This window comes from Tachyglossus aculeatus, chromosome 8 (genome assembly GCF_015852505.1).
Source record: "Tachyglossus aculeatus isolate mTacAcu1 chromosome 8, mTacAcu1.pri, whole genome shotgun sequence".
Lineage (NCBI taxonomy): Eukaryota > Metazoa > Chordata > Mammalia > Monotremata > Tachyglossidae > Tachyglossus > Tachyglossus aculeatus.
In genome coordinates, this window is record NC_052073.1 from 6,302,075 (window position 1) to 6,552,099 (window position 250,025).

Sequence of the window (250,025 nt, forward strand, 5' to 3'; positions counted from 1 at the left end):
GCTTTTCCCACAAGGTCCAGGGATGCAGTTTTACAGTTAAGCAATGGTCATCGACTTGTTAGTATGTTTGGTTTTGTTCTCTGTCTCCCCCTTTTAGACTGTGAGCCCACTGTTGGGTAGGGACTGTCTCTAGATGTTGCCAATTTGTACTTCCCAAGCGCTTAGTACAGTGCTCTGCACATAGTAAGCGCTCAATAAATACGATTGATGATGATGATGATAGATCTGTCAATCAGCGGTACTTATTGAGTGCTTACTGGGTGCAGGGGACCAAGTGAGGGCTTGGGAGAACGCAGAACAACAGAGTTGATATACACGTTCCCTAATAACCGTCACTGGGGTGTGTGTTAAGCGCTTACTATGGGCCAAGCACTGTACTGGAGAAGCAGCGTGGCTCAGTGGAAAGAGCACAGGCTTTGGAGTCAGAGGTCAGGGGTTCAAATCCCGGCTCCACCAGTTGTCAGCTGGGTGACTTCAGGCAAGTCACTTCTCTGGCCCTCAGTTCCCTCATCTGTAAAATGGGGATTAAGACTGTGAGCCTTCCGCGGGACAACCTGATCACCTGGTAACCTCCCCAGTGCTTAGAACAGTGCTTTGCACATAGTAAGCGCTTTATAAATGCCATTTTATTTATTTATTTTTAATAAGCATGGGGGTAGGTCAGAGATGATCGGGACCATGTGGGGCTCACAGTCTACAGAGGAGGGAGAATGGGGATTGAATCCCTTGTTTTGCAGATGAGGGAACTGAGGCCCAGAGAAGTGAAGCGGCTTGCCCAAGGCCACCGGGCAGACAAGTGGCGGCACGGGGATTAGAACCCAGGTCCTCTGACTCGCAAGTCTGTGTTCTTTTCACTAGGCCATGCACTTCTGCCCGCATCTCCAGGGGTGAGAAACCCGAGCCGGTCGGCGGTGGCAATCGTACCAGTCCACGGGCGAGCCTGCTCGCCACCCTGCGCCCCCGCCGAGCCCTGCCCATGATCCACCTGTGGTCTGATCAACTCGAGGTGCCCCTGAAGCACGCTTTAAGTCACGCTACTTAAAGCGGGTGGATGGGTGGCTCTCCCTGCCAGGGTGAACAACAGCGGTTCTCTAGGCCGCAGCAGCGAGACCGACTGCGTGAAGGCTTGATAGGCAGAGCAGCGCTTAGTACAGTGCTTTGTACACTGTGAGCGCTCAATAAATATGACTAAATGAAAAGATGACACCAGGGCTGAACTTCCTCGGCTCTGTCTTACCCGTTCCTTGGAGTTTAACCGTGACTCCGATTGCAAAGAAGCCCCAGCTTCCTCCCCGCACCCAACAAGAAATTCCCGCTACAATTCCCTTATGCGATAAAAGCAAAATTCACCTTGGTTTCAACATAGTCGGGATACATCCCCAGTTCTGCCCTGCTCCAGTACCCCGATGGCCATGTGCATCAAAAACTAAGTGGCAGCTTCAGGAAGTCTGGGGCTCAACTTCCCCGTGCCCCTCAAATCTTTTCCTCCCATCAACCCATCAATCGTGCTTACTGAGCGCTTACTGTGTGCAGAAATCTGTATTGGACACTTGGGAGAGTACAACAGGACCACACAACAGACACGTTTCCTGCCCAAAACGAGCTTACAGGCTAGAGGATGAGCTTACAAGGTACAGGGCTATATACTTCTCTCCTGCTATGAGGTAGGACCCTGGGAAACAGCTGTTTGTATTTTGCAATGTTACTACCGATTAGATGCAGGGCCCTGGGCCAGCCAGCCAGACCAAATATGTGGAGAAACTTTCTGCTCTTGCCGCCGAGACACTCCGATAATTTGGTTAAGAATCTCGGGAAACCATTCCTTTTCAAAGCGCCTGCCACCACGGGGTGCGGTTACCCGTCGGATTTGGCCGCATCTGATATCCTGAGAAGTGGGGAGATCCGGCAGCAGCTGGAAATGATGGGAGGTCGCCTGCTCCTCCCAAACGCTTGATCTTTTAGACTGTGAACTCACTGTTGGGTAGGGACTGTCTCTATATGTTGCTAACTTGTACTTCCCAAGTGCTTAGTACAGTGCTCTGCACACAGTAAGTGCTCAATAAATACAATTGATTGATTGATTGATCTCCAGTGTGGCATCCGGGGGGGGGGGCTCTGCATTTTGAGTTGCAGGGTACTTGGCTCAGTTGAAGCAGGCCCAGGGGGTCTGCCGGGGAGCCCCCCCGGCAACCCCAGCCCCTACCGGTCTCCACCAGTGACCTAGGAGCCTCTTTTTTAAAAAATAGCATTTATTAAGCGCTTACTATGTGCAAAGCACTGTTCTAAGCGCTAGGGAGGTTACAAGGTGATCAGGTTGTCCCACGGGGGGCTCACAGTCTTCACCCCCATTTTACAGATGAGGTAACCGAGGCCCAGAGAAGTGAAGTGACTTGCCCAAAGTCACACAGCTGACAAGTGGTGGAGCCGGGATTTGAGCCCATGACCTCTGACTCCAAAGCCCGGGTTCTTTCCACCGAGCCACGCTGGTTCTTCTGTTTTTAGCTTTTCTTTCCCCGGGTGGGCGAGCTCTGAGGGCCGCTGAGCGTGAACCCCTGAATTTCCCTGGGGAGAGGGTGGGAGACAGGACCAAGTGGAACCTTCCGTGCCAACCGAGACAAGGGAGGGGATGACTGTACCCTTCTAAGCGCTTACTGCAGTGCTCTGCACACAGTAAGTGCTCAATAAATACAACTGACTGGCGGACGGGCCGATCCCAGATAGGGCTGGACTCAGAAGGAGGAGGACGGCATTTAGTACAGTCCTCAGCACCCAGCAGATGGTCAGCACCCGCTGCCGCCAGGGTGGGTGGGAAGGGAGGAAGCAGGATGGTTCATTCCTTCATTCAATCGTATTTATTGAGCGCTTGCCGTGTGCAGAGCACTGTACTAAGCGCTTGGGAAATACGAGTTGGCAACATATAGAGACGGTCCCTACCCAACAGCGGGCTCACTGGCTGCCGATTTCTCGGCCCAAAGCTCTCCCCAGAATAATTCGCATTTGGCCTAATCCTCCGATTCCTTTGGCAGGGAAAAGAAAAGGAAAGCAATTGGGGATCCCAGGTTTCAACTGGACCATCCCGCCTACTAAGCCCCATTGCCGAAGAATGAGCCAAATCGGAAACCTGCGCGAGAACAGTGAAGGCTGCATAAAACTCTTGCCCTTTTCTGACCGTGCAGAGTTCCCAATCCCTGGGAGACTCCCAATCCCTGGGAGTCTCCCGTCTGGACTTTACCCTGGATCCGCGGGTCTCTTTCCCACCCCCAGGAACGATGTTCTGCTATTGGGGTGGGTTGGAGGGGGAAGTTGAGCCCCCTGCCCTGTCACCAACTTCACCCTGGGCTTCAGGTGGAAGCCCGGGCCGGTCCAGGGTCTCACCCTCTAGACTGTAAGCTCGTTGTGGGCAGGGACCTTGTCCGTTCTATTGTCCTGTCCCAAGCACTTAGTACAGTGTCCTGCACACAGTAAGCGCTCAATAAATACAACTGACTGACTGAGCGACCAGTCCTCTGGGGCTCTGAGCAGCAGACGGCGCGAGGTTCCTTACCGGCTCGGGTCATCGCGGCGTGACTTGTCCCGAGAGGAATTTCGCCCACGACCCGGCACGGGGCTGGGACGGCTTTCCTCTTCCCGCTGGCCGTTTCCCAGTACCGTAATCGTTGTCCGAAACAGCCCAGCGGAGAAAACCGTTCCTGCCCCGACAGGCTGGGCATCGCGTCTGGGGGAATCCGTCCCGATTTAAGGATTTCACTGCTCCCGGGAAGAACTGAGACTGGCTTTGAATGGCGATGATGGTATTTGTTAAGTGCTCACTATGTGCCAAGTGGCGTCCTAAGCGCCGGGCTAGGCACAATGTAATCCAGTTGGACCCAGTCCCACAGGGGGCTCACAGTCTAAGTAGGAGGGAGACCAGGTGTTGAATCCCCATTTTAGAGATGAGGAAACTGAGGCACAAAGAAGTGACTTGCCCAAGGCCACACAGCAGGCAAGTGACAAAGACGGGATTCCCACCCAGGTCCTCTGACTGCCCCCCAAGGCCCGTACTCCCCCTGCTTGGCCGTGCTGCTTCCCATGCCGCTTCTGAGGAAACCTAAAACTTTCCCAACCGTCAATGGGTTCGAAAATCACATATACGTTTGAAAGCGCCGATGTTACTTATTTTACAGAATAAGGCTCCAAAATGGAGCCCCGGGCCCAATATCAGATCTTCCCTTGCGCTCCCGTTCCTGAGTTCGTCAAGGTGCTGTGGAAAACCCCAAAGGGGACGAGGTGGCAGGGGCGACCCTCTCCTTCTCCGGCCCGTTTCGGGACGGGGGCGGGAGGCTCCCGCGGCCTCCGGCCGGAAGCCGTCAGAAGTTCTGCTGCCGCCGCTTCTTGGCTTCGATGGCGTCCAGGATGGGCTGGCGCTTGGACTGGTACTTCTGGCGGATCTCTTCGATCTCCTGCTCCATCATGGGGTCCAGGGCCGACAGCCTCTTCTGGAGTTCCTCCACGCTCCAACTCTTGAGCTGCGGGGGGGCAGAAGGTACAGTGATGTCAGTCAATCAATCCATCAATCAATCAATCGTATTTATTGAGCGCTTACTGTGTGCAGAGCACTGTACTAAGCGCTTGGGAAGTACAAGTTGGCAACATCTAGAGGCAGTCCCTACCCAACAGTGGGCTCACAGTCTAGAAGGGGGAGACAGAGAACAAAACTAAACATATTAACAAAATGAAATAAATAGAATAGATATGTACAAGTAAAACAAATAGAGTAATAAATATTAACAAATATATATACATATATACAGGTGATGGGGGAAGGGAAGGAGGTAAGATGGGGGGATGGAGAGGAGGACGAGGGGGAAAGGAAGGAGGGGGCTCAGTCTGGGAAGGCCTCCTGGAGGAGGTGAGCTCTCAGTAGGGCCTTGAAGGGAGGAAGAGAGCTAGCTTGGAGGATGGGCAGAGGGAGGCCATTCCAGGCCCGGGGGATGACGTGGGCCGGGGGCAGACGGCGGGACAGGCGAGAACGAGGTACGGTGAGGAGATTAGCGGCAGAGGAGCGGAGAGTGCGGGCCGGGCTGGAGAAGGAGAGAACGGAGGTGAGGTAGGAGGGGGAGAGGGGATGGACAGTTGGACCTCAGCGCCTGGTTGCCGCTCTGTGGGGAGACCAGTGTGACCGTCTGTGCAAAAGAACGCCCAGTGGAACATCCCTTGAAAGGGCATTCATTCATTCAGTGGTATTTATTGAGTGCTTACTGTGTGCAGAGCACTGGACTAAGCACTTGACAGAGTGCAATTCAACAACAAATGTTTTGTTTTGTTGTCTGTCTCCGCCTTCAAGACTGTGAGCCCGTTGTTGGGTAGGGACCATCTTTATATGTTGCCAACTTGTACTTCCCAAGCGCTTAGTACAGTGCTCTGCACACTTCTAGACTGTGAGCCCGCTGTTGGGTAGGGACCGTCTCTATATGTTGCCAACTTGTACTTCCCAAACAATCAATCAATCAATCGTATTTATTGAGCACTTACTGTGTGCAAAGCACTGTACTAAGCACTTGGGAAGTACAAGTTGGCAACATATAGAGACAGTCCCTACCCAACAGTGCGCTCTCAGTCTCCCAAGCGCTTAGTACAGTACTCTGTACACAATAAGCACTAAATAAATACAACTGAATGAATGAATGAACAGTAAGCGCTCAATAAATACTATTGAGTGAATGAATGAACAACAAACACACACAATCCCTGCCCACAATGAGCTTATGGTCTAGCATCTACTGTCACTCCTCCCACCACCAGAGAGGACATTAGCTGGGGTTGCATTCTGTGGCCCCCCCATTCCTTCTTCCTTCTCCTCTCAGTCCCGCTCCCACCACCCTCTCTCTCTCTCATAATAATATAATAATGGTATTTGTTAAGCGCTTACTATGTGCCAGGCACTGTTCTAAATGCTGGGGTAGCTACAGCAAGTTGGTTTGGACACAGTCCCTGTCCCACATAGGGCTCACAATCTTAATCCCCATTTTCCAGATGAGGGAACTGAGGCCCAGAGAAGCGAAGTGACTTGCCCAAGGCCACACAGCAGACAGGTGGCGGAGACGGGATTAGAACTCATGACCTTCTTACTCCCAGGACCAGGCTCTATTCATTCATTCAATCGTATTTACTGAGCACTTACTGTGCTAAGCGCTTGGGAAGTCCAAGTTGGCAACATATAGAGACGGTCCCTACCCAACAACAGGCTCATGATCTAGAAGGCGGAGACAGACACAAAACAAAGCATGGGGATAGGTGTCAAGTCGTCAGAACAAATAGAATTAAAGCTAAATGCACATCATTAACAAAATAAATAGAATAGTAAATATGCACAAGTTAAATAGAGTGATAATTCTGTACCAATATATACACAGGTGCTGTGGGGAGGGGAAGGAGGTAGGGCGGGGGGGAAGGGGAGGAGGAGAGGAAAAAGTATATATGTTTGTACTGATTTATTACTCTATTTTACTTGTACATATTTACTATTCTATTTATTTTGTTAATGATGTGCATTTAGCTTTAATTCTATTTATTCTGGCGGCTTGACACCTGTCCACATGTTTTGTTTTATTGTCTGTCTCCCCCTTCTAGACTGTGAGCCCGTTGTTGGGTAGGGACCGTCTCTATATGTCGCCAAACCGTACTTCCCAAGCACTTAGTACAGTGCTCTGCACACAGTAAGCGCTCAATAAATACGATTGAATGAATGAGTGAATGAAAAAGGGGGCTCCGTCTGGGAAGGCGGGCAAGAGAGCAGAGTGGGCAGGGCTGCCGTGTGGGCACCTTCCTGCTCTGATGCTGGCAGTCACCTGCCAGGAGGGAACTTTTGGGGCCCCTCGAGTCTCAGCTGCCAAGTTCTGGGTGGTCTCTAACACGTCCCGACCCCTTCTTCTGTGACATCCTCTTTCGGGGTAGTAAAATGATAGCATTTAATGACAGCATTTATTAAGAGCTTACTATGTGCCAAGCACTGTTCTAAGCGCTGGGGGGGATACAAAGTAATCAGGTTGTCCCACATGGGGCTCACAGTCTTAATCCCCATTTTACAGATGAGGGAACTGAGGCCCAGAGAAGTGAAGTGACTTGCCCAAAGTCACACAGCTGACAACTGGCGGAGCTGGGATTTGAACCCACGACCTCTGACTCCAAAGCCCGGGCTCTTTCCACTGAGCCACGCTGCTTCTCCAAGGATTTGGAGAATCCAAAGGATTTTCCTTTGGATTTGTAAAAGGATTTGTAAAAGCGCTCTGAGGAAGCTAAACCAATCAATGGCACTTACTGAATGCTCACTATGTGCAGAGCACTGTACTAAGCACATGGGAGAGTACAATCCAACAGAATTAGCAGCGAGGCCTAGTATAGAGAGCACAGCCTGGGAGTCAGAAGGACCCGAGTTCTCATCCCGGCTCTGTCACCTGCTTGTTCTGTGTGACCCCGGGCAAGTCACTTCACTTCTCTGTGCCTCAGTTTCCTCAACTGTAAAATGAGGATACCTCGTCTCCTTTCTACTTAAGACTGTGAGCCCAATGTGGGACGGGGACTGTGTCCGACCTAGTTAACATGTGCCTACCCTAGGACTTAGCATTTAACATGTAGTAAGCGCTTAACAAAATACTATTAAAAAAAAAATTAGCAGATACGTTCCCTGCCCGTAATGAACTTACTGTCTTGAGGGGGGACCATGAGAATTAGGAGACATGATTCCTGCCCTCTTAGGAATTTACAATCTAACCTAAAGAATGATGTTTACTGAGATGGCCTATTTCATGTCCTCATTCAGAAGTGGTGGAAATTGAGCAGGACAGATAAGGAAAACTGATCCCAAGCAGACACTCCAAAGCAGAAAAACTCAGCGGCTGTAAGATCCTTGTGGGCAAGGGACCTGTCTCCTCACAGCATTATATTGTACTTTCCCAAGCACTTGGTCCAGTGCTCTGCTCACAGCAAGTGCTCAATAAATACCACGGGTTGACTGGTAGGAGTCGGGGGAGGAAACATATGGCTGGGCAGAAATCAGTAGAGAAAGCAGTAGCGCGTCCTCAGAGTAGCTCGGTGAATTCTGGCCTTACTTACCCCCAGTTCCTATTCTGAGATCTGGATTAGCCACTGGATAATTATCCCTTCCATCTTAAGACTGTATGACTCACAATTGCCCAGATAGTGTTCCTGGCTGAACAGAGCGTAGTCGGGGGAGAAAGACGAAGACTGTGTGAGAGAGAGAGAGACAACGCGTGCGAGAGAGGGGGCCCTGACTTGCCATGGAGTCCTAGCCGAACCCAGAAAGCTTCCAGGCTGAGGCCCTGCAAACTGGCAGAGAGGATGAATGATGAGTTGCAAAGCACCCTGAGGCTCTGTCCTTTCAGCTTTTAGTTTTCCACAGGGACCCCAGGCTTGGGAGTCAGAATGACCTGGGTTCTAATCCGGCTTTGCCGCCTGTCTGCTGGGCAAGTCACTTCACTGGGCCTCAGTTACCTCATCTGTAAAGTGAGGATTGAGACTGTTAGCCCCATGTGGGACAAGGATTGTGTCCAGCCCAACTGGCTTGTATCCACTCCGGCGCTTAGTACAGTGGCTGGCACATAGCAGGCACATAATAACATTATTATTATTATGTGGCAGAGCTGGGATTAGAACCCATGACCTCTGATTCCCAGGCTCGTATCCTATCCACTGGGCCACGCTGCAATTCCCACCACTGCCCTCTCCTGCTATGTCAATGGCCAGTTTTCACAGGGCCACCATCATCTGGGTCTAAGTTACTTCCTAATTCAACCCGGAACCCCCCTCCAAACCGGCCCGTCATCCCGTGGGAGGGGACGGAGGGGTGAGGAAGCTGCTCAGCCAACCGTCCCCAGAACTGCCCACTCACTGGTCAGGCAAGGACGAGGGAGTTCCCGAGTTTCCCATCAGTTCTCCACTCGTAGCCCCTGACCTTTGGAAAATGCCTTGAGGCTCTATTCTGTGACTGATGGGATTATGTGTAAAATTAAACAGAGAAATGCAGCAGTTCCACTCCAACTCCCACTCCACCCCTTGAAGACAGCCCTGTCCTACTCAAACCACCCAAGCCAGCTTCATAATGACAATAATGATGATGATGATAATAATAATAATAACTGTGGTATTTGTTCAGCGCTTATTATGTGCCAGGCACTGTAATAAGTGCTAGGACAGGTACAAGCGTGACTCAGTGCCCTTTCCTCTCCATCCAAACCGCTACCTTGCTGGTTCAATCTCTCATCTTATCCCGACTGGATTACTGCATCAGCCTCCTCTCTGATCTCCCATCCTCCTGTCTCTCCCCACTTCAGTCAACACTTCACGCTGCTGCCCGGATCATCTCTGAGCAGAAACGCTCTGGGCATGTTACTCCCCCATCAAAAATCTCCAGTGGCTGCCTGTCAACCTACGCATCAAGCAAAAACTCCTCACTCTCGGCTTCAAGGCTGTCCATCACCTCGCCCCCTCCTACCTCACCTCCCTTCTCTTCTTCTCCAGCCCAGCCCACACCCTCCGCTCCTCTGCCGCCGCTCACCTCCTCACTGTGCCTCATTCTCGCCTGTCTCGCCATCAACCCCCGGCCCACATCCTCCCCTGGCCCGGAATGGCCTCCCTCCGCACATCCGCCAAGCTAGCTCTCTTCCTCCCTTCAAAGCCCTACTGAGAGCTCCCCTCCTCCAAGAGACTTTCCCAGACTGAGTTCCCTTTTTCCTCTCCTCCTCCCCATCATCCCCACCCTACCTCCTTCCCCTCCCCACAGCACCCGTATATACGTTCGTATAGATTTATTACTCCATTTATTTTACTTGTACATATTTACTATTCTATTAATTTTGTTAATGATGTGCATTTAGCTTCAATTCTATTTATTCTGACGACTTGACACCTGTCTACGTGTTTCGTTTTGTTGTCTGTCACCCCCTTCTAGACTGTGAGCCCGTTGTTGGGTACGGACCGTCTCTATATGTTGCCAACTTGTACTTCCCAAGCGCTTAGTACAGTGCTCTGCACACAGTAAGCGCTCACTAAATACGATTGAATGAATGAATGAAGCAGCGTGGCTCAGCGGAAAGAGCACGGGCTTGGGGGTCAGAGGTCATGGGTTCTAATCCCGGCTCTGCCACTTGTCTTCTGTGTGACTTTGGGCAAGTCACTTAACTTCTCAGTGCCTCAGTTACCGCATCTGTAAAATGGGGATGAAGACTGTGAGCCCCATGTAGGACAACCTGATTACCTTGTACCCCCCCCCCCCCCAGTGCTTAGAACAGTGTTTGGCACATAGGAAGCACTCAACAAATGCCATTATTATTATTATTATTACAAGAGAATTGGATTGGACACAGTACCACAGTTAACTGCTTACTACATGCCAAACACTGTGGTAAATGCCGGGGTAGATAGAAGAAAATCAAATCAGGCTTGATTCATAGAGGGCTCGTAGTCTCAGCGGAAGAATAATTATTTTGCCCCCATTTTACGGATGAGGAAACTGAGGCCCAAAGAACTGAAGTGACTGGCCCGAAGTCACACAGCAGGCACGTGACTGAGACAAGATTAGAACCCAGGTCTCCTGATTCCCAGCCCTGCACTCTTTCCGGGGGCTGAAACAGCCTCCTCATCCTCCCTACCTCACAAGCCCGTCACCTTGGCATCCTCCTCGGCTCCTCTCTCTCACTCCACCCACCTATTCCATCTGTCACCAGATCCTGTCGGTTCGACCTTCACGACATTGCTAAAATCCGCCCTTTCTCTCCATCCAAACCGCTACCCTGCTGATGCAAGCTCTTCTCCTATTCCTCCTCGCCGGCCTCCCGGCCGCCCGTCTCCATACTTCACTCTGCGGCACGGATCAGTCAACCGTTCATCCATTTATCCGACTGTATTTATTGGGCACTTACTGTGTGCCAAGCACCGTACTCGGCACTTGGGAGAGAACAACAGCCAGATTCTCTGCCCACAGGACATTCAGTCCATGTCTCCCCACTCCTCAAGAACCTCCGATGGCTGCCCATCCATCCCCACATCCAACGGAAAGTCCACAGCGAGGGCTTTAAAGCGTTCAGCCGGCTCACCCTGTCTCCTATCTCACCTCAGTGATGTCCTACTCCAGCCCGCTTTCTTACTGTGCCCCGATATTCCTCACCTCGCCACCAACCCCTTTCCCACGTCCTCCTCCTAGCCTGAATCCCTCCCCCTCCATAGACACCAGACCACTACTCTTTCCACCTTCTGATCCTTATTACGGTCACATCTCCTCCAAGAACTCTTCCCCAATTAAGCCCTCTTTTCCCCGGCTCGCTCTTCCTTCTGCATCACCTTTGCACTTGGATCTTTGACCTTTGGACATTTGATATTCGCCCCACCCTCCACCCCAGAGCCCTTGATTACCTGATTACCTCGTATCTACCCCAGTGCTTAGAACAGTGTTTGGCACATAGAGCTTAACAAATTCCACAATTATTATTATTAGCACTTGTGTGCAAATCTCTAGACTGTAAGCTTGTTATGGGCAGGGACTATGTCTGCTAATTCATCATCAATCGTATTTATTGAGCGCTTACTGTGTGCACAGCACTGTACTAAGCGCTTGGGAAGTACGAATTGGCAACATATAGAGACAGTCCCTACCCAACAGTGGGCTCACAGTCTAAAAGATAATAACGGCATTTGTTAAGCGCTTACTATGTGCAAAGCACTGTTCTAAGCGCTGGGGGGATACAAGGTGATCAGGTTGTCCCGCGTGGGGCTCACAGTCATCATCCCCATTTTACAGATGAGGTAACTGAAGCTCCGAGAAGTTAAGTGACTTGCCCAAGGTCACACAGCAGACATGTGGTGGGGCCGGGATTCGAACCCATGACCCCTGACTCCAAAGCCCGGGATCTTTACTATGTGAAGAGCAGCGTGGCCTAGTGGATAGAGCACCAGTAGAGCTAATTCTGTTGCAGGCACTTAGCACAGTGCTCTAAACATAGTAAGTGCTCAATAAATACCACTGATTGCTTGATTTATTGCTCATGCTGAGAGGAAAAAAAAAATCCCCAATGGGCAAATCCCTCTCAAGCAAATAAGACTGTAAATTCGTGATGGGCAGGGAATGTGTCTGCTAATTCTGTTGCACTTTCCCGAGCTCTTGGTACAGTGCTCTGCACATAGTAAGGGCTCAATAAATACCCTTGATTGATTGACCTGTGTTTCCATCGTAATCAATCTGTGCTATTTACCGAGTGCCTCAAAGAACTTACAATTTAATGAGGGAGACAGAACAAGGTCATCTACAGCTAGCCAAAGCCAGAGACAGACCAAGGATTAAGCAGGAAGCAGTACAAACCCGTCAGGGTGAAACAGCTGAACAAATAACAGAATGTACGGATAATATATCAATTCTATAAATAAAAATGTACATATGTCCAAGACAGGTGAGGCAAGGAATGAAGTTCGCAGATGCTTTGTGTGGGTGCCGGGCTGACGCCACTGGGGTGTTGGGAGGGCTCTCTGGAGGAGGTGGGCTTTTAAGACTCTTTTAAAGATGGAGAGTACTGGGTGGTTGGGCAGATTTGGGGTGGCGGTTGGGGGGGAGTTGCTGTTCGGGGAGATCAGAAGCAGCAGAAACTAGTGGAAGGGGCACGAGCTTGGGAATCAGAAGGACCCGGGTTCTAATCCTGGCTCTGCCACTTCTCTGCTGTATGACCTCGGGCAAGTTACTTTACTTCTCTGTGCCTCAGTTCCCTCATTGGGAAAATGGGGATTAAGACGGTGAGCTCCATGGGGGACATGGGCCGTGTCCAACCTGATTAGCTTGTATCTACCCTGGTGCTTAGTTCAGTGCCTGGCACATACAAAGCGCTTAACAGATATCATTAAAAAAAAAAAAGATCCTGCAGTTGACAAATGTGACTGCCGAAAGACAGTGAAAAGTCAAAGATGACACAAAAATAATCCCAGAATAAGCATGCTTGGCAAGAGGTGGGGTTGCAGCAAGTAGAGAATGGAAATTATTGCCCAATATCATTTCCTGACCTCCTTCCCGCCCAAGATTCTTCTGCGATTGCTGATGCGATTAGAAAAATGCAAGGCCAGAAAGCAGGGATTTCCAAATCAATTTTTCCTGGCAGGGTGAGGGGAGAGAGGGGAGAGAGAAATTCAAACAAGCCCTTTAATTTCCACCTATTTTCACTTTTTGATTTTTTTTTTTTTTAGGCTTCAAAAGAAATCACTTCGCATTAAAGGGTGACAACTGAGACATTGATTCTGCAACCCACTAAGACGAAAGGTCACTGTTAACGGCAGACGGGGTTTTCACAGTTCTGCCAGAAACATACCCCTAAGCAGGTTCCCTGAAAAGGAACCTGCAAAAGAGAATCTTTTTTTTTTATGGCATTTATTAAGTGCTTACTGCAAAAGAGAATCTTTTTTTATGGCATTTATTAAGTGCTTACTATGTGCAAAGCACTGTTCTATGGGGTGGTTACAATCAATCAATCGTATTTATTGAGCACTTACTGTGTGCAGAGCACTGTACTAAGTGCTTGGGAAGTACAAGTTGGCAACATACAGAGACAGTCCCTGCCAAGGTGATCAGGTTGTCCCACGGGGGGCTCACAGTCTTAATCCCCATTTTCCAGGTGAGGTAACTGAGGCCCAGAGAAGGTAAGTGACCCGCCCAAAGTCACACAGCTGACAATTGGCAGAGCCGGGATTTGAACCCATGACCTCTGACTCCAAAGCCCGGGCTCTTTCCCCTCTGATCTTCCAACAGGGGGGACTGAGTTGATTTACCTTTCTGCCTCATGGACGCAGAAGGTACCCGAACACAGTGTAGAAAATGACACCGCTTTCTCAGCAATGCGCTGATCTGCACTGACTCCTTAAATTACACCCACTTACCTGGAGAACAAAAGGTGAAAACTGTCCCAAAGGAGTGAGGAGGTAGTGTGTCTGTTATAGTGTACTCTCCCAAATGCTTAGTACAGTGCTCTGCACGCAATAAGTGCTCAAAAAATACCATCGATTTATATGGCCTTCGCAGAAAACCTCCAAATAGCAATCAATTGATGATGATAATAACGAGGGTATTTGTTAAGCGCTTACTATGTGTCTAGCACTGTTATATGCTCTGGGTGGATGCAAGCTAATTAGGTTGCACACAGTCCTTGTCCCATATGGGGTTCACAGTCTTCATCCCCATTTTACAGATAAGGTAACTGAGGCCCAGAGAAGTGAAGTGACTTCATGCCCAAGGTCATGCACAGAAGACAAGTGGCAGAACCAGGATTAGAACCCAGGTCCTTCTAATACTAATGGTAGCATTTATTAAGCGCTTACTATGTGCAAAGCACTGTTCTAAGCGCTGGGGAGGTTACAAGGTGATCAGGTTGTCCCACAGGGGGGCTCACAGTCTTAATACCCATTTTACAGATGAGGGAACTGAGGCCCAGAGAAGTGAAGTGACTTGCCCAAAGTCACACAGCTGGTAATTGGCAGAGCCGGAATTCGAACCCATGACTCATGACTCCAGAGCCCCTGATTCCCAGGCCCATGCTCTATAGGCATGCTGCCAGTTCTCAGTCTCTCAATCATATTTATTGAGCGCTTATCGTGTGCAGAACACTGTACTAAGTGCTTGGGAAAGTACATAACAGTACCATTCCCTGCTCACAAGTTTACTAATCTAAAGGGGGAGGCAGACAAATATAAATACATTTCTAGACTGTGAGCCCGTTGTTGGGTAGGGACCCTCTCTATATGTTGTTCCTTCATTCATTCATTCAATTGTATTCATTCATTCAATCGTATTTATTGAGCGCTTACTGTGTGCAGAGCACTGTACTAAGCACTTCGAAAGTACAAGTTGGCAACATATAGAGACGGCCCCTACCCAACAGTGGGCTCACAGTCTAGAAGGGGGAGACAAAGAACAAAACAAAACATACTAACAAAATAAAATAAATAGAATAAATATGTACAAATAAAATAAATAAATAAATAGGGTAATAAATACATACATACATACATATATACATATGTACAGGTGCTGTGGGGAGGGGAAGGAGGTAAGGTGGGGGGATGGAGGGGGGGAGGGGGAGAGGAAGGAGGGTGCTCAGTCTGGGAAGGCCTCTTGGAGGAGGTGAGCTCTCAGTAGGGCCTTGAAGGGAGGAAGAGCACTTACTGTGTGCAGAGCACTGTACTAAGCGCTTGGGAAGTACAAGTTGGCAACATATAGAGACGGTCCCTACCCAACAGTGGGCTCACAGTCTAGAAGGGGGAGACAGACAACAAAACAAAACATATTAACAAAATAAAATAGACTTTGACTTCCCAAGCGCTTAGTACAGTGCTCTGTACACAGTAAGTGCTCAATAAATGATTGAATGAATGAATGAATAAAATTACAGGTATATACATAAATGCCGTGGGGCTCCTGACTGATGGGAAGCTCAAATCATGGTCCACTCCCCCCGACCCTGGCCCTTGGCCACCTACCTTGGGCCCAAAAAGGGGAGGGGGGGAAATGAGAGACTTAAAGTGTCATCGATATTTCCAGTTCTCACTGGCGTGCCAAACTGGTTGGTTTCTTGAATTTGACTTGAGGACTCCACTAATGATGTATCTAGTGCTTTGCACATAGTAAGCGCTTAATAAATGCCATTATTATTTATTATCATCTGTGCCCGCCGCCGTTCTCCAAGTAGAGGCTGTAGCTCTGACGTCTTGACACCTGTCCACTTGTTGTGTTTTGTTGTCGGTCTCCCCTTTCTAGACTGTGAGCCCATGTTGGGTAGGGACCGTCTCTACATGTTGCCGGCTTGTACTTCCCAAGCGCTTAGTACAGTGTTCTGCACACAGTAAGCCCTCAATAAATACGACAATGAATGAATGAATGTAGCTGACCGGGTTATCGCTGATGTCCGACCCACGTTTCAAGGCTACTGCTTGGCTGCCTTCATTTCCACACCGTCTTAATTTCCACTACCTGCCCCTTTCCCCGGGAGCCTGCTTCTCCCTCGAGCTTTCAATGGCTTCCAAAGTTATTCAAAACCAAAGGGGATGAGTCACCAAGAGATGAAGGCCACTAAATAATGATGATGATGCTGAGGATACTAAAAATAATGGCATTTATTAAGTGCTTTCTAGGTACCTCTCGCTGCTAAATGCTGGGGGAGATATAAGAGAAGAGAAGCAGAGAGAAGCTTCTCTTCTATTAAGAGAAGCAGCGTGGCTCAGTGGGAAAGGGCCCGGGCTTTGAAGTCAGAGGTCAGGGGTTCGAATCCCGGCTCTGCCAATTGTCAGCTGTGTGACTTTGGGCAAGTCACTTAACTTCTCTGTGCCTCAGTTCCCTCATCTGTAAAACGGGGATGAAGACTGTGAGCCCCCTGTGGGACAACCTGATCACCTTGTAACATCCCCAGCGCTTAGAACAGTGTTTTGCACATAGTAAGCGCTTAATAAATGCCATTATTATTATTATATAAGATCATTAAACTCATAATCTAAAAGGGAAGGAGAGCAGATATTTTACGCCCATTTTACAGAAGAGGAAACGGAGGCACAGAGAGGTCAGGCGGCTTGTCAGCACTTAGAACAGTGCTTTGCACATTGTAAGCGCTTAATAAATGTCATCATTATTATTATTATTGTCTATGGTCACCCAGCAAGCCAGTGGCCAGGCTGAGACTAGAACCCAGGTCTCGATTTCCTGGCCCATGTTCTTTCCACTAGCCCACGCCACTAGGGAAACAGGGTGGCCTTGTGGAAACAGCACGAGCCTCGGGAGTCAGAGGTCATGGGTTCTAAACCTGACTCTGCCACACGCCAGCTGTGTGGCCTTGGGCAAGTCACTTAACTTCTCTGTGCCTCAGTTTCCTCCTCTGCAAAATGGGCATTCAATACCTGTTAGACTGTGACATTTAATGATCTTGTATCTATTCCAGCACCTAGAACCGTGCTTGACACATAGCAAGCGCTCAACAAATACCATCATTAGTATTATATGTATCTATATGTATATATGTTTGTACATATTTATTACTCTATTTATTTATTTATTTATTTTATTTGTACATATCTATTCTATTTATTTTATTTTGTTAGTATGTTTGGTTTTGTTCTCTGTCTCCCCCTTTTAGACTGTGAGCCCACTGTTGGGTAGGGACTGTCTCTATATGTTGCCAATTTGTGCTTCCCAAGCACTTAGTACAGTGCTCTGCACATAGTAAGCACTCAATAAATACGATTGATTGATTGATTGATATTCTTATTGATAAATGGTAAGTGCTTAACAAATACCACAATTATTATTACGCTGCCTTACTAAAAGAAAGCTCCACTATAATTAAAGTTAAAAAAAATGAGGCCACAGAATCTTGATCCTGGTACCCCAAAGTCATTCTTACGAAAAGGGTGGGCTTTTGTGAATTTCGACTCAAATTCTGACACTTTCAGTTCTGTCTCTGGAACACCCTGCTCACCCCGCCGGTCCAAAGGGCGGCAGCAACCCCTGGTCCGCCCCGAGAAGAATTCTTGTCCGGGATCTCATTAAGGTACAAACATTTAATGGACAGTTGCTGACCGACTGACCGACAGATGGGACGTCCTTTGCCAGCTGCCTTTAGCCGGCGATCCATGGGCCCCGATGGATTTGGTTTGTTGCCCGCTGCGGACTGTTGAGAGTCCGCAGCATCTCAACGCCGGCTTGAATAGTCACTACTGGGCCGAACTGATTGCAGACCAAAATCTCTAGAGGTTTTGAGGAATCCACCCCCTCCTCTCCATCCAAACTACAACTACAGTGATAGTCCCAATCGCTTATCCAATTCCGCCTTGATTACTGTATCAGCCTCCTTGCTGACCTCCCTGCCTCCTGTCTCTCCCCACTCCAGCCTACACTTGACTCGGCTGCCCGGAACATTTTTCGACAAATGTTTCCCCAGTCCTCAAGAACCTCCAGTGGTTGCCTATCCACCTCTGCATCACACAGAAACTCCTCACCATTGGCTTTAAAGCACTCAGTCACCTTGCCCTCTCCTATCTCACCTCGCTACTCTCCTACTACAATCCAGCCCTAAGTACACTTAGCTCCCCTAAATGCCAAACTTCTCAATGTGCCTCGATCTCTTCTACCTCACCGAACCTCACGCCCAGGTCCGGCTTCTGGCCTGGAACCCCCTCCCTCCTCATATCCGGCAGATAATTACTCTCTCCCCCTTCAGAGTCTTCTGAAGGCCCATTTCTTCCAAGAAACCTTCCCTGACTAAGCCCTCCTTTCCTCTTCTCCCACTCCCTTCTGCGTCGCCCTCACTCGCTCCCTTTATTCATTCCCCGCTCCCAGCCCCACATCACTTATGTCCATATCTGTAATTTACTTACATATTTACACTGTCTCCCCCTCAAGGTTGTACGCTTGTTGTGGGCAGGGAATGTTTCTGTTTATTGCTGTATTGTACTCTCCCCAGAGCTTAGTAAAGTGCTCTGCATGCTGTAATCTCTCAAAAAATACAACTGACTTCACCTTCAAACTCTCCTCGGCGATTTATTCGTCACTGGAATCCAATTTCTGCCTCTGCTCATACAATTTGAACCTCAGCAATCTCACCTGAGACCTCGGGGCTAAGTGTATTCACACAGATAACTGTAACGGGCCTGGGGTAGATTACATCTTACTCCCAGAAAAATCTCCTTACAAATTGACCTCTTGGCCCAAGAATCCTCCAAGTCCTTGCCTCTGTAGAGTTCAGACGTCGCAAGTCAGAGAAATCTTCTCTGTACAGTCAGCTCTTAATTACTGTCCCCTTTTCTCTCCTCTTGTACCTTTCCAAGAAAGTTGTTGTTGTTCTTTTAATAATATTTGTTAAGCACTTACTATGTGCCAGGCACTGGACAAGATATAGATTAGTCAGGTTGGACACAGTCCTTGTCCCACATGGGGCTCACACTATTAATCCCCATTTTCCAGATGAGGTAACTGAGGCACAGGGAAGTGAAGTGACTTGCCTAAGGTCACAAGGCAGTCAAGGGGCAGAGCCGGGATGAGAACCCAGGTCGTTCTGACTCCAGACCCGGGCTCTATCCACTAGGTCATGCTGCTTTTCCAGCTTAAGTGAACCACCATCGATTTGGGGAGCATATTCCCCATTCTAACGACGGTCACGCTCCAGCCTCTCTCTGGTGCTTTTCTGAACTCCCAGAAGCATCAGAAGAGTGCCTCCTGCCTGAAAAGTGAGACGTGAGTTTAAGGTGCGGAAATCTGAGGGAGGCAAATCAATCAGAACCCCAGTGCCACCAAAAAAAGAGACGCTTATTTAATAGTAATAATAATATAATGATGGCATTGTTAAGCGCTTACTATGTGCCAAATACTGTTCTACGTGCTGGGGTAGATACAAGGTAATCAAGTTGCCCCATGTGGGGCTCACAGTCTCAATCCCCATTTTACAGATAAGGGAACTGAGGCACAGGGAAGTGAAGTGACTTGCCCAAAGTCACACAGCTGACAATTGGCAAAGCCGGGATTTGAACCCACGACCTCTGACTCCAAAGCCCGGGCTCTTTCCACTGAGCCACGCTGCTTCTCTAATATATGTATATTATGAGATATATATATCTCTGTATATATGCATATGTTTGTACATATTTATTACTCTATTTTACTTGTACATATTTATTCTATTTATTTTATTTTGTTAATATGGTTTTTTTTTGTTGTCTGTCCCCCCTTCTAGACTGTGAGCCCACTGCTGGGTAGGGACCGTCTCTCTCTACATGTTGCCAACTTGGACTTCCCAAGCGCTTAGTACAGTGCTCTGCACACAGTAAGCGCTCAATAAATACAACTGAATGAATTTATTACTCTATTTTACTTGTACATATGTATTCTATTTATTTTATTTTGTTGATATGTTCTGTTTTGTTGTCTGTCTCCCCCTTTTAGACTGTGAGCCCGCTGTTGGGTAGGGGCCTTCTCTATATGTTGCTAACTTGTACTTCCCAAGTGCTTAGTACAGTGCTCTGCACTCAGTAAGTGCTCAATAAATACGATTGAATGAATGAATGAATGATTTAGTGACTCAGTTCCATGGATGGAGCATATTCATCCAGTGACACCCCCCCACCCCCATCTCACTCGCTCCCCTTCTGCCCCGGGGTATTGTCACTGAACTGTACTGGGTTTGAACTGGTGCGTCAATGAAAGGCAGAGAGCACCCATCCTGTGATTCAAAGATAATAAATATATACGGCCTAACTGGTGTTTTCGATCAAAATGCTAATAAATAGAACAAACTGGTGCCCGAGTGGAAGTGGCCATTGCTCTTATTTTCTTTATGGTATCTGCTAAGCGCTTACCCTGTGCCAAGCACTGTACTAAGAGCTGGGGTAGATGCAAGCTAATCAGATTCAACATAGTCCCTGTCATTTGTTCATTCAATTTGATTTATTCATTCATTCATTCAATCGTATTTATTGAGCGCTTACTGTGTGCAGAGCACTGTACTAAGCGCTTGGGAAGTACAAGTTGGCAACATATAGAGACGGTCCCTACCCAACAGTGGGCTCACAGTCTAGAAGGGGGAGACAGAGAACAAAACAAAACATATTAACAGAATAAAATAAACAGAATAAATATGTACAAGTAAAATAAATAAATAGAGTAATAAATACATACAAACATATATACATATATACAGGTGCTGTGGGGAAAGGGAGGAGGTAAGGCGGGGGGGATGGAGAGGGGGAGGAGGGAGTACTGGGCGCTTACTGTTTGCAGAGCACTGTACTAAGCTCTTGGCACTGTACTAAGCTCTTGGAAAGTACAATTCAGCAACAAATAGAGACAATCCCTGCCCGCAGTGGGCTCACAGTCTAGAAGGGGGGAGACAGGCATCAAACAGAGCTCGCGGTCTTAATCCCTGTTTTGCAGATGAGGTCACTGAGTCCCAGAGGAGTGAAGTGACTTGCCCAAGGTCACCCAGCAGGCAAGCGGCGGAGTCGGGATCAGAACCCAGGTCCTTCTGACTGCCAACTATAAGGCCGCGTTGCCACGTTGCCACTCTTTCAATCACTCAATGGCATTTGAGGAAGCAGCGTGGCTCAGCAGAAAGAGCCCGGGCTTTGGAGTCAGAGGTCATGGGTTCAAATCCCGGCTCCGCCAATTGTCGGCTGTGTGACTTTGGGCAAGTCACTTCACTTCTCTGCACCTCAGTTACCTCATCTGTCAAATGGGGATGAAGACTGTGAGCCCCACGTGGGAAAACCTGATCACCTTGTAACCTCCCCAGCGCTTAGAACAGTGCTTTGCACATAGTAAGCGCTTAATATATGCCATCATTATTATTTGAGTGCTTGTTGTGTGCAGAACCCTGAACTGAGCACTTGGGAGCGTACACTACAACAGGGCTGGCAGACGTGATCCCTGACCATGAAAACCTTACAGTCTCCCATTTGTGGCTGGCAATTGCTGTGCCAGAGTTTTGTCTCATCACCCTGCGTAACGGACAGAAGGTTGAAGTTCAATTAATCCATCGGTAGCATTGATCAAGCATGTACACTGTACTAAGCGCTTGGAGGGCAGAGTCTAGAAAGCTCACAGTGGCACGGGAAGAGTCCAAGAAAATTGGGTTTAAAAAAGTGCTACCATCACAACTCCCTTCTGCCAGGCCAGTTCTTTATATCTTCTCTAATTAATATCTCACATTGTCTTTTCCAGATTCATCTTGCAGGGAGGTTTCCGTTCATTCATTCGTATTTATTGAGCGCTTGCCCCCAGTGAACATTCACTTGGTAGGACCACTGCCTCCCAAACCTTATTTTAATCAAAACCCTTCAGAGGACTTCTGTTACCAAAGGGACAGACAGAAGGAATGGCATTTATTAAGCACTTACTATGTGCAAAGCACTGTTCTAAGCGCTGGGGAGGTTACAAGGTGATCAGGGTGAGCCACATGGGGCTCACAGTCTTCATCCCCATTTTGCAGATGAGGGAATAGAGGCCCAGAGCAGTTAAGTGGCTTGCCCAAAGTCACACACCTGACAAGTGGCGGTGCCAGGATTTGAACCCATGACCTCTGACTTCAAAGCCCGGGCTCTTTCCACTGAGCCACGCTGCTTCTCTAGAAGGAACAGAAACAGAAGACAGCTGGGTTCTCCTTGAACGGCTGAGGCCTGCACTTTGGATTTCTTAGTAGCTTCATGAGCACGGGATAACTGAAAATTTGATTTCTGCCTGCAAATCGATTCTGGGGAAACATCTTCCAAACAGGGTCCAATCAATTCCCAAACCCTAAGAGGGGGATTCAAGTCCTTTAAATTCATTTAGGGGTAATTGCTCAAAATGACCCTTTCGAACACAAAAATGGCATTATCTATTTATAATTCCACAGCAGGTCGGCCGCGGCAGGGAACTAGGCTACAAGAGAGTGAGGAAAGGAGGGCGAATTCATCGTGATCCTAGTCAGTCAAATCCTATTTATTGAGCTCTTACTGTGCGCGGCGCACCACACTAAGCATTTGGGAGACCCGATATAATCAATCAATCAATCAATCAATCGTATTTATTGAGCGCTTACTATGTGCAGAGCACTGTACTAAGCGCTTGGGAAGTACAAATTGGCATCACATAGAGACAGTCCCTACCCAACAGTGGGCTCACAGTCTAAAAGGGGGAGACAGAGAACAGAACCAAACATACCAACAAAATAAAATAAGTAGGATAGAAATGTACAAGTAAAATAAATAAATAAATAAATAAATAAATAGAGTAATAAATATGTACAACCATATATACAGGTGCTGTGGGGAAGGGAAGGAGGTAAGACGGGGGGATGGAGAGGGGGGCGAGGGGGAGAGGAAGGAAGGGGCTCAGTCTGGGAAGGCCTCCTGGAGGAGGTGAGCTCTCAGCAGGGCCTTGAAGGGAGGAAGAGAGCTAGCTTGGCGGATGGGCAGAGGGAGGGCATTCCAGGCTCGGGGGATGACATGGGCCGGGGGTCGATGGCGGGACAGGCGAGAGCGAGGTACAGTGAGGAGATTAGTGATATATATAAGATATATATATATGAGATATAACAATAAACGGACACATTCCCTCCCCATAACGAGCTTCCAGTCCAGAAGGGGAAATGGACATTAATATAAATAAATAAATTACAGCTACGTACAAAGTGCTGTGGGGCTGGGAGGGGGGGATGAATAAAGGGAGCAAGTCAGAGCAATGCAGAAGGGAGTTGAAGAAAGGGAAAAGAGGGCTTAGTCAGGGAAGGCCTCTTGGAGGAGATGGGCCTTTGGTAAGGCTTTGAAGTCGGGGGTAACTGTCTCACCTGTATATATGTATATATGTTTGTACATATTTATTACCTTATTCATTTATTTATTTATTTTGCTTGTACATATCTATTCTATTTATTTTATTTTGTTAGTATGTTTGGTTTTGTTCTCTGTCTCCCCCTTTTAGACTGTGAGCCCACTGTTGGGTAGGGACCATCTCTATATGTTGCCAACTTGTACTTCCCAAGCGCTTAGTACAGTGCTCTGCACACAGTAAGCGCTCAATAAATATGATTGATTGATTGTCTGTCAGACCTTATGTATGCATCCGTGCAGCGCCTCATTTATTCTGCAATTTCAGTATCCACACCAGCCTAACTGGAGTGTGAAATAGTCCAGGTCGTTAATAAACAGAAGTCCCACCCTCCCCTGATCATTTTATGATTAGCCCGGTGAGCTGAACTTCCAACACCGGGCCCCCCGGGGCAGCTCTTAAACAGTTGGAGGGACAATCACCATCGTGTTTCTTGTAAGTCTAAAACAGGGAGATTAATTTTTCAGAGCCCTTGAAAAATGAAAACATCAATAACGCCCGGTTTGTTTTTAATGTAACTTAATAATTCAAGTCAAGTGCTAGCTCAACACATCGGGGATTCTGCAGCGATGTGGGCTTTTGAGCATCTCGCGGCTGGAAATTTGCACGAGGGAAAGGGATGTGGGTTTTCTTCAGAACCAGCCTGAGAGGTGAGGCGCCACAAGGAGCCCGCACAGCCATCTGCCAAATGAAACAATCAATCGATCAAACCATGGTACTTATTGAGCGTTTCCTGTGTGCAGAGCACTGTACTAAGCGCTTGGGAGAGGACCATGTAGTAGATGTGTTTCACAGGGAGCTTTCACTCTGGACGGGGGTGTCCACTAGTCCAACAGCTCCTCTGAACTCTGCAGCTGGAAACCCCCCCGGGGGGAATGGGGTGAAGGTTCTCCGCCAGGAAAGGACAACAGGAGCCCAATTTAGGGTAAAGTGGCCAAGAAAGTGCCACTAAACAGTATGGTCTAGTGGATAGAGCCCGGGCTGGGTGTCCCCCAAGGACCTGGGTTCTAATCCTGGCTCTGCCACGTGTCTGCTGCGTAAACTTGGGTAAGTCACTTCACTTCCCCAAGCCTCAGTTGACCTCATCTGTAGAATGGAGACTGAGACTGTGAGCCCCACGTGGGACAGGGAATGGGTCCAACCTGATTACCTTGGAACTACTCCAGCACTTACAACAGTGCTGGGCACATAGTAAGTGCTTAACAAATACTATTATTATTATTATTATTATTATTATTATTATTATTATTATTATTCCAGAGAGAGGCTGGGAAAGGGATTACCAGGGGTTGGGCCAAGAGTGGGAGAGAAGAGGAAAACAGGAAGAGTGGGGCCTAGTGGTTAGACCAAGAGCTTGGAAGTCACAAGGACCTGGGCTCTAATCCCGGTCCCACCATTTGTCTTCTGTGAGTGACCTTGGACAAGTCACTTCACTTCCTTGGGCCTCAGTTCCCTCATCTGTAAAGTGGGGATTGAGACTGTAAGCCCCATACGGGACAGGGACTGTGTGCAACCCGATTTGCTTGTGTATCCACCCCAGTGCTACGGTGTGTGGCACAAAGTAAGCATTTAACAAAAACCATCATCATCATCATCATTATTATTATTGTACTGAACTGTCCCCAAGGGCTTAGTACTTAGTACAGTGCTCTGCACACGATGAGCACTCAATAAATACCACTGATTGATTGATATTATGCCCCAGACACTACTCAGAACCAAAGAGCCTGCTACTGTAGGTGTAGTAATAGAATTTATAAAGTGCGTACTGCGTGCAGAGCCCTGCAGTAAGCACTGAGAGAGACTGCACACATGGGAATTAGGCACAGTCACTGCCTCGGCTCCAGTTTTTGAGGAACACTGGTTGAAGGATCGAAACTTGGATTTCACTTGAGAAAGGGGTCTTTCAACTATCTGTGGGGTCTGATGTAGACATCCCTCTTTTCTAAAGGGGTGTTGAAATAGCCACCCCAGCCCGGCACATAACAAGCGCTTAACAAATCAATCAATCATATTTATTGAGCACTTACTGTGTGCAGAGCACTGTACTAAGCGCTTGGGAAGTACAAGTTGGCAACATATAGAGACAGTCCCTACCCAACAGTGGGCTCACAGTCTAAAAGACTATTTATTATTATTATTATTATTTAACCACCATTATTATTATTATTTTTATTACCCCCAGTAGCAGTGAGAGTCAGTAGGTTCAACCAGTGGGATAACTACTTAAAGATCCTTTTTGTACCATATACGTGAATACGGTCAAGCATTATAGACTGTTATTCACTGTTTTAGCCGTAGGCATAATATATTCATTGAGCTCAAGTTACCCATAAACCCCCCCCCCCAAAAAAAATCTGACACCCCCCCACCCAAAAAACTTAGCAATGAATTATTTTCCCCATCAAACTAAAATCTCCATATTGTGCCTTATGGGTGCTTTCCAGAAGAGGTAAGCTCCAATGCCCACAGTTCATGATTGACTTATTTTTGGATGTCTTTCAACTCTTGGAACTAAGGGGTTATTTTATTCACAGCACCCAGACTCTCCTTGACATGCTCAAATAGCTTCAAGAGGGAGAAGCTGTAGCAACAGCTGGAATTTATTAGGCAGCAACGTGGCCTAGTGAATAGAGCCCGGGCTTGGGGGTCAGAGGACCTGGATTCAAATCCCAGCTCTGCCAAACACCTGCTGTGTGACCCTGGGCAAGTCACTTCACTGCTTTCAGTTTCCTCAACTGTAAAACTGGGATTAAACCCTACCCTCTTCTGCTTAGTCTGTGAGCCCCAAGTGGGCCAAACCTGACAAACCTGCATTTATCCCAGCACTTAGAACAGTGCTTGACACATAAGGGTGCTTAATAATAATAATGATGGCATTTATTAAGCGCTTACTCTGTGCAAAGCACTGTTCTAAGCTCTGCTTAACAAATACCACGAAAAAAGAAAGTGCAGTTTGCTCTACTGAGCGTTCGGAAAAGTACAGCAGAGGCACAGGACCTTTTGGTGGGTCAGAACCAAAACTTTGGGATTGTCCAGGGGTAATCGCAACATCTAATCGCTTTGGTATAATGGTCCCAAAAAGCGTGCGCATAGAAAGAATGGGGTGATCGGGACAAGTTTAGTGCAGATTAACCAGTCAATGATATTTATTGAGCACTTACTAATAATGATCAATTAATCAATCAATTGTATTTATTGAGCGCTTACTGTGTGCAGAGCACTGTGCTAAGCGCTTGGGAAGTACAAGTTGGCAACATATAGAGACAGTCCCTACCCAACAGTGGGCTCACAGTCTAAAAGGGGGAGACGGAGAACAAAACCAAACATACTAACAAAATAAAATAAATAGAATAGATATGTACAAGTAAAATAAATAGAGTAATAGAGTAATAATGGCAAATATAGTAATAATATGAAATAATAAATATATTATAAATAATATAAGTAATAAATAAATAACAAATAAATAATAAATAAGAATGAAAATAATAAATAATAATATAAATTATAAATTATAAATAATGTATTATTATTATTGTACTGAACGGTCCCCAAGTGCTAAAATAATAAATATATTATAAATAATATAAATAATGAATAAATAACAAATAAATAATAAATAAGAATAAAAATAATAAATAATAGTATAAATTATAAATCATCAATAATGTAAAATAATAAAATATAGTCATAACGGCAAATAATATTTGATGGTATTTGTTAAGCGCTTACTATGTGCAAAGCACAGTTCTAAGCGCTGGGGGGATACAAGGTGATCAGGCTGTCCCATGTGGGGCTCACAGTCTTAATCCCCACTTTACAGATGCACAGAGAAGTTAAGTGACTTTCCCAAAGGCACACAGCTGTGTCAGCTGACAACTGAGTCACTTCTGTAGCCAAAGACTACAGAAGTCTGGCGATTTACACAAGTCAGCCACAGCTGATGAGCAGAAGAGGCAGGGGCCTTGACCGAAAGAGAGCAAGTTTTGGAGGATTTCTCCAGAGACAACCACTTTGGTCCCAGTAGTCGGACGGCTTAGAGCATGTGGGATCACCGGCTAGGCTGGCTCTATAAGCAAAAGTCATCATCATCATCAATCGTATTTATTGAGCGCTTACTGTGTGCACAGCACTGTACTAAGCGCTTGGGAAGTACAAGTTGGCAACATATAGAGACAGTCCCTACCCAACAGTGGGCTCACAGTCTAAAAGGGAACAAAGTCTAAAAGTCGCCAACACTGTGAGAACAAGGGTAAGGGAAACTGAGTCCCTCAAGTATTCTGGGATTTATGGCATAGAACACCGATTCCGTCAGCCGTATTTAGTGAGCGCTTACTGCTTGCAGAGCACTGTACTAAGCACTTGGGAAGTACAAGCTGGCAACATACGTTGGCAACATGAGAGGCAGCGTGGCTCAGTGGAAAGAGCGCGGGCTTTGGAGTCAGAGGTCATGGGTTCAAATCCCAGCTCTGCCACTTGTCCGCTGTGTGTCTTTGGGCAAGTCATTTCACTTCTCTGGGCCTCAGTTCCCTCATCTGTAAGAAGACTGTAAGCCCCCCATGGGGCAACCTAATCACCTTGTAACCTCCCCAGCGCTTACAACAGTGCTTGGCACATAGTAAGCGCTTAACAAACATCAACATTATTATTATTATTATAGAGAGACAGTCTTCTAGACTGTGAGCCCACTGTTGGATAGGGACCGTCTCTATATGTTGTCAACTTGGACTTCCCAAGCGCTTAGTACAGTGCTCTGCACACAGTAAGCGCTCAATAACAGGCTCACAGTCTAGCTAGGAAACAACTCAGGACTGAGTGATTTACGGCAGGCTCACCAGATAGTCATGGCATCGGAGAAGCAGCGTGGCTCAGTGGAAAGAGCCCGGGCTTTGGAGTCAGAGGTCATGGGTTCAAATCCCGGCTCTGCCACTTGTCAGCTGGGTGACTTTGGGCAAGTCACTTCACTTCTCTACGCCTCAGTTCCCTCATCTGTAAAATGGGGATGAAGACTGTGAGCCCCATGAGGGACAACTTGATCACCTTGTAACCTCCCCAGCGCTTAGAACAGTGCTTTGCACATAGTAAGCGCTTAACAAATGCCATCATCATCATCATCACCAATTACAGGATATGGAACGGGCTCTTGACCACTGGCCTGGTCAGCCTATAAAGGTCCAGGACAGTTCAGGCTACTCCGAGCTTACTGTGTGCACAGCACTGTACTAAGCTCTTGGGAGAGTACAACAGAGTTGGTAGACATGGTCTTTGCACACAATGAGTTTAGAATCCTGATCCCAGAAGATCAATACATTCTATCCCACGATCTTCAATTCATCATCATCATCATCATCATCATCATCATCATCATCATCATCATCATCATCAATCGCATTTATTGAGCGCTTACTATGTGCAGAGCACTATACTAAGCGCTTGGGAAGTACAAATTGGCAACATATGGAGACAGTCCCTACCCAACAGTGGGCTCACAGTCTAAAAGGGGTAGACAGAGAACAAAACTAAACATACTTACAAAATAAAACAAATAGAATAGATATGTACAAATAAAATAAAATAAAATTCATGCACAATGCTATCACAAGAGTCCCCAGGACTGAAACCACATAAAGGAATCCTCAAATATGAGATTTTATTGACCGTTCAGAAGTTCCTTACAGGCAGGGACCATGTCTCCAAACTCTTCTGTAGTGTACTCGCCCAAGCGCTTAGTACAGTGCTCTGCATACACTAAGTACTCAATAAATACCACTGTTCGACTGAATTCTGAGCAAATGCTGACTTCATTTACAAGGTAATTTAAACCACAAAAATCTTCACGGGGGTTTTCATCTGGAAGTGGCGTGTTCTGTTTCCATTTAATTTCTCATTTCATACTGTCTGCCGAATCATTTCGGTTAGCTTTCATCCCTTCAAGTGTTCAACTATATGAGAACGTTCAATTCTTCCCTTTGCTGCAAACTGACAGTAGCTATAAAACTGCTTTAGATTTGCCAGATTTTTTTCAATTTATATGCTTCATGCACATGAACAACCAAGGCCAGGACAGTGTCAGTGAGGTGTCTTTAAAATGTGTCTTAAAAAACACCTGGGAAAAGCAGGGTTTGATCCGCGAACAGGACCCCTCTGGGAAGGAGGAAGAGGAGGCCCCAAAGAAAGTTTTCTTTCACTTTTCTTTTTTTAAAATAAATGAAAAACAGTTTTCAAGAGTATTACAATTTCCATGATTCTCTATTTCCATAAACACACCAAGGCAGTAGTAGCACAAGCAAGGGATTATTGTGATTTTTAACCGGACCGAGTTCCTATAGCAATAAAGGAAAAATAAGAGGTGGCATTTCTGGAAAAAAATGGAAAAAGGCTTCCAAGTGTCAAAGTCAGAGCTAACCAACTGGCTGCGCGAAAGATCATTCATTTCCAACTAAGACTAACAGAGCTCCTAGCCAACCTTTTTTCGACTTGAGTGAAGAATGAAAAAGGAAAACTAAACCGGTCCGCTACTAAAAATCAGATCCGATAAATGTGAGACAACATGCACAAAAAGAAGAAAAATTGGCCCTGGGTACAATGCATGAAGAGCTGAAACACTGTAGAAAATGTGTATTCAAAAAGGTTACATCAAAATGCCTGGGTTGTTTAACTGACCTATAATAATAATGTTGGCATTTGTTAAGCGCTTACTATGTGCCAAGCACTGCTCTACGCACTGGGGTGGGGGGGGATACAAGGTGATCACATTGTCCCACGTGGGGCTCACAGTCCTAATCCCCATTTTACAGATGAGGTAACTGAGGCTCAGAGAAGTTAAGTTAGAGAAGTGGCGTGGCTCAGTGGAAAGAGCACGGGCTTTGGGGTCGAGTTCGTGGGTTCAAATCCCGGCTCCACCAATTGTCAGCTGTGTGACTTTGGGCAAGTCACTTAACTTCTCTGGGCCTCAGTTCCCTCATCTGTAAAATGGGGATGAAGACTGTGAGCCCCCCGTGGGACGACCTGATCACGTTGTAACCTCCCCAGTGCTTAGAACAGTGCTTTGCACAAAGTAAGCGCTTAATAAATGCCATTATTGTTATTATTGACTTGCCCAAGGTCACACAGCAGACACATGGGGGAGCCGGGATTAGAACCCATGACCTCTGACTCTCAAGCCCGGGCTCTTTCCACTGAGCCACGCTGCTTCTCTAAGCATGCATCTCTAAGACCTATAAAAACACAAGACTCATGATACAACACTGAGGAAGGATGATTTTTTTTCCCCTTCATCACAGGTGATAAGGAACAATCCGGCTCTCATTACTACGGCATTACTAATACTACCTGGCACTATTAATAGACGAGTGATCCTGCAGTAATACGCTAGTGTTTCTTAATATATTTATGACATAAAGTGACACAGAACATAAGAATATAAGGAATGTTCTACTAAGTCCCGCGATATATCTCTGACTGGGGCAATGGGTTGCTTGGAAGAATTAGTTATGGTTCTTAACCTCTACTCTATCAACCAATCGGTAGTATTTCTTGAACACTTACTGTGGGCAGAGCAGTGTACTAAGCGCTTGGGTGAGTACAACATAACAGAGTTTGTAGGCACGTTCCCTGCCCATATGGGACCATTTTCCCTTAAGTAATTCGTGATGGAGCATATCATCATCAATCGTATTTATTGAGCGCTTACCATGTGCAGAGCACTGTACTAAGTGCTTGGGAAGTACAAATTGGCAACATATAGAGACAGTCCCTACCCAACAGTGGGCTCACAGTCTAAAAGGGGGGAGTCTAAAAAGGGGGGGGGAGTCTAAAAGGGGGAGCATATATTCTTCTTCTTATTATTATTGTTTCCCGGCGGACAACTGATCACCTTGTAACCTCCCCAGCGCTCGGAATAGTGCTTTGCACATAGTAAGCGCTTAACAAATGCCATTATTATTATTATTATTATTATTATTATTATTATTATTGTTATTATTATTGTTTCCCAGAGGACAACCTGATCACCTTGTAACCTCCCCAGCGCTTAGAACAGTGCTTTGCACGTAGTAAGCGCTTAACAAATGCCATTATTATTATTATTATTGTTTCCCAGAGGACAACCTGATCACCTTGTAATCTCCCTAGCGCTTAGAACAGTGCTTTGCACGTAGTAAGCGCTTAACAAATGCCATTATTATTATTATTATTGTTTCCCAGAGGACAACCTGATCACCTTGCAATCTCCCTAGCGCTTAGAACAGTGCTTTGCACGTAGTAAGCGCTTAACAAATGCCATCATCATCATATTCTTATGTTTATCTAAACATCTAAACATCTTGAATCTATAGTCACTCAACAGGCTTGCACAAATCAACAGGCCTGCGCAACTTTCGGTGGTACTACATTCTGTAGGCTTAACGAGTTTGGGAAATGTTTCCTTGTTCTGAATAATAATACTTAAGGTATTTGTTTAACGCTTACTATGTGCCAGGCACTTTATTAAGCACTGGGGTAAACAAGCATATCAGCTTGGATACAGTTCCTGTCCCACGTGGGGCTCACAATCTCAGTCCCCATTTTCTAGATGAGGTGACCGAGGCGCAGAGAAGTGAATAATAACAATAATAATAATAATAATAATAATAATAATAATTTTGGTATTTGTTAAGCACTTACTATGTGCAAAGCAGTGTTCTAAGAGCTGGGGAGGATACAAGGTGATCAGGTTGTCCCACGTGGGGCTCACAATCTTAATCCCCATTTTACAGATGAGGGAATTGAGGCACAGAGAAGTGAAGCGACTTGCCCAAAGTCACACAGCTGACAATATAATAATAATAATAATAATAATGGCATTTATTAAGCACTTACTATGTGCAAAGCAGTGTTCTAAGAGCTGGGGAGGATACAAGGTGATCAGGTTGTCCCACGGGGGGCTCACAGTCTTCATCCCCATTTTACAGATGAGGTAACTGAGGCACAGAGAAGTGAAGCGACTTGCCCAAAGTCACACAGCTGACAATTGGTGGAGCCGGGATTTGAACCCATGACCTCTGACTCCCGAGCCCGTGCTCCTTCTACTGAGCTGCTACTCCTCTAAGTGAAGCGACTTGGCCAAGGTCACGCATTCGGCAAATTGACAGAGCTGGGATTAGAACACAAGACCTTCTGCTTCCCAGGCCCGTGCTCTATCCACTACGTCACCCCCTTTCTCCCCCTTTTAGACTGTGAGCCCACTGTTGGGTAGGGACTGTCTCTATATGTTGCCAACTTGTACTTCCCAAACGCTTAGTACAGTGCTCTGCACACAGTAAGCACTCAATAAATACGATTGATGATGATGATGATGGTCACGCTGCTTCTCACCTACCCTCTTCAGCATTGATAGGTGTCCCCTTACCTTGACATTTGGTGACCAATCATTCTGGGCTCATTTGGCTCACGCCCCTCCTGCTTTCTCGACCTCTTTCAGATTCCTCTTCCCGGGACTTTACAGATTGAAAAGTCTTCTAATTTTCAGTCCAGGCAGTGGGAGTCCCCCTTTCCCTGTTCACCTTGGCTTTCTCTGGACCTCGTCCTTCCGAAAATGCTGCCCCAAAACGGCACTTGAAACTAGAGATGAAGGCATACTACTATTATACAGGGGCAAAATTAGTCTTTTATTTTGTTTTTTACTTTCCCTCTTGAAATTTGGCCTCTTGGCTGCCTCACACTAGATCGATGACCTAAGGGATTAGCCAACCGCAATGCCAAGATTGCTTTCCTTAGTTTTAACTGCCCGTTTACGTGCACTGGTGCCTGTCTCCCCCCTTCTAGACTGTAAGCTCATTGTGGGTAAGGATTGTCTCTCTTTATCGCTGTATCGTACTTTCCAAGCGCTTAGTACAGAGCTCTGCACAAAGCAAGCGCTCAATAAATATGACTGAATGAATGAACTGGCAGCTTGGAGCCCATCGTTTATTTATTTCTGTAATGTCTGTCTCCCCTTCTAGACTGAGAGCTCGTTGTGGGCGGGAATAATAATAATAATAATGATGGCATTTGTTAAGCGCTTACTATGTGCAAAGCATTTATTTCTATAATGTCTGTCTCCCCCTCTAGACTGAGAGCTCACTGTGGGCAGGAATAATAATAATAATAATGATGGCATTTGTTAAGCGCTTACTATGTGCAAAGCATTTATTTCTATAATGTCTGTCCCCCCTCTAGACTGAGAGCTCGTTGTGGGCAGGAATAATAATAATAATGATGGCATTTGTTAAGTACTTACTGTGTGCAAAGCATTTATTTCTATAATGTCTGTCTCCCCCTCTAGACTGAAAGCTCGTTGTGGGCAGGAATAATAATAATAATAATGATGACATGTTAAGCGCTTACTATGTGCAAAGCATTTATTTCTATAATGTCTGTCTCCCCCTCTAGACTGAGAGCTCGTTGTGGGCGGGAATAATAATAATAATAATAATGATGGCATTTGTTAAGCGCTTACTATGTGCAAAGCATTTATTTCTATAATGTCTGTCTCCCCCTCTAGACTGAGAGCTCGCTGTGGGCACGAATAATAATAATAATAATGATGGCATTTGTTAAGCGCTTACTATGTGCAAAGCATTTATTTCTATAATGTCTGTCTCCCCCTCTAGACTGAGAGCTCGTTGTGGGCGGGAATAATAACAATAATAATAATAATAATGATGGCATTTGTTAAGCGCTTACTACGTGCAAAGCATTTATTTCTATAATGTCTGTCTCCCCCTCTAGACTGAGAGCTCGTTGTGGGTGGGAATAATAATAATAATAATGATGGCATTTGTTAAGCACTTACTATGTGCAAAGCACTGTTCTAAGTGCTGGGGGGTATACAAGGTGATCAAGTTGTCCCACGTGGGTCTCACAGTCTTAATCCCCATTTTTACAGATGAGGAAACTGAGGCTCAAAGCAGTTAAGCGACTTGCCCAGGGTCACACAGCAGACTTGTGGTGGAGCAGAGATTCGAACCCATAACCTCTGACTCCAAAGCCCGTGCTCTTTCCACTGAGCCACGCTGCTTCTCTAAGGAATGTGTCTGTTGTTATACTGTACCCTCCCAAGCACTTAGTGCAGTGCTTTGCAGACAGTAAGCGCTCAATAAATATGATTGAATGAATGAACTGTGGAGGTGAAATGGGCACAGTTTAGAGACGGAGAGAATGGGAGAGGTTAAAGGAAGGCTGCATTAGAAGGTGACGCTAAATGTGAGAGTTTCTGGCGCAGGGAGACTGGCGGGATGCCCACTTGAATTGGTTAATTAGGAGGGAACATGAGGAGTTCAGTCTGTGCCGTATTGATTGGAAGATGTCGGCAGGACGACCTTGCGGGGATGTCTGGAGGCGAGAGGAAATCTGAGACTGGAAAGCAGGAGAGAAGTCGGAGCCAGGGTGGCACCATCACCTTCTTGGAGCTGGCAGATTCATTCATTCACTCCATCATATTTCTTGAGCGCTTACTGTGTGCAGAGCACTATACTAAGCGCTTGGGAAGTACAAGTCGGAAACATCTAGAGACGGTCCCTACCCGACAACGGGCTCACGGTCTAGAAGGGGGAGACGGACAACAAAACAAAACGTGTGGACGGGTGTCAAGTCGGCAGAACAAACAGAATTAAAGCTAAAGGCGCATCATTAAGAAAATAAATAGAACAGTAAATATGTACAAGTAAAACAAATAGAGTGATAAATCTGCACAAACATATATCCAGGTGCTGTGGGGAGGGGAAGGAGGTAGGGTGGGGGGGGATGGGGAGGAGGAGAGGAAAAAGGGGGCTCGAGATAAACTCTCTCTCTGACAGACAATGATTCTCCCCTGCTTCACAGCCTCATTGAAGGCCCATCTCCTCCAAGAGGCCTCCTCTAAGCTCTCCTTTCCTCTTCTCCCACTCCCTTCTGCATTTCCTTGACTCGCTCCCTTCTCCCCTTTATTCATTCAGTCATTCATTCTTTCAATCGTATTTATTGAGCGCTTACTGTGTGCAGAGCACTGTACTAAGCTCTTGGGAAGTACAAGTCGGAAACATCTAGAGACGGTCCCTACCCGACAACGGGCTCACGGTCTAGAAGGGGGAGACGGACAACAAAACAAAACGTGTGGACGGGTGTCAAGTCGGCAGAACAAACAGAATTAAAGCTAAATGTGCATCATTCACAAAATAAATAGAATAGCAAATATGTACAACTAAAACAAATAGAGTAATAAATCTACACAAACATATATCCAGGTGCTGTGGGGAGGGGAAGGAGGTAGGGTGAAGGGGATGGGGAGGAGGAGAGGAAAAAGGGGGCTCGAGATAAACTCTCTCTCTGACAGACAATGATTCTCCCCTGCTTTACAACCTCACTGAAGGCCCATCTCCTCCAAGAGGCCTTCTCTAAGCTCTCCTTTCCTCTTCTTCCCCTCCCTTCTGCATTTCCTTGACTCGCTCCCTTCTCCCCTTTATTCATTCAGTCATTCATTCTTTCAATCATATTTATTGAGCGCTTACTGTGTGCAGAACACTGTACTAAGCGCTTGGGAAGTACAAGTCGGAAACATCTAGAGACGGTCCCTACCCGACAACGGGCTAACGGTCTAGAAGGGGGAGACGGACAACAAAACAAAACGTGTGGACGGGTGTCAAGTCGGCAGAACAAACAGAATTAAAGCTAAATGTGCATCATTCACAAAATAAATAGAATAGCAAATATGTACAACTAAAACAAATAGAGTAATAAATCTACACAAACATATATCCAGGTGCTGTGGGGAGGGGAAGGAGGTAGGGTGAAGGGGATGGGGAGGAGGAGAGGAAAAAGGGGGCTCGAGATAAACTCTCTCTCTGACAGACAATGATTCTCCCCTGCTTTACAGCCTCACTGAAGGCCCATCTCCTCCAAGAGGCCTTCTCTAAGCTCTCCTTTCCTCTTCTCCCACTCCCTTCTGCATTTCCTTGACTCGCTCCCTTCTCCCCTTTACTCATTCATTCATTCTTTCAATCGTATTTATTGAGCGCTTACTGTGTGCAGAGCACTGTACTAAGCTCTTGGGAAGTACAAGTCAGAAACATCTAGAGACGGTCCCTACCCGACAACGGGCTCACGGTCTAGAAGGGGGAGACGGACAACAAAAAAAACAAAACGTGTGGACGGGTGTCAAGTTGGCAGAACAAATCGAATTAAAGCTAAAGGTGCATCATTAACAAAATAAATAGAATAGTGAATATGTACAAGTAAAACAGAGTAATAAATCTGCACAAACATATATCCAGGTGCTGTGGGGAGGGGAAGGAGGTAGGGTGGGGGAGATGGGGAGGAGGAGAGGAAAAAGGGGGCTCGAGATAAACTCTCTCTCTGACAGACAATGATTCTCCCCTCCTTCACAGCCTCACTGAAGGCCCATCTCCTCCAAGAGGCCTCCTCTAAGCTCTCCTTTCCTCTTCTCCCCCTCCCTTCTGCATTTCCTTGACTCGCTCCCTTCTCCCCTTTATTCAATCATTCATTCATTCTTTCAATCGTATTTATTGAGCGCTTACTGTGTGCAGAGCACTGTACTAAGCGGTTGGGAAGTACAGGCTGGCAAGATCTAGAGATGGTCCCTACCCAACAGTGGGCTCACAGTCTAGAAGGGGGAGATGGGATCGGTATCTAGTATCGGAGAAATAGCATGGCTCAGTGGAAAGAGCCCGGGCTTTGGAGTCAGAGATCATGGGTTCAAATCCCGGCTCCGCCAACTGCCAGCTGTGTGACTTTGGGCAAGTGACTTCACTTCTCTGTGCCTCAGTTCCCTCATCTGTAAAATGGGGATGAAGACTGTGAGCCCCCAGTGGGACAACCTGATCACCTTGTAACCTCCAGCGCTTAGAACAGTGCTTAACACATAGTAAGTGCTTAATAAATCCCATTATTATTATTATTATTATTATTATTAGTGCAACTCTGAGGATCGTGTTGCCAAGGAGGCAGCAGAGATGCAGTGTTGCCTAGTGAATTCAGCGCAGGTCGGCGAATCAGAAGGACCTGGGTTCCAATCCTGACTCCACCACTTGTCTGCTTCATCTGCCCTAGGGCAAGTTGCTTCACTTCTCTATCCCTCAGGTACCTCACCTGTAAAATGGGGAATAAGACTGTGAGCCTCATGTGGGACTGTGTGACCGTGGGCAAGTCACTTAACTTCTCGGAGCCTCAGTTCCCTCATCTGTAAAATGGGGATTAAGACTTTGAGCCCCATGTGGGACAACCTGATCACCTTGTATCCCCCCCAGCGCTTAGAACAGTGCTTTGCACAGAGTAAATGCTTAATAAATGCAATTATTATTATTATTGTTATTATTATTATTATTATTATTATTATTATTATTATTATTATTATCGGACCAGCCTCTCCTTGATTCTCCCTCCCATGGTCGAGACTGGTAGAGGACTGGAAACTTTCCAGGTGCCACCCTGAGAGGGGCTGCACACAGTAAGTGCTCATTAAATCTGATTGACTGACTCTCCGATAGAGAGTGGGCAGTGAGGAAAAGTAGGGAATCCAGGACAGAGTCTTGTGAAGTACCCCCATTTGTATAAATTCGATATAAGTTTGATAAGTTGGTATCTACCCCAGCGCTTAATAATAATAATAATAATAATAATAATAATAATAATAATGACATTTATTAAGCACTTACTATGTGCCAAGCACTGTTATAAGCGCTGGGGAGGTTACAAGGTGATCAAGTTGTCCCACGGGGGGCTCACAGTCTTCATCCCCATTTTACAGATGAGGTAACTGAGGCCCGGAGAAGTTCTGTGACTTGCCCAAAGTCACACAGCTGACAATTGGCGGAGCCGGGATTTGACCCATGACCACTGACAGCAAAGCCTGGGCTCTTTCCACTGAGCCATGCTGCCTGGCACATCATCATCAATCGTCATCAACCGTATTTATTGAGCGCTTACTGTGTGCAGAGCACCGTACTAAGCGCTTGGGAAGTACAAGTTGGCAACATATAGAGACAGTCCCTACCCAACAGTGGGCTCACAGTCTAAAAGGGGGAGTAAGCGCTTAACAAGTGCCATTAAAATAAGGCAGATATGACAGGGAACTCTACACAACAAGGCAGCCGAGGGTCCATGGAGCGACCACGGGGCTTCTCTACAGAGGCAAAGTCCGACGAGGCCAATAGCTGTGGGTTGGGTTGATCTTTTCAAAACCCAACCTGCTAGAGAGTGGGACCACAAGCACGCTTAGGGGCTGTTCTCGGTGCCATTTCAGTAGCGGAATTCCAAACCTCGGTTAAGTCAGCGGGTAAGGATCCCGGGAAACCCGAGGAACCGCGGGGCTTGGACAAAGGGGGCATTCATTTTCGGGGGGTTGATGCCAAGTGAGTCTACGGGCCGCTCTGGCAGCTTCGGGGCCCCGATGTCTTCTCAGACTGTTATTCTTGGCGGCTTTTCTACCGGGAAAGTGGACGACATTTCACAGCCCGAAAATAGGCCGGGGGCTTAGGCTCAGACGCATCTTTAACCGGGAAATCAAACATGTGCCACTTGGGATAAATAAACACGAACAAAACAAACCAACCCAGCCTGTCAGAACAATTTTTGGATGTTCCCTTTCTCCAGACGTGGGAGGAGGAGCTTCTCGGCTCCGTTGTTTCTGAATAACCATTAAAAAGCAATTTAGGTTCGTTCATTCATTCACTCATATTTATTAATAATAATAATAATAATAATGGCATTTATTAAGCGCTTACTACGTGCAAAGCACTGTTCTAAGCACTGGGGAGGTTACAAGGTGATCAGGTTGTCCCGTGGGGGGCTCACAATCTTCATCCCCATTTACAGATGGGGTAACTGAGGCCCAGAGAAGTGAAGTGACTTGTCCAAAGTCACACAGCTGACAATTGGTAGAGCCGGGATTTGGACCTCTGACTCCAAAGCCCGTGCTCTTTCCACTGAGCCACGCTGCTTCTCTATTGAGCGCTTACTGTGTGCAGAGCACTGTACTAAGCGTTCGGGAGAGTACAGCAACGAACAGACACATTCCCTGTTCACAATGTTTAATCGTGACCCATCCCAAGGGACATAGGGAGGACTAGACTACGGGGAATAATATGGTCACATGTGGTTTCCGTTATTGTGCCCACCATGCTACAGCATGAAAGACAAGCTCTCAAAGACGGAGCTAAAAGAAAATAAACATGAGGTGAACATTGTAAGCTCATGGCGGGGCAGGGAATGTGTCTGCTTGTTACTGTAATGTACTCTCCCAAGCGCTTAGTAATAATAATAATAATAATGTCGGTATTTGTTAAGCGCTTACTATGTGCAAAGCACTGTTCGAAGCGCTGGGGAGGCTACAAGGTGATCAGGTTGTCCCACCGGGGGGCTCACAATCTTAATCCCCATTTTACAGATGAGGCAACTGAGGCACAGAGAAGTTAAGTGACTTGCCCAAAGTCACACAGCTGACAGTTGGCAGAGCTGGGATTTGAAACCATGACCTCTGACTCCATGCTTTGCCCACAGTTAGCACTCAAGAAATACAACTGATTGAAGGAATGCATGAATTTGCTTTTCCCGGCTTAGTTTTCAAATGAACTAATCTGCTCCCAGTTTGCTGGGAGACTCTGCTTTTTGAAGGCTTTCAAATCAGTTCTGTTTTGCAAGAAAAGGGTGTCAGGGTGTCGCGGAAACTTCAGGGAATTTAACAGTAGTCTGCCCGATATCCGGAGGCGCATTAATGGCAACGCCAAAGCCGATACAGCACTCATGGGTTCTTTTAGAGGTTTTTAAATGGTTTCTTTAAAACGTTAAAAAATAAACAAACCCAGAAGCTTAGGATCTGTTTGTGGCCAGTTACTGGTGGGATGGGGAGCCGGTCTATTCATTTACTCATTCAATTCATTCAATCGTATTTACTGAGCGCTTACTGGGTGCAGAGCACTGGACTAAGCGCTTGGGAGAAGCCAATAACAAAGAACAATAAACAGTCACATTCCCTGCCCACAACGAGCTTACAATCTACAGTCTACAGTAGTGTTAGAGAAGCAGCATGGCTCAGTGGAAAGAGCCCGGGCTTTGGAGTCAGAGGTCATGGGTTCAAATCCCGGCTCTGCCACTTGTCAGCTGTGTGACTTCGGGCAAGTCACTTCACTTCTCTGGGCCTCAGTTCCTTCATCTGTAAAATGGGGATTAAGACCGTGAGCCCCACGTGGGACAACCTGATCACCTTGTAACCCCCTCAGCGCTTAGAACAGTGCTTTGCACATAGTATGCGCTTAACAAATGCCGCCATCATCATTATTATTATTATTTGACCCAAAGATGGATGAAAGTCGGATGTCTGGTTCAAATAGCATGGTAGTATTTCCTTTATGGCTTGGGGGGTGATAGCCTTGAAAAACCAGGGTGCTAGTGGGGACTCCAATAATTAAGTGGCTAACTTAGTTCTCCCCCTCTCAGGCCCACAATGGGAGAGTTTCCAGTACTCTACTAGTCGCGGCTATGGGAGGGAGAGCCAAGCAAAGGCCTTCCCATTCCATTCCTAGGTAATAAAATAATAATAATAATAATAATAATAATAATAATAATAATAATAATGGCATTTGTTAAGCGCTTACTATGTGAGAAGCACTGTTCTAAGCACTGGGGGGGGATACAGGGTGATCAGGTTATTCCACATGGGGCTCACAGTCTTAATCCTCATTTTACAGATAAAGGAACTGAGTGACTTGCCCAAGGTCACACAGCTGACAAGCGGTGGAGCTGGGACTCGAACCCATGACCTCTGACTCCCAAGCCCACGCTCTTTCCACTGAGCCACGCTGCTTCTCAGGTAAGGCAGTGGCTACAGCATTTCTGGATTTTTACCAAGAAAACTCTACGGATCCACCAACAGAACGACTGCAGAAGGAGGTGGGGCCTTCGGGGAGAGATGTATCTGTGGAGTCGCTACGGGTCGGAGACAAGATAACTTAGTTCTGCCAATGTTTGCAATTTATCGGTCAATGGTATTTGAGTACTTCCTGTGGGTAGAGCACTGTACTAAGCGCTTGGGGGAGTACAGCACAACAGAGTTGGCAGAAAAATTACCCGCCCACAGGGAGCTTACTCCACAATTCACCACTTAAATGATAAGGGCACCAATAAAGACCAACCCAATCAAAAGGAATGCCAATTACCGAGCATCATGCCAATCTGGCTCTAATTGTGGCAGTCACATTCCAACTGGTTCACCCACTTTAGGATAATCCCAACTGCCATATCTGAATGGCCAATTCCAGGTCCCTGGAGCAGAGAGGAAGTCAACGAAGAAAGGGACCTCGGCGGAAAGAAGGAATTTTATTTTCACAGCTGTCATGAAGATCACTGGGGAGATTTTCAGAAATGCTAGTCTACTCTAGTTGCTTGCTCCAACTAAATCATCATCATCATCAATCATATTTCTTGAGCGCTTACTATGTGCAGAGCACTGTACTAAGCGCTTGGGAAGTACAAATTGGCAACATATAGAGACAGTCCCTACCCAACAGTGGGCTCACAGTCTAAAAGCTTTAATAAAGCTTTAATAAAGCTTCTTAATGGAGCTGTGATATCTAAGCATTCTTGCTCACCTATGACAGAGAGAGAAAGAGAAAATGAGCAAAACAAAAGGTTTTTTTTTCAATGGTTATGGCATTTGCTAAGTACTTACTATGTGTCAAGCACTTTTCTAAGCTCTGGAGTAGGTATACGTTAAATTAGGCTGGGTACAGTTCCTGCCCCACTCTTTAAGAACAATGGAGCTCTCTAAGTAGGAGGGAGGACAGGTACTGAATTCCCATTTTGCAGATGAGGAGACTGAGGCACAAAGGAGTTAAAAGACCTGCCCAAGGTCACCACAGCAGGCAAGTGGCAGCTTAGAACCCAGGCCGTCTGGTTTCCAGGCCTGTGCTTTATCCACGAAGCCACACTGCTTCCAAAATGTGTTTTGGGTTGGGAAATGTGTTTGAAAGCTCTGATCCTAGGGAGAAAAATCCTAGAATAGTTGATTTCAACTTCTTCCCTGCCCCACACATATGCCTCGTGGAAAACCAGGAGAGAGAAAGGAGACCATTCCAGTTGGAGCTAAGCCTGTCATTCGGAAAGCTTAGTACAGGTGCCTGGCATATAGTAAGCACTTAAATCCCCCCAAAGAAAAACTTAAAGAGTCACACTCCCCAGTGAACTTTCCAATCCTACTTTGGTAAGCAAAACATTCTCTTCAGAAGAGAGCTTGTTTGACAGGTTCTAACTTGGGAATTCAATTTTGCCCAAGTAAACACTCCCAGGATCATTTATCACAGAAAACTGGACAGATTTGTCTTCCCTGTCGCCGAGGCAACTCTCCGAAGGACAATGGTGCATTGGTGATGGTATATTAGCTGCCCAGTTTCCATTCAGAATGCCTGATTTTTCTGGAGTGGACACCTCGGCCAGCTTTCCGTGGCCAAGTGTTCTTCTATAATCCGTATTTTTTATTCTAGGCTACAGCATATACAAAGTATAATAGGCTCATATTTTTGAAGCAGGAATTCTCCAAACTCGGAATGAGAAAGGATGGATCTGAGTCTGGGGGACAACCTGTTGTTACTCTACTACTGGAGGCATCCACTTTCTTTTTGTTTTTTTTCATTCATTCAATCATATTTACTAATACAATTCGTATTTACTAATACGATTAGTGGGTTCTAATCCCGACTTCGCCGCTTGTCAGCTGTGTGACTCTGGGCAAGTCACTTGACTTCTCTGGGTCTCGGTTCCCTCATCTGTAAAATGGGGATGAAGACAGTGAGCCCCACGTGGGACAACCTTATCAGGTTATCACCTTGCAGTTATCCCAGTGCTTAGAACAGTGCTGGGCACATAGTAAGCGCTTAATAAATACCATCATCATCATTATTATTATTATTACCTGGGAGACAAAGAGCCCTTTCTTGGGTAACACGAAACCATGCTTGGCAAACAGTTTTGGTGTCATTCATTCACTCGTTCAATCGTATTTATTGAGCGTCTACTGTGTGCAGAGCACTGTACTAAGCGCTTGGGAAGTACAAGTCGGCAACATATAGAGACGGTACCTACCCAGCAATGGGCTCACAGTCTAGAAGGGGGAGACGGACAACAAAGCAAAACATGCAGACAAGTGTAAAAGTCCCTGTCCCTTTCCCACTGACCATACAATAATAATAATGATGATGGTACGTGCCAGACACTGTACTAAGCGCTGGGGTGGATACAAGCAGATCGAGTGGGACAAGGTCCCTGTCCCATGTGGGGCTCACAGTCTCCATCCCCATATTACAGATGAGGTAAATGAGGCCCGGAGAATGAAGTGGCCCACTGTTGGGTAGGGACCGTCTCTATATGTTGCCAACTTGTACTTCCCAAGCGCTTAGTACAGTGCTCTGCACACAGTAAGCGCTCAATAAATACAATTGAATGAATGAATGAATGAAGTGACTTGCCTAAGGTCGCACAGCAGACAAGTGGCTCCCAGGCCTGTGCTCTATCCACTAAGCCATCCTGCTTTCAAGGCAGGGGGGGGAGAGCTCCATAAATACGATTGAATGAATGAATGAATGAAGTGACTTGCCCAAGGTCACACAGCAGACAGGTGGCTCCCAGGCCTGTGCTCTATCCACTAAGCCATCCTGCTTTCAAGGCAGTGGGGAGAACTGATGGGGCAGGGGGAGAGGAAGAGTAGAAGGGTGGGAGGAGGCGGGTGAGAACTTGACATTTTGGGCTCTCCTTGGCCTCTGGGTGTCTTGCTCTGCACACAGTAAGCGCTCAATAAATACGATTGATTGATTGGGAAGCTCAAGAGAAGCCGGGGTCCTTCCCGGCCTGGGAATCAGAGGACTTGAGTTCTAACTCCAGCTCCCTCGCCTGTCTGCTGTGTGACCTTGGGCAAGTCACTGAACTTCTCTGCTCCTTGGTCACCCCATCTGTAAAGTGGGGATCATTATTATTATTAATAATAACAATAGCATTTATTAAGTGCTTACTATGTGCAAAGCACTGTTCTAAGCGCTGGGGAGGTTACAAGGTGATCAGGTTGTCCCACGGGGGGCTCACAGTTTTAATCCCCATTTTTACAGATGAGGTAACTGAGGCACAGAGAAGTGAAGTGACTTGCCCAAAGTCACACAGCTGACAAGTGGCAGAGCCGGGATTTGAACCCATGACCTCTGACTCCAAAGCCCGGGCTCTTCCCACTGAGCCACACTGTTCAAGGCCCTACTGAGAGCTCACCTCCTCCAGGAGGCCTTCCCAGACTGAGCCCCCTCCTTCCTCTCCCCCTCATCCCCTCTCCATCCCCCCCGTCTTACCCCCTTCCCTTCCCCACAGCACCTGGATATATGTATAGATGTTTGTACATATTTATTACTCTATTTATTTATTTATTTTACTTGTACATAGCTATTCTATTTTATTTTGTTAATATGTTTCGTTTTGTTCTCTGTCTCCCCCTTCTAGACTGTGAGTCCACTGTTGGGTAGGGACCATCTCTAGATGTTGCCAACTTGTACTTCCCAAGCGCTTAGTACAGTGCACTGCACACAGTAAGCGCTCAATAAATACGATTGATTGATTGACTGATTAAGACTGTGAGCCCCATGTGGGACAAGGACTGTGTTCACCTTTAACTACCCTGTACCTACAGAATTAGGACAGTGCCTGCCATGTAGAAAGTGCTTAACAAATACCAAACAAAAATAATAGTAATAAAAAGGTCCCTTAAGGTCTCTGTGCCTTTTTCCTCATCTGTAAAATGGGGATTAAATTCTACTTTCTTCTCCTCAGATTGTGAGCGCCACGTGGGACACCAACAGTGTCCAACCTGATGATCTTATTTGTACCCAGCATTTACTACAGTGCTTGGACCACGGTAAGTGCTTATCAAGTACCACTATTATTATTATTATTATTGTTAACAAATACCATTAAAACATTTTTCATCAGCATTATTAAAAAGGTTAGATTTGGAGTACGGCACTCTTGTTCTAAATTCCTGCAACCAAGAGAGTTTCTAGGCCATTCCCTCCCCTCCCACCCAAACAAGTTGGCTCTCAGGAGCGGAACCACAGACAATATAAACAGTTTTTAAATTGAAGGCGATATTTTAACTTATTCCCGGTATCTGTTTTAAATTAATCTTGGTGGCAAAAAGGAGAACAGCCACAGCTTATAGTAAAAACCCAGCCCAGGCAGCAGCTTCAAAGAACGGAAAATTTTCAATCACATCAAAATCCAGGGCGCTTATGCCAGAGTGTTGTGAACGGTCAACTGCTCTTTGAGATGGAACATTTTTTTCCCTACTGTGTGAAACGAAAAGAAAGTTCATTCCTTCCACGGCAGAAATTAAGCCCACTTTGGGGGCTTAATTTAAACACCATGTGGATGGAAGAACGTTTTTCTAATTCCGCCCTTACTCTCTGCTCAAAACGTGTGTGGAAAACACTTTGATAAAAAAGAAATGGTATTTACTGAGCACTTCATCATCATCATCAATCGTATTTACTGAGCGCTTACTGTGTGCAGGGCACTGTACTAAGCGCTTGGGAAGTACAAATTGGCAACATATAGAGACAGTCCCTACCCAACAGTGGGCTCACAGTCTAAAACTTAATGTGTGCAGAGCACTGTTCTAAGCACTTCGGCAGGTAAAATGTAACACGGCTGATAGACATGGTCAGTGTTTAATATGTGCCAGGAATTGTACTAAACGCTGGGGTAGATACAAGGTACTTTGGTAGGACACAGTCTCTGTCCCACACAGGGCTCAGAGTCTTAATGCCATTTTCCAGATGAGGTAACTGAGGCCCGGAGAAGTGAAGTGACTTGCCCAAGGTCACACAGCGGGCAAGTGGCAGAGCCGGGATTAGAACCCAGGTCCTTCTGACTCCCAAGCCCGGGCTCTATTCACTAGATGACGCTGCTTCCTTCGACGCTTGGGAGAGCATGATACGACCTAATTAGTGGACAAATACCACAGTTATTATAATTATTATTAGGGCTTCCAGATCATGTTGGTTAAGGAAATATAAAACCGGCTCTTTCAGACCATCTCCCCCAACTATCACCCCGTGCTCCTATGCCAATTATCACTCCATCAATGGTATTTATTGAGTGCTTACTGTTTGCAGAGCACTGTACTAAGCGCTTGGGAGACAGGTTCCCTGCCCACAATGAATTACAGTCTAGAGGTACTGTAAGCTACCTGCGAGGCGCAGCGTGGTCTAGTGGTTAGAGCACAGGCTTGGGTGTCAGAAGGACCTGAATTCTAATCCCGGCTCTGCCGCTTGTCTCCTGTGTGACCTTGGACAAGTCACTTCCCTTCCCTGTGCCTCAGTTCCCTCATCTGCCAAATGGGGAATAAGGCTGTGAGCCCCATGTACGGCAGGGACTGTGTCCAACGCAATTTGCTTGTACCCACCCCAGGGCTTAGTACAGTGCCTGGAACATAATAAGTGCGGAACAAATACCATTCGTTCATTCTTTCAATCGTATTTATTGAGCACTTACTGTGTGCAGAGCACTGTACTAAGCGCTTGGAAAGTACAAGTTGGCAACATATAGAGACGGTCCCTACCCAACAACGGGCTCACAGTTTAGAAGGGGGAGACAGACAACAAAACAAAACATATTAACAAAACAAAATAAATAGAATAGTAAATATGTACAAGTCAAATAAATAGAGTAATAAATCTGTAGAAACATATAGACAGGTGCTGTGGGGAGGGGAAGGAGGTAGGGTGGGGGGATGGGGAGGGAGAGAGGAAAAAGGGGGCTCAGTCTGGGAAGGCCTCCTGGAGGCCTATATATATACACATATATATGCTATATATATGTGTGTGTGTGTGTACACACACATATACTATATACATATAGTATATATACTATATATAGTATATGTATGTACATATATACATATATAGTATATACGTGTGTGTATGTGCATATATACATATATGGGTACTATACACACACGTGCATGTATGTATATACACACACACACACACACATACACACACATATACATACTATATACAGTGCAGAAGGCCTATGGGAGTCAGGGTGTTGAGGGGGAATTTGGCAGCTTGGAGTTTACAGACCCTCTAGACTGTAAGCTCGTTGTGGGCAGGGAAACATGTCTACCAAGTCTGTTATAATGTACTCTCCCAAAGGTGTAGTAAGAATAATAATAATTGTGGTATTTATTTGACTTGTACATATTTACTATTTTATTTATTTTGTTTTGTTAATATGTTTTGTTTTGTTGTCTGTCTCCCCCTTCTAGACTGTGAGCCCGCTGCTGGGTAGGGACCGTCTCTCTATGCTGCCAACTTGTACTTCCCAAGCGCTTAGTACAGTGCTCTGCACACAGTAAGCGCTCAATAAGTACGATTGAATGAATGAATGAATATTTGTACAGATTTATTAATCTATGTATTACTCTGTTTTACTTGTACGTATTTACTATTCTATTTATTTTGTTAATGATGTGCATATAGCTATAATTCTATTTCTTCTGGCGGTTTTGACACCTGTCTACATGTTTTGTTTTGTTGTCTGTCTCCCCCTTCTAGACTGTGAGCCCGTTGTTGGGTAGGGACTGTCTCTATCTGTTGCCAACTTGTACCTCCCAAGCGCTTAGTACAGTGCTCTGCACACAGTAAGCGCTCAATAAATATGACTGAATGAACGAATGCACGTATCAAGGAGGGGAAGGATGGAAAAATGAGAGAATGGGAGCCCAGCCAGGATCACACAGAATGCACACCCCGAAAAAGTTTCCTTTCTTTCCCCGGTGAACTCCTTTAATCAGCTGAAACTTCTGCAGGTACCGGGGCTTCGTTAAGAGAAAATTCAAAGAGTCAGGCACCAAAACAAATTGCGGCCGAACAAAGGATTAGATGCATCAGTAAATACCCACCAGGTTCCGGGGATCGATAAGCAATAAACCTCTTGGCCTCTAAATAATTTCCTCCCTATAAATCATTGCAAAGAAGAGAAAAGAAAGGTTACTGGGCTGTGGTCTGAGCTCAGAGGAGACTCGCTGGCCGCAGCCCCGAATAACCAACTGATAACATAACTTGAGGTTCTAGCTCATGGTATCCTTTAATTTCTCTTTCTTTCTACTTAATAATAATAATAATAATGGTAGCATTTATTAAGCGCTTACTATGTGCAAAGCACTGTTCTAAGCGCTGGGTACTTTGGGGCCATGGTTTTGTGGAGCAGGAAAGGGGACACAACTCAATCCCTTCTCTTCCCCCTACGACTGACGATGCTGAAAAAACCAAGATAATAATAGTAATAATGGTATTTGTTAAGCACTTACTAGGTGCCAGGCACTATACTAAGCGCTGGGGTAGATACAAGCAAATCGGGTGGGACACAGTCCCTGGCCCACATGGGGCTCATAGCCTTAATCCCCATTTTCCAGATGAGGCAATTGAGGCCCAGAGAAGTGAAGTGCCTTGCCCAAGGTCACACAGCAGACATCGATCAATCAATCGTATTTATTGAGCGCTTACTGTGTGCAGAGCACTGTACTAAGCGCTTGGGAAGTACAAGTTAGCAACATATAGAGACAGTCCCAACCCAACAGTGGGCTCACAGTCTAAAAGGGGGAGACGGAGAACAAAACCAAACATACTAACAAAATAAAATGTGGTGGAGTTAAAATTAATGTCTTTTCAGGCCTTGAGACGGCGCTGCCAATTCTGGGACGGATCAGTCATACTTATTGAGCACTTAAAGCGTGCAGAGCGCTGTACAAAGCACTTGGGAGAGTACGCTAGAATAGAGTTGGTAGACACATTCCCTGCCCACAATGAGCTTACAGTCTATCACACCAAGATGGTTCTGAGAAACAGAATGGCCCAGGGGAAAGAGCCCGGGCTTGGGAGTCAAAAGACCTGGGTTCTAATTCCAGCTCTGCCATCGGTCTTTTGGGTGACCTTAGGCAAGTCACTTCACTTCTCTGGGCCTCAGGTTTCTCACCTGTAAAATGGGAATTAATTCCTAGTCCCTCCAATTTAGACTGTGAGCCCCATGAGGGACAGGGTCTGTGTTCAACCCGATAACCTTCATTCATTCAATCGTATTTATTGAGCGCTTACTGTGTGCAGAGCACTGTACTAAGCGCTTGGAAAGTACAAGTTGGGAACATATAGAGACGGTCCCTACCCAACAGTGGGCTCATAGTCTAGAAGGGGAAGACAGAGAACAAAACAAAACATATTAACAAAATAAATTAAATAACATAAACATGTACAAATAAAATAGAGTAATACAAGGTGTATAACCTTGTATACACCTCGCTGCTTAGGACAAGTGCTTGGCACACAGTAAGCACTTAACAATCATTTAAAAAGAGGGAATGAGGTGGCTATTGGTCCCTTACCTGAACTGGTTCTATGGGCAAAAAACAATCAATTAATCAGAGGCATTTACTGAGTACTTACCGTGCGCAAAGCACTGTACTAAGCACTTGGGAGCATATAGAAGAGAAGCAGCGTGGCTCAGTGGAAAGAGCACGGGCTTTGGAGTCAGAGGTCATGAGTTCAAATCCCGGCTCCACCAATTGCCAGCTGTGTGACTTTGGGCAAGTCACTTAACTTCTCTTTGCCTCAGTTCCCTCATCTGTAAAATGAAGATTAAGACCGTGAGCCCCCCGTGGGACAACCTGATCACCTCGTAACCTCCCCAGTGCTTAGTACAGTGCTTTGCACATAGTAAGTGTTTAGTAAGTGCTATTATATAGAGAGAGAAAGTTGGACTCTGCAGAATTTCCTGACAGTCTCCCATACCATTCTTTTAAAATTTCAAAGGGTGGTTTTACAATAGAATCCCTGTGAAACAGGAATCAATCAATCTTATTGATTGAGTGCTTTATAATAATAATGATGACATTTACTAAGTGCTTATTATGTGCAAACCACTGTTCTAAGCGCTGGGGAGGATACAAGGTGATCACGTCGCCCCAAGGGGGGTTCACAGTCCCCATTTTACAGATGAGGTAACTGAGGCCCAGAGAAGTTAAGTGACTTGCCCGAAGTCACACAGCTGACAAGAGGCGGAGCCGGGATTTGACCCCATGACCTCTGACTCCAAAGCCCGTGCGCTTTCCACTGAGCCACGCTGCTTTTTGTTTGCAGAGAACTGTACTAAGCGCTTGGGAGAGTGCAACGTGACTAAACAGACACATTCCCTGCCCACAATGAACTTACAGTCTAGAGGGGGAGACGGGTATTAATATAAATAAATACATCATGGCCATAAAAAACTCTGTTTCTGTTCCAGAAGCGACTCCGGAAGATGAAACACTAATGCCACTGTATAGTAAAATGTCAAAACTTCGTAAATGATAAGTCTAAAGGGGGAAGGGCCATACCCATCATCATCATCATCAATCGTATTTATTGAGCGCTTACTATGTGCAGAGCACTGTACTAAGCGCTTGGGAAGTACAAATTGGCAACATAGAGAGACAGTCCCTACCCAACAGTGGGCTCACAGTCTAAAAGGGGGAGACAGAGAACAAAACCAAACATACTAACAAAATAAAATAAATAGAATAGATACGTACAAGTAAAATAAATAGAGTAATAAATATGTACAAACATATATACATATATACAGGTGCTGTGGGGAAGGGAAGGAGGTAAGACGGGGGGGATGGAGAGGGGGACGAGGGGGAGAGGAAGGAAGGGGCTCAGTCTGGGAAGGCCTCCTGGAGGAGGTGAGCTCTCAGTAGGGCCTTGAAGGGAGGAAGAGAGCTAGTTTGGCAGATGGGCAGAGGGATTGGGGGCATTCCAGGCCCGGGGGATGACGTGGGCCGGGGGTCGACGGCGGGACAGGCGAGAACGAGGTACGGTGAGGAGATTAGCGGCGGAGGAGCGGAGGGTGCGGGCTGGGCTGGAGAAGGACAGAAGGGAGGTGAGGTAGGAGGGGGCGAGGGGATGGACAGCCTTTTTTACCCAGCTCTGCATTTTGTAAAAAAGGCCAAAAAATACTAAATCCAGCCACACAATTATTTCCCCCAAATCCCGGTACAGTAGCAGGAGAGTCTTACACCAAATAAGCTCTAATGTGAGCTTTACCTTAGCTTTAATGCCTCTTTCCTTCCACCGAGTAACAGTGGGGCTAGGGAAACAATGCTTTGGTGAAGTCAGAGGGGTCCAGTGAAATTAGCAGATATTAAACACAAAAGAGAACGAGGCCTTTTGATAGAAAACGGCTGATTGCTTGCTCGGCATGACAGGGCCCCTGAGAAATATTAAATCAGTGCCTGAGAGCAGAAAGGGTCACTGTGTTTTAGCTCCCACAGATAAGAAAAAGGGATGACTTGCCGTGTGCTCATTAACGCTGTCCGCTGGATGTGGGCGAGATACAGCAAGGGCAATCTGGACTAACAATAATAATGACTGTGGAATTTGTTAAGCGCTTATTCTATGCCAGGCACCGTACTAAGCGCCAGGGTAGAGACGAGCTAATCACGTTGGACATGGCCCCTGTCCCACATAGGGCTCACAGTCTTCATCCCCGTTTTACAGATGAGGTCGCCGAGGCACAGAGAAGTGAAGCCATTTGCCCAAGGTCACCCGGAAGACAAGTGAAGCAGCGTGGCTCAATGGAAAGAGCACAGGCTTGGGAGTCAGAGGTCATGGGTTCAAATCCCGGCTCGCCCACTTGTCAGCTGGGTGACTTTGGGCAAGTCACTTAACTTTTCTGTGCCTCAGTTACCCCATCTGTAAAATGGGGATGAAGACCGTGAGCCCCACGTGGGACAACCTGATGACATGTATCTATCCCAGTACTTAGAACAGTGCTTGGCACATAGTAAGCGCTTAACAAATACCATCATTATTATTATAATTACAATATAACAATGGAACATACACATTCCCTGCCCACCATGAGCTTCCAGTCTAGGCCAACTGGAAAGAGCACGGGCCTGAGATTACAAGGTTCTAATCCCGGCTCTGCCAATTGTTAGCTGTGTGACCTTGGGCCAGTCACTTCACTTCTCATTTCACTTCACTTCAGAGAAGCACTGTGGCTCAGTGGAAAGAGCCCAGGCTTGGGAGTCAGAGGTCGTGGGTTCTAATCCCAGCTCTGCCACTTGTCAGCTGTGTGACTTTGGGCAAGCCACTTAACTTCTCTGTACATCAGTTACCTCACCTGTTAAACGGGGATGAAGACTGTGAGCCCCACGTGGGACAACTTGATCACCCTGTATCCCCCCCAGCGCTTAGAACAGTACTTGGCACATAATAAGTGCTTAACAAATGCCATCATTATCATTATTATTATTATTAATTGATATCATAAACACCACAGAGAGCCTTTCTGAAGTAAGGGGTTGGGATTCCTGGTTCCAATTTCTACAGCAAAAGAATAGATACATTTAGGAAGCAAAGCAAAATTTATATAAAGCATATTTCATTCATTCATTCAATCGTATTTATTGAGCGCTTACTGTGTGCAGAGCACTGTACTAAGCACTTGGGAAGTACAAGCTGGCAACATATAGAGACAGTCCCTACCCAATATTTGCTAAACAGGATCAAAAAGCGAGGGCCAAATCCACTTTCTGTTCGCATACGCCCTTCCGTCGCGGCACAAACAACAATGGCAGAAACTAAACGTCCGTATCAAATTTTCAAGACCCTGGAAAGCAGGTTCCAACTTGGATCTTTCCCGGGCTCCCACCAACAAGCTGATTCTAAACACCTCTGCGCTTTCCCGGACACCCGGAGTGGGTTACAATTTTTAGCTCTCGACTCGTTACAGGAATAGGCATCTGGTTTTGAAGGACTGCCTCTCCTGAATATTTACTTCCATCGAGCGTATGTCTTTACACGCAGTTCCAATTGGACATCTGATATTTAAAAAATACCTTACGAGTGCAATTTTCTTAGTGGTTTGGCTGTTCCAGAACAGATGGCAGGGCCAAGTGCTTCTCTCAGCACTTATAATAATAACTGTGCTATCTGTTGAGTGCGTACTATGTGCCAAGCACTGTTCAAAGCGCTGGGGTAGAGCCAAAGAAATCAGGCTGGACCCAATCCCTGTCCCACATGGGGCTCCCACTCTTAATCCCCTTTTTTCAGATGGGGGAGGTCCAGAGGAGTGAAGTAACTTGCTCAAGGCCACATAGCAGACATGTGATGCTGGACCCAATCCCTGTCCCACATGGGTCTCCTACTCTTAATCCCCTTTTTTCAGATGGGGGAGGTCCAGAGGAGTGAAGTGACTTGCTCAAGGCCACACAGCAGACGTGATGGAGCCGGGATTAGAACCCAGGTCCTTTTGACATCCAGGCCTGCACTAAGCCATGCTGCTTCCTCCCAGGAACAGCTTTGCACTGGGCCTCATTTGAGGCTCTCCCATCTCCAACCTCTGACTTACGCCCTCCCTGGCTCCCCCCGCACCCTTTCCATTCCACCAAATCTCCGCTCTCTCCCTTTATGGAAATTCCACCTGCTCCAGGAGGCTCTCCCTGATTCACCGGTCTTCTCCCCAGGTCATCTCTCTATCGCAGCTTTTCTACACCATCTCAACGGGAGCAGCGCGGTAGAGCCCGGGCCTGGCAGCTCAAAAGACCTGGGCCCTAGTCCCGGCTCTGCCACTTTCATTCATTCAGTCGCATTTATTGAGTGCTTATTGTGTGCAGAGCACTGTACTAAGTGCTTGGAAGACGACAATACAACAATAGACAGACACATTCCCTGCCCAGAATGAGTTTACTGTCAGTTGTATGACCACAAGTAAATCACCTCATCTGGAAAATGGGGATTGAGCCTGTAAGCCCCATGCGGGGCAGGGACTGTATTCAACCTGACTACTTTGTAACTTACGCAGCGCTTGGCACATAGTAAGCACTTAACAAATACCAAAAAACAAAACCTCCCATAACACTTCTCTCCGTATTGATGTTACATATTCGATTTACTCATTTCTTCCTCTTTAAATTATATATTATAAATTACTTATTTATTCACATTAATGTCCTCTCTGGATTGTAAGCTCATTATGGGCAGGGACTGTATCTGCTAATTCTTTTGTATTGTACTCTCTCAAGCACTTAGTATAGTGTTCTGTACATAGTAAGTGCTCAATAAATACAACTGATTCCTCTTGTGTGTAAATTGTGTTGTGGCGATCTCCTCCTAATAGACTGTGAGCTCCTTGTGGGTGGACAGAGTGTCTTTTTTCCTCTACTGACACTTCCACTGGCCTCTGCATGGCACAAACTCAATCAGTACTACTGATTGGAGATGATAATGCCTGCTCTCCCTTTCTCAGAGTAATGCTAGGAGGATAAAAATGAAACATGACAGTAGAAAAATAAGTGCTATACAAACTCAAAAAAAATTGTATTATTATGTCTGCCCCCAGCAACTCTACGGAGAATCCTCTCCCATAAACAGATCTGCATTAACATCTTACAAAGGGGAAACTGAAATTCCAGTAAATGCACTGTTCCAACTCCTTTATGTTTGGTTGGTTAATCCTGGACGAATGCTAATTCCCTGGCAAGCACACAGTAAATACCACTTATCTCAACTCTACAATTCCAAATGGCACAATTTCATTCCAGTGGCAAGATTCATTTGTTGACTCAAACTATACAAGTTAAGCTTCTAAGGCGATGGACGACAATTCTGTTTTTATATTCTTTAATACGGGAAAAAATAGACATCCAGTTTGCTCGCTCTTCTCTTTGACTGGCCAACCTTTCTTTCACAGAACTTCACATTACTACATCTCAATTAGGCCAGAAACCAGAAGCTTAGATTAAAAAAAAAATGATACTTTGTTAAGCGCTATGTGCCAGGCATTGTACTAAGCACTGGGGTAGATACAAGCTAATTGGATGGGACACAGACCCTTGTCTCACAAGGGGCTCACAGTCTTAATCCCCCTTTTACAGATGAGGTAACTGAGGTCTCGAGAAGTTAATTGACTTGCCCAAGGTCACACAGCAGACTAGTGACAGAGCCGAGATTAGGACCCAGGCTTGCTGGTTCAAGAAATTAGTTCACTGTAAAAATGTATTCTTCATATTCTTAATTTTCCTACGTTGGGTCAGAAAACAATCTAAAGTTTGGGAAGTGTGATTTTTTTTTTAATCACTAGAATTTAAAGACAGAAGAGGACAAAAAGTCAACAAAAGGTCAACGGTAAACAAAAAGATGCGACTAAATTTGTGTCCTTACAGTATGGAGAATCAAACATTAAAATTTCTAGTTCCGATTATAGTAATTAAGAAGTCCTTTTCCTCAGGGATTTCTGACTGGTAATAACTGCTCTGCAACACTGCTACATGTGCTACCTCTTATCACTGTTCATAAAATCAGTTACTTCACCTAGCTTAACTCCAGGACGTTATTACGAGGAAATGAGGCTCCGTGGTTTTACTAGGCAGGCGATTCCTTGTCAGGTAGTGGTCTGAAAAACAGCAGACTCTAGGCTTGGAATCGATTAAACAGGTCTCGTTAAATTTTAGCTACTTCCATCTCTTTAAAAAGCCCATTAAATAAAATTAATCTACTGCATTGCTTTCCAAGCAGCATGGCATAGTGGATAGAGCACGGCCTGGGACTCCGAAGGTCCGCAGCATGTCTGCTGTGTGACCTTGGGTAAGTCACTTTACTTCTCTGGGCCTCAGTTACCTCATCTGTAAAACGGGGATCAAGACTGTGAGCCTCACATGGGACAGGGACTGTGTCTAACCCGATTTGCTTGTACCCACCCCAGCACTTAGTACAGTGCTTAGCACCTAGTAGGCGCTTAACAAATATCACAATTATGATCATTATTAGAAATCCTCCCCAAAATTATTTCTACCAGAACTTTCAAAAGGTTGGAAGATGAGCACATAGTAAGCACTTAACAAATATCACAATTATGATCATTATTAGAAATCCTCCCCAAAATTATTTCTACCAGAACTTTCAAAAGGTTGGAAGATGAGCTTTTTAATTAGCAAGGTTGGGAGACTGTAAGCTCCAGGACTTGGTAAAAAAAAAACAAAAAACCAAAAAAAACCCCTTGGCATATGAAATTTGACCAGGTTGATCAAATTTCTATCTCTACTTTTGCTCACTCCCTCTCAGGATGGCACCTGGAGAGTTTCCAGTCCTCTACCAGTCTTGGCTACGGGAGGGAGAGTCCAGTAGAGGCCTACCCATTCCATTCCAGCTCTGGCAGTGACGAAAAATGGAAGGTCATCTGCTCCAAGTCAATCAATCAATCAATCAATCATATTTATTGAGCACTTACTGTGTGCAGAGCACTGTACTAAGCGCTTGGGAAGTACAAGTTGGCAACATATAGAGACAGCCCCTACCCAACAGTGGGCTCACAGTCTAAAAGGGGGAGACAGAGAACAAAACCGAACATACTAACAAAATAAAATAAATAGAATAGATATGTACAAGTAAAATAAATAGAGTAATAAATATGTACAAACATATATACATATATACAGGTGCTGTGGGGAAGGGAAGGAGGTAAGATGGGGTGGGATGAGGGGGAAACTCCTCTGTGCTGGGCAGCAGCGGCATCGGAGAGTACAGTGCTCTGCACACAGTAAGCGCTCAATAAATACGACAATGAATGAATGAGGGCAGAGACTCAAGTTTACTGTGCGGAAGAAGGCAATGGTGAACCACTTCCAGAATTTTCCCAAGAAAACTCTATGGATACACTACCAAAACGATTGCAGATGGAAGTGGGGCGTTTTGGGGCAGATGTGTCCATGGAGTTGCTGTGGGTCAGAACCAACTCACAACATAAAACTTTTGTTCACCTTAGTACGGTCAAACATGGCCTTCTAACCAACAGATTGAAGTTTTCAACTTCTCCCTGGCCCCAACAAAATCAACCATTTGCTGGCATTTGCTGAGTGCTTGCTGTGTGTAGAGCACTGTACTAAGCGCTTGGGAGAGTACAACAGAGTTGGGAGACACGTTCCTTGCCCCGCAACGAGTCAAAGTTGCCATAAATCTACACTATCGGTTTCAGAAAAATTGTTGAGCAATCAACATTTGTCCTGCCGCTCCTCCTCAGGAGACAAAAGGAATTCTGAACTAATCCAGGACTGTTCTAAGAAGGAATGGCAGGAGGAGGGGAGAGAACATGAGACTGGAAGCCAGGAGATCCTCGTTCTAGTTCCAGCTCTGCCACTGGCCCTCTGTGTGACCTTGGACAAGTCACTTTACCTTCCTCTAGACTGTAAGCTCGTCCTCTACCCTGTACGCTCGTTAATAATAATAATAACAATAATGGTAGCATTTATTAAGCGCTTACTATGTGCAAAGCACTGTTCTAAGCGCTGGGGAGGTTACAAGGTGATCAGGTTGTCCCACAGGGGGCTCACAGTCTTAATACCCATTTTACAGATGAGGGAACTGAGGCCCAGAGAAGTGAAGTGACTTGCCCAAAGTCACATAGCTGGCAATTGGCAGAGCCGGAATTCGAACCCATGACTCCTGACTCCAAAGTCCGGGCTCTTTCCACTGAGCCACGCTGCTTCAGTGTGGGCAGGGAATGCGTCTGTTCATTGTCTGCTTTGTTGTACTCTCCTAAGCGCTTAGTACAGTTCCACACCCACTAACCGCTCAATAAATATGACTGACTCAGTTTTCTCATCTGTAAAATCCCCATTTTACAGCTACGACTCCTGCTCTTCCTCCTCCATAGACTGTGAGGAGCCTAGCAGTGAGTAAATGCCTGAAAAGTGCCAACAGTATTATTAGGAATAAATAAAAATAAAGAGTGGCATTTGTTAAGCGATTACTATGTGCCAAGCATGGATATAGGCCAGTAGAGAAGGATGACCGGGGAATGAGAAGGAAGAACGGTCTTCCTCGTGGCTGGATTTTTCACCAGCTTTCCCGCTTTTCCTCCAAACTAGTCTGACCAACTCTGTCTACCACGGACACTTCACCCTACTGTCACTGCTGTCCTCTGATATTTAACGGGTCTCTCGGCCAAGTGGACCTTTAAGTCAAGGACCGAAACGCTCTCCTCTTCTGAACTGGTGGCCCTCAAGGTAGTTTCAAACTTTTCTGTTACCAGTACAGACTGATTCTCCCAATTAAACAGCACACAGTACCCCACAGAGAACCAGTTTAAATAGGAAATGCAATATCTCGGTCACCACATTGATCATTTTAAGTTATAAAACGGCAACATGCTGAGTTTCCAAGGCATTCGGCACAGATGAAATCCCTAACCTAATAGAAAAATGGGTTAATAACTTAATATACCAGGAAAAATATAGGCAAAAGTCTATATAGAAGTCTAAAGTCATTTCACCTTGCAATAGAATGAGGAAGATTAAGTTTCATGAGGTTCCAGGATGTTGTCATTTGCGGGGAAACAGCACTGCTAAAAATACCCTCTTTCATCACCACAAAATACTATCTGACTTGTTTGCAGTGAAGATCCCAATAGAATCATCAGCCTCGGCTCCAGTACGTCAATCAATCAATCAATCGTATTTATTGGTTACTGTGTGCAGAGCACTGTACTAAGTGCTTTGGGAAGTACAAGTTGGCAACATATAGAGACAGTCCCTACCCAACAGTGGGCTCACAGTCTAAATCAGTTGTTTAGAATCAATCCATCAGTCAATGGTATTTATTGAGCACTTACTATGTGCAAAGCACTGTACTACGAATTGAGGAGAGTATAATACAGGATAATTAGCAGACACGTTCCCTCCCCAAAAAGAGTTTAGAAGAAATTAATATTATATTAATAATTTGGTTTTTTATGTATCTTCCTTGACCCCATCTCCATAAAACCCTTGTGTGTAATGTTCCCTTATTTTTGCATTTGGACTCGGTTTCCAGCTATTTTAATGCTCAAGGGGTTAAAAAAAAAACCCACCAAAAACTAGAGAGAAAAATCCAAGCCCACTGTGCAGTACAGATAACTGATTTCAATTGGGCGGGGGGGAGAATATACGTCTTTTGTTTCATGAAGGAAAGGAAATGTAGACGCCCTTGACCCCTGCTAACCCAGTTATTACAAATTCTCCACTCATACACTTAATCTGGTGAATAATTCTCCCTTCCCCACAGCACCTGTATATATGTATATATGTTTGTACATATTTATTACTCTATTTATTTATTTATTTTACTTGTACATATCTATTCTATTTATTTTATTTTGTTAGTATGTTTGGTTTTGTTTTCTGTCTCCCCCTTTTAGACTGTGAGCCCACTGTTGGGTAGGGACTGTCTCTATATGTTGCCAACTTGTACTTCCCAAGCGCTTAGTACAGTGCTCTGCACACAGTAAGCGCTCAATAAATATGATTGATTGATTGATTGATTGATTGCAGATTATAACGTCTCGACTCCATCAGAAAAACTGGCCTCTTGGCCCAGTACCTTGAAGAGGCCAGAAAAATAAGAGTGTCAGCTCTTCTTACATCTCTCTTCAGTCCATCTGACAGTTCGCATCATGACTCTGCTAAAACCCAGCAAATTTGACAGCGTGGTTTCCAGTGGAAGGCTAAAAGGCCCATTTGGAGATTTCTGTGGTTTTCTGGATACCAAAGGCATTCGGGCCTCCAAACTAGGAGGGTCCGGATTCCTACGCTCGCTCCTAGAAACACAAGGTTTGTTGTCAAACATCCCTCATGGGGGACTGGAGGCCGGGGAGAGAGGTGAGGAACAGTGACAATATGGAAGTAAGGCTGTTGACATTTCCAAGTCCACCTTCAATCCCTGAGGTGGTTCCTTTACAACTTGCCAAATGGGCTAAGCCGGCTTGAGGCCTGGAATTTAGATTCGGCTCTGAAAAGAAACCTAGAGCCTTCTGCCAACTCTGAAGCCGGCCACTGTGTGTTTGAATGAACTTCCTGTTTGCCTTCCTTGGGCAAAAAGGATGTTTCATTGTTTCATATGGCCACATGCCTCCAGGGAAAGTAATAATAATAATAATATTAATAATGATGGCATTTATTAAGCGCTTACTATGTGCAAAGCACTGTTCTAAGCGCTGGGGAGGTTACAAGGTGATCAGGTTGTCCCACGGGGGGCTACCAGTCTTAATCCTCATTTTATGGATGAGGTAAATGAGGCCCAGAGAAGTGACGTGACTTGCCCAAAGTCACACAGCTGACAAGTGGCGGAGCCGGGATTTGAACCCATGACCTCTGACTCCAAAGCCTGCCTTTTTGGCAGACAGAAAGGCTCTGTAAGAAGGGAAGGGAAAACCGTGGGAAATGTTTAGCGCATCGGTCGGGGTTGATACCTACCACCTAGACTGTAAACTCGTGGGCGGGGCCTGTGTCTGTTGTTATACTGTATTCTTCCAAGCACTTAGTACAGTGCTCTGCACACAGTAAGCGCTCAATAAATACACCTGACTGACTGAGCAGCATTTAGATCCCTTGGTGAAACTCAGTGGAATCCTTTTTGGAAGAGCACTCTCCCTGACCACTAGACACAAGCAGGGCGGACACCGACCTTGTCCCATATGAGGCTCACAGTCTAAATAGGAGGAAGAACAGGCGCTGAAACCCTATTTTACAGATGAAGAAACTGAGGCACGGAGAAGTTAGGCGACTGGCCCAGCCACTATTAGAACCCAGGGCCACCAACTCTTCTTCTGCTAAGCCGTGGGCGAGGTGGGACAGGAACAGGAGAGGAACAGACAGTCTGAGAGTGAAGGAGTCTGGATAGACTGCAGCCTCCAAAGCCCACACCAACAACAGTGCTTGCAGTTTCAGGGGCTGAGCTTCAGAGACTGAATGAGAAATTCTGGCAACTTCTTTGTGCCTCAGCTTCCTCATCTGTAAAATGGGGATTCAATGCCTGTTCCTTCTCCTACTTGGACTGTGAGCCCCATGTGCGACAGGAACCGTGCCCGAATTGATTACCCGGCATCATTCATTCCTTCAATCATATTTATTGAGCGCTTACTGTGTGCGGAGCACTGGACTAAGCGCTTGGGAAGTACAAGTTGGCAACATCTAGAGACGGTCCCTACCCAACAATGGGCTCACAGTCTAGAAGGGGGAGACAGACAACAAAACAAAACATGTGGACAGGTGTCAAGTCATCAGAATAAATAGAAATAAAGCTAGACGCACATCATTAACCAAATAAATAGAATAGTAAATATGTGCAAGTAAAATAGAGTAATAAATCTGTACAAATATACATACAGGTGCTGTGGGGAGGGGAAGGAGGTGGGGCGGGGGAGATCGACCTCAGGTCTCAGAACGGTCTTGACACATAGTAAGCACCTAACAAATACTATCATAATAATAACCTCCCATTGCCCCCGCACACATGCGTGCACACGAACACACACACTCAGAGGAGCAGGTACCTCTGCAAACAAGATTTGGATAGTGCTATATTCTTAACTGATGCTGGAGTCGAAAACTCGAAATTAATCAAGATTCCCTTAACATTGCGACAAAAAATAATCACGACGCTGAGTGCCCACATAGCTATTGGCAAATGCTCCCTGGGGATCACTTTAAACAAAGAAACACTTAACATGCAATGTTGCATGAAGAAAAACTATGACTCCATTTTTTAAAATCTGAATCCAAACTCTTCCCACATTTGAAAAAAAATAAATCCTTGAAAGGCGGTAAGAGTTTTGGGGGTAAACATCCTAAAACCCACAGCCCAACAGAATAATTAGAGATCTCAAACTAAGACGACATGCGAGAATGCTATATATCAAACACCTTCTCTCCAGAGTCACCTTGGCCCCGTGAAATGCTTCACACTTACAAATTCGTAGTCGCCGTCCTGTGGTACTTTCCAGTCCGAAGTATTCTTCGTCGGGCCGGATACGTTCTTTCCGCAGCTGTTGATCTGATTTTCTTTTTCCTTTTGTTCAAAGTATTCCAGGAAAGATGGTTTTGCAGGCTGCAGGGTCTCATCCCTTCCTGAAAACACAGAAGAGTAAAGGATCAATAATATACTCAAAGCATCTGATATTTGACATCATTTGTGAAAAGGAATGCAAAAGTTTGCTAGGCCACCCATGTTTAAACAGTCTGCTTCTCTCCGGGGAGGTAATATGGACGGGATTTAGTAAGTGCTTACTATGTGCCAAGCACTCTGCTAAATGCCAGCATAACAATAATAGTAATAATGGTATTTGTTACGTGCTTATTATATGCCAGGCACTCTACTAAGTAATCAGATTCTCACAGTCCCCTGTCTTACATATGGCTCATATTAAGTGCCTAACTAGTACTAAAATTTTTATTACTGTTACTAATAATAATGATAGTAATTCCCACCTGTATATTCTCTCCCAGCAATTAGTATGATGCTCTGCACACACGAAGTGTTCAACAGTATTATTACTACTACTACTTGTGGTAAAGGTATGTTTCAGAAGAGCCTGTAGAGTCAAGCCAATCTCGCCTTGCGAGAAGGGAAGGGAGAAAGGCATACAGATTTCTAGAACAGAGAATCTGATCAATCCTTTCTTTTTATGGTACTTGTTAAGCGCTTAATTTGTACCAAGCACAGAAATAACTGCTGGAGTAGATGCTACATAATCAGGATGGACACAGTCCATGTCCCACGTGGGGCTCACGGGATAAGTCGGAGGGAAGAGGACTTAATCCCCATTTTACAGATCAATCAATCAATCGTATTTATTGAGCGCTTACTGTGTGCACAGCACTGTACTAAGCGCTTTGGGAAGTACAAGTTGGCAACATATAGAGACAGTCCCTACCCAACAGTGGGCTCACAGTCTAGAAGGGGGAGACAGAGAACAAAACCAAACATATTAACAAAATAAAATAGAATAGATATGTACAAGTAAAATAAATAAATAAATAGAGTAATAAATATGTACAAACATATATACATATATACAGGTGCTGTGGGGAAGGGAAGGAGGTAAGACAGTGGGGATGGAGGGGGGACGAGGGGGAGAGGACTGAAGACTGAGAGGGAGAGATGAGTTGACAAGCGCAGAGATGATGATGATGGCATTTATTAAGCGCTTACTAAGTGCAAAGCACTGTTCTAAGCGCTGGGGAGGTTACAAGGTGAGAGATGTCAAATGACTTGCCCAAGTTTACACAGCAGGCAAACGGTGGAGGCAGGATTAGAACCCAGGTCCTTTGATTCCCAGGCCAGAGTTCTTTCCACCAGGCCACACTACTTCTTATTTGCAGGGGCTGTCAATCGCTCATCCGGGGACATCACAGGGAGCAAAGCCAATTTCGAGGAAGGGCTGGGGCGAGGTGGGAGGAGCAAGAAGTTCAGGATCCATCGTAAGGTTCGGAGGAAAATGGGAAACATTTTCCCAGCGTGGGAGCTGGGGGTTCCCAAGGGTCTCTGGGGAGCGACCATGAGAATAAGGGGTTCACTGGGAGGGCTGTGATCAGCAAACCTTCCAGTAAGGCCTGTGAACCCCAACTGCGTCCTTCGCCACCTGGAGAGGACTACATCCCAAGACACAGTACAGTGCTCTGCATGCCGTTAAGCGCCCAATAAATGCGATTAAGACGTACTAGGGTGCATTGGTCTGAGCCCCTAAAATCATCCCTGCCTGGGCCGTATAAATCATAGGGCATTGGGACCCTGAGGACTGTCCTGGATGTCTGATCCTGAAGGGAGTAATTCAAGCAGGATGGAGCGACTGCAATCACTCATTCGCTTATTCGATCGTATTTCTTGAGCGCTTACTGTGTGCAAAGCACTGTACTAAGCACCGGGAGAGTACTTAGAACAACAGAACAACAGACACATTCCTGTCCATAACATGCTCACAGTCACCCATGAACTGTCACGAGGGGCTGACGCCACAGCAGGAAACGCAAGCCAAGGAACGAAGGACTACGCCGCTTGCCTCCTGTGTGACCTTGGGCAAGTCACTTACCTTCTTTGTGTCTCAGTTACCTCATCCGCAAAATGGGGATTAAGACTGTGGGCCCCATGATGGATAACCTGATTACCTTGTATCTACCCCAGGACTTCGAACAGTGGTACATAGTAAGTGCTTAACAAATACCATTATTATTATTATTACTGTGCAATTTAATAAAGGTCTCATATTATCCCCAGAGAACTCCCATACAGTAAACTGCGAATTCGCCCTCTAGACTGTAAGCTCGTTGTGCGTAGGGAATGTGTCTGCTTATTGTTGCATTGTACTCTCCCCAGAGCTTAGTACAGTGCTCTGCACACAGTAAACATGCTCACAGTCACCCATGAACTGTCACGAGGGGCTGACGCCACAGCAGGAAACGCAAGCTAAGGAACGAAGGACTATGCCGCTTGCCTCCTGTGTGACCTTGGGCAAGTCACTTAACTTCTTTGTGCCTCAGTTACCTCATCCGGAAAATGGGGATTAAGACTGTGAGCCCCACGATGGATAACCTGATTACCTTGTATTTACCCCAGGATTTAGAACAGTGGTACATAGTAAGCGCTTAACGAATACCATTATTATTATTACTGTGCAATTTAATAAAGGTCTCATATTATCCCCAGAGAACTCCCATACTGTAAACTGTGAATTCGCCCTCTAGACTGTAAGCTCGTTGTGCGTAGGGAATGTGTCTGCTTATTGTTGTGTTGTACTCTCCCCAGAGCTTAGTAGAACAGTGCTCGGTGCATAGTAAGCACTTAATAAATGCTATTATTATTATTATTATTATTATTATTATTATTACAGTGCTCTGCACACTGTAAGCACTCATTAAAGACGATTGAATGAATTAATAAAAATGTAGCCAACTTGCCCTTCGCCGGCCATCTAGTTATAGAGAAATTTGACTATTCTTATTGGCAATTTGGGTCAAGTTTAGATGTGGAAGGACAATGGAAAGACCGGTATTTAGATTCTCTGTGAATTTTGGACCCGCAGATTTTTGTTCGGGTCACTTGGACAGTGGTCAAAGATTCTAAGAGCATAAAAATGGGTCCCATTGTCTGTGCGGTCACTCCTGAGGAACCGTGGGGCACTGGCTGATGACACCCGGCTCTGGTCCCAAAATCTTCGTGACTGGACCGTGGGTCGCCCGTGGTTGGCGAAGGGACGCTCTCTCATCTTCAATTGTTTAAATTGATTTTCCCCTCATGGAAAACCCAGGCCTGGGAGTCGAAGAACCTGGGTTCTAATCCTCACACGGCCACTCGACTACTGGGAGACCTGGGGCCGGCTGCTTCACTGCTTTGTGCCTCTGTTTCCTCATCTGTAAAATGGGGATTAAGATTGTGAGCCCCATGTGGGACAGGGACTGTTTTCTGACCTGATCATCTTCTATCTACTGCAGCGCTTAGTCCAGTGCTTGGCACTAAAAGCTTAATGAACCCTACTCTTATTACTATTATTATCTACGCTCTTATTCTTCCACTTATTCTATGATGGGCAATATATGCCTACTCTCTCAAGTGCTTTGAGGGCAGAAAAATCTCTCTCTGATTTTGGCTGTACATCCCTAAGCATCTGACAAAGTGCTTGGTCAGTCAGTCAATCGTGTTTTTTGAACGCTTACTGTGCGCAGAGCACTGTATTCATTCATTCATTCAATCGTATTTACTGAGCGCTTACTGTACGCAGATCACTGTACTAAGCGCTTGGGAAGTACAATATAGAGACGGTCCCTACCCAACAGAGGGTTCACAGTCTAGAAGGGGGAGACAGAGAACAAAACAAAACATATTAACAAAATAAAATAAATAGAATAAATATGTACAAATAAAATAGAGTAATAAATACATACAAATATATATACATATATACAGGTGCTGTGGGGAGGGGAAGGAGGTAAGGCGGGGGATGGAGAGGGGGAGCGCTTGGGAGAGTGCAAGAGAACAATAAACAGACACATTTCCTGCCCATTAGGTGCTCAATAAATGCTTTTCGTGGGAACGATGATGAACTCTACTTACACCCCAACAAAATTCCAATGGTAAAATGGCGGGGGGGGGGGGGGTTTAAACACAGATTTCAAAAGTTATACTACTAGTAAAAATATTATAGCCTAAACCTTAGTAAGTTACCAAGAAACTGGAGTATAGAAGTGAAATTCGATGACTCCAATAATCCAAAGAACCCCAAAAAACTGAACCAAAGGTGTTCTTCAGACACTAAAAGCACTGAAAGTCAGTTCTGTTCCCTGAGGGAACTGCATACATACCTTCTAATACAGAATAATCAATTAAATCTGCAAAGTCTCAAGCAGAAAAATCACATTTCTCGAGGGGAAAAAAACCCACTGCAGACAACCGTCGTCTCAGTAACAGGAGGGGCTTTGATTCGAAACAGACCAAGCTGGTGATCAAATCTATTGTGACTCAAGTTGTTATGAAATAAATGATCTAAAAGGAGGGCCTGAAAATACAATCTATAAGTAAACCTGGTTGCTGAAGAACTAGACACACACATCAAACACCCATGTCACACCCGTAGATTCAAAGCAGTCAAATGATCAAAGCCTCTCTGCAAATTCAGGAAACAAACCTAGTGGAGAGTTAAGTATTTACTGACCAAAGTCATGCAATGATCCGTCTGGAAGAGAAACTACTCTTAGTTTCTTAGTAGTTTCACTACTAAGCTAATTTTCCCACAATGGAAAGATCACAGGACTAGGACCCAGAAGACATGGGTTCTAATAGTTCCACCCCTTGCCTGAAGAATGGTGATGGGCAAGGCACTTAACTTCTCTAGGCCTCAGTTTCCACATCTGTAAAATGGGGATTCAATATCTGTTCCCCTTCCTCCTTAGACTGTGAGCTCCCGTGTTTCTGATCTGATTGGATTATACCTAATCTAGTGCTAAGCACCGTGCTTGGCCCACACTGTAACAGATACAATTACTATTATTTTTAGTTTACTAGCATTTGAACCTGGAATTCAAACCTTTTTAATGGTGTATGTTAAGTGCTTACTATGTCCCAGGCACTGTCCTAAGCAGTGGAATAGATATAAAGTAATCGGATTGGGCGCAGTCCCTTTTCCCACGTGGCGCTCAATGTTTTAATCCCCATTTTACAGATGGACAGGCCAGATGGACAGATACAATTACTATTAGTATTAGTTTACTAGCAATTTAACGTGGAATTCAAACCTTTTTTAATGGTGTTTGCTAAGTGCTTACTATGTCCCAGACACTGTCCTAAGCGCTGGAATAGATATAAGGTAATCGGATTGGGCGCAGTCCCTTTTCCCACGTGGGGCTCACGGTTTTAATCCCCATTTTACAGATGGACAGGCCAGATGGACAGATACTATTACTATTATTATTAGTTTACTAGCAATTTAACCTGGAATTCAAACCTTTTTTAATGGTGTTTGTTAAGTGCTTACTATGTCCCAGGCACTGTCCTAAGCGCTGGAATAGATATAAGGTAATCGGATTGGGCACAGTCCCTTTTCCCACGTGGGGCTCACGATTTTAATCCCCATTATACAGATGGACAGATACAATTACTATCATTATTAGTTTACTAGCAATTTAACCAGGAATTCAAACCTTTTTTAATGGTGTTTGTTACGTGCTTACTATGTCGCAGGCACCGTCCTAAGCGCTGGAATAGATATAAGATAATAGGATTGGGCGCAGTCCCTTTTCCCACGTGGGGCTCATGGTTTTAATCCCCATTTTACAGATGGACAGGCCAGATGGACAGATACAATTACTATTATTATTAGTTTACTAGCAATTTAACCTGGAATTCAAACCATTTTTAATGGTGTTTGTTAAGTGCTTACTATGTCCCCGGCACCGTCCTAAGCGCTGGATTGGTCCTGATAAGGTAATCGGATTGGGCGCAGTCCCTTTCCCACGTGGGGCTCACGGTTTTAATCCCCATTTTACAGATGGACAGGCCTTCCCAGACTGAGCCCCCGCCTTACCTCCTTCCCCTCCCCACAGCACCTGGATATATGTTTGTACGTATTTATTACTCTATTTATTTGCACATATTTATTCTATTTATTTTGTTAATATGTTTTGTTTTGTTGTCTGTCCCCCCTTCTAGACTGTGAGCCCGCTGTTGGGTACGGATCGTCTCTACATGTTGCCAACTTGGACTTCCCGAGCGCGTAGTACAGTGCTCTGCACACAGTAAGGCGCTCAATAAATACGACTGAATGAATGAATAATTGAGGCCCAGAGAAGTGAAACGCCTTGCCCAAGGTCACACGGCAGGCAACTGGCGGGGCCGGGATGAGAACCCAGGTCCTTCTGACTCGCAGGCCGGTGATCCATCCACTAGGCCGTACTGTTTTCCTATCTGGACACCTATTCTCCGTCTAATCTGAATAGTGTTTCATAAACAGTGTTGCTAAAGCCTCTAGGTCACCACAGACCGACGAACTCCAAAATTCCAACCTTATCTAATGAGCCGCCTCTGCGTTCTTCGTCTCGGTCCACTCTTGCTCAGACAGCAAGGAATTTCCACTCCCAAAAACAAAATCAAGATGCTTGGCTTGCTAAGGATGCTTTAATTGGACTAGGGGTCAGATAAGTGGCTAGAACAAAGGCCCAGGAAGCAGAAGGGCCTGGCTTCTACTCCCGGCTCTGCCACATAATAATAATAATAATGATGATGGCATTTATTAAGCGCTTACTATATGCAAAGCACTGTTCTAAGCACTGGGGAGGTTACAAGGTGATCACGTTGCCCCACGGGGGGCTCACAGCCTATTTTACAGATGAGGTAACTGAGGCCCAGAGAAGTGACTTGCCCAAAGTCACACAGCTGACAATTGGCAGAGCCGGGATTTGAACCCATGACCTCTGGCTCCAAAGCCTGTGCTCTTTTCCACTGAGCCACGCTGCTTCTGCCGAGTGACCTTGGGCAAGTCACTTCACTTCTCCGGGCCTCAGTTTCCTCATCTGTAAATTAGGGGATTAAGAATGCGCCTCATGTGGGACAGGGACTGTGAGCCCGCTGTTAGGTAGAGACCGTCTCTATACGTTGCCAACTTGTACTTCCCAAGTGCTTAGTACAGTGCTCTTCACACAGTAAGCACTCAATAAATACAATTGAATGAATCTACCCCAGCGCTTAGAACAGTGCTTGGCACATAGTAAGTGCTTAATGAGTACCATTATTATTATTACTATTAATAACTGTATTTCCTTTTGGGGCTGGACTGGATTGGGTCTGACCTGATCCTGAAATTGAGGGAAGGGGAAAAAATCCAGGACCTTCTCGAGAATGGAGTGAACCTCTAGTTCTGCTGTTTCAAAGCTTCCCTCACAACGGGTCTGCCTCCCCTGCTTTCCTCCTAACGCCCCACAGGATGTTGCACAGTGTGCGTGCAGACTGAGAAATCCGGAAACCTTGTCGACTATGTTGCCAACTTGTCCTTCCCAAGCGCTTAGTACAGTGCTCTGTACACAGTAAGCGCTCAGTACGATTGATTGAATGAATGAATGAATGACACAATATGTCCCAGTCATGGTCCTGAGGATATTTTTTTTGGGTGGTAACTGTTAAGCACTTAGAACAGTGCTCCAGCGCTTAGAGCAGTGTATTGCACATAGTAAGCGCTTAATAAATGCCATTATAATAATTATTATTATTATTGTTATTACTAAGCGCTTACTATGTGCCAGACACTGTTCTAAACACTGGGGTAGATACAAGTTACTCAGGTTGGACAAAGTCTGTATCCCACAAGGGGCTCACACCATTAATCCCTATTTTACAGATGGGGTAACTGAGATGTAGAGAAGTGAGAAGCAGAGAAGTGCAGAGAAGCAGCGTGGCTCAGTGGAAAGAGTACGGGCTTTGGAGTCAGAGGTCACGGGTTCAAATCCCGGCTCCGCCACTTATCAGCTGTGTGACTTTGGGCAAGTCACTTCACTTCTCTGAGCCTCAGTTACCTCCTCTGTAAAATGGGGATTAAGACTGTGAGTCCCCTGTGGGACAACCTGATCACCTTGTAACCTCCCCAGCACTTAGAACAGTGCTTTGCACATAGTAAGCGCTTAATAAAAACCATCTTTATCATTATTATTAAGTGAGGTGACTTGCCCAAGGTCACACGGCAGCAGACAAGTAGCAGAGCCGGGATTAGAACCCAGGTCCTTCTGACTTTTAGACCGTGCTCTACCCGCTAGGCCACGCTGCTTCTTTGATTCTTAACAGGCCCTTGAGGTGTGGGTTGTATTTCATTTTCTGTCACACTTGCAGTGCCCTGATTCTCTCAAAAGAGCCTTTATTAAACAGCTCCTCACACCCCTTTTTTTTATGACTTGGGATAGTCTGTCAATGTGGATACTTTGTCCCAAGATTAACACAACAGAGGGGAACTCCAGTCATTAATATTCCCTTGAAAGCCCCCACTGAATCCCGGCAAACACTACCCTCCTGTTTCTCTGGAAAAACCACGGGTTTTGTGGATCTCTCGGGGATAAATATGGGAAGGCATTTACAATCGGCACAGAAGAAACTTCGGACTTCTGCTCTTGGTTTCCCTCCAGACGTCACCCGGCTAAGGGGTTTTTCTCCCTCTCACTTTAATAATAATAACGATGGCATTTATTAAGCATTTACTATGTGCAAAGCACTGTTCTAAGCACTGCGGAGGTTACAAGGTGATCAGGTTGCCCCATGTGGGGCTCACAGTCTTAATCCCCATTTTACAGATGAGGTAACTGACGCCCAGAGAAGTTAAGTGAGTTGCCCAAAGTCACACAGCTGACAGTTGGCGGAGCTGGGATTTGAACCCATAACTTCTGACTCCCAAGCCCGGGCTCTTACCACTGAGCCACGCTGCTTCTCTAATAATAATGATGGCATTTATTAAGCGCTTACTATGTACAAAGCACTGTTCTAAGCGCTGGGGAGGTTACGAGGTGATCAGGTTGTCCCACGGGGGGCTCACAGTCTTAATCCCCATTTTCCAGATGAGGTAACTGAGGCCCAGAGAAGTGAAGTGACTTGCCCGAAGTCACACAGCTGACAATTGGCAGAGCCGGGATTTGAACCCACGACCTCCGACTCCAAAGCCCGGGCTCTTTCCACTGAGCCACGCTGCTTCACTTGTCTGCGGGGAGACCTTGGGCAAGTCACTTCACTTATTGAAGCAGCATGGTTCAGTGGAAAGAGCCCGGGCTTTGGAGTCAGAGGTCATGGGTTCAAATCCCGGCTCTGCCAACTGCCAGCTGTGTGACCTTGGGCAAGTCACTTCACTTCTCTGTGCCTCAGTTACCTCATCTGTAAAATGGGGATGAAGACTGTGAACCCCCTGGGGGACAACCTGATCACCTTGTAACCTCCCCAGCACTTAGAACAGTGCTTTGCAAATAGAAAGCGCTTAATAAATGCCATTATTATTATTATTATTATTCTCTGGGCCTCAGTTCCCTCATCTGTAGAATGGGGATTAAGGCTGTGAACTCCATGTGGGACAGGGACTGTGTCCAACCTGATTTACTTGTATCCACCCTAGCGCTTAGTACAGTAACTGGAGCACAGTAAGTGCTTCTCAAGTACCATAAAAAATAAAAAGAAACCTTTCACTCTGGAGATGAGCAAATGGTCACAGTTATCTCAGGCAATAACTACGTGAGAACGAGTGATCATCGCAGCGTGGCTGTGTGGAAAGAGCAGGGGCTTGGGAGTCAAAGGTCATGGGTTCTAATCCCGGCTCTGCCACTTACCAGCTGTGTGACTTTGGGCAGGTCACTTAACTTCTCTGTGCCTCAGTTCCCTCAACTGTAAAATGGGGATTAAGACTGTGAGCCCCATGTGGGACAACCTGATTACCTTGTATCTACCTCAGCGCTTAGAACAGTGCTCAGCACATAGTAAGCGCTTAACAAATACCATCATTATTATTATTATTATTGCTCTATATACAGATGCACGCTGGCTGGGCTGGGAGAGCACAAGAAATTGCTTCTTTCTGCCTGCTACAGATGATATTAAAGTGCCCAGACGTAACGGCTCAGTGGAAAGAGCCCGGGCTTTGGAGTCAGAGGTCATGGGTTCAAATCCCGGCTCCGCCAATTGTCAGCTGTGGGACTTTGGGCAAGTCACTTCACTTCTCTGGGCCTCAGTTCCCTCATCTGTAAAATGGGGATTCATTCATTCATTCGATCGTATTTATTGAGCGCTTACTGTGTGCAGAGCACTGTACTAAGCGCTTGGGAAGTCCAAGTTGGCAACATATAGAGACGGTCCCTACCCAACAGTGGGCTCACAGTCTAAGGGGGAGACAGAGAACAAAACATATTAACAAAATAAAATAGAATAAATATGTACAAATAAAATAAATGTGAGCCCCATGTGGGACAACCTGATGACCTTGTAACCTCTCCAGCACTTAGAACAGTGCTTTGCACATAGTAAGCGCTTAATAAATGCCATTACTATTATCTCAGCGCTTAGAACAGTGCTCAGCACATAGTAAGCGCTTAACAAATACCACCATTATTATTATTACTATCTCTCCATATACAGAAGCATGCTGGCTGGGCTGGGAGAGCACAAGAAAGTGCTTTCCTTCTGTCTCTTTCTGCCTGCTACAGATGATATTAAAGTTCCCAGACAGAACTGACCCACCCATCAAAGAGAAGCTGGGAATTTGCCTCTGAATCCTTTTATGAAAACTGAATCCCCACATCCTTGCTGAGCAGGATCAGGTGGGTCAGAAGAACTTGCTTGTACTGGATAAATTTATGCCTCTAATCGATGAAAATTGATTTGCTTCTCCCCTTGGGGCCCGAGGACCTAATGTTCCTAGCAAGATTTTGCTCCTCTCCATTTCAGCTCAGCTACTGCCCTCTTTTGGAAAACCTCTCCTCTGTATATATGTATATACCTGTATATATGTTTGTACATATTTATTACTCTATTTATTTATTTAGTTTACTTGTACATATCTATTCTATTTATTTTATTTTGTTAGTATGTTTGGTTTTGTTTTCTGTCTCCCCCTTTTAGACTGTGAGCCCACTGTTGGGTAGGGACTGTCTCTAGATGTTGCCAACTTGTACTTCCCAAGTGCTTAGTACAGTGCTCTGCACACAGTCAGCGCTCAATAAATACGATTGATTGATTGGTCAATTTTGACCCTCTAATGACCAACGTGATTGTATTGAGGAAGCGCTCAATAAATATGACTGAGTGAATGAATCTACTGCATTCATCATCTAATGCGTGGTTTGGCCAGGTTTTTTTTAAATGGCTTCTCAGGCACCAAGAGTCTGGGCTTTTTGGCTCCTCACAAAAAGACGAAGAACGCTAACAATTTCGAAAGATAAGAGAACACCCGACATCTGGACGTAATTGGAAAACCGGCATGTTCAATTAGGACTGGAATCTACTTCGACAAGAGAGCATTCTTTGCGTAACTGTGATATAAGTGTCTGTGCCAAAATGTGGCTTTTCCCCCTTCCTTGGAAAATCATTCACTGTAGGGAAATTAAGATAATTATAAAAGTTCCCTACCAATAACCAGTTGTACCTTGAAGGGAGGAAAATGAGAGGAGAAGCAGGTTGTAGCCAAGAAATCCAACAATCAGTTCATTCTTCGGTAACAGGTTTCATATTTCACAAAAGCATCACTTTGTAGATCCCAAGCCCAAGCTGTTTCGAAAACTTTATATTGTGAGGTTTTTCGGATTCTCAGAACCAACTAATAAAAAACCAAAAATCTACAGCGCCTCTTTGCCTATGAATTATTAAAGCACTTTTGCCACCATTTCCACATTGAGATACGAGGATCCCAAGGTTTCAACTCCCAACTCCACGCGGATGACTCCAAAATCTGGTTCCCACCCCTCCATCTCATCTCTCTCTCTCTCGGTTCAGACTCCTTTCTCCTTCCTGGGGCTCCCCTTCTCCTTCAAATCTTCCAGACCATAGCTCTCTCCCACCTTCTAAGGATTTCTGAAATGCCACCTCCTCCGGGAGGCTTTCCCGATTCATTTTTCTTCTCCCCTGGTCATTTCCTCCTAACTGCCACCTGGGCACTTTTATGACACTTCGGCCTTTAAAACCGCAATCAATCAGGGGTACTTAGTGAGCGCTTCCCATGTGTAGAGCAGTGTACTAAGCTCTCAGGGGCATACATTATTACAGAGTCGGTAGCCGCGTTCCTTGCCCACAAGCTTAAGTATGCACGTATTCATCTTTCCATTCCCTTTTTCCTCCAACCTGTATATTATTGTGCACCTGTCTCTCCCATCAGATTGCCAGTTTCTTGAGGAAAGAGGTCACATCCTCTCATTCTATTATGCTCTCCCAAGGGCTTACTTCGGTGTTCTGCACCCAACACCTGCTCAATGACGTCACAGTTGAAGAGAAAAAATAAGGACTAATTAGCAGAAATGAAGTACAGCCAAGTTCTGCCAAAACGGGTCTTTTTGCTACCTCACTTTGAGCAAAATTAGGAGATGTAGTTTCACGAATTCTTGTCTGCTTGGACAGAACGCCAAGCGGTTTTGGACAAAGTGATTGTGTTTGCAGACAAAAGCTGAGTTACTAAAGTGTGACTGTAAAGGGTGGGTTTCCTTTAATGTGGAGTTTGTCAAGAACGTGAGCCCTGTGCTATAGGAGAACTGGTGGTAATTAGGTTGCTAGAAAAGTGTCTCTAATTGTACATAATATGAATACGCTTTCATTTGTGTTCTTGCTACTGCAATGTTTCTTTATGCTGTGCATGCATTTGTCAATTTATTCTCTTCCATCAATATTGCCTAGTTTTTTTATATGTTTTGTTGAGCACTTACTATGCGCCAGGCACTGTATTAAGTGCTGGGGAAGATGATAATAATAATAATAGTATTAAGTGCTTACTACGTGTCAGGCACTGTATTAAGCGCTGGGGTACATACAAGATAATTGGATCGGACACAGTCCCTGTCCCACACAGCGTTCACAGTCTTCATCCCCATTTTACAGATGAGGTAACTGAGGCATAGAAAAGGAAAGTGACTTGCCCAAGGTCACCCAGCAGACAAGTGGTAGAGCCGGGATTAGAATCCATGACCTCTGACTCCCAAGCCCGGGCTCTTTCCACTGAGCCATGCTGCTTCTCTAGATACAAGCTAATCAGGTTGGAGACGGTCCATGTCCCACATGGGGTTCACAGTCTTCATCCCCATTTGGCAGCTGAGGTAACTGGGGCCCAGAGAAGTGACGTGACTTGCCCCAAGTCGCACAGCAGACAAGTGGTGGTGCCTGGATTAGAACCCAGGTCCTCCTGACGCCAAAGCCCGGGCTCTACCCATTAAGCCATGCTGCTTCTACTCCTCGAAGGCAATCAATCAATCAATCAATCGAATTTATTGAGTGCTTACTGTGTGCAGAGCACTGTACTAAGCGCTTGGGAAGTACAAGTTGGCAACATCTAGAGACAGTCCCTACCCAACAGTGGGCTCACGGTCTAAAAGGGGGAGACAGAGAACAAAACCAAACATACTAACAAAATAAAATAAATAGAATAGATATGTACAAGTAAAATATATAAATAAATAGAGTAATAAATATGTACAAACATATATACATATATACAGGTGCTGTGGGGAAGGGAAGGAGGTAAGATGAGGGGGATGGAGAGGGGGACGAGGGCACTGGGAGTTTATACAGTTTAGACTTTATACAGTACGAACCCCGACCCACGTCCTTCCCCAGGCCTGAAATGCCCTCCCTCCACACATCTGCCAAGTTCATTCACTTCCTCCCTTCAAAGCCCTACTGAGAGCTCACCTCCTCCAGGAGGCCTTCCCACACTGAGCCCCCTTTTTTCCTCTCCCCCTCCCCACAGCACTTATTCAATCGTATTTATTGAGCATTTATTGTGTGCACAGCACTGTACTAAGCGCTTGGGAAGTACAAGTTGGCAACATCTAGAGACGGCCCCCTACCCAACAGGGAGCTCACAGTCTAGAAGGGGGAGACAGACAACAAAACAAAACATATAAACCAAATAAAATAAATAGAATAAACATGTACAATTAAAATAGAGTATTAAATATGTACAAACATGTATACATATATCCAGGTGCTGTGGGGAGGGGAAGGAGGTAAGGCGGGGGAGATGGGGAGGGGGAGGAGGGGGAGAGGAAGGAGGGGGCTCAGTCTGGGAAGGGCTTATATATATTTGTACAGATTTATTACTCTATTTTACTTGTACATATTTACTATTCCATTTATTCTGTTTTTGATGTACATTGACTTGACTGACTCTGCACACAGTAAGTGCTCAATAAATGCAATTGATTGATCGCATCCCTCCCCATGCCCCCACCTTACCTCCTTCCCCTCCCCACAGCACCTGTATATATGTATATATGTTTGTGCCTATTTATTACTCTATTTACTTTATTTGTACATATTTATTCTATTTATTTTATTTTGCTAATATGTTCTGTTTTGTTGTCTGTCTCCCCCTTCTAGACTGTGAGCCTGCTGTTGGGTAGGGACCGTCTATGTTGCCAACTCGTACTTCCCAAGAGCTTAGTACAGTGCTCTGCACACAGTAAGCGCTCAATAAATACGATTGAATGAATATAGCTTTAATTCTATTTGTTCTGACGATTCTGACACCTGTCTCCATGTTTTGTTTTGTTGTCTGTCTCCCCCTTCTAGACTGTGAGCCCGCTGTTGGGTAAGGGACCGTCTCTATATGTTGCCGACTTGGACTTCCCAAGCGCTTAGTACAGTGCTCTGCACACAGTAAATGCTCAATAAATACGATTGAATGAATCAAGGAGCTAAAAAACACTTTCTGACAGTGGTGAATTCAAGGAATTTGGGACCTACAAGGAAGAAAATGGTCAAATACTACCAGCGCTTTATTCCTTAACGTAACAACGCACAAGGGTGCCAGTGTTTTAACACACAGTACTTCTTCAAACAACTGCAGGTAAAGGAAAAAAGTGGGCCTCTAGTCAAGAATTTCAGTCTTTTGCAGTTCAAAAAACTTGGTCTGAGAAGGAAAGAGTGTTGAAATACAGTCGTTCCGACAAAACTGGCAGTGCTGTCGATTCGAGGAAAGGACCGAAACAATGACCGTCTTGTGTAAGGCTCTGGCTCTTTGTGAAACTCCCGGTCTTAAGTTACCAATGTCTGCTCCATAATCGACCTTCGAGATGCCCCCTAATTATGCCATCTGGTCAAAATGTTCATTTTGATGGAGATATAGTGGCTGTTTCATGTGATTTTCACTGCCCAACCAGGATGCTAGTACTATTAACTTAAGGAAACAGTGTAGCCTAGTGGAAAGAGCCACGGGCCTGGTGGTCAAATCAATCAATCGTATTCATTCATTCATTCAATCGTATTTATTGAGCGCTTACTGTGTGTACAGCACTGTACTAAGCGCTTGGGAAGTACAAGTTGGCAGCATATAAAGACGGTCCCTACTCAACAGTGGGCTCAGAGTCTAGAAGGGGGGCTCACAGTCTAGAAGGGGGATAGATGCTATCACAACTTCTCTAAGCCTCAGTTACCTCATCTGTAAAATGGGGATTAAGAACGTGAGACCCACATGGGACAACCTGATCACCTTGTATCCCCCCCAGTGCTTAGAACAGTGCTTTGCACATAGTAAGCACTTAATAAATGCCATCATTATTATTATAATCACATCTATCAATGAGCAACGTCTGCTGGCCACAGTTAAAGACTGCTCACTGTGCCCAATTCTTAAGTAAGGAACCCTTCGAGTTTATTTACTTTATTGATTTACTTACTATTTATTTATTTACTTTATTTATTCATTGATAATTCTATTTGTTCTGACGATTTTGACGCCTGTCTACATGTTTTGTATCATTGTTAAGTGTTAAGTGCTTTGTTACAATGTGCCAAGCACTGTTCTAAGCACTGGACTAGATCTATAGGGTTTAACGGACTAGATCTACTCCATACATTCTTCCTTAAATGCCACTATGGCTCACAAGACTTGTAAGAAATGAGAAACAGTGTGGCCTAGTGTGGGAGTCAGAGGGATCTGGGTTGTATTGCCGGCTGCGCCACGTATCTGCTAATTCACCTTCTCTGGGCCTCAGTGACTTTATCTGTAAAATGGGAATTAAGACTGTGAGCCCCACGTGGGACAGGGACTGTGTCCAACTTGATTTGCTTGCATCCATCCCAGCGCTTGGAACAGTGTCTGGTACATAGTGAGCGCATAAATACCACAATTATTATTATTATGTACAGCTATAAGTCTGAGTTGGCTGCTGGGAAAGAATTTTAAGACCTCTAGACAGTAAACACGTTATGGGCAGGGAACCTGTTTGCTAATTCTGGGGTAATGTACTCTCCCAATCGCTTAGTACAGTGCTCTGCACATAGTAATAAATTGACTGACCTACTGGAAAAACAGGCAGATGTGAAAGTCATCCATTCATTCATATTTATTGATTGCTTACTGTGTGCAAAGTACTGTACTAAGTGCGCCAAGTATCTGCTGCATCACCTTAGATGAGTCACTTCCCTTCTCTGTGCCTTATCTATAAAATGGGAATTAAGACTGTGAGCCCCATGTGGGACAGGGACTGTGTCCAACTTGATTTGCTTGTATTCATCCCAGCGCTTAGAACAGTGTCTGGTACATAGTGAGCACTTAAATACCACAATTATTATTATCATGTACAGCTGTAAGTCTGAGTTGGCTGCTGGGAAAGAATTTAAAAACCTCTAGACAGTAAACACGTTATGGGAAGGGAACCTGTTTGCTAGTTCTGGGGTAATGTACTCTCCCAATCGCTTAGTACAGTGCTCTGCACATAGTAATAAATTGACTGACCTACTGGAAAAACAGGTAGTTGTGAAAGTCATCCATTCATTCATATTTATTGATTGCTTACTGTGTGCAAAGTACTGTACTAAGTGCGCCAAGTATCTGCTGCATCACCTTGGATGAGTCACTTCCCTTCTCTGGGCCTCAGTGACTTTATCTATAAAATGGGAATTAAGACTGTGAGCCCCACGTGGGCCAGGGACTGTGTCCAACTTGATTTGCTTGTATCCATCCCAGCGCTTAGAACAGTGTCTGGTACATAGTGAGCACTTAAATACCACAATTATTATTATTATGTACAGCTATAAGTCTGAGTTGGCTGCTGGGAAAGAATTTTAAGACCTCTAGACAGTAAACTCGTTACGGGCAAGGGACGTGTTCGCTAATTCTGGGGTAATGTACTCTCCCAATCGCTTAGTACAGTGCTCTGCACGTAGTAATAAACTGACTGACCTACTGGAAAAACAGGTAGATGTGAAAGTCATCCATTCATTCATATTTATTGATTGCTTACTGTGGGCAAAGTACTGTACTAAGTGCTTAGGAGAGCAGAATTCAACAACAGACACATTCCCCGTCTTGGGCTATCCTAATTCTATGCGATTTGGGACTGGGATATTCAGTTGCCTAGCCAAACGAAACGAAGACTTGTCTCCTTGTGCGTGCCCAGACGCACGTCACGTGCTTTGGAAAACAAAAACCGTGCTGCTTCCGAAGGGCTTTAGGGAGGTTCATTTTCTGAATTTATTTCAACCGGGTTCTTTGGGCTCACATTCTCATAGGCAGCTCCCTGTTGGCCCTTCCAGCTGCTTCAGGAGGTCAGGAATGGGAATTCCCAACCGTGTGAAAGATCCACTGGACACCTTTACCTGGCCAACCAACATTTTCCAAACCATGGATTGGATTTTCCATACGCCGTTTAAGCTACCGCAGTAGGCGGTTTGGAGTAAGCGGCGGTTTCCCATTTCCCACAGCCCAGTTGGGAACGGCATTAAGTTCCTCGGACCCTGTTTCGGGAATTCACTGTCACTGCAGAGGGGACTTCAGCATCACCGGGACTGGCATTATCCATTAGTGGAAATTTCTGAGTGCTTACTGTGCGCAGAGCACTGGACTAAACGTTCGGGGGAGTACAATACAAAAACAGTTGGTTGGCCCGTTCTCTGCCAACGATGAGCTTATTATGCATCAAGCACTGTTCTAAGTAATAATAACAATAATAATGATGGCATTTATTAAGCACTTACTATGTGCAAAGCACTGTTCTAAGCGCTGGGGAGGTTACAAGGTGATCAGGTTGTTCCACGTGGGGCTCATAGTCTTAATCCCTAAGTGCTGGGCTATAGCCAAGAGATCAGGTTAGACACAGTCCTACGGGGGGCTCACAGTCTTCATCCCCATTTTACAGATGAGGGAACTGAGGCACAGGGAAGCAAAGTGATTTGCCCAAGGACACACGGCAGACAGGTGGTGCAGCCGGGATTAGAACCCAGGTCCTCCTAACTCCCAGGACCGGGCTTTATCAACTAATAAATAATAATAATAATAATGATGGCATTTATTAAGCACTTACTATGTGCAAAGCACTGTTCTAAGCACTAGGGTGGTTACAAGGTGATCAGGTTGTCCCACGGGGGGCTCACAGTCTTAATCCCCATTTGACAGATGAGGTAACTGAGGCCCAGAGAAGTGAAGTGACTTGCCCAAAGTCACACAGCCAACAAGTGGCGGAGCCAGGATTTGAAGCCATGACCTCTGACTCCAAAGCCCAGGCTCCTTCCACTGAGCCATGCTGCTTAGGCCACGCTGCTTCTCTTTGTTGTTTTTTTCTTAAAAAAAAGCAAGCCCTGATCATTCATTCATTTAATCGTATTTATTGAGCACTTACTGTGTGCAGAGCACTGTACCATGTCTCCTTCTCTTAGGTCGAACAGCATCAAATATTTTCAAATCAGTTTGAGGGTCACGGGGGGTACATTGCAGACCTGTCAGCCCCCATTTGTGACAGGGACTGTGTCCGAACTGATTAATTTCTACCTAACTCACCTCTTAGGACAGTGCTTGGCACATAGTGAGCACCTAACAAGTGCCATAATTATTATTCATTCATTCAATCATATTTATTGAGCACTTACTGTGTGCAGAGCACTGTACTAAGCGCTTGGGAAGTACAAGTTGGCAACATATAGAGACGGTCCCTACCCAACAACAGGTTAGCAGCGTGGCTCTGTGGAAAGAGCCTGGGCTTTGGAGTCAGAGGTCACGAGTTCGAATCCCGGCTCCGCCACGTCTGCTGTGTGACCTTGGGCAAGTCACTTGACTTCTCTGTGCCTCAGTTACCTCATCTGTAAAATGGGGATGTAGACTGTGAGCCCCATATGGGACAACTTGATCACCCTGTATCCCCCACCAGTGCTTAGAACAGTGCTCTGCACATAGTAAGCGCTGAATAAATGCCATTATTATTATTACTGAACTGAACTTTTAATCCTCCCACCCAAACTCTGTCTTCCCCTTGTCTTTCCTATCACTGTAGATAACACCTCTCAGCTGTAAGCTCGTCCTCTAGACTGTAAGCGCATTGTGGGCAGGGATTGTGTCTGTTTATTGTTCTACTGCCCTCTCCCAAGCGCTTAGTACAGCGCTCGGCACACAGTGAGCGCTCAGTAAATACACTTAAAGGAACGAATGCTGAATAAGTACCGCAATTACTACTATCGCTCCGTCGGGTTCTTACTTTTCATAGTTCCCCCTTCCTCCTCGTCCTCCGCGTTGATCACCATGGTCCCCAGCTGGGAGGGCAGGGTGTCGCCGTGCTCTATCATGGTGTGGACGGTGTCGCCCAGCGTGCTGGCCACCCGGACTGTGCCCATCTCGTCGCCGGCCGCCCGGACCATCGTGCCCGAATCCGTCTCGTCTTCTTCCTGGGCGAGAAGACCGTCCCCCAAACACACAGAGGAGGTTACAACCAAGTGACACGATACTGCTGATGATGGTCTTACTCATTCATTAATTCATTATTTCAGTATTTATTATTCAGTATTCAGTATTTCATTAATTCATTCATTCACTCAGTTGTATTTATTGAGCGCTTACTGTGTGCAGAGCACTGGACTAAGCACTTGGGAAGTACAAATTGGCGACATCTCGAGACGGTCCCTACCCAACAGCGGGCTCACAGTCTAGAAGGGGGAGACCGACAACACAACATGTACACTTGTTTACGTTTACTTTTACACTGTGAGCCCACTATTGGGTAGGGACTATCTCTATATGTTGCCAACTTGTACTTCCCAAGCGCTTAGTACAGTGCTCTGCACACAGTAAGCGCTCAATAAATACGATTGATGTTGTACACAAGCTTATCTTAAGCTGAAGAGCAGTTTTCCTACTAGTGGGGCTCTTTTCTCAAGACTTAAGACGACATAACCTGCTGGGAGGCAAAGGTTTAGGAGACATCTGGAGATTCCCATCCAACACGGATTCTCAGCTTTTGTTCCGCATACGGTGCGCTCCACACAGTAAGCGCTCAATAACATGGATCGTTTGAACTCTCTGCCCTTAAGTCTTCAGAGATGAAGCCAAACGACAAGGTCTAGAGGGGCAGGTGACAACTCTGAAAGAGTAGTAGTAGTAATAATGACAACAATGGTATTTGTTAAGTGCTTAATTTGTGCCAAGCGCTGAGGTTGATACAAGCTGATCAGATTGTCCCTGGCTTAGTACATTCAATCATCCAATTGTATTTATTGAGAGCTTACTGTGGGCAGAGCGCTGTACTAAGCACTTGGGAGAGTACAAATACATTAATAAACAGACACATTCCCTGCCCAACGAGCTTACAGTCTAGATGGGGGGAAAGGGGGAGACAATTCAAATCCGCCAGACAATGACTCTCCCCTCTCCTTCAAAGCTTAATTGAAGTGCGCTCCACACAGTAAGCGCTCAATAACGTGGATCGTCTGAACTCTCTGCCCTTAAGTCTTCAGAGATGAAGCCAAACGACAAGGTCTAAAGAGGCAGGTGACAACTCTGAAAGAGTAGTAGTAGTAATAATGACAACAATGGTATTTGTTAAGCGCTTACTTTGTGCCAAGCGCTGAGGTTGATACAAGCTGATCAGATTGTCCCTGGTAAGTGCTTAGTACATTCAATCACCCAATTGTATTTATTGAGAGCTTACTGTGGGCAGAGCGCTGTACTAAGCACTTGGGAGAGTACAAATACATTAATAGACACATTCGCTGCCCAACGAGCTTACAGTCTAGATGGGGGGAAAGGGGGAGACAATTCAAATCCGCCAGACAATGACTCTCCCCTCTCCTTCAAAGCCTAATTAAAGACACATCTCCTCCAAGAGGCCTTCCTGGACTGAACCCCACTTTTCCTCATCTCCCACTCCCTTCTGCTTCGCCCTGACTCCCTTTACTCTTCCCTCCTCTCCCAGCCCCACGGGATTTATGCATATATCCATCATTTATTTATCTGTATTGATGTCTGTCTCCCTGCTAGACCGTGAGCTCACTGTAGGCAGGGATTATCACTCTTTATTGCTGTATTGTACTTTCTCAAGCGCTTAGGACAGTGACCTGCACACTCTGGCCGCTCAATAAATGCGACTGAACAATGCCAATAATAATAACAATGGCATTTGTACAGCGCTTACTATGTGGTGAGCTCTTTTCTAAACGCTGGGGGAGATACAAGGTAAACAGGTTGTCCCACATGGGGCTCACAGTCTTACTCCCCATTTTACAGATGAGGTAACTGGGGCACAGAGAAGTGAAGTGACTTGCCCAAAGTCACACAGCTGGTCAGTGGCAGAGCTGGGATTAGAACCCACGACCTCTGACTCCCAAACCTATAACAATAGACTAAGACAGATATTAATATAAATAAATTACAGATATGTAGATACGTTTTGGGGGGCTTGGGGGGGGGGGGGGGTAATGAACAAAGTACAGTGCTTTGCACACAGTAAGTGCTCAGAGCATGGGCTTTGGAGTCAGAGGTCATGGGTTCAAATCCAGGCTCCGCCACTTTCATTCATTCATTCATTCAATCGTATTTATGAGTACTTATGAGCACTTGTATTTATGAGCATTTAGCTGTGGGACTTTGGGCTAGTCACTTCACTTCTCTGGGCCTCAGTTACCTCATCTGTAAAATGGGGATTAAGACTGTGAGCCCCTCGTGGGACATCCTGATCACCTTGTAACCTCCCCAGCGCTTAGAACAGTGCTTTGCACATAGTAAGTGCTTAATAAATGCCATCATATAAGAAAAAAAATGAATGAATGACTATCACTGGCCCTTAATCCAAATCCCATTAAAGAGCGGAAGTTCTCCCTTTCAACCACAAGAGGGCAGCACATGTAGGCTGGGATAAGGGATTTTTCCCCCCTTTTTCTTCTTTTTTGGTATTTGTTGGGCGCTTACCATGTGTCAGGCACTGTACTGAGTGATGGAATGGATGCAAGCTAATAATAATAATAATGATGATGGCATTTATTAAGCGCTAACTATGTGCAAAGCACTGTTCTAAGCGCTGGGGAGGTTACAAGGTGATCAGGTTGTCCCAGGGGGACTCACACTCTTAATCCGCACTTTACAGATGAGGTAACCGAGGCACAGAGAAGTGAAGTGACTTGCCCAAAGTCACACAGCTGACAATTGGCGGAGCTGGGATTTGAACCCATGACCTCTGACTCCAAAGCCCGGGCTCTTCCCACTGAGCCACGTATAATCAGGTCGGCCATAGTCTCACAGCCTTAATCTCTCTTTACAAGATGAGGTGCACTGAGGTCCAGAGGAGCGAAGTGACTTGCCCAAGGTTAAACAGCAGACAAGTGGCAGCATTAGAACCCAGCTCCTCCTAGGCCTGTGCTCTATCCACTAGGCCCAGCTCCTTTTCACAGTTTTCTAAATGGCGTTTAGGAACACCACCGATCTCTTACCCTTAAAGAGAACATATTTTCTGGAACCCAAAGTGCAAGGGGATGATGATGATGATGGTATTTGTTAAGCACTTACTATGTGCAAAGCACTGTTCTAACTTCTGGGGTAGAAACAAGGTAATCGGGTTGTCCCATGTGGGGCTCACAGACTTAATCCCCATTTTACAGATGAGGTAACTGAGGCACAGAGAAGTGACTAGCCCAAAGTCACACAGCACACAAGAGTGGAGTCAGGATTCGAACCCACCACCTCTGACTCCCAAGCCTGGGCTCTTTCCACTAAGCCATGCTGCGGTGTGACCTTGGGTAAGTCACTTCGCTTCTCTGGGCCTCAGTGATGTCACCTGCAAAATGGGAATTAGGACTGTGCCCACTGTTGGGTAGGGACTGACTCTATATGCTGCCAACTTGTACTTCCCAAGCACTTAGTACAGTGTTCTGCACACAGTAAGCGCTCAATAAATACGATTGATTGATTGATTGACTGTGAGTCCCACGTGGGACGGGAACCACGTCCAACCTGATCACCTTGTAACCTCCCCAGCGCTTAGAACAGTGCTTTGCACATAGTGAGCGCTTAATAAATGCCATTATTATTATTATTAAGTACTTGGGAGAGTACAATAGAACAATAAACAGACACATTCCCTGCCCATAATGAGCTTGCAGTCATTGCTCTGCACACAATACAGTGCTCTGCACACAGTAAGCGCTCAATAAATACGATTGATTGATTGATTGATTGACTGCAGTCTAGAGAACGGGGGAGACAGACATTAACAGAAATAAATAAATGACAGACATGGACATAAGTGTTGTGGGGCTGGGAGTGGGGAATGAATAAAGGGAGCGAATCAGGGTGACACCGAAGGGAGTGGGAGAAGAGGAAAGGAAGGTTTAGTCTTGGAGGTTCTCCAAGTAAGGCTCTCCCAAACGTTTAGTTGAGTGTGAGGCAGGAAAGGTGGTGGTGCTGTCTACAGTGATGGGAAAGTCACGGGGAGGACAGGGTTGGAGTCGGAAGATGAGATATTTATTTTACTTGTACATATCTATTCTATTTATTTTATTTTGTTAGTATGTCTGGTTTTGTTCTCTGTCTCCCCCTTTAAGACTGTGAGCCCACTGCTGGGTAGGGACTGTCTCTATATGTTGCCAACTTGGACTTCCCAAGTGCTTAGTACAGTGCTCTGCACACAGTAAGCGCTCAATAAATACGACTGATGATGATGATGATGATGATGATAAGGAGCTCTGTTTTGGACATGTTAAGCTTGAGGCGATGGGAGGACAGCCAGGAAGAGTTGTCGTGAAGGCAAGAGGAGACGCGAGACTGGAGAGAGGGAGAGAGATCAGGGCTGGAGATGGAGAGTTGGGGATCATCCACGTAGAGGTGGGAGTTGAAGCCGTGGGAGTGGGATGAGTTCCCAGACTGAGTCCCCTCCTTCCACTCCCCCTCCTCCCCATCCCCCCCCGGCCTTACCTCCTTCCCCTCCCCACGGCACCTGGATATATGTTTGTACAGATTTATTACTCTATTTTATTTGTACATATTTATTCTATTTATTTTGTTAATATGCTTTGCTTGGTTGTCTGTCTCCCCCTTCTCGACTGGGAGCCCGCTGTTGGGTAGGGACCGTCCCTATACATTGCCAACTTGGACTTCCCAAGCGCTGAGTCATCATCATCATCATCATCATCAATCGTATTTATTGAGCGCTTACTGTGTGCAGAGCACTGTACTAAGCGCTTGGGAAGTACAAATTGGCAACATATAGAGACAGTCCCTACCCAACAGTGGGCTCACAGTCTAAAAGAGGGAGACAGAGAACAAAACCAAACATACTAACAAAATAAAATAAATAGAATAGATATGTACAAGTAAAATAAATAAATAAATAAATAGAGTAATAAATATGTACAAACATATATACATATATACAGGTGTTGTGGAGAAGGGAAGGAGGTAAGATGTAGTCCAGTGCTCTGCACACAGTAAGCGCTCAATAAATACGACTGAATGAATGAATGAATGCTCTGCACACAGAAAGCACTCAGTAAACGCGACTGATTGACTGCTGGTGGCCGGGTGCATGGCCTATCACTCACTGAGTTTTCCTCATCATCCTGGTCCACTTCACGGTGCTGGGCTTCCTGGCGTTTCAGTTTCACATCCATGGCTTCGTTAATCAAGTCCCGCAACATTGCCACGCCTTTGGCTCCCTTGACGAACGGATGCTAGAAGGGAAAAAGGAAAATCATTCCCGACAGCTGAATGCCCCAACAGCTCTCCATCGTGGCGCCCAGGCCTCAGCCATATGTCTGGTGAGGTGGCTGACATTTTCACTGAGTATGGCACAGTGAAATATATATTCTGCCAAAAAAAAAAACCCCATCCAAATTAAAGAGAAGAGCTAAGCAGTAGCAGACTTATTTGGAGAAGCAACATGGCAGAGTGGAGAGAGTGTGGCCTGGGTGTCAGAAGGTCATGCGTTCTAATCCCGCCGCTTGTCTGCTGTGTGATCTTGGACAAGTCACTTCTCTGGGCCTCATCTGTAAAATGGGGATTAAGACTGGGAGCACCACACTGGACAGGGACTGTGACCAACCCGCTTTGCTGGTATCCACCCCAGCGCTTAGTACAGTGCCTGGCATATAGTAAGAGCTTAACAAATACCACAATTATTATTATTATTGGAATAAAATTTCAGAAGATGGAAGATGATACTGGAGAGCATTTAAACAATACCCTGGAGGTGCTCCAATTCAGCCTTGCAACCAATCAAGAGTGTCTATTGAGTACCTACTGTGGGCAGGACACTGTACTAAGCGGTTGAAAGGGTACAACTTGCTAACTTGTACTTCCCAAACGCTTAGTACAGTGCTCTGCACACAGTAAGCGCTCAATAAATGCGATTGATTGATTGACTACAACAGAATCAGTAGACAAGATCCCTGCCCTCAATAATAATAATAATAATAATGGCATTTATTAAGCCCTTACTACGTGCCAAGCACTGTTCTAAGCACTGGGGAGATTACAAGGTGATCAGGTTGTCCCATGGGGGGCTCGCAGTCTTAATCCCCATTTTACAGATGAGGAAAGTACTTCTGCTGGGGAAGTACAAGTTGGCAACATATAGAGACGGTCCCTACCCAACAGTGGGCTCACAGTCTAGAAGGGAGAGACAAGACGTTAAGTGACTTAAGTTAACATCACTTTATTATTGTTAGTGATGATAACAAATAATAATAAAAAAACAGCATTTGTTAAGGACTTACTACGTGCAAAGCACTGCTCTAAGCGCTGGGGAAGTCCAAGTTGGCAACATATAGAGACGGTCCCTACCCAACAGTGGGCTCACAGTCTAGAAGGGGGAGACAAGAAGTTAAGTGACTTAAGTTAATACCACTTTATTATTGTTAGTGATAATAACAAATGATAATAAAACAACAGAATTTGTTAAGGACTTACTATGTGCAAAGCACTGCTCTAAATGCTGGGGAAGTCCAAGTTGGCAACATATAGAGACAGTCCCTACCCAACGGTGGGCTCACAGTCTAGAAGGGGGAGACAAGAAGTTAAGTGACTCAAGTTAACACCACTTTATTATTGTTAGTGATAATAACAAATGATAATAATAAAACAGCATTTGTTAAGGACTTACTACATGCAAAGCACTGCTCTAAGCGCTGGGGAAGTCCAAGTTGGCAACATATAGAGACGATCCCTACCCAACAGTGGGCTCACAGTCTAGAAGGGGGAGACAAGAAGTTAAGTGACTTAACACCACTTTATTATTGTTAGTGATAATAACAAATGATAATAATAAAACAGCATTTATTAAGGGCTTACTCTGTGCCAGGCACTATTTTATGCACTGGGGTGGACACCAGAAAATTGGGTTGGTCACAGTCCCCTGTCCCACACGGGGCTCACAATCTTAATCCCCCTTTCATATCGGAGGGAACTGAGGCCCAGGGTCTCACAGCAGACTGGATTTTAGAATCCGGACAATTTCTCGCTCCCCTGGCCGTCCTTTGCCTCTAGCAGAGATAAAAGGTCTTCTGAGAGAACTCGAAATCTGAGCATTTCCCCCTCGGTCAGCTGACATTTTCCCCTCCCGCTCCCAACTTCTCGGATTTCCCACCTGGAGGAGCTGAGTGGCCGTGGCTCTCTGGTCCGGGCTCTTCACCAGACACTGCCTCACGAAATCGGTGAAGTTGTCCGACCAGAGCTCCGGTTTCCGGAATGTGGGAGGAGGGTTTGTGGGAATCATGAATATCGCCTGTGGGAATAAAAGAGGGATGCAGATAATCAATGAACGAACCCACCGGCTTTGAGCGTCACTAGCTTCCAGTGGACCGAAGTCCTCTCTGAGGCCTGTTTCGGAATATTCAGCAGCCCAGGACCAATTAATACAACCCACCTAATAATAATAATAATAATAATGGTACTTATTTAGCACTTACTATGTGCCAAGCACTGTTAGAGAAGCAGCAGGGCTCAGTGGAAAGAGCCCAGGCTTTGGAGTCAGAGGTCATGGGTTCAAATCCCGGCTCCGGCAATTGTCAGCTGCGTGACTTTGGGCAAGTCACTTCACTTCTCTGGGCCTCAGTTACCTCATCTGGAAAATGGGGATTAAGACTGTAAGCTCCACGTGGGACAACCTGATCACCTTGTAACCTCCCCAGCGCTTAGAACAGTGCTTTGCACATAGTAAGCGCTTAATAAATGCCATCATTATTGTTATTATTATTCTAAGCGCTGGGGTAGATACAAGCTAATCTGGTTGGACACAGTCCCTGTCCCACATGGGGCTCACACTGTAAATCCCCATTTTCCAGATGAGGTAACTGAGGCACAGAGAAGTTAAGTGACTTAAGTTGTTAAGAAGTTGTTATGTTGCCAACTTGAACTTCCCAAGCGCTTAGTACAGTGCTCTGCACACAGTAAGCGCTCAATAAATACGATTGATTGATTGATTGATTGACTTGCCCAGGGTCACACAGCAGACATGTGGCAGAGCAGGGTTTAGAACCCAGGTCCTTTGATTCCCAGGTCCATGCCCTATCCACTAAGTCACACCAAGGGCACTACAGTGTTTCCAATCATAATAATGATGGCATTTATTAAGCGCTTACTATGAGCAAAACACTGCTCTAAGTGCTGGGGAGGTACAAGGTGATCAGGTTGTCCCATGGAGGGCTCACAGTCTTAATCTCCATTTTACAGATGAGGTAACTGAGGCACAGAGAAGTGAAGTGACTTGCCCAAAGTCACACAGCTGACAAATGGTGGAGCCAGGATTTGAACCCATGACCTCTGACTCCAAAGCCCGGGCTCTTTCCACTGAGCCATGCTGCTTCTCTAAGTGGTTAAAGCAGAAAGTTGGAGTCAGGGTCTCTAGTTCAGCCTTCACTGTTCACTGTGGCCAGACTGTAAACTCATTGTGGGCAGGGAAGGTGTCTGTTTATTGTTATATTGTAATAATAATAATAATAATAATGATAATGGCAATTATTAAGCACTTACTATGTGCAAAGCACTGTTCTAAGCGCTGGGATGGTTACAAGGGGATCAGGCTGTCCCACATGGGGCTCACAGTCTTCATCCCCATTCTACAGATGAGGTAACTGAGGCCCAGGGAAGCTAAGTGACTTGCCCAAAGTCACACAGCTGACAATTGGTGGAGTCCGGATTTGAACCCATGACCTCTGACTCCAAAGCCCAGGCTCTTTCCACTGAGCCACGCTGCTTCTCTATAGTCTTCTAAGTGCTCAGTACAGTGCTCTGCACACAGTAAAGGGTCAATAAATATGACAATGAATGAATGATGGTATTTGTTGAGTGCTATGTGTCAAATACTCTAAGTGCTGGGGTAGGTATAAATTAATTACATTGGTCACAATCAATCAATCGTATTTATTGAGCGCTTAGTGCGTGCAGAGCACTGTACTAAGCGCTTGGGAAGTACAAGATGGCAACATATAGAGACGGTCCCTACCCAACAGTGGGCTCCCGGTCCTTCATGCGGTTCCCAGTTTAAGCCGGAGGGAGAACAGGGAAACTGAGGCACAAAGAAGCGATTGACAGAGCCAGGATTAGAACCCAGGTCCTCTCAGTCCCAGGCCCGTGCTCTATCCATTAGGCCACACCGCTTCCCAGGTTGATCTAGTGGTTCTCCAACCAGGGCCCGGCCCTCTCTCCTTCAGAATGAGACTGTGCCCTCAGAAGCGGCTCAGTGGTTTTTAAAGAAGCAGCGTGGCTCAGCGGAAAGAGCCCGGGCTTTGGAGTCAGAGGTCATGGGTTCAAATCCCGGCTCCGCCATTTGTCAGCTGTGTGACTTTGGGCAAGTCACTTCACTTCTCTGGGCCTGTTACCTCATCTGTAAAATGGGGATTAAGACTGTGAGCCCCCAGTGGGACAACCTGATCACCTTGTAACCTCCCCAATGCTTAGAACAGTGCTTTGCACATAGTAAGCGCTTAATAAATGCCATCATTATATGAGAAGCAGCGTGGCTCAGCGGAAAGAGCATGGGCTTTGGAGTCAGAGGTCGTGGGTTCAAATCCTGGCTCCAACAATTGTCAGCTGTGTGGCTTTGGGTAAGTCACTTCACTTCTCTGGGCCTCAGTTACCTCATCTGTAAAATGGGGATTAAGATTGTGAGCCTCTGTGGGACAACCTGATCACCTTGTAACCTCCCCAATGCTTAGAACAGTGCTTTGCACATAGTAAGCGCTTAATAAATGCCATCATTATATGAGAAGCAGCGTGGCTCAGCGGAAAGAGCATGGGCTTTGGAGTCAGAGGTCGTGGGTTCAAATCCTGGCTCCAACAATTGTCAGCTGTGTGGCTTTGGGTAAGTCACTTCACTTCTCTGGGCCTCAGTTACCTCATCTGTAAAATGGGGATTAAGATTGTGAGCCTCTGTGGGACAACCTGATCACCTTGTAACCTCCCCAATGCTTAGAACAGTGCTTTGCACATAGTAAGCGCTTAATAAATGCCATCATTATATGAGAAGCAGTGTGGCTCAGTGGAAAGAGCACGGGCTTTGGAGTCAGAAGTCGTGGGTTCAAATCCCGGCTCCACCACTTGTCAGCTGGGTGACGTGGGCAAGTCACTTCACTTCTCTGGGCCTCAGTTCCCTCATCTGTAAAATGGGGATGAAGACTGGGAGCCCCATGTGGGACAACCTGATTACCTTATATCCACCCCAGCGCTTAGAACAGTGCTTTGCACATAGTAAGCGCTTAATAAATGCCATTATAAAAAAAAAGTCACAACTTCTCTGGGCCTCAGTTACCTCATCTGTAAAATGGGGACTAAAACTGTGAGCCCCCTGTGGGACAACCTGATCACCTTGTAACCTCCCCAGCGCTTAGAACAGTGCTTTGCACATAGTAAGCACTTACAAATATCATTATTAATAATAATAATAATAATAATAATGGACTGAGAGCCGCTGTTGGGTAGGAACCATCTCTATATGTTGCCAATTTGTACTTCCCAAGCGCTTAGTACAGTGCTCTGCACACAGTAAGCGTGCAATAAATACGATTGAATGAATGAATGGTACTTGTTAGGCAATTACTAAGTGCCAAGAACTGTTCTAAGCACTGGGTAGATACAAGTTTGTCAGGTTAGACACAATCCCCGTCCCATGTTGGACTCATGCTCTTAATCCCCATTTTACAGATGAGGTAACTGAGGCCCAGAGAAGTGAATGACAATGATAATGATAATGATAATAATAATAATAATAATAATAATAAGGATGGTACTTCATTCATTCAATCATATTTATTGAGCACTTACTGTGTGCAGAGCACTGTACTAAGCGCTTGGGAAGTACAAGTTGGCAACATATAGAGATGGTCCCTACCCAACAGTGGGCTCACAGTCTATTATTATTATTATTATTATTAATGATATTTGTAAGCGCTTTCTATGTGCAAAGCACTGTTCTAAGCGCTGGGGAGGTTACAAGGTGATCAGGTTGTCCCACGGGGAGCTCCCAGGTTTAATCCCCATTTTACAGATGAGGTAACTGAGGCACAGAGAAGTACCCATCAGGCGCTTATTAAGTGTCAAGCACTGTTCTAAGCACTGGGGTAGATACAAGTTTGTCAGGTTGAACACGGTCAACAGTCTTAATCCCCATTTTCCAGATGAGGTGATTGAGGCCCGAAGTGACACCACTTGCCCAAGGTCACACAGCAGACAAGCAGCAGAGCCGGGATTAGAACCCATGACTTTCTGCCGCCTAGGCCCGGGCTCTTTCCAACAGGATCAAAGGCAGCTAAGAGGTGCTCAGCTCAGCTTCCTTGGGATTCAGGGGATTTTCCTACCCTCATCGGATGAATGTCGGCATAGGGGGGCTTTCCTTCGGCCATCTCTATGGCAGTAATTCCCAGGGACCAGATATCCGCCACGCAGTTGTAGCCAATTTCCTGGATCACTTCTGGGGCCATCCAGAATGGTGTTCCTATCACGGTGTTTCGTTTGGCCATTGTATCCTACGGTGCAGACGGAAAGGAGGGGGAGGAAAGAAAAAACACAACAAACTTGATGGGAAGACCAAAAATAAAAAAGGCTTTAGGTCCACAGCTTCCATAAGCACCGGCTCAAACACACATCTCATTTTCTTTTTTCACCCATCTGTAATTTAAGTGTCTGATTTCTTTATACGACTGTAAACTGCCTGAGGGCAGGGATCGCCTCCTTCCTCTAATCAATCAATTGCATTTATTGAGCGCTTACTGTGTGCAGAGCACTGTACTAAGCGCTTGGGAAGTACAAGTTGGCAACATATAGACACAGTCCCTACCCAACAGTGGGCTCACAGTCTAAAAGTCTAAGAACCCCCTCCTTCCTCTCCCCCTCCCCACAGCACCTGTATACATGTATATATGTTTGTATGGATTTATTACTCTATTTATTTTATTTGTACATATTTACTCTATTTATTTTCTTTTGTTAATATGTTTTGTTTTGTTTTCTGTCTCCCCCTTCTAGACTGTGAGCCCACTGTTGGGTAGGGACTGTCTCTATATGTTGCCAACTTGTACTTCCCAAGCGCTTAGTACAGTGCTCTGCACACAGTAAGTGCTCAATAAATACGATTGATTGATATATGTTCATATGGATTTATTACTCTATTTTATTTGTACATATTTATTCTATTTATTTTCTTTTGTTAATATGTTTTGTTTTGTTGTCTGTCTCCCCCTTCTAGACTGTGAGCCCACTGTTGGGTAGGGACTGTCTCTATATGTTGCCTACTTGTACTTCCCAAGTGCTTAGTACAGTGCTCGGCACACAGTAAGCGCTCAATACGATTGAATGAATGAATGAATCGTGCCTATTAATTCTACCGTACTCTCCCAAGTGAACAGTAGATGCTCAGTAAATACTATTGGCTAATGAACCTAATATCTGTAACTTACTTATCTTAATGTGACTGTCTCCCCCTCTAGACTGTAAGCTTGTTGTGGGCAGAGAAGCCCTTAGTATGTTGCTTTGCACTCAGTAAGTGCTCAAAAACTATGATCAACCACTATCCTTAATTATGAAAAGTGCATGCAGACTTACTGTTAAAACTACAATTTTGCCTTAATTTAGCCTCACAAATACCTCTTTGTCGATTTACCTAATCAATCAGGGGCATTTATTGAGCGTCCATTCATTCATTGTAATCATATTGATATTGAGCCCACTGTTCGGTAGGGACCATCTCTATATGTTGCCAAGTTGTATTTCCCAAGCGCTTAGTACAGTGCCCTGCACACAGTAAGCGCTCAATAAATACCATTGGATGAATGAATATTTTTATATATATATATATATATATATATATATATTTATATTTATTGAGCGCTTATTTAAATTCCCAGGTGCATTTTAGGAAGGCAGCATGGTCTAAGTGAAAGAGTACGCAGAGTAGGAGACTCAGAAGACTTGAGTCCTAGACCCAGTCCTGCTCTGTGACCTTGGGTAAATTACTCAACATGCGGTGCCTCAGTTTCCCCATCTGCAAAATGACGATAAGATCCCCGCCCCGCCCTTGCTCCTCGATTGCGAGCCCCCCATGGGACAGTCCCCATTTTTTATCTGATTATCTTGGGTTTAGGTGAGCACAGTACTGTGGCTCGTAAGTGCTCAACAAGGCACTTAACTTCTCTGTGCCTCAGTTGCCTCATCTGGAAAAAGGGGATGAAGACTGTGAGCCCCACGTGGGACAACGTGATGACCTTGTATCTACCCCAGTTCTTAGAACAGTGCATGGTACATAGTAAGCGCTTAACAAATACCACCATTATTATATTACCATGTCATTCATTCATTCATTCAAATTTATTGAGCTCTTACTGTGTGCATAGCACTGTACTGAGCGCTTGGGAAGTACAAGTTGGTAACATAGAGAGACGGTCCCTACCCGATAACGGGCTCACAGTCTAGAAGGGGGAGACAGACAACAGAACAAAACATGTGGACAGGGGTCAAGTCATCAGAATTTGCAACTGTTAGAGTGGAAAACCTTTCTGCGGAAAAGACCTCAGCAGCAAGTTGGAATTGGGGGCCACTGGTCACGAGCAAACGTTTCTTGACTCACGGTGAGCTGGCCGGCTACCCCAAAGTCTGCGAGCTTGGCGTGGCCTTCGGTGTTTAACAGGATGTTTCCGGCCTTGATGTCGCGGTGTATTTTCCTCATGAAGTGGAGATATTCCAGTCCTTTAAGGGTTGATTGCAGTATTGTGGCTATTTCATCTTCTATCAGCTAAGGGAAGAGCAAGGTGTTAACAACTGATCCTACAGCCTTAGTAGGTACAGCACGGGCCGGGGCGTCCGAAGGACCTGTGTTCTCATAATAATAATAATGATGGCATTTATTAAGTGCTTACTATGTGCAAAGCACTGTTCTAAGTGCTGGGGAGGTTACAAGGTGATCAAGTTGTCCCACGGGGGGCTCACAGTCTTCATCTCCATTTTACAGCTGAGGTAACTGAGACACAGAGAAGTGAAGTGACTTGCCTAAAGTCACACAGCTGACAATTGGCGGAGACGGGATTTGAACCCCGGACCACTGACTCCAAAGCCCAGGCTCCTTCCACTGAGCCATGCTGCTTCTCTGCAGCTCTGTCGGGTGACTGTTGTGTGACCTTGGGCAAGTCTATTCTCTAGGCCTCAATTCCCTCATCTGTAAAATGGGGAGAAGAGTATGAGCCCCATGTGGGACAGGGACTGTGTCCTACCTGATTAGCCCACATTTTACAGATAATAATAATAATAATAATAATGCCATTTATTAAGCGCTTACTACATGCAAAGCACTGTTCTAAGCACTGGGGAGGTTACAAAGTGATCAGGTTGTCCCATGGAGGGCTCACAGTCTTAATCCCCATTTTACAGATGAGGTAACTGAGGCACAGAGAAGTTAAGTGACGTGCCCAAAGTCACACAGCTGACAATTGGTGGAGCTGGGATTTGAACCCACAACCTCTGACTCCAAAGCCCGTGCTCTTTCTACTGAGCCACGCTGCTTCTCATCCACACTGCTTCTCATGAGATGAGGTCACTGGGGCCCAGAGAAGTTCATTCAATCGTATTTATTGAGTGCTTACTGTGTGCAGAGCACTGGACTAAGCGCTTGGGAAGTACAAGTTGGCAACATACAGAGACGGTCCCCACACGACAACGGGCTCACAGTCTAGCAGGGGGAGACAGACAGCAAAACAAAACATGTGGACAGGTGTCAAGTCAGCAGAATACATAGAAATAAAGCCAGATGCACATCATTAACAAAACAAATAGAATAGTAAATATGTACAAGTCAAATAAATAGAGTAATAAATCTGTCCAAACATATATACAGGTGCTGTGGGGAGGGGAAGGAGGTAGGGCAGGGGGATGGGGAGAGGAAGGAGGGGGCTCAGTCTGGGCACCCTTGTCACACTGTTGTGTGACCTTGGGCAAGTCACTTCTCTTCTCTAGGCCTCAGTTCCCTCATCTCTAAAATGGGGAGAAGAGCGTGAGCCCCATGTGGGACAGGGACTGTGTCCCACCCGATTACAGTCTTTTAGACTGTGAGCCCGCTGTTGGGTAGGGACCGTCTCTATATGTTGCCAACTTGTCCTTCCCAAGCGCTTAGTACAGTGCTCTGCACACAGTAAGTGCTCAACAAATACGATTGAATGAACTGTTGCATGACCTTGGGTAAATCAGTTCTCTTCTCTAGGCCTCAGTTCCCTCATCTGTAAAATGGGGAGAAGAGTGTGAGCCCCATGTAGGACAGGGACTGTGTCCTACCCGATTACAGTCTTCTAGACTGTGAGCCCGCTGCTGGGTAGGGACCGTCTCTATATGTTGCCAACTTGGACTTCCCAAGCGCTTAGTACAGTGCTCTGCACACAGTAAGCCCTCAATAAATACGACTGAATGAATGAATGAATGATTAGCCTGCATTTTACAGATGAGGTCTCTGGGGCCCAGAGAAGTGAAGTGACTTGCCCAAGGTCACACAACAGACAAGTGGTGGAGCCAGGATTACAACCCTGGCCAGCTGATTCCCAGGCCTCTGCTCTATCCACTAGGCCATACTGCTTCCTTCCTTCAATCATATTTATTGAGCGCTTACTGTGTGCAGAGCACTGGACTAAGTGCTTCTCTATCCCACCCAGGGCTCACAGTCCAAATTCCCATTTTACAGATGAGGAAACCGAGAAGTGACTTGCCCAGGGTCGTCCAACAGGCAGGTGGCGGAGCCAGAATTAGAACCCAGGTCTTCTCACTCTCAGGCCTGTGTTCCTTTAGGCTTGACCATGGGTAATTAGAGCTGGAAGCGAGATCCCTCCCTTCCTCCCCCCCGGAAAAATAGGAGACAGCCCAGACCGGAGACTCATCCAATCCTCAATCAGTGGGAGGTGGGTGGATGAAGGAAAGCGCTCTCGGCAGGAGAGGAGAGCAGCAGGAGGATGGAGCAGCTTGGCTGGTTTCAAAAACGGGGAAAAACTCCCCCCAAAACCTACCGTTTTATTTCGTAATCGGATGATATCCGACACGGAGCCAGCACCACAGTATTCCATGACGATCCACAGGTCTGTGTTCTTAAAGTAGCTGCCATAGTACTTCACTACGTGAGGGCTAAGAGAAGACAGAAAGTGGGGGGATAAAAAACAAATTCATTCAATCGTATTTATTGAGCGCTTACTGTGTGCAGACCACTGTACTAAGCGCTTGGGAAGTACAAGTTGGCAACATACAGAGACGGTCCCTACCCAACAGCGGGCTCACAGTCTAGAAGGGAGAGACGGACGACAAAACAAAGCATATTAACAAAATAAAATAAATAGAATAAATACGTATAAATATGTAAATATGAGAAGCAACGTGGTTCGGTGGAAAGAGCCCGGGCTTTGGAGTCAGAGATCATGCGTTCAAATCCCGGTTCCGCCAACTGTCAGCTGTGTGACTTTGGGCAAGTCATTTCACTTCTCTGTGCCTCAGTTCCCTCATCTGTAAAATGGGGATTAAAACTGTGAGCCCCACTGTGGGACAACCTGATCACCTTGTAACCTCCCCAGTGCTTAGAACAGTGCTTTGCACATAGTAAGCGCTTAATAAAATGCCATTATTATTATTATTATTATTATTATTATTATTATGTACAAGTAAAATAAATAGAGTAATAAATCCGTACAAACATATATACATATATACAGGTGCTGTGGGGAGGGGAAGGAGGTAAGGCGGGAGGGATGGGGAGAGGAAGAAGGGGGCTCAGTCTGGGAAGGCCTCCTGGAAGAGGTGAGCTCTCAGTAGGGCTTTGAAGGGATCAGAGCAGCATAGGACATCACTAAGAGGGAAAAAAAAAATCACCGTTGCATAGTATTTGACTACATGGGGGCTAAGAAAATTTAGACAGGGGAAAAAATAATCATTGCTGCACAGTACTTCATTACATGATAATAATAATGGTAGTACCTGTTAAAGTGCTTCACTGTGTGCCAGGCACTGTACTAAGCGCCGGGGTTGATACTACCAAATCGAGTCCCTGTCTCACAGGGGCTCAAAGTCTCCATCCCCATTTTACAGATGAGGTAACTGAGCCCCGGGGAAGTGAAGTGACTTGCCCAGGGTCACACAGCAGACAAGTGGCGGAGCTGGAATTAGAACCCATGATCTCCTGATTCCCAGGCCCGTGCTCTAGCCAATATGCTACGCTCAGTGGAAAGAGCCCGGGCTTTAGAGTCAGAGGTCATGGGTTCGAATCCCAGCTCCGCCACTTGTCAGCTGTGTGACTTTGGGCAAGTCACTTCACTTCTCTGGGCCTCAGTTCCCTCATCTGGAAAATGGGGATTAAGTCTGCGAGCCCCACATGGGACAACTTGATTACCTTGTATCTACCCCAGCGCTTAGAACAGTGCTTTGCACATAGTAAGTGCTTAATAAATGCCATTATTATTATTATTATTATTATGAGGACAGGATAAGTCAGAAAGGGGGAAAAATCATCACTGCTGCACACTTCACTACATGAGGATACGAAAAGTCAAGAAGGGGGAAAAAAATCATCACCATTGCATACTACTTTAGTACATGAGGCTTAGGAAAAGTAGGAAAGGGGGGAAAAAATCACGGCTGCAGCTGGGGAGAAACGTAAATAATAACTGTGGTATTTGTTAAACGCTTACTGTGTGCTAGGCACTGTACTAAGCACCGGGGTGGATCCAAGCAAATCCAGTTGGACACAGTCCCTGTCCCATATGGGGCTCACAGTCTCCATCCCCATTTTACAGATGAGGGTACTGAGCCCCAGGGAAGTGAAGTGACTTGCCCAGGGTCACACTGCAGACAAGTGGAAGAAGCAGAATTAGAACCCATGATCTCCTGATTCCCAAGCCCGTGCTCTAGCCAGTATGCTACGCTGCTTCTCTCTGAGGACAGGATAAGTCAGAAAGGGGGAAAAATCATCACTGCTGCACACTTCACTACATGAGGATAGGAAAAGTCAAGAAGGGGGGAAAAAAATCATCACCGTTGCATAGTACTTTACCACATGAGGGTTAGGAAAAGTAGGAAAGGGGGAAAAAAAACTCACGGCTGCAGCTGTGGAGAAACGTAAATAATAACTGTGGTATTTGTTAAATGCTTACTGTGTGCTAAGCACTGTACTAAGCACCGGGGAGCATCCAAGCAAATCCAGTTGGACACAGTCCCTGTCCCACATGGGGCTCACAGTCTCAATGCCCATTTTACAGATGAGGGAACTGAGGCCCAGGGAAGTGAAGTGACTTGCCCAGGGTCACACAACAGACAAGTGGCGGAGCCAGAATTAGAACCCATGATCTCCTGATTCCCAGGCCTGTGCTCTAGCCAATACGCTACGCTGCTTCTCTCTGAGGACAGGATAAGTCAGAAAGAGGAAAAAACTAATCACTGTTGCACAGTACTTTACTACATGAGGGTTAGGAAAAGTAGGAAAGGGGGGAAAAAAATAAATAAAACAGAAATAATAATTGCGGTATTTGTTAAACGCTTACTGTGTGCCAGGCACTGTACTAAGCACTGGGGTGGATACAAGCAAATCCAGTTGGACACAGTCCCTGTCCCACATGGCGCTCACAGTCTCGATCCCCATTTTACAGATGAGGGAACTGAGCCCCAGGGGAGTGAAGTGACTTGCCCAGGGTCACACAGCAGACAGGTGGTGGAGGCGGCATTAGAACCCGCGACCTTCTGAATCCCAGGCCCGTGCTTTAGCCTCTAGGCCATTCTGCTTCTCTAACATCATTCTTTCACCCCGTTCAGGGCACACGGCTCAATTTAACGGCCCCAAACCTCTCAGTGCCTTGAGATCAGGGTCGGGCTAGAGGAAAGATAAAATACCAAGAAGTTTCGGGGAGAGGGCAAATCACCCATTCGAATGAAATATCGCCCACTCCGTCAGCTACACCCCTTAACTCTGCCTGGATGACTTTCTGGTCGAGAGGATGATGTATGATCACCAAAGAGACGACAGTCTCATTAGTTCGGGCTCCAACGACACTCCGTCCTTGGGAAACATGCCAAAGACAGAAACAGAGGAGACCAAATATAGATCCTAATGAAGCGAAGGATAATTACGCCTCCTAAGGCGGCATCCACCTTGGTAAATTTGAAAGAAACACGAGGAGATTACCGTGTCAGTTTCCCTTCTTGTTCCGGACCACAGTGAGGGTCTTTGGGCAGGGGACGATCTGCCAAAATGGATCCCCTGCCAAAATTCGCCACTCTTCTCAAAAGGACGTTATAATCACTCATCCTATCCCCACTGGATTAGTGCATCAGCCTCCTTTCTGACCTCCCAACCTCCTGCCTCTCAATCAATCAATCAATCGTATTTATTGAGTGCTTACTGTGTGCAGAGCACTGTACTAAGCGCTTGGGAAGTACAAGCTGGCAACATATAGAGACAGTCCCTACCCAACAGTGGGCTCACGGTCTAAAACGGGGAGACGGAGAACAAAACCAAACACACTAACAAAATAAAATAAATAGAATAGATATGTACAAGTAAAATAAATAAATAAATAGAGTAATAAATATGTACAAACATATATCCATATATCCAGGTGCTGTGGGGAAGGGAAGGAGGTAAGATGGGGGGGATGGAGAGGGGGACGAGGGGGAGAGGAAGGAAGGGGCTCAGTCTGGGAAGGCCTCAAACTATACTTCACTGTGTTGCCGAATGGTACTTTCCAAGCGCTTAGTACAGTGTTCTGCACACAGTAAGCACTCAATAAATACGACTGAATGAATGAATGAATGACTGACGCCTGTCACCGCTCTCTTACCCAGTGCTCCTGGGGCTATTTTAAGTGTCCCAGCACTGCCCACTGAGGAATTCACAGCAGGAAAGAGGGCGTCCTGTTAGAATTAATTAGTTGTGGTATTTGCTAGGCGCTTATTATGTTCCAAGCACTGTTCTAAGTGCTGGGGTACATACAAAGTAAGCAGGTTGGATACAGTCCCTGTCCCCCAATGGTGCTCACGGTCTAAGTCAGCTCACAGTCTAAGGGTATTGTACTCTCCCAAGTGCTTAGAACAGTGCTCCGCACATAGTAAGTGCTCAATAAACACCACTGATTGACTGATTAATTGATAAGAAGGAGGGAGTAGGATTTACTTCCCATTTTACAGATGGGGTAACTGAGGCCCAGAGAATTAAGTGACTTGCCCAAGGTCATCCAGGAGAGTGGCCTAGTGGATAGAGCATAGGCCTAATCCCGCCTCCACCACGTGTCTGCTGTGTGACCTGGGGCAAGTCGCTTCACTTCTCTGTGCCTCAGTTCCCTCATCTGTAGAAGAAGCAGCGTGGCTCAGCGGAAAGAGCCCGGGCTTTGGAGTCAGAGGTCCCGGGTTCAAATTCCGGCTCCGCCAATTGTCAGCTGTGTGACTTTGGGCAAGTCACTTCACTTCTCTGGGCCTCAGTTACCTCATCTGGAAAATGGGGATGAAAACTGTGAGCCCCCCGTGGGACAACCTGATCACCTTGTAACCTCTCCAGTGCTTAGAACAGTGCATTGCATATAGTAAGCACTTAATAAATGCCATTATTATTATTATTATTACCTGTACAAAATGGGGATTAAGACTGTGAACCCAAAGGAGGTCAGAGACTGTGTCCAAACCAATTACCTTGTCTTTACCCTGGCACTCAGTACAGTGCCCGACACAGAGTAAGCTCTTCCATACCACAATGATTGCTATTATTACCCAGCAGACACGTAGCAGAGTTGGGACTAGAGAAGCAGCGTGGCTCAGTGGAAAGAGCCCGGGCTTGGGAGTCAGAGGTGATGGGTTCTAATCCCGGCTCCACCACACGTCTGCTGTGTGACCTTGGGCAAGTCACTTCACTTCTGTGAGCCTCAGTTACCTCAGCTGTAAAATGGGGCTGAAGACTGTGAGCCCCACGTGGGATGACCTGATCACCTTGTATCTGCCCCCAGCGCTTAGAACAGTGCTTTGCACATAGTAAGCGCTTAACAAATACTACCATTATTATTATTATTATGTCTGCTGTGTGACCTTGGGCAAGTCACTTCACTTCGCTGAGCCTCAGTTCCCTCAGCTGTAAAATGGGGCTGAAGACTGCGAGCCCCATGTGAGACAACATGATCACCCTGTATCTGCCCCCAGCGCTTAGAACAGTGCCTCGCACATAGCAAGCGCTTAACAAATCTTACCATTATTATGTCTGCTGTGTGACCTTGGGCGAGTCACTTCACTTCTCTGAGCCTCCGTTCCCTCAGCTGTAAAATGGGGCTGAAGACTGTGAGCCCCCCGTGGGACAACCTGATCACCTTGTATCCGCCCCCAGCGCTTAGAACAGTGCTTCGCACATAGTAAGCGCTTAACAGATACTACCATTATTATTATTATTATGTCTGCTGTGTGACCTTGGGCAAGTCACTTCACTTCTCTGAGCCTCCGTTCCCTCAGCTGTAAAATAGGGCTGAAGACTGTGAGCCCCCCGTGGGACAACCTGATCACCTTGGATCCGCCCTCAGCGCTTAGAACAGTGCTTCGCACACAGTAAGAGCTTAACAAATACTATCATTATTATTATTATTATGTGTGCTGTGTGACCTTGGGCAAGTCACTTCACTTCTCTGAGCCTCCGTTCCCTCAGCTGTAAAATGGGGCTGAAGACTGTGAGCCCCCCGTGGGACAACCTGATCACCTTGGATCCGCCCCCAGCGCTTAGAACAGTGCTTCGCACATAGTAAGCGCTGAACCAATGCCATCATCATTATTATTAGAAGCCACGGCCCCTGACGTGTCGCTCTTTGCTCTAGGCCCCACTGCTTTCCAGTTGCCACAAAAAAAACAAAAATGAGCTTGAACAGAAAAACTCCTGAAAAAGTGGCACAAGTTTTTAGCTGTCCTAATTCTGGGAATGACAAAGGGAGGAGAAATGGGGTCTCTCTCGCTCCCCTCTCCGACACCCCTCCGGAGTCCCCCCGCCGACCCATGTACTCCTCAGCAGCGGCTTCTGGAGCCAGGTCGGTTGTAATGGAACTTCTCAGCAAGTCATCTGTTTTCTTGCGGTTCCTCGTTAGGCCTATTTCCTGCTCGCAGCCCTTGACAAATCTTAGTTCCTCAAAAAGGACAAAACTTAAATCGCTCAACATGTCCGAAAAAGCCCTAAAATAAAAAACACATGGAGGTGAAAACAGCGTGCCTCGATTTCTTCTTTGCCCTACCTAATGGAAATGTGACAGGGCCTTCAGACAGAAAGGCCTTTGCGAGATGTTTAACTCGCAGGTGATTTTACTAGAGGAAGTGAGGGATCGTTATCACAACGGGTGTACCCATGCCTCTACGCCCTCTTTCCTAGTTTCTAAATTGGGCTTATTTGACCACAAATTGAAGTTACACTGGGCGGGATTGGGTAGCAACCAGGAGGTGCCCACTCTTCAGAATACAAACATACACAAACTTCAAACGATTTTTTTCTCCCAACTGTATCTCCTAGGGGACCGATAGGTCTCCTCCTTTCCGCAAACCATCGCATGGTAAAACGCATCTCCGAAATTCAACCCCTGAACGTCCCCGACGAATACAGCGTCGGGGAGAAATACCTTCGCGTCATCAGAGATGTCAGCTCATCGTCTCTAATAATAATGATGGCATTTATTAAGCGCTTACTATGTGCAAAGCACCGTTCTAAGCGCTGAATCTCTAGACTGGAAGCTCCTGGTGGGCAGGGAAAGTGTCTGCCGACTCTGCCGCGCTGTCCTCTCCTAAGTGCTTATTACAGTGCCATGCACGCGGTAAATGCTCAGGAAATACCCACTGATTGGTTGCGGAGTCGGGGTGGAGAGTCGGAGCAGGTTTCCAGGAGCCAACGGGTCTCCATTTGGGATCTTTTCGGTCCTTCCTGGAAACTGTCGATTCTTGTCAAGGGGTCGAGGCGGGGTGGAGGCAACATTCTCCGGGAGCACAGACTGTAAGCTTGTTGTGGGCAGGGAATGTATCTGTTTCTGCTGTAGTCTCCCAAGCTCAGTACAGTGCTCTGCACACAGTAAGCGCTCGATAAATCATCATCAATCGTATTTATTGAGCGCATACTATGTGCAGAGCACTGTACTAAGCGCTTGGGAAGTACAAATTGGCAACAGAAATACGACTGAACGAATGAGTGGGTGTCACAGGTGCCCTTACCTGTCACATTGTTGCATTATGGAGATTTCTTTGATAATCTCCTGCAGGTCGGACTCCACAGGGACTTGCTTGATCGCCACGATCTGACCCGTTTCTTTATGAATAGCTTTGAACACGCTGCCATAGGACCTGAGGTACGAAAGAGAAATCCATTTGCAACGCGGAAAAGTCAAAGTGGACTGTGGGGTAGGAGTGACCAAAACAGAAGCAATACCCAAAGGTAAAAATAACTGGTGGCAGGGCTCTGATTTACCTTCAAAGGCCGTTGAGTAGCTAGCTAGCACTGAAAACACAAGCGACATCAAAAGTAATGGAAGGGTACAAATCAATTCTTGCTTATTACAGTGTGCAGTTTGAAAATGACTGGCTCAGTTTTTCAACTATTTACCTTCCTCTCTAAATACTCCCTCTAGCTCTTCCCTGTTTTTTTAAAACGGTATTTTAATGGTATTAATTCTGAACCAGCTTCAGGATTCTCTCCTGTTCGTCACGGGCAGGGAACGTGTCAGCTAATTTGATGGTCTTCTACTCTCCCAGGCGCTTAGTACAGTGCTCTGCTGCACACAGTAAGCGCTCAATCATCATCATCATCATCAATCGTATTTATTGAGCGCTTACTATGTGCAGAGCACTGTACTAAGCGCTTGGGAAGTACAAATTGGCAACATATAGAGACAGTCCCTACCCAACAGTGGGCTCACAGTCTAAAAGGGGGAGACAGAGAACAAAACCAAACATACTAACAAAATAAAATAAATAGAATAGAATAATAAATAAATCAATAAATACAACTGATTGAAATGACTTGCCCAATAAATATGACTGACTGAAGTGAGTTACCCAAGATCACCCAGCAAACAGTTGGCTAAACTAGGATTAGAACCCAAGTCCGGCCCATGCTCTTTCCACTAGGCCACGCCGCTTCTCCGGTCTGGCTAAATCTGTCAATTCTGTTTCTTTCCTTGACGGGTTTTGTTCATACTTACTGAAATGTAACTAAAAGTAGGACAGTCCATATCTTTTCAAACCACTACAATCGGTGGGATTTATTTATTTATTTATTTTGCTTGTGCATATCTATTCTGTTTATTTTATTTTGTTAATATGTTCTGTTTTGTTCTCTGTCTCCCCCTTCTAGACTGTGAGCCCACTGTTGGGTAGGGACCGTCTCCATATGTTGCCAACTTGTACTTCCCAAGCGCTTAGTACAGAGCTCTGCACACAGTAAGCGCTCAATAAATACGATTGAATGATTGATTGATCGTGCGCCTATTGTGAGCTGAGCGCTGTATTAAGTGCTGGGAGAGCACCCCAAAACAACAACCCCAGGTCCCTGCCTTTCACAACGTTCATGCCAACGCTATCCATAGAAAAACATACTATATTTGTTAAGTGCTGTGCACTGCACTAAACACTGTGGCAGATCCAAGCTCATCATCATCATCATCATCAATCGTATTTATTGAGCGCTTACTATGTGCAGAGCACTGTACTAAGCGCTTGGGAAGTACAAATTGGCAACATATACAGTTCCTACCCAACAGTGGGCTCACAGTCTAAAAGGGGGAGACAGGGAACATCAGATTGGACACTGTCCCTGTCCCACGGGGGGCTCACAGTCTTAAACCCCATTTTACAGATGAGGGGACTGAAGCATAGAAAAGTGAACTCTTGCTATAATAATAATAATGGTATTTGTTAAGTACTCACTATGTGCCAGACACTGTACTAAGCACTACGGTGGGTGCAAGCAAGTAGGGTTGGACACATTCCCTGTCCCACGTGGGGCTCACAGTCACAATCTGCTCTCCATTCAAAGTGCTACCATGCTGATTCAAACACTTAGCTTATCCCCCTTCTAGATTGTGAGCCCGTTGTTGGGTAGGGACCGTCTCTGTATGCTGCCAACTTGTACTTCCCAAGCGCTTAGTACAGTGCTCTACACACAGTAAGCGCTCAATAAATATGATTGAATAAACGAATGAATGAATCCCCATTTTCCAGATGAGGGAACTGAGGCCCAGAGAAGTGATTGACTTGCCCAAGATCCGGGATTAGAACCCATAACTCCCAGGCCCATGCTCTAACCACTACGCCTTGCTGCTTCCTTTTCACGGTATAATCATCACCCTCCGTTCTTTCAAGAACATTTTGGTCCGCTGGATTTCCACACTGAATTTCATTCAGTCGTATTTATTGAGCGCTATCTGTGTGCAGAGCACTGTACTAAGCGCCTGAATACGCTGCTTTGCTGATCCAATTTTTGATGGCTGAGGAGAAAATCATGGGTAAATTCACACTGTCGCAACTCTGTCCAGAACTACATTTTCCAATGCCGTACCTCAACTGTGTATGGGAATCACGACTAATAATCCCAGCTCGGTTAGTGGCCTGTTGAGTGACCTTGGGAAAGTCATGTTACCACAGTTTCCTCATCTGCAAAATGGGGATAAGATGGACTGTGAGCCTCATGTGGGACAGGGACTGGGCCCAGTCTGATCATCTCCAGTGGCTACCAATCAATCTGCGCATCAGGCAGAAACTCCTCACCCTGGGCTTCAAGGCTGTCCATCACCTCGCCCCCTCCTACCTCACCTCCCTTCTCTCCTTCTACAGCCCAGTCCGCACCCTCCGCTCCTCCACCGCTGATCTCCTCACCATACCTCGCTCTCGCCTGTCCCGCCATCGACCCCCGGCCCCCGTCATCCCCCGGGCCTGGAATGGCCTCCCTCTGCCCATCCGCCAAGCTAGCTCTCTTCCTCCCTTCAAGGCCCTGCTGAGAGCTCATCTCCTCCAGGAGGCCTTCCCAGACTGAGCCCCTTTCCTTCCTCTCCCCCTCGTCCCCCTCTCCATCCCCCCCATCTTACCTCCTTCCCTTCCCCACAGCACCTGTATATATGTATATATGTTTGTACATATTTTTTACTCTATTTATTTATTTAATTTATTTGTACATATCTATTCTATTTATTTTATTTTGTTAGTATGTTTGGTTTTGTTCTCTGTCTCCCCCTTTTAGACTGTGAGCCCACTGTTGGGTAGGGACTGTCTCTAGATGTTGCCAATTTGTACTTCCCAAGCGCTTAGTACAGTGCTCTGCACATAGTAAGCGCTCAATAAATACGATTGATGATGATGATCTTGCATTTACCCCTTCTCCAGGGCTTAATACGTGAAGCAGCATAGTGTAATGGATAGAGCCTGGGCGTCAGAAGGTCACGGGTTCTAATCCCCGCTCCCCCACAGGTCTACTGTGTAACCTTGGGCAAATCACTTTACTTCTTTGGGCCTCAGTGACCTCATCTGAAAAATGGGGACTAAGACTGTGAGCTCCACGTGGGACAGAGACTGTGACTAACCCCATTTGCTTCTGTCTGGTGCTTATAACAACACTTGGCACATAGTAAGCATTAAACAAGTACCAGAATTATATTATAATCATCGCTACTGACACATTTTGTGTTTAAAAACCCTGTGGCCCACAAGTTGGAGTGCTTACTGTGTGCACAGCACTGAACTAAGTGCTTGAGAAAGTGCAATACAACAATAAAGAGTGGCATTCCCTGCCCGGAACGAGATTACAGTCTTGCGGGGTGGAAACAGACATCAACACAAATAAAAAAAATTACAGATATGTACTTTAGTGCTGTGGGAAGGGGAAAGAGCCAAGGCGGAGAGTTGGGGAGATGCAGAAGGGAGTGGGAGATGAGGAAAAGCGGGGCTTAGTCTGGGAAGGCCTCTTGGAGGAGATGGGCCTTCCATAAGGCTGTGAATTTGGCAGATTTGTCAAATCTGTCTGGCGGATTTGAGGAGGGAGGCCATTCCAGGCTAGAGGCAGGATGTGGACAGTGAGACAGGAGAGGTGGAGGCCCAGTGAGAAGGTCGGAGGACCAAAATGTGCACGCTGGGTTGTAGAAGGAGGGAAGCAAGGTGAGGAAGGAGGCAAGGTGATGGAGAGCTTTAAAGCCAATGGTGAGGAGCTTTGGCTTGCTATGGAGGTGGATGGGCAACCACTGGAGTTTTCTGAGGAGGAGGGATGACATAACTTGTACTTCCCAAGTGCTTAGTACAGTGCTCTGCACACAGTAAGCGCTCAATAAATACGATTGAATGAATGACATGACCAGAACACTTTTGTAGAAAAATGATCCGGGAAGGGGAGTGAAGGATGGACTGGAGTGGGGAGAGACAGGAGGCTGGGAGGTCAGCCAGGAGGCTGCTGCAGTCATCCAAGCGGGAGAGGCTAAGTGACTGCATTAACGTGGTAGCGGTATGGACGGAGAGGAAAGGGCAGATTGTATCCACCCCAGCGCTTAATACAGTGCCTGGCACAAAGTAAGCGCTTAACAAATAGCAACATCATTATTCTAGGTGAACACGGTACCCTTACCCTTCTCCAAGTTTCTCCAGGACATCAAACACTTCCTCTGGTTGCTTCGTCAAGCTGTCTTCATCCAACTTTTTCAGCTGCCTGCAAAGGGAGAAATAAACCTGGTCGTCACTCGAGTAACTCCTACATTAGTAGGGATCGGCACTATTTCGGAGAGTCCAGAGGGACTCAAGTGGGACAAGCTCAGCTCCTCCAGGAGGCCTTCCCAGACAGAGCCCCCTTTTTCCTCTAGCTCCTCCCCTCCCCATCGCCCCGACTCTCTCCCTCTGCTCTACTCCCCTCCCTGCCCCACGGCACTCGTGTATATATGTGTACACATTTATTATTCTATTTTATTAATGATGTGTATCTATCTATAATTCTATTTCTATTGATGATATTGATGCCTGTCTACTTGTTTTGTTGTCTGTCTCCCCCCTTCTACACTTTGAGCCCGTTGTTGGGTAGGAATTGTCTCTATCTGTTGCCGACTTGCACTTCCCAAGCACTTAGTACAGTGCTGTGCACACAGTAAGCGCTCAATAAATACGATTGAATGAATAAGTGCTTAACAAATGCCATCATTACTATTATTCTTTGTTCTGACGACTTGACACCTGTCCACGTTTGATTTTGTTGTCTGTCTCCCCCTTCTAGACTGTAAGCCCGTTGTTGGGTAGGGACCGTCTCTATATGTTGCCGACTTGTACTTCCCAAGTGCTTAGTGCAGTGCTCTGCACACAGTAAGCGCTCAATAAATACGATGGAATGAATGAATATTATTCATCTGTAATCAGAGTATCTGTTAAGTGTTTACCACTCCACTTCCCTGGGCCTCAGTGTAAAATGGGGATGAAGACTGTGAGCCCCATGTGGGACCTGGACTGTGTCCAACCCGATTATCCTGTAACTACCCCAGTGCTTAGTACAGTGCCTGGCACACAGTAAGCACTTAAACACCAAAAGAAACAAACTAAAAGATGGGCTGCGCTGCCACAGCTGACAAGGCCACTTCCTGGCCACCGGTGAAGCTGTACTTGGGGGTGGGGTGGGGCATTTGGGTTAGTATTAGCAATAATGTACCGAAAACAAGCACATTCGAGGTCAAGACTGAAGAGATGAAACAAAATGTCTAATCAATAACGTGATGCAATAACCCAGCCGGAGAGACACCCAAGAGAAACATTTTGTGATTTTGGTATAAAAACTGAAACGCATTGCGGTTTTTTTTTTGGTTTTTTTTTTAATGACATTTATTAAGCGCTTACTATGTGCAAAGCACTGTTCTAAGCGCTGGGGAGGTTACAAAGTGATCAGGTTGTCCCACAGTCTTAATCCCCATTTTCCAGATAAGGTAACTGAGGCCCAGAGAAGTGAAGTCTTCTAGACTGTGAGCCCGCTGTTGGGTAGGGACTGTCTCTATGTGTTGCCGACTTGTACTTCCCAAGTGCTTAGTACAGTGCTCTGCACACAGTAAGCGCTCAATAAATACGATTGATGGATTGATTGATTGATTTGGGTACCCGCTGCCCAGATGCTAAGAGCGGGGCTCCCTCCACCGCTAAGTGGAGGAGCCCGTTGGCACGGTCTAAGACTCCGGGCCACAGACGTGACAAAGGCGACGGGGACAGAAGAATCTCCGTGTCTGTGGGACCCGATGTCTGTCTGCAGGCGTGAATGTGTCACCACTTTCTCTGCTCTTCCGCCCTCTCCTAACCCGCTTCCCTCCATCTCCATCTTGGCCTCCCCCGGGCCTCTCTTTGACCTCCCACTCCTCCTCCGTCTCCATCTGGAAGCAGCCTGACATAGCGGCTAGAGCCCGGCCCTGGGAGCCAGGTGGTCATGGGTTCTAATCCCAGCTCCGCCGCCTGCCTGCTGTGTGACCTTGGGCAAGTCACTTCTCTTCCCTGGGACTCAGTTACCTCATCTGTAAAATGGGGATTGAGACTGGGAGCCCCATGTGGGACAGGGATGGACACAGTCTAGAAGGGAGACGGAGGCCTACCGGAGGTGTGAAGATAAGGAGACTGAGGAAAATGATAGATAAAATAAAGGCAGAAAGACCAAGGCAAAGAAAGGGCTCAAAGGGGAGTGAGGGAAATAAAGGAAATCGGGAAGATAATAACAATTATTATGGTATTTGTTAAGTGCTTACAATGTGCCAGGCACTGTACTAAGTGCTGGGGTGGATACAAGAAAATCTGGTCCAACCAATTTTCCCTCACTCCCCTTTGAGCCCTTTCTTTGTCTTGGTCTTTCTGCCTTTATTTTATTTATTTTTTTCCTCAGTTTCCTGATCTTTACACCTCCGGCAGGCCCCCATCTCCCTTCTAGACTGTGAGCCCTCTGTTGGGTAGGGATCGTGTCTATATGTCACCAACTTGTACTTCCCAAGCGCTTAGTACAGTGCTCTGCACACAGTAAGCGCTCAATAAATACGATTGATTGACTGATTGATCTGCACACAGTAAGCACTCAATAAATACGACTGAATGAATGAATGAATCTCATTTTCCACACCCGTTCTCCTTCGGACAGGTGCAGGATTTAACTAGTCTGAGCAGGAATTACTCTGTGTTTTTCCACAACTAACGTGACTTTCCCACTGTTAAAGTCTGAGAGTCCTTGAAATCTGATAAAGGAAACTCTTTTTCCCTTTAAATAATCTCTTTAATTCCACAGATGCCCTGAGGCAATGTACTAGATGGTGACTACATAAGAGGAAGGGAGGGAGAGTGGGGGAGAGGGTGAGAGGGAGAGAGAGAGAAATCAATAAACTTTCTGATGGCCTTAATATTATTATTATTATTAATAATAATAATAGTGGCATTTATTAAGTGCTTACTATGTACAAAGCACTGCTCTAAGCGCTGGGGAGGTTACAAGGTGATCAGGTTGTCCCACGGGGGGGCTCACAGTCTTAATCCCCATTTTACAGATGAGGTAACTGAGGCCCAGAGAAGTTAAGTGACTTGCCCAAAGTCACACAGCTGACAATTGGCAGAGCCGGGATTTGAACCCCTGACCTCTGACTCCAAAGACTTGTTAAGTGCTTACTATGTGTCCAACACTGTTCTAAGCTCTGAGGTAGGTGCAAATCAATTAACTTGGACATAGTCCCTGTTCCACATGGAACTCACAGTCCAAGTAGGAGAGAGAACAGTATTTAGTCCCCACTTTACAACTGAGGGAACTGAGGCACAAAGAAGTTACGTGACTTGCCCAAGGTCATACAGCAAACAATTGGCAGAGCTGGGATTAGAACCCAGGTCCCCTAACTCCCAGGGCCGGGCTCTTTCCACTAGGCCAAGCTGCTGCTGTACTTGACTCTTCCAAGTTTTGGAGGGGATAAATTCAGTTCTATGGGGCAGAGATTCTGCAAACATAAAAATTCAAAACATAAAACTCCAAAGAGGTGGGGGCCAGGTCCGTGATGAACCTCACGCTTATTTACTGCAGAGACACAACGTACACACACACTTTCTTCGGATGCCGCGATACAAACAGATGTGAGTTGCCTGAATGACGTTCCCAAACTCCTCAACGGTGCTCCTTCCGAAAACACACAGTGAAGCCACGCACAGTGGGAAATCTGACTTTATCCCTTGAGAAGCAGCGCGGCCTAATAGAGAGCTCAGGCCTGCGAGTCAGAGGACCTGGGTTCTAATCCCGACTCCGCCACTTATCTGCTGTGTGACCTTGGGTAAGTCACTTCACTGGGCCTCGGTTACCTCATCTGTAAAATGGGGATTCAAACTGGGAGCCCCACGTGGATAAGTATTAAATCCAACCTGAGTAGTACTAGTATCGATTCCTCGGCACATAGTAAGTGCTCAATAAACACGACTGAATGATTAGCTTGTATTTACCCCAGAGCTTTGGACAGTGCCTGGCACATAGTAAGCACTTACATATCAAAGAAAATACAAATAAAAAAATCACTTTCATTATTTTTGGGGTTTCGTATACCTGCCTAGGGAGTTTCACACACCTCAAAATACAGAAGGATCAAGGTCCACCAATTCCGTCATTGCCACGGGGGAAAATGAGTTGCGAGGAATTGAAAATAATTCAGAACCAATTCCCCAAAGCTCATCTTTCCACATGAGTATATAGCATGGGACCTATAACAAGAAAAGTCCTCTTCAATTCGATATGCATTTCCAAAGTTAATAAAACAGGCCCCCTCACCCTTTCAGATTATCTGGAAGGGCTAAGACAGGGATACAGTTAACTGACCCGCATGAAGTTTTTAAAAGGCAAACTTTCTTCCCTTTCAATTCTAGTATCACCTACAACATCTCTGCACAAAGCAGCTCTGAGAAGGGAGGGTAGAACACAGTTTTCCTTCTGGGTACACTCATTCATTCAATCGTATTTATTGAGCGCTTACAGTGGGCAGAGCACTGTACTAAGCGCTTGGGAAGTCCAAGTCGGCGACATATAGAGACGGCCCCTACCCAACAACGGGCTCACATGTGCTCTACACAATGGCTTCCTGAAACTTCTTCACAACAAAGAAAAATGAACTCAGGAAATGGTGAAATAAGTCGTCTCTTCGCAGCCTTCTTTTGTAAAGGGAAAGCCTCAACGTGCACAACAGGATTAATTCTGACGAGAAATGGAGGAGGGCTGCTGAGGTTGGAAAACCCAAGCAGAAAATTCCAGCGGTCGACCCACGTTATGACCTTTATCGCAAAGGTCCCGAAGTATGACTACCCATGGTATCACCAAAACTCCCAGTTTCAAAATGTAAATGAAACCCTTCCTGAACACCTGGGTTCTAATAGAGAAGTATATCTAAGAAATATGGAACTTCATTGACCAAACTCTCCCTTATGATTATTACCAGTTCCACATGGGAAACATGGTTCTTCTGGAAAGGCTTGAGGTTTTTTTTGTTTTTTCGTTTCCACCGTATAAACAATGGACGATACATTAAATCAGAATGATTAGCCTGTATTTACCCCAGAGCTTTGGACAGTGCCTGGCACATAGTAAGCACTTAAATACCAAAAAAAATACAAATTAAAAAATCACTTTCATTATTTTTGGGTTTCGTATGCCTGCCTAGGGAGTTTCACACACCTCAAAATACAAAAGGATCAAGGTCCACCAATTCCATCATTTCCATGGGGGGAAAATGAGTTGCCAGGAATTGAAAATAATTCAGAACGAATTCCCCAAAGCTCATCTTCCCACATGAGTATATAGCATGGGACTTAAATCAAGAAAAGTCCTCTTCAATTCGATATGCATTTCCAAAGTTAATAAAACAGGCCCCCTCACCCTTTCAGATTATCTGGAAGGGCTAAGACAGGAATACAGTTAACTGACCCGAGTAAAGTTTTTAAAAGGCAAAATTTCTTCCCTTTCAATTCTAGTATCACTTACAACATCTCTGCACAAAGCAGCTCTGAGAAGGGAGGGTGGAACACAGTTTTCCTTCTGGGTACATTCATTCATTCAAATCGTATTTATGAGTAAATCAGACTCATCTCAACAGCTCAAATCAAGGAAAAGCAGATAACACCCTGAAAAGAGGACCCTCAGGTGCTTACATAAATGTAAAACGCTCTCCATCTGATAGAGATAGCTTAGCATAACAAAAGAAACTCAGTCAAGTAGGGACGAAAGGCATGCCCGTCCGTAACTGAACTTGGCCAACGAAAATCTTCACCAAATACGAAAATCTTCACCAAATTACTCAGTCACTTCTCACTGGGGGCTGCTTTGAAGAGCTCCCTAAATTTCCACATTCAAATAGGCCTTTTCCACCTAAAAGGGACTCCTGGGTCCATTCTGAATCACACTATCCTCTGAAAGTCTTTTACAAATGACACTAAGATGCCACCATCACCACTACAACCCCGCATGGCGTAGTAATAATAATAATGGCATTTATTAAGCGCTTACCTTGTGCAAAGCACTGCTCTGAGCGCTGGGGAGTTTACAAGGTGATCAGGTTGCCCCATGTGGGGCTCACGGTCTTAATCCCCATTTTACAGATGAGGTAACTGAAGCCCAGAGAAGTGAAGTGACTTGCCCAAAGTCACACAGCTGACAAGTGGCGGAGCCGGGATTTGAACCCATGACCTCTGACTCCAAAGCCCAGGCTCTTTCCACTGAGTCACGCTGCTTCTCTAGTAGCTAGAGCCCGGGCTTGGGAGTCGGAAGGATACGGGTTCTAGTCCCGGCTCTGCCACGTGCCTGCTGTGTGACTTTGGGCAAGTCACTTCGCTGGGCCTCGGTTCCCTCATCTGTAAAATGGGGATTGAGAGTGTGAGCCCCATGTTGGACAGGGACTGTGTCCAACCCGATTTGCTTGTATTCACCCCAGGGCTTAGTACAGTGTCTGGCATATAGTAAGCACTTAACAAGTGCCATTATTATGATGATGACAGTCACATCTGCTGTACATAATGGCATTTTTTTTATTAAGCGCTTACTATGTGCAGAGCACTGTTCTAAGCGCTGGGGAATTTACAAGGTGATCAGGTTGTCCCACGTGGGGCTCACAGTCTTCATCCCCATTTTACAGATGAGGGAACTGAGGCCCAGAGAAGTTAAGTGACTTGCCCAAAGTCACACAGTTGACTAGTGGTGGAGCCGGGATTTGAACCCATGACCTCTGACTCCAAAGCCCGTGCTTTTTCCACTGAGCCACGCTGCTTCTCATACTGTACATACTGGTCACCACTCAATCAATGGCATTTACTGAGTGCTTACTGCGTGCAGAACACTGTACGAAGCACTTGGGAGAGTAAAAGATAACAATCAGTAGATCGACAACAATCACACAGCCTAGAGGACTGGTCATCCTCTAGATACTTACTGAGCGCTTACTGTGTGCACAGCACCATACTAAGCGCTTGGGAGAGTTCAATACAAGAGTTGGGAGAACACGTTATCTGCTCACAGAGAGCTTAGAGTCTAGAGGGGGGATTTCAGAGTTTACAAAGGCCCACCCCACCGATTACACCTTGGCAGGTCTTTTACTAAGCAGGCCGGAAACCTGAATTTCAAGCGCTTAGTAAAGTGCTCAAGTGCTCAGTACAGGGTTTTGCACACGGGACGCGCTCAATAAATACGAATGAATGAATCTCGGTCCAGAGATCAACCAAGGGATGTTTCTTAAAGATACCGAATCCTATTGGTCCTCCTCTGCCTCAAATCAATCAATCGTATTTATTGAACGCTTACTGTGTGCAGAGCACTGTACTAAGTGTTTGAAAAAATATATAATAATGGCATTTATTAAGCGCTGACTATGTGCAAGCCACTGTTCTAAGCACCGGGGGTATACAAGGTGATCAGGTTGTGCCACGTGGGGCTCACAGTCTTCATCCCCATTTTCCAGATGAGGGAACTGAGGCCCAGAGAAGTGAAGTGACTTGCCCAAAGCCACACAGCTGACAAGTGGCAGAGCCATAGACCACAGATCAAAACTCACAGACCAAGTGTTTCCCTGGCTACCAACAGGAAGCAGGGATTGGGGCTGCTTTTCTGAAATGTACGTCGGGCCAAAAAGTAAAAAGACTGAAGAAAATTCAGTACTTCACATATGCGGTTCAATGGCATTTAGGAAAAACTGGCTGAGATGACGTGAAAGGCACGGCGTGTTGGCTAGTGATTCATCATCATCATCATCAATCGTATTTATTGAGCGCTTCCTGTGTGCAGAGCACTGTACTAAGCGCTTGGGAAGTACAAATTGGCAACATATAGAGACAGTCCCTACCCAACAGTGGGCTCCCAGTCTAAAAGGGGGAGACAAAACCAAACATACTAACAAAATAAAATAGATTCAAAGGATTCCCCTCCACTTCCCTACCCCTCCATTCTGCCCCTCCCACAGTTCGGCGGCATTATATTCTGTGGAAAGCACCAATATTGTATTACTATTCCTTCCCCTTTGCCCTTTTAATGCAAAGAACCTGAAAGTTCCCCACTGAGCTCACTCCCCTCATCCCACCATCAATGGTACTCACTTTTAGACTGTGAGCCCACTGTTGGGTAGGGACCGTCTCTATATGTCGCCAACTTGTACTTCCCAAGCGCTTAGTACAGTGCTCTGCACACAGTAAGCGCTCAATAATACGATTGATGATGATGAGCGCTTACTGTGGACAAGAACGCTGTACTAAGCGGTAGGGATCGTACATTAAAACAGAGTTGGTTGAACACATTACATGGCAACATTGAGTTTACAGGCTAGAGACGGAGACAGATCTTACTAATAATAATAGTTATTATGGTATTTGTTAAGCGCTTACTATGTGCTAGGCACTGTACTAGAGAAGCAGCTTGGCTCAGTGGAAAGATCACGGGCTTGGGAGTCAGAGGTCGTGGGTTCTAATCCCGGTTCCGCCACTTATCAGCTGTGTGACTTTGAACAAGTCACTTAACTTTTCTGGGCCTCAGTTACCCCATCTGTAAAATGGGGATGAAGACTGTGAGCCCAACGTGGGACAACCTAATTACCTTGTATCTCCCCCAGCGCTCAGAACAGTGCGTGGCACATAGGAAGCGCTTAACAAATACCATCATTATTATTATTACTACTAAGCATGGGGGTGGATTCAAGAAAATCGGGTCGGATATAAATACGTTATTATAATAATGGTTATTATGGTATTTGGTAAGCACTTACTATGTGCTAGGCACTGTACTAGAGAAGCAGCGTGGCTCAGTGGAAAGAGCACGGGCTTGGGAGTCAGAGGTCATGGGTTCGAATCCCAGCTCCACCACATGTCTGCTGCGTGACCTTGGGCAAGTCACTTAACTTCTCTGAGCCTCAGTTACCTCATCTGTTAAATGGGGATTAAGACTGTGAGCCCCACATGGGACAACCTGATCACTTTGTATCCTCCCATCACCATCATCATCAATCGTATTTACTGAGCGCTTACTGTGTGCAGAGCACTGTACTAAGCGCTTGGGAAGTACAAGTTGGCAACATATAGAGACAGTCCCTACCCAGCAGTGGGCTCACAGTCTAAAAGGGGGAGACAGAGAACAAAACCAAACATACTAAGAAAATAAAATAAATAGAATAGATATGTACAAGTAAAATAAATAAATAGAGTAATAAATATGTACAAACATATATACATATATACAGGTGCTGTGGGGAAGGGAAGGAGGTAAGAGCACTCAGAACAGTGCTTTGCACATAGTAAGCGCTTAACAAATGCCAACATTATTTACAGCCATGTACATAAGCCGATGGAGAAACTGAGTCCTGGAGAAGCTAACTGCTTTGCCCAAGTTTACACAGCCTGACTGAGGAAAAGAACTCTGATGCCTGATCCCTTTCTTTATCCCTTGGATGGAGACATCACTCCTGAAGGGAAAAACAATGCCTAAATTTCAGACAAAAATTTGTTGCTTATAACTAGCGATGTAGCATGCTTCAGCGAAGTCTGCAAAACCATCCACGTACCGTGAATTAGAAAGACTTTCCAGAGAGGTTTTTTTTTTTTTTAACAGTACTTATTATGGCTTAGTGTATGTCAGACGTTGTACTAAGCGCTGGGAGATACAAACTCATCCGAAAGGACACAGTCCATGACCCACATGGGGCTCAGTCTTTAATCCCCTTTTTACAGGGGAGGTTACTGAGGCACAGAAGTGCAGTGACTTGCTCACGCTCACACAGCAGACACACGACAGAGGCAGGATTAGAACCCAGGTCCAAGCTCTACTCATTAGGCAACGCTGCTCCTCTTTGGGAAGCAGTGTGGGAGTTTGGGAAGCGATGCCAAACTGGATAATTAAGCTATCTCACCCACCTTCTACCCCCTACAAATCTCGCCAATGTGTTATGTGTTTCTTACTTTGCCAGTCACTTCCCACTTTCCTGCTTTCGCTGCCCAACTCATTCACACAAAACATTTCTTTTTTCCAAAGTGCTTTTTCGGCTTTTAGAAGCTAATTAAACTTCCTGCTTTCTAGCAAGATGGAGCAGAACACTTTTTACCCAAGGAACCGGTCATCACCGTGGTCATCCTCACCATCGATGGTATTTATTGAGTGCTTACTGTGTGCAGAGCACTGTACTAAGCGCTTGGGAGGGGACAAGACAACAGAGTTGGTAGAGCCGTTCCCTGCCCACAATGAGTTTACAGTCTAGAGGAGGGATTTCAGAGTTGGCAAAGGCTCGCCTCAGCACGTTCCATGTAAGTAGTGAAAATTCATTCATTCATTCATTCAATCGTATTTATTGAGCGATTACTGTGTGCAGAGCACTGTACTAAGCGCCTGGGAAGTACAAGTTGGCAACATATAGAGACGGTCCCTACCCAACAGTGGGCTCACAGTCTAGAAGGGGGAGACAGAGGACAAAACAAATTAACAAAATAAAATAGAATAAATATGTACAAATAAAATAAATAAATAAACAGAGTAATAAATATGTACAAACATATATATATAATAAGAAAATGAGACACAGAGAAGAAGCAATAATTCCTTCAAGGCCACAGAGCAAACCAGAGGCCAGGTGAAAAACAGAGTCCAGGGTCCTGATTTAAACCAGCCTTGGGACAATCACCCTCAACTCAATCAATCGTATTTATGGAGCGCTTACTGTGTGCAGAGCACTGTACTAAGCGCTTGGGAAGTACAAGTTGGCAACATATAGAGACAGTCCCTACCCAACAGTGGGCTCACAGTCTAAAAGGGACAGTCTTTTAGACTAAAAAGGGGCTCACAGTCTAAAACTCAGGCAAGAGACGGGGTGGGTGTTAAAACTTTAATCATAACTGTGGTGCTTGTTAAGTGCTTACTACGTACCAGGCACTGTTCTGAGCGATGGGGTAGAGACAAGATCGTAGGGTTGGACGCAGTCCTCGTCCAGTGCTCGGCACGTGGTAAGCACTTAAGAAACACCATCATTATTATTATTATTATTAATCCCCATTTTGCAGATGAGGGATCTGAGGTAGAAGCAACGTGGCTCAGTGGAAAGAGCCCGGGCTTTGGAGTCAGAGGTCATGGGTTCAAATCTAGGTTCCACCAATTGTCAGCTGTGTGACTTTGGGCAAATCACTTCACTTCTCTGGGCCTCAGTTACCTCATCTGGAAAATGGGGGTTAAGACTGTGAGCCCCCCGTGGGACAACGTGAGCACCTTGTAACCTCCCCAGTGCTTAGAACAGTGCTTTGCATGTAGTAAACGCTTAATAAATGCTATCATTATTATTACACAGAAGTGAAGTGGCTGGCCCAAAGTCACCCAGCAGACAAGTGGCAGAGCCAGGATTAGAACCCAGGTCCTTCCCAAGCCGGGGCTCTGTTAGGCCACGCTGCGTCTCTAAGTCTTTGTGTAAAGCATCCAAGAAGAGAAAATGACCTCACCACTGACCTCTGGTTCAAACCCTCCCTCCAGCCTTGGAACTCCCTCCCCTTTCATATCCCATAGCTAATAAAAATAATAATAATGGTATTTGTTAAGTGCTTACTATGTGCCAAGCACTGTTCTAAGCACTGGGGTAGATAGAAGGCGATCAGGTTGTCCCATGTGGGGCTCACGGTCATAGTCCCCATTTTACAGATGAGGTAACCGAGGCACAGAGAAGTGAAGTGACTTGCCCAAAGTCTCACAGCTGACAAGTGGCGGAGTCAGAATTGGAACCCACGACCTCCGACTCCTAAGCCCGGCTCTTTCCACTAGATCACGATCACTGCTCTCTTCATCTTCAAGGTCCTCCCGGAATCACACCTCCCTCAGGAGATCTTCCCCAGGGAATATTCTGTTTCCTCAGTTTACATCTCCACTCCTGCCACTTTGGTATTTTCCGTGCCATCTGGTAGTCGAAGCCATTACTTCCTCCTACCTGCAATGTATTTCATTGTCAGTCTCCCCAACTAGATTGTGAGTTTCTTGAGGGCAGGAATCGCCGTACTGTATCCAACGCTTCCAAGTGCTGCCCAGAGTAGATGCTCGACACGTATACTATGGATTGATCGATCGATTACCAAGGCTTGGCTGCTGTGGGCAAGTCATTTCACCGCTCTGTGCGTCAGTTTCCCCTTCTGCACATGGAGATTGGAAACTCAACCCCCCACCTCCCGATTGCCTTATTTTACAGTTCTGGAGTAGGGGGAGGAGCAATGGTTTAATACACGAAATCCTCTGAACCCCCTAATCGAAAAAGGTTTCATTACACGTCGGTATTCCTATTCTGAGCCAAACTGCACGGTTCATACGGGATGTCCCCTTCTAGAAACTCATCCACACAATCAATGAATGGTATTTATTGAGCACTCGCGGTGTGCGGAGCGCTGTATTAGGCGCTTGAAGGCGGAAGAGACTCCTATTGCAAAGCCTCGGCAGAGACTTCCTTCCCCCCCTCCCCTTCCCCCCTCCCACCCACCAGTTGTCTTACTTGCTCTCCCTCCCACCACCACCCCGCGCTCCCCCTCTCTCTCTCTCTCTCTCTCTCTCCTACCCTCCGCCCCCCACCTGTTCCCTCTCCATCCCTCCATCCTTCCCACCCCACCTGCTCTCCCATCCCTCCCACCCCACCTGCTCCCTCCCTCTTTCCCACCCTACCTGCTCTCTCTCCCTCCCTCCCCACCTCTTCCCCCTCCTTCCTTCCCACTTGACCTGTACTCCCTATCCTCCCACCCCACCTGTTCTCCCTCCATCCCTCTCTCCCCCCCACATGCTCTCTCCCTCCCTCCTTCCCACCCACCTGCTCTCCCTCCATCCCTCCCTCACCTGCACTCCCTCCGTCCCTCCCCACTCTGTCTCTCCCTACTCTGTCTCTCTCTCCCACCCCACCTACTCTCCCTCCCTTCCTTCCTCCCACCCCGGCTGCTCTCCCTCCTTCCCTCCCTGACCTGCTCTCCCCCCTCCTTCCCACCTTTCTGCTCGCTCTCCCTCCATCCCTCCCACCCCACCTGCTCTCCCTCCACCCCTCCCTCCCCCACCTGCTCTCCCACCCCACCTGCTCTCTCCCAACACCCCACCTGCTCTCCCTCCATCTCTCCCAACACCCCACCTGCTCTCCCTCCATCTCTCTCCCTCCCACCCCACCTGCTCTCCCTCCATCTCTCCCCCCACCTACTCTACCTTCCTCCCTCCCTCCCCACCTGCTCTCCCTCCCTCCCTCCTTCCCTCCCCCCCACCAGTTCTCCCTCCATCCCTCCCCCCTGCTCTCCTTCCATCTCCCCCTCCCACTCCACCTGCTCTCTCCCAACACCCCACCTGCTCTCCCTCCATCTCTCTCCCTCCCACCCCACCTGCTCTCCCTCCATCTCTCCCCCCACCTACTCTACCTTCCTCCCTCCCTCCCCACCTGCTCTCCCTCCCTCTCTCCCTCCCTCCCCACCAGTTCTCCCTCCATCCCTCCCCCCTGCTCTCCTTCCATCTCCCCCTCCCACCCCACCTGCTCTCTCCCAACACCCCACCTGCTCTCCCTCCATCTCTCCCACCCCACCTGCTGTCCCTCCATCTCTCTCTCTCCCTCCCACCCCACCTGCTCTCCCTCCATCTCTCCCCTCACCTACTCTACCTTCCTCCCTCCCTCCCCACCTGCTCTCCCTCCCTCTCTCCCTCCCCCCGCCTGCTCTCCCATCATCTCTCCTTCCCCCTCCCTGCTCTCCCTCCCTCTCTCCCTCCCCCCACCCCCACCTGCTCTCCCATCCCTCCCCCTCCCTCTCTCCCTCCCTCCATCCCCCCATCTCCCATCCCTCCCACCCTCCTCCCTCCCACCCCACCTGCTCTCCCATCCCTCCCACCCTCCCTCCCACCTCCACCCCTGCTCTCCCTCCCTCCCCACCTGCTCCCCCCCTCCATCCCTCCCTCCCTGCTCTCCCCCCATCTCTCCCCTAACCCTCCCCCCCCCCCGGGGCCCCGTGGACCTGCGCGGCGGGTTCCGCAGCTGCACCGTCTCCATGGCTCCCGCTCACTGCCCCATAGCACAGCACCGCTCAGTACAGCACCGCTCAGTACAGCGCCCCGCCGCTCCGCACGGCGGCGCTTCCGCTTTCCCCCCCGACCGGAAGCGCCGGGCGGGGGGGGGGGGCGGGGAGGGGGAGAAAGGGGCGCGCGCCCCCCCTCCGGGGTCACGTGGCCTTCCCCCTCCGGGTCACGTGACCGCCCCTCTCCCGGGTCACGTGGGCCCGGGACGGCGGGAAGGAGGCGGCGGCGGCGGCAGGCGGCTGAGGAGAGATGGGCCGCCCTGGGGGCCCGCCCTCGGTTTAGTCGTCGTCGTCATCATATTATTAATAATAATAATGCCATTTCGTCATCATATTAATAATAATAATAATGGCATTTCGTCCTCATCGTCATATTAATAAAAATGACATTTCATCATCGTCCTATTAATAATAACAATGGCATTTCGTCATCCTCTTAATAATAATAATAATGGCATTTACCAAGCACTTACCCTGTGCAGAGCACTCTTCTAAGTGCTGGGCACTGTTCTAAGCACTGGATTGTAATATTATTATTTAAATTAATATTATAAATTATATTAATATAATTTATATTTACTATGATATGAGATACAATTTGTGTTTATTATATTATATAGAATATAATATAATGTAAATTATATTAACGCTATTTTAATCGTTATATTAATAATGAGGAGGAGGAGGATGATGGTATTAAGCGCTTGCGATGTGCTGAGCACCGTTCTAAGCGCTGGGGGAGAGACAAGGTGATGAGGTTGCCCCACGTGGGGCTCGCAGCCTTCATCCCCATTTGACGGATGAGGGAACTGAGGCTCAGAGAGTAATAATAATGGTGGTATTAAAGGCTTACTATATGCCAACCCCTGTTCTAAGCACTGGGGTAGATACAAGGTCATCAGGTGGCCCCCCATGGGGCCGACAGTCTTCACCCCCATTTGAGGGATGAGGGAACTGAGGCCTAGGGAATAATAATAATAATAATGAGGGTATTAAGGGCTTACTATGTGCCAAGCACTGTTCTAAGCACTGGAGGAGATACAAGGTCATCAGGTGGCCCCACGTGGGGCTCACAGTCTTCATCCCCATTTGACGGATGAGGGGCCTGAGGCCCAAAGAATAATAATGATGATGGCATTAAGGGCTTAGTCTGTGCCAAACACTGTTTTAAGTGCTGGGGGAGGTACAAGGTCATCAGGTGGCCCCACGTGGGACTCCCAGTCTTCATCCCCATTTGACGGATGAGGGAACTGAGGCCCAAAGAGTAATAATAATGATGGTGTTAAGGACTTACTATATGCCAAGCACTGTTCTAAGCGCTGGGGTAGATACAAAGTCATCAGGTGGCCGCCCGTGGGGCTCACAGTCTTAATAATAATAATAATAATAATGGCATTTATTAAGCGCTTACTATGTGCAAAGCACTGTTCTAAGCGCTGGGGAGGTTACAAGGTGATCAGGTTGTCCCACGGGGGGCTCACAGTCTTCATCCCCACTTTACAGATGAGGTAAGTGAGGCCCAGAGAAGTTAAGTGACTTGCCCAGAGTCACGCAGCTGACAATTGGTGGAGCCGGGATTTGAACCCGTGACCTCTGACTCCAAAGCCCGGGCTCTTTCCACTGAGCCACGCTGCTTCTCTATTTATTGAGCACTTACTGTGTGCAAAGCACCGCACTAAGCTCTCGGGAGGGTACAATACAACTGAGTTGACAGACGCGTTCCCTGCCCACATCAAACAGTCTAGAAGGGGAGAAAGACATTAGTGTAAAATGACATTTAGAAGTAGTACACAGAGCTGTAGGGCAAATATCAAATACCCAAGTCTAATATTCCCTGCCCCAGTCTGATGGTCAATAAATATTATCACTAGATCGAGAAACACTGCAGAGGGCTATTGAAGGACAGGCCCTCTGCCTGAATGTTTTCTGGACTGTTTAGTCTGTGCCCAGGGCAGATTCATGATCCCAGCAATTATTATAATAATGATAATAATAATAATAATAATGGCTTTTACTAAGCACTTACTATGTGCAAAGCACTGTTCTAAGTGCTGGGGAGGTTACAAGGTGATCAGGTTGTCCCATGGGGGATTCACAGTCTTAATCCCCATTTTACAGATGAGGTAACTGAGGCACAGAGAAGTTAAGTGACTTGCCCAAAGTCACACAGCTGACAATTGGCAGAGCCGGGATTTGAACCCATGACCTCTGACTCCAAAACCCTTGCTCTTTCCACTGAGCCACGCTACTTATGAACATACCCGTAATTTGTTTATTTTATTGTCTGTGTCCCCCTCTGGACTGTAAGCTCACTGTGGGCAGGGAATGTCTGTTGTGTTGTCCTCTCCCTAACATCTAGTACAGTGCTCTGCACACAGTAAGCACACAATAAATAATAATAATAATGGCATTTATTAAGTGCTTACTATGTGCAAAGCACTGTTCTAAGCGCTAGGGAGGTTACAAAGTGATCCGTTTGTCCCACGGGGGGCTCACAGTCTTAATCCCCATTTTACAGATGGGGGAACTGAGGCCCAGAGAAGTGAAGTAACTTGTCCAAAGTCACACAGCTAATTGGCGGAGCCGGAATTTGAACCCATGACCTCTGACTCCAAAGCCCGCGCTCTTCCCACTGAGCCGCACTGCTTCTCATAAGCGCTTACTACAGTGCTCTGCACACAGTAAACGCTCAATAAATATGATTGAATGAATGAAGACTCTGAGCCCCATGTAGTACAGGGACTGGGTCCAACCTTCTAGACTGTGAACCTGTAGGGATTGTCTCTATTTGTTGCCGAATTGTACTTTCCAAGTGCTCAGTACAGTGCCCTGCACACAGTAAGCGCTCAATAAATACAAAAGACCCGCAGCCCATCTCCACTTTTCCCGGCCGCCTGCTCTCCCTCACGCCCGTAGAACAATCCTCGGCTAAGCACGGACACTCACTTGCGGAGAAACGTTCGTTTACCTCCGTCCCTGTCCTCTCCTCTCCTGCTAGGACTAAAAATCCAGCCTCGCAGACATCCACAGTCTCCTGAAAATCGAACCAAAGAAGAGTGCTGCGGAGACGCTCCGGTGGGAATTAAGCCAGAGTTTAAAATAAATATCCGAAGCAGGCTGGATGGAAGCCTCGGTCTGCTTTTACCCAAAAAATCCTGGGCCTCGCCTGCCCCTGCGACCAACTTTATCTGACAGGGAGAAGGGAGGCAGGCTGGATTCCCTGCCCCGCTCCTCCTCACTTCATTTTATGCCCGTTTATTTGAAAGGATTCTGCTTCCAACAAATGAGGACAGCAGGAAGTCGGCCTGCTGTCGCTCCTCCTGTCAGTTCGGGGATGGGAAGAAGGGCACGGATCTTCACCCCCGGAGTCCAGGGATGCCCTTTCTGCTGCATGTGAGCTGCGAAGAGGGCCCTGCCTGCTCCGTTCCATCTGAGCAACGTCCCTAGGGATGCCCCGCTTCCTCCGAAAAGGCCAAGCGGTCCCCGATCAAAGAGCAAACACCTTGTCTCCGTTCAACCCGCTGAGCCTCTCCTCCCCTAAGTTAGAGGGGAGGGGTGGAAGGGATAAATGGACAGACGGGGGGCCCAAAGCCCCAGCCACGGGGCAGATGCTGAACTGAGCACACTGACCGGCTTAATTTGAGCTAGCCAGAGCCGCTGCTACTTTCCCTCTCAAGGACAGAGACGAGAAAAGCCTCGGAGGAAAGTGGCGGATGTCGCTAGCCAGCTTGCTTCAGGATTGGGACTCTATCATCCCCTGGACTCAGCAGCCGGACCCGTGAAACACATCTTTATTCTTTCATTCCCGTCGAGCGGTCCTCTGGAAGCCACCCAGACGAGCTACTAACTGAAATAATATGATTGCTGTCTGATTCTGCTTTCATTTTCACTTCTCCCCCCCTCAGCCCACAGCTGGTGAGGCCGGATAGGTCCGTTCCGTCTTGCGGTGGACGCTTTCTTGGGGCACGATGGGGGCTGGGGGGTCATGAACCCCTGAAAGGAAGACCAGGCCAGGGCTGGGCTCATTTGTAGCAGAGACTAGGGGGAAGAAGGGGAGAAAGCTCACAGCTTCAGGCTGTTGGGCCCAGAGACAGGAAGAAGGCTCAGAGAGGCTCACCCATCATGGCTTCTTTAAGAAGAAAGATTAATCCTACCCTCCCTCGCAGCCTTCACTCCCCCGGGGAGAGTCGAGGGGCACATAGCTGCGGCAGGCTCCGAAGAAAAGCAACTGTGTGACTCAGTGATTGGAATTTCTTTCAATAGGTGGGCCTCCGTTATCAGGTGGCTGCAGCCCTTAGCCAGACCAGGAAACAAGTTACAGGACACATCTTGGATTGAGGTGATGGTGGAGTGCTATTCACCCCTGCAGTCATTTCACGTCCGTTTCTGAAGAAACACAGCCCTAACTCCAAATGCTTAAAGCCAGACTTCCATGCTTTGAGCGACGAGACCCAATGTCTACATCATTTTGACTTACATCAGGGGGTGTCATACACTCCTTAAGGGGGTAAGGGGAGTGGTTTGTGTATGTTTGGTGGGGGGTGGCAGTCATTGAGATCCAGAAAGGGGAACACATGGGGACTCAAGAAGTTCCACTCCCAACTGCTGCCTGGGCTGGAATTGAGTATGTTCTCCACAACTTTACCCTAAGACCAAGCAGGTCTCTGACTTGGGAGGGGCAGGTTTCCTCCTAGCCAGGGATGGCCAGGCTAAACCGGAAGGGAACTCCTGTTCTGAGTCTTCTGCTCAGCCAGCTCCTACCCTGACTAAAAATGTAGGCTGAGGCAGGTTCCTCTCCGCCTCCCGCCACGACCCAGCGGAGGCAGGTCCGCGAAGGGCCCGGGAGGTATCCGCTTGGACGAACTTCGGGCTCAGACGGGAGCTGACTCCTCCTGGGCCTCGTCCCGCAGGGCAAGGTGCCCGCCTGACCCGGGCCGCCCCTGCCCTCAGTGCAGGAAGGGTGCGGGGATCTTGGGCAGTTCTGGGGGCTGGTGGGCCTGGATTACCGTAACGGCCTCTTCAATCTGGGGGGAACAGAGAAGGAGGGTTATTCAACCTCGGTCCTACCTATGCCTTTTACGAAGGAGGGGATGGTGCTGCCACATTCCCAGAAGCTATGCCAGAAAGCAGGTTCGGCACCCCCGTTTTTCTAGCCCCTTTCAGGACACTTCCCCTCACTACATACACACACTTTACTGACCAAGGGTTAGGGTTGCTTTTTTGTTGGGGGACGGGATGTCAGCCTCACACAGTCATATTTAATGAGCGCCTACTGCCTGCAGAGCACTACACTAAGCCCTTGGGAGAGGACGACAGAAGGAGTAACCCCTACCCTTGAGGATCACAGATAGACGTACAAAAATAAAACCCAGCAAGAGGAGATTGGGAAAGGCCGAGGCCAGGTGTGTACGGCTGTGTCCACCGGGCCGTAGCTCGGCCTCGACTTCCCCAGGTCTCCGCCCCGCGGTCGCTCCGACGGGCCGTGGGGGAGGGAGCGGCCGGTACCTTGGACCGCAGGGACGCCGGGGACTCCAGCAACAACAGCACCTCGGAATTGTCAATCTCCAGCAGCATGCCCGTGATCTTGCCCGCGAGGGAGGGGTGCAGTGGGTAGATGAGGTGGTAGAGACGCTCACCTGTTGGGGATGACAGGATGTCTTGGACTGGGGTGGGGGGGGAGGCCCCTGACCCACCCGGCCGTTCCGCTACACTGGCAGCACCGAGCTCCCCCTCCCACCCATCTCTCCCCCGGCAAGCGGTCAGGGCGACAGGGAGGTTTGGATGTTTGCTTCCTTGATCTAGGAATCGAGAGACAGAGTCTGGTTGTGGGGAGGGGGGGGGTGTAATAATAATAATAATAATAGCATTTATTAAGTGCTTACTATGTACAAAGCACTGTTCTAAGCACTGGGGAGGTTGGTTACAAGGTGATCAGGTTGTCCCACGGGGGGCTCACGGTCTTAATCCCCATTTTACAGATGCGGTAACTGAGGCCCAGAGAAGTGAAGTGACTTGCCCAGTCACACAGCTGACAATTGGTGGAGGCAGGATTTGAACCCATGACCTCTGACTCCAAAGCCCGGGCTCTTTGAACTGAGCCACGCTGCTTCTTAAGCCCTTACTATGTGCACAACACTGGGGTAGATATAGAGAAACAGCATGGCTTAGATTATAGAGCACGGGCCTGGGAATTAGAAAGTCATTGGTTCTAATCCCGGCTCTGCCGCTTGTTAATGTGACCTTGGGCAAGTCACTCCACTTCTCTGTGCCTCAGTTCCCTCATCTGTAAAATGGGGATTGAGACTGCGAGCCCCATGTGGGACAGGGACCATGTCCAACCCGATTATCTTCTAATAATAATGATGGTATTTGTTAAGCTCTCTATCCCAGTATGTAGAACAGTGCTTACCCCATAGTAAGCACTTAACAAGTAGTAATAATAATAGCATTTATTAAATGCTTACTATGTACAAAGCACTGTTTTACATGCTGGGGAGGTTACAAGGTGATCAAGTTGTCCCACGGGGGGCTCACAGTCTTAATCCCCATTTGACAGATGAGGTCACAGACACAGAGAAGTTAAGTCACTTGTCCAAAGTCACACAGCTGACAATTGGCTGGGATTAGAACCCACGACTTCTGAATCCCAAGCCCTGGCTCTTTCCACTGAGCCATGCTGCTTTTCTAAATACTATTATTATTATTGTTATTACTACTACTGTTAGGCCTGGACCAATGCCCGGGACGAGTTAAACTGGGCCAGAGGTCAACTCAATCCCATCCCTCCCTCCTGGAACCAAGACTGTATCTTATCTGCTTCTACCGCTTCTTCCCCTGTGCTTAATACAGTGCTTGGCACGGAATAAGCGGACGTGTGTTCCCCCCCGGGTCCACCTACCGAGCATCTGCTTCTGTTCCTGCGGCGGGGCCGTGGCCAGCATAGACGCAGTGAGAGGCTCTTGTCCGAGGACGTGAACAGCCGATTCCACCTGGATACGGCACAAGGGACTCGCGCATCTCCTCCCGGCTCTGATTCATCTCAGGGCCCACTGCCCCCGCTAAACTAGAAGCCCCTTGAGGGTGAGGACTGTGTCTACTCATTTTGCCGTACACCGAGTGTTGCACATCAAGCAAAAAGAGTCCTCATGATCTCCTTCAAGGCTCTTCACCACCTCTCCCATCGTACACCTCTGTTTCCTTCACCGTCCTCTAGACTATAAGCTTGTTGTGGGCAGGAAATATATTCATTCATTCATTCAATCGTATTGAGCGCTTACTGTGTGCAGAGTGCTGTATGAAGCACTTGGGAAGTCCAAGTCGGCAACATATAGAGACAGGCCCTACCCAACAATGGGTTCACAGTCTAGAAGGGGGAGATGGACAACAAAACAAAACATGGGGACAGGTGTCAAGTCATCAGAACAAACAGAATTAAAGCTAAATGCACATCTGTGTATCATGCTATTGTACTCTCCCAAGCGCTTAGAACAGTGCTTTGCATATGATAAGTGCTCAATAAATGCGATTGACTGACTGACCTGACCAACCCCAAGTCTCTCCATCTTCAAAGCCCTCCTAAAAATCCACTTCTTCCTCGGCTGCTGCATCAACCCAACCACCACTTCCAGTGTCCATCTACCCACTTATTTCTACCCATCTGTAGAAATCGTTCAGGAACTATGGTTGACTGATCAAGGTGGGGCACAGAACCGTACCCCAGCTTCCCACCTTCTTGCCCATCTCTCGCCCACGTCCTGCCTCTGGCCTGAAATCCCCTCTCCTCAAATCCCGCAGAAAGATACTCTCTCCCGCTTCAAAGCCCTCACTGAGGGCCCCTCTCCTCCAGGAGGCCTTCCCTGACTAAGCCCCCTTTCCTCTTCTCCCTCTCCCTTCTGCTCCCCTTTCCCAGGCCCTCAGCGTGAATGTCCATATCTGTACTTTATATTAATGTCTGTCTCTCCCCACCTCTAGACCATAAGCTCACTGTGGTCAGGGAATGTGTCTGTTATTTTGTACTCTCCCGAGTGCTGTTTACTATTGTCTTGGACTCTCTGAAGCACTTAGTACAGCACTCTGCACACAGTCAGAGCTCAATAAATATGACTGAATGAGTGAATCCACCCCGCAAGGGAGGAAACAGCCTGGCAAACCCCCCAACGAATGTGTCTGTTATTTTGTACTCTCCCGAGTGCTGTTTACTATTGTATCGGACTCTCTGAGGCACTTAGTACAGCACTCTGCACAGTCAGAGCTCAATAAATGTGACAATGAATGAATCCACCCTGCAAGGGAGGAAACAGCCTGGCAAACCCCCAACGAATGTGTCTGTTATTTTGTACTCTGAGTGCTGTTTACTGTTGTATCGGACTCTCTAAAGCATTTAGTACAGCACTCTGCACACAGTCAGAGCTCAATAAATATGATTGAATGAATGAATCCACCCTGCAAGGGAGGAAACAGCCTGGCAAACCCTCCCAACGAATGTGTCTGTTATTTTGTACTCTCAAGTGCTGTTTACTGTTGTCTTGGACTCTCTGAAGCACTTAGTACAGCACTCTGCACACAGTCAGAGCTCAATAAATATGACTGAATGAATGAATCCACCCCGCAAGGGAGGAAACAGCCTGGCAAACCCCCCAACGAATGTGTCTGTTATTTTGTACTCTCCCGAGTGCTGCTTACTATTGTATCAGACTCTCTGAAGCACTTAGTACAGCACTCTGCACACGGTCAGAGCTCAATAAATATGACTGAATGAATGAATCCACCCTGCAAGGGAGGAAACAGCCTGGCAAACCCCCCAACGAATGTGTCTGTTATTTTATACTCTCGAGTGCTGTTTACTGTTGTCTTGGACTCTCTGAAGCACTTAGTACAGCACTCTGCACACAGTCAGAGCTCAATAAATATGACTGAATGAATGAATCCACCCCGCAAGGGAGGAAACAGCCTGGCAACCCTCCCCCCAACAACTGTCCTGATCTCCCCGAAAGCCAACGCTACACCCAGCCCCGGCTGGGGGTGGGAGAGGGGAAGAAGAACCGGATGGGCCCCGGCTTACCTGCTGGGCATTGCGGACCGCCTGGGTGTACTTGAATTGCTGGGGACTGCGACTCACAGTCAAGGAACCGGGCATCCCAGGGCCCGTGGTCTGGGTGCCAATATTGGCTGCAACCCACAAGCGAGAGGGTAAGAACTTGCCCCCCCACCCCAATCCGCCTCCCCACCTCTGGAGAGAGGATGGACACAAGAGGCTTTTCTACTCGGAGCAGGGACAGGTGGTCTTCAAGTAGTAACCGAGGACCAGGAGTACCAGACCATATAATAATAATAACGGCATTTATTAAGCGCTTACTACATGCAAAGCACTGGGGAGTTCACAAGGTGATCAGGTTGTCCCACGTGGGGCTCACAGTCTTAATCCCCATTTTACAGATGAGGAAACTGAGGCACAGAGAAGTGACTTGTCCAAAGTCACACGGCTAAGTGGTGGAGCCGGAATTTGAACCCATGACCTCTGACTCCAAAGCCCGGGCTCTTTCCACTGAGCCACGCCGCTTCTTTAAAAACCACCGAGCCGCTTCTGAGGGCACAGTCTCATTCTGCAGGAGAGAGGGCCGGGCCCTGGATGGAGAACCACTATGGTATCATGCCCACCCTGAATATAGCGCTCGCTGCTTTGGTCGCCAAAAAGCCGTGCTGCTCTCCCCTTCCCCCTCGACTCCCCGAAAAAATGACGTCTTCCGGCTGCTGGCGGGACTCATTCACTCATCACCCCCTTGCTCACGTCCCCCCAGCCCCCTGAGGATCCAACAGGTCAGCACTCTTCCCACCTTCAAAGCCCTACTGAAATCATATCTCCTCCAGGAAGCCTGCCCTGATTAGTCTCACCTGTGAAATACGTATTAAACAATCGTATTTATTGAGCGCTTACTGTGTGCAGAGCACTGTACTAAGCGCTTGGGAAGCACAAGTTGGCAACATATAGAGACAGTCCCTACCCACAGTCCATATGGAACATGGACTGTATCCAATCTGATTAGCTTGTATCTACCCCCGTGCTTAGTATAGTGTCTGGCATACAGTAAACACTTAACACCATAAAATACCCTGTAAATAAAATGTATTTGTGTATATCTGTAATTTACTCATTTATCTATTTATTTATATTAATACCCATCTCCCCATTTAGACTGTGGGCAGGAATGTGTCATATTGTAATAATAATAATTATAATAATAATGATGGCATTTGTTAAGCACTTACTATGTGCAAAGCACTGTTCATTCATTCAATCGTATTTATTGAGCGCTTACTGTGTGCAGAGCACTGTACTAAGCGCTTGGGAAGTACAATCGTATTTATTGAGCGCTTACTGTGTGCAGAGCACTGTACTAAGCGCTTGGGAAGTACAAGTTGGCAACAAATAGAGACGGTCCCTACCCAACAGTGGGCTCACTGTTCTAAGTGCTGGGGAGGATACAAGGTGATTAAGTTGTCCCACGTGGGGCTCACAATCTTAATCCCCATTTTACAGATGAGGGAACTGAGGCACAGGGAAGTTAAGTGACTTACCCGAAGTCACACAGCTGGCAAGTGGCGGAGCTGCGATTTGAACCCACGACCAAGCGCTTAGTACAGTGCTTTGCACACAAGCACTCAAATACGATTGAATGAATGAACCCCATTTTTCCACCTTACGTTTAATCCCATCCCTCAGCCCTTACATACGTATCTTATTACTTGGTTCCATTTTAGCGTCTGTGTCCCCCTCCGCACCCTCCAAGCTAGACTGTGAGCTACTTGAAGGATCGGATCTCCTCTCCCGGGCGGTTAGTACAGTGCTCTGTACGGAGGAAGCGCTCAGTAAATAGCACCGATCAATCGACTGACTCACCAACAGTCTGCGAGAGTGAGGCTGGTTGGGAGGCCTGAATGGAGGCCGGTTTGACGGTGCTGATGCCAGACTGGAAGCGCCGGGGTGCTAGAGGTGTCCGCATCAGCGGGGTGGCTGTCGGGGGGCGAGGAGGAGGCTGAGGGAGGGAGTCGGTCACATAGGACTACCGGAAGGTGCGGGGGGGTGGGGGTCTTTCTCTCACACATACACACGCGTGCACACACATGTTGGGACGTGGGCAGGGAGGAAAGGGGTCACGTCTCCCCGTTCTACGGTCCGGAACATTCCCCCTGGCTCTCAGTACAGTGGTAAACGCTCAATCGATACTATCGATTGGGCGATCGGCGGAGAGAGGGTTTGCAACCTCGCCGACGGGTGTTTAGGGGGGCAGAGATCCGCTGGGAAGTCAGGTCTCTGCAAACCCGGGGCCCTGGATCCAAAATTCACAGGCCCTGGAGTTCCCGCTTGAGGCGGAGGGATAGAGGGGGCCGGCGCTGCGGGTGTCTTCCCCGTCCTTCCCCCTTCCCCGGTGGGGTGGAGGGCGGAGACACTCACACGAAGGTCTTGGAGGCTGGACGGCCCAGCGCGGGGCAGGCCGCACAGGGGCCACGGGGCTGGGGCCGTAGAACGTGGCTCTGGCCGGGGGCTGCAGGAGGAAGAGGAGCCGGTAAAGGACCAGAGGCCGGCGGGATGCAGGGTGGCTGAATCCCGGCTCCGCCACATGTCTGCTGTGTGACCTTGGGCAAGTCACTTCACTTCTCTGAGCCTCACTTCCCTCATCTGGAAAATGGGGATTAAGACTGCAAGCCCCACGTGGGACAACCTAATCACCTTGTATCCCCCCAGCACTTAGTGCTTTGCACATAGTAAGCACTCAAATGCCATCATCATCAGACATAGAGACGGGGCTCACAACGCTGCCCACTTGTATTTAGTACAGTGCTCTGCACACAGTAAGCGCTCAATACAATTGAATGAATGAATGATCACCAGGGCTGAGGTCTGCCCGGAGGGTTTTTTTTTTTTTATAGCATTTATTAAGCGCTTACTATGTGCAAAGCACTGTTCTAAGCGCTGGGGAAGTTACAAGGTGATCGGGTTGTCCCATGTGGGGCTCACAGTCTTAATCCCCATTTGACAGATGAGGGAACTGAGGCCCAGAGAAGTGAAGTGACTGGACCAAACTCACCCAGCTGACAAGTGGCAGAGCCGGAATTTGAACCCATGACCTCTGACTCCAAAGCCCGGGCTCTTTCCACTGAGCCACGCTGCTTCTCAATCCCAGCCACTTCTCTGTGCCTCAGTTACCGCAAGTGACTTGCCCAAAGTCACATAGCTGATAAGTGGCAGAGCGGGGATTAGAACCCATGACCTTTGACTCCCGAGCCCCTGCTCTTTCCATTGAGCCGCTGTCCATGGGAGGGGTACCCTCATAAACTCAGGCGAGAACTACAACAGAGTTTAACTTGCAGAAATGTGGAAACCAGTAGCTTCCATCCCTTCCTGGCTCCTGACACAGCGGAAGTCTGGTCTAGACTGACAATCAATCAATCAATTGTATTTATTGAGCGCTTACTGTGTGCAGAGCACTGTACTAAGCGCTTGGGAAGTACAAGTTGGCAACATATAGAGACGGTCCCTACCCAACAGTGGGCTCACAGTCTAAAAAGCACACTGAGAAGCAGCATGGCTCAGTGGAAAGAACCCGGGCTTTGGAGTCGGAGGTCATGGGTTCAAATCCCCACTCTGCCAACTGTCAGCTGTGTGACTTTGGGCAAGTCACTTCTCTGGCCCTCAGTTACCTCATCTGTAAAATGGGGATGAAGACTTTGAGCCCCCCGTGGGACAACCTGATCACCTTATAACCTCCCCAGCGCTTAGAACAGTGCTTTGCACATAGTAAGCGCTTAATAAATGCCATTATTATTATTATTCCCCAGTGTTTAGAACAGTGCTTTGCACCTAGTAAGCATATAATAATTTTAGAGAAGCAGCATGGCCCAGTGGAAAGAGCCCGGGCTTTGGAGTCAGAGATCATGGGTTCAAATCCCAACTCTGCCATTTGTCAGCTGCGTGACTTTGGGCAAGTCACTTCACTTCTCTGTGCCTCGGTTCCCTCATCTGTAAAAGGGGGATTAAGACTGAGCCCCCCGTGGGACAACCTGATCACCTTGTAACCTCCTCAGCGCTTAGAACAGTACTTTGCATATAGTAAGCACTTAATAAATACCATCATTATCATCATTATTATTATTAGACCAACCCAGAGGACTGAAGCAGAGGCACTCAAGAGTGGCTTTGCTCTCGGGTGGACACAACTCTGGTCACTGTCACAGCGCTTATGCACCCATCCTTATACTCTGTTGCTTCTCCCATCTGATTTATTTTCATGTCTGTCTCCCCCGCTAGATTGAATGTCTACCCATTCTACTGGACTCTCCCCAGCATTTAGTAAAGCGCTCTGCACAAGGTAAGGGCTCAACAAATACCCCTGATTGACTGGACCAGATCAGGTATGAGACGTCGACTGAGCCCCCTCCTTCCTCTCCCCCTCCTCATCCCCACCGCCTTACCTCCTTCCCCTCCCCACAGCACCTGTATATATGATAATAATAATAATAATAATAATAATAAATAATGATGGCATTTATTAAGCACTTACTATGTGCAAAGCACTGTTCTAAGCGCTGGGGAGGTTACAAGGTGATCAAGCTGTCCCATGTGGGGCTCACAGTCTTAATCCCCATTTTACAGATGAGGTAACTAATGCACAGAGAAGTTAAGTGACTTGCCCAGAGTCACACAGCTGCCAACTGGCGGAGCCGGGGTTTGAACCCGTGACCTCTGACTCCAAAGCCCATGCTCTTTCCATTGAGCCACGCTGCTTCTCATATATGTATATGTTTGTACATATTTATTCTATTTATTTTATTTTGTTAATACGTTTTGTTCTCTGTCTCCCCTTTCTAGACCGTGAGCCCACTGTTGGGTAGGGACCGTCTCTATATGTTGCCAAGTTGGACTTCCCAAGCGCTTAGTACAGTGCTCTGCACACAGTAAGTGCTCAATAAATACGATTGAATGAATAAATGAATGACTGAGCCTGAGGTTAGAGAGACTGGCGGCCATCTCCGAGTAACCCAGGCCTCAAGGACTTAGAACTCCCTTATCCACCATCCCTGGAGGGAGGGAAATGGCAGCCCATTACTGCAGACTAATCACTTGGTTGCCCATCCACCTCGGCATCAAATGGAAACTCCTCACCATGGGTTTTGAAACACTCAATCATCTTGCCCCCTCCCACCTCGCACCTCTCCTACTCCAGCCCAGCCCGCAATACTTCATTCCTCTAATACTAACTTTCCCACTTACCTTGATCTTGTACACAGACCTCGCTGCTGACCTCTCGCCCAAATCAATTGTATTTATTGAGCGCTTACTGTGTGCAGAGCACTGCACTAAGCACTTGGGAAGTGCAAGCTGGCAACATATAGAGACAGTCCCTACCCAACAGTGGGCTCACAGTCTAGAAGGGGGAGAAATTCCAAATCCTGCCTCTGGCCTGGAATGCCCTGTCTCCTCCGTGCTGACAGGATTACTCTTCCCCAACTTCAAAGGCACCTCTGCAAGAAGTCTTCCCTCCTTTCTTCTCCCACTCCCTTCTGCATCACCCTGACTTGCTCCCTTTATTCATTCCCCCTCCCCGGCCCCACAGCACTTATGTCCTTATCTGTCCATTCTATTGGATTCCCCCAAGCATTTAGTAATAATGATAATAATGGCATTTATTAAGCACTTACTATGTGCAAAGCACCATTCTAAGCACTCTGCACAAGGTAAGGGCTCAAATACCCCTGACTGACTGGACCAGATCAGGGATGAGACTTCAACTGAGCCTGAGGTTAGAGAGACTGGCAGCCATCTCCAAGTAACCCGGGCCCCAATAAATATAAATATTTATTTATATTGACGTCCCTATCTGCCATTTATTTATATTGATGTCCCTATCTGCCATTTATTTATATTGAGCCTTCTAGTTTGTGAACCTTCTAGACTGTGAGCCCGCTGTTGGGTAGGGACCGTCTATATGTTGCCAGCTTGTACTTCCCAAGCGCTTAGTACAGTGCTCTGCACACAGTAAGCGCTCAATAAATATGATTGAATGAATGTCCCTATCTGCCATTTATTTATATTGATGTCTATCTCCCCCTCTAGATTGTAAACTCACTGTGGGCAGGGAATGTGTCTATTATATTGTTTTACCCTACTCTCCCAAGCACTTAGTACAGTGCTCTGCACACAGTAAGCGCTCAAGGATGATTGACTATGGCATTTATTGAGCATTTACTGTGTGAAAAGCATTGTACCAAGCACGTAGGAGAGTATAATCCCACAACCTCGTGCTTCCTGTCTCCAAGGCAGAAGAGAACATTTGGAAGACCCATTCATTTATCTACTCATTGTCGTATTTATTAAGCACTTACTGTCCTGTACTAAGTGCTTGGGAGCTGGTTCTTCCCTTTGACATCCCAAAATGAGGCCAGCCCTAACTTGCCCTCCAGCCATCCACAACGACCACCCATCCTAGGAATTTCTCCAAACTCCCCACGAGCCCACAGGACTCCCAAAGGAGCTGAATCCACATGCTGGTGAGTCACTAGGCATGAAGAAATGACTCCATTTCTTAGTTTTGAACCCACCACCTTTAAGCTTCAACTAGCAGCCCCTCACCCTCGCACCAAGGGGCTTGGAGAACTCATAATAATAATAATAATAATAATGGCATTTATTAAGCGCTTACTATGTGCAAAGCACTGTTCTAAGCACTGGGGAGGTTACAAGGTGATCAAGTTGTCCCACGGGGGGCTCACAGTCTTCATCCCCATTTTACAGATGAGGTAACTGAGGCACAGAGAAGTGAAGTGACTTGCCCAAAGTCACACAGCTGACAATTGGCAGAGCCGGGATTTGAACCCATGACCTTTAGACTTTTAGAGTGTGAGCCCACTGTTGGGTAGGGACTGTCTCTATACGTTGCCAACTTGTACTTCCCAAGCGCTTAGTACAGTGCTCTGCACACAGTAAGCGCTCAATAAATACGATTGATTGATTGACCTCTGACTCCAAAGCCCGGGCTCTTTTGTGTCCAACCTGCTTTGCTGGTATCTACCCCAGCGCTTAGTACTGCACCTGGAACACAGTAAACACTTAAATACCACTAATAAAAATGAAAAACAAAGTAATCTACCAATCAATCGTATTTATTGAGCGCTTACTGTGTGCAGAGCACTGTACCAAGCGCTTGGGAAGTTCAAACTGGCAACATATAGAGACAGTCCCTACCCAACAGTGGGCTCACAGTTGACGCTTGCCCCATCCACCTGCTTTGAGGCTATCCGTCGCATCCGCTCTCAGTCCTATTTCTCCGGCTGGAAACATCCTACACTTGACTCTCTCCCCAGATGGAATTTTGCCCTTTTCCCTGCTATCTTGGTTGTCCTTTTCCTTTTCTTGCCTCCTTCTCTCCCACCTAGGAGGAGGGAACCTGAGACACACACACATACACCCTCCCGCCCCTTCCAGAGACCAAAGGACCGTGGTTTGGAGAGTGGCAAAACGCTCACCGTCCCCGGCTTTTTACCTGGGGCAAGGCAGGCAAGAAGTAGCCAGTGGGCTGCTGGAAGGAGCCCATGAGGGGAGCCACGAGGGTGCGAATGGTGGAGAGCCGATGCATGTACTGGTTGGTGAGGATGGCCTTCCGCTCCTCTTTGCGCTGGGCCAGGGCTACGTACAGGGGCTTGGTGCTCACAATCCGCCCGTTCATCTCCGTCACGGCCTTCGTAGCCTCTTCTGGGGAGGAAAAACACACAAAGCCAAATCCTTTGCTGTGGCCACTCTCTGTCATCACCTGGAATCGAGACAAGACAAGAGCCGCTTGCATCTATTTGTTCTGACGATTCTGACACCCGTCAACGTGTTCTGCTTTGCCGTCCGTCTCCCCCTCCTAGACCGTGAGCCTGTTGCTGGGTAGGGACTGTCTCTATAGGTTGCTGACTTGTACTACTCAAGCACTTAGTACAGTACACAGTAAGCGCTCAATAAATACGATTGAATGGATGCCGCCCGGGGCTCCTGGCCACCCCTTCCCACGGAGGCCTGCTTCCACATCCTCCTCGGCCCCGAGGGCCGGACTGCCGCTCCCTCCACTCGCTTCACCGGGCAGGGAACGTGTCTGCTAATTCTGTCGTATCGGACTCTTCCAAGAGCTTAGTACAGTGCTCTGCACATAGTAGTGCTCAGTAAATAGCACGTGTAGTGGATAGATCACGGGCCTGGAGATAAAAGGTCAAGGGTCCTAATCCCGGCCCCACTGCTTGTCTGCTGTGTGACCTTGGGCCAATCACTTCACTTCTCTAGGCCTCGGTGACCTCTTCTGCCAAATGGGGATGGAGACTGTGAGCCCCACGTGGGACGGGGACTGGGTCCAACCTGATTTGCCAGCGCTGAGTACAGTGCCTGCCCATAGTAAGCACTTAAATACCACTATTAATATTGCTTTCATTATTATTACTAAAAACTATTCACTGATTGCTTATCCTATAGCCACCCTCCACGCCCAGCAGAGCGCTTGGCCCAGGCACCACAATTATTCCCATTTTTAACCTCAATACCTTGGCGCTAGTGATGGTCCCGTACGGAGAGAACTCTTTCCTCAGTTTCTCGTCATCGATGCAGTCGTCCAGGTTCTTCACGTACAGGTTGACACCCTGAAAGATGCCAGCTGGAGGAAGGCGGGCCTGGCATCGGCTGGCACACTGCCTCCTCCTCCCTTCGGGATCCAGCTAGACTCCGGCCTCCATCCTTTACCCTACAGACCAGGCCCGTGGTCCTAAAGATCCTCCCTCTCTTCTAGCCCTACCGACTCTATGGTACGGTACTCTCCCAGGTGCTTAGTACAGTGCTCAGGCCATGGTAAGCGCTCAATAGATACCACCGATTGATCGATTCTAGCAGCCCTTCTAGTTCAAGGGTTCTGGGCGAGCCCTCTTTCCCTTCCAAGTGACTCGTCACTTGACAGGACTTCGGAGGACACAGAGGCCTAACCTGGTGGAAAGAGCACAGAACCCGGAGTTGTGCTTGGACACAGTCCCTGCCCCAAACAGGGTTTACAGTCTTAATCCCCATTTCACAGGTGAGGGACTGGAGGTCTAGATAAATTAAGCGACTTGCCCAAGATCACACAGAAGACAAATGGCAGAGCTAGGATTAGAACCCAGGTCCTTAATAATAATGATAGCATTTGTTAAGCGCTTACTATGTGCCAAGCACTGTTCTAAGCACTTGAGGGTGGGGGGGAAATACAAGATAATCAGGTTGTCCCACATGGGGCTCACAGTCTTAATCCTCATTTTACAGATGAGGTAACTGAGGCCCAGAGAAGTGAAGTGACTTGCCCAAAGTCACACAGCTGACAAGCGGCGGAGCCGGGATTAGAACCCATGACCACTGACTCCCTAAGCCCGGGCTCTTTCCGCTGAGCCACGCTGCTTCTGACACCCAGGTCCACGTTCTACCCACTAAGCCACACTGCTTGAGGAGCTGGTAAGCCCAGCAACCCCAAAGCAGGAATAGTAATAATGATGGCATTTGTTAAGCTCTTACTAGGTGCCAAGCACTGTTCTAAGCGCTGGGATAGATACAAGGTAATCAGGTTGTCCCACGTGGGGCTCACAGGCTTCATCCCCATTTTACAGATGAAGCCACTGAGGCACAGAGAAGTTCAGTGACTTGCCCAAAGTCACACAGCTGACAAGTGGCAAAGGCGGAATTAGAACCCATAACCTCTGACTCCCAAGCCTGGGCTCTTTCCACTAAGCCACGCTGCTTCTCATTAATAATAATGATGGCATGTTAAGCTCTTACTAGGTGCAAAGCACTGTTCTACGCGCTGGGGAGGGTACAAGGTGATCAGGTTGTCCCACGGGGGACTCCCAGCCTTAATCCCCATTTTATAGATGAGGTAAACAGGCACAGAGAAGTTAAGTGACTTGTCCAAAGTCACACAGCTGACAAGTGGCAGAGGTGGAATTAGAACCCATGACCTGTGATTCCCAAGCCCTTGCTCTTTCCACTAAGCCATGCTTCTCATTAGTAGGAATAGCAACAACAACAGTGGAATTTGTTAAGCACTTTCTAAGTACCAAGTTCTAAGCGTGGGGATAGACAGAAGAGACCCAGATCAGACAGTTCCTGCCAATTGTGGGTTGCCACTCTTAAAGGGAAGAGAATGGGAAATTAAGTCCTCATTTTACAGATGAGGATACTGAGGCACAGAGACGCGTATGTTTGTACGTATTTATTACTCTATTTTACTTGGACATATCTATTCTATTTATTTTATTGATTTGTTTTGTTCTCTGTCTCCCCCTTCTAGACTGTGAGCCCACTGTTGGGTAGGGACTGTCTCTATATGTTGCCAACTTGTACTTCCCAAGCGCTTAGTACAGTGCTCTGCACACAGTAAGTGCTCAATAAATATGATTGATTGGAAAGAGCACGGGCCTAGGAGGAATCAGAGGACCCGGGTTCTCATTCCGCTTCTGCCGCTTACCTGCGGTGTGACCTTGGGTAAGTCACAACTTCTCTGTGCCTCAAGTCCCTCACCTGCAAAATGGAGATTTGATATCTTTTTGCCCTCCTACTTTGATTGAGTGCCATGTGGGACCTGATAATCCTATATGTACCCCAGCATTTAGCGCAGTGCTTGGCACACGCAGTCATTAAACCAAATCCACAACTATTATTGAGTTGCCCAAGGCGGCAGCGGCCAACTGATGGAGCCTGGCCTAGAACTCAGGTCCTGATTCCCAGGCCTTTGTTCTTTCCACTAGGCCCCGTGAGGACTGGAGAAGATGGGGGTTCCAGAATCCTATGGCTGTAAGCTTGCTAAGGGCAGGGAATGTGTCCATTTTACTGTCCTCTCCCAAGCATTTAGTACAGTGCCCTGTTCACGGTCAGTGCTCAATAAATACAATTGCCTGACTGACATTATCTGTTAGACTGTGACTTTTAGACTGTGAGCCCACTGTTGGGTAGGGACTGTCTCTATATGTTGCCAACTTGTACTTCCCAAGCGCTTAGTACAGTGCTCTGCACACAGTAAGCGCTCAATAAATACAATTGATGATGATGATTATCTGTTCCCACCCTTAATAATGATAATAATAATAATAGTACTTGTTAAGCGCTTTCTATGTGCCGAGCACTGTTCCAAGCGCTGGAGTAGATACACAGTAATCATGTTAAGCGCTTTCTATGTGCTGAGCACTGTTCAAAGCGCCGGGGTAGATACAAAGTAATCATGTTAAGCGTTTTCTATGTGCCGAGCACTGCTCTAAGCGCTGGGGTAGATACGAAGTAATCACGTTAAGTGCTTTCTATGTGCCGAGCACTGTTCTAAGCGCTGGGGTAGATACAGACTAATCATGTTAAGCGCTTTCTACGTGCCGAGCACCGTTCTAAGTGCTGGGGTAGATACAGAGTAATCATGTTAAGCGCTTTCTATGTGCCGAGCACCATTCCAAGCACTGGGGTAGATACAGAGTAATCCTGTTAAGCGCTTTTTATGTGCCGAGCACTGTTCTAAGTGCTAGGGTAGATACAAAGTAATCATGTTAAGCGCTTTCTATGTGCTGAGCACTGTTCTAAGTGCTGGAGTAGATACAAAGTAATCATGTTAAGCGCTTTCTATGTGCCGAGCACTGTTCTAAGTGCTGGAGTAGATACAGAATAATCATGTTAAGCGCTTTCTATGTGCCGAGCACTGTTCTAAGTGCTGGAGTAGATACAGAGTAATCATGTTAAGCACTTTCTATGTGCCGAGCACTGTATCTACCCCAGCGCTTAGAACAGAGTAATCACGTTAAGCGCTTTCTATGAGCCGAGCACTGTTCTAAGCGCTGGGGTAGATACAGAGTAATCATGTTAAGCGCTTTCTATGTGCCGAGCACTGTTCTAAGTGCTGGAGTAGATACAGAATAATCATGTTAAGCGCTTTCTATGTGCCGAGCACTGTTCTAAGTGCTGGAGTAGATACAGAGTAATCATGTTAAGCACTTTCTATGTGCCGAGCACTGTATCTACCACAGCACTTAGAACAGAGTAATCACGTTAAGTGCTTTCTATGTGCCGAGCACTGTTCTAAGCGCTGGGGTAGATACACAGTAATCATGTTAAGCGCTTTCTATGTGCCGAGCACTGTTCTAAGTGCTGGGGTAGATACAGAGTAACCATGTTAAGCACTTTCTATGTGCCGAGCACTGTTCTAAGTGCCGGGGTAGATACAAAGTAATCATGTTGTCCCACATGGGGCTCACAGTCTCAATCCCCATTTTCCAGATGAGGGAACGGAGGCCCAGAGAAGTGAAGTGACAGGCCCACGGTCACCCAGCGGAGCCGCGATTAGAACCCACGTCCTCTGTTTCCCAAGCCCGGGTTCTCGCCACCAGGCCACGCGGCTACCTTACCTGGTAGCGGTTTACTCTTTCCTGCTTGATCTGTTCGAACTTGCGCTTCAGCTCGCTCTGCCTCTCAGTGCGTTTCTGGGCCCGGCCCACATACAGCATCCGCCCGTTCAGCTCCTTGCCGTTCATGCTGGTCACCGCCTGGCGCCGGGGCCCACGGGACGTGAGCGGCCTGACGGCGGGAGCTTTCCCGATCCTCCCCTCCCGGCTGGGTATAGCAGGGCTGGGCGCCCCGGCGGTGAGGGGGAGGCTCTCTGCCCCCCGCTGCGTGGCACTGAAGTGGCCAAGGAAGCGGGCACAATCTGGAGCCGCGGTGTGCGTGGCACAGGGTGAATCCGGGGGGCCCGTGGTCTGTGTCAGGCCCCCCGAGTCCAGGATAACCAGCCCTTCCCCTTCTAGACTGTGAGCCCACTGTTGGGTAGGGACCGTCTCTATATGTCGCCAACTTGTACTTCCCAAGCGCTTAGTACAGTGCTCTGCCCACAGTAAGCACTCAGTAAATACGATTGATTGATTGATTCCCCTCCTCAGGGTCCCCCCCCCCAAGCCGGGTGCCTCTTGCCTTCTGTGCTTCCTCGTGCTTTTCAAAGTTGACGAAGCCAAAGCCCCGGGAGCGGCCCACTTCGTCCACCATCACCTTGACGCTCAGAGTCTTTCCTGGGAGAAGAGCGGCGGCATCTCAGGAGCGGCCTCGCCTCGGGGCCGGCCTCCCTTCTCCGCCCGGCCCACGGGTGGGAAATGCAGCTCTCCTTATTGACCCACTCAGAACCACGCTGGGAATGGGGTCATTGTAGCCAGGCCTGATTGTTGGCATCCCCCCTGGGGGAAGAGGATGGGAAGAGGGGGGAAAAGGGATACACAGGGGTGGGAGGCACTTTCCAGTGAAGTTTGGAAAGAAGCTGAAGGGAGAACACAGGTTCCGGAGAATGCTCTGCCTCCCCTTCCCCCCGGACTCCCAGCCCCTCACCGAACTGCCCGAAGATCTCCTTCAGATGATTGTCGTCCACGTCTTCCCCAAAGTTCTTGATGTAGACGTTGGTGAACTCGAGCGCCCGGGCTCCCAGCTCCGCCTCGCGCTCCCGCCGAGACTTGAAGTGGCCGACGAAACTGCCAGGAAGCCACCCAGTGTTCCCTTTTCATCATCATCATCAATCGGATTTATTGAGCGCTTACTGTGTGCAGAGCACTGTACTAAGAGCTTGGGAAGTACAAGTTGGTTCCCTTTTGGATTTCCCGTATCTCCCTTCCCACCTCCCAAGGCCCAGACATCTTCTTTCTTATCCCGTTAGAGTGCGAGCTCCTCGGGGGCCGGCATTTGTTAACTTGGTTATTCTGTACTTCTCAAGTGCCTGATAGAGTGTACCACACCAAGTGCTCTAAGCACCTCCTACAGTGCTCATTAAATATCACTGATTGATCAGTAAATGTTGTTATCCTAAAACTCTCGCCCTCCACGGCTGTCCTTGTGCTCTCTGACAGGAGGCTGGACTCTGGGAGGTTTGGAGGGTCTTCCACCCACCCCGTCCCTGGAATTGACAGATTGGTGGCCCCTAATGCCACATCAGCCCCACCCCACCCTGTCTCCTAGGGGAGAAGCCCTCCAGGCTGCGAGCTCGCTGTGGGCAGGAAATGGAGGCCCACCTCCTCCAGGAGGCCTTCCCAGACTGAGCCCCTTCCTTCCTCTCCCTCTCTCCATCCCCCCATCTTACCTCCTTCCCTTCCCCACAGCACCTGTATATATGTATATATGTTTGTACATATTTATTACTCTATTATTTATTTATCAATCGATTGTATTTATTGAGCGCTTACTGTGTGCAGAGTACTGTACTAAGCGCTTGGGAAGTACAAGTTGGCAACATACAGAGACAGTCCCTACCCAACAGTGGGCTCACAGTCTAAAAGGGGGAGACAGAGAACAAAACCAAACATACTAAAAAAATAAAATAGAATAGATATGCACAAATAAAATAGAGTAATAAATATGTACAAACATATATACATATATACAGGTGCTGTGGGGAAGGGAAGGAGGTAAGATGGGGAGGATGGAGGGGGGAGGAGGAGGAGAGGAAGGAAGGGGCTCAGTCTGGGAAGGCCTCCTGGAAGAGGTGAGCTCTCACTTGTACATATCTATTCTATTTATTTTATTTTGTTAGTATGTTTGGTTTTGTTCTCTGTCTCCCCCTTCTAGACTGTGAGCCCACTGTTGGGTAGGGACTGTCTCTATATGTTGCCAACTTGTACTTCCCAAGCGCTTAGTACAGTGCTCTGCACACAGTAAGCGCTCAATAAATACGATTGATTGATTGATTGTTGTCGCTTTGTACTCTCCCAAGCACCTAGTTCAGCGCTCAGCACTCAGTAAGCGCTCGATAAATCCAAATGAATGAATGAGTGAACGCCCCCAGCCCGGCCCACGCTTTCCATCCGCTCACACTTTCCGGTCGTTGAGGAGCATCCCGTTCATCGTGCCGATGGCCTGGCTGGCAGCCTCACGCGTCTCGAAGTGGACGAAGCCAAAGCCCCGGGATCCGTGCTCGTCACACACCACCTGCCCCGGAGCCGAGGGCACAAGTCTGAGCCCCTCGCCCCGGGGCCTGGAGCCCCCCAACCCAGGCATCTCACCTCCCTCTAGACTGGAAGCTCACTGTGGGCAGGGAATGTGTCTGTATCTGTACTCTCCCAAGTGCTTAGTACAGTACCCTGCACACAGTAAGTGCTCGATAAATAGGATTAATTCAATAATAATAATAATACTAATAATAATGATGGCATTTGTTAAGCGCTTACTATGTGCAAAGCACTCTTCTAAGCGCTGGGGAGGTAACAAGGTGATCAGGTTGTCCCTCAGGGGGCTCACAGTCTTAATTCCCATTTTACAGATGAGGTAATTGAGGCACAAAGAAGTTAAGTGACTTGCCCAAAGTCACACAGCTGACAATGTCAATGTGACTGCAGTTCTCTCCCCCTTAATAATAATGTTGGTATTTGTTGAGCGCTTACTATGTGCCAAGCACTGTTCTAAGCGCTGGGGTAGATACAAGGTCATCAGGTTGTCCCACGTGGGACTCACAGTCTTAATCCCCATTTTACAGATGGGGTAACTGAGGCCCAGAGAAGTTAAGTGACTTGCCCACGGTCACACAGCTGACAAGTGGCTGAGCTGGGATTCGAACCCATGACCTCTGACTCCCAAGCCCAGGCTCTTTCCACTAAGCCACGCTGCCTCTCGTGGAATCTGCCTTGCCCAGGGAATCTTGTCTTCATCTTGCTCACATCCTCTCCCGCCTGGAAAAAGATGTGAACAAGAGGGAGACAGGAGTCCTCTAGACAATAATAATGATGGCATTTGTTAAGCACTTACAATGTGCAAAGCACTGTTCTAAGCACTGGGGAGGCTACAAGGTGATCAAGTTGTCCCACGTGGGGCTCAGTCTTCACCCCTGTTTTACAGATGAGGTCACTGAGGCACACAGAAGTGAAGTGATTTGCCCAAAATCACACCTGACAAACGGCAGAGTCAGGATTTGAATCCATGACAATAAGCTCACTGTGGGCAGGGAATGTTTCTGTTAAATTGGACTCCCCCAAGTGCTTAGTACAGTGCTCTGCACACAGTAAGCACTCAAATATGATTGAGTAACTGACTGGTGGTCTCTCCCCCTTCCATCCAGCAGACCCCTGCTCTCTTGGTCTTTAAAGCTCTACTTAAAAAAAATCACATCTCTACTAAAAATTTAATAAAAAAGGTCACAGAAGCAGCATGGTGTAGTGAAAAGAGCACAGGCCAGTGAGTCAGTCGGGTCATAGGTTCTCATCCCAGCTCTGCTACCTGTCTGCTGTGTGACCTTGGATAAGTCACTTCACTTCTCCCAGCCTCCTTTATCTCATCTGTAAAGTGGGGATTGGGACTTGTGGGACAAGGACTGTCCAACCTGATTTGTTTGTATCCAGTGTCTGACACATAGAAAGTGCTTAACAAATACCACAATTACTATCGTTATTATCTCTCACCCCTTTCCCCTTCCCCTCCTTAACTTCCATCTTCAACTGTTCACTCTTCACTGGCTCCTTCCCCTCTGCCTTCAAACATGCCCACGTCTCCCCGATCCTTAAAAAAAAAACAAACAAAAAAACAACCCTGTCTTGACCCCACCTCCCCTTCTAGTTATGGCCCTATCTCCCTCCTACCTTTCCTTTCCAAACACCTAGAATGAGTCGTCTACACGTGCTGCCTCGAATTCCTCAATGCCAACTCTCTCCTAGAGCCCCTCTAGTCTGGCTTCCGTCCCCTACATTCCACGGAAACTGCCCTCTCAAAGGTCACCAATGACCTCCTGCTTGCCAAATCCAACGGCTCCTACTCTCTCCTAATCCTCCTCGACCTCTCAGCTACCTCTGACACTGTGGACCACCCCCTTCTCCTCAACACGCTATCCGACCTTGGCTTCACAGACTCTGTCCTCTCTTGGTTCTCCTCATCTCTCTGGCGGTTCATTCTCAGTCTCCTTTGTGGGCTCCTCCTCCCCATCCCATCCCCTTACTGTAGGGGTTCCTCAAGGGTCAGTTCTTGGTCCCCTTCTGTTCTCGATCTACACTCACTCCCTTGGTGACCTCATTCGCTCCCACGGCTTCAACTATCATCTCTACGCTGATGACACCCAGATCTCCATCTCTGCCCCTGCTCTCTCTCCCTCCCTCCAGGCCCGTGTCTCCTCCTGCCTTCAGGACATCTCCATCTGGATGTCTGCCCGTCCTCTAAAACTCAATATGTCCAAAAATGAACTCCTTATCTTCCCTCCCAAACCCTGCCCTCTCCCTGACTTTCCCATCACCGTAGATGGCATGACCATCCTTCCCATCTCACAAGCCCGCAACCTTGGTGGCGTTCTTGACTCTGCTCTCTCATTCACGCCTCACATCCAATCCGTCACCAAAACCTGCCAGTCTCACCTCTGCAACATCGCCAAGATCCGCCCTTTCCTCTCCATCCAAACTGCTACCTTGCCGGTTCAATCTCTCATCCTATCCCGACTGGATTACTGAGGTGCCGCTCACCTCCTCATTGGGCCTTGTTCTGGCCTGTCCCGCCGTCGACCCCCGGCCCACGTCCCCCCCCCCCCCCCCGGCCTGGAATGGCCTCCCTCTACACATCCGCCAAGCTAGCTCTCTTCCTCCCTTCAAAGCCCTACTGAAAGCTCCCCTCCTCCAGGAGGCCTTCCCACACTGAGCCCCCTTTTTCCTCTCCTCCTCCCCATCCCCCCTGCCCTACCTCCTTCCCCTCCCCACAGCAGCTGTATATATGTTTGTACAGATTTATTACTCTATTTTACTTGTACATATTTACTATTTTATTTATTTTCTTAATGATGAGTATCTAGCTTTATTTCTATTTATTCTGATGACTAGACACCTGTCCACGTGTCTTGTTTTGTTGTCTGTCTCTCCCTTCTAGACTGTGAGCCCGTTGTTGGGTAGGGACCGTCTCTATATGTTGCCAACTTCTACTTCCCAAGCACTTAGTACAGTGCTCTGCACACAGTAAGTACTCAATAAATACAATTGAATGAATGAATACGATTGAATCAATGAATCTCTTGCAGGAAGCTTTTCCTGACTAATTTCTCTTCTCCCCCCATTACTGCATCACCTTTTAACTTGAATCCTCACTTCACCTTTTTCTCTCCACAATAGCACTTGCTAATCTTTAAACTCTGCACTTCCCTTATCATTTTAGTGTTTCTCTCTTCCACTAGAAAGGAAACTCCTTGAAGACAGGCATGGTGTGTAACTATTATAGGCTACCAAATGCTTATTACCCAGTAAGCACTCGATAAATGTTAATTGGATTGATTGGAGACAGAATATTGATAAAATAATAATAATGATGGCATTTATTAAGCGCTTACTATGTGCAAAGCACTGTTCTAAGCGCTGGGGAGGTTACAAGGTGATCAGGTTGTCCCACAGGGGATTCACAGTCTTAATCCCCATTTTACAGATGAGGTAACAGGCGCAGAGAAGTGAAGTGACTTGCCCAAAGTCACACAGCTGACAATGGGCAGAGCTGGGATTTGAACCCATGACCTCTGACTCCAAAGCCCGGGCTCTTTCCACTGAGCCACGCTGGATGGGCCAGTCCTCTGACCTGTTGCAATTATGTGGCAATAATAATAATAATGGCATTTATTAAGCGCTTACTATGTGCAAAGCACTGTTCTAAGCGCTGGCTGTAGGTGTAAAATTGGAGTTTCTCCTCACGCTTATCTACCCTGTGGGGTTTTGGGTTTTTTTGTTTTCTTTTTTTAAATGGTATTTATTCACTGCTGTGTGCCAGGCACTGACCTAAACTCTGGGGTAGATACAAGTTAGTCAGTTTGGACACAGTCCCTGTCCTACAGGGGTCTCACAGCCTTAATTCCCATTTAACAGATGAGGGAACTGAGGCACAGGGAAGTGAAGTGACTTGCCCAGGGTCTCACAGCAGACAAATGGCAGAGTCAGGAGAAGCATTGTGGCTTAGTGGAAAGAGCCCGGGCTTGGGAGTCAGAGGTCATGAGTTCTAATCCAAGCTCCGCCACTTGTCAGCTGTGTGACCTTGGGCAAGTCACTTCACTTCTCTGTGCATCAGTTCCCTCATCTGTAAAATGGGGATTAAAAAACTGAGCCCCACGTGGGACAATCTGATTGCCTTGTATCTATCCCAGTGCTTAGAACAGTTCTTGGTACATAGTAAGCATTTAATACCATCATTATTACGAGCGCTTAGTACAGTGCTCTGCACATAGTAAGTGCTTAATAATACTACTGAATGAATCAATTCAGGTCAGGTCAACTCAGGTCCTTTTGACTCCGAGGTCCACGCTTATAGGGTGGGGATTACTTCCCACTAAAGGCTGTGAGTCCCGTGAGCCCACTGTTGGGTAGGGACTGTCTCTATATGTTGCCAATTTGTACTTCCCAAGCGCTTAGTACAGTGCTCTGCACATAGTAAGCGCTCAATAAATACGATTGATGATGATGATGACCTGTGCCTCAGTTACCTCATCTGTCAAATGGGGATGAAGACTGTGAGACCCCTGTGGGACCTCATCACCTTGTATCTCCCCCAGGGCTTAGAACAGCGCTCGACACATAGTAAGTGCTTAACAAATACCATAAAGATCATCATCACACAATAATTTACAGCAGTTATCAAACACTACAGGTTAAGTCTAGGGGAAATGTTAGGATGGTCACGTAGAATACACAGGGCTCACTATTTTATCCCCAATTTTAGAGGTGAAGAAAATAAGCTCAGAGAGGTTAAGTGACTTACCCACAGCCACGCAGCAGGCAAGCGTTAGAACTGGGACTGAAACCCAGATCTTCTGCCTCCCAACTCCCTGCTCTTTCCCCTAGACACTTATTTTTGTGATGGAAGTGATGCCGATGCTAGCTAATAAGAATTAATAACTGGTGTCTGTTAGGCGCTTAATATGTCCCAGGCACTGTACTGAGCACTGAGGTGGATACAATCAAATCAGATTGGACACGCTCCCTCTCCTGCACGGGGCTCACAGTCTTAACCCCCATTTTACAGACGAGGTCACTGAAGCACAGGGAAGTGAAGTGACTTCGTCAGGGTCCCACAGCGGACAATCAATCGTATTTATTGAGCGCTTACTGTGTGCAGAGCACTGTACTAAGCGCTTGGGAAGTACAAGTTGGCGCCATATAGAGACAGTCCCTACCCAACAGTGGGCTCACAGTCTAGAAGACAAGCGGTGGAGCCGGGATTAGAACCCAGGTCATCATCAATCGTATTTATTGAGCACTTACTGTGTGCAGAGCACTGTACTAAGCACTTGGGAAGTACAAGTTGGCGCCATATACAGTCCCTACCCAACAGTGGGCTCACAGTCTAGAAGACAAGCGGTGGAGCCGGGATTAGAACCCAGGTCCTTCCAACTCCCGGGACCGGGCCCTACCCACTGGACCCCATAGCTAGGAAACTCCAAAATGGGTGGCAGGCTTGGGGGTCGCCGGGGAAGAGGTTGGGTTTTGTTGGAAAAGCGGCCGGGTTGGCGGAGGGGTGGCCTGCCCCGGGAGCGCAGAGTCTACCTTGCAGGAAAGGATGTTTCCGAAGGTGGAAAAAGTGTCGTACAGCGCCTTGTTATCGATGGAGTCATCCAGGTTCTTGATGAAGATGTTGCCGACGCCCGATTTTCGGAGGCCGGGGTCCCGTTGGGACCACATGATGCGGATAGGCCGGCCCTTGATCACTTCAAAGTTCATGGTGTCCAACGCTCGCTCCGCTGGACAGAGCAGAGAGGCGGGGGTTAGAAGGAGCCGCTCGGACTCCATTTCCTACTCCATTCATTCAATCGTATTTACTGAGCGCTTACTGTGCGCAGAGCATTATCATCATCAATCGTATTTATTGAGCGCTTACTGTGTGCAAAGCACCATACTAAGCGCCTGGGAAGTACAAGTTGGTAACATATAGAGACAGTCCCTACCCAGCAGTGGGCTCATAGTCTAAAAGGAGGAGATGGAGAACAAAACCAAACATACTAACAAAATAAAATAGAATAGATATGTACAAGTAAAATAAATAGAGTAATAAATATGTACAAACATATATACAGGTGCTGTGGGGAAGGGAAGGAGGTAAGATGGGGGGATGGAGAGGGGGGCAAGGGGGAGAGGAAGGAAAGGGCTCAGTCTGGGAAGGCCTCCTGGAGGAGGTGAGCTCTCAGTAGGGCCTTGAAGGGAGGAAGAGCTCAGGGGGGTCGCGTAACTAGAGCACTGTACTAAGCGCTTGGGAAGTACAAGTTGGCAACATGTAGAGACAGTCCCTACCCAACAGTGGGCTCACAGTCTAGAAGAATACTGGTCTCTATCGGCGATATTGACCAATCAATCAATCATATTTGAGCGCTTACTGTGTGCAGAGCACTGTACTAAGCGCTTGGGAAGTACAAGTTGGCAACATGTAGAGGCGGCCCCTACCCAACAGTGGGCTCACAGTCTATTAATGATGTACATAGAGCCATAATTCTATTTATTCTGACGGTTTTGACACCTGTCTACTCATTTTGTTCTCTGTTTCCCCCTTCTAGACTGTGAGCCCACTGTTGGGTAGGGACCGTCTCTATATGTTGCCAACTTGGACTTCCCTAGCGCTTAGTACAGTGTTCTGCACACAGTAAGCGCTCAATAAATACGATTGATTGATTGATTTTATTTTGTTAATATGTTTTGTTTTGTTCTCCGTCTCCCCCTTCTAGACTGTGAGCCCGTTTTTGGGTAGGGACCGTCTCTATATGTTGCAGTCTTGTACTTCCCAATCAATTGTATTTATTGAGCGCTTACTGTGTGCGGAGCACTGTACTAAGCGCTTGGGAAGTACAAGTTGGCAACATGTAGAGACGGCCCCTACCCAACAGTGGGCTCACAGTCTATTAATGATGTACATAGAGCCATAATTCTATTTATTCTGACGGTTTTGACACCTGTCTACTCGTTTTGTTGTCCTTCTCCCCCTTCTAGACTGTGAGCCCGTTTTTGGGTAGGGACCGTCTCTATATGTTGCAGTCTTGTACTTCCCAATCAATCGTATTTATTGAGCGCTTACTGTGTGCAGAGCACTGTACTAAGCGCTTGGGAAGTACAAGTTGGCAACATATAGAGACGGTCCCTACCCAACAGTGGGCTCAGCGCTTAGTCCAGTGTTCTGCACACAGTAAGCGCTCAGTAAATACAATTGAATGAGGAGGAGCCCCTCACTCTACAAGTCCAGCGGGACAACACAGAAAAGCAGAGGTTACGGCACACCATACGTAGTAGATGTGAGGAAGTAATAGAGAAGAGTCCACTGTTGCCAACTTGTAATTCCCAAGCGCTTAGTACAGTGCTCTGCACACAGTAAGCGCTCAATAAATACGATTGATTGAGAAGCAGCGTGGCTCAGTGGAAAGAGCCCGGGCTTGGGAGCCAGAGGTCGTGGGTTCTAATCTAGGCTCTGCCACTTGTCAGCTGTGTGACCTTGGGCAACTCACTTCACTTCTCTGTGCCTCAGTTCCCTCATCTGTAAAATGGGGATGAAGACTGTGAGCCCTACGTGTGAGAAGCAGCGTGGCTCAGTGGAGAAGAGCCCGGGCTTTGGAGTCAGAGGTCACGGGTTCAAATCCCGGCTCTGCCAAATGTCAGCTGTGTGACTTTGGGCAAGTCACTTAACTTCTCTGGGCCTCAGTTACCTCATCTGTAAAACGGGGATGAAGACTGTGAGCCCCCTGTGGGACAACCTGATCACCTTGTAACCTCCCCAGCACTTAGAACAGTGCTTTGCACATAGTAAGCGCTTAATAAATGCCATTATTATTATTATTATTATTACATGGGACAACCTGATTACTCTGTATCCACCCCAGCGCTTCAAACAATGCTTGGCACATAGTAAGTGCTTAAACAAAATACCAACATTATTATTATTATTAGATGAGGTCACTGAGGCATAGTGACATAGGCATACCCGATCTGGTATCTACCCCAGCACTCAGTACTGTGAGTGGCATATAGTAAGCCCCCCTTCTGGACTGTGAGCCTGTTGTTGGGTAGGGATTGTCTCTATGTGTTCCCAACTTGTACTTCCCAAGCGTTTAGTACAGTGCTCTGCGCACAGTAAGTGCTAAATATGATTGAATGAATAATACCATTATTATTATTCCTAAGCACGTGGGAGAGAAAATACAATAATAATAATAATAATAATAATAATGGCATTTGTTAAGTGCTTACTATGTGCAAAGCATTGTTCTAAGCGCTGGGGACATTACAAGGTGATCAGGTTGTCCCATGTGGGGCTCTCAGTCTTCATCCCCATTTTCCAGTTGAGGTAAATGAGGTCCAGAGAAGTGAAGCCAACTTGTTGCCAACTTGTACTTCCCAAGCGCTTAGTACAGTGCTCTGCATCATCATCATCATCAGTCGTATTTATTGAGCGCTTACTGTGTGCAGAGCAACTCTGCACACAGTAAGCGCTCAATAAATACGATTGATTGATTGAAGCAACTTGCCCAAAGCCACCCAGCTGACAATTGGTGGAGGTGGGATTTGAACCCATGACCTCCGACTCCAAAGCCCAGGCTCTTTCCACTGAGCCACGCTGCTGACACCTTCATCCGTTCATCCACTCAATCGCATTTATTGAGCGCTTACTGTGTGCGGAGCACTGGACTAAGCGCTTGGGAAGGATAAGTTGGCGGTCCCTACCCAACAGCGGGCTCACACTCCCTGCCCACGGTGAGCTGGATGTGGGCACAGTGCCATAGGCCCCAAGGGTGATTTGGACGTCATTCATTCAATCGCATTTATTGAGCGCTTACTGTGTGCAGAGCACTGTACTGAGCGCTTGGGAAGTACAAGTTGGCATCTCCGCCCTCATCTTTGGGTGCCCCCCTCCGCCCCAGCCCGTCGACTCACCATCGGCGGGCTGCTGGAAGTTGATGTAGGCATAGCCCAGGGAGCGGCGGGTGGCCACGTCGCGGCAGACGCGAATGGAGATGATGGAGCCGGCGGGGGAGAACTTCTCGTACAGCATGGCCTCCGTCACGTCCACGTGCAGGTCGCCCACGTACAAGGAGGCCAAAGGGTAGCCGGCTGCCGTGGCGTTCATGGTCCGGGCCTGGTCGCGACGAGGCCGGGTGGGAGCGTCTCTGAACGGGAGGCGACAGATGGGATGATACCTTTTAGACTGTGAGCCCACTGTCAGGTAGGGACTGTCTCTGTATGTTGCCAATTTGTACTTCCCAAGCGCTTAGTACAGTGCTCTGCACACAGTAAGCGCTCAATAAATACGATTGATGATGATGATGATGATAAAGAAGCAGCGTGGCTCAGCGGAAATAGTAATATTATTATTACCTCGCTCTCGCCTGTCCCGCCGTCGACCCCCGGCCCACGTCATCCCCCGGGCCTGGAATGCCGTCCCTCTGCCCATCCGCCAAGCTAGCTCTCTTCCTCCCTTCAAGGCCCTGCTGAGAGCTCACCTCCTCCAGGAGGCCTTCCCAGACTGAGCCCCTTCCTTCCTCTCCCCCTTGTCCCCCCCTCCACCCCCCCATCTTACCTCCTTCCCTTCCCCACAGCACCTGTATATACATATATATGCTTGTACATATTTATTACTCTATTTATTTATTTATTATATTTGTACAAATCTATTCTATTTATTTTATTTTGTTAGTATGTTTGGTTTTGTTCTCTGTCTCCCCCTTTTAGACTGTGAGCCCACTGTTGGGTAAGGACTGTCTCTATATGTTGCCAATTTGTACTTCCCAAGCGCTTAGTACAGTGCTCTGCACATAGTAAGCGCTCAATAAATATGATTGATGATGAATAATAATGTTGGTATTTGTTAAGCACTTGCTATGTGCAAAGCACTGTTCTAAGTGCTGGGGGGGAACACAAGGAGATGAGGTTGTCCCATGTGGGGCTCACAGTCTTAATCCCCATTTTCCAGACGAGGGAACTCAGGCCCAGAGAAGTGAAGTGACTTGCCCAAGGTCACACAGCAGACATGTGGAGGAGGCGGAATTCGAACCCATGACCTCTGACTCCCAAGCCCGTGCTCTTTCCACTTCAATCGTATTTATTGAGCGCTTACTGTGTGCAGAGCACTGGACTAAGCGCTTGGGAAGTCCAAGTTGGCAACATCTAGAGACGGTCCCTACCCAACAGCGGGCTCACAGGCTAGAAGAGCCCGGGCTTTGGAGTCGGAGGTCAGGGGTTCAAGTCCCGGCTCCGACCACTGTCAGCTGTGTGACTTTGGGCAAGTCACTTCACTTCTCTGGGCCTCAGTTCCCTCATCTGGAAAATGGGGATTAAGCCCCCCGGTGGGATTGTCTCTACCTGTTGCCCAACTGTACTTTCCAAGCGCTTAGTCCAGTGCTCTGCGCACAGTAAGCGCTCACTATACACGACTGAATGAAGGAAAGAAAGAATGCTCAATAAATTACCACTGCTGGATGGACTGCTGGTCCCCCAGCCCGCAGCCCGGGGCAGGGGCTCTGGAGGGCCCGGCCTGCTTGGAAGCCCCCTCCGCCCTTCCGGACCCGACCCGTGCTAAGGGGGGGGCAAGGTGGAGGCTGCAGAGGAAGAGTGGAGGCCGCGGGGGAGGGGGGGAGGCAAAGTGGAGGCCGCGGGGGGGGGGCAAAGTGGAGGCCGCGGGGGGGGGGGCAAAGTGGAGGCCGCGGGGGGGGGGCAAAGTGGAGGCCGCGGGGGGGGGGGCAAAGTGGAGGCCGCGGGGGGGGGGGCAAAGTGGAGGCCGCGGGGGGGGGGGCAAAGTGGAGGCCGCGGGGGGGGGGCAAAGTGGAGGCCGCGGGGGGGGGGCAAAGTGGAGGCCGCGGGGGGGGGGCAAAGTGGAGGCCGCGGGGGGGGGGGAGTGGAGGCCGCGAGGGGGGGGGGGAGTGGAGGCCGCGAGGGGGGGGGAGTGGAGGCCGCGAGGGGGGGGGGGAGTGGAGGCCGCGAGGGGGGGGGGAGTGGAGGCCGCGAGGGGGGGGGAGTGGAGGCCGCGAGGGGGGGGGGGAGTGGAGGCCGCGAGGGGGGGAGTGGAGGCCGCGAGGGGGGGGAGTGGAGGCCGCGAGGGGGGGGGAGTGGAGGCCAAGGGGGGGGGGGTGGAGGCCGCGAGGGGGGGCAAAGTGGAGGCCGCGGATGGGGGCAAAAAGTGGAGGCCGCGGATGGGGGGCAAAAAGTGGGGGCCGCGGGAGGGGGGGCAAAGTGGAGGCCGCGGGAGGGGGGGCAAAGTGGACGCCGCGGATGGGGGGGGCAAAAAGTGGAGGCCGCGGATGGGGGGGGCAAAAAGTGGAGGCCGCGGATGGGGGGGAACGAGTGGAGGCCGCGGGAGGAGGGTGCAGGCCGCAGGGGGGCGTGGAGGCCGCCTTAGGAGGGGAGGCCGCCCCGCAGCCCCAGCCCACTACTCACGGTTTGGGGGAGGCAGGAAAGTGGAGAAAGAGTCCGGGCCCCGGCCCCACCCCTCACCTTTATAGCGCGCCGGACCCCGGCACACACACACACCCAACCAATCAATAATAATAATAATAATAATGTTGGCATTTGTTAAGCGCTTACTATGTGTGGAGCACCGTTCTAAGCGCTGGGGTAGAGACAAGGTCATCAGGTTCCAGCTGTTGGGTAGGGACCGTCTCTAGATGTTGCCAACTTGGACTTCCCAAGCGCTTAGTGCAGTGCTCCGCACACGGTAAGCGCTCAATAAAGACGATTGAATGAATGAAGCAGGCTGTCCCACGTGGGGCTCACAGTCTTCATCCCCATTTTACAGGTGAGGAAACTGAGGACCAGAGAAGTTAACCCTCCTTCCTCTCCCCCTCCCCCCGCCTTACCTCCTTCCCCTCCCCACAGCACCTGTATATATGTTTGTACGTATTTATTACTCTATTTTATTTGTACACATTTATTCCTATTATTTTATTTTGTTAATATATTTTGTTTTGTTGTCCATCTCCCGCTTCTAGACTGTGAGCCCACGGTTGGGTGGGGACCGTCTCTATATGTTACCAGTTTGTACTTCCCAAGCACTTAGTCCAGTGCTCTGCACACAGTAAGCGCTCAATAAATACGACTGAATGAATAAATGAATTAATGACTAATAATGTTGGTATTTGGTAAGCTTTTGCTAGGTGCCGAGCACTGTTCTAAGCGCTGGGGGCGATACAAGCTAATCAGGTGGTCCCATGTGGGGCTCACAGTCTTCATCCCCATTTGACAGATGAGGTAACTGAGGCCCAGAGAAGTTAAATGACTCGCCCAAGGTCACACAGCTGACAAGAGGCGGAGCAATCAATCAATATCAATCAATCAACAGTATTGCGTTCCCCGGCCTCCTCCCGGGCAATTAGGGCCAGTAGCCTTCCCCTGGGCCATTCCCAGGCCGGGCTCAACTGCTGGTCTCCCGCAGCAGGTGGGAGTGGGGGAAACCCCTCCAGCCGGCCGTGGGAGTGGGGGAAACCCCTCCTTCTCAGCAGAGATTGTCCCTCTTTAGGGCTGGATCCGACTTTTCCCCAGCGTTTAGTCCAGTGCTCTGCCCACAGTAAGCGCTCAATAAATACCACTGACTGTATATATGTATATATGCTTGTACATATTTATTACTCTATTTATTTATTTTACTTGTACCTATCTATTCTATTTATTTTATTTTGTTAGCAGGTTTGGTTTTGTTTTCTGTCTCCCACTGGACCGTCTCTCTATGTTGCCAACTTGTACTTCCCAAGCGCTTAGTACAGTGCTCTGCCCACAGTAAGCGCTCAATAAATACCACTGACTGTATATATGCTTGTACATATTTATTACTCTATTTATTTATTTATTTTACTTGTACCTATCTCTTCTATTTATTTTATTTTGGTAGTAGGTTTGGTTTTGTTCTCTGTCTCCCCCTTCTAGACTGTGAGCCCATTGTTGGGTAGGGACCGTCTCTCTATGTTGCCAGCTTGTACTTCCCAACCGCTTAGTACAGTGCTCTGCCCACAGTAAGCGCTCAATAAATACCACTGACTGTATATATGCTTGTACATATTTATTACTCTATTTATTTATTTTACTTGTACCTATCTCTTCTATTTATTTTATTTTGTTAGTATGTTTGGTTTTGTTCTCTGTCTCCCCCTTCTAGACTGTGAGCCCACTGTTGGGTAGGGACCGTCTCTCTATGTTGCCAACTTGTACTTCCCAAGCGCTTAGTACAGTGCTCTGCACACAGTAAGCACTCAATAAATACCACTGACTGTATGTATATATGCTTGTACATATTTATTACTCTATTTATTTATTTATTTATTTATTTTACTTGTACCTATCTATTCTATTTATTTTGTTAGTAGGTTTGGTTTTGTTCTCTGTCTCCCGCTTCTAGACTGTGAGCCCACTGGTGGGTAGGGACTGTCTCTATATGTTACCAGCTTGTACTTCCCAAGCACTTAGTACAGTGCTCTGACCACAGTAAGCGCTCAATAAATACCACTGAGTGTATATATGTATATATGTTTGTACATATTTATTACTCTATTTATTTATTTATTTATTTTACTTGTACCTATCTATTCTATTTATTTTATTTTGTTAGTAGGTTTGGTTTTGTTCTCTGTCTCCCCCTTCTAGACTGTGAGCCCACTGTTGGGTAGGGACTGTCTCTATATGTTGCCAACTTGGACTTCCCAAGTGCTTTAATGCCCTAAAGGCCCTGCTGAGAGCTCACCTCCTCCAGGAGGCCTTCCCAGACTGAGCCCCTTCCTTCCTCTGCCCCTCGTCCCCCTCTCCATCCCCCCATCTTACCTCCTTCCCTTCCCCACAGCACCTGTATATATGTATATATGTTTGTACATATTTATTACTCTATTTATTTTACTCGTGCATATATAATTCTATTTATTCTATTTAGTTAATATGTTTTGTTGTCTGTCTCCCCCTTTTAGACTGTGAGCCCACTGTTGGGTAGGAACTGTCTCTATATGTTGCCAACTTGTACTTCCCAAGCGCTTAGTACAGTGCTCTGCACACAGTAAGCACTCAATAAATACGATTGATGATGATGATGAAGACTGTGAGCCCCCGGATCACCTTGTAACCTCCCCAGCGCTTAGAACAGTACTTAGCACATAGTAAGTGCTTAATAAATGCCATCGTTATGTATTTATTTATTTATTTATTCTCAGGGCCTCAGTTCCCACATCTGTAAAATGGGGATTGACTGTGAGCCCCACGTGGGACAACCTGATTACCTTGTATCTCCCCCAGCGCTTAGAACAGTGCTTGGCACATAGTAAGCGCTTAACAAAGACCATCATCATTATTGTTATTGTTATTATTAGTATTATGTGTCTAACCCAATTTTCTTGTATCCACCCCAGTGCTTAGAACAGTGCCTGACACATAGTAAGCGCTTCACAAATACCATACGTATTTTTATTATTATTCTTTTTAAAATGAGAATTAAAGACCTGCACTCACTCTTCCTTAGACAGTGAGCCCCCGAGGTGGATAGTCGGTGTCTGATCTGACTGCCCCTGTTTAACCCACAATAATCCTCTAAATAATAATAATAATAATAACAATAGTGGTATTAGTTAAGCAGTTACTATGTTCAAAGCGCTCTTCTAAGCGCTGGGGGGGATACAAGGTGATCAGGTTGTCCCACGGGGGGCTCACAGTCTTCATCCCCCTTTTACAGATGAGGTAACTGAGGCTCAGAGAAGTAAAGTGGCTTGCCCAAAGTCACACAGCTGACAGTTGGAGTCATCGGGATTTGAACCCATGACCTCTGACTCCAATGCCCGGGCTCTTTCCACTGAGCCACACATTGTGGGGAGAGAACATATCTACCAACTCTGCTAAATTGTACTCTCCCAAATGCTTAGAACAGTGCTTGGCACATAGTAAGTGCTTAACAAATACCAACATTATTATTATTATAGTCAGATAAGGATTCATTCATTCAATCGTATTTATTGAGCGCTTACTGTGTGCATACTGTGTGCAAAGCACTGTACTAAGCGCTTGGGAAGTACTATGCATAGTAAGTGCTTAACAAATACCAGAATTATTATTATTATTATAGTCAGATGAGGATTCATTCATTCAATCGTATTTATTGAGCGCTTACTGTGTGCAAAGCACTGTACTAAGCGCTTAGGAAGTACAAGTTGGCAACATATAGAGATGGTCTCTACCCAACAAGGGGCTCACAGTCTAGAAGGGGGAGACAGACAACAAAACAAAACATGTGGACAGGTGTCAAGTCGTAGACCAGTGGTCCAAGTTCAGATGGAGCCTAGGCCTGGGAATCAGAAGGATCTGGGTTTTATTCCCGGCTCCACCCCTCTTCTGCTTTGTGACCTTGAGCAAGTCACTTCACTTCTCTGGGCCTCAGTTTCCTCATCTGTAAAACGGGGATTGAGACAAAGAGCCCCACGCGGGACAGGGACCGTGTCCAATCCGATTTGCTTGTATCCACCCCAGCGCTTAGTACAGTGCGTTGCCCATAGTAACTGCTTAAAAAATACCATCCTTATCAGTTCCTCATCTGTAATGTGTCCAACCCAATTTGCTGTAGCCACCCCAGTGCTTAGTACAGTGTGTTGCCCATCATCATCATCATCATCAATCGTATTTATTGAGCGCTTACTATGTGCAGAGCACTGTACTAAGCGCTTGGGAAGTACAAATTGGCAACATATAGAGACAGTCCCTACCCAACAGTGGGCTCACAGTCTAAAAGGGGGAGACAGAGAACAAAACCAAACATACTAACAAAATAAAATAAATAGAATAGATATGTACAAATAAAATAAATAAATAAATAAATAGAGTAAAACATATATACATATATACAGGTGCTGTGGGGAAGGGAAGGAGGTAAGATGGGATGGAGAGGGGGACGAGGGGGAGAGGAAGGAAGGGGCTCAGTCTGGGAAGGCCTCCTGGAGGAGGTGAGCTCTCAGCAGGGCCTTGAAGGGAGGAAGAGAGCGAGCTTGGCGGAGGGGCAGAGGGATTGGGGGCATTCCAGGCCTGGGGGAGGACGTGGGCCGGGGGTCGATGGTGGGACAGGCGAGAGCGAGGTACGGTGAGGAGGTCAGCGGCGGAGGAGCGGAGCGTGCGGGCTGGGCTGGAGAAGGAGAGAAGGGAGGGGAGGTAGGACGGGGTGAGGGGATGGGCAGCCTTGAAGCCCAGGGTGAGGAGTTTCTGCCTGATGCGCAGATTGATTGGTAGCCACTGGAGATTTTTGAGGAGGGGAGTGATATGCCCAGAGCGTTTCTGGACAAAGATAATCCGGGCAGCAGCATGACGTATGGATTGAAGTGGAGAGAGACAGGAGGATGGCAGATCAGAGAGAAGGCTGATGCAGTAGTCCAGACGGGATAGGATGAGAGCTTGAATGAGCAGGGTAGCGGTTTGGATGGAGAGGAAAGGGCGGATCTTGGCACTGTTGCGGAGCTGAGACCGGCAGGTTTTGGTGACGGCTTGGATGTGAGGGGTGAATGAGAGAGCGGAGTCGAGGATGACACCAAGGTTGCGGGCTTGTGAGACGGGAAGGATGGTAGTGCCGTCAACAGAGATGGGAAAGTCAGGGAGAGGGCAAGGTTTGGGAGGGAAGACAAGGAGTTCAGTCTTCGACATGTTGAGCTTTAGGTGGCGGGCGGACATCCAGATGGAGATGTCCTGAAGGCAGGAGGAGATGCGAGCCTGGAGAGAGGGGGAGAGAGCAGGGGCAGAGATGAAGATCTGGGTGTCATCAGCGTAGATATGGGTGTCATCACCATAGTAACTGCTTAACAAATACCGTTATTATTATTATTCTCAGTTCCTCATCTGTAAAATGGGGATTAAGACTGAGAGTCCCATATGGGTCAGGGACTGCGCCCAACCCGATTTACTTGTATCTGCCCCAGTGCTTAGTACAGTGCCTGGCATATAGTAAGTGCTTAACAAATACAACAGAACAGTGGAAAGAGCATGGGCTTTGGAGTGAGAGGTCATGGATTCAAACCCCAGCTCCGCCAATTGTCAGCTGTGTGACTTTGGGCAAGTCACTTCACTTCTCTGTGCCTTAGTTCCTAATCTGTAAAATGGCGATTAAGACTGAGAGTCTCATATGGGTCAGGGACTGCGCCCAACCCGATTTACTTGTATCTACCCCAGCGCTTAGTACAGTGCCTGGCATATAGTAAGCGCTTAACAAATACAACAGAACAGTGGAAAGAGCATGGGCTTTGGAGTGAGAGGTCATGGGTGCAAGCCCCAGCTCTGCCAATTGTCAGCTGTGTGACTTTGGGCAAGTCACTTCACTTCTCTGTGCCTCAGTTACCTCATCTGTAAAATGGGGATTAAGATTGTGAGCCCCCCGAGGGACAACCTGAGCACCTTGTAACCTCCCCAGCGCTTAGAACAGTGCTTTGCACATAGTAAGCGCTTAATAAATGTCATCATTATTATTATTAATTGTCTCTCCAATGAGATCAGAGGATTCTTTTTTTTTAATTGGCATTTATTAAGCGCTTACTATGTGCAAAGCACTGTTCTAAGCGCTGGGGAGTTTACAAGGTGATCAGGTTGTCCCACGGGGCGCTCACAGTCTTAATCCCCATTTTACAGATGTGGGAACTGAGGCACAGAGAAGTGAAGTGGCCTGCCCAAAGTCACACAGCTGGCAAGTGGCGGAGCTGGGATTTGAACCCCTGACCTCTGACTCCAACTCCCGGGCTCTTTCCACTGAGCCACGCTGCTTCCCCGATTCTTGAGGGTAGGGATCAATTTCGCTGCACTTGTAATCTTTCGAAGTTTAGTACTATGTTCTGCATAGACTGCGTGCTCAACAAATACCATTAATTAGTAATGGCATTTTGCTTTTAAATGTAATCCTTCAAGACACAGCTCAAAACCCCCTGGCCATTTCTTTACTGTAGCCCCATTTCTTCCCATTTAACACCTTCTGTTCTTCACAGCTTAATACTCAGAAGGCCAAGGAATTATTTGCGAGCAGGGCATGGATTTTTAGGGGTTTTTTTATTCCTCCCTACATAGTCTATCCAATGGATTGATGTGAAAAATTTCCAGTATTTCCACTTATCAATAGGATCCATGTGTATGTTGGGGAAAACACCTGGAGGGAATGCAGGGGATTTTTTATTCCTCCCTACATAGTCTATTCAGACAAATTACCACTATTTCCACTTATCAATAGGATCCTTGTGTATGTTGGGGAAATCACCTGGAGGGAATGCATCAAAACCCTTTGCTCTCTTTGTTCTTTTAGTCTGGATTTTCCTCCAGTATTTCTTGCTCTAATCTCCTGCATGTTATTCTTTCTCTCCCAATACACAATTCCTACCTCAAAACCAAGATTCAGATATTGTTAGGGTTGTAATTGACCATCAGATGCCCTAAATTCGGTCACCTTCACTCTTGCCAACAGGTAGGAATGAAGTCGTGCCCTTTTAGACATTTTTTCCAATGTGTGCAGAGAGCACTGTGCTTCCATCATCCGGAAATGCTAGAAAAGTGTAATGAAACCAGAGTAACACTTCACCATGAGGATGGTGAATGAAAAATTAAAGCTAAATTAAATTAAAGCTTCACGTAATGGCTGGAGGGTCTCCCAAGCAATACAAGTCAGGAGCAGAAGTTCCTGTCCACTTGAGTGGTGGAACATTGGGGGGGAACATTGGGAGCTAGCTTTTTCATTCATTCATTCATTCATTCATTCATATTTATTGAGCGCTTACTGTGTGCAGAGCACTGGACTAAGCACTTGGGAAGTACAAATCGGCAACATACCCAACAACGGGCTCACAGTCTAGAAGGGGGAGACGGACAACAAAACACAACATGTAGACAAGCTATCAAGTTGAAGAACAGTTTTCCTACTAGTGGGGCTCTTTTCTTAATAATGACTGTATTTGTTAAGCGCTTACTATGTGCAAAGCACTGTTCTAAGCGCTGGGGAGGTTACAAGGTGATCAGGTTGTCCCACGGGGGGCTCACAGTTTTAATCCCCATTTTACAGATGAGGTAACTGAGGCACAGAGAAGTTAAGTGACTTAACAATAATAATAATAGATGGTATTTAAGCACTTACTCTGTGCCAAGCACTGTTCTAAGCGCTGGGGAGGTTACAAGGTGATCAGGTTGTCCCACGGGGGGCTCACAGTTTCAATCCCCATTTTACAGATGAGGTAACTGAGGCACAGAGAAGTTGTGACAATAATAATAATAGATGGTATTTGTTAAGCACTTACTATGTGCAAAGCACTGTTCTATGCGCTGGGGAAGTTACAAGGTGATCAGGTTGTCCCACGGGGGGGCTCACAGTTTCAATCCCCATTTTACAGATGAGGTAACAGGCACAGAGAAGTTAAGTGACTTGCCCAAAGTCACACAGCCAACAGTTGGTGGAGTCAGGATTTGAACCCGTGACTTAAGAAGATATAACCTGCTGGGAGGCAAGGGTTTAGGTGACATCTGGAGATTCCCTTCCAACACTGATTCTCAGCTTTTGTTCCGTGTACAGTGCTCTCCACAGTGAGTGCTCAATAACATGGATTGTTTGATCTCTTTGCCTTAAGTCTTCAGAGATAAGCGCTTAGTACAGTGCTCTGCACATAGTAAGCGCTCAATAAATACGATTGATGATGATGAAGCCAAACGACAAGGTCTAGAGAGGCAGGTGACTACTCTGAAATAGTAGTAATAATAATAATAATAATAATGGTATTTGTTAAGCGCTTACTTTGTGCCAAGTGCTGAGGTGGATACAAGGTAATCAGATTGTCTCACATGGGGCTCACGTTCTTAATCCCCATTTTACAGATGAGGGAACTGAGGCCCAGAGAAGTGAAGTGACTCGCTCAAAATCACCCAGCTGACAATAATAATAATGGCATTTATTAAGCGCTTACTATGTGCAAAGCACTGTTCTAAGCGCTGGGGAGGTTACAAGGTGATCAGATTGTCCCACAGGGGACTCACAGTCTTCATCCCCATTTTACGGATGAGGTAACCGAGGCACAGAGAAGTTGAGTGATTCGCCCAAAGTCACACAGCTAAGTGGCGGAGCTGGGATTTGAACCCGTGACCTCTGACTCCAAAGCCCGGGCTCTTTCCACTGAGCCACACTGCTTCTCAACACAGTAGGGTGGTAGTAGTAGTAGTAACACAGTGCAAAACGGCTATCATTGTACCACCTTGGAAGCCACCAAGAGAAAAAATACACATATATGACTCTGGGAGATAGGGAGGGGAGGATAGGAGGGAGGTAGTCCGGCCCCTCCTCACTTCAGCTCAAATTTTTCCTACTTCCAGGAAATGAAAAGAATAAGCTCCTTTTAAAAAGTAGGAAGAGAGAATGGAATCAAGTGAGCCCGGCCTAGGTTGTTTGGAATAACTAACCAAATAACAAAACCAATAATAATAACAGAGAAGCAGCATGGCTCAGTGGAAAGAGCACAGGCTTTGGAGTCGGAGGTCATGGGTTCACATCCCGGCTCCGCCAACTGTCAGCTGTGTGACTTTGGGCAAGTCACTTCACTTCTCTGTGCCTCAGTTACCTCTTCTGTAAAACGGGGATTAAGGCTGTGAGCCCCCCGTGGGACAACCTGATCACCTTGTAACCTCCGCAGCGCTTAGAACAGTGCTTTGCACCTAGTAAGCGCTTAATACCATTATTATATAGAATATATAAAATAATTACTAATATCTGCTGGAGATAGCAAACTCCACAAAAGCTCTCACAAGTCAGTCATTCATAGGCCATTAACTGATAAAACTTTTTATTTCACTTTTGAACTCTTGTACACTTTCCTGATTATCCTCGTGTAAGGTGAAACTAGAACTGTTGAGAGGACATACACAAATCTAGTACATCAATAACCAGGGATTTTCTTTTTGCTATACTATTTTCACAACCACGTGTGTGCTAGGCGATATAACCGTCACAGAAGCAAACGTTCGGCAGAATACTGGTCAGTAAAAACGAGGCAAAAAAGAGCTACCAGATATACAGACAGGCTCAGTTCCACATTCACTACTGCATTTATCAAGCGCCAAGTATCAACTGCACATTTTGTTCAGCTATAAGGGAGGGTGTTTTTGTTGTTTTTTTTTTTAAATCAGTGCATGAATTTTTTTTCTCTTCAGCTTACAGATGGACAAACAGATGGAGTCTACAGCTATGTGGAATGCTAAGGTAGAGGGATGATACTGTGAGACTGATAGGTTTGACTCTGCCTAATCCTTTCCACTGCATTATTCATGCAACTTTCTATATCACAGGGTCCTGCTTGGAGATGTTGAGACCTTCGCTTTGGTGTACGTCACTGACGAGTGTGATAGGGCTGCATTCCAGAAGGAAGTCAAGGGAATTCTTCGATATTTAAGCCAGATTCTGATATTGAGGAAGCGTGGCGGACTTGTTAGGAACGGAGGAAGCCTAGACGGTGGCCCGGTACCTCTCACGGATTTAGCTGAATGACACAACTGTCCACTGGTATACGCACTGACCACCCTCCCGCCTCCCCCAACCCCGCCCATATATTCACAGAAGTGGAACGAAAATCTCCAGGTTAGAATTGCAAGAAAAAGAGATGTGAGAGGAGGCTGAAGGAAATATGTTCAAGGAGAAGAGTCTAGGAGCGAATGGTCAAAAAATGGGAAAAGGAAGCTTACAGAACACATTTTCCAAGTCCCAAACTGGAAATGTCCTACAGGGGTTTTTAATTTTCCCAGAGCGGAACGTAATCTTTGCAATACATCGTTTCTAAAGGTAACATCCGGCAAACAGGTAAGGCCATTCGTAAAATGTGCATCTTTTTCGTGCTACAGTCTGGTTGTTACCATGAAGGTTCCAGTACTGAAGTAGGAAATTTCTAATAGGTAACACTGCTGAGGGAAGGGAGCTCATTCACTTGTTTGGACGGAGGGCCGGATCTTTTATTCTCCTCTCTCCCCACTCCCCCCTAATCGAAACCCACCTATGTAACACAGAGAATGTGGATTTAAGGCTATGTTCCGTGACACTTACCTTTCCCAATTTTGACCGGGAGCAAAACAGTCTGGAGAGGAGCCCCCCGACCCCCAGCTGGACTGAAAAGCAGGCAGATTTGCATGGAGTTGCCATTAAACTGGAATGCCATGTGATGGGTTGTTTTGTTCCCTGTCCCAGTGTCACAATATAATCTCTATAACTTTCTGTACAACTTTACAACAGAATTGTACTTCGACTAATTTGAGATCAGATTCAATTTTCAAAAAAGTTTACACATAGTTCAGGCCTACTTTTTCTACCAGTTGAAGGATTCTGCTAAGTTACAAAACCCCATAATCACAGTGTTCAGTTAAAAAAAAATAATAAAATTAAAAAAAAAACAAAAACAAAATAATCAATCAACACACGGTCATCGCAACTGTTAATGTTACTAAGAATCAAACTTCAGCACGCCGCCGCATCTGCTTAACCACTTTTTAGGTACAAACACCAGCGGGTCGGGCTGCGGCGGATGGTTTCTGCTACGCTGAGGTTGTGAAAAGTCGACGTACGATTCTTTCAGTTGGTCGCACAAAGGGATAGATGTGTAGGATACAGAGTGACGTTGAACAGCTAGTGAAGCGTGACAGCTATTAGTTTTCTCCCTCTCCAGCGTCCCCTTCGTCTCCCTGGTTTTCCGACGTCCATAGCTAGGGTGGGGAAAAAAAAATGTATACGGCCGTTAGAAAAGCAGGGGTGGAGGGGCGAGGGTCTGCAAATGAGCCTCCAGGCGAGCTATTTTGGAATCTGTCTCATCAATTATGGATGGAGAGGTGAAGGCTCAGACATGATACATAGGGCTGGCGAATCACACGTGTGGGGATAACGAAGAGCAGCTGGGGAGAAATGACTTCTTTCCTCAGTAACTTACTGTATTTACAATTGTGCCTTAAATCTTAATAGTGCAAATGGCTTCTCCACAACCCAGGTCCCGAAGGAAAACTGGGAAGAAGGAACTGACAGGAAAGTGTCATTAATATTCCCGGAAGCGGTAACGATTTAGACCGATACTTACGGTGAGGTTGTCCCTAAGTAACTGCATGATCAGAGTGCTGTCCTTATAAGACTCTTCGTTCAGTGTATCCAATTCGGCTATTGCTTCGTCAAACGCCTAAACCAAATTAAAACGCTTTAGCGGAGGGTTAGCAGAAAACGGCTTTTTATTTTCAGATGAATGCAACCCAACGGTCAAGAAACGCTCCTCAATCTGGCCCTTTTGGGACTCGGTGGATCGTCTCGACTCCAGGCTAAGATGCAGCACATTTCCCCTTTACTGTATCCATTCCCAGGGCCTAAACGTCGCTACAAAGCACAGAGTATAGTCTGGGATCGAAACCTCCCCGGAGGCAACCCCTTGCTTCCAGGGTCAACGGGAATCGTCCCTGAGATCGCATCACTGTTCACTGCAGAGTCACCGTAAGAGGGATGGGGGCAAAAGGAACTCCCGTGTTAGACCTTCAAGAAACCGGGCAATATCCATCACCGCCTTTTAATTCCACTACTGCTACGTTTAATTCCACTGCACTGTTGTGATGATCAGCTTATGGTATTTGTTGAACGCTTACTGTGAGCCAAGCGCTTTACTTAGCACTGGGCCAAATACACGATAATCAGGTAGGGCATCCTCTCTGACCATCTGGGGCTCACCCTCTAAGGGGGCTTATAGATAAAAGTCCATTTTGAATAAATTGGTCTTTATTTCTCCTTGGCTGAACTTTCTTGGCACTTCACTAGCCTCGGGATCGACAGCCAGAGAGGAAGCATGAGCTCTCCCCATAAACCACTCCCAACTGTGGTCCAAACCTTTGCTTCACTGGAGCTAGACTAGTCTAACAGCCTCCTCGCCTCTGATTTCTCCCCTCACCAATCTTCAATACCCGCTGCCACCCAGATCATCTCCATACTGTATCGGGATCCCCTCTCCTCAAAGCCCTCCAGTCGCTTCCTACCTCCCTCTTCCTCTCTGCCACACAATTGACACATCAGCATTTTTTCATTTTGCTCTATCCTTCCCATGGTAGGCTTCTGACTCACTCTTTACTCTTGTGTCTCCTACATCATTATTATTAATAATCATATTTATTGAGAGCTTACTGTGTGCAAAGCACCATACTAGGCTCTTGGGAGAATACGATATAAATCAGACATATTCCCTGCCTAAACGAGCTCATAATCTACAGCTATCTAGAGTCTGTCCCGCTGAGCCCGGAAGCTTCTATACTCCCAATCTGACAGACCATAGCTCTTCCCAAATTCACAGCCTTCCTAAAATTTCACTGCTTCCAAAAAGCATTTCACAGTTCGCTCCCAATACCTCCCAATCACATCAACCCACCAGGAACCAGTACTGCTTATATTTTTATATGTTTGTGTGTGTGTATATATATATGTATATATATAAAAATAATTTCCCTTTCCTCTGTATGTAAAAGTATAATCGATGTATTTAGTCAAAATATATAGTCCTAAGGGGCAGGGATCATGTCACGCTTCTGATGTTCTTCCCCAAGTGCCTTGAGAAGCATCGTGGCTCCGTGGAAAGAGCACGGGCTTTGGAGTCAGAGGTCATGGGTTCAAATTCCGGCTCCGCCAACTGTCAGCTATGTGACTTTGGGCAAGTCACTTCACTTCTCTGGGCCTCAGTTCCCTCATCTGTAAAATGGGGTTTAAGACTGTGAGTCCCCCACGGGACAACCTGATCACCTTGTAATCTCCCCAGCGCTTAGAACAGTGCTTTGCACATAGTAAGCGCTTAACAAATACCATCATTATTATGATTATTACACTGTATTGTAGCCAGAGGGGGCTTAATGCTACCATTATTTCCATCCTCTGATGCACCCCCTTGCCCACTACTTTCCAAGGAGAAAAATACCAGAGGAGCTAGAATGACAGAAGAGATTGGGCTTGTTTCAGCCTGAGAACTCCAACGAGATGACTTTCACTTTGAAGGGCACCGTCCATGTCATTTTCACCACTACGTGAGTGGGCTTCGGGAGGAAATGATCAACTGGTGGTACACGGTAGCCAAACTACTGATTCCGCGAGCCACCAATTCATCGTTACTTCCCAAGGCCCAGTCACCTCATGGTGACAAATGACTCTGCGGTTGAAGCCAAAACTCACCCGCTTTTAATGGCCCGGGCTCCACCTTATATCTTTTACGAAGGCAGACAGCGCCTAGTTTCAAGGTAATGCATGAAGAATGAAACAAGCCAGGGATAGGCCACTGGTAGCCATCAGCTGGCCTTTAGTCGGCCAGAGTCCGCTCTCCGGGTCCATTCACTGAACCCTCCGGAGCTACCATTCAATGAAGGCATTTTCGCCACATTCGACGGCGGGGAAAAGGCGGCCTGCCCGAATGCTCACCGTTTTGGCCAGGCTGCAAGCTTTCTCGGGTGAATTTAGTATCTCGTAGTAGAAGACAGAGAAATTGAGAGCCAGACCGAGCCGGATGGGATGCGTAGGCTGCATTTCTTTCTTGCTGATTTCAAATGCTTCCTGATAAGCTTGCTGAGAGTTTGATACTGTAGCTGGAAGAAAAATGAAAATGCATTTCGAACCATTCTTTCCAGAGTCGACGACGTCTTGAGGTCATCGGGTCTAATTAAACCAAAGCCACTTGGGCTGAATGGGGTGTGGAGCGGCACAGCATCTCAACCGGGCAGGGAATGTGTCTGCTTCTTGTCGCATTTTACTCTCCCAAGCGTTTAGTACAGTGCTTTGTACACAGTGAGAGCTCAATGAATGAATGAATAACTGGCAAAGAACCAGTCACGGGCCTCTGTTCATACTGTACCTGAAATCTCTTACCACTGGCTTTATGGTATCCAAAGCAGATCTGCTAAGATTAAACTCTAACTAAAGAGGGGAGATTCACCGGGTGACAGTCCAGCTAAATCGTTTTGCAGACGTGACACCCCTGTAAAGACTCTTACATTATTCATTCATTCAATCGTATTTATTGAGCAATTACTGTGTGCAGAGCACTGTACTAAGCACTTGGAGAGTACAATTCGGCAACAGACAGACAATCCCTACCCAACAACGGGCTCACAGTCTAGAAGGGGGGAGACAGACAACAAAACAAAAAAATATAGACAAGCATTAATAGCATCAAAATAAATAGAATTATAGATATATACACAATTGTATTATGTAATTATAATTTTAATATAATTACATATTATGACCTGTAATTATATATATAATACATCAATTAAAATTATAATATAATTATATATTATGATCTGTAAGGATGTTTAAGTTACACTCTTGAATGAGAATCATTAACAGGCTCATCAGTCCATTTGGTACAAACTGGCCGATCTGACACACAAACTCATGCCATTCACGTCAACCGATCAATGGTATTTACTCAGCGCATCAGACACTGTAACACTTCTTGAGCATCACAGTTAAGGGACGGGTATGCTAATTCTGTTGCACTGTACTCTCCCAAGCGCTTAAAACAGTGCTCTGCACATACTAAGGCCTCAATAAATACCACTGATTGATCACCAATATCACCAAGTGAAAATCCACCCAAATCAAATCTGTCAATGGGTTTTCAGCTTCACCTACTTTGTTTATTGTCTCCAGAAGCCACCTCAGAAAGGTATCTGAAGTAATCCCCTTTCATTTTCAAGTAGAACACCTTACTTTCTGGTTGGGTGGCGCTGAGAATTAGGTATTTATCCAAAAGGTCCTGGAAAAGAAATCATATTTTTTTCAGAACTCCCGATACTGCATTAGTTCCAAATGTTTAACAATGTTTTTTAGATCATAAAGGGATGCAAATCACTTCTTTACTATCGCTCATTGGCAGAAGTATTTGAATATAAGTAACCTGAGTTTTCAATGTTTCCAGCTTCTTTCTATTCATGTGTGTGTGTGTAAGAGAGAGAGAGACAAAGAAAGAGAGAGATTCACATAGCTATTCCTCTCCAGATGGAAGTTGTGCGTTATCCCAAGCATTCGGTGAAAACCCGTGTTATGGAAGGGCTGAGAGGGGCAGAAAAACTAGTTAAGCATCAGGCAGTTTGCCTTCCTTCACATTTTTTTTTTGTCAAAAAGTTTTTCTTCCATTCCCTGGATTCTTTTTAGCACAATTCAAAAATTACACGCTTCACAGATTAGTCAATGAGGTAATTTTCACTCCATGAGGTAATAATCACTCCATGAATTGCCGGCATCATTTACCCGAGACCACGGTGTTCTTCCACGGTTTCTCTAATAAGGAGGCTAACTGCAAAAACTTGGGTTTGGTGTCGGTAAAACTAAAGACGCAAAAAGATACTGGTTGCAGTTTTTATCTCTAGAACAGAGACATAATACTTGTACAGTCTGGGAAGATTACTGCCGATGTCACAGAGTGTGCACAGCACACTGAGCTCCTTGGAGGAAAATGTACCACAAAAATGTACTACCCAAATGGACTGTTATTATTACTATGGTTTTTAAGTACTTACTCTTTGACAAGTAATGTTCTAAGCGCTAGAATTAGAGACAAGCTAATCAGGTTGGACACAGTCCCTGTCGCACATGGGGCTCGCAGTCGAAGTAGGAGAGCAAACAGGCATTTAATCCCCACAGCTGAGGAAACTGAGGCACAGAAGTGACTTGCCCAAAGGCACACGGCAAGCAACTGGCAGAGCCGGGATTAGAACCCAGATCCCCTGATGCCTAGGCCTGCGTTCTTTCCACTAGGCCCCGCTGCTTCTCTGGGCTGTTTGGGAATGTCGAGCCTTCACGGAAACTATCACTCTAAGAGAAGACACTGCATCATTACCAGAACATCACTGCAGATATCCTGCAATTCCGCCTCAATTTTCTCACGATATTCTTTGCCCATCTGCTGCTTCTTCTCATTCCGCTCCGTTTTCTGTTCGATGCTGGAGATGACCCGCCAGGAAGAGCGGCGGGCCCCCACCACGTTCTTGTAGGCCACCGAGAGCAGATTCCTCTCTTCGTTGGAGAGTTCGTGTCCCTGTTCGGTGACCGCTTTCATGGCCGCCGCCATGTCGTCGTAGCGTTCGGCCTGCTCGGCCAGCTTTGCTTTCTGCACCAGTTCGCTTTTATCCATGATTAGTCTCTGGAGCGGGGAAACAGAAGAACGGACGGACTGTCACGGGCAAAAAGGAACGGACTTGCAAGTCTTTATGCTCCATCACTTGTGTGAGGTATCGAAAACCCGAAGCCCTACTTTCTATTTTCTCATACTACATCATGAGAAAGTCAATGGGGCGGGGGGAGGAGCTTCTATGTATCATCATCATCAATCGTATTTATTGAGAGCTTACTGTGTGCAGAGCACTGTACTAAGCGCTTGGGAAGTACAAATTGGCAACATACAGATTCAGTCCCTACCCAACAGTGGGCTCACAGTCTAAAATACATATGTATTTTGGGGGGAGCTAACAATCGACGGATAATTCCTCTCCCCACACCAAAATCCGTTGGAGCACAGAATGTATCATTTTAGCCACCCCGCTTCAGCCAGGCTGTGAATGTTTCTGATTAGGCCTGTTCCGACCACCTACCGCCTCTACGTTCTCTGCTGGTTCTCTTCTAGATCTCCGGCCATCTGGCTTCCTGGTGCACTCACCAATGCTTCATTCGGAGTGGGCGGTGCAGGGAGCATGGTCGGGCTGCTCGTGGATTGCAACCTCACCCATTCGCCTCCATCCACCGCCAACCCTCTTCTCTGCTACAACCAGGTCCAACGATTGGCGGCCTTTTTAATTCCCATTGGGTTTCCCCTCTGCTTCTCAGAGAAAACTCAAAGCTCTTTGATGGGTTTCCCTCTTCTTGGCTCATCCCAGTTTGGGCTCTTTTTTCCTCCCAAGCTCCCCTCTATTACAAGGCTTCCCTGCCTTTGTCCCTGTCTGGAATGTCTCTTACTTCACTCCACACCCAGAGGTGTGACCAAAATGCACCCCTTTCCCCAGTCTTCCTAGGGGTGGTATTCCCTGACTAGTGTCCCACCTATTGGGCTGAGATCTTTTCCCAGCCCTTCCTATCTTTAAAGCCCTTCTAAAATCCCACCTCCTACAGGACGGCTTCCCCTACTAATTCACAACATCCCAGGCTTGGGATTTTTCTATACTGTTAGCATATTTATCTGTACATTCAATTATTTGATGAGCTTGTACGGCTTCCTCTGGCTTGCAATACCTACAAATTAATTCCCGTCTGTCACCCCTATTAGACTGTAAGCATTGCTGCACTCTCCCAAATGTTTAGTACAGTGCCCAGTGCTCAATACATACCCCAGTGATTTGTTTACAATATCTACAAATTAATTCCCGTCTGTCACCCCTATTAGACTGTAAGCATTGCTGCACTCTCCCAAATGTTTAGTACAGTGCCCAGTGCTCAATACATACCCCAGTGATTTGTTTACAATATCTACAAATTAATTCCCATCTGTCACCCCTATTAGACTGTAAGCATTGCTGCACTCTCCCAAATGTTTAGTACAGTGCCCAGAGCTCGATACATACCCCAGTGATTTGTTTCCGGCCAGGCTATTTCACCTCAGCATTCATGTATGCATTCGCTTGTTTAGTTATAATGGATTTATGTCTTCTCTAGAGCCTTTCATATATATTCTTCCATTCCTAACTATGGTCTAGTCTACCATTTCTGCCTAATAATAATAATGATGGCATTTGTTAAGCGCTTACTATGTGCAAAGCACTGTTCTAAGCGCTAGCACTGTTCTGTCTCTCCATTAGACTCTCTTTTAGACTGTGAGCCCACTGTTGGGTAGGGACTGTCTCTATGTGTTGCCAACTTGTACTTCCCAAGCGCTTAGTACAGTGCTCTGCACACAGTAAGCGCTCAATAAATATGATTGATTGATTAGACTGGATGTCTTCAGCGGAAAGGAGCAGGTATTTTACTTCTTTGCATTCTTTTAAGAACCTCGAAGGGTGTTCTGTGCACCACTGGCATTCAATAAATAGTGCTGATAACGGGTGTCACTCCACGATGACACCATCTGCTCAGCGCTCAAGATTTTACAAAACATTTCATATGACTAAAGGGCCCATTTATTCAAAAACAAAGATCAGGATCTAACAGGCACCCAATGTGCCATGTACCTAGGGTATCAGAGCAACAGGTGTTGCTGAAATACGGGCTTTGAACAGTAGTAGCATGAACTGAGCGTCCACTTGGCCTGGCGCACTAAACCAAACACGTGGGAAGCACAGCATAAAGCGGCAGTGAGGGAGCGGCATTGTCTTTAATGAGGGAGACAAATATAAAGACATTTATTTTGTCCAAGAGTGGTCGAAATAAAGAACTTGAATAAACAGACATACATGGGTATTGAGGAGGTTTATAAACAAGTCCATAAGCGGTAGAGTTGGCTGCAGGGATGGCGTAGCTCAGGCAGGTGGGAGATTATTGGGAGAGGCTTCTGGGGGGCTGGATGAGGTGGGATCACAAGGGCTTTGAGAGTGGGGAGAGCTGTGGTCTGCCTGATATGGGGAGAGGGGGAGTTCCAAGCTGGGGGGACCGACAATGTGAGTGTCAGGATAGAAGTGAGTTTAACAGGAGGTCCAGCTAGAAGGCTGGCTTGGGAGGAACGAATGTGGCAGTGTGAGGAAGAGTAGGTGAAGAGATAAGTAGGGTAGGGCCTTGAGAACTGGGAGATTTTTTTTGAAGTGGCCGGGAAGCAAGGGGAGGGTTTGGAGGAGAGATGTGGGCCAGGAGAATGACGCGGGCAGCGGTGTGTAGTATAGTTCGCGGGGAGGGGAATCCAGAGAGGAGGTTAATGCAACAATCTCACCGCGGTAAGGCCGGAGTTTAATCAGTAGATAATCATTTTAGGGTCAGGATGTTCTAGTATTTGGGAAAGTCTCTCTTTCTCTGACAGGCCTCGTACCACCTTAGCTGAGAATTTATGTTAATTAGAGAGACAGGATTTTTCCTGGGTCCTGAAGATAAAAGACCTGGGTTGTCAGACAGCCCATTAATAATAATAATTAATAATAATTTTGGTTCCCCTAGACTGTAAGTTCATTGTGGGAAGGGAATGTGTCTGTTACACTGCTGTTGTACTCTCAAGCCCTTAGTACAGTATTCATTCAATTGTATTTCACTCAATTGTATTTGAGTGCTTACTGTGTGCAGTACTCTGCACATAGTAAGTGCTAAATAAATACTATTAATTGGTATTTGCTATGCACCTACTACTGGCCAGGCACTGTACTAAGCCCTGTAGGATACAAGATAATCAGCTCCCATAAGTCTAAGTAGGAAAGAGAACAGGTACTGAATCCCCATTTTGCAGATGAGGGAACTGAGGCACAGAGAAGTGAAATGACTTGCCCAAGGTCACACAACAGGTAGGTGACAGAGCTGGGATTATAGGAAATGCTATCTTCTAGGACCGCCAAGTGCAAATTTATACATCATCCGCTGGATGTTGGATACATACACTTAAAATAAAAACACAGCCCAGATCCAGGCAACTCAGTTTAGCCAGCACCACCGACTCAGGCAGAGTTTTCATATTACTACTCACCAATTGTGCTTCAGCTCAACGTCAGGCACAGAGTTTATTTATTCTAAATTAAGTCTCTACTCACATAGAGTTTTATTCTAAGATAAGTCTCTACTCAACTAAAAGTGGTTGATCTGTAACCTTGACTCCAAGCACTACCACGCCTAGTTTATCTGTTTGAATTTTGTCTTGTGTCTATTTAACCATGTAGCCTACACAGTTTCGCTATTTATCTATTATATAGTCAGAGGGTCTACTTTAATTGAATTTAAAAGTAAATTCCTTATGGGCAGGGATGGGGTCTCTTACTATTAGAAGTCTGGCAATTAACAAATGTCGAGTGAGTTTTAGGGCCCATTATTTCCAACAGGATAGCTGGATGGAAGTGGTGGGGCAGTCCTTTTCAGATAATAATAATAATAATAATGGCATTAAGTGCTTACTATGTGCAAAGCACTGTTCTAAGCGCTGGGGGAGATACAAGGCAATCAGGTTGTCCCACGGGGGGCTCACAGTCTTATTCCACATTTTACAGATGAGGGAACTGAGGCACAGAGACTTCTCTGGAACACTAAATGCTGGTCTAGATCCATAGCAGAATAGTGTCAGGACAGGATTACAATAGAGAGGGATCTGTGGGTGAAGTGTGTTTAAAGAAGACATACTGAAAAGACCTATAGTCATTTTGGTTTTTGATCGATTTTGGGATCTCCGGCCAATGTTCTGGGAACCGTCCTTTCTTCGTTTCCAGCATCGGTCCCAGTGGCTTTATTTAGGTGCCAGCCAACAGGAATCTGTCAAACAATGAACTTCTGAGAGCCGTTTGGCCACAAAACAGTGTAAGGGGAATGGAAACATCCACCCTAATGGCCCCAATTAATATGAAATGCAGGATTTTCCTTCAGATCTCCAGGTTCTTGATTTAAAAAAAAAATTAGACGTTCACCACCTTGCAAGTCAGTAATGGATCTTAAGGCAGAACACACTCTGACCTATGAGACTGTTCTAACCACCACTCAGACATATTAATTTGATTTTGGATTTTTAAAAGAATTCTAATCAGAAAAGGCAATAGGGTATTGTTTCTGAAGACCAAATGGGTATGTTACCATTCTGATATTCCTAAGGAAGAATTCAGGCCTGATTTGGGACAACTTTTACTTAAAACGGATGAAGAATGTTAGCTACCTGTCTAGCTTCATCCTGCTCATCTGTTAAAATCTCTGAGCTGTAACGCTTCATAACCGGGACCGACAGCTCTCCTGGGGCCTGACTAAAAATCTCAGTGAGAAAGCACCAACAGGGGAGCAGTTATTTGACTCCTGAAAACCCTAGAAAGGCTGCAGGCTGCATGGGAGACGAAGCAGTCGTACAATCTAAGGAACCACAATTCACAAATAATTAGAGGTGGCAATACGCCGAAGATATTTTCCGCAGAATTGACAGACATCAGGTAAGGCCCTAACACGCCCTGGGTTGAGGGTGGAGTTTTATATATAGTGTGCACACCCATCCGATGGGTGTCAATCTGTTCTGAGCTTTTGGATTTGTGAAGACGATTAACAGGAAAACGCTGGCCCGTTCAACAAGGTATTCTTCAGAATGGTTAAAAACTGCTGCCGAGAAAGCCCCTGTGGGGATCATTTTAACGGTGGACTTCTTCATTAAAAGGTCTCCCTGAAACACAACGTCCACCAGGGCTTTGGGGTCCCTGGGGCGGCAGTTGGGAGAGTACAATACAACAGAGAAGAGAAGCAGCGTGGCTCATTGGAAAGAGCACGGGCTTTGGAGTCAGAGGTCATGGGTTCAAATCCCGGCTCCGCCACATGTCTGCTGTGTGACCTTGGGCAAGTCACTTAACTTCTCTGAGCCTCAGTTCCCTCATCTGTAAAATGGGGATTAAGACTGTGAGCCCCACATGGGACAACTTGATCACCTTGTATCCCCCCCAGTGCTTAGAACAGTGCTCTGCACATAGTAAGCGCTTAACAAATGCCATCATTATTATTATTATTATTAACAGAGTTGGTAGACACATTCCCAGCCCGGAGTGACCTTAGAGTCTAGAGGCAGGGTCAAGTCCTGGCCCCTGGGGAGTGGAGCCGTTAGGAAGACCATGATGGCTGGATTTGGGATGGCCTTCCTGGCGGTGGGAAGGAGATTGTGGATCAGTCCTTCCAGCATTAACACACTGCAAATCCTGTTACTGTGGCTGCCCGAAGCAGCGTGGCTTAGAGGATAGAGCACAGGCCTGGGAGTCTACTCCCAGCTCTGCCACGTGTCTGGGTGACCTTGGGCAAGTCACTTCGCTTCTCTGGACCCCAGTTACCTCATGTGTAAAATGGGGATTGAAACTGTGAGCCCCATGTGGGACAGGGACTGTGTCTAACCTGATTAGTTTGTATCTACCCCAGCGTTTAACAAATGCCACCGTTATCTTTCACAGTCCTTATCCAGCTTGTTTTCTGGCACACGCTATCAGTGTTCCGCCTCTCTTTTAGATGGGATGTCCCCTGTGGGCCAGGGGAAGGGGCGGAAGTCATCTTCTTCTAAACTTTATCTGACTTTCATACAGTGCTTTGCACTGACATCCACCCCAGAGTACATGAGCTGGGCCATAGGGAGAGATTAGGGGCCAACTGGTGGAGGTTTTGCACACATGACCAAAGATGCCTGGTACATAGTAAGTGCTTAACAAATATCATAAAGCAGCAACAACAAATCTCTAGTCAAATGCAATACACAAAACTAATGCTAAAAAATGAAATGCCAAGTGGGATCGTTAGGCCACAGCATGGCTTAGTGGAAAGAGCCCGGGCTTGGGAATCAGAGGGCGTGGGATCTAATCCCGCCTCCGCCACGAGTCTGCTGTGCGACCTTGGACAAGTCATTTCACTTCTCTGTGCCTCAGTTACTTCATCTGTTAAATGGGGATTAAGACTGTGAGCCCCACGTGGGACAACCTGATTACCTTGTATCCACCCCGATGCTTAGAACAGTGCTTGGCACATAGTAAGTACTTAAGAAATACCGTAATTATTATTATGAAACAGAGGGCTCCGGTCTGTTCCGGTACAAAAACCAGGCTGCCTTCTTCTTGACCCGCCCCTCCCAACTCCTCCTTCCTTTTCTGAAAGACTTGGAACTTTCATGCAAAGATGCAGGGTGACAGCATCTGCAGTCTATTCTCATGCTGTCAAATAAGACTTGCCCCAGGGTAAAAGTGATCACGTCCACTTGGCCCACTGGGGGAATTAGGAGAGAGCTGGAAATCTTAATTTAGCCTTCACAGGCACCATCGGCAAAGAAACCGCACTGTATCCTCCATGGGATGGATGCCCTCAGCCTTAGCGAAGAGTCTTGAGTTTAAGACCAATGCAAATTTAATAATGGAATCTTTTCCCATGAATTTTTCTTGGATACCAACAATTTCCCAGGAACCATGGAAAATGGCCAGCTCTGGGATTAGTGTCTTTAGCATTAACTATCAGAAAGTTTTAAGAGAGACAGCACCACCAAGTCGATGGCAAAAAAAGAAAAGAGTTTAAGAAAAGGGCCAATTCCGAATGAACAAAGAACATCATGCTTCTGGACTGTTACTGATTAAATAACAATGGTAACAGTTGTAGTCTTCGCACAGGGAGGGGGTCCTTGCTCTCTAGTCCAATTTGCTTTAAAAAAGAGTGATGGGCAGAAGTGCTCTCAAGAGCTGGACAGGCTGTAAAGATCCAGTCACTCAACAACAGGGCTGCTACAGGCACAGCTTCGGAAGGGTGCAAGTAAACCCTTCCCAAAGAGAGCAGGATAAATGCAAATAATATGCCTAAACACATATCAAACTAACCACGGTGCCAATAGGAAAGATGGAAGCATGAAGGACAGTGGGGATTGTGGGGACAACTGTGATTGTATCCAAAAACCTCAGGGAAGAGAGAAGGCTTGGGCAATTTCGAAGACGGTGTGAGCCACATAATTAAAATGGATAGGGAGGAACAGGGAGACAGGGCAGGACGGGAAGGGCGTGCGAAAAGTGGAGAGAAAGGAGAGGGCTAGCCAAAGCACAGAAGCTGGGCCAAGATGAGAGCTGAGGAGTCAGCAACTCTGATTTGAGGTGAAATGCAGGTCGTTGAGGGCAAACTTCGGTTTAATACCTTCATTCAGAGAGTGTGCTTTTCCCTAGGACACCACTAGCGTTGAGGAACAAAAAATTCAGACCTGTTGTTTCTCTGGAAAGCAGATGTTGTGCTACTGAGGGAAGGATGCAAGGAATAAGAAAGTCAGAGAGAGCAGGTGGTTTGTGGGTGTTACCCATAAAAAGTAGAAGTGCTCCTGGCACTCCAGTATGTTGCTGAGATAACGCCCACTCTAAAAAATGTTTGTGTCCCTCTCTGCTTGGAATTAAGAGTCCGGTAATGAGTCTTGTTCCATTCAAATGATTACGAACATTGGAAATGGAATTTAGCTCATGGGTCTCTGGCAGGGTAGATTCTTCTGCCTATCATATAGGCCGAGCAATGAGTTTACATCCACCCGGAAGGAATCTCCGAGGATGAGTTGGCAGTTCCATCTCCAAACGGAGTCTCGGCCACAGGGATTTCTGGGCATCATTTTCAGATTAAATGGATTCAACTGTGGGAGTTTAACTTAAAAACGCAAATCGTACTCAGAGGAGAGAGTCCTTTCCCCAAGGTCAAAGTGAGTGTGGTACAGAGGAGAGCAGAATAATAATAATAATAATGATGGTATTTGTTAAGTGCTTACTATGTGCAAAGCACTGTTCTAAGCGCTGGGGGGATACAAGGTGATCAGGCTGTCCCATGTGGGGCTCACAATCTTAACCCCCATTTTACAGATGAGGTAACTGAGGCACAGAGAGGTTAAATGACTTGCCCAAAGTCACACAGCCAATAAGTGGCGGGGCCAGGATTAGAACCCAGAACCTGTGTCTCTTGGCTTTCTACCCACACAATGAGACCAAATACTGTCTCTTAAACAACCATCTGTTAACTTGAAAATAATTGGGCAATAATATATGTAAATAGTTCAAACTTGCAAAGAGATTTCATTCTCATTTACGTTAAGCCTCCCCACCCAACAAAGGTAACAACTAAGAGCCAGTTCACTAAATTGCCCTAAGGCCAATTACCTGGTTTCACTGAGGACCCATCTGCTTTCTCAGACGGTCAGAATCTTGCATGAATTAATCTGCCAGGCAGAAATACGGGGACAGACTTACCCTTTAAACAGAAACCTTTTAAACAGAAAATGAACACTACTGGTTACTCTTTTCCAGGGTGAACAGGTGTAGCTGAGGAGATCAGCACATGACCTACGAAAGTCTACCCACATGAAATGCCTGAGAAGTGGGCCCTTCTAGGCGACTGTCATTCTAACCCTGCTTCTCATTTTTATTTGAAACTTTTTATTTGAAATTTTTATTTGAAATTTATAGAACCACTCACCCTGATGAAGCATGACCTAGTGGCAAGTGCACGGGCCTGGAAAGGACGTGGGTTCTAATCCTGACTCTGTCACGTGTCTGCTGGCTGACCTTAGGGAAGTCACTTCACTGGACCTCGAGTTCATTCATTCATTCAATCGTCTTTATTGAGCGCTTACTGTGTGCAGAGCATTGTACTAAGCGTTTGGAAAGTACAATTAGGCAACAGATACAGGCAATCCCTACCCAACAACGGGCTCACAGGCTAGAAGGTTCCTCAGCTGCAAAATGAGGATTAAGACTGTGAGCCCCACGTGGGGCGGGGATGTGTCTGTCCTCAGCGCTTAGGGGAGTGCCTGGCAGAGGGTAAGCGCTTAAAAAATACCACTAAAAAAAAAAAAGTAGCGTCCACCGATAGCTGATTTCCAGCCACCACTGACTGTGTAGACTGAAACTGAATTTAAAAGTGCCCTGGAAACATTTCTTTGCCTGCTCTCACAGCATTAGACACTGCTAATTAGGCATTAGTACTGCTAGGGAAACCAGGAAATTTTGTTACAAATAGTTAGTCTAGTAGGCAAACTCAGTTGTTGTCTCTAGTGAATTTAAACAGGGAGTGGAAAAAGTTTAATGATTCAAAGTACCACTCAGGGTTACGGTACAAATACAGAATTTAGTCAGCAAGGTCAGAGGCAATTTGGCAGTTTTTAAATTGAGACAAAAATTGAGGATTTAAAGGCACATATTCATTCAGATGCTAAATATTGCCTCATTAGAAGAGTTTAAAGGCATATATATCACATCTCACGCTATACCATCTGTTTAAGTCAAACCTGACATTACCTTGCGTTGGCTAAAACACGTCAGAAAAATCCTGTGAAATAAACTAATAAATTAGCACAACTTTTCTTTTTTACGTACTGCAGAGAACTGGTAAGACATAAAACTAAGCCATCTTCACTGACCTATGGTCTTCTTAGAATTACTCCTCTGACACCGAATAGATCATTTGTCTTTTTCACTTCTTTAACAATAATAGTTGTGGTATTTGTTAAACAACGGAATAGATACAAGTTAATCAGGTCCCACATGGGCCTCACTGTTTAAGTTGGAGGGAGAACAGGTTCTGAATGCTCACTTTGCAGATGAGGGAACTGAGGCCCAGAGAATTTAAGTGCCTCCCCCATGGTCACCACCCAAAAGGTAAGCGACGGAGCCGGAATCAGAACCCAGGTCCCCCGCATCCCAGACCCGTGCGCTCTTTCCACTAGGCCGTGCAGAACCAGACAAAATGTCTTTGCTTTTCTTCGATGCTCTGCACACAGTCAGTGCTCAATAAATACGACTGATTGATTGATCTACTTTGGAAAAATCTGGAGGGAGAAAGTGTCATTTAAAAAAAAACACCCAAAAAACCATTAAAGACAGACAGAAAATGTGGGTCAGTGAACTAACCTTTCCCCCTGGAATAGCAGTCTAAAATTGAGGACAGACAACTGATAGGGCAAGGGTATTCCCAACCTAGTTCCTTGAAGTGCATTCACTTCGCAGACCACCACAAACTTCTGGGTTGACATACTAGACGACAGAATTTGAGGTCCCGTCCCGGGAGAAGCGGCTATATATTCTTGCTGATGATCTTGTTTCTACCTCAGGGCTTGGCACAGAGTAAGCACTTAGTACCATCGAGACAGAACAATATTCTCTCATCTTACCTTTGACAAACACCCGGGGAGATCAAGAGCGTTTTAGTGGTGTTATTTTATTTATGCCATGAGGTAGCTGGCAGTAATTATGATCTTGTCTAACGTCAGCACTGTGTGATGAGGGGAGAGCTGAGCCCAGAATTCAGGTGCCCTGATTCAGCTCAGCGATCTTTCCCCTAGACACGCAATGGTGGGCCAGAGTTCAAAAATTACCCGTTGGTGGGAAATTTTTCTAACCGTTAGAGAAATAGTAGGAGGGGGAAGACAAAATAGATGCAAAGTACTTCTACCCCCAATTCATTAGCCTCCAAAAGGATAAGCCTCCTCCCTTGTTTGGAACAGATAGGATGACACAAGAAAAACTCCAATGGTGGCATTCATTCAGAATATCTGTCACACACTCCCCCAGCCCACCTTCCCAGTTGGTCCACCTCAGCTAATTCCGTAATTTTTGTTTATGGAGAGAAGAGACACACTGCCCAAATTGATTTCATTAAGCTTTTCTTCATTGGGTCCCCCCTCGTCTATTTGGGCAATTCAACCAATGGTATTTATTGAACGCCTACTATGTGCAGAACACTGTACTGAGTGTTTGGGAGAGTACGATACAAAAGAATTGGCAGGCACTTTCCCTGCTCATGACGAGTTTACATCGAGAGACTGATTTCAATGGAATTTATGTGAAAAGAAAAGAGAAAAACTCAAGACAAAATTAATTTCCTTTTGTCAATTAAGAATCTCAAGTGTTGCGCTACAGAAGTAGAGTATCCAGTTAGTTCCCCCTCTTGTTTAATGAGAAGCAAATGACTGGACATGTATAATTTCCTAATTGTGCAAAACGGTTCTAATTACCACAAACATGTTCTCTTTGAGACTATTTATGGGCCAGGTCTGACAGAAGGTAAATCCAAAACGTGCTACAAACATTCTACCTTTTTTTAAACAAGGGGGAAAAAAACTGAGGTGAGGCTGAAAATGCCACCCCAACATCCAAGTTAAACGTTGGAATCTAAAATCACAGATGAAATTTCCCTAAACTGCATAAAGATTCCAAGTCCTAGAAAAGTAGAGGCAAGACTGTGAGCTCGTTGTGGGCGGGGAATGTGGTGTCCAACTCTGTTGTCCTCTCCCACGGGCTCAGTACAGTGCTCTGCACATTGTAAACACTCAACAAATATCACTGATTGATTGGAGGCTGAAAGAAAGAACAAAAAAAAAGATTAGATCTGCATTAATTTATAAAGGAATCTGTGATACCTGGGTGGGACCCAACAGACAGAAAACATACTATTTTAAGAAGGTTAAGTCTTTGCAATTCCAAATCTAAATCAGCATTGCATAGGCCCTGCCTGATAGGGAGCAAATGGGCTATTGTAAACTCATAGAAGGCGGGGACCACACCTTTCCTAAACTGTGTAAACCCTTGTAGAACATGTCCACAACAGATCCTCTAAAACACTGTATTTCTGGTGATAAAAAGAAGGTTTTTGAATTGCCTTGAATTCTCTGGAAGGCTGGTTACTGCTTTCTTGCCAGGGGTATGGGTGGGGGGGGAAAGGGGGAAAAGGAGGGAAGCAGCGATGGGCAGGTAGAACAGAAGTACTAATTAATACTGCATTAACAGACTTCAAATCCTCATTCCGATCTCATCTGTTCATACTCCCACTTCACTGTGGGCTGCCTTGGACACCCATTTTATTTTTTGGGGGGGGAAGGGGGGGGGCGCCTGGTCTAATTAAGGAAACTTCATGAGGCACACTGGCACAAGTGGGAAGCAGGGTCTAAATGGGAATTCACACTTAATGCAGGTAAACCCGGCCACCACCAAAAGCCCCCACCTCAAAACCCTGTGTTTCCACGTTGGTTCACTCCTCCACTTGCGAATGTGTCCAACCGACGGTTCCCATTGAGGTAATTTTCACAATACTTATTACAAGTGCATCCAGTCTGTTTTCATCAGCACCCTGATTTTACATTTCATCAGTAAATCCTGCCGTATTCCACTCACCCCCAAAGGGCGAGTAAAATCTGAGTCTGGTGATCTCCCCATTTCTGCAGGGGGTGAGGCTGTGTTTAAGGACAGAAGAGGAAACAAAGATTTTACTTTCTTCCTAATATTCATTCCTTCAATCGTATTAATTGAGCGCTTACTGTGTGCAGAGCACTGTACTAAGCGCTTGGGAAGTACAAGTTGGCAACATATAGAGACGGTCCCTACCCAACAGTGGGCTCACAGTCTAGAAGAATACTGGTCTCTATCGGCGATATTGATCAATCAATCGCATTTATTGAGCGCTTACTGTGTGCAGGGCACTGTACTAAGCGCTTGGGAAGTCCAAGTTGGCAACATATAGAGACAGTCCCTACCCAACGGTGGGCTCACAGTCTAAAAGGGGGGAGACAGGGAACAAAACCAAACATACTAACAAAATAAAATAAATAGAATAGATATGTACAAGTAAAATAGAGTAATAAATATGTACAAACATACATACATATATACAGGTGCTGATCTGATCTGATGTCAATTTCTTTCCCTCCCTCCCTTTTCATCATTCTCCCCCCCAACCCCAAGGAGGGGCGGGGGGGGGGGAATATTTGCGCTTAGTACAGTGCTCTGCACACAGTAAGCGCTCAATAAATACGATTGATTGATTGATTTGCACCTTCAATCGGTTCAAAAATAATTTTGAAGCCTGTGCCATACCAATATGTACAGCCTCTCGCCAGCGTCCTTGGGATCGCACAGGGCTCCACCAAGGATGCTGGCGAGAGTCTATAAATATTAAATAAACCTGATTATTTTTTTTTTTTTTGCTGCAAAACGGGGCTAATTCCCCTCCACCTCTTCCCAAGGTTAAACCTCCCAGGCTGAGCCGCAGGAGGCTTGGGGCGAGGTGGGCCGGCCTGCCTTGGGGGCGGACCGGATTTGATTTTTAAGGCGAAAGACCAAGATGGGGGGGAGAGGGAAGGCAGGGCCTGGGCTCGGGGGGTTCCCTTGGTCTGTGACGACGGGGGGGACGGAAGGGGGGCTGTACTGGACGCCTCCAGGCAGGAGGAGAAGGCCTGAGCCACTCACCGGAAGGGTGGGCAAGAGGGCGGAAGGACAGGACAGGACAGGACGGGCTTCGGGCCTGGTGGGCCGCTTCCCTGGGAACCCTCTCAGAGGCGGCGACAGGGGCAGCTCCTCCCGCTCCGGTGCCAGGGGAGCTGGTGATGGTGGTGGGAAAGAGGGTGGTGGCAGGGGGAGCAGCAGTGGCGCCGGCTCCACTTCCGCCCAGGCCGCCACTTCCGCCCCCTCGGCTTGAGCCCATTGGAGGAGCGGCCGCCATGGGCAGCCACGGGGCCGCCCCGCCATCACGGGAGGGGCCCCGGGCACCCTCCCAGAGGGAGGAGCCCACAGGGGTGGGGTTGGGTAGAGCCGGGACGGGGAAGAGGGACGGGGATGAGGAAGGAGAGAGGCCTTAGGAAGGAGAAAGGGCTGAGGAGGGATGAGAGCGCTGAGAGCTGAGGAGGGAGAGAGGCCCGAGGAGGGGGCTGAGGAAGGAGAAAGGGCTGAGGGGAGAGAGGAGTGAGGAGGGATGAGAAAGCTGAGCGGGAGGAAGGAGACGGGGCTGAGGAGGGAGAGACGGATGAGGAAGGAGAGAGGTCTGAGGAAGGTTGAGTGCTGAGGAGGGAGAGAGGCCTGAGGAGGGGGCTGAGGAGAGAGGGAGAGGACTGAGGAGGGATGAGAAAGCCGAGTGGGACGAAGGAGACAGGGCTGAGGAGGGAGAGAGGGATGAGGAAGGAGAGAGGCCTGAGGAAGGAGAAAGGGCTGAGGAGGGAGAGAGGCCTGAGGAGGGGGCTGAGGAAGGAGAAAGGGCTGAGGAGGGATGAGAAAGCTGAGCGGGAGGAATGAGACAGGGCTGAGGAGGGAGAGAGGCCTGAGGAAGGAGTAGGGGCTGAGGAGGGAGAGAGGCCTGAGGAGGGAGAAAGGGCTGAGGAGGGGTGAGAACTGAGGAGGGGGACAGGCCTGAGGAGGGGACAGAGGGCTGAGGAAGGAGAGAGGCCTGAAGAGGGGACAGAGGGCTGAGGAAGGAGAGAGGCCTGAAGAGGGGACAGAGGGCTGAGGAAGGAAAAAGGGCTGAGGAGGGATGAGAGCATTGAGAGCTGAGGAGGGGCAGAGGCCTGAGGAGGGGGCTGAAGAAAGAGAAAGGGCTGAGGAGAGAGAGGATCGAGGAGGGATGAGAAAGCTGAGCGGGAGGAAGGAGACAGGGCTGAGGAGGGAGGAGAGCTGAGGAGGGAGAGAGGTCTCAGGGGGGAGAGGACTGAGGGGGGATGAAAGGGCTGAGAGCTGAGGAGGGTCAGAGGCCTGAGGAAGGAGAAAGGACTGAAGAGGGATGAGAGGGTTAAGAACTGAGGAGGGGGGCAGAGGGCTGAGGAAGGAGAGAGGCCTGAAGAGGGGACAGAGGGCTGAGGAGGGATGAGGGGGCTGAGCGGAAGGAAGGAGAAAGGGCTGAGGAGGGAGGGGAGTGTTGAGAGCTGAGGAGGGAGCGAGGCCTCAGGAAGGAGAAAGGGCTGAGGAGGGATGAGAGGGTTGAGAACTGAGGAGGGGACAGAGGGCTGAGGAAGGAGGGAGAGGCCTGAGGAAGGAAAAAGGGCTGAGGAGGGATGAGAGGGATGAGCGGGAGGAAGGAGAAAGGGCTGAGGAGGGAGGAGAGCATTGAGAGCTGAGGAGGGAGAGAGGCCTGAGGAAGGAGAAAGGGCTCAGAGGGGCCTGAGGAAGGAGAAAGGGCTCAGGGGGCTGAGGAGGGATGAGAGGGCTGAGAGGGGACAGAGGCCTGAGGAAGAAGAAGGGGCTGAGGAGGGATGAGAGGTTGAGACCTTAGGAAGGAGAGAGGCCTGAGGAAAGAGAAAGGGCTGAGGAAGGATAAGAGGGTTGAGGCCTGAAGGGGACAGAGGCCTGAGGGTTGAGAGCTGAGGAGGGAGAGAGGGATGAGGAGGGAGAGAGGCCTGAGGAAGGAGAAAGGGCTGAGGAGGGAGAGGACTGAGGAGCCATGAAAGGGCTGAGAGCTGAGGAGGGAGAGAGGGCTGAGGAAGGAGAAATGGCTCAGGGGGCTGAGGAGGGAGAGGACTGAGGAGGGATGAGAGGCGCCAGAGGCCTGAGGAGGGATGAGAGGGTTGAGAGCTGAGGAGGGAGAGAGGGACGAGGATGGGGAGAGGGCTGAGGGGGGACAGAGGCCTGAGGAAGAAGAAGGGGCTGAGGAGGGATGAGAGGTTGAGACCTTAGGAAGGAGAGAGGCCTGAGGAAAGAGAAAGGGCTGAGGAAGGATAAGAGGGTTGAGGCCTGAAGGGGACAGAGGCCTGAAAAAGGGCTGAGGAGGGATGAGAAGGTTGAGAAATGAGGAGGGAGAGACCTGAGAGTTGAGGGAGTGGGGGCTGAGGAGGGACAGAGGGCTGAGAAGGGTAGAAGGAGCATGGTATAATGGTTAGAGCACAGGCCTGAGAGTCAGAAGGTCGTGGGTACTAATGCCAGCTCCACCACTTGTCTGCTGTGTGGCCTTGAGCTGCCCATGGGAGTTGAACTCTCTCCTGTCTAAGATGTGTCCAGGAACAGACGAGATCAATGCATCACCTGTATTTATTGAACACTTACTATGTGCAGAACACTGTACTAAGCACTCGGGAGAGTACAATACAAGAGTTGGTAGACATGGTCCTTGATCACAGGGGCTGAGACCTATCTAGGCTAAGGCCAGGAACAGAGACAATCAACACCTGTCTAGATCTAGCAACCCCAAAGTTTCGCTGAACATTCCCAAGCCTCCCCACGTAACCCATTTGGAATTCCAGGGAGCCCTACGGGCCATAGGCTTATTCAAAACCTCTTAGATCCAATGATGGCTTCTCCTTGTACAATTTCCTGTGGTAATGACTTTCACAGGTTTACACACAGAAGAGCTTTTTTCTGTTTTGAATCTACCACCTTCAAGCTTTAACAGGTGCCTGTTCATCCTGATCTGCACTCTGTTGTGAAATTCAATGAGTAAAAATTCTGTTAATAAATGACAGTTGTGTCCCTTTTCAAGTTCCATCTTTCCAGATTGACTAGTCTTTGGTTTCAGTCTATGCTCATACGGAAGCCACTCACTCTGGTTGCCCTTCTCTGAATTTATGCTAACAGTAATAATAATAACAATAGTAATTGTGGTATTTGTTAAGCATTTACTATGTGCTAAGCACTGGGTTAGATTCTAGTACAATCAGCTCAGATATGGTCTCTATCCCACACATGGATCACAGTTTATGAGGGAGAGAGAACAGATATTTAATCCCAATTTTATGGATGATTTAACTGAGGCACAGGGAAGCCAAATGATTTGCCCAAGGTCACATACAGCAGACAAGTGGAGGAGCTGGGATTAAAACCCAGATCTAAAAATAATGATAATAACTGTGATATTTATTAAGTGCTTATTATGTGCTTAGTACAGTGCTCTGCACGGAGTAAGTGCTCAATAAATAAGATTGAATGAATGTGCCAGACACTGTACTAAGCCCTGGGGTAGATACAAGGTAATTGGATTGGACATAGTCCCCATCCCACATAGGGCTCACAGTATTAATCCCCATTTTGCAGATAAGATAACTGAGGCAGAGAGGAGAAATGCAACTTGCCTAAGGTAACACAGCAGACATGTGGCAGAGCCAGGATGAGAACTCAGGCCCTTCTGATTCCCAGGCCCATGCTCTATCCACTAGGCAACACTGTTTCTCCAGCTCTAGCTCTACTTATTTAATCATTCAATCATATTTATTGAGCGCTTACTGTATGCAGAGCACTGTACTAAGCACTTGCGAAGTACAAGTTGACAACATATAGAGATGGTCCCTACCCAACAGCGGGCTCACAGTCTAGAAGGGGGAGACAGACAACAAAACAATACATATTAACAAAATAATATAAATAGAATAGTAAATATGTACAAGTAAAATAAATAGAGTAATAAATATGTACAAACATATATACAGGTGCTGTGGGGAAGGGAAGGAGGTAATTATACTTCCCCAAGTCCTTATTACCATGTTCTGAACATGGTAAATGCTCAATTAATGTCATTGATTGATTAATTCAATCTTTCCTAAAATGCAGTGACGGGACCTATAATGGGCCTGGGGGTCAGAGGACCTGAGTTCTAAACCCAGCTCCATCACTTATCTGCTGTGTGACCTTGAGCAAGTCATTTACCTTCTCTGTGCCTCAGGTACCTCATCTATATAGTGGGGATTAAGACTGGGAATCCCACATGCAACATGGACTGTGTCAAACCCGATTAGCTTGTATCTACTCTAGTGCTTAGTACAGTGCCTGGCACATAGTAAGTGCTTAATAAATACCATTAAAAAAACAGTATTCAAACTGCAGCAAATTATGACTCTGTAAAATAACAAAATTCTGCTTTTTCGTTGTTGTTCTTTTAGCATCTCCTATCTATGTAGATGTCCCACTAACACTTCCAACTTAACATGTCGAAAACAGAACTCCTCATCTTCCCACCCAAACCCTGTCCTCCCCCTGTTTTTTCCCATCACTGTAGACAACTCCAGCATCCTCCCTGTCTCAAAAACTCATAACCATAGCATTATCCTGGTCTCATCTCTCTCATTCAACCCACATATTCAATCTGTCACCAAATCCTGTCAGTTCTACCTTCACAGCATCTCTAGAATCTGGTCATTCCTCTCCATCCAAAGTGCTACTATGCTGATCCAAGCACTAATCGTATGTCCCCTTCAACTATATCATCCGTGCCTCCCTCAAATATATCATCCTCCCCGCTAGCCTCCATGCCTCCTGCTTCTCCCCTCTCCCGTCCTTATTTCACTCTGCTCCCTGGATCATTTTTCCCCCTTGTGCCCCCACTCCTCAAAAACCTAAAATAGTTGTTCGTCTACTTCCACATCAAACAAAAACTTTTTACATCAGCTTTAAGACAATCATCTCTCCCCTTCCTAGCTTACCTCAACAATCTACAACCCAGTCCACACCCTTCATTCCACTAATGCCAACCTGCTCACTGTACCTTGATCTTGTCTCTCTCACTGCCAACCTCTTGCCCACATCCTCTCTCTCGCCTGGAACTCCCTCCTTCTCCTTCTAATAATAATAATAATGATGGCATTTGTTAAGCGCTTACTATGTGCAGAGCACTGTTCTAAGCACTGGGGGGGGGATACAAGGTGATCAAGTTGTCCCACGTGGGGTTCACAGTCTTAATCCCCATTTTTTACAGATGAGGTCACTGAGGCCCAGAGAAGTTAAGTGACTTGCCAAAGGTCACACAGCAGATATGTGGCAGAGCCGGGATTGGAACCCATGACCTCTGACTCCAAAGCCCGTCTGACCGACCACCACTCACCCCATTTTAAAAGCCCTACAAAAATCACACCTCCTCCAAGAAGCTTTTAGGAGAAGCAGCATGAACTAGCATCAAGAGCACAGGTTTAGGAATCAGAGGGCGTGGGTTCTAATTCTGCCTCCGGCGCTTGTCTGCTGTGGACAAGTCATTTCACTTTCCATGCCTCAATTACTTCATCTGTAAAATGGGGATTAAGGCTGTGAACCCCACGTGGGACAACCTGATTCCTTGTATCCACCCTGGTGCTTAGAACAGTGCTTGGCACATAGTAAGCGCTTAACCAATGCCATAATTGTTTTCCTGACTAAGCTTTAATCTCCACTAGTCACCCTCCTTCCTCCTTCACCTTTGACCTTGAATTTGCCCCCACCTTAAGCCCTTTGATCTTCAACCTTACCCCCAGCCCCACAGTATTTAGGTGCATATTCATATACTCTACCACTTCCCCTATCCGTACCCCTCTGCCTATCCCTCTAGACTGTAAGCTCCCTGTGGGTAGTGATGACATCTTCCAGCTCGATTATATTGTACTTTCCCAAGGATTTAGCACAGTGCTCTGCATACATTAAGCACTCAATAAATGCCAATGATTGATAAATCGATTGGTTTCCCTATTGCTTCCCTTCAAGTTAGCCTTGTTGGCTGCAGCTGCACAATGAACCAATCAATTGGTGGTACTTATTGAGCACCCACTGAAGGAGAAGCACTGTACTAAGCGTTTGGGGGAGCACTAATGCTCCCTGAGTTCAAAGACCTCGCCAATGGGGGAGACGGATAAAAATAGTGTGAGGAGGTCAACTCGTTTAAGGCAAAACAGCCAAATAAGAAATTGGATAGTCTCATAAAAATGCAAATAAAAATACACATGTGTTCCCAAGTGACGACTGACAATTTGAAGGTCTTGGTGATTGGAGGCCTGATCACCAATCAATTATCAATCAATACTATTTATTGAGCATTTACCATGTGCAGAGTGCTGTACTACACACCTAGGACAATACAATATAATAGAGTTAGTAGACATGTTCCCTGTCCACCATGAGCTGACAAGTGGGGAACAATACGGAGAGTGGAAAATTCATAAATCAATTTGGCAAGGGAATTAGGTAAAAGAAAAGGAAATTGAATGAGTGGAATGAAGAAAGGGCTACTCAGAAAAGAGATAAGGAAGTGGCAAAATACAAAGGAAATGGGGCCAGGAAGGGAGAATACAGTGAAAATAAAGAGCAAAGGCTTGAGAGTTATAGGGTGTCAATTCATTCAATCAATCATTATTGAGCGCTTACTATGTGCAGAGCACTGAACTAAGTGCTTGGGAGAGTACAATATAACAGAGTTGGTAGACACGTTCCCTGCCCATTACAGGCTTACAGTCTAGATGGGGAGACCAACATTAATATAAATAATTTAATTATAATATCAATCAATAAATAACATTTATAGAGTGCTCACTTTGTGCAAAGCACAGTAATAAATACTTGGGAAAGTACAATACAACAGAGTTGGTAGCCACATTCCCTGCCCACAAGGCGCTTACAGAGTAGAGGGGGAGACAGACATTAAAATAAATAAAAAGATATGTAAATAATAATAATGGTATTTGTTAGGCACTTACTATGTGCCAAGCACTGTCCTAATAAGAGTTTTTGGGCTGAGGGTGAGGTGAATATCAAGGGCTTGAAGTGTACAGATAGTAATAATAACTATGGTATTTGTTAAGCGCTTACTATATGCCGAGCACTGTTCTAACCATTGGGGTAGATACAAAGTAAGCAGGTTGTCCCACGTGGGGCTCACAGTCTTCATCCCCATTTTACAGATGAGGTAACTGAGGCCCTGAGAAACTAAGTGACTTGCCCCAAGTCACACAGCTGACAAGTGGCGGAGCCAGGATTAGAACCCACGACCTCTGACTCCCAAGCCTATGTGATCTAAGTGTATAAGTGATGCAGAAAGGAGAGGAACAAAGGAAAAGGGATTGAGGGCTGTCTATCAATCAATCAATCAATCAATCAATCAATCAATCGTATTTATTGAGCGCTTACTGTGTGCAGAGCACTGTACTAAGCACTTGGGAAGTACAAGTTGGCAACATATAGAGACGGTCCCTACCCAACAGTTGGCTCACAGTCTAGAAGGGGGAGACAGAGAACAAAACCAAACATATTAACAAAATAAAATAAATAGAATAGATATGTACAAGTAAAATAAATAAATAAATAAATAGAGTAATAAATATGTACAAACATATATACATATATGAAGCCTATGAAGGCTTCTAGGAGGAGATGGGATCTTAATTTGGCTTTTTTTATGGTATTTGTTAAGCATGGACTTTATGCCAGACACTGTACTAAGCGCTTAGAACAGTGCTTTGCACATAGTAAGCGCTTAACAAATGCCATCATCATTCAAGCTAATCTGGTTGGACACAGTGTCTGTCCCACATAGGGCTCACAGTCTTCATCCCCATTTTACAGATGAGGTAACTGAGGCACAGGGAAGTAAAGTGGCTTACCCAAAGTCACACAGTAGGTAAGTGACAGAGCCGGGATTAGAACCGAGGTCCTTCTGACTCCCAGCTCCACACATTCTTTCCAGTGCTCTGCACATAGTAAGCGCTCAATAAATATGATTGATGATGATTCTTTCCACTAGGCCACAGCTGCTTTGAAGGTGGGGAGAGCTCTTCCCAATCTAGGATTTTTTCTAGCGGTTCTAATTTGTATTTTTTGAAATTAGAGCTCCTTTCTGTTAATATTTCATGCTATGAATTTCTAATATCAAGCCAGAATACTGAGTCTGAGGTCGCTCTCCTCATTATACAACATCCATCAAATGTTGTCTGCATGTAAATTGCAGGAAGGAAGGCAAAATCCCCTGACATCTAGAAGATAATGTTCTAAGATTAGGCAGACGGGGGAAAGGGAGGAGGGCCAGGCAGAAGGCTGGACCTTCATTCTGTCCATTTGTCTCTTGAAAACTGCACTCCCTCGTCTCCAATCTATTTCTCTCAGGGATAAAACTGCACTCCCTCGTCTCCAGTCTGTTTCTCTCAGGGTTAAAAAAAAAGTCTGAGAACAATGGTGCCTTTGGTCTCAAGATGAAAACAACCAGTCAGTCATCAATTGAATTTATTATTATTATTATTATGAAGAAGAAGAAGAACAAGAAGGAAGAAGGAAGGAGAAGGAGAAGAAGGAGGAGAAGGAGAAGGAGGAGAAGAAGGAGGAGAAGAAGGAGAAGAAGAAGGAGGAGAAGGAGAAGGAGAAGAAGGAGAAGAAGGAGGAGAAGAAGGAGAAGAAGGAGAAGAAGGAGGAGAAGAAGGAGAAGAAGAAGGAGAAGAAGGAGGAGAAGGAGAAGAAGGAGAAGGAGAAGGAGGAGAAGGAGGAGAAGAAGGAGAAGGAGAAGGAGGAGAAGAAGGAGAAGAAGGAGAAGAAGGAGAAGGAGAAGAAGGAGAATTGTGGTATTTGGTAGACTGTGAGCCTGTTGTTGGGTAGGGACCTTCTCTATATGTTGCCACCTTGTACTTCCCAAACGCTAAGTACAGTGCTCGGCACATAGTAAGTGTTCAATAAATACGACAATGAATGGTAAGCACTTACCATGTGCCAGACAGGGTAATGAACACTGGGGCGGGGGAGAAACAAGCAAATCAGGTTGGACACAGCCCTGTCCCACATTCATTCATTCATTCATTCAATCGTATTTCTTGAGCGCTTACTGTGTGCAGAGCACTGTAGTAAGCGCTTGGGAAGTACAAGTCGGCAACATATAGAGACGGTTCCTACCCAACAACGGGCTCACAGTCTAGAAGGGGGAGACAGACAACAAAAAACACGTAGACGGGTGTCCAAATCGTCAGAACAAATGGAATTAAAGCTATATGCACATCATTAACAAAATAAAAAGAATAGTAAATATGTACTAAACGTTTTCCAATGGCTGTTAACACTGTCCAAATATTTCCTAACATAGTGTTGTGATGACCCAACCAAGAGGAAAAAGCCTCAGTTGTCTTTTCAACACAGTCTTATAGATGTCTCTTAAATATCTGATGCAGAGAGAAATATTTGCTACCACCAGCATCTGAATCTTCCTTGCCCCATAGCAGGGCATTGGAGAATTTCATTGTTTGGAGAAAGTCTTGTAGACAGATAACCTCTACCTAGTCAATGAGTAACAAATATCACACAGCAGACAAGTGAAGCAGCGTGGCTCAGTGGAAAGATCCCGGGCTTTGGAGCCAGAGGTCCTGGGTTCAAATCTCGGCTCTGCCAATTGTCAGCTATGTGACTTTGGGCAAGTCACTTCACTTCTCTGTGCCTCAGTTCCCTCATCTGTAAAATGGGGATTAAGATTGTGAGCCGCACGTGGGACGACCTGATCACCTTGTAACCTCCCCAGCGTTTAGAACAGTGCTTGCACATAGTAAGAGCTTAATAAATGCCATCAAAAAAGTGGCACTGAATTGTACTTCCCAAGCGCTTAGTACAGTGCTGTGCACACAGTAAGCGCTCAATAAATACGATTGAATGAATGAATGAATGAATGAATGAATGAGAACCCAGATCTTTCTGACTCACAGGCCTGTGCTCTATCCACTAGGCTACACTGCTTCTAGTGCTGTATTACGCCTTGGGGTCCATACAAGATGAACAGGTTGGACACAGTCCCTTTCCCATATGGGACTCACAGTCTAAGTAGGAGGAAACTGAGGTCCAGGGAGATATAAAGATATAAAATTGGTGCTTAAATTGTAAGGATGCAAGTGGATAAGCACTGTGGGTTGTTGTAAATCCGTAATTGTGCATAATTGGTGTATAAGTGCTGAAGAGATAATTAGGGGGTTATAATCTGCTGGGAAGAACTAATTTGTGGAGGAGATGTGATTTCAGAGGAGCTTTGAAGTTGGGGAGAGCCAGGAGATGTGATTTCAGAAGGGCTTTGAAGTTGGGGAGAGCCGTAGTTGGACAGAGAAGCAGCTTCGATTAGTGGAAAGAGCATGGGCTCTGGAGTGAGAGGTCGTGGGTTCTAATCATCATCATCATCAATCGTATTTATTGAGCGCTTACTGTGTGAAGAGCACTGTACTAAGCGCTTGGGAAGTACAAATTGGCAACATATAGAGACAGTCTCTACCCAACAGTGGGCTCACAGTCTAAAAGGGGGAGACAAAACCAAACATAGCAACAAAATAAAATAAATAGAATAGATATGTACAAAATAAATAAATAAATAAATAAATAGAGTAATAAATATGTACAAACATATATACAGGTGCTGTGGGGAAGGGAAGGAGGTAAGATGGGGGGATGGAGAGGGGGACAAGGGGGAGAGGAAGGAAGGGGCTCAGTCTGGGAAGGCCTCCTGTCTCCGCCGCTTGTCAGCTGTGTGACTTGGGGCCAGTCACTTCACTTCTCTGGCCCTCAGTTGCCTCATCTGTAAAATAGGGATTAAGACTTTGAGCCCCACGTGAGAGAACCCGATGACCTTGCATCCACCCCAGTGCTTAGAACAGTGCTCGGCACATAGTAAGCGCTTAACAAATACCATGATTATTATTATTATTTGAAGGGGGAAGGTTAGGGATGAGGGCTAGGAAGGGAGCAAGAGGTGGGAGGTGGGAGAGAGGAGAATGAGGCACAGTGAGTAGGTTATCGTGATTGGAACCAAGAGGGCGAGCTGGGTTATAGTGGGAGAAGAGAGTGGATAAGGAGGAGAGAGAGCTTACTGATTCCTTCATAACCTGTCTTTCAGTGGCTCTCCACCAATCACTTATGTGTAACAATCAATGATTATTGAGAACTTACTACATGCAGAGCTCTGGGGACAATACAACAGAGTTAGCAGACACGCTCCCTGCCCACAGTGAGTTTACACAAATAATTTGTAATGTATAATTTAAAGAGATGTACACAAGAGCTGTGGGGTTGAGGGTGGGGCAAATATCAAATGCCCATAGGTCACGCATCCAAGTGCATAGAGGATGCAGGAGGGAGAGGGAAGTGGGACAATGAGGGCTTAATCAAGGACTGCCTCTTGGAGGAGAAGTGACCTTTAACTTCTCTGTGCCTCAGTTACCTCATCTGTAAAGCAGGGGTTTTCCATGTGGGACAAGGGACTGTGTCCAGTTAGATTTGCTTGCATCCGCTCCGGCACTTAGTACAGCACCTGGCATGGTAAGCGCTGAACAAATACCACAATTATTATTACATAAAAGATAGAAAGGATTTTTTTTCCCTTAGGGCCCCATGTGGGACAGGGACTGTGTCCAAACTAATTAGCTTGTATCTACCCCAGCACTTAGGACAGTGCCTGATACACAGTAAGCACTTAATTATAAAATAAAAATCACTCAATAAATATGTTTGATGGATTCTCTGCCCATAATAAGCTTATGAGCTCTGTTTAGGACAGGGATAATAATAATGATGATGGCATTTATTAAGTGCAAAGCACTGTTCTAAGCGCTGGGGAGGTTACAAAGTGATCAGGTTGTCCCACGGGGGGCTCACAGTCAATCCCCATTTTCCAGATGAGGTAACTGAGGCACAGAGACGTGAAGTGACGTGCCCAAAGTCCCACAGCTGACAATTGGTGGAGCCGGAATTTGAACCCATGACCTCGGACTCAAAGGCCATGCTCTTTCCACTGAGCCACTCTGCTTCACATCTGGTCTGTTTATATTGTATCTACCCCAGCTCTTAGCATAGTGCTGGGCACATGTAAGACAATCAATACCATCACCCCCACCCCTCTCCCCACCCCACAACACTTGTATAGGTACATATTTATAATTCTATTTATTTTATTAACGATGTGCATATATCTATAATTCTATTTATATCGATGCTACTGATTCCCGTTTCTTTGTTTTACTGGTTCTCCCCCCTTCTAGACTGTGAGTCCGTTGTGGGCAGGGATTGCCTCTCCCTGTTGCTGAATTGAACTTTCCAAGTGCTTAGTAATAATAATTAATAATTTTGGTATTTGTTAAGCACTTACTATGTGCCAAGCACCGTTCTAAGCACTGGGGCAGATAGACGGTAATCAGGTTGTTCCACATGGGGCTCACAGTCTTACTCCCCATTTTCCAGATGAGGTAACTGAGGCACAGAGAAGTTAAGTGGCTTGCCCGAAGTCACACAGCTGATAAGTGGCAGAGCCGGGATTAGAACCCACGACCTCTGACTCCCAAGCCTGTGCTCTTTCCACTGAGCCACGCTGCTTCTATAATAATAATGATGGCATTTGTTAAGCGCTTACTATGTGCAAAGTACTGTTGATTCATTCATTCATTCAATCGTATTTATTGAGTGCTTACTGTGTGCAGAGCACTGTACTAAGCGCTTGGGAAGTAAAAGTTGGCAGCATACAGAGACGGTCCCTACCCTCTCTGTTCTAAGAGAACAGCTTCTTAGAGAAGCAGTGTGGCTCAGTGGAAAGAGCACGGGCTTTGGAGTCAGAGATTATGGGTTCAAATCCCAGCTCCTCCAATTGTCAGCTGTGTGACTTTGGGCAAGTCACTTCACTTCTCTGTGCCTCAGTTACCTCATCTGTAAAACGAGGATGAAGACTGTGAGGCCCATGAGGGACAACCTGATCACCTTGTAACCTCCCCAGTGCTTAGAACAGCGCTTTGCACATAGTAAGTGCTTAATAAATGCCGTTATTGTTATTCTAAGCACTGGGGGGCTCACAGTCTTCATCCCCATTTTACAGATGAGGTAACTGAGGCACAGGGAAGTGAAGTGACTTGCCCAAAGTCACACAGCTGGCAAGGAGATTACAGGGCTCTGTACACAGTAGGCGCTCAATAAATACGATTGAATGAATGAATGGTTTCAAGAGGAAGGAGAAAAGGGGAAGTGGAAGCAGAAGCGAGTTAGCTCCAGTAGGTGGTGTAAGCGAATAAATATTCATAATTCAATTTTCGGCTCTAGAACATAGAGAAGAGTCATCTTTCTGACTTTGAAAATCAGTCAATCAATCAATCAATCATATTTATTGAGCGCTTACTGTGTGCAGAGCACTGTACTAAGCGCTTGGGAAGTACAAGTTGGCAACACATAGAGACGGTCCCTACCCAACAGTGGGCTCACAGTCTAGTCCAGAATCACACTTCTGAAATCTCATTCTTACCAATGCGAGACAATTAATTCCCCATTATGGGCCCATAAATAACTTCCTTTCCTATGTGGTCATAATAATCATATTTTATTAATAATAATAATGGTATTTGTTAAGCGCTTAGTATGTGCCAAGCACTGTTCTAAGCGCTGGGGTAGATACAAGGTTAATCAGGTTGTCCCACATAGGGCTCACATTCTTAATCCCCATTTTACAGATGAGGTAACTGAGAGCTCACCTCCTCCAGGAGGCCTTCCCAGACAGTCTTCTAGACTGTGAGCCCGCTGTTGGGTAGGGACCGTCTCTATATGTTGCCAACTTGGACTTCCCAAGAGCTTAGTACAGTGCTCTGCACACAGTAAGCGCTCAATAAATATGATTGAATGAATGAATGAATGAATGAATGAATAATAATTATTATGGTATTTGTTAAGCGCTCACTATGTGCCAAGCACTGTTCTAAGCACTGGGGGAGATACAAGGTAATCAGGTTGTCCCACATGGGGCTCACCTTCTTAATCCCCATTTTACAGATGAGGTAACTGAGGCACGGAGAATAATAATTATTATTATGGTATTTGTTAAGCGCTCACTATGTGCCAAGCACTTTTCTAAGCACTGGGGGAGATACAAGGTAATATGAGGTAACTGAGGCACAGAGAATAATAATGGTATTTGTTAAGCGCTCACTATGTGCCAAGCACTTTTCTAAACACTGGGGGAGATACAAGGTAATCAGGTTGTACTACATGGGGCTCACATTCTTAATCCCCATTTTACAGATGAGGTAACTGAGGCACAGAGAATAATAATAATCATTATGGTATTTATTAAGCACTCACTATGTGCCAAGCACTGTTCTAAGCGTGGGGGGAGATACAAGGTTAATCAGGTTGTCCCACATGGGGCTCACATTCTTAATCCCCATTTTACAGATGAGGTAACTGAGGCACAGAGAATAATAATAATCATTATGGTATTTGTTAAGTGCTCACTATCTGCCAAACACTGCTCTAAGCGCTGGGGGAGATACAAGGTTAATCAGGTTGTCCCACATGGAGCTCACATTCTTAATCCCCATTTTACAGATGAGGTAACTGAGGCACAGAGAATAATAATAATCATTATGGTATTTGTTAAGCGCTCACTATGTGCCAAGCACTGTTCTAAGCGCTGGGGGGAGATATAAGATTAGGATGTCCTACGTGGGGCTCACAGGCTTCATCCCCATTTTACAGATAAGGTAACTGAGGAACAGAGAAGTGAAGTAACTTGCCCAAAGTCACACAGCTGACAAGTGGCAGAGGCGGAATTAGAACCCACGACTTCTGACTCCCAAGTCTGGGCTCTTGCCACTTAGCCATGCTGCTTCTTGGGGTACATATAAAACATATTTGTCTTGTAGACTATTTATAGACAGCCCCTTCTAGACTGTAAGCCCGTTGTGGGCGGGGATTGTCTCTGTTGCTGAATTGTACTTCCCAAGCGCTTAGTACAGTGCTCTGCACACAATAAGCGCTCAATAAATATGATTGAATGCATGAATGAACACATTTAAAAAAATTTTTAAATGGTATTTATTAAGTGTTTACTATGTGCTGGACTAAGCACTGGGGTAGTTACAAGTCATCAGGTTGAACACAGTCCCTGTCCCAAAGGGGGCTAACACTCATCATCCCCATTTTATAGATGAGGGAACTGAGGCCCAGAGAATAATAATAATAATGATGATGGCATTTGTTAAGCGCTTACTATGTGCAAAGCACTGTTCTAAGCGCTTGGGAGGTTACAAGGTGAGGAGGTTGTCCCACGTGGGGCTCACAGTCTTAATCCCCATTTTACAGATGAGGTTGTTAAGCGCTTACTATGTGCAAAGCACTGTTCTAAGCGCTGGGGGGGATACAAGGTGATCAGGTTGTCCCACGTGGGGCTCACAGTCTTAATCCCCATTTTACAGATGAGGCTGTTAAGCGCTTACTATGTGCAAAGCACTGTTCTAAGCACTGGGGGGGATACAAGGTGATCAGGTTGTCCCACGTGGGGCTCACAGTCTTAATCCCCATTTTACAGATGAGGTTGTTAAGCGCTTACTATGTGCAAAGCACTGTTCTAAGCGCTGGGGGGGATACAAGGTAATCAGGTTTTCTCACGTGGGGCTCACGGTCTTAATCCCTATTTTACAGATGAGGGAACTGAGGCTCAGAGAGGTGAAGTGACTTGCCCAAGGCCACACAGCAGTCATGTGGTGGAGCTGGGATTAGAACCCATGACTTTCAGAATCCCAGGCCTGGGCTGTATCCCACTATGCCACGCTGCTTCTCTGGATTGGGAATTTTGTAGTCAGCCCAGAGTGGTCTCTCGGACTCATAGCTGGCGCTCTAATCCTTGTGGAACAGCAAACTCCTCCATCCCTTCACTTCCTGGGACTTGGTTTCTTTTCCCTCCAGTTCCCTGTCTGGTTACACAAAAATGTGTAAAGGCTTAACAAGTAACAAAAAAAGTAACCTGGGTTCTAATCCGGCTCTGCCACTTTTTTTTTTAATGGCATTTATTAAGCGCTTACTATGTGCAAAGCACTGTTCTAAGCGCTGGGGAGGTTACAAGGCGATCAGGTTGTCCCACGTGGGGCTCACAGTCTTCATCCCCATTTTACAGATGAGGTAACTGAGGCACCGAGAAGTGAAGTGACTTGCCCAAAGTCACACAGCTGACAAGTGGCGGAGCCAGGATTTGAACCCACAACCTCTGACTCCGAAGCCCGGGCTCTTTCCACTGAGCCACGCTGCTTCTGCTGGGTGACCCTGGGCAAATCACTTTCATTCATTCATTCATTCAATCGTATTTATTGAGCGCTTACTGTGTGCAGAGCACCGTACTAAGCGCTTGGGAAGTACAATCAATCAATCAATCATATTTATTGGGCGCTTACCGTGTGCAGAGCACCGTACTAAGCGCTTGGGAAGTCCAAGTTGGTAACATATAGAGACGGTCCCTACCCCACAGTGGGCTCACAGTCTAGAAGGGGGAGACAGAGAACAAAACAAAATGTATTAACAAAATAAAATAAATAGAATAAATATGTACAAATAAAATAAATAAATAAATAGAGTAATAAATCCGTACAAACATACATACATATATCCAGGCGCTGTGGGGAGGGGAAGGAGAGGATGGAGAGGGGGAGGAGGGGGAGAGGAAGGAGGCGGCTCAGTGTGGGAAGGCCTCCTGGAGGAGGTGAGCTCTCAGTAGGGCCTTGAAGGGAGGAAGAGAGCTAGCTTGGTGGATGTGGGGAGGGAGGGCTCTATGTCTGAGTTTCCTCATCCATAAAATGGGGACTTAAATACGTGTTCTCCCTCCCCTCTGGACTGTAAGCCCCATGTGAGATGAGCCCCATGTAATAATCAAAATAATGATTATAATCATTATGGTATTGTTAAGCACTTACTATGTGCCAAGCACCGTTCTAAGCGCTGGGGTCGATACACGGTAATTGGATTGTCCCTCGTGGGGCTCACAGCCTTAATCCCCATTTTCCAGATGAGGTCACTGAGGCATAGAGAAGTGAAGTGACTTGCCCAGAGTCACACAGCTGACAAGCAGCAGAGCTGGGATTTGAACCCATGACCTCTGACTCCCAAGCCCGGGCTCTTTGCACTGAGCCACGCTGCTTCTCTGCAGCGTGGTTTCTCTGTTACTTCTCTGTTAAGTAAGCACTTAACAAATACCATTGTTATTATTATTATTATAAGGTCCTAACAAATACCACATTTATTATTATTAGGCACTCTTGGGCTGGCAAAAGATTGTTTTCACACCTGATAAATTCCCCCTCTTCTGAGACCTAAGCACTGATTTAATTGCAGAAAAGTTTGGATCTCCAAGAAGCATTGGCAAAATAATCTTCACCTCTGCCCTTTTTTGTGGGCAGGAAATGCTTTTCGGCTTCTGTTTTCCCAAGTGCTCAACACAGTGCATTGCACCCAGTAGCAGCTGGGCAAATATCCTTATTACAAGGATAAGTAATAAGTAATAATCAGCAACAAATAATAACCTCCTTGTGTTCTCAGGGTGGTAAAACATGAACCCTGGAGGAAATTCAAATTGTTCTCCTCCCCCACTCTCACTTGAAAATGCAAATCTTTGCAGGGCCAAATGCAGGTTTTATTTTTACATTTATTTACCAAGATGCTTATTAAAGGGAAAGAGGACGGACCTGGGAGTCGGAGGACCTCGGTTCTAATCCCGGCTCCACCACTTGCCTGCTGTGTGACCTTGGGCAAATCACTTCACTTCTCTGGGCCTCAGTTCTTTCATCTGCAAATTGGGGATTCTATACTTGTTCTCCCTTTGACTACGATCCCCATGTGAGACTGTGAGCTCGCTGTGGGCAGGAATGTGTCTATCTGTTCTCTCCCAAACGCTTAGTACAGTGCTTTGCACACAGTAATCTCTCAATAAATAATAATAATGATATTTTGTTAATATGTTTGGTTTTGTTCTCTGTCTCCCCATTCTAGACTGTGAGCCCACTGTTGGGTAGGGACTGTCTCTATATGTTGCCAACTTGTACTTCCCAAGCGCTTAGTACAGTGCTCTGCACACAGTAAGGGCTTAATAAATACAATTGATTGATTGATAACATTTGTTAAGTGTTTACTATGTGCTGAGCACTGTACTAGGCGCTGGGGTAGGTACGAGGTAATCAGATTGTCCCACGCAGGGATCACAGTCTTCATCCCCATTTTACAGATGAGGTAACTGAGGCACAGAGAAGTCAAATGATGAATGTGACCTGTTTATCTAGTATCTTCACCAGCATTTAGCTGTGGCCAGGGAACCTGTCTATTGACTCTATTATACTGCACTCTCCCAAGTGCTTAGTACTCTATTTATTTTATTTGTGTATATTTATTCTATTTATTTTATTTTGTTAATATGTTTTGTTTTGTTCCCTGTCTCCCCTTTCTAGACTGTGAGCCCACTGTTGGGTAGAGACCATCTCTATATGTTGCCAACTTGTACTTCCCAAGCGCTTAGTACAGTGCTCTGCACACAGTAAGCGCTCAATAAATACAATTGAATGAATGAATGAATAGTACAGTGCGCTGCACACAGTAAGTGCTCAATAACTATGATGGATTGATTGATAGATACAGTGTTTGGCATATAGTAAGAACTTAACAAATACCACATATGTTATTAAACACTTTTATTCAAAACAGGGAACATGTCTACCAACTTTGTGGCACTCTCCCAAGCGCTTAGTACAGTACATAATAATAATAATGATGGCATTTATTAAGCACTTACTAGGTGCAAAGCACTGTTCTAATCACTGGGGAGGTTACAAGGTGATTAGGTTGTCCCACGGGGGGTTCACAGTCTTAATCCCCATTTTCCACATGAGGTAACTGAGGCACAGAGAAGTTAAGTGACTTGCCCAAAGTCACACAGCTGACAATTGGTGGAGGTGGGATTTGAACCCATGCCCTCTGACTCCAAAGCCCGGGCTCTTTCCATTGAGACAGGCTGCTTCCCATAGTAAGTACTCAATAAATACCATTGATAATGATGAGGGTACTGAGGCAGAACCAAAATAATAAGATCAGATACATTCCCTGTCCTTTAGGGAGCTAATGATCTAAGTAGGAAGAGCAGGTAATTTAGAGAAGCAGTGTGGCCTAGTGACAAGAGCCCAGACTTGGGAGTCAGAGGTCCTGGGTTCTAATCCTGCCTCCGCTACTTGTCAGCTGTGTGACTTTGGGCAAGTCACTTCACTTCTCTGTGCCTCAGTTTCCTCATCTGTAAAATGGGGATTAAGACTGTGAGCCCCACAGGGGACCACCTGATAACCTTGCATCTCCCCCAGTGCTTAGTGCTTGGCACATAGTAAGCGCTTAACAAATACTTTATTATTTGTTTCAATACTTCATCATCATCATCATTTATCCCCACTTTATGGATGAGAAAATGGAGTCCCAGAAAGGCCAAGGGGTATGCCCAAGATCATAATAATTATGGTATTTGTTAAGCGCTATGTGCCAAGCACTGTTCTAAGCCCTGGGGTAGACACAAGGTCAGCAGGTTGTCCCACATGGGGCTCACAGTCTTAATCCCTATTTTACAGATGAGGTAACTGAGGCACAGAGAAGCTAAGTGACTTGCCCAAAGTCACACAGCTGACAAGTGGCAGAGCCAGGATTAGAACTCACGACCTCTGGCTCCCAACCCTAGTCTCTCATAGAGCAGGCCAGTGGCTGAGCGGGGATTAGAAACCCTCTAGACTGTCAGCTCGTTGTGGGCAGGGAATGTGTCTGTTCTGTACTTCCCAAGCGCTTAGTACAGTGCTCTGCACACAGTAAGCACTCAATAAATACGATTGATTGATTGATTCTATTGTGCTCTCCCAAGCGCTTAGTACAGTGCTCTGCACAGAGTAAGCACCCAATAAATACGATTGAATGAATGAACCCATGTCCCCATTAGACCAACTGTAAAATAAGGATTTAATGCCAGTTCTTCTTAGTGAACCCCGTGTGGAACAGAGACTGTGTCCGACCTGATTATCTTATATCTATCAATCAATCAATTGTATTCATTGAGCGCTTGCTGTGTGCAGAGCACTGTACTAAGCGCTTGGGAAGTACAAGCTGGCAACATATAGAGACAGTCCCTACCCAACAGTGGGCTCACAGTCTAGAAGGGGGAGACAGAGAAAGAAAACAAACATACTAACAAAATAAAATAAATAGAATAGATAGGTACAAGTAAAATAAATAGAGTAATAAATATGTACAAACATATATACATATATACAGGTGCTGTGGGGAAGGGAAGGAGAGGAAGGAAGGGGCACCTGGGGTATATCTACCCCAGCGCTTAGAACAGTGCTCCACACATAAGTGCTTAACAAATACCATAAAAAAAAAAAAAGAGAAGACTGAGAAAGGCTTTCTTGTCTCCTTTGCTTCTGGGCCTCCTCACCCCAGATTTTCATCTAAATAGCCCTTTGGTCTCAGGAGGGTCGGTAGCAGAAATCATTAAAACCAATTAACCAGAGAAACCAGGATTGCTGCCACCGTCAGAGAGGCTTTTGGCCCGAAGGCAGAGATTAATTGTTCCTCTGAACAGGGTCTTACAAGCGCCTGAGTAATTGTTTGCCAATGATAAGCGCACCCCTATTTACACAGTCAAGCCTCCATTCCAAGCTTTAGAAGAAGCCAGAGGTGAAGTGTCAAGTGTTGTTGATAGTTCGTTAGGAAACGGCTGGAAAATGGTTTGTTGTCAGAAAATGCTAGCTAAAATCTTCACTATCTTCACTGTCTGTCAGCTCCCATCCCCTCTGTCTCTCTCATTTCTTTCTCTCTCTCATTTTCTTGTATATATGTATATATACATATATATGTGTGTATATATATGTATATATGTACATGTATATATATGTATGTAATGTGCATATATATGTATATGTATATATACGTATGTATATGTATATATATGTATATCATCATCATCATCATCAATCGTATTTATTGAGCGCTTACTGTGTGCAGAGCACTGTACTAAGTGCTTGGGAAGTACAAGTTGGCAACATATAGAGACAGTCCCTACCCAACAGTGGGCTCACAGTCTAAAACCAAACATACTAACAAAATAAAATAAATAGAATAGATATGTACAAGTAAAATAAATAAATAAATAGAGATAAAATAGATAGATGAATAAATAGAGATAAAATGTATATGTATCCTGTATATATGATGATGATGGCATTTGTTAAGCGCTTACTATGTGCAGAGCACTGTTCTTAGCGCTGGGGGGATACAAGGTGATCAAGTTGCCCCTCGTGGGGCTTACAGTCTTAATCCCCATTTTACAGATGAGGGAACTGAGGCTTAGAGAAATTAAGTGGCTTGCCCAAGGTCACACAGCAGACATGTGGCGGAGCCGGGATTCGAACCCATGACCTCTGACTCCGAAGCCCGGACTCTTTCCACTGAGCCATGCTGCTTCTCTTGTACATGTTTGTACATATTTATTACTCTTTTATTTATTTTACTTGTACATATCTATTCTATTTATTTTATTTTGTTAGTATGTTTGGTTTTGTTCTCTGTCTCCCCCTTCTAGACTGTGAGCCCACTGTTGGGTAGGGACTGTCTCTATATGTTGCCCACTTGTACTTCCCAAGCGCTTAGTACAGTGCTCTGCACACAGTAAGCACTCAATAAATACAATTGATTGATTGATTTTCTTGTTTCTCCTCTAACCCCTCTCTCCCCCCACCACACTCCCTAAGCATTGTGCCTATCCCTGTGGGCAGGAAATGTGTCTGTTCATTGTTCTATGAATAATAATAATAATAATAATGGCATTTATTAAGCACTTACTATGTGCAAAGCACTGTTCTAAGCGCTGGGGAGGTTACAAGGTGATCAGGTTGCCCCACGGGGGGCTCACAGTCTTAACCCCATTTTATGGATGAGGGAGCCGAGGCCCATAGAAGTGAAGTGACTTGCCCAAAGTCCCACAGCTGACAGTTGGCGGAGGTAGGATTTGAACCCATGACCTCTGACTCCCAAGCCCAGGGTCTTGCCATAAAGCCATGCTGCTTCTCTATATGCCAAGTACTGTACTAAGCGCTGGGGTAGATGCAAGATAATCAGGTCGCACATGGTGCTCACAGTCTAAGTAGCAGGGAGAACAGGTTTTGAAACCCCCTTTTGCAGATGTGGGAACTGAGGCACCGAGAAGTGAAGTGACTTGCTAAGGTCACACTGCAGACAAATGGGGGAGATAATCAGGTTGCATATGGAGCTCACAGTCCAAGTAGGAGGGAGAACGGGTTTTGAATTCCCCTTTTTCAGGGGATTAGGACCTAATCCAGGGCTCTTTAATAATAATAATAATAATGGCATTTATTAAGTGCTTACTATGTGCAAAGCACTGTTCTAAGCGCTGGGGAGGTTACAAGGTGATCAGGTTGCCCCACGGAGGCTCACAATCTTCATTCCCATTTTACAGAAGAGGGAACTGAGGCAAAGGGAAGTTAAGCGACTTGCCCAAAGTCACACAGCTGACAAGTGGTGGAGCCGGAATTTGAACCCATGACCTCTGATTCCAAAGCCCGGGTTCTTTCCACTGAGCAACACTGCTTCTCTAAGTAGGAGGGAGAACAGGTTTTGAATCCTTCTTTTGCAGATGAGGGAACTGAGGCCCAGAGAAATGAAGTGACTTGCCCAAGGTCACCCAGCAGAGCCGGGATTAGAACCCAGGTCCTCGAACTCCCAAGCCCACGCTCTTTCCAATCAATCGTATTTCTTGAGCGCTTACTGTGTGCAGAGCACTGTACTAAGCTCTTGGGAAGTACAAGCTGGCAACATATAGAGACAGTCCCTACCCAACAGTGGGCTAACAAAATAAAATAAATAGAATAGATAGGTACAAGCAAAATAAATAAATAAATAAAAACGAATAAATAAATAAATAATTAAATAGACAATAAATAATGATAATAAATAAATAGATGAATAAAGAAATAAATAGCACTAGGCCATGCTGCTTTGTACAGTGCTTTGCACGCGGCAAGGCTTAATAAATAGGATAAAATACTTCTCTTGGGAAGTACGAGCTGGCAACATATAGAGACAGTCCCTACCCAACAGTGGGCTAACAAAATAAAATAAATAGAATAGATAGGTACAAGTAAAATAAATAAATAAATAAATGAATAAATAAATAAATAAACAAACAATAAATAATAAATAAACAATAAATAATGATAATAAATAAATAGATAAATAAATAAATAAATAAATAAATAGCACTAGGCCATGCTGCTTTGTACAGTGCTCTGCACGCGGCAAGGCTTAATAAATAGGATAAAATACTTCTCACTCTGCAGCTTCTCCTGCCCCGTCCCACCCTCTGCCACTCGTTCGAATCCTGACTCCGGATGGGAACCCAGCTTTCCTAGAGCTCTAGCTTTTCCGAGAGTTTGAATCTCCGGCCTTTGACCGGAGGGGTCTCCTGCCTCCCGCCTCACTTTTTGGGAAGAGCCTTTCCCCGAAATTCAAAGTTAATTAGTGCCAGCGAAGCAGAACTAGACTTTGAGGCCAGATGGAGCCTCGCCTGTGATTTAGGACTAGCTGAGCCACCATTTATGCTTCCAACAGGGGCCCCGTTAATTACCGCTCTCTCTTGGGCTCTGGAGCAGGGGAGGCTTAAATTTAGCTCCTGTCCTGCGTTTAGCTGAACACGAACCAAATCTAGCCAGAATCCTGCCACTGGAGCCGCAACTCGCTCTGGTGGCCTGGGACTTGAACCCTGGTGGCCACGGGAAAGCCAGCTCCAGCCGTGACCAGCCCTTCTAGACTGGGAGCCCACTGTTGGGTAGGGACCGTCTCTATATGTTGCCGACTTGGACTTCCCAAGCGCTTAGTACAGTGCTCTGCACACAGTAAGCGCTCAATAAATACGATTGATTGTCTCTTAGAGAAGCAGCGTGGCTCAGCGGAAAGAGCCAGAGGTCATGGGTTCTAATCCCGGCTCTACCACTTGTCAGCTGGGTGACTTTGGACAAGTCACTTCACTTCTCTGGGCCTCAGTGACCTCATCTGGAAAATGGGGATGAAGACTGTGAGCCCCCCGTGGGACAACTTGTCATTCATTCATTCAACCAATCCAGATGAGTCCCACGTGGGACAACCTGATCGCCTTGTATCCACCCCAGCGCTTAGAACAGTGCTTGGCACATAGTACGCACTTAACAAATACCATCAGTATTATCATTATTCTCTGTGCTCAGTTCCCTCATCTGGAAAATGGGGATTAAGACTGTGAGCCCCACGTGGGACAACCTGATCACCTTGTATTCCCCCAGCGCTTAGAACAGTGCTTCACACATAGTAAGCGCTTCACAAATGCCATCATTATTATTATTATTATTTGGGGTGGGGGGCAAGGTGGTTTGTCCCACCATCGACCCCCGGCCCCCGTCCTCCCCCTGGCCTGGAATGGCCTCCCTCCGCACATCCGCCAAGCTAGCTCTCTTCCTCCCTTCAAAGCCCTACTGAGAGCTCCCCTCCTCCAGGAGGCCTTCCCACATTGAGCCCCCTTTTTCCTCTCCTCCTCCCCATTCCCCCCGCCCTACCTCCCTCCCCTCCCCACAGCACCTGTATATATATATTTGTACAGATTTATTACTCTATTTATTACTTGTACATATTTACTATTTATTTTGTTAATGATGTGCATATAGCTATAATTCTATTTGTTCTGACGATTTTGACACCTGTCTACGTGTTTTGTTTTGTTGTCTGTCTCCCCCCTTCTAGACCGTGAGCCCGCTGTTGGGTAGGGACCGTCTCTATCTGTTGCCAACCCGTACTCTCCAAGCACTTAGTACAGTGCTCTGCACACAGTAAGCGCTCAATAAATACAATTGAATGAATGAATGAATGGTTTTATTTCACCCCTACTATTGTTTTTTTCTCTTTTCATGAAGTCCCCTTGTTGCAAGTCGGGAAGAAAATAATAATAATAATAATAATGGCATTTATTAAGCACTTACTATGTGCAAAGCACTGTTCTAAGCACTGGGGAGGTTACAAGATGATCAGGTTGTCCCACAGGGGGCTCACAGTCTTAATCCCCATTTTACAGTTGAGGTAACTGAGGCCCAGAGAAGTGAAGTGACTTGCCCAAAGTCACACAGCTGACAAGTGGTGGAGCCGGGATTTGAACCGATGACCTCTGACTCCAAAGCCCGGGCTCTTTCCACTGAGCATTTAGCAAATACCACTATTATGACTATTATTTTGAGCCCCCTGTGGGACAACCTGATCACCTTGTAACCTCTCCAGTGCATAGAACAGTGCTTTGCACATAGGCCCAGACTGAGCCCCTTCCTTCCTCTCCCCCTCGTCCCCCCTCCATCCCCCCAACTTACCTCCTTCCCTTCCCCACAGCACCTGTATATATGTATATATGGTTGTACATATTTATTACTCTATTTATTTATTTATTTATTTATTTTACTTGTACATTTCTATCCTATTTATTTTATTTTGTTGGTATGTTTGGTTCTGTTCTCTGTCTCCCCCTTTTAGACTGTGAGCCCACTGTTGGGTAGGGACTGTCTCTATGTGTTGCCAATTTGTACTTCCCAAGCGCTTAGTACAGTGCTCTGCACATAGTAAGCGCTCAATAAATACGATTGATTGATTGATTGATTGATAGTAAGTGCTTTATAAATGCCATTATTATTATTATTATCTCTCTCTCTCCTCTCTCTACCTCCCTCTCTCCTTCCTTCCCCAAGAGGACTCCTTTGGCCAGATTTTTGTACAGAACTCATTTTTCTCCTAGGCTCCCCCAGGATTATATCTTCTCAAGGACTTCTCCACCCAATTCTCCCTCCCATATAATAATAATAATAATAATAATGTCATTTATCAAGTGCTTACTATGTGCAAAGCACTGCTCTAAGTGCTGGGGAGGTGACAAGGTGATCAGGTTGTCCCACGGGGGGCTCACAGTTTTCATCCCTATTTTACAGATGAGGTAACTGAGGCACAGAGAAGTTAAGTGACTTACCCAAAGTCACACAACTGACAATTGGCAGAGCCGGGATTTGAACCCATGACTTCTGACTCCAAAACCCATGCTCTTTCCACAGAGGCACATCTGCATTGCTTTTAAAAATTGGTTGGTTTTTTTTAGCGCTTACTATTGTGTCAAGCACTGTCTTAAGCCCTGGGATAGATACAAAATTGGCTCACAGTCTAAGTAGGAGGGAGAATGGGTATCGAATCCCCATTTTGCAGTTGAGGAAACTGAGGCACAGAGAAGTCAAATGTCCTGCCCATGTTCACATAGCAGGCAAGGGATGGAGCTGGGATTATAACCCAGGTCTCTTTCTCCCAAGCCTGTGCTTTGTTCGTTCATTCATTCAGTCATCATCAATCATATTTATTGAGCGCTTACTATGTGCAGAGCACTGTACTAAGCACTTGGGAAGTACAAATTGAGCGCTTCGTATTTATTGAGCACTTACAGTGTGCAGAACACTGTACTAAGCACTTGGAAAGTACAATTTGGCAACAAATTGAGAAAATCGCTATCCTACAATGAGCTCACAGTCTAGAAGGGGGGAGACAGACAACAAAACAAGTAGACAGGCATCAATAGCATCAGTAGAAATAAATAGAATTATAGATGCATATCATAAATGAAATAAATAGAATAATAAACATGTACATATATACACAATTGCTGTGCGGCGGGAAGGGGGGTAGAGCAGAAGGAGGGAGTCGGGACGATGGGGCGGGGAGGAGGAGCAGAGGAAAAGGGGGGCTCAGTGTGGGAAGGCCTCCTGGAGGAGGTGAGCTCTCAGTAGGGCTTTGAAGGGAAGAAGAGGGCTAATTTGGTGGAGGTGAGGAGGGAGGGCATTCCAGGCCAGGGGGAGGACGTGGGCCGGGTGTCGACGGCGGGATGGGGGAGAATGAGGTACAGTGAGGAGGTGAGCAGCAGAGGAGCAGAGGGTGCGGGCTGGGCTGGAGAAAGAGAGAAGGGAGGGGAGGTAGGAGGGGGCGAAGGGATGGACAGCCTTGAAGCCCAGAGTGAGGAGTTTTTGCCTGATGCATAGGTTGATTGGCAGCCACTGGAGATTTTTGAGGAGGGGGGTGAAATGCCCAGAGCGTTTCTGTAGAAAGATAATCCGGTAGATGTCCGCTAGGCCACACTGCTTCTCTTATGACTTGGGTCTGTATTTTCTAAGTACTTCATCCTCAATCCCACCCCCACAGAACTTATGTTCATTCTCTGCATTTAAATACGATACACACAATTTCAAGGCCGTTGGTTTAAGAAACAAGTCTCAATTCCTCCATCGTTCCTTCAGAGACAACTTTAGAACTTCCACAAGTTGGCACATCCCACTCCTGACGGTAGTTTAGATATGTTTTGACAGAGAAGCAGTGTGGCCTAGTGGATACAGCCCGGGCTGCAGAATCAGAAGGATTCTGAATCAGAATCAGAAGGTGTGTGGGTTCTAATCCCTGCTCCACCACTTACCTCCTGGGTGACCTTGGGCAAGTCACTTCATTTCTCTGTGCCTCAGTTCCCTCACCTGTAAATTGGGGATTAAGACTGCGAGCCCCATGTGGGACAGGGACTGTGTCCAACCTAACTTGTATCTAATAATTATAATAATTGTGGTATTTGTTAAGTGCTTACTATGTGCCAAGCACTGCTTTAAGCACTGGGGTAGATACAGGTAATCAGACCTCCTCCAGCACTTTGCACAGTGCCTGGCACATAACAAATAGCATAAAAAAAGAAAATCTTAGATCTGAAGACTCAGAAATCTGGGCTGTGAGGCTGATGCAGCCTGAAGCCCACTGCTGCCCACCAGGGTCTCAGATGCATCATCATCATCATCATCATCAATCGTATTTATTGAGCGCTTACTATGTGCAGAGCACTGTACTAAGCACTTGGGAAGTACAAATTGGCAACATATAGAGACAGTCCCTACCCAACAGTGGGCTCACAGTCTAAAAGGGGAAGACAGAGAACAAAACCAAACATACTAACAAAATAAAATAAATAGAATAGATATGTACAACTAAAATAAATAGAGTAATAAATATGTACAAACATATATACATATATACATGAAGAATGCCAGTGCTTTTGACGGGGCAGATGGGCCAGCCTCTCATTCATTCAATCGTATTTATTGAGCGCTTACTGTGTGCAGAGCACTGGACTAAGCGCTTGGGAAGTCCAAGTTGGCAACATATGGAGACGGTTCCTATCCAACAGCAGGCTCACAGTCTTGATGACTGCGCAGCTCAGACGCTCACAAAATACAAAGGCAGCACTGGAACGCAGTTCCGTCTGAGGGAAGATGGCATTTGGATTAAGAGGAAAATCGCCGTGCCAATTTCCATTCATGCCCTGTCGCCAGCGCTGGCTTCTCATGACAACATGGGGCTGGAAGGGGAGGGAAGGGAGAGATAGGCTTGATCCAAGAACGTCACTCTGATTCTTCCAGCCCCAGGAAAACATGAGCAGAATAGATCAGGGGCTCAATAGAGATTCTATCCACTGCCATTCAAATGAAAATTGGAATGCAATTTTCCGAGTGCAAATGAAAGCTCCTCAGAGAGACAACATAGACAAACCACTACAAATGCACATAGAGACACACGTTTGGAAACACAGAGACAACATACGTGCGTGGAATTAGAAATGCGTATAGCAGCAGCTCATACGCACTTAGAAATCCAAAAAGAGACACCATGACAAATCTGCCTGGAGACACATGAAGTCAGGATCACTGAGGCAACATATATGAATACAACAAGAAATACATAGAGCAGCAACACACACACACACTTAGAAACACACAAAGAGACAACATACATGCACACTAAAATAAAAATGCATGTAGAACTGATCTGTGCGCATCTGTACCCTTTTTCCTCTCCTTCCCATCCCCCCCACCTTACCTCCTTCCCCTCCCCACAACACCTGTATATATGTTTGTACAGATTTATTACTCTATTTATTTTACTTGTACATATTTACTATTCTATTTATTTTGTTAATGATGTGCATTTAGCTTTAATTCTATTTGTTCTGATGACTTGACCCCTGTCCACATGTTCTGTTTTGTTGTCTGTCTCCCCCTTCTAGACTGTGAGCCCATTGTTGGGTAGGGACCGTCTCTATATGTTGCCAACTTGTACTTCCCAAGCGCTTAGTACAGTGCTTTGCACACAGTAAGCGCTCAATAAATATGATTGAATTTAATTAATTAATTAATTTAGAAACACAGAAAGGACCGACACATTCACAGCATTAGAAATACATATAGAAGCAACACATACACAGGGTTAGAAAAACACACATGGAGGAAACCCTCTTAGAAGTGACAGATGTATATTATTAAAAAAAAACAGAGGAGATACATACTCACCCATCTAGAAACACATAAAAATACAATACATGCTCAACAATTTCAAGACAGTTCACAGAAGAAACAAATCCCATTTTCTCTATGGATCCTCCAGAGACAGTTTTAGGACTTCCAGAAATTCTGTTGGCATTTTTTTTTTTTTTTGGCTTTAATGGTATTTGTTAAACACTAAGCATACTAAGTGCTGGGATAGATACAGGATAATCTGGGTGGACACAGTCCCTGTCCCACATAGGGCTCACAGTCCTCAGTCCCGTTTTACAGATGAGATAACTGAGGCCCAGAGAAGTGAAGTGACTTGCCTAAGGTCACACAGCAGACAAGTGGTGGAGCTGGGATTAGAGCCAGGTTTTCAGGCTCCGTGCTCTTTCCACGAGGCCACGCTGCTTCTCTGATTGTACTCCTAACTGTAATTTTGATATGTTAGATTTAAAGCCTCAAAGATCACAATCCACACTCCCGGGCCTCTCGCAGCAGAACCCAAACGGCAGTGGCATTTTGAAGAGGAAATTATAGCTCTAGAAAAATTCAAGGATTGCTTAAAATACCATGCAGCAAAGCTCCTCCATCACAGGTAATATCATTCCAACTTATTACCATGTTTTCCTCTCGAGTCCAAATCCTAGTGAGATTCCAGCCCTTCTTTGTGGGAGCTAAGGAGGCAAATGAGGACAAGAGGAACCTGAACAACATGCAGTTATTTTGGGATCAATCAGTGGTATTTGTTGAGGGTTTACTGTGTGCAGAATACTGTACTAAGAGCTTAGGAGAGTACAGTGTATCAGAGTTGGTGGACACATTCCCTGCCCACAACAAGTTTGCAGTCTAGTTTCCAGAACAACAACAACAAAAATCCCATAATCTCCTAGTCATCTATGCCCTGCAAGTAGAGTAATCCTTGATTAATATCTCAATCTGTGAACTTGTCATGGGCACTGCACTAAGCACTCGGGGGAGTACATTACAACAGAGTGGGTAGACAAGTTGCCTGCCCTCAAGGAGCTTACAATCTAGAAGGCTCTGATTCAGCTCTCTGATTCAGACCGACAGTTCCGGACAATCCCCCCGGACAAAGAACATCTTTTATTTCAGAGTGAGCTTTTGAACCCCATCCTTCTCTCAGAAATCTCAGTCTGAACCCCCCACTCCCACCCCCAAAGCCCTTTTTTTCCTTAGTGGCATTTGTGAAGCACTTACTAAATGCCAGGCACTGTACTAAGTGCTGGGGGAGACCCAAGCTAATCAGGATGGACACAGTCCCTGTCCCACCTGGGGCTCACAGAATTAATCCCTATTTTACAGATGAGAGAATTGAGGCCCAGAGAAGTAAAGTGACTTGCCCAAGGTCTCTCAGCAGACAAGTGGCGGAGCCAGGATTAGAACCCAGGTTATTCTGACTTCTAGCTCTATGCTCTTGCCACTAGAACTAGCTGCTGTCTAATAATAATAATAATGATGGCATTTATTAAGCACTTACTATGTGCAAAGCACTGTTCTAATCTTCCTCCACATATCCCAGACCCCTGCTCTCAATCAATCAATCAATCCTCTCTCCCTCCTCCCCCTCTCCATCCCCCTGCCTTACCTCCTTCCCCTCCCCACAGCACCTGTATATATGTATATATGTTTGTACGGATTTATTATTCTATTTTATTTGTACATATTTATTCTATTTATTTTATTTCGTTAATATGTTTTGTTTTGTTGTCTGTCTCCCCCTTCTAGACTGTGAGCCCGCTGTTGGGTAGGGACCATCCCTATATGTTGCCAACTTGTACTTCCCAAGCGCTTAGTACAGTGCTCTGCACACTGTAAGCGCTCAATAAATATGATTGAATGAATGAATGAATGCAGCGTGGCTCAGTGGAAAGAGCACGGGCTTTGGAGTCAGAGGTCATGGGTTCAAATCCCGTCTCTGCCAATTGTCAGCTGTGTGACTTTGGGCAAGTCACAACTTCTCTGTGCCTCAATTCCCTCATCTGTAGACTGTGAGCCCCCCGTGGGACAACCTGATCTCCTTGTAACCTTCCCAGGGCTTAGAACAGTGCTTTGCACATAGTAAGCGCTTAATAAATGCTATTGTTATTATTTATTTATTTATCTATTGAGCGTTCTCCCCATCTTCAGAGCATTATTAAGGTCACATTTCCTCCAAGAGGCTTTCCTGATTAAGCCCTCCCTTCTGCGGCATCTGAGCACTTGAATCTGTGACCGTTGGGCATCTGACATTCGCCCCACCCTCACCCCCACCGCACTTATGTTCATATCTGTAAATTATGTCTTATAAATGATTTATTTATATGAATATCTGTCTCCCCCTCTAGGCTGCAAACTCATTGTGGGCAGGGAAAGTGCCTGACATCTTCTTTGCATTATACTCTATTGTATTGTATCGAGATGGAGCATAGCCTAGTAGCAAGAACATGGGCTTGGGAGCCAGAGGACATGGGCTCTGCCACTAGTCTGCTGTGTGACCTTGGGCAAGTCACTTCACTTCTCTGTTCCCTCATCTGCAAAATGGGGATTAAGACGGTGAGCTCCATGTGGGACAGGGACTGGTGTCCAATTCATTCAGTCGTATTTATTGAGCACTTACTGTGTGCAGAGCACTGTACTAAGCGCTTGGGAAGTACAAGTTGGCAACATATAGAGACGGTCCCTACCCAACAGTGGGCTCACAGTCTAGAAGCGCTAAAATAGTTAGCACTTAACAAATACCATCATTATCATTATTATTACTCTCCCATGTGCTTAGTACTTAGTGCTTGAGAAGCAGCGTGGCTCAGTGGAAAGAGCGCGGACTTGGGAGTCACAGGTCATGGGTTTGAATCCCGCCTCCCCCACATGTCTGCTGTGTGACCTTGGGCAAGTCACTTCACTTCTCTGTGCCTCAGTTCCCTCATCTGTAAAATGGGGATTGAGACTGTGAGCCCCACATGGGACAACCTCATCTCCTTGTATTCCCCCCAGCGCTTAGAACAGTGCTTTGCACATAGTAAGCGCTTAACAAATACCAACATTATTATTAGTAGTAGTACAGTGCTCTGCCTATAGTAAGTGCTCAAAAAATACCATTGATGATTGATGAAGAGGTTATAGGGCTGTTGAGTAAAAGCACTCCTTCAACAGTCAATAAATGGGATTTATTGAGCGCTTACTATATGCAGAGCACTGTACTAAGCACTTGGGAGAGTACAATACAGCAGAATTATGGGAAATTGCTCTTTGTTTTCCCAATACCATCCCCTACTCTCTTTCACTCAGGTTTTAGTGAAAGACGTCAATGTAAGCCTGGCTACTGAATGATGAATTTTTTTTTAAATGGTGTTGATTGTTCCCTTCCCCTTCACACTCCCCAGCTTACTCACCGCTTCTGGAGCATATGGCTAGTTCTGAAAATCCCTTTCCACCCGGACCCTCTCTCCTCTACCGATAGGAGCCGTGGAAACCCACGGAGCCGCGAGGAGTCTCAGCAGACCGAGCCGGCCTGCGGGCCCCGACTGCGGAAATAGAACCGGAGCGGCCTGTTAACGAGGATGTGCTTAGCTCAGGAGCGATGTGATTTTTCGGCTAATCAGATGCTCAGTCCAGATGGCTCCTTCCATAAGCAGCAGATGAAAGGGGAGGGAAAGAAATGATTGGGAAATTAGTAGCTTTGTCTTAAGAGATCCCGAAGTCCCCCATCCTGGCCTTACAGCACTTGTGTACATATCTTTAATGTATTTATTTATAGTCACGTCTGGCTCCCCCGCTAGACTGTAAGCCAGTTGTGTGTGGGGGTGGGGGAGAAATGTATCTGTTTATTGTTCCATTGTATTGCACTCTCCCAAGTGCTTAGTATAGTGCTCAGCACACGGTAAATGCTCAATAAATATGACTGACTGAGACTCTCCCTAGGCAAAGTTTTGTTTTCTGCCCTCAGAACCAGTACCCTCTTTTTGGCTGTTAAGGGAACAGCAACCTTCTGGTTTCCAGACTCTTTTATACTTATAATAATAATAATAATAATGATGGCATTTATTAAGCGCTTACTATGTGCAAAGCACTGTTCTAAGCGCTGGGGGGGGATACACGGTAATCAGGTTGTCCCATGTGGGGCTCACAGTCTTCATCCCCATTTTCCAGATGAGGGAACTGAGGCCCAGAGAAGTGAAGTGACTTGGCCAAAGTCACCCAGCTGACAAGTGGCGGAGCCGGGATTTGAACCCATGACCTACGACTCCAAAGTCCGTGCTCTTTCCACCGGCATATAACAATAATAATAATAATAATAATACTTAAGTGCTTACGATGTGGCAAGCACTGTTCTAAGCTCTGGGGAAGATACATGTATTAAGTATTGAGTATTATTAAGTACTTTACTATATCCAAGCCCCGGGGAAGTTACAAGATAGATCAGTCGCCATCCTTCTGGACTGTGATCCTGTTGTGGGCAGGGATTGTCTCTATTTGTTGCTGAATTGTACTTTCCAAGTGCAAGCAGCGTGACTCAGTGGAAAGAGCCTGGGCTTTGGAGTCAGAGGTCGTGGGTTCAGATCCTGGCTCTGCCACTTGTCAGATAAGTGACTTTGGGCAAGTCATTTAACTTCTCTGTGCCCCAGTTACCTCATCTGGAAAATGGGGATTAAGACTGTGAGCCCCCCGTGGGACAACCTGATCACCTTGTATCCCCCTGCAGTGCTTAGAACGTGCTTTGCACATAGTAAGCGCTTAATAAATGCCATTATTATTATTATTATTACAGTGCTCTGCTCACAGTAAATGCTCAATAAATACAATTGAATGAATGATGCACATAGTAAGCACTTAATAAATGCCATTATTATTACAGTGCTCTGCTCACAGTAAACGCTCAATAAATACAATTGAATGAATGAATGAATGAATTCTAGGGATTCATAATCTAAGAGGGAGGGAGAGTAGGTATCTCACCCAGAAGCAGTATGGCCTAGTGGATACAGCACTGCTCTGGAAGTAAGAAGGACCTGAGTTCTAATCCCATCTCTGCCCCCTGTCTTGCTGTGTTACCTTGGGCAAGTCCCTTCACTTCTCAGTGTCTCAGTTCCCTCATCTGTAAAATGGGGATTAAGACTGTGAGCCCCACGTGGGCCATGGACTCTGTCCAACCAAATTATCTTGTATCTATGCCAGTGCTTAGAACAGTTCCTGACACATAGTAAGCATTTAACAAATGCTATTATTATTATTATTATTATTATTATTATTATTATCCCCATTTTAGAGCAGAGGACCGGAAATCCAAAGAGTTGAAGCAACTTGCCCAAGATCACACTGCAGACCAGACACCAAGTGGGGACTACCAAGTGGGGGACTAAAAGTCCCTTTTAGACTGTGAGCCCACTGTTGGGTAGGGACTGTCTCTATGTGTTGCCAATTTGTACTTCCCAAGCGCTTAGTACAGTGCTCTGCACATAGTAAGCGCTCAATAAATATGATTGATTGATTGATTGATTGACTAAAACACAGCTCTCCTGACCCCCAGAACTGTGCTCTTTCCCCCAGGCCAAGCCTCCTCTTTCCCCTTCTGTGGTTTATCAATCAATCAATTGATGGCATTTATTGAGCACTAACTGTGTGCAGAGCACTGTACTCAGTGCTTGGGAGAGTTCAACACAACAGAGTTGGTAGTCACTTTTCCTGCCCACAGTGAGTTTACTATCCAGAGGGGGAGACAAACATTATTATGAATAAATCAGTTATCCAAACTGCTACCACATTAACCCAAGCACTTGTCTTACCCTGCCTCGATTACTGTATCAGCCTTCTTGCTGACCTGCCTGCCTCCTGCCTCTTCTCCCTCTCTCTCTGCTGCCCAGATAATTTTTCTACAAAAAACACTCAGTCCATGTTTACCCTGTCCTCAAGAACCTCCAGTGGTTTTCCACCCACCTCTGCGTTAAACAGAAACTCCTTACCATTGGCTTTAAAACTCTTAATAATAACAGTATTTGTTAAGTGCTTACTACGTGCCAAGCACTGTTCTAGGCCCTGGGGTAATAATAATAATAATAATGATGGCATTTATTAAGCGCTTACTATGTGCAAAGCACTGTTCTAAGCCCTGGGGAGGTTACAAGGTGAGCAGGTTGTGCCACGGGGGGCACACAGTCTTAATCCCCATTTTACAGATGAGGGAACTGAGGCCCAGAGAAGTGAAGTGACTTGCCCAAAGTCACACAGCCGACAAGTGGCGGAGCCGGGATTCGAGCCCATGAACTCCGACTCCAAAGCCCGGGCTCTTTCCATTGAGCCAAGCTGGTAGATACAAGGTAATCAGGTTGTCCCACATGGGGCTCACAGTCTCAATCCCCATTTTATGGATGAGTCCCATTAACTCGGGACTCCCAAGCCTGGGCTCTTTCCACTAAGCCACACTGCCACGCTGCTTCTCAATCACCTTGTTACCCCCCTCTACTTCACCTCGCTACTCTCCTACTTCAATCCAGGCCACACACTTCGCTCCTCTAATGACAACCTACTCACTGTACCTTGATCTCGTCTATCTCGCCGCCGACCTCTCGCCCACTTCCTGTATCTGTTCTGGAATGCCCTCCTTTTTCATCTCTGACAGATAATTACTCTCTGCCTTACTGAAGGTACATCTCCAAGAAGTCTTCCCTGCCTAAGCCCTAAACTAGTCATCCAGACTAGCTCCCTTTATTCATCCCCCTCTCCCAGCCCCACAGCACTCCTCCTCATATCCATAATTTATTTATGATAGAAGTGCCTGTCTTCCTCTCTAGTCTGTAAACTCACTGTGGGCAGGGAATGCATCTATTGTAATGTTTAGTTGTACTCTCCCAAGCGCTTAGTAAATGTTCAATAAATCATCATCATCAATCGTATTTATTGAGCGCTTACTATGGGCAGAGCACTGTACTAAGCGCTTGGGAAGTACAAATTGGCAACATATAGAGACAGTCCCTACCCAACAGTGGGCTCACAGTCTAAAATACGATTGATTAATTGGATTAAGGCTCAGGACAGTTATTACAACTCTTTTCATTGTAATAGTTATAGTAATATTAAGTGCTTACTATGTACAGAACACTGTATTAAGCAGCCAAGCTAGATTCTGGATAGCAGACTGCAGGGAATTACTGCATTAAAGAGTACTGCATTAAGAGAAGCAGCATGGCTCAGTGGAAAGAGCATGGGCTTTGGAGTCAGAGGTCATGGGTTCAAATCCCAGCTCTGCCAGTTGTCAGCTGTGTGACTCTGGGCAAGTCACTTAACTTCTCTGTGCTTCAGTTACCTCATCTGTAAAATGGGAATTAAGACTGTGAGCCCCCTGTGGGACAACCTGATCACCTTGTAACCTCCCCAGCCCTTAGAACAGTGCTTTGCACAAAGTAAGCGCTTAATAATGCCATTATTATTATTATTAAAGAGCCCTTGATTAGGTCCTAATCCCTTGGGCTATAGAAGCTGGTTATATAACCCTCCAAAATGAACTTCAAGAACTAGTGCTCTCTTTTCCCGCTCTACACCCAGCATGAGAGATGGTCCATATTCTGACACGTCTTTGTTTTCCCTACCTGGAGTTTATTTCAGTGATTGTCTCCCCTGCAAGACTGTAGCAGAAGCAGCGTGGCTTAGTGGAAAGAGCACGGGCTTGGGAGTCAGAGGTCATGGATTCTAAATCCACTCCGCTACTTGTCAGCTGTGTGACTTTGGACAAGTCACTTAACTTCTCTGTGCCTCAGTTATCTCACCTGTAAAATGGAGATTGAGACTGTGAGCCCCGCGTGAGACAACCTGATCTCCCCCAGCACTTAGAACAGAGCTTGGCACATAATAAGTGCTAAACAAATACTATAATAATAATTATTATTATTATTAGAGGAGGGATGGGGCTTTAAGGGGTCTCCAAAAGGGAGGAGGCGAAGGAGGAGCTGTCAGGAGTCCAGACATGGAGCCCCCTGAGAGACCAGAGAGGTGTCTGGAGATTAGGGTCACAAGTCTTGGCTCCATAATATAATGCCCCCCATCTTCCCTAGGGAAGGGCACCCCTAGACCCCAGCTCTCTGTCTTTCTTCTTGTCCATCAGAGAGAGGCTGCCCTTCCTCAGTGGAAGAATCCAGATGATGAGAGCTGAGGGGGTGGAGGAGACTGGAGGGCAGCACCCCAACACTTCCCCTCCCCTCCCGGCCCTCCTCCCCCTTTTCTCGCCGGCTCACCCAGATGCTCTGGGCAGGCAGGAGTTATTTTTGGCTGCTGACCCACTTTCCAGTTCCCGTGAGGGGACCAGCCGGGCGGATTCTAGACTTCACGCTTGACACTCAGCTTCTCACTGCAGCAGGGAGTAGCCAGGGCTCCAGCCCTGTTTATTTCTGGCAGGAGCCATGGTAAGGGCATGGCTTGGTCTCCATCTTTCCTGCTGTCCCCCTACAAGGGCAGTTGCACCTGTCATCCTCACCTTCAGCTTCCTCCCCCCCAAATCTCCCAAGCCCAACCCCCAACTAGCAGAACTCACCCTCTTCCTTCCTCTCAATCAATCAATCAATGATATTGATTGAGAAACGGCATTGCCTAGTTCATAAAGCCCGCCTGGGAGGCAGAAGGCCTAATCCTGGCTCAGCCGCTTGTCTGTTGTGTGACTTTGAAGGTCAAGTCACTTCACTTCTCTGGGCCTCAGTTATCTCACCTGTGAAATGGGGATTAAGACTGAGAGCCCCATGAGGGACAGGGACTGTGTCCAACTTGATTAGCTTGGATCTACCCCAGCACTTAGGAACGGTAGTAATATGAACAGTAGAGAAGCAGCGTGGCTTAGTGGATAGAGCCCGGGCTTTGGAGTCAGAGGTCATGGGTTCAAATCCTGGCCCCACCAACTGTCAGCTGTGTGACTCTGGGCAAGTCACTTCACTTCTCTGTGCCTCAGTTACCTCATCTGCAAAATGGGGATTAAAACTGTGAGCCCCCCATGGGACAACCTGATCACCTTGTAACCTCCCCAGCACTTTGAACAGTGCTTTGCACATAGTAAGTGCTTAACAAATACCATCATCATTATTATTATTAATGGTAGCAACATAGTAAGCGCTTAAAAAATACCATAAAAAAGTTACCTCCAAAGTGATTCCAATTTACAAATGAGAAGGCTGCCTATTTATTCCCAGAGCAATGGAAGAAGGAAGGAAAGAAAAAAAACACCCCCTTGTTCCATCCAATTCTCCCATTTGCTATTTCAGCAACATTTGACTGTAAAAGCTCATCGAGGACAAGAAACATGTCTACCAACTCTTTTGTCTTGTGTTCTCCCAAGCGCTTAGTACAGTGCTGTGTGCACTATCAAGTGCTTAGTACAGTGCTGTGCCCACAGTCAATCAGAGAAATTTATTGAGTGCTTATCACATGCATAGCACTAGCTCACTGTGGGCAGGAAACATGTCTAGACCACAAGTGCTTAGTACAGTGTTCTGCATTCAGTAGGTGCTCAATAAATAGAATCAAATGGATGAATGAATATACTAAGCACTTGGGATAATACAGAACAACAGATTTAGCGGACATGTTCCCTGCTCATAATAATAATAAAAATAGTTGTGTTATCTAAGTGCTTACCATATGCCAGACCCTGTACTAAGCGCTGGGGTGGATGCAAGCAAATTGGGTTGGACACAGTCCCTGTCCCACGTAGGACTCACAGTCTCAATCCCCATTTTGCAGATGAGGTAAGTGAGGCCCACAGAAGTGAAGTGACTTGCCCAAGATCACACAGCAGACAAGGGGCAGAGCTGGGATTAGAACTCATCACCTCCTGACTTCTTTCATTCTTTCAGTCGTATTTATTGAACGCTTCCCAGGCCTGTGCTCTCTCCACTATGACATGCTGCTTCTCCATAACAAATTTACAGTCTAGAGAGGGAGACAGACATAAATAGAAATAAGTAGTTGGTAATATATAATTTAAAGACATATACATAAGTGCTGTGGGGCTGGGGATGGGGTGAAAAATCAAATGCCCAAAGGTCACAGATCGAAGTGCCCAGACCATGCAGAAGGGAGAGCGAGCCAGGAAAAAAGAGGGCTTAATTACGGAAGGTCTCTTGGAGGAGGTGCGATCATCTGTAAGGAATTTCTGTTTGATTCGGTGGTGGATGGGCAGCCGTCGGTGATTCTCGGGGAGCGGGGAGACATGGACTGAACGTTTTTGTTGAAAAACGATCTGGGAAGCAGAGTGAAGTATGAACTGGGGTGGGGAGAGATGGGAGGCTGGGAGGACAGTGAGGAGGCAGATGCAGGAGAGTCAAGGCGGGATAGGAGAAGTTCTTGGATCTGCAGGGTAGCAGGTTGGATGGTGAGGAAAGGGCGGATTTTAGCAATGCTGTGAAGATAGAACTGACAGGATTTGGTAACAGATTGAATATGTGGGTGGAATGAGAGAGAGGAGTCGAGGACAATGCCAAGGTTATGGGCTTGTGGGATAGGGAGGCTAGTGGTATTATCTACAGTGACTGGGGGAGCACAGAGTTTGAGTGGGAGGATGAGGAGTTCAGTTTTTAACATGTTTATTAATAATAATAAAAATTATGGTACTTGTTAAGTGCTTACTATGTTCTAAACAATTCGAATCGCTGGGGGAGATACAAGGTGACAAGGTTGTCCCACGTGGGGCTCATAGTCTTCATCCCTATTTTACAGATGAGGCAACTGAGGCACAGAGGAATGGTGACTTGCAGCAAATGGTCAATCAATCAATCAATCAATCAATCGTATTTATTGAGCGCTTACTATGTGCAGAGCACTGTACTAAGCGCTTGGGAAGTACAAATTGGCAACACATAGAGACAGTCCCTACCCAACAGTGGGCTCACAGTCTAAAAGGGGGAGACAGAGAACAGAACCAAACATACCAACAAAATAAAATAAATAGGATAGAAATGTACAAGTGAAATAAATAAATAAATAGAGTAATAAATATGTACAACCATATATACATATATACAGGTGCTGTGGGGAAGGGAAGGAGGTAAGATGGGGGGATGGAGAGGGGGACGAGGGGGAGGGGGGAAATATGCATATGCAGCAAATGGTCATATAGCAGACAAGTGGTGGAGTCGGGATTGGAACGCAGACCTTCTGAATCCCAGGCCCATGCTCTATCCACTAGGCCACGCTGCTTCTTTGAGATGTCTGCGGAACATTCAGCAAAAAATGCCCCGAAGGCAGGAGGAAATGTGAGACTGCTGGGAAGCGGGGAGGTCAGGGCTGGAGTTGGAGGTTGGGGAATCATCGTCTCAGAAATGCTAACTGCAGCCCTGGGAGTGAGTAAATTCTCCAAGGGAGTGGGTTTAGATGGGGAATAGAAGGGGACCCCCAAACTGAACCTTGAGGGGCCCCCACCATCGGAGGGTGGGAGGCAGAGGAGCCAGCAAAAGAAGCTGAGAAAGAGCCATCAGAGGAATAGGAGAAATAGGAGGACAGTGTCAGTGAAGCCAAAGTTGGATAATATTTCGAAGAGATGGGTGTGATCTACAGTGTTGAAGGCAGTTGAGAGGTCTAGGAGGATTAGGACAGAATAGAGGCCATGGGTTTGGGTGACAAGAAGGTCATTGGTTACCTTAGAGAGGGCTGTTTCTGTGGAATGAAGTAGGAGGAAGCCAGATTGGAGGGGATCTGGAAGAGAATTGGAGGAGAGGAAGTGGAGAAAGCGGGAGTAAATAACTCTCTCAAGAAGTTTGGAGAGAAATGGTAGGAGGAAAATGGGGCGAAAACTGTAGGGAGCCGGGGGGCGGTCAAAGGAAGGGTTTTTGGTGGGTTTTTTTTTTTTTTTTTAGAATAGGGGATACATAAACATGTTTGAAAGCCTTGGGATAGAAGCCACTGGAAAGTGAACAATTGAAGATGACAGTCAGAGGGAAGAAGGGAGGGGGTGAGTGTTTTAAAAAGGTAATAAATGATGAGGTCAGAAGCATTGGTGGAGGGGGTAGGTTTAGAGAGGAGGCAAGAGATCTCATCTAGAGTTCCTGCAGGGAATACCAGGAGAGGCAAAGAGCGCGGAGGAGTGGGGATGAGAGAGGAGCAGGGAAGAATTTAGGAAAATCACACCAGATGGTTTCAATTTTGTTGATGAAGTATGTCAGTGCTTAGAACAGTGCTCAGTGCTTAGAACAATGCTCAGCGCTTAGAGCAGTGCTTTGCACATAGTAAGCGCTTAATAAATGCCATTATTATTATTATTATTATGTGGCCAGGTCATCAGGGCAAAGGGATGGTGGGGGTAGGGGGAACAGGAGGTTTAAGGAGGGAGTTAAATTTCAGGAGCAGGAGGTATAGGAGCGAACTAGGAAGGAGAATTTTCTCCTGTCCCTCCGTCGACCCCCGGCCCACATCCTACCTCTGGCCTGGAATGCCCTCCCTCCTCACATCCCCCAAACTAACTCTCTTCTCCCCTTCAAAGCCCTACTGAGAGCTCACCTCCTCCAGAAGGCCTTCCCAGACTGAGCCCCCCTTTTCCTCTGCCCCTCCTCCCCTCCCCATCGCCTGTAATCCCTCCCTCTGCTCTATCCTTTTCCCCACCCCACAGCACTTGTGTATATTTGTATATATTTATTATTCCATTTTATTAATGATGTGTATACATCTATAATTCTACTTATCTATTTTGATGCTATTGACGCCTGTCTACTTTCATTCAATCGTATTTATTGAGCACTTACTGTGTGCAGAGCACTGTACTAAGCGCTTGGGAAGTACAACTTGGCAACATATAGAGACGGTCCCTACCCAACAGTGGACTCACAGTCTAGAAGACTTGTTTTGTTTTGTACTTCTTTTGTTTTGTTGTCCTCCTCCCCCTTCTAGACTGTGAGCCCATTGTGGGGTAGGGATTGTCTCTCTCTGTTGCCGAATTGTACTTTCCAAGCGCTTAGTTCAGTGCTCTGCACACAGTAAGAGCTCAATAAATACGATTGAATGAATGAATGAAAGTATTGTAGCAGGCAACGAAGAGGGCCTTATTGAAGTAGATGAGATCAGTAGTATTTTATGGTCCTTTTCTGGGGAGGAGGATGGAGAGGGCTGCTGTGGGGGATTGTCAGAAAGCACATGGTGGGATTATAGGGAGGAAGAGAAAGAAAGAAAGTCCGGAGCCACAGAAGCTGATCTGTAGCCCCAGAAACCTCCACAGGGTCCTTTGTAGGGGACAATTCAGTCCCTCCCACCTGGGGGGAATCCACAAATTCTGAGCTGTGATGGACAAGCCTTAGACATGATGGGTGATTGTTATCTCCTCGGGGAGAAGGGTTGCCTCTCTTTATTGCTGAATTGTATTAATAATTATACACATTATGCTATTTGTTAAGCGCTTCCTATGTGCCAGGCACTGTTCTAAGCTCTGGTATAGATACAAAATAATCGGGCCGGACACAGTCCCTGTCCCACATGGGGCTCACAGACTTAATCCCCGTTTTACAGATGAGGGAACTGAGGCCCAGAGAAGTGAAGGGACTTGCCTGAAGTCACACAGCGGACACTTTCCCAAGCGCTTAGTATGCTGCTCTTAACACAGTAAGGGCTCAATAAATACGATTGAATGAATGAATCCTGCTACTCTGGGGTCGGAGCCTGGTAGCTAGGAGGCCGGGGTCTCTCCCCTCTGGGCAATCCCGGGTGGTCTCTTGTGGGTGGGGGCCAGAGAACTTTGCTCAGTGGTCAGGCCCCCAGTGCAGACCCTTAAACGCAATCCTAGGCCTTCGGGGTGGGGGAAAGAGGCGGGAGGACTCAGTGTCCCCTCTCCTGGAGCGATTCTACACCCCTACCAAGGTAGGGGAGAGGTAGGGGGTGGCAGAGACCCTCCCCTTGATTCAGTTGGGTGGTCGACGGTCCTTCTCCCTGGCACGGTGCCAGCGCTCAATAAATATCATTGGTTCATTCATGGCATAGTGGACAGAACACGGGCCTGGGGGGTCAGAAGATCTTGGGTTCTAATTCCAGCTCCACCATTTGTCTGCTCTGTGACCTTGAGCAAGTCACTTTACTTCCCTGTGCTTCAGTTCCCTCATCAGGAAAATGGGGCTTGGGACTGGGAGCCCCACATGGGACATGTGTCCAACCCGATTTGCTCGTATCCACTCCAGCGCTTAGTACAGTTCCTGACACATAGTAATAATAATAATAATGGCATTTATTAAGCGCTTACTATGTGTAAAGCACTGTTCTAAGCGCTGGGGAGGTCACAAGGTGATTGGGTTGCACCACGGGGGGCTCACAGTCTTGATCCCGTTTTACAGGTGAGGTAACTGAGGCCCAGAGAAGTGAAGTGACTTGCCCAAAGTCACACAGCTGACAATTGGCGGAGCTGGGATTTGAACCTGTGACCTCTGATTCCAAAGCCCAGACTCTTTCCACTGAGCCATGCTGCTTCTAAGCGCTTAACAAATGCTATTATTATTATTACTATTATTATCGTTATTGAACGCTTACTGTGTGCAAAGCAGTGTACTAAGCATTTATGGACAGCACAAGAACCCTCAGAGCTGTGGCCAGGGAGAGAGACAGCCTGGCCGCCAAAGAGAGTTCAGAACGACAGGGGCTGGAATCAGGAAGGGAAGCCAATTCCACGAAAAGAGTTCTAATAAGGTTCTTATTGACTTAGATGGGCTAAGCCCCTTCTGAGCCTCTTTCTCTAACAGGGTTGTGTTTATCCATCATCATCCACTCTAGTGATTCCAAGGTGATTATAAGGGCTTGTCTTTGCTACTGAATATTTTTGGTATGACGCTTTACCTATTCAGGTAGCCCAGAGAGGTTAGGTGCTGGCCACACTGGTAAACCTGCATCAGTTCTATAGTGGTGAAGCAGCGTGGCTCAGTGGAAAGAGCCCGGCCTTGGGAGTCAGAGGTCGTGGGTTCTAATCCCGGCTCCACCACATGTCGGCTTCGTGACTTTGGGTAAGTCACTTCACTTCTCTGGGCCTCAGTTACCTCATCTGTCAAATGGGGATGAAGACTGTGAGCCCCATGTGGGACAACCTGGTTACCTTGTAACCCCCTCAGTGCTTAGAACAGTGCTTGGCACATAGTAAGCACTTAACAAATGCCATCATTATTTACCTCATCTGGAAAATGGGGATGAAGACTGTGAGCCTTATGTGGGACAACCTGCTTACCTTGTATCTAACCCAGTGCTTAGAACAGTGCTTGGCACATAGCCCCCTCCTTCCTCTCCTCCTTCCCCTTCTCCATCCCCCCGCCTTACCTCCTTCCCTTCCCCACAGCACCTGTATATATATATATATATATATGTTTGTATGTATTTATTACTCTATTTATTTATTTTACTTGTACACATCTATTCTATTTATTTTATTTTGTTAATATGTTTTGTTTTGTTCTCTGTCTCCCCCTTCTAGACTGTGAGCCCACTGTTGGGTAGGGACCATCTCTATGTGTTGCCAACTTGTACTTCTCAAGGGCTTAGTACAGTGCTCTGCACACAGTAAGCGCTTAATAAATATGATTGATTGATTGATAGTAAGCGCTTAACAAATACCATTATTATTATTATTGTTATTATTATTACATTGCAGTTGTTCAGTTTGCCAAAGCCTGTGTTTCTCTACCTACCCAAGGAATTTTGAAACAGGGGAAGTCAGGAGGCAGAGGGGCATCATGGAAAGAGCCCAGATGTCAGAGTCACGAGACTCAGGCACTTAGTACAGTGCTTCGCACACAGTAAGAGCTCCATAAATACGATCTAATGAATGAATAAGACCCCACAGCACTTATGTACTTATCTGTAATTTATATTAATGTCTGCCTCCCTCTCTAGACTGTAATAATAATAATAATGATGATGGCATTTGTTAAGTGCTTACTATGTGCAAAGCACTGTTCTAAGCACTGGGAAGGATACAAGATGATCAGGTTGTCCCACGGGGTCTCACAGTCTTAATCCCCATTTTACAGATGAGGTAAATGAGGCACAGAGAAGTGAAGTGACTTGCCCAAAGTCACCCAGCTGACCAGTGGCAGAGTTGGGATTTGAACCCGTGACCTCTGATTCCCAAGCCCGGGAGCTTTCCACTGAGCCCCGCTGCTCCTCCAAAAACTTGGTTATATGCCGCAAAGTAGGTGGCAATGCCTTAGCCATATATGTGTTGTATAGGCCACCAGGACCTCTTCCATCCTTCTCAAGGGGAGTGCTAACCTTCTCTCCTTTCATACAACACACTGTGGGCAGGGAAAGTGTTCATTCTTATAGTATACTCTCCCAAGTGCTTAGTACAGTGCTCGGCATACAGTAAGTGCTCAGTACATACGATTGACTGACTGACATGGATGTTAGTGTCCTCCCTGCCCCAATTCTTCTGTGTGTGACTTTGATATGTCACTTAACCTCTCTAGGCCTCATTTTCCACATCAGTAAATAGAGGATAAGGTAGATTTGTAAGCCTCCATATGGAACTCATCCCCTAGATTTGGAAGCTCCTTGAAGGCAGGGAGCCTGTTTACCAATTTTGTTTTATTGTAATAAAAATGGTACTTGTTAAGTGCTTTCTATGTGCCAAGCACTGTTCTAAGCACTGGAGTAGATACAAGTTCATCTGGTTGGACACAGTCCCTGTCCCATATGAGGCTCACAGTCTAAGTAGGAGGGAGTAGGATTGAATCTCCATTTTACAGACGAGGCAAGTGAGGCCCAGAGAAGTGAAGTGACTTGCCCAAGATCACACTGCAGATAAGTGGTGCAGCCGGGACTAGAATCAATCAATCAATCAATCAATCGTATTTATTGAGCGCTTACTATGTGCAGAGCACTGTACTAAGCGCTTGGGAAGTACAAATTGACAACACATAGAGACAGTCCCTACCCAACAGTGGGCTCACAGTCTAAAAGGGGGAGACAGAGAACAGAACCAAACATACCAACAAAATAAAATAAATAGGATAGAAATGTACAAGTAAAATAAATAAATAAATAAATAAATAAGTAAATAGAGTAATAAATATATACAACCATATATACATATATACAGGTGCTGTGGGGAAGGGAAGGAGGTAAGACGGGGGGATGGAGAGGGGGACGAGGGGGAGAGGAAAGAAGGGGCTCAGTCTGGGAAGGCCTCCTGGAGGAGGTGAGCTCTCAGCAGGGCCTTGAAGGGAGGACCCAGGTCCCTCTGATTCCCAGATCCATATTCTATCCTCTAGACCATTCTGCTTCTCTCTTTGAGGGAATGTTGCAAGACTTTCACTTGAATTGGTTTTGCGATTGCGGTGAGGGCTTGGACTGAACCATCCACACTCTCTCTCTTAGTCCCTCTGATGCCCAGAATCATGTCTTGCGAGACAGCTGGCAGGGAGGACGGGTGCAGTTGGTAGCCCCAGAAAAGATGGTCGCTGAGACCTCAATAGCAGCAGACATTTCATCTGTTTCATAATCTATCACAACCGCAAAATTCTAAAGAAGGCCCATCACTTTTTATGCTCAAGTGGTAGGGTAATGAGCTTTCTACGGTGCTGTCTTTCACATTTGAAGTATATTTATTGTCCCTTCAGCTCCCTCTCTGATTTTCTCTTCCTCTACCCTCTCCCGTCTCCAGTCCATATGGCTTTCACGCTGCCGCAGGAATACTTTTCTTAAACTATCATTCTGTGCAAGAGCTGGTTTAAAGAGCCCAGCCCTGGGAGACGGAGAATCTGGTTCTAATAATCTGGTTCCGCCACTTGTCTGCGGTGTGACCTTGGGCAGGTCGTTTAACTTCTCTGTTCCCTCATCTGTAAAATGGGGATTGAGTCTGTGAGTCCCATGTGAGACAGGGACTGTGTCCATCCTGATTTGCTTGTAGCTCCTCCAGCGCTTAGTACAGTGTCTGGCATGCAGTGCTTAACAAATACCACTATTATTATAATTATTTGCAAAATGGGGATTCAATACCTGGTATCCTTCCTACTTAGATGGCGAGTCCCATGTGGGACCTGATTATCTTGTACATATTCCAGTGCTTAGTATAGTGCTTGGCACATAGCAATACTTGCACTTATTATTATTAATACTTATTACTATCCATATGATTTTATAGCATTTGTTAAGCACTTACTATATGCCAGTCTCGTCACTATGTGCTAGGGTACATACAGCATGGCCTAGTGGGAAGAGCACGGGCTTGGGAGTCAGAGGTCATAGGTTCTAATTCCAGCTCCTCTACTTGTCTGCTGTGTGACCTTAGGCAAGTCACTTAACTTCTCTGGGCCTCAGGTACCTCATCTGTAAAATGGGGATCAAGACTGTGAGGATCGACAATGTGATTATCTTGTATTTACCCTAGCGCTTAGAACAGTGCTTGGCACATAGTAAGCGCTTAACAAATGCCATAATTATTATTATTATTATTATTACAAGCTAATCGGCGAGGCCTAGTGGATAGAGCACAGGCCTGGGAGCCAGGGGAACCTTGTTTCTAGTTCCAGCTCTGCCACTTGTCTGCTGTGTGACCTTGGGCAAGTCACTTCACTTCTCTGGGCCTCAGTTCCCTCACCTGGAAAATGGGAATTAAAATGTGGGATAGGGACTACATTGTCTCTCCCCCATTGCTTAGAACAGTGCCTGGCACATAGTAAGCACTTCGCAAATTTTATTATTATTACTAAGTGCCATCGATTCATTCCCCACAGCACCTGTATATATGTATGTATGTTTGTACATATTTATTACTCTATTTATTTATTTTACTTGTACATATCTATTCTATTTATTTTATTTTGTTAGTATGTTTGGTTTTGTTCTCTGTCTCCCCCTTTTAGACTGTGAGCCCACTGTTGGGTAGGGACTGTCTCTATATGTTGCCAACTTGTACTTCCTAAGCGCTTAATACAGTGCTCTGCACAAAGTAAGCGCTCAATAAATACGATTGATTGATTGATTGATTGATTTCCGATTCTACTTTCTCCAGAACGTCCTGTCCTCTGCCATAATCCGCAACTTTACTAACGGTTCTGCCATTATTGTTGTTAGGTCTCTCTCCAGCTGCCAGTCCGTCTCTTCCACGTGTTTCCTGGACTTTTCCTCGCATTAGTGTCTTCTCCAGAGAATCGGTTCTCCTGATTATGTGTCCAAAATATACTAAATCGAGTCATTTGACCTTCCAAAGACCACTGGAGTTTAATTTGCTCCCAAATCCATTTGTTTGTTTTTCGGGCAGTCCATGGTATTCGCTAAAGCCTTCTCCAACAACTCCACAGATACCATTCAAAAAAAAAATATCATTATCGAGAAGTGTGGCTCAGTGGAAAGAGCACGGGCTTTGGAGTCAGAGGTCATGGGTTCAAACCCCAGCTCTGACACTTGTCATCTTTGTGACTTTGGACAAGTCACTTCACTTCTCTGTGCCTCAGTTACCTCATCTGTAAAATGGGGATTAAGATTGTGAGCCCCACATGGGACAACCTGATCACCTTGTATCCCCCCCAGCGCTTAGAACAGTGCTTTGCACATAGTAAGCATTTAATAAATGCCATTATTATTATTATCTCCTCACTCCTCAAAAGCTTCCAATGGTACTCGTTCCTCTTTGGCTTTAAATAATGATAATAATAATAATGATAAGCAATCAGCTCCATCACTCGCTACTTATTCGCGCTTCTCTCCCACTGCACCCCAGATTGAAAGTTTGGCTTCCTTCAAGCCAACGTATTTATTCATTATGCCTCTCTGACATCTCTCTCTCACCACTAACCTCTTGTCGCGCCCTCCTTTTTGCTTGGAACTCCCTCCCCTTTCCCATCTAGCAGACTGCTGTCCTCACCATCTGCCAGGACCTTCAGAAATCCCATCCAGGAGGCCTTCCCGATTAATCTCTCATCTCGCCTCCCTCTATCCATTTCAGCATTCCCCTGTCACCTAAGCACTTTATTTACTCCTCGCACCCCCTTGTAATGTTTATGTCCATATCTTTATACTCCAGCACTTTCTCCTACTTGTAATTCATCTTAGTGTCTCTCTTCCCCACTGGATTGTAAATTCCTTGAGGGTCGGGGGTCTCTCTCAGTCAATCAGTCACATTTATCGAGTGCTTACTATGGGCAGAGCATTATACTAGACGCATGCCCTGCCTCTTGCCCTGAATGCCCTCCCTCCTTATATCTTACTGACGATGACTCTCTCCATTTTCAAAGCTTTACTGTTGTAAATTCCTTGAGGGTCGGGGGTCTCTCTCAGTCAATCAATCACATTTATCGAGTGCTTACTTTGGGCAGAGCACTATAGTAGACGCATGCCCTGTCTCTCGCCCTGAACGCCCTCCCTCCTCATATCCGACAGACGATGACTCTCCCCATTTTCAAAGCTTTACTGAAGGCCCATCTCCTCCAAGAGGCCTTCCCTAAGCCCTCCTTTCCTCTTTTCCCACCCTTTCTGCGTCACCCTGACTTACTCCCTTCATTCATCATCATCATCAGTCGTATTTATTGAGCGCTTACTGTGTGCAGAGCACTGTACTAAGCGCTTGGGAAGTACAAGTTGGCAACATAACATCCCCCCTCCCAGCCCCACAATACTTACGTACGTATCATTTATTTATTTATATTAATGTCCATCTCCCCATCTAGACTGTAAGCTTGTTGTGTGTAAGGAGTGTGTCCGTTTATTGTTATGTTGTACTCTCCCACACACTTGATACAGTGCTATGCACACAGTAAGCGTTCAATAAATACGTTTGAATGAATGAATGGAGTACAGTATAACAGAGTGGGTAGACATGTTCCCTGTTCCCAACGAGCTTACAGTCTAGAGGGGAAGACAGACATTAATATAAATAAATTATGGATAGGTGCACAAGTCCTGTTCTCTCCCAACTGCTTAGTATAGTGCTCTCCACAAAAGGGGTGATTAATACATACTATTGATTGATTAACAGAGAATGGGTTTGGCTGAATAAAGTGTCAACATTTCCCCCTTGAAAGGCAGTGCAGCTTAGTGGAAAGAGCACAGATCTGGGAATCAGAAGACTTGGGTTCTAGTCCCGGCTTTGCCACTGCCCTGCTGAGTGACCTTGGGCAAGTCACTTTACTTCTATGGGCTCTAGTTCTGTCACTTGTATCATGAGGGTAAGCTACCCACCTGCAATTCCTTCCTCTTGGATTGGGAGCCCTATGTAGGACAGAGACTGTCTCTGAAATTATTATCTTGTATCTACAGCAGTGTGAAGTCTTCTGTAAGCACTCTGCACCTTGACTGCTGTGTGATCTTGGGCAAGTCACTTAACTTCTCCTTGCCTCAGTTTCTTCATCTGTAAAATGAGGATTGTCCTACTCCTTCCTATTTAGACTGTGAGCCCCACATGGGACACGGACTGTGTCCGAACCTGATCATCTTGATCATTCATTCATTCATTCATTCAATCGTATTTACTGAGCACTTACTGTGTGCAGAGCACTGTACTAAGCGCTTGGGAAGTACAAGTCAGCAACATATCGAAACGGTCCCTACCCAACAACGGGCTCAGTCTAGAATGGGGAGATAGACAACAAAACAGAACATCTTGTGTGCACCTCAGAACTAAGTACAGTGCTTGGCACATAGTAAGTACTTAATAAATACCATAATCAAATACATGTTATCAGAATTATTACTGGGACAACTCCATCCTAGGAATGAGGTTTTTCTGGATGTTGCCATCCCAGCATCCATGTATGTATGTGATGATCAAATCACACACTACCAAATATGTGTGTAATGCATTTTGTCTGGTGAAAACAATTTTCCTAGAACCTTTTTATTTTGATGGCTTAGGGTGGATTTCCAGGAACAGGAGGACACTGCAGCTCATTAGAAGGTTGACAGATTGAAAGTTAAAATAACTTTACCAACAGAGTCTCTTTCTTACATAAGCCATGGGGACAGTCAGAGAGGGGGCCCATATGTTATGGAGGGAGGGCTAAGGGGTGGGGAAAATTTGGTCACTACCAATCCACATTTTTTTAAAATGTTATTTAAGCACTTATTACGTGCCCGGCACGATAGTAAGTGCTGAGGTAGACACTAGCTGATCAGGTAAGGTGCAGTCCAAGAGGCCTTCCCCGATTAAGCATGGCCTAGTGGCGAGAGCACAGACTTGGGGGTCAGAGGTCATGGGTTCTTATCCCACCTCCGCCACGTGTCTGCTGTATGACCCTGGACAAGTCACTTAGCTTCTCTGCACCTCAGTTAACGCATCTTTAAAATAGGGATTGAGATTGTGAGCCCAACGTGGGACAACCCTATCAACTTGTATCTACCCCAGCGCTTAGAACAGTGTTTGGCACATAGTAAGCGCTTAACAAATACAATTATTATTATTATTATTAAGCACTCTTTTCCTCGGCTCACTTTTCATTCTACATTGTCTATGCCCTTCAGTCGGTGACCTATGGACCTCTGATATTTGTCCAATTCCACAGCAGCGTGGCTTAGTGGAAAGAACCTGGGCTTGGGAGCCAGAGGTCATGGGTTCTAATCCTGCCTCTGCCACTTAGCTGTGTGATTTTGGGCATATCACTTAACTCCTCTGGGCCTCAGTTCCCTCATCTGTAAAATGGGGAATGAGACTGTGAGCCCCATGTGGGACAACCTGATTACCTGGTATCTGCCCCAGTGCTTAGAACAGTGCTTGGCACATAGCGCTTAACAAATGCCATCATAATTATTATTATTCATTCATTCATTCATTCAATCATATTTATTGAGTGCTTACTGTGTGCAGAGCACTGTACTAAGTGCTAGGGAAGTACAAGTTGGCAACACATAGAGACGGTCTGAGCCCATTTTTGGGTAGGGATTGTCTCTATCTGTTGCTGAATCGTATTTTCCAAGCGCTTAGTACAGTGCTCTGCACACAGTAAGCACTCAATAAATACGATTGAATGAATGAATTTATATACAAATCTTTAAATTATATATTTTAAATTAATTATTCATATTAATATCTGTCTCCTCCCTAGATTGCAAGCTCATCATGAGCAGGGAACGTGACTGCTAATTCTGTTGCATCGTACCTCCCAAGTGCTTAGTACAGAGCTCTTCACGTAGTACTATGCTAGATTGATGTCCCACATGAGGCTCACAGTATTAATCCCCATTTTACAATCAATCAATCGTATTTATTGAGCGCTTACTGTGTGCAGAGCACTGTACTAAGCGCTCGGGAAGTACAAGCTGGCAACATATAGAGACAGTCCCTACCCAAGAGTGGGCTCACAGTCTAGAAGGGGGAGACAGAGAACAAACCCAAACATACTACCAAAATAAAATAAATAGAATAGATAGGTACAAGTAAATCAATCAATCAATAAATACAGTAATAAATATGCACAAACATATATACACATATACAGGTGCTGTGGGGAAGGGAAGGAGGTAAGATGCAGGGGATGGAGAAGGGGATGAGGGGGAGAGGAAGGAAGGGGCTCGGTCTGGGAGGGCCTCCTGGAGGAGGTGAGCTCTCAGTAGATTTTACATTTTACATTTTACAGATGAGGTAATCGAGGCCCAGATAAGTGAATTGACTTGCCCAGGGTTCCACAGCAGACCTGTGGCAGAGCTGCGATTAGAAACCAGGTCCTTTTGACTCCCCAGGCCCATGCTCTATCCATTAGGCCATACTGCCTCTCATTTATGAACACTTCTGCAGACCTGAAGGTTGTTTCTTTGTGGTTTTTTTTAAACTTGCAAAATTGGATTAGAAGAGTGGAAAATCAAACCTCAAGGCTCTTTGCAGGGGGGTTAATTAGCTTGTCAAAAAGAGGATTGTGAATAAATGAATAACAATTTTCATCTTGAGGAAGGATGACTTATCAGAATCACAACCCACTGTCCTCTATCTCCACTGAACCCAGAACAAAAGGAAATAAATTAAAACTGCAGCAGTGGGGATTGAGGGTAGACACGAGGATGAGCTTTCTGAGTGGGAGGGTCCTAAGATGCTGGAATGGAAATGGCATTGAGAGAAGCTGCAGGCTGTCCTTCTCTGGAGAGCTTTGAGGCCAGGATAACACTCACTTATCTGGGAGGGATTAGGAACAATGCTACTTAAAAGTAGGATTTGTACCCTTTATTCACCCCACCCTCAGCCCCATAGCACTAATGTTTGTACTCATTATTTATATTAATATCTGTATTTCTCCCTCTAGACTGTAAGCTCCGTTTTTATGGTATTTGTTAAGCGCTTGCTATGTGCCAGGCACCGTACTAAGCTCTGGGACAGATCCAAGCTAATCAGGTTGGACACAGTCCATATCCCATGTGGGGCTCACAGTCTTAATCCCCATTTTACAGATGAGGTGACTGAGGTCCAGAGAAGTGACTCATCCAAGGTCACAAGGCAGACAAGTGGTGGAGCCGGGATTAGAAACCAGCTCCCGGACTCCCAAGCCTGTGTTCTTTCTACTAGGCCACCCTGCTTGGCACTAAGTGCTTCGTAAATACCACGGATTGATTCTCTGTGGCGGTGAGGCCTAGATAATAATAATAATAATAACAATGACGGTATTTGTTAAGTGCTTACTAAATACAAAGCACTGTTCTAAGCGCTGGGGTAGATACAAGGTGATCAGGTTGTCCCAGGTTGTCCTGGGAGTCAGAGGTCACGGGTTCTAATTCCAGCCCCAAAACTTGTCAGCTGTGTGATTTTGGGCAAGTCACTTTACTTCTCCGTGCCCTACTTACCTCATCTGTAAAACAGGGATTAAGACTGTGAGCCCCATGTGGGACAACCTGATTACCCTGTATCTACCCCAGCGCTTAGAACAGTGCTTGGCACACACTAAGTGCTTAACAAATACCATTATTATTATTACCTGCCTACAAGGTGGATGGGATTGTAGGTTGGCCTTACTCACGTACCTGAAACAAATCTCATCACCAACAGCAACGTCTCTGAAGCTCGGAGAAAGTCCCAGCCTGAGGCCCCTTCCAGCCTGGTAAATAAGGTTCGTGTCCATCCAAATGAGATGCAAAGAGCATCCTCCCACCTCCCTGTGTGCAGAGCACTGTACTAAGCACTTAGGAGAGTGCAAGAGCCGCATCTAGTCTCGCCTCTGAAGCTAAGAGGTTGGCTGAAAATTGCCTGTTCCCCTCAGCTCGAGGGGGGTGGGGTTTACTATTGTTTTTTATCCATTCATTAATTAATTCAATCATATTTATTGAGCACTTACTGTGTGCACAGCATTGTGCTAAGCACTTGGAAAGTGTACCTCGGCAACAGAGACAATCCCTACCCAACAACGCGCTCACAGTCTAGAAGGGGGAGTCAGACAACAAAACAAAACAAGTAGACAGGCATCAATAGCATCAAAATAGATTAATAGAATTATAGCTATAGACACATCATTAATAAAATAATTTTATCATATTTGTTGAGCTCTTACTACGTGCACTCTACTGAGCTCTGGGGTAGATACAAGATAACCAGGATGGAAACAGTCCACGTCCCATATGGGGCTGGCAGTCTTAATCCTCATTTTACAGATGAAGCAACTGGAGCACAGAGAAATGAAGTAACTTGCCCATAGTCCCCCAGTAGATAAGTGGCAGAGCCGGGATTAGAACCCATGACCTTTGACTTCCAAGCCTGTGTTCTTGCCAGTGTGGCTTAGTGGAAAGAGCACAGGCTTGGAGATCACATAGAGGACAAGAGTTCTAATCTTGGCTCCGACACTTGTCTGCTGGGTAACCTTGGGCAAGCCACTTTACTTCTCCGTGTCTCAGTTGCCTCATCTGTAAAATGGAGATTAAGTGTGTGAGCCCCACGTGGGACAACCTGATTATCTTATATCTACCCCAGCGCTTAGAAAGGTTCTTGGCACATAGTAAGCGCTTAACAAATGCCATAATAATAATAATTATTATTATTATTGTTGACACTAGGCCATGCTGCTTCTTTTCTCTCCTATGCCGGGAGGTGGGAAGGGGGTGGGAAGAGGAGGAGTGGACTGATAGTAATGATGGTATTTGTTAAGCACTTACTAGGTGCCAAGCACTGTTCTAAATGCTGGGGTAGATACCAGGTAATCAGGTTGTCCCGTGTACGGCTCACACTCTCCCCATTTTCCAAATGAAGTCACTGAGGCCCAGGGAAGTGAAGGTGACTTGCCCAAGGTCAGCCAGCAGATAAGTGGTGGAGCTGGGATTAGAACTCATGACCTCTGATTCCCAAGCCCGGGCTCTTGCCACTAGGCCATGCTGCTTCTCTCCTATGCCGAAGTTGGGGAAGAGGAGGTGTAGATTAACAGAGGAGGGGTGGATGCAAGCTAGCGCTGGGGTGGATGCAAGCAACTTGGGTTGGCCACTGTCCCTGTCCCACGAGGGGCTCACAGTCTCCATCCTCATTTTCCAGATGAGGTCACTGATGCCCATTCATTCATTCATTCAATCGTATTTATTGAGCGCTTACTGTGTGCAGAGCACTGTACTAAACGCTTGGGAAGTACAGGTCAGCAACATATAGAGACGGTCCCTACCCAACAGCGGGCTCACAGTCTAGAAGGGGGAGACAGACAACGAAACAAAACATGTGGACAGGTGTCAAGTCATCAGAATAAATAGAGATAAAGCTAGATGCACATCATTAAGAAAATAAATAGAATAGTAAATATGTACAAGTCAAATAAATAGAGTAATAAATCTGTACAAACATATATACAGGTGCTGTGGGGAGGGGAAGGAGGTAGGGCTGGGAGGATGGGGAGGAGGAGAGGAAAAAGGGGGCTCAGTGTGGGAAGGCCTCCTGGAGGAGGTGAGCTCTCAGTAGGGCTTGGAAGGGAGGAAGAGAACTAGCTTGGCGGATGTGTGGAGGGAGGGCATTCCGGGCCAGGGGGAGGACGTGGGCCGGGGGTCGACGGAGGGACAGGCCAGAATGAGGCACATTGAGGAGGTTAGCGGCGGCAGAGGAGCGGAGGGTGCGGGCTGGGCTGGAGAAGGACAGAAGGGAGGTGAGGTAGGAGGGGGCGAGGGGATGGACAGCCTTGAAGCCCAGAGTGAGGAGTTTTTGCTTGATGCGTAGGTTGACTGGCAGCCACTGGAGATTTTTGAGGAGGGGAGTAACATGCCCAGTGTGTTTCTGCACAAAGATGATCCGGGCAGCAGCGTGAAGTATAGACTGAAGTGGGGAGAGACAGGAGGATGGGAGATCAGAGTGGAGAAGTGAAGTGACTTGCCTAGTGTCACTCAGCAGACCACTGGCAGAGCTGGGATGAGAACTCAGATCCTTCTGAATCCTAGATCAAGGCTCTACCCATTGTGCCATGCTGCTTCTCTAACCACCTTCCCCACCCAGGTAACTGCCACCCCCTTTCCATAAGCCACTCACTCTTCCCCCCTTCAAAGCCCTACTAAAGGCTCACCTCCTCCAAGAGGCCTTCCCAGACTAAGCCCCCTTTTCCTCAGCTCCCCCCCTTCTGCCTCGACTTACTCTGCTTTACCCCCCTTTTTCTGGCCCCCACAGCACTTATGTATGTATATATCTATAATTCTATTTATTTATATTGGTGCCTGTTTACTTGTTTTGATGTGTATACATCTACAATTCTATTTGTTTATATTGATGCCTTTTGACATGTTTTGAAGTCTGTCTCCCCCCTTCTAGACTGTAAGCCCAGTGTGGGCAGGGATTGCCTCTCTTTATTGCTGAATTGTACTTTCCAAGAGCCTAGTACAGTGCTGTGCTCAGCATGGCATAATGGATAGAGCACAGGCCTGTGAGTCAGAAGGTTGTGAGTTCTACTCCCCACTCTGCCACTTGTCTGCTGTGTGACTTTGGGCAAGTCACTTCACTTCTCTGGGCCTCAGTTCCCTCATCTGGAAAATGGGGATTGAGTCTGTGAGCCCCAGGTGGGACAGGGACTGTGCCCAACCCAATTTGCTTGTATAATAATAACAATTATAATCATGGTATTTGTTAAGCGCTTACTACGTGCTGAGCACTGTTCTAAACACTGGATTAATAATAATAATGATGGTATTTATTAAGTGCTTACTATGTGCAAAGCACTGTTCTAAGCACTGGGTAATCAGGTTGTCCCACCTGGGGTTCACGGTCTTCATCCCCATTTTACAGGTGAGGTAACTGAGGCACAGAGAAGTGAAGCGATTTGCCCAAGGTCACACAGTGGACAAGTGGTGGAGCCGGGATTAGAATCCATGTCCTCTATCTGACTCCTAAGCCCATGGTCTTGCCACTAGGCCGTGCTGCGCTTAGTACAGTGCCTGGCACATAGGAAATGTTTAACAAATACCATTATTATTATTAGTAGTAGTAGTAGTAAGCATTCAATATCCACCTCCCCTCCCCATTGCCCGCACTCTCTCTCTTTGCTCTACCCCCACTCCCTGCCCCCAACACCTGTGTATATATATGTGCATATCTATAATTCTATTTATTTCTACTGATGTCTGTTTACTTATTTGGATATGTATACATCTCTAATTCTATTTATTTCTACAGATACTATTGATACCTGTTTACTTGTTTTGAGGTGTATATATCTTTAATTCTATTTATTTCTATTGCTGCCTGTTTACTTATTTTGATGTGTATACATCTCTAATTCTATTTATTTCTATTGATGCTACTGATGCCTGTTTATTTGTCTGGATGTGTATATGTCTCTAATTCTATTAATTTCTATGGATGTCTGTTTACTTATCTGGATGCATATGTATCTCCAATCTATTTATTTCTATCGACACCTGTTTACTTGTCTGGATGTGTGTATGCCTCTAATTCTATTCATTCATTCAATTGTATTTATTGAGCGCTTACTGTGTGCAGAGCACTGGACTAAGCGCTTGGGAAGTACAAGTCGGCAACATATAGAGACGGCCCCTACCCAACAACGGGCTTGCAGTCTAGAGGGGGGAGACAGACAACAAAACAAAACATGTAGACAGGTGTCAAAATCGTCAGAACAAATAGAATTAAAGCTATATGCACATCATTAACAAAATAAATAGAATAGTAAATAGGTACAAGTAAAATAAATAGAGTAATAAATCTGTACAAATATATTCATTTCTACCCATACCTGTTTACTTGTTTGGATGTGTCTATATCTCTAATTCTATCGATGCCTGTTTACTTGCTTGGATGAGCCCACTGTTGGGTAGGGACCGTCTCTCTATGTTGCCAACTTGTACTTCCCAAGCGCTTAGTACAGTGCTCTGCACACAGTAAGCGCTCAATAAATACGATTGAATGAATAATAATAATAATAGCATTTATTAAGCACTTACTCTGTGCAAAGCACTGTTCTAAGTGCTGGGGAGGTTACAAGGTGATCAGATTGTCCCATGGGGGGGGGGGGCTCATAGTCTTAATCCCCATTTTACAGATGAGGGAACTGAGGCATAGAGAAGTTAAGTGACTTGTCCAAAGTCACACAGCTGACAATTGGCGGAGGCGGGATTTGAACCCATGACCTCTGACTCCAAAGCCCGGGCTCTTTCCATTGAGCCACACTGCTTCTCTACATCTCGAATTCTATTAATTTCTATTGATGCTATTGCTGCCTGTTTACTTCTTTTGATGTGTATTCATCCATTCAATCGTATTTACTGAGAGCTTACTGTTTGCAGAGCACGGTACTACACATCTCTAATTCTGTTTATTTCAATTGCTGCCTGTTTACTTGTTTGGATGCTCGGCTCCCCCATTCTAGTCGGTGAGCCTGTTGTGGGCAGGGATCGTCTCTCTTTGTTGCTGAATTGTGCTTTCATTAAGTCGTATTTATTGAGTGCTTACTGTGTGCAGAGTACTGTACTAAGCGCTTGGAAAGTACAAGTCGGCAATAGAGACAATCCCTACCCACCAATGGGCTCACAGTTTAGAAGGGGGAGACAGACAACAAAACAAAACAAGTAGACAGGCATCAATACCATCTAAATAGATAAATAGAATTGTAGACATATACACATCAGCGCTTAGAACAGTGCTTGGCACATACTAAGTGCTTAACAAATACCATTATTATTATTATAATTGATAAAATAGAGTAATAAATATGTACAAATATACACAAGTGCTGTGGGGAGGGGAAGGGGGTAGAGCAGAGGGAGGGAGTGGGGGCGATGGGGAGGGGAGGAGGAGCAGAGGAAAAGGGGGGCTCAGTCTGGGAAGGCCTCCTAGAGGAGGTTCCAAGCGCTTAGTCCAGTGCTCTGCACACAGTAAGCGCTCAATAAATACGATTGGATGGATGGATGGATGCATGAATGAATGAGCCCCCTCCCCAGCTCGGCCCCCCGAAGCACCCCGGATTGGCGGACACACTGATGGATGGATGGATGGATGGATGGATGGATGGATGGATGGATGGATGCATGGGTGTATGGGTGGATGGATGGATAGGTGGGTGGATGGAGGTAGGAAGGGAGGAAGGAAGGGATGGCTGGCTGGCTGGATGAATGAGTGAGCCCCCTCCCCCGGTCCGCCCCCCGAAGCCCCCCAAATTGATGGACCCGCTGATGGATGGATGGATGGATGGATGGGTGGGTGAATGGATTGGTGGATTGATGGAGGGATAGATGGATGGATGGCTGGAGGGATGGATGGATGGATGGCTGGAGGGAGGGATGGATGGATGATTGGCTGGTTGGTCTCCCCAGCTCCGGCCCCAGAAGCCCCCCGGATTGGCGGACCCGCTGATGGGTGGACGGATGGATGGATGGATGGATGGATGGATGGATGGATGGATGGATGGATGGATGGATTGGTGGATGGATGGATAGATTGGTGGATGGGTGGAGGGAGGGATGGAGGGAGGGATAGCTGGCTGAATGAGTGAGCCCCCTCCCCCGCTCCGCCCCCCGGATTGGAGGACCCGCTGACGGATGGATGGATGGATAGATTCGTGGATAGATGGATGGATGGGAGGTTGGGTGGATGGATGGATGGATGGATGGATGGATGGATGGATGGATGGATGGATGGATGGAGTGAGGGAGGGAGAGCTGGCTGGAGGAAGGGCTGGCTGACAGGCTGGCTGAATGAGTGAGCCCCCGCTCCGCCCCCCGAAGCCCCCCGGTTGGGCGGACCCGTTGATGGATGGACGGATGGATGGATGCATGGGTGGATGGATGGATGGATTGGTGGATGGATGGATGGATGGATTGGTGGCTGGATGGAGGGAGGGATGGAGGGGGAAGAGGGAGGGATGGCTGGCTGGATGGCTGAATGAGTGAGCCCCCCTCCCCCGCTCCGCCCCCAGAAGCCCCCCGGATTGGTGGCCCCGCTGATGGATGGGCGGATGGATGGA

At 46.5% G+C, this 250,025-nt stretch overlaps 3 protein-coding genes and 1 non-coding gene across 6 annotated transcripts; all 4 read right to left on the bottom strand.

Annotated features, from left to right (window-relative positions):
* Nucleotides 1–3,957: 3,957 nt before the first annotated feature.
* STK4 (serine/threonine kinase 4) lies at nucleotides 3,958–123,607 on the bottom strand. 2 transcript variants are annotated; one of them, XM_038750229.1, is made up of 11 exons: nucleotides 123,539–123,607; nucleotides 109,689–109,769; nucleotides 105,299–105,427; nucleotides 98,119–98,233; nucleotides 95,706–95,870; nucleotides 93,442–93,609; nucleotides 89,235–89,372; nucleotides 87,193–87,321; nucleotides 81,867–82,053; nucleotides 62,167–62,324; nucleotides 3,958–4,505 (listed from the first exon to the last, which is right to left on the bottom strand). In XM_038750229.1, the coding sequence occupies exons 1-11, from the start codon at nucleotides 123,571–123,573 to the stop codon at nucleotides 4,347–4,349; spliced, it is 1,464 nt and encodes a 487-aa protein (XP_038606157.1). In that variant the 5' UTR covers nucleotides 123,574–123,607; the 3' UTR covers nucleotides 3,958–4,346. The 2 variants fall into 2 exon arrangements, with proteins under 2 accessions (XP_038606157.1, XP_038606158.1); XM_038750230.1 differs by lacking the exon at nucleotides 3,958–4,505 and adding an exon at nucleotides 41,943–41,967.
* A 4,898-nt stretch (nucleotides 123,608–128,505) lies between these two features.
* Nucleotides 128,506–158,103, bottom strand: PABPC1L (poly(A) binding protein cytoplasmic 1 like). Its single transcript, XM_038750488.1, has 15 exons — nucleotides 158,020–158,103; nucleotides 156,488–156,720; nucleotides 153,125–153,318; nucleotides 147,457–147,572; nucleotides 145,986–146,125; nucleotides 145,581–145,675; nucleotides 145,022–145,159; nucleotides 141,167–141,262; nucleotides 140,137–140,403; nucleotides 135,051–135,141; nucleotides 134,496–134,609; nucleotides 132,660–132,766; nucleotides 130,497–130,587; nucleotides 129,104–129,234; nucleotides 128,506–128,622 (listed from the first exon to the last, which is right to left on the bottom strand). The coding sequence occupies exons 2-15, from the start codon at nucleotides 156,678–156,680 to the stop codon at nucleotides 128,545–128,547; spliced, it is 1,851 nt and encodes a 616-aa protein (XP_038606416.1). The 5' UTR covers nucleotides 156,681–156,720; nucleotides 158,020–158,103; the 3' UTR covers nucleotides 128,506–128,544.
* Nucleotides 158,104–168,314: 10,211 nt separating this feature from the next.
* YWHAB (tyrosine 3-monooxygenase/tryptophan 5-monooxygenase activation protein beta) lies at nucleotides 168,315–222,319 on the bottom strand. Of its 2 annotated transcripts, none has more exons than XM_038750241.1 (6): nucleotides 222,147–222,319; nucleotides 175,387–175,689; nucleotides 174,180–174,303; nucleotides 172,965–173,128; nucleotides 170,611–170,706; nucleotides 168,315–170,245 (listed from the first exon to the last, which is right to left on the bottom strand). In XM_038750241.1, exons 2-6 carry the CDS (start codon nucleotides 175,678–175,680, stop codon nucleotides 170,189–170,191), a joined length of 735 nt encoding a protein of 244 aa, XP_038606169.1. In that variant the 5' UTR covers nucleotides 175,681–175,689; nucleotides 222,147–222,319; the 3' UTR covers nucleotides 168,315–170,188. The 2 variants fall into 2 exon arrangements, with proteins under 2 accessions (XP_038606169.1, XP_038606170.1); XM_038750242.1 differs by lacking the exon at nucleotides 222,147–222,319 and adding an exon at nucleotides 189,338–189,548.
* A 12,529-nt stretch (nucleotides 222,320–234,848) lies between these two features.
* LOC119931929 lies at nucleotides 234,849–234,976 on the bottom strand. The gene has a single exon (XR_005452230.1). It is a non-coding gene; the product is annotated as a U6atac minor spliceosomal RNA (small nuclear RNA).
* Between the last annotated feature and the right edge of the window lie 15,049 nt (nucleotides 234,977–250,025).

Coding starts and splice junctions, on each gene's coding strand:
- YWHAB (XM_038750241.1), bottom strand. CDS start 175,680: ATGGATAAAAGCGAACTGGTGCAGAAAGCAAAGCTGGCCGAGCAGGCC. Junction 174,304..175,386: donor ATATCTGCAGTGATGTTCTG/GTAATGATGCAG, acceptor TTTCTTTTCCAG/GACCTTTTGGATAAATACCT. Junction 170,246..170,610: donor TACTTAGGGACAACCTCACC/GTAAGTATCGGT, acceptor TCCCCACCCTAG/CTATGGACGTCGGAAAACCA.
- PABPC1L (XM_038750488.1), bottom strand. CDS start 156,680: ATGAACGCCACGGCAGCCGGCTACCCTTTGGCCTCCTTGTACGTGGGC. Junction 146,126..147,456: donor CTCCTCAACGACCGGAAAGT/GTGAGCGGATGG, acceptor GCTTCCTGGCAG/TTTCGTCGGCCACTTCAAGT. Junction 129,235..130,496: donor GGAACAGAAGCAGATGCTCG/GTAGGTGGACCC, acceptor CATCCCCAACAG/GTGAGCGTCTCTACCACCTC.
- STK4 (XM_038750229.1), bottom strand. CDS start 123,573: ATGGAGACGGTGCAGCTGCGGAACCCGCCGCGCAG. Junction 105,428..109,688: donor CTGGAGAAACTTGGAGAAGG/GTAAGGGTACCG, acceptor TTCGTACCTCAG/GTCCTATGGCAGCGTGTTCA. Junction 87,322..89,234: donor CGGCCACTCAGCTCCTCCAG/GTGGGAAATCCG, acceptor TTTCCCTTCTAG/CATCCGTTCGTCAAGGGAGC.